This window comes from Cyrtonyx montezumae, unplaced genomic scaffold, assembly GCF_038088225.1.
Source record: "Cyrtonyx montezumae isolate F1298 unplaced genomic scaffold, pur_monq_1.0 scaffold_0, whole genome shotgun sequence".
Classification (NCBI taxonomy): Eukaryota; Metazoa; Chordata; class Aves; order Galliformes; family Odontophoridae; genus Cyrtonyx; species Cyrtonyx montezumae.
In genome coordinates, this window is record NW_027071824.1 from 16,031,493 (window position 1) to 16,284,569 (window position 253,077).

The 253,077-nt window shown below is 41.3% G+C and overlaps 1 protein-coding gene across 1 annotated transcript; it reads right to left on the reverse strand.

Moving 5' to 3' along the window:
- Window positions 1–1,194: 1,194 nt before the first annotated feature.
- ZFAND3 (zinc finger AN1-type containing 3) lies at window positions 1,195–134,866 on the reverse strand. Its single transcript, XM_065755302.1, has 7 exons — window positions 134,728–134,866; window positions 103,394–103,434; window positions 101,557–101,583; window positions 41,511–41,690; window positions 31,076–31,141; window positions 18,831–19,001; window positions 1,195–3,799 (listed from the first exon to the last, which is right to left on the reverse strand). Exons 1-7 carry the CDS (start codon window positions 134,796–134,798, stop codon window positions 3,645–3,647), a joined length of 711 nt encoding a protein of 236 aa, XP_065611374.1. The 5' UTR covers window positions 134,799–134,866; the 3' UTR covers window positions 1,195–3,644.
- Window positions 134,867–253,077: the final 118,211 nt, after the last annotated feature.

Genomic DNA, 253,077 nt, shown 5'->3' on the forward strand with positions numbered 1-253,077 from the left:
CATCTGGTGCCAGTAAACACAGTTCATTTCAAATAGCGTCGTCTAAAGATGTGTCCATTTGTTTCCTACATTTAAAAGTACCTGGCAGCATCCAGAATTATTTCCAGCACAAACCAGCTACAGTCTCCTTTGACAGTAAGGGATTACTTCAATTAGACCATCCCTTTGCTGCTCCGCTGATAACCGACTGCACTAACAACAATATGACAGCAACATCATCAGTTCATTTGTCTGGGTGCTTCTGACAGCGTGCATCACACAGGCAGTGCACACGGGTGCTGTCACTTACTCCACTGGTGCAATTCTTAAGGCTCACTTAACAGCTCCACGGCTTCTCACTTAAGACACAAAACCCCTTCAAAACAGAACTGAGGTGTAATTAAGGACAGACTCTGTAACAACATTCCCAGGCAATTCTGCTTTCTCCTCAAAGCCTTGGCTTGCAGCCAGCTATAGGTTTGACACTTGAAAACAGGGAAGAGCTGTATTACCCAACTTACCTTTACTATAACGTGGCCACGTTGTTCCAGAATCACACAGTTTGACAACTGAAAGTATTGCAGTACCTTTCAAGGAAATAGCAGCTCTGCATGCTCTGTGAATGAGGCACAATTTCAATTCCAAACCATTTTCAGAGCTGTTCTAAATGATCACCTCGCTGTTCTCTCTTCCTCTTCAGTACACGTTTATTAGCTCTGTGCTTCTAGCTCCTAAACCATTGGGAAAGTCGAGCTCTTCGTTGAGTCATCCACTGGGTATACAGCGACTGCAGATGCAGAAGTTGTCCGAGTGCACGACAAGAACACTGAGGACATCTTAAAACTTTGGTGCCAGTGGTGGAGCGCACAGTGCGCACCTGGCTTGCGCAGCAGCACCAACAACCTGCTCTCTTGCTCACTCTGTCCAACTGCAGAATCAAACTGACCAGTACTTAGGCTAAATGGGATTGAGCCAGATTTTCTTACAAACAAAACCTCTAAGTTGGAATGAAGTAAAAATGCAATTCTCCCCTTTCAAACTTACAGAAAATACCGCTCGCCTTCCAGCAATCATAAATGCAGTTCTAAGTTACTGCCCTAACGTTGCTATTCTCCCCACTCACATTTCTTACACGAACTTGCAGCGGATTTATAGTGCAAAATAGCCAGACCTGTTGGAATAGGCAGAAAGGAATTCAAACTTTAATCTGATTGGTTTAATTATTTTTTTTAGCAGGAGGAAAAAGAATAAAGTTACAAGATTCTTTTAATATTTTCACAATGTTAAACTAAAACTGAGCTCTAGGCTACATGTGTAAGTAAATCTAGAACACAAAAGGGTTAAATAAGATCTTCTTTTAAGATACAAGAACTTAAGCTTTCTTTACGCTTAACAAACTTCACAGAACAGATACTGCAAAGGAACAACCCCGTCCCCAACTTCTTTGTTTAAAGTGAACATTGTCCGTAATTCACACGAAACTTTTAAGTAGCGTTCCCGCGAGAGCCACCTTGAAACCATCTGTGCACTTGCAATGAGTTTAAAGAGAACATTAAGGAGGAACAAAATAGCATCTTCAGTATTAATGCGGAGAAGTCTCGTGTGTCATTCAGAATGCCCATCAAATGCTATGAATAGGATTTTGGAGGAAAAGAAAGTGCGTATCGCAGCAGCAGCTGAAATCCATGCTTTTAGAAATTCTTCACGGCAAATGTAAATAATATCCTCGGAGGGCCCCTTTCAGCAGGACCCCTTCCTGAAAATGCAGCACATTACTGAAGACTTTGCTGCTGGCTCCGTATTCTTGAATAAGAACTATAATAACAATAATTAAACAACAAAAAAAATCACTTGCCTTTTGGATAGCTTGCGTTTCATAGTGATGGGACACTTCTGATTTGCTTCGTGGCTAACTTAAGCTAATACAGTCAGATGCTGAACACGTGTGTGGAGATATGTTTTATTTTTATTTTTTAAATTAGTTATCTCCTTGTTAAATGCTTCTACCGGAGTAACAACATGACGTGGCCTATGAGGAGTTAGTTACCTGTACCAAGTGGAATGGAGGATGACTCATCCAAGCGTTCTCCCATAACGCTGGGGCTTCCATGTGACGTGTTACTTCACCCCTCTGATGTTTTCTGTCTGCCCAATGTTTGAAAATGAGACAAAGCCCTTCCCTCCCTCAGGTTTTCTTACACATGTACCTGATGGTTACCTTTCCCTTGGATTAAGCTGGGTCACATCAGTACTAATCCTTTTTTCTTGCATAAGCCCTGTGCAGCAGGAGACATGCTGAATATTCTTTTTGCTCACATGCTGACGACACCGCTGCCATTCAGTTCAGCTCAGCGTGACATACCGTAACACAGACCCACAGGTCTAAAGGCAGCCCAAACATTCTATTCCTTGTAGTGCTTTTCATATTCGTATTCACTTCCTAGACCTTCTTTGCAATAGATTCGGGCAGAGATGTTTGTGAGAGCATTCAGCTGCATAGAAACAGGGCCGGTGTAACCCACGTGATTATCTCAGGACACTCTGATGAGAGGAATACAAACTCAATCTGATACAGGGTGTTTCACTGGTTGTTCCCCAATACTGTTACTGAATTCCGTTTGCTACAAAATGTCCTTTTTTTTCCCCCCAATATATAAGTCTAGCTACAGAAAGTCAGTCTGTAGAATCCAGCCATGGCTACTGTGCTGTGAATTAGCCTTATTTGATCAATTATCAGATACCTGCACTTAGCAAAAGGCAAACAAGAGCCAATCAGGTTTCGGCCACTGGGAATGGCCGCACTGCTCAGTGTCTGTGGAATCTTCACACGACCCTCAGAATCTCTGTGGATGCCATGTAAAATGCATGCACCATTTACTGCTCTGGGATGGAGTTGGCTTTAAAGTGTGATCATAATTTAACTGAGAAGGAAAAAAAAAACCAACAAAAACCCAAAACCAAACAAAAAACCCTGACAGGTTCCTCATAGTAAGATAGATATAAAAATTTTTCATAAGAATCTCTGTCCCCCTTTCTTTTTGGCTTCCTGGGAAGAACCAGAAAGATGTTCCTACCCCAACAGAATCCCTGATGCTGGTGACACTGCCTAACTCAAAAGCCACACGCGATGAAGGCACGAGTGACCAGTCAGGTCTTCTGGGCTTAAGCAGCTGCAGTTGCTGCCCACGGTAGTATTTCACCTCCTCAGGATTAACCAGGCATGAGGAAGTGAAAGGCTGCACATTAAACAGTTTGTCTGAAAGCCATGTGCATAGCAAACTTTTACACCAGCTTCTATACAACTATTTGTGTTAACTCTGCAGCTGGAAAGTTCCCAGCGTAAGGCTTTTAGAGTGACTCCAGCAATAACAGAAGCCTTTGGATTTTTTCTCGTATTGATTAAATCCACTAGCCATGCTCAAAAATAATGCTTCTTCATGTTTTAATTTTTATACGGTGGCTAGCAGGCACCTTAGTAACCAGCCAGAAATCAATTTCAACCACCATCATCCCCTAAACTACAGTACCAGGACGGTTGGCTAAAGAAAGGAAACTGATTGGCTGTAGTCTGAAACTTGCCGAGTACAAGGTGTCTGGCTGACTTTGTCCTAAATAAGGCTAACATTAGTGAACTAAGAGAACAGCATTTGGTTGCAGTCTTGCACTCAGGAACATCCTTCACCGATGCGTTGGCAAGATCTTCCTACTTTCCGATCCAGTTTCACCATTTTCATAATGGCTTCCTCACGTCCACGTCCCATGTGGTCAAATGTGCAGTCATGTTGTTCAGGCAGGCGATGTAGCATACAGAACACATAGCCTACACCACGGAAAGGGAGGGGGGGAAAAAAGAGGAAAGTTAAGGACTTAATTAAAGCGGCAGAACCTTACCTGAATCACAAGTGAAGTAGTGCCTACTAAGGAATTACTCACTTGCTAAAAATCAGCACTGGCTTCAAGCTTCTACTTACCTTCCTTACATGGCATTAATAAATATCTGATTATGTACAGCATTTCTTGCACATTAAGCAACACAGTAAGTCACATGAGTGGTTTTTTTTGCCATCCTCTCTCCTTAAAGCCCCTCAAATAGCCTAAACCTGCCATGCCCAGAGGGTAACAAAGCTAACGTTTTAAAAAACAAACAAACAAAGCACTGCTCACCTCCACTGAACTCCTTTCCATTTTTGTGGAATGTCAGTTATGACACTCCTGCCTACAGCACCCCACATTTGGCTCCCAACAGACATTCAGGCCGGGACTGTCCTACTGCCAGCAGCCCACGTCCAAGCTGAGAGAGGGAGTGATCACTTCTGAAGCATTCCTGTTTTCAGGAGCATGCTGTCATGCACTGTTCCAACACTAACACGGGGGGAGATGGGCATTTGATGCAAGTCCGTGTCAGGCCGCATCATCTTATGCTGCAGCTGAAAAGATGTGGGTTATCACCTCTTTGTCTAAAGCTAATGTTTCTCAGGAGGGCATCTCCAGCAGCCCACAACTCCTCCTCTCCACAAAGAAATTCAGCTTTTTTACTTCCTTGGCCCTAACACTGTATAACAGTATAGAAACTGTCTCAATTTTCCTATCTTTAAAATAAATGTGATATTGTGGAACGTAGTATTGGAGTGAAACAGCAGTGAGAAGAGTTACACAGTCAAGGGTTCACATAGCCCACCCTATATGAAATGAGGGATACTACTGCCTAAGCTGCAACATTTTTTCCTGAATAATGGGTACAAAGAGCATCACTTTGCCTCCCACTGAATGCATCACATTGCTGCCAGTCCTTGAATGCTCAAGAGATTCAGACTAAAAAACGACGACATCTGAGAGATGGTAAAGGATAAAGCTGAGTGAACGATCGAGAATATGTGCAAATGTGTGCATTTGTGTGGTTCAAGTATTTCAAGCTCCTAAACTATAAAACGTCTATAGTAGGAGTCAACAACAGGCTACTTTTATGTTAACGTGACTGCTATGAAAACAGAGAAGGAAAAAATATCACACACAATTGCTTTTAAAAAACAGAATAAACTGATTAATCTTTGCTCACTGTTTAAATAGCACCAGCTACGAAAGCATATGTCTGTTACCTGTGGCTGGCTTTGAAACCCGGGAACAGAGGAACAAGCTTTCTGTATTCACACATGGAGTTCAGAAACACAGAAATGATGCAGACCAAATTGAGATATAACATTTTCCCCCTTGTGATCACTGCCTCTACTTCTATCTCCATCTGGTCACACAAAACTGGGATGTGAATGTCTTTCTCAGGGTGCCAAAAATTCAAGGTTTGATTGTTAAAATGAGAACAACCTTGGAGATCAGTTTTAATGCTGAATTGGCATTTTCATTCAATTCTTTCTTACAGAAAGCAAGGACTGAAGGTTTCCCTTCTTTATTTCTTGAAATAAGAATTCAAGTTATGGAATTGATGTTGCTGTAGACACAAGGATACATAAACAGCTGACGAGATCAGCAAAGAAAAAAACACACAAAAAAACCCCAGATCAGTCAAGGTCCATCAGCTTATTTGCAATGGAAGTGACTGAAGCAGATGCAAGAAGTCCTGCAGATACAGACTGTGCTGAAGTCATTTCAGCTCCCAGTTATGTATAGATTGGTTTTAAGTCCTAATGCTGTTACAGATTTTGTCTACACAATTAAGAAGTCTATGCAGAAATGCAATCTCATGTGATCTAAAAGAGATACCGAGTATGTACACAATCTTCTGCAGTTTCAACAAGTGCCCTTTTGACAAGTTTGACAAATCTAATGAAGCAGTACATTTAGAAGATGATTTATCACTTCTGAACATGACTTTTCATTTGCACCATCCCTCCTCCTCCTACAAAGCCTGTTGCCTTTTGCAGACCGGCGTAACTTCATGGTGTTCCTTTCTACTTTGCTCTCCCCAAGAAAACACAATCTATTCTGTACTTCATCCTATCTTTATCAAACACCGCTTAGTTCTTTTAAGAGCAGCTGTTTTCATAAGAGACAAACAGTACTGTATACTGTATTCATTCCAGATGAAACACGTTATTTATTTCTTCTGTTCAACAGCTATCTCCTTATTCTTCAACAGAATTTCTGTAACTGTCCACAAAGAATGATAGAGATTCTCATTTTCTAATCCTCCTAATTTACAGTCTCTAAAAGCACTTCTAATTGCAGCAAGTGAAAGATCTATACCCGTTGTTCGTGTATCTATTTAAATTCAAATTGCTAACTGGAACTGATCAAGTGAAAGAATACCACCACGTTCTGAACATTACTAAGTTCAGGTTTGCATGCATTAGCTGTTCTTAAAGCGGGGGGCTATTCTTTTCAGATTCTTTTTACAAAGCAATAGGAGTCTCGTTTCTGAACCAGACTTCAGAACTTCAGTCCCATTACTCCAAATGCCTAACTCACTTTAAAGACTGGAACCTTTGTTCTGTTTAAGGTTTTGTTTAGAAGTTGCATGGTAGCTAGCTGACTAACAGCAGTTCAGAATATTTCTGTCATTAGTTCAAAGCAGATTTCTTCAATTAAGTTATAACTGCAGTACTCACTCTTCTCTGGTCTAGACATCAGGGGTCATTCTGCAGCCTATATGCGGACTAATGCTTGATGTAGTTTTGGTACCATTAGCTTCTGTAGCAGTTAAATTATTAACTTACGTGCCCTGGGACATACAGCTGTTGCATATAATTCTGTTCTGGTCCTTAAAACCAATCCAGATTTAGAGATGAAACTCTGTCTGCTGAGAAGTTCGCTTCTTACAGCTATAAAGCAGAGTTGGATGAATGTGCTCTATTGGTATATTTACTGTTAAGTTGATTATTGGAAGATATCAAATACAAGTTGCTTCCTTTAAAGGATTTTACTGCAGAAATGCTTCTTGTAGCACATCACAGCTAAAAAGCAAAATAAATAAACCTTCTGCTACAGAAAAGAGCATTGGAAAAAGGAATCCATCTTCCAGCTGAAGTAAGTTTACTGTGGTCATCAACCAAGACTTCCACTCCGAGCATAAAAAGCGTAGATCAAGTAAGTGCAATAATAAGTCTCAAAACACCACAGCTGTTTTCTGATATTAGAAATAACCCATGAATCACCTGCTCCTCGCACCTCTAATGCAAACATCATGAAAAAAACATTGCTTAGTGCATCAAAACCTTTGAGCTCCTTTAAGTAGCCCAGAAACTACTTCATAATCCATCAAAAATTCACTTCCATTTCATCACCAGAGCATCAGTGGCTAAAGGCTCGAGTGTACTACGGCTCTGCCTCACTTGCACCCTTACAGGCGAATCTTCTGCACAAGACATGCTAAAACACCATCATTCCAACAAGTCTACAATTGCACACAAGCAACTCTGAAGGAGATTTCATCATTCCTGAGGGAACTGCTGAAAAAAAGGTGATGTGAGATGAAAGACAACATAATCATCTTGTCTATTCATGACCAGACAACAGCCACCACCAGAGCAGCACAGTGCACTGCTGGGATCACTGGGGTGGGGGGATTTGGTCAGACACCATGTCCTCCAATATGCTGCTGCAGAACATCACACTGTTTTGTAAGACATAGATAAGCACAATGATTCCTGTTACTCAGTGTCATAACAGAAAGGAAATCTCTTCCCTCTCCCCCCCAAAAAATTCTGGTCTTGAAACATTCACAAAATTGCTAAAGTAAAAATGCCTTTATTTCCCTACTTGCAAGCACGTTTTGAAAAGTGGTAGAAGTGCCAAGTAAGGCTATTAAATATTTGTACAGCTTACATATTTACAAAGTGGCTTAGAAACATTTATCAGCATCTCTGTTTGAAAGATCTTGCTGTATATTACTTAAGTAGTTGTGTGCTCCCACGGTACAACTGCCTGACATTATATTTTTGTTCCTGTGAGAATAGCACACACCATGTGCCATGCTTAACATCACAGATCCATCTGCTGAAGAAAACTGAAACATGTATGTAGAGGTACGTCCCTACATTCCTAAAATATAAATATGTGCGGATTTCTACAAGTCTGTGCACCACACCAAGAGCACAAACAGATGTGAATGTAGCTTTAAAAGGTAAACACATCTTCAGGCCATTATACAACAGCAAAGCCACACACAGCCAGCAGAGATTAGCTCACGCTCTGATACAAGCTGCTGCAGCACTGCTCAGAATAATTGGAAATCATTCCCCAAAAGAAAGCAATTATCCCCAAAATTATGTTTATGCATCTCCCCTCGTCCGCTCGAACTGGAAAGGTAGCTTAATCTGTCACAAGCTGTACTAGCAAAAAGCTATTTTTTAAAGAGCAGGAGGGAAATGTTTCTTTTTCAACACTTGGAGTTGGAAAGAAAAAAAGGTGCAAGTACAGCCTGTGCTAGGCTACGAAGACAGCAAGTCAAGATCCTGAAGACCTGTGCAATGAATACCTGAGAAAACTCCAGCTCTCTGCATCTCAGTGCAGCCCAGTTTTATCCCCCTACTATTTTGGTGGCTAAAAGAGCACCAGCAAGGGAAGAAAGTAAAGCTGTGCTACAGACTTACTGAGCACAACTTCCTGCACTGCTTGTGTGCACTGCTATTTTGTATCACAAAAATATTGTAGCCTGGTGAGATCCTCTGTTACTCTCCTCTAGACAACTCCATTCTTGCACATACTCTGAATCTCTCTTACTTTCTTTTCTGTAGGGGAATGCTTGCATTGGCAATGTCAGCTTACATTACCCAATTCAAGGAGCATTCTCCCTTCTTGACGTTCCTTATAAAAAGCAAGCAGATCCAACCCCAACAAGCTGAACAGCGCGCCTTTAGAATTTAATCAGCTAAACTCTAATCATGCTTCCTTTTTCCCAGCTTTGCAAATGTCACAGACTTCAAGTCACCGTAACTTGGCTGGGAACACTCACTCCTTCCAGTGGGAACACAGCAGTGTTACTGTGGGGAAGGCTTTTAACCAAATAGATCTATTTAGTAGAACTCTGCAGAACAAAGTAGTTCAATGCGTTCCTTTCTAATGTTCCCACTCCAAAAAGATGTGATAGGAACTTAAACCACTAAGTGCATGAAGTTACAAGTTTCCAAATATTAATACTCATCAGTGCCTTAAAAGTGACCTGTCAAGGCGTTTCAGTTCCACGTTCCTTAGCAAATCTGTGGTCACTGCACCCTGCACCCTGCTTTCACTATCTTCTGGTTTACAAAGACCATCTACAGACAATGATGATGGGCCGATGGTTGGACCTGATGATCTTAGAGGTCTCTTCCATCCTCAGTGATTCTCTGATTCCATGGCTATCAAAGTGATCAATAACTGAATCAAACACTAGGTGAGAAGATACCTTTTCTCAGTCTGCCAGTCCATCCCTGGGTCTGGAAATGCACCTGGGACTTGAGTGCGCTACTCTGTGCTGAAGTCATTATCTCAGGTTTCATGCTTAGAAGCACACAGTTCTGTGACATCTGTAATGCTAAATAAACTTTTATGTCTGAGGCTCAGGATGCTTATGAGGTACTTCAAATTAATTTGCATTTCTGCTCCAAGGTCTACGCTTAAGAAGAAGGGGAACAAATATATATATATTTTTCTTGTTCTGTTTTGCTGTCTGTCAAAAGAGGATAAAGTAGTATGTATGGGCATACATTAAAGACAAGAAAGCTATCGGTGAAACAAACCACCAAGGGAAGATACTGTATGCAAAAGAAAGATGATATCATCATAATCCTGTAGCAGCCACTGGACAGGTACAGCTAAAGATTTTCCAAGAATTCCTTCAGACTCCGAGGCCAAGACCTTTTATTTCCAAGTTCAGTCACATATAGCCTCTATTTCCAAGTGTATTCTGTTTGTTTTCCAGATGATCATAAGCCTGCTTTAGAGAGCACAAGAGATGCAGTCTTGCACTGTGCAGACTGCAAACCAACTACCATTTAACCCAATTTGTGCCTATTTATCATACTTCTTTACATCAACAGATGGCTATTTTTTTCCCAATACAGATTTTGAACAGAGAATTTCTATCACTTGGAAGACAGAGCATATTCTATTCATTTTTATTATTAACAATTTTTAAAGAGATTGTAAGACACTAAGCTACTCCTTGACTTCGTAACTATAAAGGAGATCCCAAAGAATTTCTCCTCCTGTTTTTGAAGATGGTTTACTTAGAGGGGAAAAAATAAGGTATGGAGCTCTCCTAGATTCAAGTGCTGCTTCTGCACTGGTGGATACCAACTCCACAGAAGTCAGGAGCTTCTTCATGAAGAGAACTGAGGCGTCTCAGGAAATTATTTCTGAATTTCAGGGGATCCTCAATGGCTCAAAGTGACAAATAGTGCATTCCTGCTTCATAAAGGTATACTACAGTTAAAAAAGTTTGCTGCAGGTCTGGTCCACCCAGGTTAGATGGGGCTGTGAGCAACCTGGTCTAGTGGGAGGTGTCCCTGCCTCTAGCAGGGGGTTGGAACTAGATGGTGTTAAATGTCCCTTCCAACCCACACCTTTCTATGATTCAGGTCATAATAAATGCTGCAGGTCTCACTCAGGATTGTGTCTCTGTTCCAAAAACAAATAGTGCTGGTTAATCTTCCATTTTTGAACAAATAGATTTGCTCTGTGGAACACAAGAACATTAGAGTAACTGCATTTACATCGTAACTTCTTCACCCTGCTAGGGATTTCTTGTTAAGGTCATCTGCTGTTAGAGACAGACTGAACAACTTAGACTCATGATCATTCCTACTGGTACGACATGCAATATTTGCTTCTGAACTGCTTTATACTAAAAAGAATAGAAACCAAACTGCGCACACATTTCATCTTAAGGGCCTCTCTCCAACCTTTCTCACTGTGCAAGTCTCAATCCAGAGCAGCCAGGAAGAAGCAGTAGTGGTGACTCCACAAGCTGACGTAGCAGCTAGCACAAAAGGCAGGCTGCCACTGCTGGGAAACATACTAAGGATTGGATCCCACTTCACTACAGTGATAGATGCAACCTGGTAAAAATCAGCACTGCAATTTAAGTCACATTATTTCTCAATGTAACTGGGTGAAATATTTTTCTCTAAGAGGCTTTGCCAATTGTTAAAGATAAAAAATTGGCTTAATTTAAGAAGACCATTTTCAAATAAAACATTCTGCTCCCAACAGCAGTACCAGGTAGTTAACACTACTGTACAACTAACTTAAGGGAGAGGGGAATTTTGTACAAAACTAAGGTGAAGAGAATTTCCCTTTTTTTTTTTTTTGGATAATTGCATGATCTTGCAGTGACACATTTATGAGTACCACCACTGCACTCATCAAAGGAGCACTCAGTGCCATGCCTAAGAAAGTGATGACAGAACCTACCCTATCATTCCCTGTTTCACAGCATCCTGTAGGATTTGGGAGAATGATTCCAAAAAAAAACAGGACAGAGGTTGGGAGATACACAGCAAGAAGGCAGAGCTGTGCCAAAAAGGAATCTCATTGCCTGAGATTAGACACCTAATAAAACTGAGGTAAGCCATGAAAATAGGTGACACTACTGAAAATGGAAAAACTCTTATAAAATGTTATTTCCATAGGCTGTACTAGCACATATGCAAACATCTTGCTTCCCATCCAAAATACTGTGAGATCTTGGAGAGATAAAATTAAAAAAAAAAAAAAGTGATTACTGAGAAAGGACAAACTACTACAGCTACCCTAACACTGTAACGAGGCCTCGTGTATAGGCTTTGACATTTTCATATGAGACAGATTAGTAGAGAGACTTCTAGAAGTCTGTATGCCAAGCCCATCAGAGCTAATGCGCTCATCCCAGAAACTGAGGATTTAATTAAGAGCCAAAGTGTACCCAGTAATTTAATTATATCAGCAAGCAATAGTGAGTGATTTAATAATGTATGTGTATCATTTTGGTTAGCTCAATGAAAATGCAAAAAAGACAGAGCTACTGATAAAGAACTGGAATAAATAATGAATGTTTCTGTACTAACACACTGTACGTGCTCTATTAGCTCTAAATCCTCTCCTGGATCCTTGACATATTTTCACTTCAAATCAACACATGCTGAATACGATTCCAGGTTTGAATCTTAGCATACTTCCTGAATTGTATTATTTATGCATTGTGTTGAAACAGCTTTCTAGAAGTAGAACCATATTGATCCAGTCTTGCTGCTGGACTTGTCCAAATCACTGGAGAGAAGCAGCTCTCTTGTTTTAAAACCTAGATTTAATTGATTTTAGGCCTTTATCCCCCTCCCCCACTTACATCTTACTTCCATTACCCCTCCTGCTCCACAAGTCTTCTCTTCCTGTACCCTCCCTCCAGCCTGTACTGACAGTGATTCTTCTCAAAGAAAAACAGAGCTCCATTCAGAAGCTGTATTTATAGTGCAGAGGAATACACAAACTCAGATTGAAGCACGTTTCCATCCCCTTCACCACCTCCTCTGTTGTTCTTAATTCTCTTTTTTGAGTACACTTGCACAACAATCTGCGCTCCTGCTTGTTCAGAATGTGGCAGGATGCTCCATGCCCCATTTATTCAACTATTTGGGCAACTCTTCAGGAAGTCTGAAACATTTGATGGCTGTGAGCAGCTCTGTAGATGAACATTTCCATCTCATTTCAGTACATATATAGACATGATTACATGAACGTATTACTTTTTAAAACCCTCCCTATAGAAAACTGTACATCATAGAGATTAATGATCATGAACACAGTTTTCACCTCTAAAAACTTTTCCCCAGGGTCAGAAATATTTGATATCAAGAGCTCTGACACAGACTGCTATTATTCTTTACTTGCATGGAAACTGCTATTCACTGATCTTTATCCCACAGCAATCTCCACAATTAAGAACTCTAGCAGAGAAGTAGATAGTCCCAGTATTTGGCTTTCTCACTTCCTTATACCTTATAAAGTGAAAGCAGATCAGAGGGATGTTTTCTGCCCCACCTCCTTCTATGAAAAAAAATAAACAAACTTTCAAGGAAAAAAAAATCCACGGGACATCACTCCTTTTCACCTGATGCATATGCTTCTTTCTGCTTTGTATGTGTACTGGTAGAAGGGACCTAACACAGCACAGTGACAGAATGCTTATCTGTCCCTCACTGTAACACAGCTGCCAGAGCTCCCATGCTGAAGGACTTACTGCATGAAAAGCATTAAAATAAAACCTCACTTTTTTAAAAAGGTGGACACTAGAGCTCAACTGACCCATCTCAATCACATTTACTGATTAGGACTATGGGAAGGTAACTGACAGGATCATTAGGCACTACTAAATCAGAAGAGCTACCTGTTGCAGATCTGTACACAGGGTGGTGGAAGCAATCAGCATGTGCTGTAACCCAGCTCCCATTAGTGGTATGCTGGAGGAATACAGTAGGTATGATTTTGAAACTGTATCTGCCTTATGAGCCCTAGTTACAAAGCAGACTGTGAGCCCCATTTACAACTGCAAATCTACAGACAGCTTTTCTGAAACATGCACTAGAGCCTTATTTCTGTGTCCTGCCCCAGGAACCCAGGCAGTCAGCTTCTTGTAACCGTTCTGTTTGCAGTCCTTTCAGAATACATACTGCTCAGATCTGTAATAGTTAACAGCTCCTCTTCCTTATCATTTCAATTACAGTCTTGGGATAACACCACGGTAAAATAAAACACAAAAGTCCTTTTGTGTGTGAGTTTGAATCCTCCTGTTGGAGGTGGCCTTTCTGTTTGCTTAACAATTGTTGCAATTTAAGCTAAGATGCTGGGCATTACTGGAATGGGTGAAGCAAAAGTTCTGTTTTGGAAATAAATACCCAAGGTGCACAGTTCACAACAGTCAGCCAACAAAGTACATCTTAAGTCACGGCAGCACGTCCTGCCAGAATTACATTATGTCACCAGTTCCTAATAAGATTTCTTTTTCCTTTAGTACTAGTTATTGAATTGGTTGACTCAGTCTCCAGAAGCAGTGTACGTATTTAATTTTCATCAGTGGAAGTACATCTGCTATAGCAATGCATTATCATATTTGGAGCCATTCTGCTTTGTACCAGATAAACATTACCCTTGTGGAAAGCGAATTTACCAGTGCCGTTACAAATTCTGCTGCATACAAACAGGTTCCATAGGAACAGAACCAAACTTACTCTTTTACCAAGTTATAAGAGGAGTGTTATTTTCAATACACATTGGGCTATTTTCAAGCAGTTGTCAGAGCTTTTTCTTTTTGCTTATCTGTTCACGTTTCTGTTCTTCTTCCTGTTCTTTTGAAGATAATTTCTAAATTAAGTGAGTAAATCAAATCATTCCAAATTTATTCTGGCACAATCCAAACAAGTGCCTCATCTCCTGTGTTTATGAACGAGCAGCTCTGTTCCACAACTTAAGAACATACAGCTGTTTGTCTTCCACTTACTTCATCACAGTGGGTCTTGCTGCTACACTACCTATAACAACAGTTGAGTCTCTCCTCCATGAACACATTTTGCTTCTGATGGCCAACAGAAATGCTCAGTGCTTGACTTGAGCCTGTCTGCTCTCTCTTTAATACATTAATTTGTAAATGCAAATTAAGGCCTCTGCATTGTTAATAAACAGTCTATCTTTGAATGCTGGCAGCTGGCACGTTATCTTTAGAACCCCAACAGACTGAGGAGATGTTTAGGATGTAGGATGCTCTGTACTTTTCTTTTTAACGTTGCTCTTGTGCAGGATAACCATGTTCCCCACTGGTTTCTTCCCTCCTGGACCTCATGGTCAGCTTTCCCTCCAGCTATTTTCCGCAAGTGAAAGTTTGTAATCCTGCTCTAATGAGTCACCTCCCTCACGATCACTGTTCACATACAAAAGAAGTTGCTGCATCACTATATGGACAGGACATTGAAAACCTGACATGAATTTAAGCTTCTCGTTTATCTCTTTATTTTCCTATGCGAATGGATTTGTCATTTTAGCTGGCTTTGTAATGCAACATGCACACCTTCCAGTACTATGGCCTCCTTTCCTTATCCTCCTTGCTTTCTGTCCCCTCCTCTCAACTAAGAAAAACACACAGTTGTCAGTGTTTGTATGCAGTATCCTTACAGGAAACAAGCCACAAATTATTCTGTACAAATTGAGTTATAAACTATTCAAGCATCTTTTGATTTTCTGTGTCGCTAAGCTGTAGCTGCAGCGAGCGCCTCGCTATTAAACATGTTAGAACTAGAAACCATTTTAGAAAGGCAATCTTATCCACTTTGATCACATCCTGATGAGGCATTTCACCAACTTCCAATAAAACTTTAATATGGAATGTATCCAGTTTGCATTAAAGTCACATTCGGTGCCATCTCTGACAAGCCTGGCACATTGTATTCTGCAAAGATTAAAACAGGCTCCTAAAAACACACCACAAAATTGGATATTCCTATCCGAGATGCACAAAATCGTATCAGCAGCATCTCTCTACAGCTACCAGAAAACAGATGCACTTACTTTCCAGGGTGTGTATATCTTGGCCAATCTGTTGACTGCAAGAAGACAAAACTAGAAACAGTTCTGCATAGGCAGTGTCTGACTTACAGTCTGTTAGGATGTGGCCTGCAAGCAGCAAATCTTTCTATAAAAACCCACTGGTTTGCTGTATTAATTTCTTTTTAATTGCTTAACTGCTGACCAGAACTGGATCTAACACAGCAGATGTGAAATCCCTTTAATGAGCTCCTAGAACACCCTCATATGTCTCATGCAATTCCAACACCATTAAAGACCACTACAGATTTCCATGTTTTGGCTTTGAGTAGCAAGGGACACCAGAACTGGTTTTTGTTGTAAAACACTACGTCTCTGCCATAAAATCAGAGCAGTATTTTCTCCTCAAATAATTCTTATGGCTTCGAATTCTACAACTTGGAATATTTTAGAAATGCATACAGCTTTATTCAGAAGCAATATACATGTGGTAATTAGAAGAATGCTCATAAATTCATAGTGCAATCTGCACACAAAAAAACCTTGCCTTTCCCAAACCACATTTCCAGAAACGTGTTGGATAGCTACTGCTACCAGCAATTTTCAAAGCAAGTCTGTGATGAACACTTCTTCATCACACTGCTGAACTGATGACTCAACTTTGCAATCAAGGATCAGATGGTTGATTTCGAGCTGCCTACACTTCCAATGGAAACGCTACAATAGAATACAAGTGTAAGAATACAGCCCTTGTAGTTCCTTAATGAGAAAAATTGCCCACTAAAGCTAATATTAAATACATACATTACCTCAATACAACCATTATAAATGATAAGACACTGAACTATCAAGGGTTCAACCAAATCTAGAGAATACTGCTGTCTGGAAAGTGTGCCCTGTGTAACTGCCACCCAGATACGATTCGTATGGATCTGTTTTTGTTCTGGTAGTGTTGATTTAAAGGTTACTCAGTCAGAGAGGCACAAAAAGAGAATTCATTCTAAAATCTCTTTCTCACTGAAGCTTGCAAAGTGCATCAGCAATTAACAATTCCTATCACTTCTCCCAGTTCGCTATGTGAAAAGGCTCAGAACTCGTCTTACAAATTGCTCTTTTGAAGATCAAAGGGAAGCTGAATTTGTCTGTGTGTGCTCTAGATGAGTTGGTAATTTACTGGAACTTTCAGAGGAAGGCTTGGCAGAACGTTCGTTTGACAGCTCCAGGGCACAGGATTCAGGGGAGCTCTGTGACTCTTCCCTTCTGAGTTCCTTCCTTGCCTTTAATTGGCACCTCATTAGAAATTAATGAAAATGACATCCTCTGTTCTTCCTGCTCTAGGCACAGAACACTACAAAAAGGCCTATCACAATTCATAACACATTCAATTTATACAGCAATAGCTCTTAAGCATTATTTATGAGATGTGAATTTCTTGTCAGCAGTTAATAACTTGTACAAAGTGGAAGCAGAATGAAAAGAGTTCTTCCAAGTACGCATGCATGAAAATAAACAAATTTTCCTACAGCTAAAAAATGTTGAGTTTGAATTTAAAGCACCCTTATTGGAACGGCCTTCTCAGTAGTAAGCTGTTTTTCTTCAAGGCAAAGCCCTGCAGCACTGTCAAATCTGTCTAAAATTCCATGTAGTGTCAAGGGAACAAGTGGAACAGCATCAGCTCTCCCTGGACAGATCTTATAAGAGCTGGGAGAATCAACGTGGCAGTTTCCTGACCATCTCAGAACCAGCTGTAAAGCTTTAGGTGCATATTCTCTCTGCCACGTTTTAAAGTACCTGTGGCCCTGCTGGACGGGACAAGGCATGTCTTTATATTTTCTAAAGATTAAAATCATTACTAAGCGATGGATGGACTTTCAGAAGTTGTTTTCAACTTCAGTGGTCTCACATAACTCCAGTTTTGTAAAGAAGGAAAAATTAATGCTGTAATATGTAAAAGAACATAAGACATCTTCTCACCAGTTCTTCCCAAACTTATAAAACTCTCTCGCTTGGAATATTTTTCCACCTGTCATAAGGTCCCCACAAGCACCCTCATTCATTTGGATAAGTGACAGGAGGAGACAAAGGGTGGAAACTCCCTAAGTCTGAGCAGAAAGCGCCATAGCAAACTGCCACCGATAGCGCTGAATTTCTCCAGGTTGATAAATACATCCCTTACTTCCATGTATCAGACACTCTATTTCCTTAATAAGAATTTCAATATTATAGTCACTCATTCCATGTTTGGTGGCTTCAGAGATAACGTGTTAGTTCTACAGCAGTGCTCTAGCATTTGAAATGAAGCCCATCTCACATCCAAAAGAGCACGCACCAGATACCGAAGAGCAAAGGATGACATGGAATGTTTTCAGTTTTCTAGTACTTCATTTGATGTCACTTATTCAAAACACAATTCATTATGTCAGTCTTTGTAACCAGCTTAACCAACCCTTTCTTTAGTCACTGCTGCTCGGATGAATTTGCCTTTTAATACAATATTCTACACATTGCAGATGGAACATGAATTGTACCTGCCTATGCAAATCCTTTGGCAAGTGCCCCCTTGCAGGGACATGATAAAGCAACTACGGCCTCTCCAGGTGTATCAGTACAAACGTGGGCATAGAGGACAAGTGCAAGCTTTCAATATGTGAGGGAGAATGTATCAATACTACAGGGAGAGAGAAAAAAATAAAACCACTGTGTGCATTACCGCAGGTTATGATCATCAGTTATCAAGAATTGATGCATGAAGGAGAGAGCGTCTGCTCTGGAACCCAGTCACATTTGCTGTTATTACTCTGCAGGTAGCATGAAGCCCCACATTAGCTGTCTGCATGAGATCATCAACCTCAGTTCAGTGAGCTGAACAATATCATCAACTATGGAAAAATCAGGTTGGACGCCATTCAGTGCATAATCAACAACTCCCCCCTCCCCCCCCATCCCTTTAGCTGATTGTGAGAAGGAAAACCATTTTCAATTAGATGGTGCTTTTTCTGGTTTCTGTTTCATCTTTTTAATAACAACACCATCACGAAATGCAGAAAGCAGTGCTGATCTAAGCTTGGCTCTGTAAAAAAGCTCGTCATCTTTGCATACCCACTAATGTGCTTTGTGTTTCCTCTGCCAAGCGAGCATGGCACTCTCCCACCTTACAGGGACTTCCGAAGCTAAATTCATTAAGATCCACATCTCTTCAGACAAGACAGTATGTCGGGGCTAAGGTTTTAAAGGGGAAATTAGACAGACAGGAACTAATGATAATTTTCTGCCACCAGTGGAAGACGTAGCTTCTGTTCAAAATACGTTTGAAGGCTACGCAGTGCAGCTGTTCTCCGTACTTCCACCTGGACACGGATCCGAGCACCGCTGTGGTAGAAAGCCGGACATTACTGACAGACAGTACTCACCACAGCGACATGATCCCAGTTCCTGCTGTACTAGCTCCAGTTTTGTTTGGCACTGGAAGCATCGGCGTCTACTCTTCTGTTTGGATCGACTGGTTTCTTCGGGCCTGTCATTACTGTCATCCAGTAGCCGTGGCCGTTTCACAGGAGAAGCCTCACTCTCCGACTGTGAATCTGTTGTATTCACAACAAATATTTTAGGAAAAACATTAGAACCTCCTTGCTGAGGCAAGCCTTCGGGCAGATTGAAGGTACAATGCTTTCGGCTGGGGTCAGCACCAGGCAGCTACATACTTCCCATTCCACTGTATATATACATTTTCTTAACAATCACCATCAAGTAAGAGCCAAATTATCTTTGTTCTCTGTAAGAACCTCTCTCTGCCAACAATGCTCAATAGAAAGCGAACTGATTCACTTCCTCCCAGCCACAGCCAGGTTGTGTACAGATGCACGTAGCTGACGCGCCATCCTCAACAATTGCAGGCTTCATTTGTAATCTCATTTCGTTTCTCCTGTGTGCCTTTGTTCTCCCTACATAAACAAGCTGAACCGAGCTTCTCGTGAAAAACAATCCAAAGTAGATTCGACCTATTTCCTCCCTGGGCAGAAGGAAGATTTTTAAGGCACAGCGTGTGAACCGCCTCTTATGACAGAAGACATTACACGAAAGCACCATACCGTGCTTCCCTCTTTCCACATGGATAACAATTTAAATGCAAATTAGTAGACATCACCAACATGAACTACGCCCAACCTGTACAAGTTTGCTGTAAATCCAAAGTGCTCCGCTGTTTAAAAAGAATTAGCCCAAATACCATTTGCATTAACACCTCTATCTATATAAATTTCTGCTCGTAAGAAAATAGTTTCTGGAAAACGTACTTCTCTCAGAAGATATAAATCTTGTGATGCTTTAATTAAGAACAAGCAAGTCAGTGAGACACTGCAATTTTTGTTGTGGGCTGGAGTTGCCTTACAGGTGCTGTAGAAGAGATCAAGGTAAGCTGCTACCGCTCTCCCCTTTAACCTACGAAAGGCCCTTTAAAAACAAGTTTCCTTACAAAGTGAAAGTTTAGGACAGAGTTTGCTTCAAGCAGCAGACTTCACCCAATCCGCTGCTCTGCAGTCCAACTCAGGTCAGGTCAGACAGACATCCTCTCTCCCAAGGTTGTGCATAGTTGAATCAAATGTAGCCTTCTTTTTAATAGAAAAAGAGGAAACGGATCCCAGGTCTACTAAAAATTGCTTTGTTCCTCGCAGTGTTGCGAGGAGACCAACTGTGGGAAGCCATTACCAGCGTGAGTCACTAAGACAGTGATGAAGGAAAAATAAAAGTATTGGTTCATTCAGCCCATTTCTAAAAGGACAAATAACAAGATAACTTTATCTTTCTGGCATGGCTCTGGCCTATCAAATATCTTTTGGCTTTTATATATAATTTCTGTTGCAGAGAAATGGAAAACATGACTGTTCGTTGTCAGCTGTCCCGGTTTATCCCAGAAAAGTTTTTCAGTGTTTTCCTTCAGGCCAACTTGAATACGTTATGTAAAGTATGCTTCAGTGCAGGAGCTGAAAAGGAGCAATATCACAAGCAGAACTGTGCAGAGATAACCACTGCGGCCACACCACTGCCTGGATCCCTGTCATTCCAGCTGATTCACCTGATCCGCTGCTTAGCCGTATCAAGCCTCTCCCTGCCATGCATGTAACCCACTTGGACCAGTAACACCTCTCCCAGGCACACTCCAGTAGCTTCCCCTGGTTTCTCACATGCAGTAGAAACTAACCCACTTTTCTTACCCGTGTTTCAGATCTTGTCTCAATGTTTTTTATAGCAGGTGCATTCTGATGTCACAGCCATTATAAATATACAACCTGCCTCACTTAGTTCTTCTTTCTTTCAGTCACATCACTAAGATATGCTGAAAATGTGCTTGGCTTTTCAATACAGACAACCTCCCCAAATCTCACAGCAGAGCAAACAGCTTCCTGCACAGTACACAGATGATAAGTTTTTATTAAGTTGCAATAATTCTATCTGATGTGTGTCTCAACACAGCTTTTTTCATCAGTGTTGTAGATTACAACTTACACCTTACACAAAATATAGCTATGAGGACTAAGCTAACATTCAGTATACAATTATTCCATCCCTGCATGCCTGGCTGTGCGGGAACACTGACAATAGAAAGTAGATTATAATGAACTGACACACGTATGGAACAAGTGGTCCTTCTTAAATTAAAAATCTGCATAAGATGATCTCAGAGAGATGTCCCTGGACCAGACAGCAGATCCCAGCTCTCACCCCCAGGCAACCACCCTATCATACATGCACTGATTTTCAGAGTGCCCAGAAGAGTGGGCCAGCCTCCGACATAGCAGGGTGCACCCAGCAACATGCACCTTGCACAGTCTCACTGCACCGACGCAGAGTTCAGTAAAAGCCCATTCCAGCCCACCTCCTTGCCAAGGACGGGCAGCTACACCATCTGTAATTATCCATTACTCAGAGAAACAGATTTGCTGCTGTTTTGAAATAGCCACCTCCCACACATCTTAGCTTTTGGAAACACAAGCCATTCTGCTACTTCTCAAAAGCAAATCTCGTGTTCCACATGGAGAACAGCGATCTGCTTATTATAAAGTCCAAATAATGAATTCAGTGTGTATCCAGAGTCTCATCTTAGACTCATCCAGTGTCTAAGCAGTTCATAAAGCCACACGCCTAACCAGTTCATGGAGCCATACAAGAATTGCTTCTTTCTAGTTACTCTAGTTTTCTCAGCTACAGTAACCCTACTATTCTTACTTCCTATTGCAATTTTAATTCAGAGTTAAGAGATGAAGATTCTTCTAACTTGATATCTAAAGGTGCAGGTTCTTCTAATTGTGGCATCTTATCACGCTCCCATTTGAAATGAGCGAATGGAGCAATGCAGCTGAGCAGGATTTGAGCAGGTCTGACTGAAACAACAAGTACCACTCACAGAAATTCAGCTGTGTCTCAGAGACTCACATCTGCTCCTCACTGTCACTGTACTTGTCTTCATTACTCTTTCTCCCCTCAATATTTCCCAAATAAATTGTGTTAAGACTGTCAGAGCCAAATCCCGGTCTCTCTCAATCTCCTGTCACGGCTGAACATGCAGCCCGGCATCTGCACGGCTTCACTAACAATCACGGTGGCTCTTTCATGGCATTTTGGGAAGCGGGCAGGGAGCTGTAAACCCAGCAGAGATGTGTGCTGAGAAAAAATAACAGGAGGAAGAAGGGATGGGAGACTTGTACAGGAAGAAGCCGCCCTTCTCTGTTACTGCTTGCTTCAAGAATGAGATGAATCTGTTTAATCTCTGGTTTGATGACAGCTTTTGAGGCACTCAATCAGTTTTTTTTCTTTTTCATAAAGAACTCATCCCACTGACAGACTGACATTTACGATCTCAACTGCCTGTCCAAACACCAGTAACAGCAATAATTAATGAACCTTCAAACTTCACTTCCATCTACTCCAAAAGCACTTTAAAAGCAGCTTGAGCTGTTAAAACCTCTGTCCATGAAGAGCCTTGCACAGTTACAGACAGTACTACGTAACAAGGCTGAAATCCAGTTTGAGCAATGCTCTGTCACCAGCTTCTAGGGTTGTTTCCCCCATTTTTCTTCATTACTCCATTTTTAGATGAGGGATTACTTAATTCCCTGGCATGTTGACTATGCATTATAAATACCCAGAGGAAACGGCTTCTTTACAAAGCTTCCCTATTACATTTACCAGAATCATTATTTAAAATCATCTCCTCTACTGCAAGTGAGCCTAAAATTAACGCAGTTATACCACAGTTACATGCTTGTTGACTATTAATGAAGAGTGAGAAGTTCAAGATTAACATCTTAAAAGACAAATTTGACAGCCAGGACCACTACAATTCTTCCCTACTGCTGTTTAATGCTGTGAAAACATTTATTTTCAAACTCTGGCATTTGCACTGAGGTCAGCACCTTGTTCCCTTGTGCTATCATGACTGCACGTTAAGAGGGTCACAAACTGAGTGCACACCTCTCCGGAAGCACTTAAATTTCATTTGGAAATTCACCTCAAACCTTCTTCAAACACTGCAGATTGTCTCCAATTCTTACACAAAGCCTTTGGTAACAATTAACCACACGGTCTCTTTTCCGGTATCACTGCAGCGTCCTTAGTATCACCATTTATTCATTTATTTCCCCTCTCCATATGGTTTTAAAGTGATGGGGACGCAGTATAGGTCATTGTTGAAGGGCTACTGAAGTGGCCCTTCCAGAAGTCAAGTCCTGACAGCCCCATCTTTGCTTCAGAAAGCTCCTAATGAAATCACCACAGAGACGACAGGCAACCCCAAGAAGCTGCATTACAGGAATAATTTCCATTCCAATTCGCAAAACCACTCAACAGCAGTTGTTTCCTGCAGCTCCTGTATGTAAAGACAACAAGGGAATCAACACATTTCAGCACAGCCGTTTGGGACACACTTAATGGGAAGAGTTGCTCTAAGAGAATCCCAGCGTGAAACATCACAGGTTCCCAGTAAAACTCACCTAGCCTATCTATTGCCAGTCTTTTAACAATGGCACGCACTTTCAGGAGAACAGAAGAATGTGGGCATGTAAATGATTTTATTAGCTATTTGATTTATGTATTAGAAGGTACTTTTTCTGTTTTTAAGCTGTAGGTGAGGTCCAGCACTAAGACAGGTTGCCCAGAGGGGCTGTGGAGGCTCCATCCTGAGGGCTACCCAAAATCTGACTGGATAAGATGATCTCCATAGGCCTCTCCCACCTTTCACTATTCTGCAATTACATATTTTCTAGATGGAAGAATGTGTCTACAAAATATCTATTGAACCAAAATATAAATATGTGCACTAACTCCTTTACCTGACTCACGTTTCCTCCTCTAAGCCTGTACTGTCGGGACCATCATCAGTCACAAGGAAACATGCTGTTCTGCTGTGTAACTTAATGAGGCCGTTAACTGCTATTTCTAACGAAACGGAAGAACCTCATCTCGTGCTAGTAACATAAGTGAATGAAATGCACGTTGAAAATAGTACGACTAACAGGGAGCTACACAGGATACCGCATGCGTTTTATGTAAGTTATAATTAGGGTGTGAAAACGCATGTTATCCTTTCCTGTCAAGAAATTTCATAATTGCTAAATAAAGCAAATAGCGAACTAGTTTTCATCTCATGTATGGGCTCCAGTACTATGCCTGTTTCATGGTTAAACTCTTGCACTGCTCCTTTCCTCGTACATCTCTGATGTCAGTTTGTCTTCTGTCAGTGGAAATACTGACTTATTTCTTAAGCATTTTTACTTATAAACCAGTTCAAACAAGTCCACGTTCAGTGTACTCGGGCACTCGTACTGTCCAGTTCCTTGCTGATTTCAAAAGCGAGGCCAGAGAGGGTCACTCTCTGAGTCACACCACAGCGCGATGCCTCTAAACGTTTGAAGCCCCCAACAACTGATGAGTTTACAAAGGCAGAGGAAGCAGGCTAGTGCTGCTGTACCATCAGCCTTGTGCTGGCTGCCCATCTCTTGCTGGCACAGGAATATGTCTAATGAAAAAAACACGAGGGCAAACTGCAAACATCTCCACCATTCCACAGCACCCGAAGACTACGCGCTAATATTCAAATCTGCACATCTGCATATGTGAATACACTCATGCAAACACATACAGATACGTATTGGATCTGGTAACAATGGGAAATTCAAAAGTGTTCAGCTACAGCATAAGAACTTCTGTTTTTGCTGGCTTAATTGAGAGACCTCGTGCGCGTTGTGGAGCTCTCCAAAACTGGATTAACATTAACAGATAATGCTATAAATACTGCAGATTTGCTAGTCAATTCAAGAGCACGGAAATAAGTGGTGGTGCTCTGCTTCAAAATCCTAGTAGTGTACTCCAACCATGTCCTCATCAATCAAACGGTACACAGCATTCAGGAAGGCAATTCTTCAAACAAATGGCCCCAAAACTAGTTCTATAGAAAAACTCCTCGCTCTGTTATTTTTCATTCACAAGCACACCCATCCCCCCACCACCATAACGAGGGTTTTCCAAGGCTAAAACACAGATTCAGAAGAGGAATTGTGAAGAGCTCCTGCCTGCTAGCTGTGGAAAAAAATACATATTTCTGATATTTATCTTTCAAAAAACTTATCTGTCATTAACTGCAGAACCCGAGTGATGCCATTAGCAACAGAACCTTTGCAATGAGAGACCGTCGTCTCTCAGGATCTGTATCTGATTAATGGTATGAGAAATACCTGAGAGCTCTTGTATTTTGATTAAAAAAACAAAAACCACCCACTGCATTAAGGGCAGGTTCTCAAATATACAGCTCATCTATTTCCAAATTAATTTTCAATTCAGGTACTTTAAACATAGAGATCAGTTTATATTTTGATGTTTTTTTCTAGCTATTTCATGGGAAAAATGCAACCGGTTCTGGCACAGAGTAGTATTTCTGCAGAGGAAAACTACTGTTTTGAAAGGGGATATTTAGGAAGCAGCTCAGCTAATGGGAGACATTAGATTGAACTGAAGACCATGTGTCCACAAGGGAAGAAGCAGGAGAGGCCACAGAACATGACAAGATGCGACAGCCTGTACACTTTCTTGCATATTACATCAAATTAGTTTCCAACCTTCTTCTGTTCCAAGATATCTGTCTCATGAGTTATTTCCTGAAGTTTGTTACAGATAATTTGGAAGTGAAATAGGAAAAAAGTAACCTGTTTGCATGACAATTAATGAACACAGAGTTTTAAGAAAATTTTCATTTTTTTCCCCTGTTCATGTTCAGCATCCTTTGAAGAGACTCAAAATATTTTAAGGTCCTCATGAAAATAAACTTCGAAATAGAAAATAGGGAAAACTTAAACTGAAGCTCTTTGATTCTCACTGAAGTTGTCAGTTAGCAAACAGGAACAGCTATGCATTTTTCAATGTGTTTCGGGGCAGATAACTAAAACTAAACTGGTTCAACAAGCCAACTGGTGCAATAAAAGTCCAAGTAAAAAAGACAAAAGTTGTACTTCTCATCTGCTAAAGCCCATCAATAAGAAAATCATCTTCATGATCTGAACACATCAGGATGTTTGATCAGAGAACTTCAATATCTGACTGTGGGTGAACTGACAAGGTGGGACAGATCCCAAACAGCTGTAGCTACAATGGAGCAGTGACAGTGGCCAGGAGACCTCTTAATCACTGTCCCCATTAAAAAAGTATTGTTCTTAAATTCTACTTCATTGAAGTGCTTTTCTTCCTCTCCTCATGGGTGAGAAAAAGCTTGTTTCTCCCAAGCTAAAGATATCTGTACAGCCGAAAGGTACTCAAATTGGTACACATTTCTGTCGCTGGAGAGGCTGGAAATCAGTGTTTTCACATGCTGCCATGCTGCTGCACCCCTTTTCATTTCTAAATGTTGTATATTTTCCAATGCTCTAGAAGAAAACTCCATTCAGAAGTACACGGCATAAGTGATTAATGTATGAACTATGAAAATTCTTGCAAAACACCCCCTTAGATTAAAGGAAGCACAGGCTACATTTCAAGGCATTTTTTCTCCATGGCTTTGTAGAGATGGTTTAGATGTCAAGTACAGAAGTGTGCTAGACGCTGTGATAGATAAAAGATCCTGACAGACTTTTCTGTGAATATTACCAATTAGTGCGAGCTAACAAGCTCCTAAAAACATCCCCAGGAACAGATGAAGTTTTTGTAACTCATAGGCAAGGATCACGACAGCTACAGCGGACTTCTAACAAACCTTTTGATACATTGGCCCCAAATCCATCTCTTCAGCTTCTCCAGCCACACTGGTCATAACCAATTTAATCTAAAAATGCACGTGAGATGCTCAGTGTAAAAGACAACCATGTCCATATTACTAGGTGAATGAGGGCGATCTTTTAAGATTGAGTAAGGCGACACTGACAATAAACCCTACAGTTGCAGCAAATCTTTGAAGCTGTTTACTGATGCAACTATCATGATCCTTACCTTTAGATGATTTTAATCTGCAATAGTTGTAACAATTTGAGAAAGCTCTTAGCTAACCAGTACTGGAAACTGGTGTAAAGCATCTGTACAAAAGCCATCAAGTTTCTCTGAACAGCAGGAGAAATGGATCTGTGCATCCAGATGCATACAGAAGCACAGAACAGACATTACAACACATCACAGAAATAGGCAATAAGATGAAACAGTAAAAACCCATCAACGTACATCATCTGATCGTGGTACAGTGTCATCTCCCAGCCTCTATTTGCTCTTGTTGCATCAGTGCAAGTCCCAGATACTTTATCCTGTTTATAATTGCTGATGAGCAATAATAAGGCCTCCATGCCTCAGCTCCTGTCCGTTCCACTTCAGAGCTCACCTATTAGGTTATAACTTTTATTTACAGCCTTGCCTGATGTGCTGCTCTATTAGAGTACAGCTGGAAACTGAACAGGGGAAAGAAAAAAAAGAGACCATCTCTAATGGACACTATTATTGCCAGGGCTGGGTGATTTATAGTGCTTCTTGAAGGCTGTTCTGTCATCGCTTTTCCTTTGGTGAGAGAGCTCTAAGAAGGTTGGATTTCTAACACAGTGCCCTCCAAAAGTCGAACGCTGAAGAATATCTTAGAAGTCCCTTGAAACAACAACAGCAAAGTGTTTCCAAATTGTTTTAATGGTGTAAACTCCCTTCACTAATCTTTCGTCAGCCTTCGCGCAGGCACTTAGCACTTCAGATGAATAAAAGCAATCTAATTAGTGGTGGACCAGGCCTTTCTGTACTTACTCAACGCATACTAATTGATTTACAAAATCAAAACAAAACCAAAGAACCAATGGCTTACTGGAGATGCCTGATGTTGAAGATTTGTAATATCCATATTTGGACAGCCTGTGCTTTCTAAAGTCCAAAAGGACTTACAGTAGAGTCTCAATGGTCGAGGTTCAGTCTCGAAGGACATCAAGAAACCTGAGTCCTCAAAAAGGGACCATGTGTCTGCACGACTGCTAATGCAACCTTTGCACGTTCTAGACTCAAACCTCATACCAGAACAGACACGGAGCATACAAGATACTGAGATCTTGCAAAAAGCAGATACCACCACAGACACATAGGATAGAAACCCTAATAAACGTGAGTTTTCTGCCTGTATTTCTGCACAGAGTATTAAAGATGCGTGTCTCGTGAGCCACAAGCCACAGAAAAAGTATTTGAAAGCTCCCTAACATTAGGGATACAATCTACAAATTGACTTTATTATTACTGCATTTTAACAGTCTGCTTCTACCGGTCTCTCTACCACACAATTAAAAATTGATCGAGCACACTACAACAGCTCCACTGATTCTCCCAGGTTTCTTTAAGCTGCCTGACATTGTTTTAAAATCCGGCCAATTTGAATTAAAAGCATCTTTAGGTTCCACAGCAGAAGAAAAAGAAGGGCAACACGCTACCGAGTGCTCACTTTCACAACACAGGAACCCAATACAAACAGAATCTGGACTCTGAGCAAGCCTTGGAGAACCTGCCATCAATCATAACATTTCTTAGCCATTAAGAAGCAAGTCTAAACACATAAAAAGCTGTACATCAGGCCACCGTCCCATCTTTTTTTTCCTACAAAACCTTCAGACTACTGACTCTAAAACCTTCAAGGCATCATCCCAACTCCTGATTGCAAGTCTTTACTCATTCTCTTCATTATAATCCTTGGCCTATGGGCACACTCTGGAATATAAATACTTTTTACCACAGCAGCGACTGTGGCAAAGAGGAAGGAAAGAATAAAAACACACACACTGCAATTTGGTGTCCTAATGCAATTTTTGAGCCCAACAGCTCCTCCAGCATGCAAACTGGCAACTGTGCGAGGTAAAAACTGGCTTTTGTAAGAGAACTTTTCCCCGTGTCTCGACAGATTTATTATTTTGATCTTTCTTCAGTGGTTACATTAATGCTAATAAAATATGAAAGGTTTATGCCTCCCTTAATATCCTCCTGATGGGAACCTGCATGCAACATATGTAGGTCGAATCTCTAATTTTCCATCTCAAATGCTGATATATGGCAGACTTCAGGGAAAAACTATGCTTGAAGGGAACAAAAAATCACACAGATGAATTCCACCAAAACATTCTTCCTTCAGAGTGCTCCAGAGCAGAAGAAATGTTGAATTCTTACTGAAGAGAGGTTTATATGCAATATGTGGTACTGAAACATATTGCTTGTATTCACCTAAATAATGTCCTAAGAAGGGAGGCTAAGTGGAACTGAACGCAGCGTGACACATCCATCCACACAGTCTGCTTCCTAGGCTTGAAGATATTATACCATCTCTGACAATCACATTGTAGTCACTGTTTTCCTCCCAATCCCCACATTCCTACCTAGGCTCCTAAAAGCAGACTTTGAAAAGGTGTATATTTCTTTTCAAGATGGCGCTGAAAAGTAAGCTGAAAATGCAAGCTCCGTTGTGAAGTGTAACTCCTGGTAACGGGTTATTAATGTAAGGGATTACAAACAAGATACACACATCACTGAGCATTTAATGAAGAAACAAAGGAAAATGAAACAATATCAAGCCGTTAGGATTAGTTGCCTGAAATTTGTGGCATCAAATTAAGATACTCTTACTTCTTGTTAAACACAAAATCAAATGATTAACACATAGACATATAAGATGCCAAACACTGGCATAAACGAATTATAAGAAATCTGAGAAAAGTTAGCCAACCACTTAATGGGTATTTTTCAGCATGTCTAGTAACGTCAATAGCTTTGTTCTCAGAAGCTCTTACTGCTCCCATATGGCACTGCAAATAAAGGACTGATTTGCCTTTTTGCTAATCATATGTGCATTCTTAAAACAATCATTCAGTACTCTGTTTTCCATATGTATAACATCGCAGAAAAGCATTTTAATTACCCTGCAATGAAAACTGGTGTTAAATATTACAACCGTTACATACAAAGAAAAAGCAGTTCAGTTATACTGTGACTGAAGCTGACTGGCTCGCCAGGAAAACAGCTGCAAACACTTGTTGCTATTTACGTATGCTTCCATTCCTATGTAAGGAAAACCCAGCCTTCATACTCTGGAGAAATTGTATCCAGTGTTCTCCAACACCAAACTTACAATATTGACCACGATGGCACAGCTTACTGGGCATCATGTGAGAGCTCTGAGCCTGCAGCAAGTGCAGGTAACATAGATTTTCTTAAACTGAATGCACTGCATACCGAGCCTGTTAATAATGTGCACACATGGAGTAAGCACAGTTCAGCCAAGTGTATGATAGCCTGAAAGAACAACCTCTGAGGAGGTTATCTCACATTTCTAAAGAATTAGAGCTCTTTATCAACTAAGACAGCCCCTCCTTTCTGCATCCAACGCAACTAGATGAATATATAAATGCAAATACAGGCAAAATCTATTTTGGAATCAGACCCGGCTAGAATGCTACCACTACCTAGACCCCTGTCACTGCCTCTCCACAGGAGGTTAAGGCTTGCCACAACACTGCTAATGGAAAGGGTTGTATGAGATCTCCTTAACACACTGCAAAACCAGTCTGAGCAATGTCTGAGCCAACACGGATAGCTTGGTTGCCTGCCTGAACGAGTGCTGGTATGATTCTTCATGACAGATCTACTGCAGATGCAGCAACTTCAGCCTGGCCATGACCTAACACATCACTAAAACTAACTCTGAGAGAGATTGCCTAATCTCTATCCTCCATGTAGAATTAAAATCCTTGTGTTAAGGACCCAAAGTGGGAAAAAATTTAGGCTTGATTAGAGGAAACATCAGCTTTCTATACTGCATCTTCAACCAGAAAGTTTTTTCTGAACAGTTTTAAATTTGATAGTTCAAACTCAAAGGGGAGGATTTCCAGAATACTACAGCATTTACAGATGCTTTACACTTAAATCCAAGTAGCTACTGAAGTATTTCTGAGGTCAGTGAAAGCTAGCTGAAAACATACAATATTTAGGGACTTAGATTTAACAGGACTCTGCCACACAAACCCTTTACATAAAATGACAGCAAATGGACAATTATTTTCCGTTTGGTACTCTCCCATATAGTTACTCTAAGGATACAGTTACCAGCTTTGATCATTAAATTACAATCTTACAGATACATATTATGCAAAATCCAACTCCATAACCCCCCAGAAACACATACCTGAGTCGCAAGATCTTTTGGTAGGTGTGGTTAATGAGGCATGAGCTGTACCTGTGCATGGCCCACCTGCAAACAGAGAACATTTTAAGTCTCAAAATGCCATCTATATTTAACACTTAAAACCACATCAAGGTTATACTCAAAAAAAATAAACTGAGGAACACTTGTCTTTGGAAAGAACGTATGGAAGCAGACTGCAGTTCCCAGTCAAATCTGAACATCTTCTGCTGAAAGAACAGAAAAGAAGTTGCAGCGAAGGGATAAGTTGTGTTATACTTCAATATTTTAAGAGTTTAAAGAAAACAGCATTGTAATTGTGATTCTTCCACTGATGACGAAGGTGCTAATTATGTTGGAATAAAGCTAGAAACTCAGCTAAACAATCTAAAACTAACACACAGGAAGAACTGAGCACTTCCTTGATGTCAACAGAAACCCTCACACTGACTCCAGTGAGATAATGACTTTGCCCCTTATCTCGTTCTCATTATGTTTTCAAAGTGCAGCACAAGCATACATTAATAAACTCTTTCCACGCTTAAGTTTTTTCTTGAACCCTGGACTGTTGCCCATTCATTTGGTGTGTGTGCTTGGAAGTAAATTACTTTCTGGCTTTTTTCTCAAAACGCATCACCACTGAAGAGTTCTCCAGAGATCTTGTTAAAATAGCAACCAATTCAGTGTATTCAGCAACTGGCAGGAATAATAAATAAAAATAGAACCTACACAGTGAAGCCAAGACATCCTGACAGGAGCACTACCACTGGTAATGACATATCATAGCTTTGATAATTGGATATTATAAATTGGATGATGCTAGTTGGGCTAGATGACCTTTAAAGGTCCCTTCCGACTCCAACGACGCTAGGATTCTATGATCTAGTGGAGGTTTGGCTATCAAGGTACCAACAATCCACTCTGCATTGAATTTCTTATAAGTAATAGCATGCTGTCAATAGAGCTGAGTATAGCAGCAGGACAAGCTTTAATGTAAGTCTCCACCTGACAAGAAATACTACTTCCCTTTTTTATTCCCCTTCAGTTTTTGTATATTTTGGTACAAACAGTGTGGTTTTTGGAAATGTCTTTCCCTTTTTAATTATTTTTAACTTTGCCCTGGTTGTAAATTGTTTCTTTCTTTCACCTCTGATACATTCTTCCTTCCAGTTTTTCTTTTATTTCGACATATTTCTCCAAGTAAAAGGCCTTGGTTAGCAATCTATGCTGTGAAACTCATAGCATCTTAACACCATGATAAGAAAGGAAATGTAGGCAAACAGGGAGGGAAAGACACGAGGGAATTATTTTGGTGCATGTGATTTAACTTTAATGCTTTTGGAAGCAAAGATCTCAGTTTTTACACTTAAAGTTTTTCACTGAAGGACTGGTAAAGCTTCTGGAGTTTTCTGGCCTGCCCCCAAAACCCCACACGTAACATATACCATTTCTTAACAGCTTAAGAGGTAACTGTTATAGCGAGACCGTGCGTTAGTGCCTGGCCTGGGGGTCAGCTGATGAACAGGACAAGCACAACTACAGGAGGCAACAAAAAAAAACCAAAACACTGCATGTGACAGATGCCAACGTAAGCACTATAAGAAATTGCAGACTGCACTGTGAGGGATTTTGCAGGTTTTTAAAGGGGAATTAGTGAGAAATGGTTGAACTGGGATCCTTCTCACAATTGCTGTGTCAAAATCACCAAATTTTGATTTGGTATGGATGTAGCAGCAGTATCATTAAGAAGGGCTGGGGGGGTTTCTGTTTTGTTTTTTTTAATAGCTTCTTTCTAAGCTAGAATGTCAAAAACAGAAATACCAAATTGATCTATATTAGTAATACTATTGTGCAAAAGGATAAAAAAAATAGCCTAGCTAAGAGCATCGAGGAAGAAAAGATGCTGCCTTTTGTGTTTTTGTTTTTTTTTTAAACCAATACTGCTACAGTATCTCTACCAAAGGTTCTACTGAAATCTTTTGGATATTTGTTCCAAAAACAACACTGTGTCTCTGTGAAGTTAGCCTTACCTTTAAAGATCAAAATAAGTAAGCGGTTGCTTACACACAAAGTGCATGACAGGGTATTGGACCTCAGTGAACTGTCTGTAGAACACAGCTGCCTCCTGAGAAGCAGCAGCTCTTTGAGAGTAGTTACGTTTCTCCCGTTGCTCTGAACAGGCACTGGCAGGCATCAGCACTGCGCATTATCCAGTGAGATTCATCCTAGCACTTACTGCCCAGAAAATATTTACATTTGTTTGTATTTCAGCATCCACCTAAACATGAGATCTTTACTCACCACTCTCAGTACAATAAGCTCGTATCTATTCTGCACTTTAGTAGTTTTTCTCTCACTTAGTCTTCTTTCGTTAGGCATTACCTTCATGTACCTTCAATTCGTACAGCACAGTGTTACAGTTTCAACACAGCACATGTGGGGAGTTGCACGCGTACATGCTTAACAATTACAGGCACGCACAGTGCCTAATAAACAGTGAAGGCTCCCTGTCCTTTGCAGTGCTTCCTTCTGCTACTGTTTTTGTTGCATCGTTAAAAATGTCATGCATAATTCAGCACTGTGTATTATGGGCTCCACTGTGCAATTCTGTGCTGAGGTCGTTATACTGAATCTTTGAGTACACGTAACACCCTAACACCCAGTACAGATCCCTCCATACTATGAGAAATAGGGGGCTGCATTTTCCATAGCTTTGATAAAAATTCTGCATGAGAGCAAAGCGAATTCAGACACAGCACAGCACCAGGCCTTTTTGGCTACACACAAAAGTAGCTTATGACTTTGCGTGTTTCAGGATGTATATGTACCTTTGTTCTGAAAAATAACTTTTTCAAGGGAATTTGACTCTGATACACAAAACACTTCAATGCACAGCGCAAGGCCACGCAGCTAACTTCTAACGTAACACCCACAGGGCTGTAGATTTATTTTTTCTCAGTGTAACCAAGAGATTAAAATGGAAGAATAAAGATGTTTTTCTATCCCATACCCAACCAACACATTAAACAGTAGCTTCTGCTCCTAGTTTTTCCAGTATGTGCCTTCTGACATTTGCAACTCCTCTTCCAAACAAAAGCAGCTGCCACCGAGCAATAATGTGTTTCCAAGAGCAGATGATTAAAAATGCAGAAAGACTAAAAGCTACTAAAGAAATAACTGTGACAGCCACTGAGTCTGCAAATTCAAACACAGAATTAAGAAAGGACAAAACGAGATCCTTTAACTTGAACACTACATGACACATAAAGGGTCTTGTTAATGTAGCAGCTATGTTTTTGGCTTCTCATTCAACGAGCTTCCCGAGATGTACTGTTAACAGTGCACTAAATTCATCCACTGGGAAAAGCAGGTCATCAAATTACTAAGAACTGTGCAACCCAGTGAATAAGCAAATGTTTAAAAACCAGGTTTCTCTGGAAAATCTCTGAAGCAGTAAAGTTTTATGCATAACTTACATTTTGACATATTTTACTAATTACTACAGTTTATTCTAATTTATTCACCCATGATTATATGGACTGTCAGAATGCCTTTGCACATAGCTTACCCACCCTCCTGAAAGACTTACAACCACCAAGCAGCACCTGTCTTGCAGGACATGACCTGAGCCAGGGAAACCTGTTTAAGAAACTTTAGAATCAGAGTGAAGTGCTTCAAACCTTCCTATGCATGCATGAAAAGAAGCAAAATATCAGGGTAAACTCTGATTGAGCCCACAATATTTGAGCCAGGTGTATTTGAACAGCACCTCAAAGCACAGCACTTTGAACGGCACCTACTGACCAGAGGTAAAGATGCAGAATGGAGTGAAACTGTGCTTACGTAAGAGTACGACAACACGTTGAAACAATCACAGATGATATAAAATCTGTAAGCCAGACAACGAACAGACATGAAAATTAGGTCAAGGAACCACTGTGGTGGTTCCTCCTCTCCAGAATAAGGAATCTATCTATGCCTACACAACAGGCAGGAAGAAGGCCGTCATAAAAGGGCGGGAAATTCTTGAACGGCAGTGCTGTTGCTTGGACGATGAGAATTTCACTGCTGTCTGCAATACAGGAAGAACACACCTTTCAAAATCTGCCCAAACCAGTAATCTAGCTCTACATTTGCTGAATCCGTAGAGAGCTAATCTAATCTAATGAATCTGCACATCTGAGTTTGGAAACAGTCATATATATTACAAACAAATACGTAAACAAATGGGGATGCAAGTCTCTAAATTCATCCTCCACAGACAGGATGGTCTCTATGGAAATAAAAGCAAGAGATTTTACAGCGCTTCACTACTTATCTGCTGCAGAACATGTAATTTATGCCATGTCATTACCAAACTGATAAGAGGATTATACCACATACAAACATATACTTTTAAAAATGTAGTTGTACAAACGTGCCATTATTTCTTTTGTGGATTTTTATCGACATGCAGCTTTTGTGGAAGGAAATGAAAACTGGAGTGCTTCGCTGCTGTTGGTGCATTTAACAACAGAAATGAAGGAAACTGAGCCACGATTCAGATTCTGTTTGTCAGCTGCCATACTGCATCACGCACTTGTCCTCAGTTTCCCCAATTGTAAAGTAGACACGATACCTCCCTACATGACTGATAACATCTGAAGTGTAAAAATGTGCTTCTGAAACTGACAGTTAAACTACATTATTAGAAATAATTTTGTATGACCTTGATAACTGGGCAGTTCTAAACCTGCATTTGTATTATTTGGCTGTGTTTCTGTTTCATGATCCAAGAGGTCCTTTCACTTTAATAAATGAGACCCTGGGATGCACTGTCTACTCTGCAGTGTGAAGTGACTATAAATAAGAGGGAACAATTAACAGTGGTCCTATTCTGCTGATTTTCATTATGTTTTGAAATTACCATGCCGCAGATGAGGAAATAAGTGTTCATTCCATAAATCTCAGAGCCAGATCTTTCCAGCTTTAAGAAATGTTCTCCAGATGAAACTGGGACTAAAAGGATTAGAGTGGAACTTAAAGAGAAAGACCATCGGTCATGAAATAATGCTAAAGGCAACACTTTGACCAGACATAGTGGATTTTTTCTTTTCAAATGTCTAACTCCCGAATGTTCTGTACTGGCACCAGATTCTAGGTGCAATTTCTCAGAAGATGAGTCCAATAGCATCCATTTCAAAACAGTTCTGTATTTTGAAAACTGTTGCATGTCTCCATACAGAACATACTTGCATCCAATACTTAAAAAAAGAAAGCACTGTTTGTGATAAATGTTCAAGAAACCCCACATTCGATAAAGTGAAAAGCCAAGTTACTGTTTATTTAACATTAAACAGTAACAAAAAGCTCTTTTTGTACAGAGCACCTTTAAAGAAAATAAAGCTAAAAATAATCTCATAAGCTGAACAACACCTCCTACGGTTACCTAACTTAATAATATGAAAAAGCTGAGAGAACAGTTAGTTCTCGTGACATATGGAAAAAAGGAGATTAACATCAAACAACAAACAGATGCATTTTCTGTAGCAAAGGTGTATGATCTCTTTTTTTTTTCTGATAGAAGACAAAAATTGAGTACAAAAAGAAAGAATGCGTAGATCCGGTGAGCCCAAAAGGAAAATGAGAACTACTCCTCAGCACCACTATCGAGCTATGACAAAGCTATGCAGCTTTGTTAGTAATGGGAGTTTAATTGCAATATTCAGTCACGTGGGTCAAGTAGACCGATGTTGGAGTCCAGAGTAACTTCAGCAGTTATGGTACTCTTTCAAATAAGAGCAAACACCTTCTAATTGGTATCAGAAAAAACAGGTTAGCAGCAAAGCAAATTAATTTCTACAACCATCTATAGCAAGTGGAGAAAAATAATTCTAGCTTGGTTTGTTTATACATTTAACAGTATATAAAAGCAGGCACATACACAACATTTAAAGATGAGCCAGAGGAACATCTCCGTAGCCAGAACTATAAAAATGACAGGATATACAAAACTGAATTGTATGGCAACAAACAAGTGATTTCTCAAGTATATTCAGAGCATACATAGGAAAACTGACCTGCCTCCTGACAAGCTCAAGCAAAATACAAAAACTCAAGCAGTTTTAAGTTGGTAGAAATCTTTTGCATGTTGCCAGAGAAAAGGCTGCTGAACAAAGGAAGCAAAAGGTGCATCTGTTTATCCACTTTTGATGAGGTTAAGTTGAAAAAAAATGACAATAATCACGTTTTTTTTTTTTAATTACTACTCAGAAAAACAAAAAAAATCATGACTTTTTTAGTACTGTGGGCTGTGTTGCTTTTTAGACAGCCATGTCTCAATAAGCCATGAAATTGAGAGTACAAACATTCAAAAGGAGCAGCAGAAAAACAATCTCTCACCTTTCTGGCAGAGATCTCGCACCGGAGCCTGATGCATCTGTGTGTCAGATGTGGTGCCCCTTATGTACACAGAGTAAATTCACCAAAACCACTTCATAATTGGTTGCAACTCAGTGCTTGCAGCACATGCAAAACGTTTAATGAAAGAAATAATGTTTCAAAGCATTCTTTAAACTTGTCTTGCAAATCACAGACTTAAGCATTTGAGATAAATTGATGTAAATGTTTTAGCTCAACGTGCAACAGTTCAAATGCGGGAAGCTATACAAAAACTATAGGAAACGTACAGGCATCCACAGCCCTGACAATTGCAGTTAGGCTTCGGAAACTCAACACGTACAGAATTAAGGTGTGGACAGTGACTGTCACCCATTCCCAGCTGAACTCTCCCATGTATTTTCGGACATTTACAGCAATACCTCAGCTCTGTGTTATCTTCTTGCGAAGTCCACAATGCAGAAATGCAGAGCATTCAACCGTTCTAGAAACATCAGACTTTCCTTCTGTCCTTTTTCAATTGTGGTTTTTGCTAATTCAAGGAGGTCAGGAAGAGTTAAGCACATAATTAAAATAAAATAACGTCAACTGAAGCTAAGAACTACTGAAATATCAAATCTGATCCAGCTGCCAGAATTGGAGCTGTTCAGGCTGGCATTTCTCCTGTCATGTAACAACACGGTTAGTTTTAAATCTGCACAGTGTCAAATTCAGGTCTACTCACACAGTGACAGAAAAATAATGTGACAGCCCCAAAGAAAGCAATGAAGACTTGAAACCAAGCAAAATTATTCCATATTCAGTGTGACCTTTTCCTTACCAAAACACACGGAACCTTCCTTAACAAGCTCTTTTTTTTTCTCTTTTAAAAGCGTAGCTAGTTGAAGGTGGAGCAAGGGGCAGAAAGAAGCAGGCAGCCTATGACAAATGCCTTCCTTCTGTGTTAGAAATAAACAGCTCTCCCTCCCAACAAAAAAAGAAACCATTGCCAAAGCAGCCAGTAGATAACAATGACTAACACCGAAGTTACTTGTGTGCCTTGACTTCCTAAATAAAAAGTGGCAACGTGAAAGATAAGAATACATTACAACTAAACTTCTTCAACTCACGAGAAGGTGTCTGCACATAAAGGAGCAGAGGAACAAAAATTAAACTGATTTGACAATCTGTTAGGATACAGGTCATTAAAATCCACGGGAATCTAGACTTAGTAAAGCAATACCAACACCAATATGCTCCTTATCTGCAAAAGCTTATTTCAGAAAACTTCCTGCCACCGATACTACAATAGACAGGAAAATCTGAGATGGAGAAACACAACTTGACTATATATGGAAAATAAAACAAAATGTTAGACATTTCCCCTGAAGCTCCTCATTTCCCTAAAAGCATTTAAAAACCAACCAACCATCCATGATATGCAATACTTCATAAAACCAAAACACAAGTGAGGGGGGGGAAAACATCCTGAAACTTACATCACCATCTCTTGGCATGCATTTTTAATGCATTTTTGTTGACCGTAACTGCGCAGAACGGAGCGTGCAGGAAGGAAGTCACCATAAGCAGTGCACGTATATAAGAAGCTCAATAACTGTCAGACTGAATTCCTGCAAAAATCAGTGCAAGGAGCACCTCCCCTGCATCACTCACTGAGTGCTTCAAAAGGAAATGACTACTGGAAAAAACAATTACAGAAAAGCAAAACCTGCAGTCTTTCCAAATATAAATCTCATCACATGAACTTTCTATGGTCCTCTTTAGATGCCATAGCACGAGTGGAATTTCTTAGCTGCCTGAATGCTTGCTACAGTTTTGTCCAAACTCTTGACCACGTGGATTCAACTGCTATTGCAGGTGCCTGGAGGTGAATTCTTCTCAGAAGCGAGAGAGGGAAGAGAGAGAAACGGGGTACACCGTGAGAATCCTTCCCGAGCGCTCTCATCTCTTCATTCTCTGATGGGGATTACTTTAATTATCCAATATATTCATTTCTGCTGAATTACTGCAATTCCATTCAGAACTGCACACAGCCGTACTTCATCACACAGCACTGCGAAGTATTGGTCTTTAAAGGACACAGCTACCACAAGAGCAGAGCGTGCTTCATAGAACTTGTTGAAAAATAAATACCGTGCAAAAAAAGATGCCCTTAAATTAAAATCAAAAAGACATTTAAAGCTTCTGCATTCTTCATTACAGGAAAGAATCTTCCACTCTGAGACTATTACCCATCAGAAAAGCTCCATCTGTGCATAATTATTTCTGATAAATGGTATTAAGCTTCATTAAAGAGGTAGTGGAGATGAGAGAGAAGACAGAAAGAGCTCAAGCTCCAAATAAATCTCTTCACTGTATTTCACTTAAAAAATCACCCCAGCAGGAAGTCATAAAGAACTTTTTATAGGTAATATTTTCAAATGCTCTGCAGGCCATACCGCCTAATATCCATCACCTTGACTGTGTATGTTCACAAGCACACAGCGATCTGAGGCGAAGGGCATGATTTAATTTTCCTCCCTTCCTTCCCTCTCTGTAATCACCTTCCCTCTTACCCCCGAGTCCTTCTCAGCCACAAGAGAAACACTTTAACACAATTTAATTCGTCACTGAACACAATTCATGAAACCTGACCCAATAAGCACTGGAGGAGCACCCTATAATGCCAGACAGTAGATCTCTGCTAATAAGCCAGCAGACATGCAGAGTCCCACTGCCCTGTGAACACCCAAATGTGTTGCTACAGCGCAACATTTTGCTGTGAGGGTGTTTTAAAGCTTTGCTTTCTGTTTTTACAGCCTACTACAGGTCTCCTCCAGAGAAATGCTGGACAGAAGGAGGAGATGAGTGTTCTGCAGCAACCGTGTATGCGAAGGACTGACAAGCTGCACAGTAAGTTTACCCTTACTACTGGAATCAGAAGGTTCAGGCTGAAACAACAGGCAGTACTCTATTACTTTCTGCTGTATTTCTGAAGGTATTCCCACATACAGGTAGAAAAGTCAGTTTAAAATTAAGCATTTTCTTTTAGCCTAATAAGCTACTATAATCCCAAACCAACAATTACTGCTTTGGCCCACAGCCATTCTGCCTAAGTGAAAAAGAACACAAATGCAAGGACTAACTACCTGTGAATAGAATAAATACTATCGAAACTCAGTAAAATCATCCCATGCAAACACTGAACACAACTGAAAGCAGTTGTGCCACACCGAAGACCTCTCAACTGCCACGCCTTGTCAGCATCCTTATTTTCAGCAGAAAAATAAATGCAGCTCTAGAAGATTCTCTAAAAAAATGAGTGTTTTTCTTGCAACACATACATCACTCTACTACACACAACACACAGGTGAACACAGCTCAAGAGCAATTCTCTCAGCAAAGAGAGCCTTCTAAAATAAATCTACAGCTTGAGCAACATGAAACTCTTAAGTATACATTTGAGCTTAACTTAAAGAATGCAGATACTTAAACACAATATCCAGATACAGTGTGAACTTGTAAAGAGGCTTAGAGCAAAGCTGACATTAACACAATAGACATCTGCTAATTTTAAATTCTTCAGCCTAGCTTAAGGAAAAAAGTTTGCCTGACAGTTCAATAGAGAGTCATAAAATAAAGAAGCAGGTTACCACATGAAGCTTAGTTTATCCAAGTGACCGAGCAGGAGTTTAGACAAACATGCATTATAGCCAGTACCACGTGCAATAGCAACGATTAAAAATCAAGTAAATATATAAACTTACTACCAATGTGAGAAAATTTCTCAAAATAAAGGTGCATTAGTATTTAAATAATAAAATTATTTAAATAATAAAATGATTAAATTGCATGCTGCGTTTCAGACAACTATAAATTAATCAGAAACTCCTGTGGCCCCTTTTCCTTTGCTCTTTGGTTAAAACCATCAATTTGCATTTCTTGAATAACTTCTAATGTCCTTTACCCTCAAAAGACGGACCTCATGTACTTCCAAAAAGAAGTCAGTAGAACATTAGCATTGAGAATGAAGCGAAACATATTTGTTCCCCTTGCTCTCACTTAGGACTGGTGCACTTACATTCCTCTTTGCTCGGTGAAGTTACATTCAGTTCTGTCAAAAGTTGCTGGTTGGAGTTAGCGGCCTGCGTGGTTAGAGAGGTATTGCTGTTGTCACTGTTCGTTTCTCCAGAGAACAAATCTGACTGGCTGTTGCTTGTGCTGGGAGTTGAGTCATCATCTGGCTGCTTCTTCTGGAAATCTATCAAAACCAAGATTCCATACATCAACTCACTTGCTTAATGTAATAAATTGTACTAAAAAAAAAAATAACAACAGAGCAATGAAAATCACCCCCAAAGCACTTCAAAGGTATTACCATTCTGACCACTGCTAATCTCAAATGCCACAAACACTGCAGTGTCTGTTCTTTTTTGTTGAACTGTGCACTACGTGTTCTTAAAATTCTTTGTTAATGTTTACAGCTTCCATTAAAAATAAGTAAAATTTTCTTAGAGTGGAAAAAGCTGTAATTTATAATTTTCCAGTTCATCCTATTTGCCTTCAGTACTAAATGCAGTGTTATTTATGAAAAGCAGCTCTCTCCCACGTGCTTCTTAATTTCAAGCTAGAACCAAAAATGAAATAATACTTCACACTCCAGTTAAGCAATAGAATACATTATTATCAGAACGTTATGACTTAATGAAAGAGAAAGAACAGAGCACAAAATTAAATCTCAAAATATTATAGGAGTGAATTCAGGAAAGCATGGCAAACCATGCAGACCACAGGGCAAACTCTTCCCAGGCTCCCACTCAAACCACAGCAATCTTCCATGAAGGGAATTCCTCCTGTTTCCATTCAATTTACCCCGCTTGTGTTTTGTGCTTAAGTCCCCCAGTGCTACCTGTGCTCCGCGCTTCCTTTGTACCCACACTGTCTTACATTCTTTTCTCATCCCCAAGCTCAACTGAATCTAGAAATCTGAAAGCAATCCCGTCCCCTTGTCTTTTTTCATTCTGTACCTCCCAAGACAGTCCGGTCAACGTTTAAGAAAAAAAAAGCACACCAAAAGCACATCAGTGTTCTGCAGCATTTAAGTCAGGCAGGTCCAGCCCGTGGCCTAGCTCAACCTGCAGTGTGCCCACCCCTGCCCCACAGCTCCCAGCCCCACTGCTCAACAACAGCTGGAACACTGGTGCCCTACTAACACTGTCTGGACTGTAACCAAAACAAGGAGAGGGCTCTGTGAAGCGCTAGCTCAAGTTACAGCAAATCATCTTACACATTTTGATATACTGGCTAAACACCGTCATGTGAGCAGCAAGAAATGCACAGACGTGCTTTCCATTTTGGTAAAGGAGTTTGAGAATAGGTTTCAAGGCTGCTGGGAAAAAAAACATCAATTTCTTTGTATATCAGTGATTCTATTCAGTTGACCATACATAAATTATCTGAGAATTTTCAATTGGAATGTGTGGAACTGCAATCAGACATCCAACTCGAAATCTGATTGCATCTCTTTATCAGATTTTTAAGCCCTATTTTTAAGTCAAGAGAAAAATATCCCACACCTCATTCACCTCACCGATCTTTGGCAGCATGCACATTTGTAAACAACTAATTTCAAGGATGAAGTACAGGAATAGCAAACTTACAGAAAGATCTCAGAGGAACACCTTGAGAACTCACTGAGAATTGCAGCTACTGCCACTGAACCAGCGTGATGTGGCCCAGTTGAGCCACAAGGTTGGACAGCCGTGGTCTAAAGCCAATGCTTTGCAGCACTGTCTATCATCTATTTGCAAACAAGGCTTTTCTGAAGTGGGAGAAGGAATACATTTCTACCAGTTTCCAGACACTGATTTAACGGTTTAAAATGCATTTCAAATCACGGGCTGGCTGTCAGCCAGCTTCCTCGTATCAGACAGGTAACTCTAGGAGCCCTGCAACATGGGAGACGAGACCTTTACTACGACAGCTGAACACAACAAGCGTTAGCAGCACTACTTCTCCAGCAGGCTCAGGCAGCTGACTCTCTGCTACCCAAATCCCTTCTGCTTCACCACGTGACAGAGAGGGGAGAACTAAATGGGGGAGGGCAGGAGGCAGTCAGTGCACCTACCTAGGCACCAGTGCAAGTAATGGTGTGAGCTCTGCTAGCTAGCTGAATACAACTGCCTGCTCCAACACCGGCGTTCCAAGCTGCTCACCACTCTGTGACTGTAGGGTTATACACACAAGAGGAGTAAATCACTGTGGCACACTAAAGCTATGTACAGCATTACAGCTATGTCCCCACAGTCCAAACTGCTTGGATAGGTCCCATCCTCAGGCTTACCTCACCTCCAAATCAGATTCAGGTGAAATCTTTTCAAGTGCAAAGCCCCTCTTGAAGGCTTTCCAAACCCCATGGTCTTGATACTGGATCAGCCATAGCACTGGTCTCAGTTCCTAATAGCCACCTCTATCCTCAGACATCCTCCAAGAACACCCCTCCCGCAGCCAAGACGATTTTGGTTTCCTTAACAACTAGTTATTCCCACAATGCAAAGCATTTCCTCCTAGTAAAGAGAGCTGGCAACGAGCTGTTTCACCTCCTGTCATTCCTAAATACACTTAAACAAAAACACAAACAACAGAACAACACTGCCACCACAAAAGCAGAATGAATTCACTTTGCAAACATGATACATGTATCAGTGGAGGTTGCTTGTTATGATAGAGAGAAAAACAGTGTGGTCTATAAATATTTGCAGACGATGATGCGTCAGAAACACGGGTCGCCAACATGACTCACTGGGACTGGGAAGTACTGCAGCTGAACAGTCCCTAATTGCTGATTCCAGATTCAAAAGTAAATTGCCAGAGAAATTAAGCTGTAACTTCTGCTGTGGAAGACTCGGCCAGAAGTTGAGCTTGGATAAGCACAAGCTCAAAGGCAGGGAAGAGTAGGTGGCAGCAGACAGGAATTCATCCCTCGACAACAGTCTGGTGGGAAGCTCTCTTTCAGGGCTGGGTAACAGACATGGAAGGTGTCCTGCTTGGGCCTCACTAGTTATCTACATAGTTCCATGTAAGTTTGGCTCCTGATCGCTGTTAGCATGTTTGTGCAATCAAGAAAGCTTTTAGTGCCTGGGATTCTGCACCAGCTATGATCCAATAGATGCAGCAATGAGACCTGGAACCATGAGTTCAGAAGCTCCCGAACTCTTCACACCTACAGTGAGACAACAGTTCTGGCAGTAGAGCAGCTCACAGCTGGAGATGCTTTGGGAACTACTGGTCTACAAATAACCAGTTGAGAGAATAAGTGAAAGCTGTACAAGTTGCCCGCAAAGGTGACTGCAGAGACAAAGTGTTTTATATGAGACTGCATCCAGGGCAGTGAACAACAGTAAAGCTGTACTGTGCACGTGTTAGAAACGGGAGCACCTTCATTTTCAAGGAGTGGACAAAAAAGGTTATGCTCAACGTCGTATACATCACGAGGAATCTACAAAATCCTTCAAAAAAGTGAGTGCACAGTTACAGAATCAGCAACAGGTACTATGGAGTTGATTACAATCCTGTAAGCTGAAAATTCACAGGCTATTTTTTTCCTAGACAGATGCAAAGAGCCAGGTAGGACTAGTTCAGTGTCATCCACTAAGAGCATTTACAGAAGAATGCAGAACATTTTTTAAGTAAATGGCCTAAGTAATGGAAGTCCCAACAGCCTTTTAAAGACAGTACAGCAGACACTAGTGCTAGAGTTGTGTCCCCTAAAACTCAATTTTTAAGATGCACATAAACTGAGTTTATCTTTTTTCTGAAGAACTATTCACTTCATCAACCTGTGGATAAATTTGCCAACGTCAAAGAGCATAAAAGAAACCATCATTCTGTGATTGCATTTCCCAGCAAACTTCCTAGTGACATAATTTGAGTGGCCACATGGCAGCAAAATCCACCACGACACTTAAATGCCTTTTGCCTTCCCCTCTCCAGCACTTCGTGTTCACAACTTATTTTTACCAGACTGATTAACTTCTGAAGATGTTTTAACCTGTGTGGTTGGGTGGAACATGGGGACACCACCCACTCCCTCTTTTTTAAACACTTTTTCATTGCAGGCAGGAGTACTTGAGGAAACTGCTGTTCTTGAAATGCTTGAGACACCATCTGGAACTGAAGCTGCACCATTTACATTCACTGAGTTATTACTAAATATTGCCCCATTAGTGTAAATTTCTGACAGTTGCCTTAGTAACACAATTTTGACAGCAATACCTGACCTATTCAGTAATATAATCTATATTACAAGTTTGACTTACATTTTAAACACATTTCTGAAATACTGCTTTACAATTTGAGGTCCAGTATTTTACTGCTGCAAATGGGTGCCTAATGACATATTGCATTAGCTGTGTTACACTTTTTGGAGTAAGGGCAGACTGCATTTGGCTTCTTTTAACCAGAACACAGTTAGTACAGGTAACTGGCAGACCACCTCCATCTCCTCCAGTGGCACTAAGAGTTGGCAACAATAACAGCTGCCATTGTGTGTCAATGAATTCAGTTAAGCCTTAACTGCTTAACAAATAAAACAAAACAAAAATAGGAACACAGTACAGGCAAGATCCTGGCAAGTTCTGAAGGGGAAGGTTTCACCCTGATTAAAATCAGAATGTAAACTCCACTGAGAGAACAATGACCTCCCATAACAGCCTCAGTGGGAAAGAAACCAAAGCAGAACAAGAGTTGGCAAGGAATTCATCATTTCCACAAGTTTTTACTTAACCAGCGACACATGCAGAACACCTTCAGTAACTTGTCTCCTTTTTACTGAGGCTTTCACTATGCTAGCAAAACCAATGCCAAAACACACAACTGACCAAAAATACATGAAATTACTCAAAATTCCGCTTTCCTAGGTAACAAAATGCAGTCTCATAACTTCATACAGCCTTCTACTGGCACACAGGTTAGGAAGGTTCCTCCATTTGTCAAAAAATGCTTTCTCCTGTTCCTGGTTCTGATAGTTACCAGGTGGAGCCAGCACCCAAATGCAACTTGACAATTAGCTGCTTCTCACATGGGGGATTAACGGACGAAAAGAGCTAACAATGCAACACATTAAATCAATCCAGGAGTTTACCATGGACTGAGAAGCTGCTAGGAGCAAGCAGCAACACTGCCAGTTTTTGAGCTCCAAAATCCTTTTGCCTTGCTGCGTTTAAGGGTTGCCCCCAGCATCCCAACTAGCAGAGGCAAAAATCTGAGGCAGAGCTCTGATGCACTGGCTGTTAATGGTAAGCAGCAAAACAAAAATAACACTCTCAGGATTTGTTTGTAAACAGCACAATGACTGTGGCATATGCAGATATGACACAAACATTTCATGATTCCTCTATGCAGTACATTCAAAGAATTTAGATTCGAAGGAAAGGAAGAAGCCAGGTATGTTCAGCGACGTCTAGAGAACAAATTCCTTTGTAAGGCTGTTGAGGTGTTGTATTTTTATAGTAATACTGATAATGAAAGCCATCAAGTTTATAGCTTCTGATATTAAAACCACCAATATCTGACAAAATATCTGAGATAATAATGAATTCTTGACTTTTTCTGAAGTGTAAGGGGTCTCAAAGTACAGTGGGAAGAAACCTTTAGCTTCTGATAAGTAACTCCTGTATTTACAGTCAGTAGAAACTTGAGGTTCAACCAAATATGAGCCATATAAATGGATCATTAAACATGTAATTCTGAAAAAGACAACTATGTCAGAATATTATACAAAATGACTTAATACTAAGATTGAGCTTTTTTCCCCACTCGCAATGATGCTATGGTATAATAATCATTCAATTTATGACATTCACAAGTGGTCTTAAAACCAAGCTCTCCTCTCAGCTTATTTTCAAGGATCAAGGTTACAAACACTTCCTTTTCTCCAGTCTATAACAGATGTTGTCATCAATAAAGAATGGGTTCATTCAAATAAGTGATGGATGTTGCAAGATGCGTCAGAGTAAACAGAATGGTAAGAGGAAAAAATTAGAGTCTTTAAAGTAATTTTGGTTGACAGGGTATAATACACCTCTCTGTCATGCTCCAGCCCTACTGCTCCCATATCATAGCAGTGTAAAGAAGCAAAAAACGTATTTGGAGTGCGTTTGCCTCTGACACTGCATTAAATGTGCAGGCTGTGCATTCTTCTAACGAGAGTGTCTTGTCCTTCTAGAGAGGAAAATTAACACGTCAGTGTTACATCAGATGTTCATTAGTATCACAACACGGCACACAAGAGACTTTTACCTTACTCTAACCAGAACACAGCTTCACACTTGAGAGAAAGTGCTTTTGAGAGAGTACTCTGTGAGAAGTAACACAAATATTGTGACACAGAAAGCTTTACAGTGAACCAATTGCTTTGAGTTACTGTATCATCATTCTTCTTCACGTGATTGGCCATACTTGACAACCACAGTACTGTGTGTTCTACAGATTTTCTTTTCTTTTTTAATTTTTAACTTTATTTTTTTAAAACTCCTTACTGGACTTTTCAGGTTCATAGCTTACTGCAGCCATTACAAGTGCCATTCCTTTACACCTACATCTGGCGTAATAAATTAGTGTAAAATGGGTAAACCTTTCCCTTAAGTAGATATCTGAATGAAATCTAAAGCTCTGACAACAGTCTGAGTAAAACTCCATGGAAGAGAAGATTTTTTTCTTTTAGGCAACAAAGACACAGTAGCCCAAATTTAGACAGTTCCTGCTCTAAGGGGAATACACTACAGAACTGAAACAAGCATTCATACTGGAGAAGACAACCAAACCACAACACGGAGTCAGTGCTAAGCACTGCACGTATCTATATTTATAAATAAATTAATACATACATTCCAAAAGATACTTCTTAATAAGTACTTAACAGCAGTAATAGGCGAATGAGCTGAGAAACTGGAGATAGGAAATATCTTGTGTATTTTCACACATAGTGTCAGCAGAGCTTGTTGCTTTCACAGTCAAACACAAAGCACAGCAGTACTAACAAACTATCAAGAATACTGAAAAGATTATACTCTCTACAACTGAACTTCAGAATTGTGAGCACTTTTGAGAAGAGCAACACATTATTAACAGGGGTTTCAGACAATGTGGTTTGCACGTTACAGACACTGAGCTTTTCATATACATCTCATTTTCTTTTTCAATAAGCAGAAGTATGAGAAAAAGGGTAAAATAAATGAAGAAAAAGATGGTTCTAAGGCAGCAAGCAGACAGATCATGGCAGCAATTGCCTGTATTTATCATTCTGAAACCAGATTCAAGTTACATACAACCTTCATACTGAAAAGCTGTTAGGATATTTAATGTGATCGATTTTCATCCATTTATTTTTTAAGTAAACCTGACAGAAATCATGTTTTGAGTTGTCCCACCTCAAAAGAGATGGACCTTTGCTTAAAGGTAAATGGGACCCCAGAAGAGGCCATCCTTCTCCTGGCTGCATAGAAGAACTCCCTCCCACAGTTACACAGGATGTTTGGTTTTGACCACCAAGATCTGTCCATTATTTAGCAAGAAAACTCAAAAAGAAATAATAAACAAAGGCTAGTAAGACAAGAAGCACAACGTTATTATAAGTGATCTACAATTCAGAATCCAAGTTGTTAATAAATATACGTGCTTACATCATCTAAGAGAAATGCAGTTTTGTATCGGAGTAGAAGAATGTAGAGCAACTCCATCAACCACGCTCACAACACCTCCCAGGATGCTATGGAAAAACCTGCCATTTCCACAGCAGATAATCCCAGTATCCCCAGAATAGCTGTGAATTACTGAACTGATGGAAAAGGAACTTCATTACCATCTACAGTAGCTGCCTCTGGGAGCAGCTTCCCCGCAGGAAAACACACTCCTTGCTCTGTAGGACCACAACCATTTGGCTACTGGAGCTATTTCAGTGCTGGACAGTATCAAGGTCACTGAAACCCCCACAAAACCCCTGTGTCACATTTCCTAATATTACTCTAAGAACCACGCTTGCCTTACTTCACATAAAATTTCATTATTTCATAAAACTTGCCAATATAAAGAACCAATATTATTGCCTATCATTACAGGATCCAAAGTACCAAAGCTATAAAAGAGTAAAGAATTATTTTAACAATCCACTCTAAGTTTCCTATTACAGAATCCCTCTCATCTGTGATTAGCATTTGCACTCTAATCCAGTACAGGGCACAGTGAGAAGTACTAAATAAAGATAGCACTGCATTGCAAACAGAGTAGCTAATGGAGAGCAGCTATGTAGCACCTGCACCTGACAGTGCAACCAGGAGATTAAGAAAATTTATCACCTGACTAATTGAAACTGCACGGATTCCAGAGCCTGTGTCAAAGGATATCTGTACTAACTCAACCCACGGTGAAAGTATGAGCTTTAAATAGACTGTGTAAGCATAAAGCAACCACTCCTCAATCACAACCGAGAGAAATACCTTACTTTTCAATGAAGTGTAAAGAACATGTGTTTATGTGGATGAACATCTACCAAAACTGACTCAACCCAGAGGGCAGCTTGCCATGGAGCCTTGCATGCTGCCACTGCCGAAGCAGGCAATGATGACACCTGGAATACTGCCTTCAGTTCTGGGTTCTCTGGTACAAAAAAGACAGGGATCTCCTTGAAAGAGTCCAGTGGAGGGCTACAAAGATGATAAAGAGTGTGGAACACCTCTCTTACGAGGAAAGGCTGAGAGACCTGGGTCTGTTCAGCCTTGAGAAAAGAAGACTCAGAGGGGATCTGATCCATGTCTATAAATATCTAAGGAGCAGGAGGCAAAGGGATGAGGCTGGACTCTTCTCAGCAGTGTGGGGCAATAGGACGAGGGGAGATGGCCACAAACTGAAGCATAGGAAGTTCTGCACAAATGTGCGTGGCAACTTCTTCCCAGTGCAGTGACGGAGCAGTGGCACAGCTGCACAGAGAGGTGGTGGAGTCTCCTTCTCTGGAGACATTCAAGACCCGCCTGGATGCCTACCTGTGCAACCTGGGCTAGGGAGCTGCTTGGGCAGGGGGTTGGACTAGGTGATCTCTAGAGGTCCCTTCCAACCCCTGCAATTCTGGGATTCGGAGTCACTTCAAGCACCTCTAGGGAGGGACAGCACGAGAAAGCATGGTACCCTACAGCCAAGACAACTAAATAGATAACAAATTACAGAATGGATGTAGTTATCTGAAAGATCCGCGTGCTGCTTAGGGAGGATAATACAACAGTGGGAATTAAATATAAGAGAGTCTGAAAAAAAAAAAAAAAGTACCCAGGGGTAACATCTAAGAAGCTCAGATCTACAGAACTTATTCCCAAAGCAGATTTGAAAAATCTGCAGCACGAACGTTTAACAATAGACAAGACAGAATTTTAGAAAAGACACAGGCATAAGTTTTGAACTAAGAGAAGAACAAAAGTAAGAAAACATTGCACTCTGCGTTTGACCTGAACTTCTGCATCTTAGCTTGAATGTTTAGCAGCAGTACCTCTTTTTGAAACTGAGCAAATTAGTAAGAAGTGTTCCACTTCAAATTAAATTCACACTGATTTTACATCAGAATCTATTATGCTCATAAAGGGGGAGAAATGCTCGTTTTGATTAGAATCTGAAAAATAAACTCATAAAACAAGTAAACTAATGAAGTGAACTTCTTGAGGCATTTTTATTGTAAATGAGAGATCGTGAAAACATGACTGTTAACTGATAGAAATTGATTTCAATTCCCATTCATATTTATTTTGGACACTTAATTCATAAGACATGTAGGAATTAATATTCTTTTAATAAAAGAAATGCTTCAATTAGCTTCTCTTGCACCGGAGCTATCTCAGTGAAACATTTTATCGTGCCCCTTTCCAATACCTAGAGAGACCCTTCAATTTCAAAACATTTGTCTATTATTTTTTTTAATTAATTCGTTCAGTCCACATTATGTGGTTCCAATTAAACTGAGTATGTGTCTCATTTTCTGTCAATAACAGTCACTCGTACAGCTGAAACATTCTCAAGAATTCGCCGATGATTTGCCAAGATTTTCACCAGGGATGAAAGGCTTTTTACAGCAAATTAAATATTTCTAGCACTAGCCTCTGGTCCATCCCCCTTATGTCCCCTTTTCCCTCATCTCTGTTTAAGGCATCTTAAGAACTCCCATCGTCAAAACTCTCAAAACAATCCTCAGAATTACTCATTTCTTGGACGCTTTTCCCCAGTAATTGCTGGGAAGCTGTTCCAGAAGAGCTCTTTCCAAAACAACAAGAACAGGGGCTCTCACTCCCTTGTTTCATTTCCATCCCACTAACTCATACACATTCTGAGCAGCACAGAGCTACTGGCTTCAAAATGCCATCACAGTTACTACATGATGGAAAATCAGGCAGATCCCATCCTATATTTTATCCTCCTTCCCCTCTCTTCCTTTCTGAAACATCTGCCTGAGAAAAAGATTTAATATTTTATCACTATTAAGGTTTAACCACCAAACCTATAAATTGCAAGGTAAAGCATCAGGAGTTTCTTTCCACTCTTTTAAATCTCACTGGAATCTGACACTTTTCCTTGCAATAAACATGTATCTTTCAAAAACAGCAGTGGAGAACAGTGTGGAAAGATGTACAGGAAATGTGACAGCCTTCAGTCATGGCGAAGTAAACCTTGCTAGGGCTGGAGCCCACATGAGCAGCTTGTGATTGCAATGCTCTACAGCAGGAGCCAACCATAGATGTTTTAAACACAACCTGCATCTTACTGACTTTCCAAAGCGGTTTGGAAGCTTAAGAAAGTAGCTGCAGCCTCCCCACTCCTGGAAGGGGCCTTTAAGACCATATAGTTCCAGCCCCACTGCTACAGAGGCAGGGACACCTCCCATGAATCAGGCTGCTCACAGCCCCATCCAGCCTGGCCCTGAGAACTCCTCCACACTTCCACAGCAAAAATGTGCAAGTATGCAGATATAAGGCAACTGCTTTCATAAAATAAACATTGCTTAGGCTTTCCTGTGAGTAACAAAACGTGACACTTTTGAATTAATGACAACAATTCTTTTTATTCCTGCTTATTAAAACTGTCACCTAGAAGAATGCAGAAATGACGAATTAAAGTAAATGGCAACAGGCATTTTCATTATTAGCCAGTTAATCCCAAAGAACATAGCTGGAACACATCTCAAAATATGGAATTAGTGTAAACTGGCTGCAAAGATAAGTCATCTAATGAGCTCATACCAAAAGCTTAGGGATTTCTCTTTTTTTTTCTTCCTTACAAATGCAGACTGTTTCAGTATTTAGACAGTGCCCTGGCCCTGGCTTCTATGCATTCAGAGAGTGGAGAAAAGGAAGAGGAATGAAAAAGACTGCTGTCTTCAGTAGGATATTGTCCCCCCAGTGGAATAGATGGATAAGTACACTAATTTTTATGCAGCAAATATATGTGAACTTAAAGCATCTCTTGCCATGATGAAGCGATCTTTCAACCTCTCACTGTTGGAGGATCACTGCTGGAACTGACTAAACAATCTCATCAATGTCCTAATACAGAAATAATGTGCAATAAACGAAGAAATGACAACAACAAAAAAAGATAAGATTCTTTCACCTCATAAATCCATGATCTGTGATTTCTGACTTCTTGTGCCACCACTCACAAATTACTGCTGGTGAAAATTAGTCCTGTGCCAGCCCTGTTTCCAGAGCTCTAGGCTGCAAGGAACTTATTAGTCCTCAATAGTTAAAACAAAAATCACCAAAAAAACCCCACCCTACAAAGCAGTTCTGTGTAAACATTAAACAGTACATTCATTAAGGCTGCTAATAACAAGATCCTGACAGTGAAAACAGATTCTGCAGCCTGTCCTCCATGTTCCAAGACTTGCTTCAAGGAGTTGAACAACTGGGCCTCCTCATCACGTAAGAGCTCCAGCTGTTTTGCTTTCCATCTAGAGCCTTAGAGAAAATTTACAGGACTACACAAGTTCTTCTATTAATAACACACAAAACAGAGAGAAATATATTTTGAGTGCTGTGCTAGGGGCAAGGGTGAAGAAAGAGCAATATTCATTATGCTCAGGAGAAACAACAGGAAAAAACACACCAAAAGCCTTCCCCCCAAAAAAAAGGAAAGCAAGGACAAAAATGCTATTCTCGCATACTCTGCTAGTTTGCTCTCTTCTGGAGTGCAATACTCAAGAAAAGCAAGGAACTAAAATGTGCTTTTGAGAAGGGTTTGAAAGCATTCTTTCAAGAGTTCTTTGTTATACCTCAGCAGAGCTAGAAATAACAGTTTTGCAGTACAGCCTCTTCGGGTGCTTGTACTGTACAGAAATGGCATATGATTGACAGACTGAACCTCTACTGAACAGCTTGGAAAGAAAGTATCTCATTTTTCTGCTTTGTGAAGCCAGTAAACTAGAAGATAAACAGTTAACAGTAACGTGCTTCTCCAGTTAGGGTGGCCAGTTGTGCTTCAAGAGCAACTGATTACACACGTTACTTTGGAAACTAATTGAGGATCAGCATGTAAAATTCAGTTCAAATAAGTACGAATAAACTAAATGATGCATACATTTTCAGGAAGAGATGAACGACTACTAGAAGCTCACAGCTGTTTTGTGCATGCTGTTCTGATTACCTGATTAAAGGACAAATGTCCAAGAGCCTGTCTTCAGTAGCCAAGCAAGAATGGTAGAATGCAATCAATTCCAGAAGCAAGAGAGGAAGTAGAAAGAAAATCTAGTTAAGTGACAAACTTGGGATAAACCTGGGACAGGCAGCCCAACCTCCTGCCAGCGTACTCAAAGAATACAGCGGAAAGCATCACATGCAACTCAATTCTCTTTTACAAAGCTCAACTCGGTCTTCGGGAGCAGTCTAAGAGATATCTCTTGCTATGAATTTTCCAGTCAAGAGTGTGATACAGCACATTTAACAACGTGAAGTCTACCAGCAGAGGGAGGTGTTCTACTAGACTGCACTTCCCAAAAACTTCCCTGTACACTGCTTTCAAAATTATTCAGTCATCGACAGGGAACAAGCTTCTCCCTTTCTTTAAATATTCAAGAGTCCCTTGTTACGGGTACCCACTTCAGACTAATTACTGCTAGGGCCAATTTGATTTTCTATCTAACAGAAGCAACTTCGTAACTAATTCAACACTTCCCTCTCAAGCAAACCATCAGCTGAAAACCCCACCCTCCATCCTCTCCTTCTGACCCATACTGTGAATACAGCAGAAATTCCCATCTTCCATATGATCAGGAGGTATTAGGGAACTTTTTCCAAAACAGAAACTACTTCTACTTTCATCACCGGGTTTGAGAAAAAGCAGCATCACCTTGCTCTGTCACATGGTCAGTTCAGCAAACCACAAAGCTTGGAACATACATAAATTAAAAAGGAGAGCGTTGCAGTAGCAACACTGATGTCTTTCATCTTTGTTAAATTCTGATGTAAAAATTTGTGGAAATTATTAGTATTAGTATTTGTTTTCTAGAAGACAAAGGAGCGGTGAGAACAACGCCTAATATTTAATTTGTGCATGACTGTGAGCAGACAGCTCTGGGAAAGGATTCAGACTACAAACATTAGGAGAAAAATTACTGCAATATTAGGTATCTAAATCACTGTCTTGAAATGCTTACTTGCTTCTGTTGACTATACCGGGCAACTCAGAAACGCATGGGAAAAAAATTGCACTAGCATTCCCCAATTCCGTTCTGCTAAGGCAAGGAAGAAAAACAAATCCCTTGGGATTGAGAGTCACGGGCTTCCTACCATTGATATCTGCAAGACTAATCAACAGTACCTTAAGAAAAAATGAGTATCAGTGTTTTTCTTTGTGTACATATATATGTATCGCTGAAAATACAGGGCGCACTGACTCCAGTTTTCAGGGTGTCATCCACTGCATTATTTCTAACTGATGTAACTGATGTCTTAGTTCTTCAATATAAGAACTTGAAGGCGGATTTTAATGTTAAATGCTCCCGTGCTGATGCTCTGCTTTTGCTGAAAAAGCAGAAATGTATCTAAGAAAAAAGGTGCTCCCTATTAAACGTGTTTTGCCTGAAAACAGCGGAAGTAAATCTAACAGGTAACACTCTGTGGTTGACTTTCCACAGCTTTCTCATCTAAGATGCAATAAAGTACCATTTCAGTGCTGCCAAATTGTCTTCACATTAAAATATCTTCGAGGCAAGCAACTTTGGAAGATCTACTGAAAGATGGATTTTATTCCCATAATCACTATAGGACCAAAAAACCAAAACCAAACCTAATACTATTTATATAAATAAAAACTAGGCAGCACTTAATATTTTAAAAGTCAGCTTTAAGATTTTCTCTCTTATTTGTCTAACGTTTATGAGGAAGGTTAGAGTTCATATAGAAGATTCTCCTCTAACAGTGGCAGCTTAACTGAAAACCAGTTTAAAATGAAGGTATTCCAGGTTATTACATCCATTTGGAGCCTAATGTGTTTGATTTTTATCCCAGGAATAACCTCCAAGCTGATACAATTGTTCTCCAAACTTTAACTAAAGAAATTAATAAGAAATTAACTCTCAGACTTGTGTTATTAGCTATGCTGATATTCTGCAGGATCTCAAATATATTTGAATATGGAAACTTGAATTTTAAATTTTGCTTCTTAAAGGCAAGCCGACGTCAAGTCTCTTACATCAGATTTTACAGAGAACCAAGAGTGTTCCAAGAGTGTTTCCAGTTATATCCTATCTTCATCCTGGCAAATTCAGTAATGACTAAGAACACATCAGCTCTACAAACACTGACATGAAACCCATGCATTTAATCCCATCAACATACTCCCTTGCTAATTAGTATGTGACCTCTGCAACACACAGTGGGACGTCTATCTACAGTCTCTTCTAGTTCCCAGCTCAGAACATAATTGAATCTGGGCTGCAATGCTGGTCCGACTTCCTGCTTATTCCTTCATTTCCAAGTTCCCCAGGCTATATTAGGACTTGTCAGCTCCACCTGGGATAAAAAGCGAGGTTACAGATGCTCAGCCTTCAATTACAAGATTTTACTACCTCACATTCAATATTAGAAAGAACACTTTTTATTTCGCAGACGTTTACATTCACAGCTGTGCTCATTTCTGTCTGGTCTGTCCAGAGCTGAATACTGCAGTATTAAATCAGCACCCAACCTAGTCCTGCTTGTGATGCTTCCTGCTTGAAATAGCAGATTTCAATTTGCACATTTAAAAGAAGCTCTGAAAAACAAAGATACATCAGTGACTCAAAAGAGACTGTGGTGACAGAGGCGGTGGATGAAATCCAAGCTTCTGTAGTATGTTCCATTGGAATATTTCAAGCTGTTTTATACTAACCTGTACACCATTTAGACTGCAAAATGTCTCATGTAATTTATGTCTGAAGGTAAAGCTCTGTTTACCGTTGAGTTATCTTTTTGGTACTTGCAAATAGACTTTGAATACTTTTAGTTGCATTTTCATAACCATTTTGTAAAGGCACCCAACTGTCTTTCGAGATAGGAAAAAGCTGTGTATGAAGAAAATTAAACCACTTGTCCAATTTCATGCTGGAGAGATGCATGACAAAGTCAGGAAGCCTCCATTCATTTCAAATTTGGGATTTTTTTTTTATTTTTTTGGTGCAGGCATTTTTAGAAGCTGTGAGAACAGTTTGCCCTGCTTTCCTACAGTCTTGCACTCTTGGCCACTATTGGTGATAGGATGCTGTCTGTCCCGTAAGAGCTTTGGCTGGCCCTGTACAGGCTTTCTTTTGTTCAGTTTTGTGAATTACTTAAAATTGAAACAGCTTGAAGACAGGAGCAATAAATAAGTAAAATCAACAAAGAATACAGGAACCTACGTGAAGAACTTGATGCCACAAATAATTAACATCAGTACTCTGACACCGGCCATTCTGCTTGCAGACTGTAAGGCTTGCCACTTACATCTTGCTTTATTACACTTACCCTTCTAATCAAAGCTTGTTTTCTGAGACTGTTTTCTGAGACTGTCTTGGGGAAAAAAAACATCCAATCCTCTAGAAAACAAACAGAACTTACAGAATACTTATGAAGCCTTTTCTTTTGCTTAAAGGAGTTTTTCAAGTCCTTCACCTTTTTCTGCTCTTTTTCAGAAGATTCCAAAGTTTCCACCATGAGGTGTGCAAACGTTATCACTTTCTGGCTCTAGTGCTTCTCTCTCTCTCATGCTTCCTTATGAAATCTTAAGTCCCCTTCTTTTTACATATTCCCTCAAAGAAAAAAGCAGTTTTATAAACAACTTAAAGATGATTTAATCCGTATCATGCATTCTTCAAACTTGCTTTACAAGAAAACTGCAAAACGATACTGAATTGCAATACCAGGAGAATAACTGCACGAGTCTGAAAATTCACAGCAATCCTTCAAGTTGAAAACAGGGCACTACTCTGAAGGGTTTTCAGAGCGACTTCCACATCAAAAAGTAAGTAGCAGAAAAGTAATCATTTTTTAAAACGCATTACAGTCACAAGGACCGTGCTACAGACAGGCTGGTGTGTCAAATCCACTGTAACGCCAGACCCTCAGAAGCTTTTTGTTTAATTCATGCTACAGATTGAGGCAGGCACAGGTCAGTGGACAGTGGTAATTGTATGGCCATGAAAGATGCAACATTAACTTCTAGGTTGATGATTCATGTTTTTGATTTTCTGCATTACCCGCTTGCCAGACTGCTTTTGTCAGTCTGTGCAAAGTGTACTACTCCTTGCTATATGTGCATTGCCTTCCCACTGAAATGTAATTCTACTTTCTTTTTCTTTAGCTATCCCCTTCTGCCTTCAAGCAGAAGGAAAAAAAAAAGGCTAGAAGAAAGTAAAAACAACTTTACTCTTAATATTCCGTGTTGACAAAGCATGTTAGAACCGGCTAAATGGAAAGCAGTCCCAGTGCACCTGAGTGCTGTCAAAAGCAGGCAATGTTGACAGTAACGTGTTTGGAAGATGTGAAAGTTCGCAAAGGCGCAGAGCTATCCCCTCTGCTTTTCTGAAATCACCTCCATGGTTTCTTTAAAAACCAACCATGGGAACAAATCACAATCTGCTCTTGTGATGCTGAAAAAGTGGAGTTTCTATTATCATCGCTACCTGCTCAATGACAGTTGACTGAAAGGCTTTCATCAAATCTCATGCGATGAAGAGCAGAACGCTGCAGCTTTTCACCTGGATGTCTGATTAGCACTAAAATAACTTCAAAAACATCATCTGTTAAAAATAGAAGCTAGAAGCACAACTCTCTCACACAAAATGACTGTCTAATTGAAGTTCAAATGAAACCCATCCAAAACTGTGAAGTTACAGCTACTTTGCAAATTTCTGTCTCACTGACAAGCTACAAGTTATTTTTACATCGCAGTTTTTCACAAGAAGAGTAGAACTGTCTACAGCAGGTAATGCCATAGAGCTCCTGCTGCTGCCCAGGAGTCCCTCTGAGCTCCTGCGTTCGGTGCCTCCACTCACTCTGTCTCCCAGAAGGGGTTGGAGCAATGAACAGGAAATAGGAAGTCCACAGCTGAGAATTTCTGAAATGTTTCAACTGAGGTTACACGCCCTTTACAGGCAAAAGATAACATCTGTTCTGTACACAACTGCAAACAACAGATGCGAACAAAAACATCTGCACAAGAGATTTTTGGAAGTACTATTTCAACCACATAAGTAAAAATCACGTCAGAAAAATAAAGAACGCTGCAATACACATCTACTTGAGTACAGCTGCCATTTCTTGAAAGCGTTCAGAGCAGGTGCCAATACCTCATGCCATTTCCTTTAACACCACCACTCAGATTACTCCACAATTCAGTTATTTGTCCAGAACATATCTGTGGATGCAAACTGAAAAGTAACAACACGACAGCAACTCCAAGCATTTTGGTTTTTTTTCCAACAACAGCTTAACTACAAATTAAAAGCAGAATTTATTTCAGATTCAGTTCAGCAAGTATATAACGAAGGAACTGAGAATAAATGCCTATAAGCAGGAGAGAAAAGGTGCTCTTAAGACGTCACACACCTGAAAGTAACTTCTTTCAGGAAGTAAAAAATGAGAACGAGCCACAAAATAAGACTATAATAACATCATACAACTTACATGCTGCTTTTATTATTTATAAAACAATCACTTGACATCTTTCCAAAAACATTAAGAATGGCTAGGTTAAGTAAGATTCAAAATTCTAAGAACAGCATGCTCTTTAAGTGCTCATTAAGCTATCCCCCAAATCCATTTAGTTTGGTTGGTTCCATGGTAGCGAAATTCAATCGATAAATCTCTCAGCATTCATTAAGAGAACACATATCTGTTACTCTCTTCAAGAACGACTTAGCAAACTAATTTTTTTATATGAAGAGAATCAGCTGGTCCATACTCTTTTGCTTCCCCTGTAGAAGTTTTCAGCCAGCTGGGACATCTCTTCTTGTCCATAGTCTGCCCACAGTCCTTCTTTTCAAACAGGAAGGGCACCTTGGGTGCAGAAGTACCACTTAACAGTGTCACTCTCCTACTTAATCCTCTTAATGTTTTTCATGTGCCAGAATTCAGACGCAATAACAAACACATTTCTGTTGTGGCGCACTATTACCTTCATCTCCTATATTTTACTATCTCTTTTCCAACATTGTTGACCCTAATTAAGGCCTTACTTAAGCAAGAAAGTAACAGCTCCTGGGTTCTTCAGCCACTGTAGCATTGCTTCCTCTAATCAGCGCATCAAAAGACAAACAAAGCAAAACAATCAAGCTATTTTGGTGCAGAACTGTGATAGGCAGTTATCATCAGAGACAATAATGCACAGTATGCTTCCAAGCCATAGTCTCACTAACCACATGAAGTACAACAGGAGATGTACTGTGTCCTTTTGTCAATCCATTTCCATACTACAAATGCAAATCTCAAACTTCTCCACAAAAGTGGTAAGAAGGCAGGACAATAACAAGAAAAAGTATGCAGGAGAATAGCAACTTCTGTTTGGATTCAGAAAGCACTACTACTTGAGCTAACTTCATGAAACCTTACTTCCACTGATTAAGAGCCCCCTCCCTCAGCTATCCATACCAGTTAGACAGTCTCCGCTGAGAACAGCGGCGTTTTGTATAAATATTAATGTTTTAGATCCACAAAGGCACCCAGCTGTGACGAACAGTTTTTCTTCAAGACTTTGTTTTGATTTTCTGTGGCTCCACCCAATATGAAATAAATCAGGCTATAGCTTCAAGATTCTGCTAAGATTTTAATCTTTATGTTCATTGACATTTAAATACTTAACAATAAGGATAAAAAACAAATGCATTTTTATGTATTAAAAATGCTTTAGGAGACACTGGCAAAGAATTCTGCAGTGACAGTTTAAGATATTGAAGAAAAACATGCCTCTTTTTTTTTTCTCTTATTTCACCAGACTCTCAAGAGAGCTACAAAGTAATGTCCAGAATGTCACTCATTGTTTTATGATTTAGAATACAATGTTCACTTGCAGATTTCTGCTATTTGAGACTAAAGTACTTCACTACTCAGAACATCTTCTGGTATCTACAATTAGCCCAGCCATAACACGTTCATGGCACTTAGTGAGTTTCAGTCTGCTGGAAAAGAAGCAAAATAGAAGGAAACAATTTGGACAACACGTAAATACTGATTATACTGACAGAGCCCTCAGAACTGACACATTACTCAGCATGTCCGACCCGCTTTGAGCCAATACTTTGCTTTAAGATCTGACATAAGCTTCCAAGTTTTGCTCAGTAACCTGATGGATCTGTATTGGAATCAGTTCAGCATTCAGACCACTGTTGTTCAAGCACCTAAACAAAGGCAGGCTCAGCTTGAGTTAGTACACCAGAACTTCCACAATCAGTCACTGCACTTGTGGAGTAGCTTCCTTCCTCGTGCTAGAGTCTCCAGACTCTCTGATTAGCACGTCTGTAATGTGACGGATTGTTAATGCTTACAGCTTCCAATGGTCTGAAATGTTCTTTGAGCCCTAATGGCATTTGAAAAAAATGATGTAATCTCCACATAGCTGAAAACATGTATATCGACATTCAGCATAAAAGGATTACAGCTCTGGAAGACAAGCAAACATTAAAGATAATTTTTCTTGAGTGTTCCTAAGCATACACTTAGCCAGAGGAGCACTGTTTTTGTTTACACAGCGCACAGTGCAATGGGGACCTGCATTTCTATCTCAGATATTTAAATCCTTCTGATTTCTCATATTACATGCTTTACAACGTGAGTAGAAAAACAGTTTTGCCAGGTTTAAGTCCTTTTATGGGAAATTCCACTCTAATCTTACATCTGCAAATCTCTTTCCTACTCACATTTCTTCCTTCTACTACAATGGGTTTAACATCACCGTAAATATTTAAGCGCTTTGATAATGTCCTAATTAGTGAGCATACATGCACACATCTTCACATCATTCACATCAAAAGTAAAAAAAGTAAATCAAAATTGGAGACCCCAAATGACTGTAAAAAACTGCAGTGCAGCATCTCTAATGCAAAGAAACCTTGAGAGTAAAAATGTGATTTTTCTACTCTAAATTGACAACTTGACCACACTTAAGAGAGCTCTGCTTTCATCTCCAAGAGATCTCAACAAGAAACAACAGTTACTATATTGCTTTAATTTTCCACTGGGCAGCAGATTATGTCCAATCTCAGCAGAAAACTGTCCTGGTTGTGATTCTACATTTACTCAGCACTGGATCTCTTTCTCTCTCTCCTCCCTCCCTCCCTTCCCACTACACATCACTATCCTTTGTCCTTTGGGCCAAAATCTGCAAGGAATACCTTCAGAAACCATGAACCTTTACCAGTTTATTTAATTCTGCTACACATACAGAGTGTCTTCTTTATCATTTCAATAAGAAGTAATACACACATATAACCCTCTGTCCATCCAGCCTTCCTCAAAGTCTTTCAAACAGAAGTCAAGGTTACTTATGCTGATTTTATCCCCCCATCCCTCATCCCCCCCCCAAAAAAAGGCAAGGAAACAGCGAGCTCAAGATAGTAAAGAAGCCTATATAAAATAAGCTGTCATACAAACATGCTTTACAGCTCATTTAATTGTAACCAGTGCCTGCAAGACAAAGTAGGCACAGCAAAGACTGAGGCAATATAAATCATTTAAAAGTTCATATGCTATCAGTTCTTAAAGGTATTTTTGTTTTTTAATTGTATGGGAGTAGAGTACACCACAGTTTTTAAGCACGTCCAACAAAATCTAGAAACGTGAATGGACTTTTTTCACTATATCAGAAACCAAGTACATAACTTTCCTAAGATACTCAAATTGGTGCATGCTGTAAAAACATTTTTCTTCATTACCTATCACGTTTCACCCACAGTACCAAGAAAAATTACATAAAATACCCAAGAGAGAATATTTATTTTCTCTTAACAGAGAAAGTCCCACTAGAATGGGAAGAATTAATGGGATGGCACAGAAGGAAGGAGAAACTATACATTTTTAGAAGGAATGATGTTTAAAAAGCAGGGTATTTTCTTTTTCTCTGTGAATCTTGAACATACCTGACAATGCAGGGAGGTCAACTGCTGGAATTTTCATCTGAACTTCGTCTAAGACTACTAAGGAACAGAAAGGAACTCAAAGTACCTAAGCATGACGATGAATATGGTTTTAAATTGGCATATCCTAGAGGCTTAGAAACTGCTGAGAACAGAACACACCTGGTGACAAAGCTGATTTTATTCCTACACTGAGATTAGGTCTATAATTCTGTAGCTGCACACAGCACAGAGACATTGGGCGGATATAAACACTGCACTAGGATAAAACACAAAAAATGAACAAGAAAAAGTATTACAGATATTTATGATCTTCAAGAATTGCTCATGAAACCAACATACTAAAAAGCACAATAGCAGAGCCCTCCGAAGACCGACTTGATGACACATGGCAAGGAACTCAAAGAACACAGATTCTGAAGAGAACATGACTGGGTGAAAAACTCACGGTCCTACAGAGTGTGGGAAAGCAGAGAAAGCAGAACAAACAGAAGAATGAACAGAAGAACACTGACTGCAGTTGTTTTCACAAGACTGCACTGCTCAGCACATTGGCTGCGGATTTGTGTCGGAGCACTCAAGACCTCTTCTGCTCTCCGACACTTTCTGGGTGATGTCAAACAAGTCAGTTCAGCTGAATTCCTTTCCACTTCTTCCATTTGCTAGTCTTGTCAAATTAAGAGTTTGAAGTCAATGAGCATAAAGCTAAGTACACTAAAGCCTCGCATGAATTTCTCATCCAGAGATACTAGATCTTTAGATTCAACTTCAAAACTCCAGTCAGTTTTCCCATGTCTTGTGTTGGCCTTCTGTGCACATACACCAGCAGATTTACGAACACTGTTTTAATAAAAAACCTGGATATTAAAAAATTACTGCTTCATTATTTATTAATCATTGCTTTTACTGCCAGAAGTAGCACTAAGGATTTTTTTTTCCCAAAAACTTTGTCTAAAGAATTAGAATTTCCTACTCTGCACAAACAAACAATATTAATATTTCATTAAAGGACCAGCAAACTAGCTGTAGCCCAACAAATCAACCCAGCATTCCTCCCCTATTTAGTACTTTAACTGGTGAAAGGCTTTCCCAGACATGTTGCTACAGCCTGCCTTTCATGGACAAGCCGTCAATCTTCCCCACACTGCTCATCGCAGCCAGGATAACGTCTGATCTAATTCTGGCAGATTTTCATTTCAGAACCAATTGTAAGTCTCAGCATGGGATTACGCACAGCTACAATGAGACAGTCTCATCTGCGCATCACAGACGTGCACTTGTTTGTATTGTGGTATTTTCCTTATCAGGGTAGGAGCTCAAGGAGAAAGGTTAGTTGAAAAAAGAACATTAAAAGGAGTGACACTTCCTTCCTGTTAATTGCATCGATAGAACTACTTATGAAATCTGACTTAAGTGCTCACGGCATTTCTGTTTACCTTCAGAAATTTCAAAGAACGCTGCCTACTCTCCTTACAGGCGCTTTCTGCTGCATGCAGTGAGTTGCAGCAATTAATGCAAAGCAAGAAAGCTGCCCTGCAAACCCACTGACAGCTGTTTAATGAGAGAGGTGGAAAGCGGTGGACATGTCCTGGCAGCGCGCTTAATGGATACACAAACACCCCCAGTCATCAGCCCAAAGCAATACTGGCAGAGAATTAACTGAGATACAAAGCTCGTTTAACAAAGAGACCCACAGCAATCTGGACAAAATAAGACTGTGTAAAGGTTGGGAGAAGGAAAATGAGAAGATGCATTTCTTCAAGGAGATGGCAGTCTTTAATTCCACAAGTCATTTTATTTAGCCTTATTGCTTCAGTGCACAAACCCTTGCCTCAGCTTTGCAAAGCAAATGCTTTTGTACAGATCTGTAAGCTCTCTGGATAGAGCATGTCACAGGCTTGCTTGAGTCTAAAGGAGATTTTCACGTTAATAACGCTGCCACCATAGCATGTTTTCTTCAGACACTTCAGAACGTGGCTGTAATTTAAATGATGGTCTCTCTCACATTCAAAATCGAAATTTCAACCACTGTCAGTCCTACTGCGTGACACTACTGTCAGAAAAACAAACTGGTACCTACTGGTGGCAGTAGGAAACTGCAGGGAGACCTGTCAATAATAATAATAATGTTTAAGAGAAAAACGTAATAATTTATCCATTCTGCATCAGTATGCAGCAGCCAAAATGGAGCTACAGAACAAGGTACAGTGTAAACACAGGAGAACATGCAGACATAAGACACAAGAAGTCTACGTGGGATATCACAGCATAATTCAAATACTGTCATGAAATCACAAAGGTCCAAGTCTTGCACAAAACTTCTGCAGGATTCTACTGTAGCAGTGGCTAAGTTAAAAGATCAGATTATGTTATTTTATGATTTAAATAGAACAGCAATCACTGCATTTTTAAGCATCACTCTGTGCGTGGCACCGTGAGCATACTTTTTATCTATGACTAATAAAATTTCAAGCCCACGAATCCCTTGAAATAATCAAAATGTGGAAAATGTCAGATTCCAGAAAACAGACAGCTTGACATTTCCCACCAGTGAACACAAACACCTGAAGTGACCTGTAAATCCACCGTACACTCTCCTCCTCCAGATTTCCTCTTTGAAGCAGCTGTGTATCAAGAGCTAGAAAAGTGTTTGCATAACCACAAATATTATAATGGTATACAGAGCCAGCATCCTGCGAGATTTTCAGATTAGGCACACATATTTTCTTCCAACATCTTATGAAACACACACAAAAAAGTCTTCCATGCTGTGACAATGAAAAATGTTTTTAAACCTTAGCAAAAATAAAACTCCCTCACTTTCTTTTTTTTTTAATCATTTTTTTTCAAATACAGTTCTTCTGACCTCTAGATGAGGATGATCTTATTCCAAAAGCTGGAAAAAGAGAACCCTCAACCTATTCCACTCAATTACTTCCAGAAGCCAAAAGTCTGAAGTACTGTCCAATGCAAAAATAACCTAAGCGCTTTCCAACTAGAACGTATCCAAAACAAGATGACTGCATCATTGAAAAATCTCATGCTGAAGGCAGGAATACACCACAGTTGGGATAACATTTCTTCTAACAGCTGTGACAGTTTAAGCAGCTTTTGCTGCCTGTTCCTCAGTCGACCAGCCTACACTGTGCCTTAGCTGTGCCAATCAACCGTGTGCTGAGCCACGCCAAAGAACTGGGCTGAATCTGGAAAAATACAGCACCCCCTTCTCCTCCCTAAGAACCTCATACATCAGAGCAAACACAGCTTTGCTGTCAAACTGACTCCCAGGAGCAGTACAGAGTTCCCAGCCCAAATGCACATCAGGACTGAAGGGCAATGGCCACGAGGGAGCAAGCAATGAACCCTCAGGACAGCACCCATCGCACAACTGGACCTGAGACACACGCTTTAGTTACAGATATCCTAGACTGAGCAGCATCCAAATTTTCAGAGCAGACACGTTCTAAGCATTTGGAGCTGTTTGCAAAATCTAATAACTCCATTACCTTTGTTTTAACGGTTTCATGGAAAAGTTTTCTTCCTATAGACTCTTCCTGTAAAGGCATACAAATGTTATTATCTGTGAATATGCCATACTTCGAAGTAACACATTTCACACCTTCCCCATCTCCATGCAACTCTATTAGCTTTCTAATACCAAAACATCAGAATCCACTCACATTTCGACATGTCTTAAACACGTCTCAATATGTTTGTGGCGGTAACTCCACAAAACACACGCAAGTACTTCTCTCTGTCTGAGACAGTATTTGGAGCAAACATTCTAAAAGCAGTCACACGCCTTCCACGAATATCTCTTCTTCCATTTTTTAACTGAATGACAAAATTCCTTTCTTCGTAACCATGCATGTCTTTGCCAGACGTATCAAGGGAACCAAAGTTTTAGAAAGATTTAAAAAAGGCAACACTGGCATTTCTTCTAAGAGAATAAATACATTACAAATGCAACCCTGCTGCTCCAAAGGGAAATCAGCTGCCAGCGAGGGTCAAAAAATAAGCCTTCCTTTGCTATCTGTTATTGGGTGGTTGTCCATTTACGCTTCTGAATCATTTTCTTTTTACCTTTTCCTATAGGAAGTCCTGGACATCTGCTACTCTAGACAAGATAACAAACGCAGTCTGATGCAGTAATTTCAATGGCATCCCCAAAGTTCTCTCAGCTATGATAAAGAAAATTCATGAATTCATTTTTATTTTCTTTCTTTCACCACTACATTACTTTGGTTGTATGGTACATCTAAGCATCACTCTTTAAAACAACATTTGAGTACATCAGCAATACAGATTCCTTTTTTCTATAACACAGAGATCACAAAAATCAAGACATCTCTCATTACTCCTGATTTAACTTTCAGACTACTTGACAATACATCATTAGTTTGCTACTGATGGATTAATTTCCACTATTCTCCCAGTACAACCCATGCATGGTCCCCGCCCTTGCACCACCTCCCAACCAGTGCCATGACCACACTACACCAACCCAGAGAACCCATCCAAGTGTCTTGAGATGGATTACCTTTTGGCTTATTTACACCTGTTCATATTACTAGCAAAACACTGAAGAGAAACTTAAGATTTTTGTGTTAGATCTGAGCTAGCTTAAGCTTTCTATGTTTAGATGACCAAAATTAATTCATGTGTCAGCACAAGCATCATATTAAATTTCTCAATGCTTACTAACTAGCAACCTGGGGGTGAGGGCTGGGGGCAGCTGGGGACAAAGACTGGTCCAAATGTTGGAAGCATGTTTGCTGGTTGATAGGTAAAAAATGGTAAAGAGCAATATAATTAGTGAGATCAAATAAAGTGGTCTGTTTGTCTATTTCCGCATGGGAAGTTATGTCCAGAATTAAAAGAAGTTCACAAAAATTCAGTTTTGAGTGGAAATATACTAGATAGAAGCAACTATTAAATCTGGAAACACCTTTTGAAAGTGATTTTCAGGAAAAGTAGTAACCTGGAATATAACATTGTGCCTCAAGGGAATGGTTTCATCTTTAAGACAAAAATAACTGAATAAATAAAAGAACACATCATAGCATCATCTTACTGACAGCTGAAAAATCTGTATCTCATCATCTGTCCAACTCAAAGGACAATGGCAGGAGAAATCTGAGCAATGAATTCCGTAGCTTATGCAACTTATTTCTTCCCTGCAGGTTGAGCTATAAATATAAAGATGTGGAATTTGGTCTTACTGCTTTTAGACAACAGAAAAAGCTTTAAAAATAAATTTACTTTTTGAAATTTATCTCGCCTCCTTGTATGCACAAAGAGAAGAGAGGCAGTTAAATATTCTCAAAAACAGGAACATTGATGTAGTGGAACTAAGCAGATCAAGCTTTCAGACTATATTTTAAAAGCACCAAATACATGGTTGACTGGGCACACTAATAGCCAACTTCAAATACTAGCTGAAGTAGCTCTATAATGGAAAGACAGCCTAACTAAATGAATGCCAAGCAGGAAAAACAGCTTATTTTTCCATTACTCCTTGTTTACAAACCCCACAATAGAAGTCTCTACTCTTTGCCTTCAACCTAATTTATCATACTGAAAACTTTTATACACAAACTTCCTGTAATTGGAGGACATTGGAATTATTCAGTGTACAAGGCTAATGACTTGGGTTACATTTCTCAAAGGGTACTCTGGCACTGCATTGTTTTGGTTGCTTTAGAAAGTGTTACCTGCTGTTCAAAAAAAGTCACATCTGGGCTGTAGCAACCATGCCCTTGTTCTGTTTGCAACCTCAAGCAATATGGGCCTGACGAAGAGCAAAGTCAGGACCCTGAACTTCAGGAGAGCAAGCTTCCAGCTATTAAAGGAGTTACTTATTTGGATCCCCTGGGAAACTTTTACCTCGGGTGCAGAAATACAATAGAGCTGGCAACTCTTTAAGGACACCTTTCTGAGAGCACAAGAGCTCTCCACCCCTCAGCACAAGATATCATGCAGGGGAGGCAGGGAACCAGCATGGCTGAACTAGGACTTACTGTCAAACTGAGGGAAAAAGAAGAAGTACAGACAGTGGAAACAGGGATGGGTAGCCTGGGAGAATACAGGGATGCTCTGTGGACGTGCAGGGATTGATCAGGAAGGACAAGGTACAAATGGAACAGAATCTGGCAAGGAATTTGAAAGTAGGGGTTCTGCAGGTACACTGGGCAAAAGAGACAAAGGAGAGCATACCCCTCTAATAAATGGAGAAGAGAAATGGCTTCAAATGACACAGAGAAGTCTGAAGACCTCTATGAATTCTTTGCCTCAGTGTTCACTGGCAGTCAGGCTTCCTGTGTCTCTCGTGTCCTTTAATCTCCAGGTGGAAGAGCGATCTCCCTCCTACTGTGAGCAAAAAGCAAGGCCACCTGATGAGACTGAAAATGTGCAAGTCTATGGGGCTAGATAACACACGTCCCAGGGTCCTGAAGGAACTGGCTGATGTAGTTGCCAAGCCACTTTCCAGCACATTCAGAAAGCCATGGCTCAGCTGAAGTTCCCAGTGACTGGAAAAGGGGAAAGAACCATTCCCATTTTTAGGAATGAGAGAAGGGAAGTCCTATGAAACTACAGACTGGTGGAGCCTCACCTCTGTGCCTGGGAAGATCATGGAACAAATGCACAGGAGCAGGTTGCCCAGAGAAGCTGTGGGTGCCCCCATACCTGGAGGCATTCAAGGCCAAGTTGCATGGGGCATTGAGTAGCTGGAGCTAGTGGGTGGCAGCCCTGCTCATGGCAGGTGAGTTGGAACTAGATAATCTTTAAGGTTACTTGTAACCTAGGCCATTCTTTGAACTGAATCTGGTTAAAACATATTTCTTTAAATTTAGGAGCATTACAGTAAAAAAAGTTGTTTCTTTTCTCCTTGTATCTGAAAAAGTTAAAACGTCCTTTCTCTGGTGTTTCCATGTTCACATGGGTCACCAACCACAGAAGCAGTCTTGAATTTAATAGTCCGAAGATCAGCCTGGGATACACCCGCACTGCAGCCTGCTCTCACAGGTACAGTGTGGTGAGTGCCATTCCAGCTACTCGCCAACCTGAGTCGGCAACACAATTCTGACTGCATTACATGATGAAAATCAGAAACAATCAAACCCCATATTCCCACATTAAGTCTGTGTCTGTATCTTTACCAGCAAAAAAACCTTTTTCAAACAACTACGGTAGAGTAGTGGGAATTAAGAAAGTACTGAGTAGATTACAGCAGAACCCTAAACACATCTCAGCTCCTTAACATTCCTTGCTCTCAAAAAATGCATAATACCTAAGAGCAAGGGGCAGCCATAAGAAGGCATATGAGAAGAAAGTGAATTAGCAACTAGCAGGGAAAACAACAGGATAAACTCTTGAACACGTCTACATTAATTAGCATGCCGGAACAAAGTGCAGCACTGACTTTAACTCAAATTTAAACCTACGTTTTTCAGAAAACGTGGAGTTCAGAAACATATGCAGGGCATGTTTTCTTAAACAGCAACAGGAATTCTAGGATTTGCTATTATTCATAGTTGGTAAAACATACTGGCGCTCAGCAAAACATGAAATTAAAAATTCATGTAAGGAAAGCAGAGTGAGTTACAAGTTTTTGTTAAGCATTCAAATGTTTATTGCATTAGTAGTACAATGAATGAGGACAGATGAGAAAGCTGGGGTTTCCTAAATGGAATTAGAAGCTTACAGGACACTAACGACCACAACAGAGGCCTCAAAGCATAGAAAACTATTTTGGCAGGCAGCTGTAAAACCAACAGATGTAAAATAGAGATTTATAAATGTTCTGTCGCTTCGCTCACTGTTACATTTTGTAGCATACCTGAGATGGGAGATGCATACTTTTCTCAATAGATGCATGGCTGTATTTGGGAAAGGTTACTGCTCCACAGAAATGGACTGAGAAATGTCATCTACAACTAACAAATTCCAGTGTGTGCAAGAGAGGTTGTGCAAAACACTGCTTCTGCCATTTACATGCAAGGTATAGGTAAATATATTCCGTATTTTGGCATAATATTAAAGACATTCAAATAAACAATAAGAATTCTCATACCGATGATGGTAACTCACTGGCTATTTTGTTTCAGAAGGTACAGATGCAGCTGCTTCCTGCTCATTTTGGTATTACAACATCACGTTCAGCAAAACTCTGGACAAGTTTGAAACAATCAACAGTAATTTGCTTTAAAGAGTTGACAATCTTTGCTCTAGTAAATCAAGCACAATAAGCACTGTCTCGTTCTCAAAAAAAGCCCTAAAAGGCAGCCCCTGGAGCACCTAAATGCATTCTCTAAGGTCAAAAATAAAAGTGGAGACACACCTGAGAATTCATTCATATCACTTTTCAGAAAAGGAGTATTCAAAATAAGTGGTTGGCACCTATTAAGCCTCTCGTTTTTCTGTTCTTCAGACACAGGAAGTCCAATAAATTCAAGATGCTTTTGTACTGCAGTTCTGCTCAGTCAGAAGACAAGATAGGTAATCAAACAAATACAACATCAGAGCACAAGTTGAGAAATGCAGCACGGACTTCCCTTCTCACAGCACCTGACTGTTCTTAGAACAACAGAAATGCAGCAATGCCCCATTTCTTCTTCATGAGGGAGCTGACTGCATTACATCTAACACAATCATCAGCTACTCTGACAAATGGCCAACATGACTTCAGCTTGCCTTTAGACAGAAACAAGGCTAGCACTTCACACCACTCATGACCAGTGGCTATTTGGTGGCACTGCTATCCTGCACTGCCTGAAGTGCTTCTAGTATGTGAAGGAGCCAGAAGTTAATGTTTTTAAGCTCTGAACCATGGTAGCAACAGACTGTGACATCTGCTTGCTCCTCAGGTGGACAGTCTGCAAAGGGGGGGGGAACAGCAAGGAAAAAACGTTGATAGAAACACATGCCCTAATCATCATCCTTAAACAAAGAGTAGTTTTATTTTGTTCACCCCTCCCTCCACAAAAAAAGTAAAATAAAATGCTTTAAATTATTTACTTCCAGCAACATCAATGTTTCTGAACCAAATACAGATGACATTTAACTGATTTGGGCATAGTTCTGTATCATACAGTCAATTTAATAATTATTTGATCAACCAAACACTACATTAAAATAATTTATAAAAATTAATACTTCAACCAAGAACATGGGCTTTGGTCGTTCCTCCCCTCCCTCCTGAGAGCCTGATTCCATGACAGAGAAAAACAAACTGCATTCTCACCTCCTAATAAAACACTATTTCCTTAATTACAAATCCACTCACATGCTGACCCTGAAGTAGCTTTGATTTTAAAACTTGTTCTTGCATTGCAGTTTGCAGTCACCTCAAGAAGGCCCTTGTCTGTGGTGTATGACATCATTCAGGATATTTTTCATATTTTGTGACACTGACATACTACAGATTCTCATGACGAGTGTTACTTATTCTGCTAGCATTTGGAGCACCACTCTTTCTACTGCTCACTGAGAAACACAGCATTTACTACAGGATGGTAACATCTTCCAATTATCTAAAGTTTCCATAATGAACACAATCATCACTATTTTTTTTTGCAAATAGACAAATTATTCAGAATTTTATTTCCCGTTGCCTTCTTTCTCAGAGTCTCTTATTAGCCATATGACCTCAAACATTGGTCCAAAAATGCCATTTAAAGGCAAATTTATAGGGATTTTAAAGACCTGTGCACGTTCTGCAATTATCCAAAGTGAAACAATCCAGGACAAGCTGTAACAATGCTATTCAGAGCCAAGTGGCCAAGAAAAGAAAGCCAAGCTCCACACTAACACAAAGAACTTTATTGTCAGAGTGACAGAGCACTGGACCAGGTGGCCAGAAAGGCTGTGGAGTTTCCTTCTCTGGTGATATTCAAGACTTGCTTGGAGGCCTACCTGTATGATCTGCTGTAGGAAACCTGCTTTAGCAGGGGGCTGGACACAATATCTAGACATCCCTTCCAAATAATTCTGTGACTGTCAAGCAGCTCAGTAGGTACCTCAAAGGCACCACTTGTAATCAATGGAGATAGGAAGTTACATGTAGTCCTTACACGGCTTATCACTGAGGAGAAGTGAATGCATTTAGACAACTAGTTTGAATAAATCTCTGGGTTTCTATTTAATTCAGAAAGGGTATTTTCTTAATTGCAAGATCCATTCCATGCTCTGCATGAAAAAGAAACAATTAGAACAATCTGAAACAAAATGAGTGTGAAATTCTGCCACCATCTCACATGCCACTGCAGCAAGTGCAGAGACATGTAACAGATGGTCAATTTAACTTACATCCTCAGTTATTAAACATTACCTGCAGCTCCATTAAACTGCCTTTCTACTGGAAACACTAGATAAATTACACAGTACCCACCAACGCAGAGGATTAACTTGACCTTTCTCTAGGGTATGATGCATTCCTGCTCAAAGCCATTCAAATATAAAGTTAAAAGGATATTATCTGTTCTTCTAGTGTCAGATTTTACAGTTACATCTTTAGTAGGTGAGCTGCTGAGTGTCAGTCATCCACCTTATTGTTTCTTTATTACAATCACCATGAAGTTAATGGACACTAGAGAGAGGAGGAAGAAAAAAGAAGCTGACTGACAGATGAAGGTATTGCAAAGTAGTCACGTGACCCAGGAACTGAAAAACCCAGCCAGTAAAACCTCAGACATACTGTTTTACACTGTTGCCATAAGGAACTGCTGCATGCAATTCACACGATGTCTTCCACCTGTTCTTCTAAATATAGTTCAATAGCTCCTGGAAACAACAGCACACAAAACAACCACTGTTTTTAAACCTGTGCCTGGAAAAACCTGAAGACTGAGAACTTGCTCAAATACAGATTTTTTTCCAAAAATTAATAGCTTGCCTTATGGCAAGCTACAACATATTAACTAAGTATATTACAATAATTTTAAGTAAATTAAAATGACTTCAGAAATCCAACATTTTGCCTAGACTGATTATTTAATATATTCAGATCTCCATAAAGCATGGAAGCTCAGAGACTGTTCATCATTATTAAAACCTCAAGTAAAAAAGTCCCTCCTTTCAACGACTGCTTTCTGAAAGGTATGAATAAAAATTCTCCTATGCTTACTATTAAATGGCCTCTAGCACCTGAAATCTCAAGAAATTACTTACTTTCCATCGTCTAAGAGTTCCATTCTTCTTGACTGAGCTCCAAGACAAAGAAAATTAGGAGAAAAGGAAAACTGCCATACAGCAGAGAAAAAAGATTCAGTGTATTTGGTTGGTATACCCCTATTCATTTAGATATATGAGCACGTCAAAGCAAACAGAATTTCGATATACTGATGTTCTTTCCACATAATAGCTTTAAAGCTTAACAGCCCAGGAAAACAATAAACATTCCTTAAAGCAATTCTGAACAATTAAGAATGATATTTTTTCTCCTTCTTAGAAAATACCTAGCTTGGAATAGGAGGGATATTCATAAAGGCCACTTCCCCATTCTATTCCTTCCCTGACAACCATGTTTCTTCAAACACAAACCAAAGCAACAGAAGCTTCATATGAACGTCAGGAAACACTTTTTCACTGAGCACTAGCACAAGTGGGATTGCAGAGCATTTATGTCCTTAGCAGATGATCTTCATCCTTGGAGATACTCAAAAGCCATCTTTACATGGTCTGGGCATGGTTCTGGGCAGCCAGCTCTAGGTTACCCTGCTTGAGAAAGACAAGCAAGGCAAGATGACCCTACAGATCCCTTCCAACCTCACCCATTCTGAGATTTTGTGAAAAACATGGTCCAACCAAGAACAAAGAATTATGAATGATCTCACTTGTCAGCTTACAGAAGACTGTGATCTGTAAGCCTACTACTACAGGTAAATATTATCTCTAAGAAATGGCTGCATTAGGAAAAGCTGCAGCTCACCTGTTGGTGGGATCTGGCCTCAACTACATTTAGTTCTGTCATATTCTGACACACTACAACAACACTGAAAAAAAGAAAACTCAAGGAATTACAGCTGTCATCATACTAAGAACAGCACACAGAAATGGTCCATATCTCTATCCTGGCTTCTCAGAGACAAAAATGCAGGTGAAATCCCAGACTTTATCTTTGTGTGAATGGGAGTTATCTGCCAACATAGTACCAGGAAGCATCCAAAGAGAACTCCGCATGGCAGCGAAATCAATTCCTACAGAAACTAAATCCTCTGCAAATAGCAGCCTTTCCAAAGGAAAGGTATTCTTTTGTCATCTGGCAGCCAGAAACGTAGATATAGAACAGTAACGTACTTAATAACAATCCTACAGGATTTACTTCAGGGAAAGGAAGAATGAAATACCTACAACAGATGTTAATTGTGTTGCTTAATTAATTTCAGGCATTACGATAAGGAGAACTCCATGTGAAACAAAAACCCAGACCAAGGATTAAAATTTATATGAAAATGCCCCATTAGTGCCAACAGAATCAGCAGGCCAGAGCAGTATGAAAACCCTACGTTCAAGGCAGACAAGTAGGTACACAGGAATATGATATCCTTCAGAAGATCATTCAAAGTCACACAGAGTACCTGTGAATGAATACCCATGAATGGCTGCCAGCAGTCTGGAAGCATTATTCTGTACATATTGAAATACACACACTCAAACACTTCAGGGAAGAGTACCACAATTCCTAGAATGCTCCATAATAAATAAAAAGCAGTACAGAAAAAGAACAAAAAACAACAACAGAAACCCAATCCAAATACTTCAGTACTGAAAAGCTCATTTTAAAGAATGTATCCGGAATACTCTCAAACACAACACTGCACTGTTTCATTTTTCTCATTATAAATCTTAATTTTTTTTCCTTTTGTTTATGCTCTCCTGTTAGAATAGGATTTTATGCATCTTTCTACTTTGTTTAACCCCCATTTTTAAAATAACAACAAAAACTAAAAGCATATGGAGCATAAGCACGAGAACTGAAAGGCTTTCTCAGCAGCTAACTATTTGCTCGTTTATACATCATGACAAAAGACATTCTATCCTATATTCCGCATTTAATAATAGGGTATGGCAACTGATAAATTGAAGCAAAACCATGCTTCAGAATCACTGGTCTTCCAAATGGGCAAGAACATTCATTTTCTCCTACTCTTCACTGTAGCATATGAATTATTTTATGAATATACCTAATATAAATTGCACGCTTATTTTGTTCAGCACATAGCAAGACTCAGCTCCATTATTACCCTCTATAGCTGCCATCTTGCTTTACGATTTTCTGCATCTGTGGTGACAATGATTGATGTCATCCCCCACCACTACTTTCACATTTCACTTTTAGAATGATACATTAAAAAATAGCGGATTTTTTTTATTTTTATTTTTTGCTTTTTAGCGATTTTAATCTGCTAACATTTTTGTATTGTTCACCTGGTATAGGAAAGAGCTACATATGACTAATAAAACATTATATAAATCAGAAATACATAGAGTAAATGGAAGATACAAAACCAAGTGCACACTATGTATGAGTCTCTTTAAGGAAAAAAATAGATTTAAATGCTATAAAAGTTGTAGAAGTTCTTTCTGTAAATGCGTAGCTCAAAATCAGAAGCCAAATGCACAACTTAAACTATGCCATCATCTATGGAAAAACAGTGCTGAACTATGCATATTTCTGTGTCTGTAGTTTTCCTAAAGGACTATGAAAGTCCAACTTATTGTATTGTAACCATAACATTGTATGTTTCTTATACAATGGTATTTTTCTTTACTATCTCACTGAACAATTCTGATAGAAACATTTTTCTGCATTTTGCATCTGAATCACGACTTCCAGAAGAAAAAACCTGTTAGAATTTAGGCACTACATTTATACACAGCAGAATAAATAGATAGTAGAGACAGCACCAATGAGAATTCACTGCAGAAATTTTTAGCTTGATTTCCCTAATGGAGTTAAAATAGACATTTATTTCCAAGAACTTGAACAAAAACTCTGAATAAAGCATCTGATATAAATTAATTTTCTTATACCAATTCAGCAGAGGCAAAGGGAAAGGTCTATGCCAGGTTAACAAATTAAATTTCCACTGAGAAGCTTCCTAAATTGAGCAAAATCTGGTTAATGGAACCTGCACAAGAGTCAATAGCTTCTTCTATGGGCCTGACATAGTACAGTAGATCAATGGGCCTAATATTCTTTTCAAAATATCTCCAGCATTACGATACTGTCACCTTCCCTTTGCCGTTTTCACCTTTCACTCCCCCATTCATTCATTCACTGTTGCATTCAATGTAGCTGATTAGTTCTTATTCCACTGGCAGCATGAGAAACTTTCCTCTTGGAACTGTTGCAGTAGTAGACTTTTATTTCAGGACATGCCCAGTGCATTTTCCCCTCTTTAAATAGGAACACGATAGACCACGTTTGAGGAACCTTTTGTCAGGGGGCAAAATATATTTTTTTCTATATACACATACACACATGTATATACACACCTTTCACTGCCTCATGCAGAGAATTACTCCCCGCCATCACCTATGCTGAGTTGAGCATTTCCATTTCTCTGACAATTTCTTGTTTCAGTCCATGCAAAAGAATTCAAACACATACTAAAGGGCACAGCATTCAGAAAGCAAGCAATGAAATATGTATTTTTAAAGCACCTTACTTCAAAGAATCCAAAATACATCATACACGGTGATCTTTTGGTTAAGGCAGCACACTGACTGAAGCACACAAATTACAAAAGCCAATTGCTGAAATGGTTTTAAAAAAATCCACAACGAAATTCCACAGATCATTGTTATTGTAAAATTAAATTGAAGTTAAATTGCAATTAGCATACAGCTTTTATCACTGTTTTTACTGTAGAGATCATCTAGAAGATTTATTACAGTGACTAAAGCATTAGGGAGCAAAGTAGCCATGAACTTTTTCAAGCTTGCTAATAAGGTTTTCATCACCGGTACCACATGGTGCAACTATTGTGCAGATTCTATTACTTGAAATTTTTCTGATTATTGAACAGCTTTGATGGGTTTCAAAGAAGCAGTGATTTCTCCTTAACAGCTGACAACTCTACATAAGCAAGTGCAGCACTATTGTTGAGTGCTTCCAGGAAATTTGATAGGAGAGGCGTGGCTTACTGACAGGTTGCAAATGAACAGCAACTCAGACTTCTGTTAAGATGTTTTGGCTGAACCCTGAGATTTACTATGAATTCTCCAAACTAGTACCTTCCCTTTACAACAATCATCTCTTCCTCCCCATTGATGGAGCTCCACATATCCACCTCACTGGCCACATGCAGATGAGAAGCTACTTCTGTGATCCCCCAACTGCACGCTGGGGCCACACACACACTCCTAAAAGAAAGAATTAAAAGCAAGCACAGTTTCCCTATGGATTCCCCTCCAGTTAGCTACCACATCACAGTTTGCCCACCAGTATAGAGTAACCTAACTTTATTCTGAATTTTTAATCATGGAAGAGTCCAACATCACATGAATGTGCCAGGTTAAAGCTAGGATTTATTTTCAGTTCCTTTGGAAAGGTAATAAGCATATATATAGAAAAATATTTACTCATAGCCCAGTACTCATCAAGTATGAGCACATTTGAAAGTCTTGATCACAAGCTAAAACAGTTTTGAAAGCTCATTATAAGAGCAAAAAGGAAAGGCCCAATCAATTTAAACACCCAACAGCACAGATGCAGAAAATGGATTCAAAATGTAGTGCACATTTACCAATTATATCTATACTAGAGACAATGACAGAAAGAAGGGAACAGGCATCTTCATAGATGACTTTGTGTTAACAAAGAATAAAAACTGTTAATGTTTCACTTATTTTTTTCTCATTGAAAGACAACTAGGAGCATGCTGCTTAACAGTTTTAATACGCATCTCTGTCTTAGAGAAGCTTCATAATATTGGTTTTACAACTCAAACACTTTGGGTTTGATTTCAGGAATGTAAAAAGTTTGCCCCAGAACACCTGCCTGGTAAAGAACACTTACTGCAGATAAAACAAGACAGGCAACGAAGCACACCCTAGGGATTAGAGCTGCTTCTCAAAAAGCTATCAGAGATACAGACGCTTCGCTTTAACACCCTTGTACTTTCTGTAAGGAACTGCAGTACAGACAGATGCATACCTATCACTCATCTTCTGAGTCAGTCTGAGGGGGGGAGAGGGGGGGAAGGGAAAATAAAAAGCCAAAGCACTCCCTACTAAGAGGAAGCTATTTCCAGCAAACGCCCATAGACCCAGCCAGTGGCAGCATAAGTCACTGGCATTTGGAAAGGGGAAATATCCAACCTGGTCTCTCATCATCCAGCAAAGCTCTTCTCAAACAAGTGCTGAGGCAAGGAAGAAGATTCCTACTATGCAGATACACTTCATACTGAATTTTCTAGTATGCTTTAAACCAAAACATAATTTTATTTAGTTCTTGGTTTTTACTGCTGAAGACACTCAAAAAAATTCATATAAAAAGTATAAAACATGATTAAACTACAGACATGGTCTTTTTCTTTACAGTTGCTTAAAAGCAATAGCCATGATAATTTATAATTTGGTTTGACCTCAGAGGAATTATAGAGACCTTATAGCACTACCAAAGCCCCAAATGCCCAGTTCACGCATATCTAGATCATCCCAACAACTATACCATGTCACATACTAAAGAAAACAGTGAACTACTGTGACTAATTTCAGGCAAAACAAGCATGCAATTTCTATTCATGGTGGATACTTAAAAAAAAAAGAAAAGCATCCCCCGATATTTTTCTGCACATTTTTGTAGATAGAGTGTATTATCTGAATATTCACCAAAACCTTAAACAGTAAAATAATATTAATAAATAATAGTGATTCATTTTGACTTGGTTCCAATCATGAGGACAGTCTCCCTAAGGCTGTAATTGAGAAGCTTACAGTGCACTGTTAGGTTGGACTGAGAGCACTGACAGGATATGTGAAGAAGTGCAGGCCCAAAGCAAGGAACACCTATGAGAAGCCTCACATGATGGTAGCCAAACAACACCTGACATCCTGTGACAGTCTCATTTCTCAGGAGAAACAGGCAATTAAAAGGAAGTCAGCATTACCCTCACTTATTTTAACCCCAGAAAGCTCACTCCTGCCTTGCACTTCTTTTTTGGGTAAGCTAACATGCACACAAATCTCATGGTTTTGCTTTACAAACTCCCTTGAAACCTCTAGGATCAAATTTAGCTCAAGCGTAAAGTTATTATGACATCTGAGGTGCTGAGAAACAGAAGAGAAAAAATGTTATTTTCGTGAAGAACAATGAAATACATGTATTTCAATTCTTCTTCGTACCTCATTTGGTATATATGGGAAATAGGTACTTTTCCCTTGTTCCTTGCAAAGATAAGGCAATTCCATTAACTTATTTTCCTTTTACTCTGAAAGCAGTTTCTGTAGCCCACATTACACACCAGAAGTAAATCAGAAAATTGGGATCATCTGCAGATGGACTTAGGTGATCAAAATGGTTTTACATCACCAGCTTACAACTACTGACAAATCAAAGCTTTCTTTTTTCCATCGATACCACTACCGGAAGAGTCAATCCCATCAGGCTGGACACACAACTCGTACTTTCAGTACAAAGGTGTCCAGCTATACCATTACCAATCAGAATTCCACAACTTAAGTCAAAAGAAGCCCATTCTCTCATTAATCACTTCATTTTTGGTAGTGCATGACTCTAACCAGCAGATCATACCAATCTGACAGATAGGCACAAAACAACTGAACTCTCCTTTAGACTGGCTTCATTTTTGCCCATGATCCAGATGAACGTAATGTGAAGACATTAACTGTATTCCAACAGGTTAAAAACATGCCTTATACAGTCCTACCCCCAGACTCTATTAGAGCAGATAGTAGAAAAGGCACTAGAAAAAGCAAAGTCTGGAAGAATACAATTGTCTCCCAGAAAAAAACTGAGCATGATTTTCTTCAAGTGCTACTGGCCATCCCACCAAAAGAAAAATAAAACAAAATAAATAAAATAAATCATTACTTCACCCAGCGAATGTAACAGGTTCAAAAATGGCAAGTCTAAGAAATATCTCTTAGAAAATCAAGCTCTTTTGTCTATGTTTGCTAATTACTTAGTTACTTCACTTCTTTCCCCTCCCCTCCCCCCCCATATGTGAAAGTGTTGAGTCATGCTTCTTGGCAAAAGTCTCTGCTCCATTTCTATCAAATACCAGGTTACCTACATTTGTGCCTCAGCTTCATCTGAAGGACATAAGTCTTTAAGTAAGGTGCAGAAATTACTTTAAAAGCAAAACAAAGAATTTCCTTCTAGTTTTCCCCCGCCTCTTACTGGTTACACTGACCACTCCATCTCTGCAGATCTACATCTTTCCCAAGGTTACAAGCAAATGTTTCCTCTGCAATATTCTGAAACTTCAAATTATTAAGTTGAAACTGGATTATAGAGCCTATTTATCTTCCATAAGAAAATCAGCTATTCCTCATTACAAATTTCTATGGCTGATCCAACCTGAATCAGATTGAACAGCTGTAATGAAAGCACTTGAACAACACCAGTCACAAACCTGCATCCAGTTTTGCAAACAAACAAACAAAAAAACACCTGCAAACAGGATTGGCATTTAGTTTGAAAAAACATCTCCCATCTCTTAATGCCCCACATAAAATTCACATCACTGATCAGAAAACAGTCTCAACAATGCAGCGTTTGAAAAGGCATTATAACGCTCATTAAGGGCAAAAGTCTCTGTAATACCACCATAGCGGGACACTCTTTTCTTCTGCAGTTTGCACTTTCTAACCATTTTTTCCTCACCCTTACCTCCCTCATTCTCCTGATGCCCCAACAGCACTTCTCCCATATGCAAAAGCAAGTAGAAAGTAGACTGATATTTACATTATAATCTTTCTGAGAGAATTCTACTTCAAGCAAGATACTGCTTATCAAACAATTAATTTTAATAAGCAGTAAGATTTTTTCCTTTATCTTCTAATCAGAAGACAAGAACAAATCCAGTAATAGAATGTCAACGCTAATTTAAGAGGAGATGAAAAATGACTTTATGATATTGCAGCACAATCATGTTCTACAACAGATCACAGAGGCATAACATTCTCAACAAATTCGTTCTCATTTCGCTGTTTTCTCGGTAACAGCAAGAACTGAAGGACTGCTAAGACCTTGCTGTACAAACTCCTATCAAGTGACACAGATGCTGAAGCTGGCTTTTCACATCTCAGTTCTTCTAAGCAGAGGTTAAACTGAGAGAAAGAGCAGCCAGTATATTTGCTTTAAAAAGCTATCTAATAAATGATACTAAACAGTACTACGTACAAGTATTATATAGAAGTTTCAGCAAATAAAACTGTAACTAGAAGAGCCAGAACAGCACAACACACAAAATAAAATAAAATAAAACCAGAAATTGTAACAGTAACTTGCTACTGGCTTCGCTCAACCACCCAATAACTGGAAGCCACAGCTCAGTCTGGAAACCTTCCCTTTCACCCAGTTATGCACAAAGTTAGTATCTTACAGAGGTGTCCCTGTCCTTACCAGTTTACAGCCTTTTGCACCACACAGTATAAAAGGGTAGAAGAGCTATAATACCGTGCTGTGGATGCAATAAATGCCATGCCACTGTAACCTCTTTCCCTGTCCAGGCTTCATCATGCTGGAGAAATAGGGAATATGATGCAACATCCCCCAGACTGCCCAAAGCTACACGTTCAAGGAATGCCATCCAAAGTTTCAAAGCTGAAAATCCTCAACTCCTTTCATCTAAGTGAAGAGGAAGATGAAGTGGGAACACTGAACCCCTCAACCTCTGCAGTTTGATGTTTACATAGACGGTGCAGCCATCTGGCCTAAGACTTTGCAGAAAGCAGAGTGACCAAAACAAAAGGATAGGTTCACATGCTCAATAAGACAACATCAAAATACTTCATGCCTTTCTTCCATATTCAGGTCCTGAATTCCTTAACATTCCACTGGGAAATGAATCTTAAATTCCTTTTATTAAAATTCCATTCCAAGAAATGGAAAAAAAAAATCACTTCTAACCTGGCAGCTCCAGCAAGAACTGTGAGATTTTAGACTCAGTGGATGTTACTCTAAATCCTGCTTCACAAAAGACAGATTAAAAGCAAAATGTTTTAAAAACTGGTGGTCAGAGTTTGAAGGTTGATTTCTAGTCACTGTTCGCATTTAAACACCTACTTGCAATAAAAACTGGTTTTATATGAAGGTCAGCACTTCCTTCTGTTAACCAAGAAACTAAAGGATCTTTATATGTATTCACAGGGTAATTCAGCTTAGCGTTTGTCTCGTTTCCTTGGACATTACTTGTTTGCTAAGTTATCTGTCTAGTCATAGTTTAGGAATACATTTGAATGTAAACTGGAACTCAATAGAAAATTCAGAAAGAGGAAATTAAAATTAATTTCTTGACTCCTTCCCAAAACACCTATTCACAGGGACCTATTTTTGTTTACATTTTTACTGTTTCCGAATTTCAAGTTTCCCATTATTTTAATGAAAAAAATGGAAATTAATAAATCACTTTTTCCATACTTCCAGAAGAAGTTACTATGACAAGAGATAGCTTGGTATTCCCATACAAGAGGCAAGCAGGGACTTCTATATAAATTAAGCATCCTCTCACCATTAAGAACATTGGCTTAACTTTTTTAAATAGTCAAGTGTAGTCTTAAGTACCACAGACAACATCTTCAGAAGCCAAGGGGAGTTAGCCATAAGATTTCCTTCCATGTAGGTTAAAGTATTATTTAATTTGAGATAAAATGGTCTTAAGTTAAAAACAAAAGAATTATTTCTGTCCCCCTGTAAACGGACACACTGTGCTTTGCTAAGCTACCTACAGAGAAGGCCTCAATGAATACCTTAAAATTCTTTTCACCATTTTCTAGAGTATGGTCAGCATTACACAGAGCTGCTCACATCAGCCATTTATGGAGTACTACCTCACAGTAAATATCTTATGAATCACAAGCAAAATAGCTTTCCTTCTGTAAAAAGAGCTCAAGAGAACAAATACATGAAATCTGACCTTTACATCAAAAAAGGTCTTGGGTTCCCACCAATAAAAACAGGTTCTGTTACGAAACCTTCCAGGAAATCTACATTTCTAAACTCATTTGATGCGTATTCCTATGTGTTTTTGCCTCATCTGAGACCAAACAGGAACTTTCTGAAGGGCAAAAAAATATATATAAAAAAGACATACTGAAACATACCAGAGATGTATGCTATCCATGGCTACCAGCTTTATTGGTCTAGAAAACAGTGCTAGCCATCTTTATTTTGGATTTAGAGACGACCTTGGTTTCAGTTGCTCATGGATTTGAGAGTCTAATTTAAAAACAAAAAAATTACCAATTCTGGTACCCATCCAGTCACCTATGACTAGTAATCACACGCTAGCTCCGATTTTCTCACATGCTGATTATCAAAAAGGCCACTATATCATCTTAAGTATTAACAGTTAAAACAGTTCTGTTATTTTAAAATCATAGCTATAAAAATATTGAGCAATAATGAATATTTCTAAACATGAAATTTGCCAACTGGATAGATGCAAACATTCATTAAAGACTTCTGCATTTCTAGGACTATTTATACATATAGCAATTTCCTCTACACAGAATTAAGTCCCATTACAAAGAAAAGAAAAAAAAAATCCAAAAATCCACAGTTGTCAAACTGTAGCTTTATACTGCTACTCAAAGCTTTTCAGTAGAAAGTTCCACTGGGGGCTTGAAGTGATGCACAGAATTTGCTGAGACACAGAAAACGTCACTGTGAAACAGTGCACTCACCTGTACTGAGATAAACTTCCTATCTCTTCGCATATTACAGGGCAGGGCATATTAACAAAGGTGAACAATAGCTCATCTATTAAGGCCTATAAAACTAAACTAAACGTAGCTAAAACACAACGGGAGATAACACCAATATATTTCAATTTCAGCTTAGAAATGCATGAGACACAAATAGTTACCCCCAAAGACACCTTCTAAAGGACTGGAGTTTTCTGAGGATTTACGTAGCTTGGGGTTATTTTTGTTTTTAATTTTCAGGGAAAAAGATGGAGGAAAAAAAAACAACACTGCAAAAACAGGCTTTGTTTATTAGAACAAAGCCAATAATGCACAGTGATACCAATGGAGAAGAACATTGTATATTGCTGATTCAGTTCACTGAAAACAACATTAACCTGAGATAAAGAGAATTCAACTGGAAGCAAATGAACACCAACCAGAAGTACTTGAGACACACTTGGTTAAAACAAGTTTACTTTTGGTTTTCCCTAATGCTTATACTTTCAGTCACCTACCAGCCGCTTGCAATTCACTATAACTCTCCCCCAGAGCTAAGCATAAATGTCTCAACCCCAAAAGAAAAATCTCACACTATTTGGAAACTGAGATCAAGTGGCTATGCTACTAATTTTGCTGAGCTGCTAACATATGTGAATATGTGAAAATAGATAAAGTTTAGAAATCTCCAAAGTTTCCTCCTCTTACACTAAGTTCCAGAAACTTTCACTTGTCCATTACTCCAAGTAAGCTAGAGCTGTGATGTGGTTAAAATTATGCAAAGCACTGCTTCCTTCATTTGGTCCCATGGAATCTTTCATGCAAAGAAGAGAGAAAAATTCTGTAGTATATTCCGAAGAACATCAGTGGAGCGACTATAAACAAAGATGCCACCAGACTGCTCATTCTGCTCCAGCACTTCTGCTGGTCACCATAGAGACAGCACACTTCGGTCAAAATTGTGACCTGGTAGCATCACAGCAGCTCAGAATCAACACTCTTAACTCATGATTTTCATGGTTCTGTACTTTGTGCAGTACACAGGTACCTATGGACAGATTTTGAGCACTCAATACTCATTTTCTGCTTCTAATTTATTTACTTGTTGTTGGTCTTTGAGCCTGAATCAACAATGAACATCAGGATGAAAATCAACCAACTCCAAGTGTCTTTCATACACAAATTCCTTAAGGGATATCATTTAAGCTGCACGTGGTTACAAATGTTTTCATTGTTGGGAAAAGTAAACCGCAATTTATGCTGAGGCACCTCTTAAAATTTTCACATAGAATAAGCCTGCTCTCAAATTACAGCACTGTTGGACTTGATCTTAAGTGTCTTTTCTAACCTAAATAATTCTGTAATTACACTTTTCACTTTAGATATACTATTAATTAAGTAGAAACTCATGCACAGAATGTTTAAAAAATAAAGCAAGTTATTGCTGTATTATACATGCATAACTGCGTAAGCAGTTTTCCCTCTGGTGACTAACTCTTTGAGGACAAACAAGGTTTGTAATAGATATATGAAGACTGGTATGAATTAAGAATGAGGGGAATATTTAAAGCTCCAGATGAAACAGCTTTACAAGAGTTAAAAGTATGCAGTAATTCTAGCAGCGCTACATTATTTCATTCAAATATAGAAGAGGAAAAGTAGTGAAGTGAAGCGTGAAAACAATGAAGATCAGAACTGCAGCCATAGGGCAGCCTCTGAAGGGAAGGAAGAGAACAGAAATTCCAGAATTTTCACAGACTCACAGAATGGCTTGAGTTGGGAGGGACCTTAAAGATCACCCCCTTCCAACCTCCAAACCCACTAGGCCAGGCTCTCCAGGATGCCATCTCACCTGGCCTTGACCACCTACAGTGATGGGGCACCTGGGCAACACCTCACCAACCTCTATAGAGGTTAAGACAAAATAAGCAAAAAGTCCCACACAGCATCCATTCCTTAACGGTATTAAAGGACAGTCAAAAGATGGTTTGTAGTCACAGTGAGGATGCAACAGTCACTGCTTACCACGTTGTGCACGACTCATCTTTGCCAGACTACTTGGACATGAATCTTGGGGCCTGTATGCGGATGTGAAAGCATAAATAGGCCGAATAAATCTAATTACAGATTTTGTGCCATCAAATTGCCTTTCTGTTCCTTAAGATCTGACACTGAGTTCTGTTACACTAATCTCCTGCATTACACTCAGAGTTAGGATGTAGAGTGGCAGAGCAGAAATGAAGGACTGAGCTTCTATTTCAGTTTGAGCAATTTAATCAGTGTGAGAGGCCTGACTAACTTCTAAGACAGCCAATTTTCAGTTTAATATGTACTAATGGCATGCTTACTTCAAGCCAATTTGGAAGAGGAAAATAAAAATATTGTTCCTCAAAATGACTTTACTTCCCAAGATGAAGCTCTAGATAAACTTCAGATGAACGCTGCTACTGTACTGAACACTAGATGGTTTTTTTGGTTGGTTGGTTGTTTTTTACAACTTTAAGACCATTTCAGTAAAGCATTGAAATATCATCACCACTCAGTAACTAATGAGGAACAGAACCACAGAAGCTGAAGAAAAAAAAAAAGAGAGAGAACTTGCCTACTATCATAAAGAAATGCTCATTCGCTGTGAAAAGGAAATCAGAACTCATAGGTTCATAAGGTTGGAAAGGACCTACAAGATCCAACCACCCTCCTATCACTATCCCTACCCAACTACTAAATCAAATCCCTCAGCACCTCATCTAAATGCTTCTTGAACAGCACTAGGGACGGTGCGCCTCAACCACCTCCCTAGGCAGGCCATTCCAGTGCCTGACCACTCTTTCAGAAAAAAAATGTTTCCTCAGGTCTAATCTAAATCTTCCCCGGCGCAACTTGTGGCCATTCCCTCTCGTCCTGTCGTTATTTATCAGGGAGAAGAGGCCCACCCCCTCCTCACCACAACCCCCCTTCAGGAAGTGGTAGAGTGCAATAAGGTCTCCTCTGAGCCTCCTCTTCTCCAGACTAAACAATCCCAGCTCCCTCAGCCGCTCCTCATAAGCCTTGTGCTCCAGACCCCTCACCAGTTTTGTTGCCCTTCTCTGAACACGCTCCAGGGCCTCAATGTCCTTCTTGTAGTGAGGGGCCCAAAACTGAACACAGTCCTCGAGGTGCGGCCGTACCAGAGCTGAGTACAGGGGGATGATCACCTCCCTGCTCCTGCTGGCTACACTATTTCTAATACAGGCCAGGATGCTGTTGGCCTTCTTGGCCACCTGGGCACACTGCCGGCTCATGTTGAGCCGAGCATCAACCAACACCCCCAGGTCCTTTTCCTCTCTACATTCTTCAAGCCATTCTGCCCCAAGCCTATAGCATTGCATGGGGCTATTGTGGCCAAAGTGCCGGACCCGGCACTTGGTCTTATTGAACCTCATCCCATTGAGCTCAGCCCAGCTGTTCAGCCTATCCAAATCCCTCTGAAGGGCCTCCCTACCCTCAGGCAGTTTGACACATCCTCCCAACTTTGTGTCATCTGCAAACTTACTGAGCTTACACTCAATTCCCTCGTCTAGGTCATCAATAAAGATATTAAACAAGATGGGCCCGAAAACTGACCCTTAGGGGACACCATTCATAACAGGACGCCAGCTGGACTTAACTCCATTAACCACTACCCTCTGGGCACGGCCCTCCAGCCAGTTCTCCACCCAGAGAAGAGTGAACCTGTCCACACCACGGGCTGCCAGTTTCCTTAGGAGAATACTGTGGGAGACCGTGTCAAAGGCCTTGCTGAAGTCCAGGTAGACTACATCAACAGCCTTTCCCTCATCTACCTGTCTGGTCACCCAGTCATAGAAGGAGATGAGGTTGGACAAGCACGACCTGCCCCTGGTGAACCCGTGCTGGCTGGGTCTGATCCCTTTATTGCCATGCACGTGTCGTGTGATTTCCCTCAAGATCATCTGCTCCATAACATTCCCTGATACCGAGGTCAGGCTGACAGGCCTGTAGTTCCCCGGGTCTTCCTTACGGCCTTTCTTGTAGATGGGAGTCACATCGGCAAGCCTCCAATCTTGTGGGACCTCTCCAGATAACCAGGAATGCTGATAGATGGCAGAAAGTGGCTCAGAAATCACCTCTGCTAGCTCCCTCAGCACCCTTGGGTGGATCCCATCTGGCCCCATGGACTTGTGGCAATTCAGATGGAGGAGAAGACCTCTGACCGTCTCTGCTTGGATCACAGGGGGTGCATTATGCGCCCCGTCCCGGACTTCCAGGTCAGGGCAAGTACCGTGTGGACAACTGCTCTATCTATTAAAGACTGATGTGAAGAAGGCATTGAGAACCTCAGCCTTTTCCTTATCATCTGTGGTTACATTCCCTGCCTCATCAAGTAAAGGAGAGAAACTTTCCTTAGTTTTCTCTTGCTGTCAATATACTTGTAGAAGGGTTTCCTGTTCTCCTTTACAGCAGTAGCCAGTCTAAGTTCAAGCTGGGCTTTACTCACATTCTTGGCTAGCTGTCCAGCAGCTAGATCACATTCCTTTCATATAAATTGGATAGACAATTTAGAAGTCAGTTACATATTGTTCTATTATCCAGACCACATTTGTCCTGTATTCCTGCTTACCTAACAGCTTAAATCACCTTTACAAGTAAGCTGTACTTCCCCTTACATCTAGTTGCTGAGCCAGAAGGTTTTCACAAGGGAGGTTTTTCTCAGTCTTGCCTTGCTTATGTATGCAATGACTGATGAAATGTTGTCTGAGTCAACCACCATGACTGTTCACCTAAATTTTTTCTCAGTGTCCTTAGCTGAAGGTTGTTGCTGAACAGCAACTTCTTTCTTCCAAGGTGTACAAGCACACAGGATGTGCCATTTCAAGTGAACAGAGAGCAATGGAAATCTTGGGGTGGAATTCATGAAAGAAGAGTACTGAAAAATAAAATGAACTTAAACAATACTTGAACTCACCACGTTTTGATAAGGAACAATCAAATGCTGGATGATTTCTACACGTCACAAGTGTTAATATTGATGGTCATAGTGGTACCCCTTCCCAAAGTACTCTGGAATGGTAGAACAACACTGAACCCCTCCCTCACGGTCACCTAACCTAGCACATAACCTTAGTATGCGCATTCAGTAAATGCTATTTCTAGATTCCTTCACTTGTAAAATCCATTTTAAAACTAGCCCTTTTACACCCTGGCAGTCTTCCTGCCAAACCTCAGCCTGCTGAGTAGCATACAAGGGGAAACAGAAAGGGTAGCTGTTAGCATTGTATTATTTTCTTGCTGCATTAATGATCACACTCTCAGAAAGCATGCAGTAAACTCAACAGCTGTCCTAGTGCATTTCTAAATACTCCGTATGCAGTACTGCATGATACTGTCTCCAGTGACAAATTACATTTTATTTGCAAGACAAAACATGAATCTGGATCATACTTCTCATATGAACGAGTTGAACATTTCTAAAACGTGCTCACTGATACTGACCTCTCTTCTCAGAGAGAAAGAGTTAAATAGCTTCCCTTATTCCCCAAAGGCTGCTGGTCTCACGCAGCAGTGCCATGTTTTATTTAAAGCATGCACTCTCTCAGTAACCACTTGTTCTAATTGGCAAGGCAAGGCTGGGTCCCCAAAGCACATAGCTCGTTACATTCAGTTTGGATTACAAAAACACGATGAAACAAACTGCATCGAAATGTACAAATTAACAGCTCAAGAGTGCACGACACAGACATGGAATTAGATTGTAATATGGAACAAACTCCACAGGGAGGCTAAGGAACAAATCACTAGTGTCTCTATAAACTACAGAAGGTTTCCAAATGAGCAAATGCACAAAACAGAGCACAGACTTTTCTATAACTCAAATAAATTGCTAAATGTGAAAAAGAAAAAAAAAGAAAAGAAAAACATTCTCCCATAAATGCATGCATAATATACAAGAGGGAATGGAATTACACAAGTTTAATAAATGAAACCTGTGGGTTGCATAGGCTGAATAGGCAACTCTGCTTTCATGCTGACAATGTGTGAACATCATGGCACTTAAAAAAAACTAGAGATATGACAACTTATTTTTTATTAAATCAGAGAACCTATACACAAGGGATCAAACAACAGCTGTTTTTTCAACAAGTCATTTGGAAAGGTTATGAGTTAGAAGGTGAATAAGATATTAGAGAAACAGAAAGAAACCAGCTTTACCACAAAGAGGAAAATACACTAGATAGAAAACAGAACTTCAAAGCAAACTGAAAATAACAGAAGTTCAAGAAAATAATGGACTGAATTCCTTGGTCTTCCTGTCAGTCTGTGCAACGGGCCTGGCAACCTTTTGAGATAAGAAAAATATCAATGATATCACAGTTAAATTGGAGGAGAAATATTAATTAGGAATATCCGGCAGTCTTTTCAGGTAGCCAACCAACACTGAGAAACTGCATTTTAGAGTGTAAATAAATGAACCCAGATTACTGGGCTATGAATACAGCAAGATGCAATCCAACGGAACACTCCTAATGTGCTACAGGATCGCCTGCTGACAAGATTCACTGTCTGTAAAGCATTGAAATTCTTAATGAACATGCATTCCATTTTCTTAAGACTATGTGGTGAAAACACTTTCAAACGTCACCAGAAAAAGCCCTACTACAATTTAAAGTTATTAGTGGCCTGAAAGTAAAAAAAAAATAAATAAATTGAAATGTCTTGAGAAACAATTTGAGTGCCAGATGCATAAGAAAACCCCTTTTTTCCACTGCTAACCATTCTGTAAACGTGGAAACAAATGCTTGATGGGTTGCTCTTCCATCAGTGCTTAACTCTCCCAATACTTTATATGGGGGAAGATGAAAGAGGAGACCAAAGGTGAAAAGAATTGAGGAAATCAAACTAGCAGCTGAAGCATTGGCCCTACTGACAACCACACTGCATACAGAGCATCTTCACGTAGGCAAGTGCTGGGCAGATGAAGCTGCATCTTCAATACGGCACTGTTAAGGTCCTACCATAGAACATCTGGCAAAATCAGACAAACAGTGACACAAAAAACATATAAGCCTTGCACCCTGATACTTTTACACCATGTCAGTATAGATGGAAATAAAATATACCTCTCAGTGGGCAAATCTCCCTAAGTTAGTATATTTATATGGCATATTACGCAGAAAATATATTGATTTAATAACTCAAAATTTAGTCTCTATTTACACTTGAAAGCACAGCAAGTTTAGAAAGTTTCAGAAATTTCTCTCCCACATTTTCAATTTATATCTGTAATTCACTAGAAGCATATAGCACAATTATGCTGGATGGTTTGATTGATGGGACCACATCTGACAGAACTAAAACAATTATTCCTAAACTTAGATAATACAACTATACTTGAACAAACGCTTTTTCTCCTATTAAATCATATTTATACACCAAAACCTTAACAGACAGGTTCAGGAAAAAGAAGTAAGTTTAAAACCAAAATCTCTCCTATTCTTTGATAAAAATATTGCCCTGTTCTAACAACCCAAATACAGATTTGCTCAGATTACTGAGATTACAGATTACTCAGATCTTCACACTTTTTAAAACTGCAGAATAATGCAGTAAAAATATGGGGTCAGCAGTGTAAATCAAGCTTATATATAAATGCAGATGACACCAAGTTGGGAGGACCTGTCAATCTGCCTGAGGGTAGGGAGGCCCTTCAGAGGGATTTGGATAGGCTGAACAGCTGGGCTGAGCTCAATGGGATGAGGTTCAATAAGCCGGCAGTGTGCCCAGGTGGCCAAGAAGGCCAACGGCATCCTGGCCTGTATTAGAAATAGTGTAGCCAGCAGGAGCAGGGAGGTGATCATCCCCCTGTACTCAGCTCTGGTACGGCCGCACCTCGAGTACTGTGTTCAGTTTTGGGCCCCTCACTACAAGAAGGACATTGAGGCCCTGGAGCGTGTTCAGAGAAGGGCAACAAAACTGGTGAGGGGCCTGGAGCACAAGTCTTATGAGGAGCGGCTGAGGGAGCTGGGATTGTTCAGTCTGGAGAAGAGGAGGCTCAGAGGAGACCTTATTGCACTCTACCACTTCCTGAAGGGGGGTTGTGGTGAGGAGGGGGTGGGCCTCTTCTCCCTGATAAATAACGACAGGACGAGAGGGAATGGCCACAAGTTGCGCCGGGGAAGATTTAGATTAGACCTGAGGAAACATTTCTTTTCTGAAAGAGTGGTCAGGCACTGGAATGGCCTGCCTAGGGAGGTGGTTGAGGCACCATCCCTAGCGCTGTTCAAGAAGCGTTTAGATGAGGTGCTAAAGGACTTAATTTAGTAGTTGGATAGAGATAGTGATAGGAGGATGGTTGGATTAGATGATCTTGTAGGTCTTTTCCAACCTTATGAACCTATGAAATATGAGAAGCCCCACTGAAGACTAAAGTCATCATCTAATTATTTGCTTAATTCCATTTCATGGTTTTTTTTCCCTCATGCTCAGTATACATTTGACTTTGTCAAGTTTACTGATTATGTTAAGACATCTTTTTCCTCCCAGTCTTCTCCTCTTAAAAATTCCTTGGCACAGAGTAAGGGAAATCAAGTGTACACTAAACAGCATCTATGTTTGTATCTGGAATGCTACAGTTCTTTATCAGCAGATGCTCTAGCAATTAGCAGTGTCTTTATTGCCACTTTGAACAGAAATACAATTTCCCAAAGAATTGTTCAACTTCAAGCCTGAGCGTACAATAAAATTCAAAGATACATCTTTACTAGTCTCAAGTGCTAGTCAGTTAGTGTTACTCTTTGTAGCAAGCAGTCTCTGTACTTGAAAACACAAAGCCAGACAAGACTACAGCAACAAATTCTAGCCTAATGAAGCAACAAATTGAGGCACCAGATCCCATTAGGAACCAGCAAAGGCAGAAAACATTCTGCTGTCTTTTTCAAAAAGATTCATTTTGTATACAGGTAAAGAGAACTACTGTTTGGTGCTTTCCTGTTTGTTCTAAACTTTTGAAAACACTTGCTCTTTTTCCAACCGTTAAGTACAACATATTACAAGGACATGGAAAATGCGATGACGATTAATTATTCATTTAGGAACAAAAAATTAACAAAGAGAAGGGCTGAATGAGTACAATTTATCACGCAGTAGGATACAGCACAGAATACAAAACATGAACTAGCAATATACAACATGCAAGCTAGGAGGTTTTCAGTAACCTGAGACTGATAGTCAAGTTAGGAGCTCATTAAAAGCAAAATCTATTTAGGCAAGAATGTTTGGTTTGTTTTTGCCAGATCATCCTTAGAGGAGATGTTATTACCACCAGGTAATGCAGCATTCTAAATTGTTCTCAGGATTTACAAAGACAGTGAAAAAAGGAAACTCCATAATTCCAGTGACTCTGAGCCACATAAAAAAACATGATTTACAAAATCTGAAAATTGTGTATGATTTGAGTGTGACAAAATAAATATCTGCTGACCAAAACAGAAGGGTTCAATAAAAATATACTCCACAGCCTGAGCTCAGGAAACAGACTGATCAGCAAATCTGCTACTGCTAGAATCAGATGATACCTAGAAGGTAGCCATTTTTATTCCTCCCATTAGATCTCCAAACTCAAGAAAAAACTATACCATTCAAGTTACAAAACTTGACAACCTGGCATGGTGTTATGGTTTTATGATTTTGGTACTGGTATTCCACATCATAACATCATGCAGTGCATTTGGAGTTAAGGAGTTAATATTCCAGCTCCGTGGACCATCGATAGTTCCAGGTATGCCTGTCTCAGAAGAGAAGAACTCCATTCCCCAGAGGACTTTGCGATGCTTTGCGTTCTTACGTTTTTACGCTCAGAGGGAAAGATAAAAACTGTCTGCAGTCACGGGACTCCCTCTTCCCTTCGGGACCGAGCTCGGCAGTGGGTGTTTGTTGCAGCCGTCCGCCTTCAGCGTTAGCGTAAGGCCTTCGGTTTATCGGACACTCTCTCTCTTGCTCATTTTATTTGATTCATTTGCCTCAATTCCAATTATATTATATTATATTGTGTTATTTTCCTTTCTGATATCTTATTTAGTAAATTAGCTTTCCTCCTCAGATCGTTGCCGCTGTTCTGTTCCTGGGCCCATCTCCCTTCTCCTTTTTCCCTTTCCCCCTTCCCCTTCCCCGGGGTGTGGGCCCGTGGGTCCCCTGCCTCAATTGTCACGGTACCGGGTCAAACTGTCCCGCAAACCGCTGACAATTTTTGGCGCCCAACGTGGGGCTCGACTAGCTGCCTTAGCCGGACAGAGACATACTTTTAGAGTGAATCTCTGTCTTTGTTAGGAAGCTTATCTGTACTGCAGGTCCTGTACGGCAAAACACGACCTTGAAGTCCAGGCGTACTGCCAGTTCTTCTGGGATATTTGTAAACTTTTCGGGTGCTGCCAGCTTGTTTGAGTAAAAGAAAAAAAAAATGTTTTTACTGTTTCTGTTAAAACTGCCCTTACAGGGATTGTATTTCATTGCTTTTTCCCTTTTAATGCTCAAAACGTACTGGAACTTGGTTAAGCTTGCCAGTCTGATCTATGGAGCCTGGTCCCTATATGAAAAACTAAAAGCAGTGATGGAGGTACCTACCAGATACCTGGGCACCCCGGCTAATGTAACAGATGATACCATGTTAACAAACCAAACAATATTTGAATGGGTGTCCAGGTTCTCCTCTCAGTTCCTTATGGATTTTCAAGATTACAGCTTAGGGACTATGTTATTGATTGGGATATCAGTCCTCCTGAATGTACTCTTTGTAATAGGATTTTACATCGTGTGGAGGAAGCTTTTCCCAGAAACAGAGAATGTTGAATGGCAGGGAAAGTGGAGAGTTTTAGGAAAGAAATTAGAAGCATGGGGTCCCCCGGTGCCATGGGATTTTACTCCTGAACACTTGCAGGATCCTGAGGAGCTAGGCCTGTATCTGAGTAATGGGTGTTGCGGCTCAGAAAGATCTGAGGTGGAACAGCTTATCTGGGGCTTGGCTTATGCTTACCGAGGCATATATACTGTTCTGGAGAGAGAGAGTGTCCAAACTGAGGCTCAGACCAAAGAGGAAAACCTCCCAAGTACATCTGACCAGCCAAAGGAAGCACCGGTATCAAAGTCGGTTGCCCCGGTAGAAGGCCAGAAATGGAAACGTGTGTCCTCACGTCTAGAACGCAAAGAAGAGGTGGCGAAAGAAGAGGAAGATCCAGGCGAGGGGGGGTCCTCAACACCACCACCACCAAGAAAGGCAACAAAGAAAAGTGAGAGGCATGGACATAGTGATGATGAGGATGATGAGAGAGTCAAAGTTACCACGTTTCGTCGACCCATGAAAATGTCTGAGATCCAAGGCTCAAGAAAGGAGTTTATTCGACGTCCGGATGAGAGTATTGTCACTTGGTTGCTTCGGTGTTGGGACAATGGGGCCAACAGCGTGTCCCTCGACAGTAACGAAGCTCGCCAACTAGGAAACATTGCCCGTGACCCAGCTGTCGACAGAGGGATCAGCCGGTATATGGATGGAATCGCCAGCCTCTGGCAACGAATGTTAGTAGCTGTGAGGGAAAGATATCCCTACAAGAGTGACCTGGCACCTAAAGTGAAAAGATGGAAAACTATTGAGGAAGGCATCCAGTATTTGAGAGAAACAGCTGTGGCGGAAATGCTGTATGATCCCACGTTTGATCCTGAAGATCGGGACCATGATCCAGAGAAAGTAAGGAGTACACCTGAAATATGTCAGAAGCTTTCAAAAACAGCACCAGAAAGGTATGCCGGTACACTAGTGACAACGTTCAACAGATATGAGGACCAAGACAGAAAACCTCCAGTTTTTGAACTGATTCTTACACTTCAAAACTTTGAACAAAAATTTCCGCCATCACACGCTTCCATTTCAGCCATATCAAGGTTAGAAGTACAGATGGAAGACGTGTTAGAGAAAGTATCCCGACTGATTGATAGGGTTGAAAAGATTGCAGCTTTCAGAAGCAAACGCCGTCCTGCTCGAGCAAATGACAGCACTAACTTCATGTCACGCGCAGCTCTGTGGAGTTACTTACGTGAAAATGGAGAAGATATGAAGGAATGGCATCAAAAACCCACCCCTGCACTGCGAGCACGGGTGAGAGAATTACAACACAGACCAACGACCAGTGAAGTTGTTCCTGTCACTACAGGTAACCAATAGAGGGGCCCTGCCCTCAGCCAGAGGAGGGAGAGGGATAATAGAGTGTATTGGACTGTGTGGATTCGGTGGCCTGGCACATCAGAACCACAAAAATATGAGGCACTGGTGGATACTGGTGCACAGTGTACTCTAATGCCTTCGAGTTATAAAGGGACAGAACTGATCTATATCTCTGGAGTGACTGGGGGCTCTCAGGAATTGTCTGTGTTGGAGGCAGAAATAAGCCTCACTGGTAAAGACTGGCAGAAGCACCCTATAGTGACCGGACAGGGGGCTCCATGCATACTCGGTATAGACTATCTCAGAAGGGGGCACTTTAAGGATCCCAAGGGGTACCGATGGGCTTTTGGAATAGCTGCTGTGGACACAGACAACATTAAGCAGCTATCTGTTTTACCTGGCCTGTCAGAAGATCCATCTGTTGTGGGGTTGCTACAAGTGGAGGAGCAACAGGTACCAATTGCTACAAAAACGGTGCACAGACGGCAGTACCGCACCAACAGGGATTCCTTGCTCCCCATTCATAATTTGATCCGTCAGCTAGAGAGACAGGGAGTGATCAGCAAAACTCACTCACCGTTTAACAGCCCCACACGACGAGTTGCAGAGGCCACTGAAGGAGAAGGAGAATCAAGTCAATTTGCAGAGGTAAAGGCTGTCCAGCTGGCCTTAAATATTGCTGAACGAGAGAGGTGGCCAGTGCTTTATCTTTACACTGACTCATGGATGGTGGCAAATGCTTTATGGGGGTGGTTACAGCAGTGGGAACAAAATGGTTGGCAACGGAGAGGTAAACCTATTTGGGCTGCTGAACTGTGGAAAAACATTGCTGCCCGAATAAAGAATATGGTTGTAAAGGTGCGCCATGTAGATGCTCATGTTCCTAAGAGCCGGGCAACTGAAGAACAGCAAAATAACCATCAGGTAGATCGAGCTGCTAAAGTTAAGGTGGCTCAAGTAGACTTGGACTGGCAACACAAAAGTGAATTATTTCTAGCTCGGTGGGCCCATGAGACCTCGGGCCATCAAGGAAGAGATGCAACATATAAGTGGGCTAGAGACCGAGGGGTGGACTTAACTATGGATGTTATTGCACAGGTTATCCATGACTGTGACACATGCGCCACAATTAAACAGGCCAAGAGGATGAAACCTCTTTGGGAGGAAGGGCGATGGCAAAAGTATAAATATGGGGAGGCGTGGCAGGTTGATTATATCACCTTACCACGATCTCGCAGTGGTAAGCATTATGTGCTCACCATGGTAGAGGCAACTACTGGGTGGCTTGAAACATATGCAGTACCCCATGCTACCGCCCGGAACACCATCTTAGGGCTCGAGAAACAAGTCCTATGGCGACACGGCACTCCAGAGAGAATTGAGTCAGATAATGGAACTCATTTCAAAAATTCTCTTGTAAATACTTGGGCCAAAGATCATGGCATCGAGTGGATTTATCATATCCCCTATCATGCACCAGCTTCTGGTAAAATTGAAAGGTACAATGGGTTGTTAAAAACAATGTTGAAAGCAATGGGTGGTGGAACATTTAAGCACTGGGAGAAGAATTTGTCAGAAGCCACCTGGTTGGTCAACACCAGAGGATCCATCAATCGCGATGGTCCTGCCCAATCCAGCTCTCTACCTACTGTAGAAGGAGATAAGGTTCCTGTAGTACATGTGAAGAACATGTTGGGAAAAGCGGTTTGGGTTCTTCCAGCTTCTGGAGAGGGTAAACCTCTCCGTGGAACTGTTTTTGCTCAGGGACCTGGGTCTACCTGGTGGGTGATGCAGAAGAATGGGGATGTTCAATGTGTACCACAAGGGAATTTGATGTGGGGAGAGCGCCCTCAGTAATTCTATTACTATGTATATATGTATATATGTATGTATGTATGTTGTATGTGTTCGTATGTGTTTGTATTTAATGCTTATTAATCATTGTTTCTTTATGTATATATATATATTAAGCATGATGTAATGATGTTGAATAAGGGGTGGAATGTTATGGTTTTATGATTTTGGTACTGGTATTCCACATCATAACATCATGCAGTGCATTTGGAGTTAAGGAGTTAATATTCCAGCTCCGTGGACCATCGATAGTTCCAGGTATGCCTGTCTCAGAAGAGAAGAACTCCATTCCCCAGAGGACTTTGCGATGCTTTGCGTTCTTACGTTTTTACGCTCAGAGGGAAAGATAAAAACTGTCTGCAGTCACGGGACTCCCTCTTCCCTTCGGGACCGAGCTCGGCAGTGGGTGTTTGTTGCAGCCGTCCGCCTTCAGCGTTAGCGTAAGGCCTTCGGTTTATCGGACACTCTCTCTCTTGCTCATTTTATTTGATTCATTTGCCTCAATTCCAATTATATTATATTATATTGTGTTATTTTCCTTTCTGATATCTTATTTAGTAAATTAGCTTTCCTCCTCAGATCGTTGCCGCTGTTCTGTTCCTGGGCCCATCTCCCTTCTCCTTTTTCCCTTTCCCCCTTCCCCTTCCCCGGGGTGTGGGCCCGTGGGTCCCCTGCCTCAATTGTCACGGTACCGGGTCAAACTGTCCCGCAAACCGCTGACACATGGAGCCCAGCATATACCTGATTACCAGCAATATTGATTCCCTCCTTGATGAAGGGAGATTAAGAACTTTGACTTTTTTTACTGAATAAATCCTTCACAGAACATAACTCACAGCTGGATGAAAACAGACATGAACATACACCTCTAGAAAGTTTAAATCACATAAAAATAGAAATGCTATGAAATTGATTCACAAACCCATGAATATCCTAACCACCGTTTCAGTATCTTCCAGTTTGACAAGCATATCTCCCCATCGAGTCATCCAGTGCTGCACTCACCTTTAGATTCACACATTACTGAACAACCTGAAATCCACTTCTTGCATCCCTCTGGCCACTGCTGACTGCACCATCACAAAAATTAAACTTTCCAGACTCCCAGTGGATTAAATGGATCAAAGGCAGAGCACAGGTCTGTTGTTTCTTTTTGAGCTACTGAAGCAGAAAGTCTAGTTGTATAGTTTTCTGTATTTAAATATTTATTCTTTCTCTGTAATAGTTTATTCTGTGACCGTTCCCACAGGCTCCAATTAAAATTGAGTTCTTGTGGCACCAGGTGTTTTATTTGTAAATGTTTGTAGAATTCCTACCTGAAAGTAGGTAGGCTTCATAAAAGTGCCTTTTCATAAGCACTCAATGTACCTATCTGGAGTTGATAATACAACTTCTCCAAGTACAACAGGAGTAAAACTGGATTAATAAAAAGCACTTTCAAAAAATTTCACTCGTCACTGTTCTGCATTTTAATTGTTCAGATTTAGCAGTCTGTATTGAAAGTACAGAGGTTGCAGTACTAGGCCAAATAATGTGTGTCACTAAAGCAAATGCTCTGGTTGTAATTTGCATTTTTCCCATTTACCATCTTATATTCTGATTAAGTAAAACCTACACTTTACTATGTCTGTATTTGGAATGTGCAAGAAGTCTGAGACAACTATGCCTCAACCATCTATACAGCAAATTTAATTGAAGCAATTTAATATACAAAATTACACTTACACTGTACCTGGAGATTTTCAAACAATGATAGCATGTGTTCAGCACAGAACTGGAGGTGGAATGCTGTACTTTGCAGAAGTACAATTAACTTGAAATGATGTAAGAAAAGCTCTTGAACGCTTCAGAATCTGCTACTTCCACTAGGCTTAAACAAAACAAATCAGCTATTCCTTCTTTGAACATACAAATGGAATGAAGGGAAACAAAGAGGGCTGAAGAGGACAGTTAAGTTCAAGTTCCTCTCCAGCATTTAACTATCTTTATGCACCAGCCAATTCAGCACATGAGGAACAGCAGATTTGTCCTTGTACAAAAGACCTCAACACACCTTTGAGATCTAAACCAACACGCTTGTCCTCCAGACAAAGGGTTCTACATATCTGAAATAACCAACTCTTTCTTGTCACAGAGCGTTTAACAACTTGACCTCTACAATAACATCTGAAGAGTATTCCCCTGTTTTGTTCAAGACGTACAAGGACGATCAAAACAAGTAGTTTCAGTCTCCATGCTACTTCTAGTGAATTCATCTTGATAAGAATGGAGACATGACTAGTACTTGGTCAAACAGGAAGGTACACTGACAGCCCATGATTGCCCTTTGCTCAGCTTCAGAAGGTCCAAGAAAACATCAAAGACAAGAAGGTTGCAAATAGTAACTATACTGCAATACAAACCCAACATTTTCATCTGTTGATCTTTTTCCAGAAGTTACATAAGGACATAAAGCTTACACAAATGCAAAGGGTTTTACTGCTGCATGTGTCCAAAATAAATTAAAATAAAACAAACTAGATTAGATCCTTCACATCTGCAGTAAGAAAGAAAAAGTCACATAATAAAATTACTAACCTTTATCGTTGTGTGGATTTCTTTTTTCTAAAACAAAAGAGAAAAGACGATGGTTAGGAGAAATAAAAACTCCCAATTTTACCATGCATACAAATATACCACAGTACATTTGAATGAAGAATCTCACATTAAAAAAAAAAAAGCAGAAATTTTTTCCACGTCATATTTTTGGAGTGCCTGGAATGGTTCAAAACATATTTTAGCAAGAATTTAGGCAAGAAAGCTGTTATCTGTGGTGGTTCAGTTTACAAAAACAACAGTATGTGTCATTATTTCAGTACTGTGGTTGGAAACTCAATAAAAAATATGCTAAAAATATTTTCAGTATAAACAAGCTAAAATAAATGCAAATAAAATCTTGAAGAATTTGAGGATTTTTTTCCTAATTCACACATGTTTAGATGTCACCTTGTATTTTTACAGCAGAAAATGAATTTGATTAGAGGGAATAGCTTTTCAGAAGTACTACAGAATCAAAGCCAAAAAGGGGGACAAAAAATTATTCTCAAAAAACAAATAAAGAGTGGTAAAGCAAAAAAGATATTTTGTTTAATGATTGGCCTGATGGTTATAAAGTTTTGGGTACACTGATAAACCCAAAATATGAAGTATGGGCCATTTGTTTATCTCACAATCAGTAAATTCACATTTTTGAGTTACACAAAAGTTATTTTACAATGCTTGTAAGAACATAACAGTACTGAGTCAAATCAAAGACCCAGTAGTTCATATCTCTATGGTGTGTAGGGAAGGAGTATATGAAAGGGTTTGCACTTTCTTCACTATTTTCTTCCAGTGATCCATGGTTTTAGAAAATAGGCAGAGAAACATATACAGTATTTTGCTGAACAACCCTTGACAATCTTCATACTCCATGTTTTTGTTTGATGAAATGATGTTGAATCTGAGATTTGAAATCAACAAGTCCAAATAAACTTTTGTACAAAGTTCTGTAAAAGCAGGGTTATTTTGTTTTGGGTTGCTTTTGGGTTTTTTTGGCAGAGGGATGAGAGTGTGAAGGAGGAAGGTACAGGCAGCGCTCCTTCAATTTCAAAGATTCTATCATCTCTGCATTGGAAAAGATGACTTTTAAAAAATAAATTTAAAAAATGTGTAAGCTCAATATTAAGGCCAACTTGAGTTCTAAAAGTGAGTATTTCATAGACAAGCCAATGACACAAGGTTTCAAAATTTGTTTTCATCTTTTTAATACTGTATCTGTTTCCCCAAGAGAAATTAAAGTCATGAGCAACGACACCACTGATTACAATTTACTGTAAGCTTGCAATACTAAACAATAGCACAAAGAATTCAGGAAGACAAAGCCAGAAGATACCAACAGAAAAAGGTCAATAGTAATTCCTAACACCTTAGATGGTAGCAATAGAAGAAAATATGTAGCAATTATTAGTAGCCTATTAATGAGCTACAGATTATTTAATTTTAAAGGCTACAAATACGAAAAAAATTAATCTTCAGTTTTTCTATAGCAGCTTCTTGTTTCTCATCTATATCATATCAGAGAATACTCCAAAATAAATTCTACAGAATTCTCAATTGCAATACAGATATATATTTTTGAGTGCTGCATTATCCATATAGGTGCTGAGTTAAAAGTGGAACTGTAGTTCAAGGGTACCTCTGACTTCCATAGTCTCAAACAGCAAGGTTTGATTGGTGCATCTACACAAGAGGTTCTTGATTAGCAAACAAATGAGGAAAATCCAATTACACATACACACCAGAGGAAGAAAAATCCATGCATAAACACTGCAGGAGCCACCAACAATGTGGTTTCAATAACCCAACAAAAAACAAAGCCTTTTACTTCACTCACCAGCAAAGCATTTGGAACAGAGATTCATAGTCTTGCTGGACCTGGGGGGAAAAAAAAAAAAGAAAAATTGAGCTAAAATACTTACTATAAATCTAATTAATACAGCGAAGTTTTTCAGACAGTTTAAGAACTTAGGCGTCTAGGAATCAAAGATAACAATAGGCCCGAAGTTGCCAAATTAGGAACAGGGATGAGGAGGAGATTTCATCTGACAATCTCTTCCCCATGTATAAAGCTTTTAAGACAATTTTCACACTTATTTACCTCGTATTTATGAATAAGTTTATCTTTTAAGGTAGACATTGCACACCCATCAATCAGACCTTTCTATTGCTGTATGACAATTATGACAGACATTCTGCTTTAGTATTAAAGCTCTCCTTGGCAACAGTGTTGCAGTCCTGAAAAATCTTGGATGTAGTATTGCAGTAGAGAGATTAAATTATTGCACTTATAAGGACATAGACAGATGTGCTCTTGGAATGGTTTAAGGAGTTATTACCTCAAGCTGTTCATTACCATCCTCAGCTGCATCCAGCAGTAATTTAAAATAACCTGGCTAACTTTGTACTGACATGGACTAGGACAGTTCATATGATCTGTTAGTGTGGCTCAACTTTCAGGGCAGCAACCTTCAGCTGAGACAAAAACAGCTGGAGAAAGATAGCAACATCTTAAGTCTCCCAGATGTCTCCAAAGTGTTCATGCAGTTATGCCACAAGTGTTCAACCTCAGAGAAAGTCAGCAGGCCCAAAAACAAACAATGAAGTTAAGGCTACAGACCTCTCCAGGACTACACCAAAATCGCACAGTTTCTCCCAGCTTACAAAAAATTCTCTTTGATATCACATCTCCCTTACAAAGTGACCTGGAGAATATCCTCATAGTCTCCAAGCACTGAAATATCTTCAGATAAGTACAACCTATTTTCTGTGCACGCTGCCCAATATTTGACTCATTCAACATTCTCTGGATGTCACCGTAGGCAACAGCACCATTCTGAGCAGACCTCGAAGTACGTACTTGGTAGGTAATGTTCTACCAATGTTCTACAAAAGATTCTAATAGGTGTAATTATACACTTTTCCCCCCAGAGTTTGCAAATGAATATTTTGAATGACTTCCCAGTTAAAAAGTAAACCAAGACTTAATCAAACAGATCTTAGTATTAGTCACATGAAAACATAACAGATGCTTTTCAGTTCATGCACATTTCAAAGCTGGTTCACATCAGGCTCAAGAGTTCTAGGAGAACACAGTTCACTGCAGATATGAGACATAAGCATTTGCCAGCTACAGCAAGAGCCACAGACACATGAAAGCTAGTTTTGAACACCAACAGTATGTGTACAGGAGGAAAGTTAATTCCCAGGAAAAGCAGAACAGCATTTGTAGCCATACAAATACACGTCATATTGGTATATACCCAAAGATTTGATATCTATGTTGACAGTCTGCACAGATTATCTACCTCCAAAAGAACTGCAATTAAGAACAGCACGGTGAGTCAACACCTACAGCATTAGTGTGCTGCAGTTCAGTACTCACTGCTTATGGATTAGACCTTCTGGAGCAGCTCAATATGCCAGGCAGGAGCTTCTCTGCAAAGCCATTAAACCCCAGGGCAGCAAAGAAAAAGAAAGGTAGAGTTCAGAAGGTTCATATTGATGACATCGGAACGAGCAATGACATATGTGTTCATCAACCACCTCAGCTGTTAAATATCAATCCAAATCCTTATATAATATTTACTTAACAACACACCAACAATGGAAAACACACACAAAAGCACAAATATAACATACAGCCATGTGAAAAAAAAAAGAAAAAAGGCTGCCATTTACTCATAACAAAATACTTTTTGTGTGTGTTTTTTTTTTTTTTTTTAAAGAGAGAGCACTATTGGACAAGCAATCTTGTGAGCAAAACAACTTCAGCTCCCTATTAGTCTTTCAAGGTTCACTTTCAGATGCCTTTATCTGCTTTCTTAAGGCATACAGATTAGTCAGAGGCTGCAACACTGGATGAGAATCTCGACTGATTTTCCTGTTACTTGAGGGGCTTGGTTTTGTTGTTTTTTGTTGTTTAGTTACTTTTACACAGAGGTCACTGCAGATAAACCAATACTAAGACAGTAACAGCACTGATCAACCATCACTCCTCGTGGAAAGTGCAGTATTTAATTAGAACCTAAGTTTTACAACAAAAATAGCAAAAGCAGAGTAGATACATCAAGCTTAGGAGGCATTATCTGAGAGACGTGTTAATTTCTGTCAAATAAGATACACGTTTGATGGTGTTCCTGACAGTCTTTTCAAATATACATGTGGAATACCAGTTATTTCTCAAGGTAACTTCATTTGAAAGGCTCCTATCAGAAAAGGGTCATGACACAAGGTGGTCATGATACAGCCCTCTTTGTTACCACTTCATGGTCATAGTGGGCAACTCAGAAGCAGATGATTTCTAGGAAATGCAGTACACATTTGATTTCCAGGAAAGTTCATTAGAACGATGAGAGTAAAGGTGAATAAGGTATAGAGAGCTGAAAGCCCAAGTTAACCCTGGCAAGGAGAACAGACTGCAAGCCTTCAGGCTGATAGCCAATTCTTTCACACCCTTCTCCTACAGTTAGGTTGGGGATATTCAACATGCTTATGAATTAGTCATCAAATCACTGGTTTTAACGGGAGTTATTAAGGCAGTTCCCACATTTCCCTCATAAAAGTCAGTTTCATGCTTAACACAATCTAGTTCAGAGCTACTGCAGTATGTATTTTATATCTACAATGTCCCTACAAAGTCAGCTTTGTATTAGTAATCTACCATCTTCACTTGTACATAATTTAAGCTGGTATTCAGGCAGACATTCATATTTATGGATAAATCAAGTCAAATAGAATTGCATTATCTTAGCAGCAGAATATAAAGTTAAGCCCTACTTGAAGGTACTTCCACCTGCCAAAAAGAAACCATTTAACTAAAGAGTGATAAAAATTATGTAGATTTGGAAACCACAAGGTGAAGCAATGCTTGGAAGGTCAGGTGGCAGAGCAAATTAGAGGCAGGGGAACTTCAGACCAGCTGGAAAATCCCAGAGTCTTCATAACTATTGTATGCAATTATCAGACAAAACTTGTTCTGAAGAAACGTCAGCTATTTAAAAGGCTTCCACTTGCAAGAAGAAGAACAACAGCAGCAGAAAAAACTCCCTTAAAAATGCAGCCTTGAAAGCAGTAACAACGCATGACACAGGGGTTTTGAAAAGGAAGAAATCACTGAAACAGTTTATCCCAGAATTCATGGTATATTAATACTTCAAGCAAAAAATCATACGTAAAAGTGAAAAAAAAAATTAATTTTGGGATATTCATATAATCCCTCACTTGATTACTGCGCACACAAATTTCCAAAGCAAACAAAACTATTTGAACCAATAGATGTACACAAAGACCACTGCAAGGGCTTAACTTTGGCAAGATCAACAACTGCACCTCAAATTAAATACACACAACAGAAAGTGAGAGGAACTGACTACCAAAAGTAACACTCGTCCACTCCTGTAGACTGATATACCGTAGCTAAGAGCAAAATCTAATGAACCAAGATTCTTATTCAGCCACTCTGCTCCCCTTTTCATGTATTACTTTCAGTATATTCTTACGAAGGCAGGGCTTCACCTATTCCACTAAAAGAATTGAAAATTATTTACTTAAATTATATACCCAACTCTACTAATTATTTCTTTTAATTTTTGCCATCTGGCAGCATACAACCATGAGGTACTATCCACATCAGTGTGCATTCTACTCTACTGTCTCCACTGAAGTCCCTTTCCTTTCCCTTCCCCCAGTAAATAATTTTATTGATACAAAGCCACAGACAGAGAATGAAGAGTTTTATCCCAAAATCTCAAAGACTGATAGGTGTATCATTTTCAATTCTAACAGGCAGAATGTAAAAGAGAATCTCGGTCTGAAGATTCTAGAACAAAATACATGTTGAAACTCAGAGCGCTGGGAGAGAGTTTAAAAGCATTATACAAAAATCCACATCATCTCAGCATCCTCAGACTTCCTAATGAAAAGAATTTTCTGCCAAGAAACTTGGATAGGCTTACCTAATAAATACCGAAGGTTTTGTAACAAAATCTTACGTTTTCCAGCAGTCAGGCACTCCCTACCTTCCCCATTCGCCTTTTAAAGAAAAAAGATGAAAATGCAAACCAGAAACACTAAAAACTAATACTTCACACAAGTGCTAAAGGACAACATGACATGCTCAATTTGCTCTACTGCATGAAAACTCCTTCACACATTTCAAATAGTGAACTAGTATTACTAATGCAAACGTCCACCAATGGGCAGATTCATGCAGCTGCATCATAATAAAAACTACGTAACAATTCTGGCATAGTTGTATATTCTTAATAGCTATAAAAAAAAAGAAAGCCACAGAATAACAGCAATTTCTGACAATATTTTTCAGTTGTGTTTTGGGAATGGAATAATAAGAAATTTGGAGAAAAAAAGCTTTAATATAGGACAGATGTATTAGACACTTCATTTTAAATGTAATTTGCACTTGTGGCTTAAGTAAGTATAATTTTGCACTTTTATTAGTAACTAGACTTTCCAGCATACCTAGCATATCTTTCTGATTTAGAAGTTTTTATGATCCAGCAGTAGGAAAATGTTATCTGTTTCAGTAGCACTATAATTGCATTGGTGATTAAATATCATCATACCCTTCTCGGTCCCCTTCCAGTACAGCAATCAGAGTGGGATGTCACTGTCACCACCATCAAATCTTACTTAGTCCCTGAACAATACCTGCCCAGCATGTGAAGGGTCATGCGTCTGGGAAACATTAACATGTACTGAGTCATGTCATTAATTAGTTAAAGCTACACAGACGCCTCCTCCCTGAATTTCCTGCACATACTGTTTCTTCATGTGTCTGGCAACTTAGGACAACAGTAACATATGTTAAAGTAATGCATTTATACTACTGTAGTTAATGGTCTGTCACCGTTTCCATTATAAAGCAATTTTCAAAGGTTTATAACTCTGCTGAAGAATTCACTCTGAGCTGAATCCTGGCACACACCATAAGCAGAACCACAGTCCACATGTGTTTACTTTTATCTAACCAGACTAGAAGGGTTATTTATCATTAAAAGAAAATTGATTCAATTCGGTACTTCCCTTACACTTTTCATCATTTGCTCAGAGCATATAGCACCTCACCTTGTACAGAAAGCAGGTTAATTAGACTGAGTTAATAAGACCTTCCATCGCCTTCTTGAAATTTCTGTACATCCTCCAGCTTCTCAAGAAGGCCGTTTCATTGTTCTAAATCTGATGTCATCTCACTGACTAAATATACGCTGTATATTCGATATTTTAGTGCCTCCTAATAGGATACAGACAAGATTTTTTGGACAGTTTAAACAATTATTCATGTGTTTAGACTGAGGCAGCTCAGTAATTCTTAGAGACTTATGCATGCCAAATTCTTTTCACATAAAGGAGCAGAAGTGAAACATGTCAAATGCAGATGAACTTGCAGCAAAGCTGGCAAACAAATGTCCACATAGCCTCTAGCAGATTTTTAACTGAACTAAGATCTGAAGTCAGATGTCTCACAAAGGCAGTCAACATCTCAACTTCCTGAGCTGTTCTATATATCCCTGCACTTGGGGTATTTATTTGTAAGAATTCTAGGGATTTGATTTAGTAGTTTAGTGGGTAGGGATGGTGATAGGAGGATGGTTGGACTACATGATCTTGTAGGTCCTTTCCAACCTAATGAACCTAGCTCAGTTAGGAAGTGTTATAGTAAGAGTAGTAATAAAATCTGACTAATAACAGTTTTTCTAGTTTGGAAAATACATTAACATTCTGCTTTTGATTTCTGGATTCCTCATTTTTACCATAAGCAATGTAGCTTTCCTTACTGCTGCTAGATTTTTGGTAAGCAGTAGAAAGTTAAGTCACATGCCAATACAGATCTCATCATCCTACATCAGTCTGAAATGAAATGGAGAAGAAACTTTATGCACAGCACAGAATACTAGAGTTGCCCTTTTGGCAACTTTCCACAGTCAAAAGATAAGCCAGTGCATCCCAATGAAATAGCTGAACTCTGATTTATTATTTCTCCAATGGCTACACTAAAGTATTCTCCTAAAACTCTATGGCCAAAGCACATTTTAAATGTAAAGGGACTCTGAAATGTTCTGTTTACAGTAACGCCACAGAACAGCACCAATACTGAAGAGGGAAAACAGGGAAAACACTGCAACAAAGCAGCTCCTTATTCTTAGAAAATGTATCTTGGGCTCTGACAAAAACACTGATGGAGTTTCAATTTACAGCCTTATCCAAACAATTCAAACAATAAACTGCAAAGAATCTAATGCATTTAAACTAGGTTAAAAGGGCTGGAACAACTTAGAACAGATTCATTTCAGGTTCTAGTTCAGTGGACAACGTTGTCGCTCTCCCATCAAAGATAAATGCTCCAAAAATACAGGTCTCTACACTCACTTAAAAAATAATGAAAAAAACTCAGTAGCAAAACCCTATACCAAACATTTCTCTAGAAACTCTCTGAATCTTTTTCAGAGAGATGTGCAGTCTACTGTCTAAAGGACAGTAAAAAGGTTGAAAAAACTAAGTGGTGCTCAGCAGCAGGAAAAGGGGCAACAGCACAAACCGGAGCACAGCAAGCTCCATATGAACATGAAGAATTCACTTGGAGGGTGACAGAGCACTGGAACAGGTTATCCGGAGAGGTAGTGGAGTCTCCTTCTCTGGAGATGTTCAAAACCTGCCTGGAAACCTACCTGTGAGAACTACTGTAGGGAAGTGCTTTGGCAGGGGGCTGGACTAAATCATCTCCAGAGGTCCCTTCCAGCCTCTACCATTCTGTGATTCTTTATTAGTCAACTCATAAGAGGCCTTTAATTGGAAAAATAGGAATAAAATTAGCATGCTTTGATCCACCTACTTCCCAGCAATTCCTCAGTAACACTGCCACTTGTATGCACTGAGGGTAATAAATAATTTGCCTTATGACAACATGAGCACCTTCCTCAGATTTTACAATATTAAATTGTATTAAATATCTTTTTCTTCAGATCAGACATTTCAGTACTCCACTGATAAGCAGAACTCAAAAACCTAAATCACAGGATCTGTAATAAATATCAGAGCTCTCTTAGAAAAAAAATAAGTTGGAAAAGACACCAAGAAAGCATCTATTTCATTTTCTGACTTAAAGGCATGACACCTATACATCAAACATTCCCAAGACACCTATTTCAACACTCTGCAATGCCAACAACTCTATTTAGATTATGAAAAATATAAAATCTTTCTTGTTCAGTTTAAGCAAACAACGTCTTTTCAGCATGCAGAGCTATATAACAAACTTTTAGACTTGGGTCATCCTGCTCATATAAGGCCAAAACAATGACAGTTTCATCAATAGTCCTTAACAGATCTTATTTTCAAACACCTAGACCACTTTTAAGTTTTTCTACATTTTCTCCCATTCACAATCATACCTTGTTCAACTACAATGGTAACATTGAACCAGAACCCTTAGCAGCAGCTCTAACAAAGCTGAGGATAACAGAAACCTTAACACAAGTGTGTCTAGCAGCATTCTGGACTATAAATCAAAATTATATTTCTATGATCAAGGTTTCATCAATTGTTGATAGTGGTTCCTGAAGAAGAGAAGGAATTCAACTACTTGCAAAAAGTAACAAAAGGATCATTACTTAGTTTTGATTTTTCTGTTTCGATTTCGAGGTTCTCGGGTTTTTTTTTAAGCCAAGATGATATAATGGTTCATATTCATCTCTTTATTTTAATTTCTGTATCTGTTTCTCAAGAGTTGCTATCTAGTCAGCTCTTCCCCAGAATTTAGGTAGTCGAACAGTCTGTGGAAATTACTGTAATTTAACCAGGCCTTGCTTTCAAACCATCTAATTCACCTTAGCTATGATATATGAGCTTGAGATTCATGCATTTTTTTAAGCAGAAAGCAGGATGCTACCTAGACTTTCAGAATGCTGAAGAAAGTTACTTACCAAGTCAAAGTTCAGCAAGGAATACAAGACAAAAAAACCCAAACCTTAAGCAACAAAACTCAACCCTACTCCATCAAAAAAAAAAAAACCCAACATATAGAACTTGTTCAGTTTCAACCCTCCATTTGTTGCAAGACTGCACTAATGCTACAGCAGCACAATACAGGGGACATGGAGCTACTACAGAGGAAGATAAAAGATGAAAGTAAGAGCACAGAAGAAATGAATCTTCATGTATAAGAGAGTTTTCGGTTACCTTTATGTTTACATCAAAATTATCCTTTCTGACTAAAGACAATTGAAAATGCTTATTAGTATTACAATGCCCTAAAATTACTAGAACTTTGAATCAACAAAAAAAAAAAAAGCCTCGCAAAATATTTCCAAACACTTGATTGTATGTATGCATGTCAAACCACATTTACAAAGGCAGATTATTTAAACTAGTCAAAAATGCTGTTGCACAGTATTAGGGCCAGAATTCATAAACACATTTTGTTAAGTATATTAACTCCACTGTTGCAGTGATATTTTTAATGTTTAACATTACACAGGCAAAAAAAAGTTTGTAATGTTGCCCGTCACAAGTACAGAGAGAGAAAACACAAAGATTCACTATACATAAGATGTAATAAGAAGAGTCAGAACCCCAAGAGTTATTTTGATGATTTTGCACGTTAAAAAGAAACACACAAAAAGCAACGTATCCTACTCAATGATAAATGCAATGTAGCTCCTACCAGTCTTGGAAAAGGAATGCTTTATTGCTTTCTTCAAGAAAAACTCTTTCCTATTCTTTCTGTCTGTTTTGTTTCCAAATCTGGATTTACATACTAGGGCAGAATTATAGCACTTCTGAAAAGCACATGAATGATTTTGATGAGGTGCCTGCAATCCCATCGCAGCACGCAAGCTCACAGACATGTTTCCTTCTCCTGTTTTAAACCAGGTTTTAATGAAGTCTTCAAAGGTTTAGCTGAGGGAAACTCACAGTATTCCATCCGAGCAACCCCCATACCCAATCATCAGTCACAAAGCAACACAGCTTTCATTTAGATCAGTGCTGCCTCTGTACCTGATCAGAGGTAGTCATTTTCTCACTTGGCAAAACATAGCCAGGGTTCATAGAGAATAAGAGTATTTCTTCCTTCAGAAATTCAAAATCAATGGGATCGAGGATATGTCTACACTAGGAGTGATCTTCCGGTTAACTATTTAAACAAAACTTTCCAAAGAGCAGAACCACCTATTCTGGCAGAAAATAATTCTACCCAGGAAGTAGAATTAAAGAGAAATAGGAGAGAAGGAAAACATATATACGTCACTTTCAGAAGTGAAACAAACTGCTGGCAAGTCATGATAAGCAATGCAAAACAGAACAAATAAAACAACAAAGGTCCTTCTGCTACTTGTAGCAGAAACACTCCTGCAAGCTCATTCTAATCCCACAGAAGTTTCAGTTATTTTTCTAATAGCTTGCAGGTAGAAGTTTGTATCAGATCTGTCATCTCTCAGGAAGTGAACAGCGATTCCCAGCCTCAAAAACCATCCTGGAGTAGAGTCCCACTTGCCAGCTATACTGCAGTAATGCAATAGAATAATAATCCATGCTAACCACCTTACACAAAGTCTTAGCCCAGAAGAAAAAATTGGATATTTTAACTTGAGGAGAGGTCAAACTTCTGGATTTTTTTTTCTTTGAAAAACCACCAAGTCAGACTTTAGTGTACTTGAGAGGAACACAGCATTTCTAACCAGCAGAAAACCGCTTATAAACATAGCCCTCAAGATGTTTGTGTTAAACGTTCAACTTCTGACGTTTCTGAAAAACAAAATAAATCAGGTAAAACTCATAGCAACAAAGAGTTCAAGGAACAAACCAATATAAACATAAATCTTTGGCAACACCACTTAAGAAAGCAAACAAGCCCTCAAGAAAATAAAAGAAACACTATGAGCAAGAGTTAGGCTGACAGTGATAAACAGAAAGCCTTATTCAATGCAAGATATTAAACTACTCCTAGAAGTTGAGATTTTTTTCATGAATGTGCACCCAGGCATAATCACAAGTTGTCCTCTACCGATCAACTGACGGTACGCTTACAAGCGGCATCTTCTTTTAAGAGAAAGGCTCTGTTCAATATTCCCTTCTCTGGTGTTTCTATGACAGTAGATGATGGTCATGACAGCTACTGCCACTTCTCAGACCTTCACCTGTATGAGATGCACGGCTCTATAAACCTTCCCTAACCACCTCAAAACAGACAAGTGCCAAAGTGAAAAACAAAAATGTAAGACTGCACAGTTAAGAAATACTAAACGTTCTTTCAAGCACTTCCATTTCAAGTAGCAGAGGGAACACTGCAGCCATATATGCTTTGAATGCTTTACACAAGAGAGCATGCAGTTCATCACTATGCTCATTTTCTCTCTGCTAACCCTAGGCCTTCTCTGTCACATCTCATCCACATGCTCAGCACAGCTCCCCTTATGACAGCTAACTGCTATTTTTGTAAAGGTTTTTGCTGTTCTTGGTTGGTTGTGCCTTTTTTGTTTGTTTGTTTTATTTAACACATCAAGCATACATTAAAAAGTGTCAAAACTCTATAGTAATCATTCTGAGATTAAATCGCTTTAGTGTCCAGAATTCATGAGACCTAAAACAGGAAACACCTAGAGGTGTAAGTAACTGAGTGCTTCATGGTGTCAAAGTAATTTTTTTTAAAGCGTACTAGATGTAAATCCATTATCTCCAAGAGCAAATACAACAAAAGATGTAGTAATCTACTATTTTCAGAAAGAAAAACTACAGTAAATGCTCCAATCCCAGGAAAAAAAAAAGTTACTTTCAAAATATGCATTTAAAATCTGCTCCTCCCTGACCTGAGAGCTAATAAGTTATCTTCAACCTTTTCAACCCTGTCATTACTATAGCTAGCCAGAGGCTAGCTTGTTGGAGTTGTCTTGCATTAACTTGTAAGAAAGTTACTTGTCTACTTTCCTTTAAGGAAAAGTATATGGCTACTTGTCCTTGTCTACTTCTAACAATACAAGTGAGTTCATATACAGAAGACTTAAAGGATAGTTGCTCCAAAAAACAGATGAAGAGCACCCTACGCATTCTTTTAGATCACAACACTGGTCTTCAGCATTTTACTTTCTTACAAGTTAATGCAAGACAACATGCATCTTAATTCACTGAACAGAACTAGCATATGAGCAATCCAATTAAGAATTTCTTCCACAGAAAAATAAACTCTTGAAAAAAAAAAAATGTGACAAAAGAGAAACTTTTAGTGATGCAAAAGCTGACAGCATGGATGTCTGCATTATTTAATTGTAAATAACAAAACAATCAGAACGAAGGTATAAAAATAAATCAAAGTATTTTAACCTTACTACATAAATGTTATTAAAAATAATCCAGATGCTTTTCCTTTTTTTCCCTACTTGGAGGAAAAAAAACTTTTCATGTTTACCTAGTTATGTCAATAAAAACTAAGTAAAAAAGTATTAGGCCATACTTCTGAGAGTCTCAAACTGTTTTCTTCCTAGTCTAGAATGTCAACAACAACCAAGACATCAATTTTTCAGTTCCTTACTAAGTGTATGGTTACTAACACTACATGGACCAAGAAGTCTGCAGTAGGAGGTTATCTTCCATAGGCACTCTCACAGACTGAGCATGGTACACAAAAAAAATCAATCCAGACCAAATACATCCACAATCAATAAGATGCAACACGTTTGCTCCTTAGGGAACCACACTGGCATTTTTACACAGTTTAAGTGCCTTAAAGCATCCACGTTATCTGATTTTTTCCCCCATCTTTCATGCTGCCCTCCTCAAAACACTTATATCAAACCGTGTTTCTCAAAACACCAAAAGGAAGCAGCAGCAATTAATTCCTAAATATTCAAGATGGGGTAGTTAACGTATCTAGCAATCCCAGTAAAACATTCTTAGTTCAAATGTCCAGAGCACTGTGCCACGGCAAAAATTTCAACTGTTCTAACTGTGGTCAAGAGCTGTTCTTTCTTCTGCACATTCAACTGCAGAATGCAAGAAAACTAATGCTTCATGTTTCCAGTATCAGTATTTGATCCTAGGGAAGAGTAAAAAAGGGCAGAAGAAACAAACAGACACAAGATACCTTTCTCCTTACTGCCTGTCTTCTGCATGATAGCAATAAGAATCATGAATGATCTCTTCTAGTGTTCTTCACTGACAGGTCTTACTATCAGAAAAGAAGGCAAAATACCAAACTGGATGAAAAAGAAAGATGTTAGCCAACATCACTTAACTAAGTCCATACATTTTGGACAATTATTTAACTAAATGACTGCAGGGAGGGGGGAGGAAAGGACACAAATCTTAAACAGACTATTATAGAGAAGTACCCCTCCTTTGTTTTTAACACCCTCATCATGATTACTGGAAGGATTTTGTCCTCAATCCAAACCTGACTTGCTTCTTAAATTTGGTATGTAACTAGTCTGTCACATGGAACTGTTCAGAAGTTGCCTTCACTTATCCAACACGCTTGTGTAGGTGGATGATGACAAGAGAGGCAGGGCAAACCTCGTGCTACCAGCTGAAGGTTGAGGGACTGCAAAATAAGCAATTATAAGAACACTGGATGTGCTACCACACCAGACTGCATAGCTCCTGAATTATTTACTAACAAATGAGATCATATAAACTGAAGCATTTACTAGGTCATGACTAACACTGCGATACTCACTTTTCCTGATTTAAAGCATTCATCTACAACCTGGAGTTGATACAGGAGAGTATCAGTGTTCCACGCAGCCTGAGTGCACCTCTGAAGAATTGGCACCTCATTTCATGGTCTAACTGACAAGCTGAGTTCTGCTCTCCAAATCTCAGTTTAGCTCTGGGCAGAGAAATTGTCACTAGAACTTTTTAAGAAAATATTAAAATATTAAAAATAAAAAAATAAAAAGCCATGGCAACAGGATAACGGGAAAGGAAACTACGAAGAGATTGCTTGTCTCGTTTAGGCAGTGCTAACCTCCCATCAGCCCTCACATATAGCCAAAGTCACAAAACTGACTGACTGTTTATCCAATAAGAACTGTATGCCTTAAAGTTTACCATGTACAGAACCACCTAATTGGCCCCACCCAAGACCACTAAGATGATGAAACGTTACAGAACAGTATCAGCACAGGATAAAGGTACATAGCAGGTTGCCTTTTTACAGTGCTACAGAGTACCTTCTGCCACTTTGCACTGAACGTTTGTAACTCTCTAGGTACTCTCACATCTGCAAAGCATAAGGGCTCCTGCTGCTGTTAACACCAAATCAACTCAACTAGTAGCAGCACTGGTGAGAATTTACTGCGTAAAGGAAATGTTTCATAGGAACACATTACCACACTTCAGTATCAGCAGACCTATCACACTTCAGAAGACTACCTCTGAAATCTGCAAAATTTGAATCAGTCTGCTAACATTTGTATTGCAAAACCACACTGAAATTCAACTGCGGTGGGCACTGCTAATCACCATCCACCCCGTTAGGTCTGAAAATAAATCTACAGGGAACATAAATTACTCTCAAAAAAACATGACATGTACTACTGATATCATATCAGTTATATGTAACGACCAAACAGGAGTCTAGTTTTATTTACACAAGGGGAAATGCTGACCACTATGATAACAGAAATAAGACAAGTCTTATAGCTTATCTTGTTCAGTATCATATGTGCAAAATAACCCAGAATACTTTCACAGAAATTAAAGTAAAAGTAATGAATAGGAATATGTATTTGTTTGCCTCCTTTTTACACTACAGGAATTCTGGGCTCTTTCTCTGCTTCTCTTTTCAGCATGAGTAATCTGCAGCACAGAAGAATGAACACATTGGGAAGTATTATTCTGAGGAAAAAATACTAACCCAGAAAATCAAAGGCAACATGAAAATTTAACCTATTTAAACAAATAAGAGCAGCATTTTCAAAACGCTTGAGCAAAGCTAAAACGAACAATACTGTGTATTTCAATTCACTTCCTGATCCCTCAGTAAAGGTTGGAGAGAGCTCTCGCTTCTTGAGACTTTATTAAATTCAACCAGAGCCAAGAAGTGGCCTGACAGTCCCAGCAGTTCTATTGACAAAACAAGTTTCAAAGCTTGAAAGTTCCTCTATAAAGGTTAAAACAGCAACAGGAAAAAAAGGAGAAAAGATTTGTCATTTTAAAAGTCCCCTTCTTAACTGAAGATCTCAGATTTCCAATGAGCTGCAACTTCACACTTCAGAACTGAGCTTTCCTCAAAAGGAAGTTGGACACTGAGAAGAATTACCAGGACTGCTGAGCAGCAATTAAAGCCTTCATTTTCTATGCATCACATAAGAAATGATCAAACTTCACTACCCTATCTAAATTCTAGAGGTTAGCCAAGGACCCACGTTATCTTCTTTCAAGTCAAGTTTACAAATTAATTGTTTCAATTGATAAAAACAGAACTGAGGCCCACTGCTTCAATATAAATGCAATAATAAAGGGGACTGCTATAATCTCCAATTCAGGGCTTCTGAAACAAGCTGTCTGAAAGCCACAGTCACAATAGGAGTGGCATAAGAGACCTAACACCCCAACAGTCAAACTCACGCAGTCAGCTCTTGAAGAACCCCAAAGAATGTTGCCTTCTCTGTACAAGATATGTCGTATGAAAACTTTACATTCTACTGACATTGCATATAACCATAAAAGCAGAATTGGTGTGGATGGAATAACTCATTTTTTCATTACTGACTCATCATCCAAGTCACTGACACTGCTGAAATTGTCCTATACCAAACATCACACCCTGGAATTTGAGAGCTTACAGCTTGTTCTGGACTAAGGGCTTGTTTCTTTCCTATAGAGTACGCGTCCAGATTTCACTGAAAGCAAAGCTCTTTTTAGCACATGAACAACTGTTTATTATGGCAAAGACTGGTAGTAAAAGTACAAATATTGCAAGATTGAGTGTTGAATGTTAAACATCCATACCAATGGTGGCTATTGATCTACCAAGTCCATCTGAATTTAACAGGAAAGTAGGGGAATATGAGAAACATGCTGACTCAGGGCACCTGAACTTCAGTTTTATTTTAAAGATCTCTCCCACTCCCACATTACCACAGTTAAATTGCTCCCCACAGTCCTGCCAGTGTACTCAGTAATCCCATCTCATTCCCTACTTAAAGCAATACACCTGACCACTCTATTCAGGGAAAATCCTATTGCCACCAAGGCTCCTGACACGCAGTCATAGCATACATCCCATCCTAAGGCACATGAAAAGCCGTTAAGGGCAGGAGAAAGTTACTCTGCACAACTGAACAGAAACAGGAGAACATACGGTTACAGTCCTATAAAAGTGAGGATTTCCCAGTTTTTTCCTTACACACGCATGCCCTAAAAATCCTCGTGCAAGAAGCCTGTCTCTTACAGAGCACAGGGATGCTATCAGTGCAAAACAATACCTAAACACAGTTATTTCCAACTGAAAGCTGTTAGGAAACAGGTCACACAACACAAGACAATTAGATATACTGCTACAGAATCCAAATAGTCATAAATGCTGCGCCAATATCACTCTGAAAACACATTTTCCCAAAGCAGATTGTGCACGGGAGCAATAATACTTTAATGTGAAGTGATGCATCTTACTAAGGAAGAAATTTATTTTTTTGTTTAATAGAAGATAATTTCTACCACTAATTAGACAGAAGAGTTACCAAGAAGAAGTCAAAACTACTGCACAATGGCACTGTGTTCATTGTAGATGTACAAGGAAAACAGTTACATTTCTGTCCACATCCACAGAGAAACATTTCACACTGATATTTAGAATGCTAATAAATGATGATGTGTTTATGATCCATTCTCACATTTGCAAACTACAGACCAAGCTAAGGCTAGTTATACATCCCATTTTATGGCATCTTCTCATTTGAATGCTCTGAAATTTTACTACAACACTGAATGCTAAGAACTGATTAAATAAAGAGCAGTTTGTTCTGTTATCTTGTCAGCTGGTGAAAATACTTAATGTAAAACTGTGCTACTTACTCCAACATGTAACTCATTTCAAAGTTGGTATTAACTGTTGCACAATTAAAGGTATATATGCTTTATAGAAGAAAAGAACTATGCAATTGCATCTGAAATGCAATGAAGTGAAGTTAGCATGCACAACCCTATCGTATGCTGACTAAGCAATCACCCCACTAAGAAACTCACAATGCTTCTGCTCTGGATTCAGTCCCACAAGCCCACAAACACCGTTTGATCACATTACGTAAGTATGGTTGGCAACATAACATTTTCAAAAGCTCGATGGGATTTGATACAGAAGTCATTTAAATGCTTCGAAATCACTGACTATATTTGGACATTCAGTGAAGGACACTTGATTACAGGAACCATGCTTGCCTTGTTACATGAATGATAGAGTTCTTGTTTTTAACCCAGTTGTGTCACTCCTAGGGCTTTTCTAACCAGGCCCTCCCAGTGAACAAACCAGAATTCCACTTCCACAAAGAAACATATTCCATCCCAGTATCACTGGATGAGTATTCAAGTGGTTTGAATTCACTCCCAAGCTTCTCAATATTTGAAAATATACAATAAGTCTAAACAAACAAGTCAGTGAGCAAAATCTAGGAAGCTGAGACTATAAATAGCCCCCTCCCTAGCTTGAAAATGTATATCAGTGTATAATCTATTTTCTAAAGAAATAAGTAAACAAGAAAGAACATTTTAATGCTCTAAGATACAGAGCATTGTTTTCACTGTTGTTTTCACAAATCTCCTTTGTGCTTCCTGCACTTCAGTATCATCCTCACCACTCTTGATGACATATGAGTGATAAATAAGGTCTGAATCTCTTCTGACTGTTTGCACCCACAAAGCTGGAATTTGCCTGTACCTCTCTGCTACCACAAAGAGTTGTTTTGCACTTCCCATGGTATTTGGTTTCAGTGAATAACACATGGGTCACACAGTGCACAAGTAACCCTCACCAATGCTCTAATCCAGTCCCCACTCAAAATTTCCTCCTGCAAGCAGCAAGAGGCATAACCAGCAGTGAACATTCAGCATTTTCCATGCAGACTTTTCAGTCATAAATCTCTAAGCCTGCTATAAGATAAAGCACTTGGTTTTCAATCTTCTACTCATTCTCCTCAACGATACAAGCAGGCTCTCGTGGCTGAACTTATTTGTAACCTCTCCTAGCATCAGCTATTTCCCAGCCTACACTATGTCACATTTCTTCTCTTTTACCCAATTACTTTGGGAAAAAAATTCCATTTGGGCATTTTAAATAATTCTAGCACTGAACATCCTGAATTAACAGGTGACAATACTGCATGTCTATATTTAGGGGGCATTTTGCACCTGTAAAATGCAAATTAATATTTTCTTGCAACTGCTGTGTATTTATGAGACACTTTATTCTGTAGCCATGCACGCCCTGCTTCATGGAGCTGCTAACAGTAACAAATAACAGAACAGATAAAGCTCAAAGAAACTATTAATTTTATAATTTTAGCAGTGCAGGAGTACAAGAAAGCATTATGCAATAATCCAACAAAACAAATAAAGCCTGCTCATCTCCTCTCCTCTTAGCATCTAACTAACAATAAATGCAACTGGATAACCAGCACGCATGCTACAACACAGGGAGGTTTAGCTTTATAACCAAACATGCTATCAAAAGCAGTAAGTCTTGCTTGGAAAAAAGTTTGGTAGAACCAACCTGCTGTGGGTAACCAGAGACCCACAAGTCGTAACTCCCAGATTTCGCTACCTGTATACATCCACTTCGGCATTTTAAACATGAAACTTCTTTTTTAAGTCCTAAAATTAATCTGAAACACACGTTAGCCTACTCTTCTCTACTACATGAAGTCAATTAGCAGCCTACCTTTGGAAAATGAATTATCAGGACCGCTCAACTATCTTAAGTATTGCCCCCAATATGCTACCTGCTCCCTCAAGTCCAAACACTTTGTCATAATTCAACTACATATATGCAGCAAGATTTTTTTTAAAGCAGTACGTGAAGAAGTTTACAGTGTCTATATAATTAATAAGAGAGATGAAATTTTGTGCCTGGCCACTTGACACTTCCCTTATAAATTCAAAACTAAAGCCTTTATGCAAGTACAGCAGATGTAAAAAATGGCTGGAGGACAGAGAGAACAAGGTCACCCCAAAATAGTAAGTTCTATTCTCTGGAAAAGAAAAAAAAAAAGCCTACTATTTCTTCCCTGCTGGTGAGTGCTTAAGAGAAGTGGCAACAAGGAAACTAAATGAATAATCAAAATGTGAATGTGCTTCACTCTCCCCTCTTCCTTCAAAGTTTTATCGCAGCCTCAGTTAATTCTCTACGGTAGGCGCTCCCAACAGCCTCTCTCACATCTTGAAAGCCCACTGAGAGGATCTCCCATCCCACTGCAGCAGCACTGGAAGCCCATACCTAAGGCTGTGACTGCAGCAGCAGACAGTGTGGGCCAGCTGAACTCTCTGCCCCACTAAAACTCAGCCCCAGCTAGAGGGCATCAATCAGCACCACGTGCCAGCACACAAGCCATGAGAAATGGGCTGCTGCGCACACCAGGCGATGCACGGCAAGGCAAGAACAGCACTTTCCAGAAAGGGTGCCAGATGTAAAGTTCAAATAAGACCCCCTACTCAATGGATTGTGCCTTGCTCATATTTCACACGGCACACTTCCCACTTCTCAGGCAATTGCATTTCAATTACCAGCACAGAAAGAATTCAGCACACACGTTCCGCTCTAAAGTTCAAGGGTTTTAAACACCTAGCGAAAAAACAATCCTTCATCCAGTGACAGGAGAAGGAAACCTTTAGGCAGATTGGTATTTTGGATTTTCCATCTTCAGTGATCCAGATGAATGCAAACACAAACTGTAATCTTCACAGTTGTCATTTTCACAAGGTAGCTTTTACTTTCTAAGCATTTAAAGCAGACAGCATATATTTATTTACATGAACAAAATCGAGAGTAGCGCAGCACTCAGACACCATCGTGCTATCCTCATCATTTTCCTGCTTTGAAATAACATGGAGAAAAACGTGGGAAAAGACTTCAACTTCCTAGTATTTTCCTTCGCTAATTGGTACCAAAGGGAAAAATCACTATCAGCACACTTATTGCATCTAATTCAGGCTGTGGGAAATCAGAGCCAAGTTAAATATTTCATTCACATGCATGCAGAGCAAACAGCAAAGGAAGGCCCTTTCGTTCGATCAGCTATTCATGCACCTCTGGAGGGAATCTCAGGCAAAGGCATGGTAACCAAGCACTGAGCAGTCATTAACAGCAGCTAATAAAAAAGAGCCCCATAACATTACCTCACCCTGAACACTCATCCAAGCCACGTGTAACTGTGTCAGTGCATAAGGAAAAGACACCAGCTTTAACAACTGAACCGCTGTGACACTGCTGTATACTTCAAGCCTACTGCTTCATCAACTAAGCCAATGTTGAATGCTAAACAGAAGAAGTTAAAAGAGATTTTAAAAATTTAAGCAAGCAAGAAATATCAACCCGTAACTCTTCAGTCATCTTGAATCTCTGAGAAAGATAAAATCAAAAAAGAATGTCTCTGTGATCATGCTTGACTTAATTAAATCTTTTAATCTGTGCACCTCCTTCAGCTGCATTCTTTACTCACAGAGGGCCCCTTCTGGAAGGAGACCACACAATCCTCCCTCTTTCCACTTTCACCACAGTAGTCTGAGAAACCAGAGATAGCTTTGTTTGTCCTGTATCAACTAGAAAACCCATGAATACCAGACACACCAGACACGTTGACTATGACCTTCATGGACATTATTTTCTTTCGTTATGTTACCTCCCAGTACTTAACACACTGTCCGTTTCAACAGGGGACTGGCAAATGAACAGTGTGGACCTTCTAGCCATCTAAGCACCATTTTTCCTTGAGACAATGTGAGGATATGCTTTCTCTCCATTACAGGAAAGGAAAAGGCTACCTATGGATCCACATTCACATTTGACTAATACGATCGGAATCTAAGTGAATTAAACAAGTCCATTGCCCAATATGTACCACCTAATGATAGCTACCAGCTAATGTATTTTGTGATAAAGATTATACCATATTCAGCACTTGCTACACAGCTTTAGCAGAAGCAACAGTTTCTGAACCACACCTGCAACTAACAACAGAAAACCAACACACAGACATTAATTATGGTCATCGGTCCAACAAGGTGGTAAAAGACACACATCTAATTCCTGCTAGCCATGAGGAGATAGGAATACACACACAACTGATTCTGGAGACAGAGGTAATACCTAGATATATACCTAGAAAAAGCAGGTAAGTGTCCCTGTACACTGAAGGAAGGCATGTGCACCCAAAAGCTGGCCTACTTTTTTCAAGCTAGGTATTCAGTCAACCCAATAAAAATGCAAAAGCTACCTTCAAAGTTCTCCTGCACAGATAATGAGGGACAAGAAAGCTAAATAAGAGAAGGGAAGGCACTGTTTATTAATCAGATAACAATGAGACCCAAGAGAAAGAACATCTTCACCATTCCCCCTGCCTTCTTCCCCATTTGCCTTCACAGCTACTCAGAGAACACAAGCTTTCGGAGTAACCCTGTGAGCATCACCATCTTACCACAGGAACCCTAGCAGCACAAATGCGTATGGACCATAAATTCACTATGGTAGTTTACTGGTTGAGCAGCCTTCATTTTGCTCAAAAGTAACTAATACAACCCACAAAGCTTCACTTTTTATTTCAATTTTTATGCTATTCATATCAAGAGAAATATTATTAGAATAAATAGGTAGTCAAAGTTGTATTCAAACAAAAGGAATTTATTCTAGAGCTATTTTAGGCTTGCTCAAAATTGACCGATGCACCTGAGCAGCATTCTGTTTTGGCAGCACCTCTGTATTAAAGTTTGCAACAAACATGTCACTAACAGAAGCCAGAAACACACCACCAACTCAGATAATGGAAATAATGACAGAAATAATGTGCATAAGAGATCAACGAAATCACTGTTTGTCTCAATGGAATCTAGAACTTAGCAATGCATTGGTAAACTGATCCAAGGATGGACACCGAGAAAAAAACAATTACAGCAACCTCTGCTATACTGTCTGAAAGCTGTACACTTATGCTCCTTAAAACCTCACCATAATGCTATTTAGTTTGAGTTTCCAATTACAGTAGTTTGAAAAGCAACCACTGTTTCAGTTATCTGAATTTTGGATGCACGTCAGAGGACATGTTAGCTCAGGCAACAGAATTCTGACCCATAATACTGGTGTAACAAGAGCTTTAAAGTGATGAAATTCGAAGTATTTTACTTTATTTTGAAAGAATGATGCAACACATTTGTTAATTTAATACACAATTATAGATATATACATCACTGTACAGTATATATATTATCACCTGAATCTGTCTTTACAAGCCACTGGAGCAGGACAGGAAGCGTTAATTATTCACCAGAAAGATTTCTGGTCTTGTGACTAATTAAAACAGGAGAACATTAATAATAAAAGGAAATACTGCATCACAGAATAATGGATAATAATGGGGTCCTATCTTCATCAAGAGAGTGCTACGAAACCACCTGAGACTTCCAGATGTGTAATGCAGGCGGTTCTTACTCTGCTAATTGCATAGCAACTCTTATGATTGAAAGAAACTTCCTCCACCCACCACAAGCACTTCCTTCAACACAAATATCCTTGGAAACAGCATGTCAATGGGTCAACAATGTTTTACAGCAAGTTCCGATTTAAAACAAACATCTCTCTATGAAGCACAGAACTTGGGAACCTGCAAACACTCCCTGCTGTCAGGTCGCGCATTCAAGACTCAACCATCGTGGAATTTAATAAAGAGAAACATGGTTCATTAATGATAGAAAACCTCCAGGTGAGAAAGTATGGTCCAACTGATGTAGAGCCGTATATGGTCACAGTGGTAACAGTAAATGTTTTCCAAACTTGAATGCAAGGAAGAAAACATATGAAGTATTTAAAAAAAAAAAAAGAAAAGAAAGAAAGAAAAAGACAAGTGTTAAAAAAAAGGAACAGTATTCAGCATTAGGGACACAGTATCTACGTACATGGAACCTCCATACCCAAGCAGGAAGTAAAACAGCACTATGTCCAGCGCCCAAAATACTACCGACTACCCTGTTACACCAGCAAACTACAGGCAAAACAAGAGGGTCTGCAGTGACATTCTACACTTTCACATATAATATCTAACCCAGAGAATATATTCAAAAATACATATGCTTCAAGTACCACAAATACTCCACGCACACTTGACAACATCAGGAGTTATGAGCAGAGTCAATCATTTCCTTAAATCAAAGGAGGAGTCAATTCGCTCCATCTTCAGTTAATTATTATTTCCAAGGCAACTTTAATTTCAATTACTTTGCAAGGAAGTATTAATCACAAAGACCCACTGCCAAGAAGAGATATCTGAAGTGTTCAGATACTATTGTTAATTGCTTTCTTTTGAAAGCTCAGAAATGAATTAATGCCTAGGTTAGTTAGGTAAGTTATAGGTACATGCGGATTACTCCTAAAAGCACTTTATCAATTACAGCACAATTGATGGCTCATTGCATGACTGTATTTTCAATTTTCTAACATTTTGAACATTTCTAAAAATAAAATCATACTACTTTCCACAACAATTTTACTACTGAAACCTGTAAAGAAAAATTTTTGTTGGAAACTCATTTGTGTCTACAATCTAGACTAGTTTCTAGATAGCACCTCTGACCAAAAAGCAATGTAACCAACAGCTGGAAGGACAATACCGTTGCCAGTGCTGAAGGATCCTTTCTAAAAAGCAGCCTTTTACCTACCTTGTATAGCCAATTTCCTCTGAGACATCTCCAGCAACACATAATTAGAGATCAACATGTCCCTGTTCTGGTGACAGGGCTGGTCTCAGACACAGCCAAAGAAAGTCCATGAAGACATAGCTTTGGATTCTGCTTTTTCAAAGGAGCTAGGGAGCTATCATGGGAAGGAAAAAAAAACAAAACACCAACACTGCTTCTAGTCTGATATTTTGTTCCCTTCTTCCTCCTATCTCTTAAGTGCTTGGAAATGAAATAGAACTTCTACATTCAAACAAACAGAAGTTAAATATATACATTACAAAACTAGGCCCTCAAATTAAACAGCTCACGCAGTACCACGTAATACACATACTAGGAACTAAACATAGTAATCATCGCACAACCTCCTTTTCACAGTTTGACTGCTTATTAAAATTTTAGGAGAGCCAGTTTTTATCTCCTGCCAAAATTTTTCATTTCTTAGTTACTTCCTAAACTGCACCAAATAAACACTGTAAACCTAACACTAGCCAACGTATATTTATTAAATGACATAATGCCAGCAAAAGTCATTTGAAAAATAAACTTACTAAAACGCAAATAAAAATTTTTACAGCATCAAGAAACTGAAATTCCTCTTTCTTGCACTGACCTACAACGCCCAAGTTCACAGCATTTGTATGACGGACAGACTGAGCAGCAGGAAGCAAACAGGACACCACCAATCCTGGCACAAGGCCTACAGCAAAGTGGTCCCAGCTGCACATCACTGCAAAGCCCCAGAGAGCACGCTAGATGTAAAAACTCATCAACCATTTCCTTACACAACTTCTCTGCACAGGTATTACCGCAATTACCACAATGCTACTGCTCAGATGCTAGCAGAACAGAAACTGAAGTGCAGTTGTCTTAAATGATTTTAATATTCCATGATTCAGAGACTCAAGATGTTTTCCTGAGTATAGGTAAAGAAAAAAAAATGTTTACACCCCAGTTTAAACCTCAGTTCCCTTGCAAATCTGGCATCTAGTAAAGTAAATTCACACTGCAAATATGCCTGATTATTAATTCTAGAAACAAAGAAGGGACTCCATGCTAGAGAGCTCTTCTAACATTGAACAGACAGGAACAGCTTCAGATATAAAGTGCCACTTGAGCAAAAGGAGGGAAGATCAGATTTACCTGACGAAGAGGGACATCCATCTCTGAAACCCAAATAAGAGTTTCTGTATAGTCGAAATCAAATTGGCAATCAAAATCAAAATCAAAACTGCCCAAAACCAAGCATAGGATATTTGTGCTAATGCCTTAAAGATCCCAAGTGTGCCACTCAAGGTTGTGGATTTGATGAGACAAGGAAGAACACTGCAACATTTCAAACTTCAAAGACTATAAGCACTGTTTTGCTGTGAAAACATATCACATTGATAATGTCCTCCAACTGCCTCTGAAGAGGCCTATGCACAAACTCCTATGTTAAAACAATTCTAAAATCCATTAATAATTGGCATAGCACATTCATGAAAATATATAAATCAAACATCTCCTACAAATATATCCACCATAGAGTTAATGCTTTGCATCACTGTGATTTCAACATCCTAAAGCAAGTACTGGGTTAAAATGTTTCCATCATTTGGAGACTTCAGCATTACATGTTAGGCTCACGGAGCAACAACACGAACATTTAAGTGGAAGTCTGATGTTGAAATGGTTGATTCGCAATTAAAAACAATAGCAGCAGTTCCTTAAAACTGATACCTACGTTATAACCTTCCTACAGTCCAGACTTAGCTCCAGAAACTTAAGAGAACCCAAAGCATTTCTCAGTAAAACACAGCAATACACAAAATGCAATGAATCTGTGCTACTGCACAACAGTTGATGACTTCAATAGTCTGGAGAACTAACTGCAATAATCATTAGCAGTGACCAAACTGTAATGCCTTCACTAATCACAGTTCATGAAAGAAATGCAGAAGGTACCGACTGACAGGAAGACAGAAGGAAACCTGGGTGGTGACCCACACACGTCACCTTTTACTCAACTCCTGCAAGCTTAAGAAAGCAGCACCCAGCATCCACTCCAACCTTCTTAGTTCCACCAGTAGGAGCAGCTATGAAACTGAATTTCATTCTGACCAATCTGGAACTTACAGTTAGATTAAAAGGTGCTGGGTACAGCTGTCTATAATTAGCACCACATCTGCCTATAATTAGAAAGTATTTCTACAATATTTTATATAAAGATTTTGAATAAATTCACAGTTTTAAGCAAGTGTTTGTTTTCCCAAATTCTGGCTTCCCTGAAGAAGTAAACAGACAGTTTTAATCAAGCAGGCTTATTTTTGGATCTTCTTAAACAAAACACCCTCACACACCAGCTGCTCAAATTTATTCACTTCTTAAAATTATCACACCGCAAGATTAAAGGAAACAAAACCAATTAATTTTTTTCATAAGCAGCACAGCTAAACTATGAACTACTTGTTGCAGGATGCTGGGAGGGTCAAACGTGCATATGGATTCAATAAATCATTACACAAATCCATAAAAAAAATAATTAAGATCTGCTAAGCCATAAATCTATAAAACAGAGGACAACCTTATGTCAGATTGCCAGAGGAGAAAGAGGCATACCGAGATAAGTAGTGCTGCACACTTGCTCTGTTCCTACACTTAACTCCCTTAGCATTGCTTATCATGCAAATCAAAGACAGGGCAGGATACATCCCTGGTATGATCCAGAACAGCAGTTTTTTATTAAACAACAAAATTCTTCTTTCTGCCTTGTCTATTCTATTAAGTGCCACAAAAGAAAACATTGTTTTTATATTCCTAGAGAAAGAGTTTATTACTGCTAAAATATTAAATCCAATTCATCTGCTTTTCCCTTCAAGTGCCAATAACCCTATTCCTAAAGGTCAGCTTCTGCAGCAAATAGAAATCTTAGCCCAGATCCAAAATGCAATACCTCCCTTGCAACTGCACAACCTTCCTTGCTCACTGTACAGAAAAGTTAGGAAACAAAAGAAGTCCACTTTTTGACTGTTTGTATCATGACTGATGGAAATCCCAAGAACCTCACGATTTATTTTTCTTTATTCTGCATATTCTTACTCAAGCAGCAAACATGACAAAGCCCAATTTCTCTCCCCTGTCTTTCCTCAGAGAGAAATTACTCCACAGCTCATAATTCTCAGTATCTTCAAGAATTTAAATCCAAGGAAAGAATTCACAGAATCCCAGAATTGCAGGGGTTGGAAGGGATCTCCAGAGATCATGGAGTCCAACTCCCTGCCAAAGCATCTCCCTAGCCCAGGTTGCACAGGTAGGCATCCAGTTGGGTCTTGAACGTCTCCAGAGAAGGAGACTCCACCACCTCTCTGTGCAGCTGTGCCAGTGCTCCGTCACTGCACTGGGAAGAAGTAACTCCAGTGACTGCCATTCTCTTATCAACCTCTGAAGCATCTCCTAACAAAACTTGTGAGTAAATGAATCTGTTGTTAGGCTGTTTTTCCAATTAAATAATTTCTCCTTCCTATTTTTGCAGTACACCTACTTCACCACAGTTAATGATGGTTTTTGCTACAAGCTACTTCACGCCCTTTTACCCAGGGATTTAACATAACATTAAAAAAGTCTGTGCTTAGCATATAAATAATAAAATATTCAAGTATTTTAGCCTTAGCCTAAAACCAAAATACAAAATAAGGAGCACAGTAGGCAAATTTATTTCCTGATTAAAACCCACTGATTTTACTGCAAGAGGTGACCTACGAATATTTGTGTAATTCTATGAAAGTTAGTTTTACTTGTATCAGAGCAAATTTGAAAGAAATAAAAGCAATTAAGTTTTTACACTTGATGTTTTTATTTCTTGTACAGCACTGTTAAGAATTACCCTTTTTAAAACATAAGCACTGTTATTTTATTGATTTAAATCAAAGAAGTTGCAGGGGAGAAAAAAACCTGACACTTCTTGCCATCTAAATAGAGTTGCAGAGAAGCCCTGTCCCTCCCTCACACAGCACTATCCACACTGCTATCCCAAGGCACCTTATTTCTATCTCACTGTATACTATTCGCTCCAGGACCTCAGCGAACACTGAGGTCTAATTTGGTAGCAAATACATTGTCTTACATAAACTGACAACTTCACTGCTTCTTCTAGTACCTGCTCCAAAGCTACAGTAGGTGAAACTCCTGGCTAAGTAAGTGCATGATCCAAGCAAAGGAAAAAAACAATTATAAGTGGGAAAGGTAAGCATTTCATGTATTTCTACAGTGTACTCAAGCCTCTTCGGAGGTGTTACTTAAGAACTTACTTAAGTACTGTTTCAACAGCAAATTTAGACTTATGAAGGCATTATTCATTCAGGACAAAACACACGGCCTATGTGAATATGAAGTGTTTATTACACAGGCAGATCATACAGAACACCCAGCTGCGATCACCAAGAAGGAAAAGACTAGCCAAAGAAGAGCCTTGCTAATGGCACAAAGATATTAGTCATTATTTGTTTACAAGCCAGAAGCAAGCTTTGGTGATATACAGTCACAAACTAATCACACTTGCATTAAATGATTCACCATTTGATCAAGTGTATAATTTTAGTAAACAAAATTAAGGGAAGAGTCAGATTGGCATGGCAGGGACCTGGTGATACATAAGTAACTGGAAAATCCAGACTCAGAAATGAACTCAGGATTAGGCCTGTACTCAACGCTTGGGGCACCATGTCTCACGTTTGGGACGTATGCAGTGTCAGAGAAAGGCAGAACAAATGGCATCACCCTGCAAAACCCTGCTGGCGTGTTCTCAAACAATACTGCCATCAGTTTTAGCTGACTACAGTACCTTAGAGTTGCCAGAAATAAGATGAGATGAAACTAATCATACTGTGTTTTCAATCAACTTCCTGCTGGCTGCCACCATTTCTAGAGTGTAATTCATTTGTTTTATGTCCATTAACGTATTTCTTTTTTTTTCTCCCTTTTTCTTGCTTCTAAGTCACTGAATGCAACGATCTGCTTTCAGTCTGGATTATTACAACAAACAAACAGCATTCATGATCCCTGGAGAAGCGTTACCCTTCTCTGACTTACCCTTCCACATGTACCAGCCAAGGAATATTTTACCTTAAAACTCTCACCTATGCATTTAACTGTGTAATAGTAAAACCTCAGCCCTTTCATGAGCTGTATGCAAGTGAAACCTTTGTGGAGTGCTCCAAAAGCCAATGGGGAACTGCCAACACAAAGTTCATTAAAGGATTATGCTTCATCTCTAATAAGCAAAGTGACTTAACTGGAATATATGCATATAGCAATATTTTCATGATTTTCATGTATTTATTAACATAGAGCTGAAGTTTTTATACGTGCAATAAAGTAAAAAAGGTTTCTGAAATCCACTTAACTAAGAAAAAAAATTACACGGTCTGTTAATCAGGAAAGAAGAAAGAATTTTTTCCAGATCATAAGAATGACAAGCACAGCATAAACTCTAAATGAAGTAACCTAAAAAAACAACTTGCATACTGCGCCCTTTCCAACCTTTGTACACTAAGACTATTCCAATAAAAACTGAGATAGTTGCAAAGGACTGAAGTTTAAGATACAAAAACAGAAAGAGAAGATGGAGTGGGGAATAAAATGTTTCCACACAGTAAGATCTGTGAATTTTTCATAAATAAATCAATATATGTGAAAGAAGTTTTTGTATAATATAGAGATCCAGTGCTCCATTTGAACTTGACTAGAGCAAAAACGACAGGCTGGACATTCTGAAGAGAAAGGGAAGACTGCAGAAGTTTAAAGATGGATTCTATGATCTCCCACAAAAGGTAAGAAAACGTTAGTTATTGACCTTAAGGAGATGTTTCAGAAGTTCTGAACAGTTTCACTCAAGTCCCTTCTTTCAGTTGTTCATTTTTCAGTCTCTTAGATCTTGAAACATCAAGAGTTTAGTAGTTTTCCAGCCACCAGAGATTCCTGGAACTGACAGGGTCTGCATTTCTAATACAAACCTCAGCATTTTAAAAAGAAGAATCCCTCCAACTTTAATGCAATAGTACCTACAGTCCTCTCTTGTTAACTCATTGCACTCCACCACTGTTTCAGGAGCTATGTTATGACTATGCACCAGCAGGTAAACTTCAGCCCACAGATTCACAGCTTACTTCAAATTTAATGTTTCCCTTGGTATTTTCCAGAATGTTTTTTTATTGTAGATCACTGCGCAAAGCATTCGTCTCACTGCAAATCGTGCTGCTAAGCTTTAAGTAAAAATCAAGCCAAAACAAACAAACAAAAACAATACCAAACCTTAACATTATCTTTTATAGTTGACCAGGACCTACTGGGTATAATGTAGGCCTTTCTGTTTGACCCAGTGACATGGGACTCTTCTGAGGCCTACATGGTTCAGGAAAGTCAAGAGCAACCATTCACCTCAATCACTGCACTGATGCATAATGCAAAGCTATTCCTCTATAGACCTTTATTTAGAAATTTCATACAAATTACAACATTAAGTTACAGGTTTCTGAACTCAAATGTTATAAATCTGCAGATAAAGGGCAGATATGGCCTCCAAACTGTGAACGCAACAGAGAAGCCACTAAGAAAACTCTACCCTCTGTAAAGACACACTGCTGGTGTAACCCTAACTGACACCTAGAGCAAAATTCCAGCTTTGCATGCACATCAATCTTTTTCTTTGCACTATTTGCTTTCTTCAGAAAGCTACTATAAAACCATGACTTCATAAGAACTCATGCCAGTGCAGCTTCGCTACAAGGGCATGTCCATGCAGATTCACCTGTAGATCTCTTCAAGCACTGGCAGGACCCAGATTAAGTCATGACAAGGCAACACTTCAGTTCCTTCAAGCCAGAGAAGCACAATAAGCCCTCAGCCTGTGGAAGCTGACTGCAGAGTTTTATTTTACTAGCTGTTTGTCCAAGGAAATGTACGTTTTATGAAAGAAGTGGAGTATTTAAAGGCAGTGGGTTTTCTTCAGAGCCTCCTGTCACCACGAAGCAGGACCTCAAACATGAATCACCAGCTTTCCTTCTCATTAGCACAACATGCTGAACCAGCCAAAAAGTTCAGCCCAGAGAAAAAGTTCTCTTTCAGTGCTTTGTGACTTTCATGTCAGTGTCACATTACACAAGCCAGTGCACTGCCTTACAGATAACAGCAACTTGTTTGCCACTGTGCTGCGGGAAGCATCAGGACCAAATATGGGAGCCTAACAAAACAAAAATTAGCAAAATAATTTACCGTATATTGGTACTATATTTTGCTTAATCACTCCCAACAGTGCCACTGCACACATTGCAGTTCAGGTTTCCACCATAACTCAAAACTGGGATTATATTTAAAACCCTGTCGGTTGATAAAACACCCCAATGTTCAGCCACATCAATCTCTGTTATTGCATCTCCTTCCTCTCAGCCTCCACTCCCCCAGGGCACCTTAAGCTGTATGGCACCAAGATCTCAAGAAGGTACCATCTCCAGACAACACAGAGCTCAGATGGGCCCTAAGAAGCCTACTGAGTCACGCACCCTTGGAACATCTCATAAATAAGAAGGCTGGGAACCAATGTTTCTGTGATATACATTGCGGGCGTTCTGTGATCACGTGTGTCTGCCAGCACACCATCTGCCATGATACATCTGATTTTTGAGAAAAGGAAATCCAGTCAGCAGACACAACGCCGGTGATGTCAGGAGTTCAGCAGGGGACAGGCAGATTCCCCCCCACACACATACAATACACAAGCACCTTTTAGCAAAGGGGGATGACCCTACTGTCTCCAGAAGAGGAACAGTCAAAAACGAGGACCTCATCCAACGCGACCCCCACCCCCACTACCACTACGACAAAAGCACCATTCTGTCGCCGTGCGTTCCCGGACCCGCCTGCCCGAGGAACAGCGGGGTCTCCCGCCGCCCCCAGCCCGGCCCGGGACGCGTCCCCCTGCGCCGCTGCTCCGCTGAGCCGAAGGCCCAAAGTGCAGCGTTCGGCCCCGGCAGCCACCTCGGGAGAGCCCCGTGTGCGGGGTGGCGGCCGGGCCTACCCTGCTGAGCCCAAGGGAGGCCCAGGCCGTGCACCCCCCCCCCAGCACCCCGGGGGAGAACACCGCAACCCCAGCGTCGCCGCCGCCGCTTTCCCCTCCTGGCTGCGGGAACGGGGCGGCCCCTCTCCCCCCAAGGGCAGTACCTAGGCCCAGGCCTGCCTCCTGCCCCCGACCTCCGCCGCCTCGCCCCCCGCAGCCCGGCCCCCTCCCCCTCGCGGGCCCCAGCTTACCCCCAGAAGCCGCATGGACAGCGCGGCGGCAGGCTGGGCGCCTTGCTGCGCTCGCTGCCGGCGTCTCCCATGGTGGGGCCGGGGCGCGGGGCGGCAGCAGCGGCGAGCGGGGGCGCGGGCAGGCCGGGGTGGGGGGGGGGGGGCGCGGGGCTTCGAGCCGGGATTCCAGGCCGGTCAGCTGGAGCCGGACGTGACCACTGGGGCGGCGGCGGAGGGGTGGCCGAGGCAGAGGGGACGGCCGCGCCCTACCGGCCGGGCCGGCTCCGAGGCGGTGGTATCTGCGGCGACCCCTCCCGCCCGCCGACTCCTGTGACGACCCCGCTGAAGCGGCGAGGCGTGTCCGCCCTCCCGCGCCGCTCGGCCCGTGACTCAACAATGCGTTCCCCGCTGCGCCAGCACCTCGCCTCCCCTCCCCGTCCTGAGCGGGATGGTTTCACCGAGCAGCCGGATCAGCTGGGAGTGGCCTGTACCATAGTGCAGCAGCGGGGGGAGGCGGGCTTGAGCGGGGCTGGGGACTCAGAAAGAAACAAGTTTAGGAGGCACCTGTCGACTCGAGAAGGTAACGAGTGATCCTATGAAGAGACACCGGGATGTGCGGAGTCTGGCAGAGCCACGTGCACCTGCCGCTCTCGTTCGCCTCTACCCGCGCGTTTCACGCGCGTTGGTACCGCCGCGGGACGTCCGACAGACGGTGGTTGTCGGCTGTGGCGGCGCATGCGCGGTAGGCTGCGGACGCGGAAGTGGGTCGGCGGCGGATGGGATCCCCTGGGATCTCCCCCGCGCTGTGCGGCCGAGCCCTGCTGGGACGGGCCGGGTCGGGACTGGGGGGGGTGGGTCTCGGCCTTGCCGTCTGGTTCCGTGCCGAACCTCCGCTGGGAACGGGCCTGGAGGTCGCTGCGAACAACGCTTTTCCTTTCCTGCTTGTTTTATAGGCGTTGGTTTTCTGTCTCAGTATGAAATAAAATCGGTTGGGTTTTTTTTCCGAAATAAGCTGGGTTTTGTTGTTCTTTTTGGGGGGTTATGTCTGTGCTAAGCACTGCTCGCTGGCTGAGGAGAAGGTGGCCTGTGCCTCGTGTTTTGGGCCACAGAGAAGGAGAAATGCAAGAGTTCAGATGTGGCAAACAGTGAGGCCTGCAGCAGGGCCCTCACACATGGCTGGCTGCTGCCAGGAAAGGAGAAGGGAATTCCCAGTATCTCGCCTCCAGAGCTGAGTAATACGGGCTGTGCAAGTGGCCCTCAGCCAGTTAGCAGTCGTGCTTACTGTACCTTGACTTCATCTGTGAAGTGAGAGTAACACTGACCCCCTGCTAGAAGCTGCTTTCCGATCTCCGAGTGAAAAATGGTATGTGGAAAAATACTGATTTGGCAGTAAGGATAAGGTGGAGTTTGAAAGGTTCTTGAGGTGTTGCTCTCTTAGATTGGAGGGGTTTTTGAAGTTGAATCCTTTGGTGATGTGGTAATTCACACTAAAGTTAAACAGCATTATCCCCAAACTGCGTTTTTCTCGTTACAAGAAGTATTTGCACATTTAACGTGGCAGTGAGGGCATCTGAACAACTTCAGCTCTGTCCAGTACTGATGCCTTATGGAGGAATAATCTGAAGGGAAAAAGATCTTTAGAATTCAACTGTGCTTGAATGCTATGGGTGGAAGAAGCATGGATAAGAAGGTGGTGATCCTTCTTAAAGAAGTGCTAGTGATCCTGCAGCTTTTCTCTGGGCATCTTTTGCAGAAAAATCAGAATCAACATGATAGCAGAGTCTGCAGGGAATGAAAACCTTTGAAAGTGTAATGCTTATAGTCTGGCAAATGAATGGTTGTATTTGGGAAAAGGTATAACCATTTATTTAAATTATAAACAAAAGTGGGAGGTGTTTTCCAGAAAGATGCTGAGTTTAGTTGAAGTCTTAAGAGAGATGTTTCTAAGGAAAGTGACACATGAGTCAAATAAGGAAAATGTTCTCACAGTGAAGTCTGATTTTTTACCTCTCACTGAGATGCTTCATGCTCATTCTCAGTGGGGCTGCACTGCAGGATTAGGTGAGGTAACTTCATAAGAGAGAGGCAAAATCCTACAAGATTTAGATGACAATTAAGTAGCATTGTTTCTCAAGTGTTCCCTTTCTTCATATATACTAGAAAGAGTTGTACCTGTGTATTATCAGAACATTTTGGGCTGTTTATTTTGTTAAAAACATGATTGGCTGATTAAGATACATGTGCACAACCATGAAGTGGAGCAGGTGGAGAATGTCACAAGTGTTGTACATCTTCCTTCTCATCTTGAGGTCTAAATTACCATAAAATGATAAAAGTGACTCATGTGGTGCCAATCTGTTAAAGAGACTCTTAACTTGATTGAAATAATCACCACTTTTTATTCCTCTCCAGTAGGTTGATATATTCTTCATAGTTAAGTTTTTTTCATTTGTAAGATCATTCTTGTTAAACTCTGGTGAGACTGAAAAATAAATTGTGTTTGTGTGGAAGAAGGCAATGGAGAGGACATCTGAACTGCAGTTGGACCTGGCTATAAAGGTGAGCTGTTATGGTGATTTGCTGTAGCCTAGGAGCATAGGCTCTAGACTGTAAATAAACTAACCTGCAGCAAGGCAGCATCACAGGTGAAATCCCCCAAAAAGGCAAATTAATCCTGTCCAAGACTGGCACACATCCTTCTGGCTGAATGAGAACCAGGGCTGTCTGCCTTTCAAATGCCTTCTTTTCAGTGCTTAGTTCACCTCATTTTCTACATTTGAAAATCATATCTCTGTTCTTTGTGTGCAGCTGGCATAGCAAAGTGTCACCCAGCTGAATGCCTGAAGATTTGCTTATTCATCTAGTTTGAGTTTGGTGTCAGTGCAAGCAACCTGTAGGCAGAAATGCCCACACCTTAGCCTCAGGCGTGGGCCTGAATGAGTCTGACTTTGGGTTTCTTTGCTGCTCAGAGGAGGCCTCCAAATTAAAAAAGGCAAGTTGAGTTCATCTTGGCTCTTGACTCTGGTTGCATTGACAAAGCAAGAAAAATAGAATCATCTGTGAATTATCAACTTGTGAGTAATGTAGATTAGAATCTTTTCATTGGCACATCTTTTTAAAACATACAACATATTTAAATACCACAGGAGAAGTGTAAATAGTTGTAGAATGGAGTTTGGAGTCTAGACTTTGACATTTCTTTCAGATGTTTTAAATATCTCCACAACTCAGTTTTGCTTTCTGAAATGGAAACGCTTGTACATCTCATGGACAGCCTGGAAATAGAATCTTTACTGGGTGGCATTTTTAGAAATGAGAAATTGCTGATGTTATTATTACTGTAACTTAAAGAGTGGCATTTCTTTGGAATTAATGGCTGGATGAAGGGGCCAAGGTGAAAGCGATAACTCTTAACACTGCCAGTTGCAATTTGCAAGGATATGACTAACCCAGAGGCAATTATTATTAATAATACTTTTATTTATTTCACATTGTGTGTTACTTCCACTTCCTGCCCTTTATGTAATCCAGGGTTCTTTGAGAAAAACAAAAGAGAAAACTGCAGTGCTATTAAACAAATCTTTTTAGGCTAACCTAAAAAATGCCAGACAAAATATTAAAAACTAAACAATAAAAACATTTGGCATCATTTAGTAAAAGGAGAGGGGGTGCCTAGGACAAAAATGGGATAGTAACCCCACACAGATGTGACAGTGATTAAGACTGAAACCATTCACAGAAAAATAAATTTGCAGATGTTCTGTATAAGCTATTTTTTAAATTATTTTTATAAACTGTGAGACTCATGAAAGTGTTACAATGATCACATAGTGTTAGGCATTTCCTGGTGATGGGCAGCAGACTCAGCAAAGACCATTCTTAGCATTTGAGAGCTCCTTTTAGCAAATGATCTCCAAGCACTTTTTAAAAAAGGTAAGCACTGACACAGCAATTTTATGAGGAGGAAAGCCGCCTCGGAAAGTGAAACATACCTGCCTGGGGTCACGCAAGAAGTCACCTGCAGATCTCGTAATAGCAATCACATCACTGAGCTCCCAGTGTAGCAGCTCACACGGGGTCTATGTCTTCTTTCAGAGCTTGTGTCATGGGTGCTCCCTTTGCAGACCCCTCTGCCCTGGGTACATGATCACTTAAAAGTGGCATTCCAAACCATCTCCTTGGTTTATAAATTAAAGGATTAAAAATAAATAGAGCCCTATAGAAAGCCATCCATTTTTAGATGGAGCTTAAGGTAAAAGAATATAATGAAATGGAAAGGTGAAAGATTCATGGTATTTATATATTTCCTTTGTTTCCTTTACCTGACTTCTCTCCACCGTTTTCATAATACCAGACCAAATGGTCCTTGTCAGTACCAAGGTCTTCTAGGTCTAATGCTAGCTGAGACAAACAGGCATAATAAAGCATATAAAACAACCCAGTCTTCATTAAATGGAAGGTGCCTGCCCCTGGCAATCTATTTGGAGATGAGCTATCTCTGCTCTTTCCTCAGCTACTCTGAAGATGTCAGATGAGGGAATCTGCATCTGAACACATTTCCAGGCACCTCACTGGGTTTATCAGTTCTCTGACTCCTGACCTGCTGCTTCTGAGCACAGCTGAGACGAGCAGTAATTCCCTCATAAACGCCACAGTGTCAGGGAGACTTAATTGCTTAGCGGCATGAGAAAGTGCTTGCTAGTTCAATGACAAAAGGTCTGAGGAAAATGAGGACCGGAAGCCTACCGCTCTCCCTTTCTGTCTCTGCTTGCTCCCCTCCACAGCACGTTCAACATTTAGCTTTTTTGTAGCCGTGGCACAAACATTAGCTGAGAAAATCCTGATCTTGTCATTTCTGATGTCCGTGCGAGCACAGCGAGATCAGTAGTTACAAGTCATAAGTGCAGCCTGGGTAATTTCGTAAACAACAGCAGCACCAATTTGTTTTATAGCAAGTAAAGAGAAAAAACAGACATTGCCTCTGGAAATGAATAGCATATAGAACAGCTGTTTCAAATTTGTTTGACGCTGTTATAAAACAACTTTAAAGTGTTAACAGTTGTATCCTCTGCTGTGTGCATGCTTAAAGCTTTCCCTTATGTCATATGACCAAGCGGCCACATTTGTGCTCAGTCCTCTTGTCTTTCGGGTCACCTCTGAGGAGCAACAAAGCAGCTGCTGGCTGCAAACAGCTGGGCAGGCTCTGGGCACTCTTGGAGGCCACTGTGGGCAGCAAAGGCTGAAGAGGGAAGATGAGGAGGTGAAACACCTGCCCTATGAGGACAGGATGAGAGCTGGGGCTGTTCTGCTTAGAGAATAGAAGGCTCCAGGGAGACCTGAGAGCAACCTTTCAGTATCTAGAGGGTGGCTGTAAGAAGGAATGGGACACATTCTTTAGCAGGGTCTGTTGTGATAAGACAGGGGGAAATGGTTTCAAACTAAAAGAGAGGAGATTTAGACTGGACATAAGGGAGTTGTTTTTTACAATAAAGGCAGTGAGGCACTGGCACAGGTTGCCCAGAGAGGTGGTGGAAACCCTGTCCTCGTAGACAAGGTCCAGCTGGACAAGTCTCTGGCACTCTGACATAGCTGTAGGTGTAGTGACTTCTTTGACCTCAGGCTGCATGGACTACAGATGTGTAGACTCATAGAACAAATGAGATGTGAGGAGAGTAAGGCTTTAGATTTGGCCAGGAGGCCAATGAAAATAACTTCATTTAGGTTTAGAGCTGAGGGCTGGCACAAGAATGAGAAAGTGGAAGGTTATGTTTGTCTAGCTACCCCTCTCCTTTGTACAGGGGGGATCACGAGTCACTGTTCAGATAAGCTAATGGGTTTCAAGGGAAGTTTCTGGTATTTTACAGGAAACTTTTAAACAGAGGGACAGGATACAGGCTAGGTCTTGAAGGGGGGAGACAGGAGGAGGTGGGCCATGGAGACAGGTCCAGTGGTTAACAAGATGAAAACAGTTCAGTGAAATGCCACAGGCAGAAACCCTGGCAATGGAGAAAAGAGTCACAGGAGGATAGGAAGAGAGGAGATATCAGTGGGCTCTTGGTAAGCAATACAGAACTTGAGAGACTTCTGAGCAGGGATCCTCAAGCCCTTGCTGCTGCAATTAGCCTCCTGACACTGATCTGTGTGCCTGGCACTGTCATGCTGCCTGCTGCTGTGTTTACTCATTCCTTTATTAACCGGGGGGGTTAATAGACTAGCAGTGGTTAGCAGGGCCTGTGCTGTGAGAGGCACAGGGACGCCAAGGGAAAAACTGGAACAGTGGTGTTGTCTGTCAGAGCATGCATTTCTGAACTGATACAACAATTTCTCTTTAACACCCTGAGATAAGATTTGGGTCAAACAGCTTTGTTTTCCTTTTCTATTGCCTATTTCTAATCAGTTTTCCACAGCAAGCAAGTACTCTGCTTTCTTAATTTTATAGAGAATTTAAAATACCCTATCCAGGCATTTATGCTGGTTTTTGGAGGACATTTATAGACAGTAGCACTGAGGCAGACCTAACTGTGCTAATTAGTGGTAATTACCTGCAATTAGTAGAAGGGTCTCCTTGCCTTGAGCTCATTCGTTGGTCTGATCAGGTCAGACAAGTCCTTCAGATTGTGAGTAGGCTGTGATAGCCAATATAGTGCTCAGCAGAGAACACATCATGTCCCTCCTTTGGGCTGTACTGCTGTTGTTCAAGAGGCTTAACTCTGACATCAAGGCACTCAGAAGAAGGTGCATATGTGAAGCACTGAAGCACACATCTGGCACATTGAAGGCACGGCTGTGCTGCCTGTAGAGCCTGCTGCATGCAGCCCGTGTTTGCAGCTGCACGCTGCATCTGTGCAACATGCAACATCTGTGAGAGGATCAGAAGAGCCCTCCAGCAAGAGATTCAGAACCATGCTGGTTTGCACACGTGCATATGCAATTGAAAAGTCTCTAAATCTGCACGTAAGTAGTATGAACAACGAAAAGGAGCAGAAGAATTCTCCTGGTGTGAAAGCCTCTGTGACACCAAGTGGTGTTTCATTGGGCTTGCAGGGTGATGGCAGAGCCTGCTCTGGTGGTGGAAGAGGGTGATGGGGCACCGAGCAAGGACTTCTGCCTACTTGAGGTGACAAGTTCTAGCAAAAACACTGAAAGGATATATTATTTTTTTGTCCTAAGAAATAATGAATGCCCTATTTTAAGTCCTACAGCATGGATTGGGTACTATTTTGTGTTTCTGCCTGCTAGGCATGTCTTCATTAAATTGCTTAGCCTGTTCAAAAGATACTAGTAACCTAGTTACATAAATGCTACTGTAATGGTTTCAAATGGTTTCCTTAAAAAAAAATTAGGAAAACCAGAAAGGAAAGCAGCTGGAATTAAGATGTGAGGCTCATTACCACTGCTTCACCAATGTTTCTTCAGCCTAGGGAAACCCTACAAGATGTCATCTTCATGCAAAACCCTGAAGAAGAAGCAGAAGGTGTTCAAAGGCCAAGGTGGATAGGGCCCTGGGCAGCCTGATCTCATGGCTGACAGCCCTGACCATGGCAGGGGCTTGGAACTGAGTGGGCTTTAAGAACCTGCACAACCCAAGTCATTGTGTGATTCTACAACTGATCTTAGGCATTTGACAGAAAACCACCTACTTATTCCAGGAGAAAATTTTGGCACTTGTTGAGTGAATGAACTAGGAAAGCTCTCTGGCAGCTGCTGGGGCTTTTTTCCTGCTTATGAATATCACAGCTTGCAGCAAGTCTCTCCTCTGCAAGAAAAATCTGAAGCATTCAGTCAGGAATAGGGCAAAACTGGCATGAATGTCCAGATGGCATTGAACTGATATACCAAAAGATGGTTACAAAATTATCTCTTCTCCAACTTCCTGCATTATTCCCTAACAGCAGGCTGTGAACAAATAAACCCCAGAGACTACTATTTCTGTCAGCTATTTCATGGAGTATAGCTGTGGGACTTATGGCAGCCTGAGTGGGACAGCTTTACACCACTGGTATTGGCACATCTGTCTAACAGTACACTGACCTGTTAAAAACAAATATCCCCATGTAGACCCCAGCTCTCTGTTTCCTTCTCCGTGCTGGTAAATGTGGCTATAGCTATTTATGTAGCTACAGATCTAGCCCTGCTGCTGCTTCTATTCTAAGCTCATTCCCCAGGAGATCTTTAAAATACAATTATCTCCAGCTCCACTTAATCACACAGTCTGTCCCTAGGTCTGTTCCTGCTTTTTTGGTCCCCCTATTGCCAAGGTCTTTCTCAAGGTAGTCTGCTATCTCTTGTCTTTGACCCCCGTACCAGCACCTGCTTGTACCTTGTCAGCCTCTTGCTGTGAGACAACCTTGGTGGCCTGTCTGGCTGCTACAAAAGCAGATAGTGGGGTGGTCTTACTGTATTTAACTTATTCCATGTGGGTTAGGTTACCTTCCACCTGGACTTTCCTTTTGCCACCCTCCCACTGCTGATTTTGTGCAGGTGTCACAGCACCTCCCCAGCTATACTTTTCCCCCTTCACTCACTGGTTGGTTCCCAGAGCTGAGCACTCAGCCTAGCAAGCAACCTGTTCAGGGCTATCCTTCTAGGCTGTTGTAGGGAGCTGAGCAGTGAAGAAATGGAGCACACTGTGATATTTTTGGGTTCAAAGAATAACCCAAACTAGAAACTAGTAGGTGGCTTCTAATATGCAGAAACAGGGCCAACAGAGGGGATAGGAAAATACAGACTTAGGAGCCTGTGTGGTGGTACTGAAGGACTACTGAAATTAAACTCTGCTCTCTGAGTTTCAGCTGTGTCCAGTTGGAGTTCACCTTACACTGAAACCTCAGTGCTAATTTATACTCTTGAAAAATATCTCACTTGTTCAAGTGAGGATGAGAACCAAGTTGGAAACAAAATGCATAAGGACTATAGTCATAGGTGAGGCAGTAGAAAAAGGGGTGAGGGACAAACTCTCAGTAGGCAGCTCTAGCTTCATCCGAAGTTATTTACTGCAGAATTTCTCACGCTGTGTTTGCCTCATGTAGTCTATTTCTGGAGACAGACTGCCAGATGCTAGTTAAGCAGGTGGTTTGCCGATGACTCCCACATTATATATTGATCTGTTCTGTGCTCCCTGTTCCTGGCTGGTAACTTTATCAAGGCAGAACTGCCTTGGTGTTTTATTTTTTGACAGCACTCAGCAGTACTGGGCTGCTGAATGAACACACAATCCTCTACATGTATAAAACCATCAAAGAAAAGAGGATAAAGCACCCGCTTATTAAATTCATCCTCCCTGCTCTTCTCCTCTCTTGCCATGCTAGCCATGGAAAAACAGTAATAAAAAACTCACCTCTTCCCCCAGAGAAGCAGTGAGCATCTCTTCTCCACTCTGAAGGTGCAAAAGCTGCTTCTCAGTCCAGTGCTGAGCCACCTGCCCAAAGGCCAGCATCGCTCAGGAAGGGCCAGCCGACCAGCCACGTTACTCCAATGCAATACCTATGAGATTTCTTTGTTCTTTCTGCTGTCTGATATTCTTGGTAGTCTGCAGTCCATCCCAGGTGGATTTCCTTCTTTGCTGAGTATCATCGCCAGCTGCTCTCAATGACTGCTCCACCTTTGAATGTGGCAGCGACAGAAAGGACAATCTCCAGCTTCTGGCTGTTTCCTGAATGATGCAGGCTGATACATGAACCAAGGGAACTCTGCCACGCAGTGTGCCTCACATTTTGTGCTGCACCTCTGCAGTGCTGAGGCATTCAGAGAAACACATGCCCCATCATCATTTTCTCATCTGAATGCTGGAAAGAAATAACACTAACACATCTTATTTTGCATCTGACTAGCCCAAAGAAGTACTTCTTTCTTTGAACAGCACTGACAGTAGTACTGTCTTTTCTTGAAGTGAGTGATCACAGAATCATAGAATGGCTTGGGTTGGAAGGGATCTTAAAAATCATCTCCTTCCAACTTAAAGGCCAAGATGTGGGTCCTTGATTACCATTACCTGATTTACTCAGCTGGATTCTCCTGATACCAAACAACTGTAGCAGAGACCAAGGGCACCTTTTCTGCATTTTGCTTTCCAGAGTCAGACATTCTCCATGTGAAAGGAAGTCATCTTAAGATTTGTGCATAAGGCGCAGGGAACTAACTGGTTCCTAGCCAGAAAGCTCAGTCACAGTTACATTGTTCCTCACAAGAACTAAGTGTCTGAAGAAGAGGATTGTAAATGGGTTTCTGAGGAGGCTGAAGAAGACAATGACCTTGATGAAAGGTGGAGTTCATGTATTGGATGATAAGGACAGTTTGAATCCCCAGAACAGTTGCTTTCTGCAGTGCTTGAGTTTAGTTCTAAACATTCCCTTTTGGAGAAAAGCTCTTTTTGCCTTCCCTGTGCATGCTTTTTGCTCAATCATACACTTCCCTTCCAATAACTTTTTTTACATGTCACCTTTTGCCTGGCAGCAAAATGTCTGAGAGTGGTTTGAAAATCAAGAAGGGCAATCTTACAGCAGAGAAATAAAAATGCTTTTTTCCAAGCTTAGTTCTGCATACTATCTGTAAGTTGGAGTTACTTATGCTGCCTGAATCAAAATCATTCATTGCCATTATAAAAATACATATGAGTTTCAAATGGGATGTTGTACCTTGATGCACAGATTGGAGCTCACAGATTTATTAGTTGTGTGATAAGCAGCTTGAGAATAAGAAGATAGCTGTAATCAGTTGAAGGTGCATTTAACTTTTAAAAATACTGCACCAAAAAGTATACATTTGCTGTAATGTTCAGAAAGCATGTGGCCTATTTCCCATTGGAAAGGGTAACCTGTCTTGAACTTCACAGCCATAGTTCAGAAGCAGCTTTCGTCAGCTCATGCAGATAGCTGAGAAAAAGATTGCCTGTTCTATTGAAAAGGGAAAAATCTCTTAGTAGGGTTCGTTGAATTGTGTTCATAAATGCTCCAAATATTTCAGCATTCCTTTATATCCTTGTTTCACATAGTCTGCAAGGTACTTCCAACATTTTTTAATTTATTGCTGAAGGATCACGCAGATCAGAGAAGCACAATTTTTGATCCTCGTGCTTCTTCGGCTTTAAAAGCACAAGATTCTAGTGATGCAAGTATGAACCTTGTTTTACACCATTATTTATGTTATAATAGCCTCAACAGAACCTTTCCTAGGATTGGGATCAAAGTGAAAGAGAAGTCATGAATGTGCTGCTTTAGCCTCTTGGAGTTTCAGAAAGCTTTATCTTCTAATGGGCAGTTAAGGAAAAAGAAACAGAACTCCCATGTTTTCACTATTGGTACTACTATGAATTAATTTACACAAATCACTTGATCATTATCTGTCTTGGTTTTCAATAGCTGTAATTCTTTCTCTACCAGGGGAGCATAACCTCTCTGTTGTAGAATGCTTCCATTGCATGGAAAGTATTGCGTGAAAACTGAAAATTGCATACAATGAGGACAGCTTCAGATTCGTGTCACTTTTCTGAATGACTTATTTATTACAACTGTTGCCTGTAGAGCAGAGGCCTTCATTCCTGGGGTTTGAAAGGTTCCCATCCCAGTGCGTGGTTACCAGTTGATCTGTGCAATGTCTGCTGCTCCTCCTCTGGTTCTTCCCCTGCAATCTGGTGATGAATTCTCCTCAAGAAATTAATAATGGCAAGCTTGTCAATATTTTAAAACCCAAAGTTAATTTTGTTCTCTTGAGCCTTGCCTTTGGCTCATGAAAGCAGGAGCTGTAAACTCTATTATATGGGAAGCCTACTGGGATGCCTTGGTGTGGCAGGTGCTATACACTTTTGGTGACGCATTGCTATTAAGGTCCATTAAGAAGGATCATTCTGGGGCTGTCAGCACACTGCAGATTAAAACCAGAAAAATAAAGGCACAGTCAACAAACGCTGCTGTAATGGTTCAGATAACTGCAGAGTGAGGACTCATCTTTGGCTTGCGATCAGTTTACTCCTAGGTTCAATGGAAAGGTTGTTTGGCATCCTGTATAAGCTCTGAAAAAAAAAAAAAAATCGATGTGAGGATGCTTGGATGAAAGCCAGAATTGCTATACTCAATCCAGAATATAGAAAGCTTTCACTATTTCTGTATTCTGCTCCATACAGTCTCTTTATATTCTAGTGAGAACTAAGCTTTGCTATCATGACTCCAGCATCACTGCAGAGTTATAGGATGTGAACAAATTGTCAGATTTTATTTGGATGTTTAAAAATACATTTCAAAACCCCTACCATGACACTATTAAAAAAGCAGGGGATGTGAAAGGTGAAAGGAGGAGCCATCACACACCTTCAAAAGAGCTGGAAGCAAAGCATAGGAACAAGTGATCGGTTTTTAAATTGGCAGTGATTCACAGCAGGACACCTGAATCCCTGCTGTGGCCACTGCATAACTGGTTTGGAAAGGGGAGGGGAACTTGAGGTGTGAGAGGTGGATCTGGCACTGCCACTGGGCTTCCTCACCTCCAAGGGAATGGAGGAGTGGCAGAGGTAGCCCCAGGAGCAAGCAGTGGTGGTGTGCAGCTCCCACACTAGCAGGCCTGAGGCAGTGCTTCCAGGATGCATTTTGGAAACCACCCTGCTATGCCAGTAGGTTTTGCTTGAGCTGTAATGCCACAGGGAACAAACTGACACTAAGGAGAGCTCAGAGAATTCACTTGCCCAGGGCATAATAGTGTGATCAAGTATACAGATAAAGTAAATGAACCTAGAGCATGGAGCAAGGCAGTGTCTGATCATGGTAGCACTGTTGCTGAAGTCAGTAGCAAAATCATCTTGTCCTGCTTTGTTTTCCTGTTTTGGTAAATATACTGAATAAGGCTCTCAGGCCTTAGAGGCCTGTGGGTGGTAGAAATAAAGAAAAATAGGCACTCCCATTCACCCCCCCAAAATACAAGGATGAGGAAATAAAAGGCAGCACATATAAAACTGTTAAAAGGAAATACATTTTATACAATGCCTAATTATCTCATTCCCATAAGATAACATTAAGCCTAAGAGATTAGTAGGATTCAGAAAAAGGATTAGACATTTGTGCGGATAATGTAATTGGGGATGTTCTTATTAAATAGAATACATATTTTCTTTTGTTATGAAAGGATATAAACCCTCTGGCTTCAGGACCTAGGCCAGTTGCTAACTGATAAGAATTAGAAACTTTCTCTCCTGGCAGATCATTCCTTACTCATCTTCTGCTACTTTTTCCTGTATTTAATATGAACAATTCCACAAGGCATTTTCACAGAGGGATTATTTAACTGTATCTATCATTTGTTTGGTATTTCAAGGCAGTCCTTTTTCTTCATAACCAGACATCCTAGTGTGACAGTCTCAGGAATCTTGCTTTTTTTGTTGTTGTTGTTGCTAGCTCTATAAGAGGGTTGACCTCGGAGTGCCCACCTATTCAGCACCACCTATTAACTTACTAACAAATCTCATATATCTATGCTACCTATGACACAGTCAAACTCTCCTGCAGGGTTTATATGAGATCAGCTGGAAGGGTGGCTGGATGGCAAAGACCTCACAGCCTACAAGTTTTGAGAATGTATCCTTCTCCCACACACGTTACTGGGATTATCTCACGGATGCTTCAGTCAGAAACTGAAACAAAACCCATTCAGGTAAAAATAAAACAGTCAGAAGAAAAAAAAAGGTTCAAAACTCTGCCTTTAACTTCCAGCAAGATAGAAAAGACTCTGGCAGTAGCCTAACCATCCTGTTTAAATGCATCAGAAGGCCTTATCTAACCCGAGTAAAACTAAACTGTCTTGCATCTTGATTATTGAAACACCCTTCTCTTTGTTCTTGCCAAGTGCAGTTTCAGTCTGTGCACATCCCTGCAAAATACTGCTGTAAAGATCATCCTCCTAATCCATCAGCTCTAGGATTTTACACATTCTTTGCTCTTCTACTACATTCCTCTTCTTTACCCAGTCAAACACAACCTATTTATCTTTCTTGTCAAAGCACTTCCCATCCTGCCAAAGAGCTCTCCTTTGCTATGACAATGTCGTTTCCCTTCTCATCATTCTGTCAGTGTCTATTTCTCACTTGTTAACATTTTTATAGAAACACTTCTGTGCTCTCATCCTTCCTGCTATTGGCAGGAATCTTGGTAAAGAGCTGTGAAATCCCCTCGTTATCTCTTTCCAAACCTCTGCTAAAGCCCTATCTTTACCATGCTGCCTATGAAGTGCTTGGCAGTGGTTCGGCCACTCCTCTTCATGCTGACAAACACGAGCTGATTCTTCCTTTCCACTTCCCTGTCTGCCCAGACTCACCCATCACTCCTTTAATTCTTGCTTTGAGAAGGTCAGGATTGTGTTTTGGTTCTGCCAAATGTCTATACAACCACTTCTCCTTTGACTAGGATTTCCAAGGGTCACTGCAAAACAAACACTGATATTTCTCATTCCTTTTGTATTAGTGTTCACTCGAGTTTACCTGAATACTGTTGCTGTTGTGCTAGTGAAATACAAAGTTAGCAACTGCTTTATATAGGTCACAGATGGAGCTAAATGTGGAAGGTCATATACATGTAGTGGTCTTATCCAAAGGCAGCTGCAGTGCAAACTGGACTTCAAAATGAAAGCTTTCAGCTTAGCTCTCTTCTTGGCAGTGTTTCTTTTCTCTCATCTGTTAATGACTCCTGCAAATCCTCCAGTCCAAGGGGGTATCTTTTGTGTACTAAATGCTGCCATTATTTACAAAGCATTCTTGTTGAATGTGTTTCAAGTCAGTCCTGCAGGACAGTTTCAATCAAATCCAGTTCAATTTATTCTATCTGAATAACTCTGACATGTAAATAAAATTAAATTAATGGTGCTTTATTTGTATCCTGTTACAAATGCAATAAGCTTAAAGTAGTGATGACTATAAAATCAGCTGAAGACTGCAGTGTAAAACAAACCTCTAGAAAATATCAAAAATTTGATATCTGGCTTGCAAGAACAATCAATGGTACATTTAATCCAGAGGGTCTTTTTAATCATATTTGTTCACAGTGCTTCTCTGCTTCAGTATAATAAAAGGTGAGAATAATTTGGTCTCCTGTAGCGGTTGTATTTGGTTTAACAAGCATGCAAAATACCTTATATCTGTTCCTAGCTCACCGTTCTGGGATTTGAAATTATATTGTTATTAATAATAATCTTACATTTATAGGACACCTTTAATCCCAAAGTGCATTATAAATCGTAGCTGAGGCCCAAAGTGCTTACTTAGGACTGTCAAAATATGTATGATTTCTAATTATGCAGGAAGAGACTCCAGACGTGGTCCTAGAAATTGTAAATATTGATATATGCATTGCAGAGCATCTTGTCTATTCAATACGTCCCCAGGAAACATATTCCCCAGAAGGTCTAGGGTTCCTGCCAATTAGATTTCTGGATCATTTATGGTGCAAACATTACCCAAAAACACTGGGGAAACCCCAGCCTTCACCAAGAGTACTACAAAATGTATTGCAGGCACACAAGCTAGGCAGAGTCTTGGGATTTGAAGATCTTATCTAGACCATTAGGGACAGGAAGATATGTGGACTGCTGTAAAACAACAGTGAACAAGAAGCTGTATCAAGTCCCTTTGAGGACTCAAACCTCTGGCTCTGGGGAGCCTGAGCATTCCGAACACTGCTGTCTGTTCCCCTGCAAGCTGCTCTGCTCCACGCTGCCAGCCCAAGGAGTAGTTAGGAACCCTTCCAGTCTCTTGCATACTCATTCTGCATAATTTACAGGAATATCAAGAGCTTTGTTGTATACAGAAAGAGAATTCAGCAGACTCAGGGAAGGGATGCATAGATATGTGGGGCAGCACATGGGGAAGGAAGAGGGAAGTGAGGCTTGGATTCTACCAAGACCACATTCAGCCCAAAGGGTCCAGCTCAGAGCAGGTTGTTTGACATATCCTGAGTATATTATCCAAGAATCATGGAGGTCCTTCAGTAATCTTTTCTTTTGATTTAAAGAACAAGCCTTCAGTGAGTTAAATAAATTTGTAAGAGGAATAAGCTCTAGCTTTTTTTTTTTTCTGATCCTCTTTTCTCCCAAATCCTTTGTTGCATGGCTATCTTGGATGTGCTGCTTGTATGGTTTCTTCAGTTATTCACAGGCATATGACAAATGCTACCTAATAGCCAGTTTATTCTATTTATGCTTTCATACTACCCTCTTCTTACAAACCTGAACCACTTTGATTTCTCACAGTGAACTACAGAAAGTCAATGTTCATTTTTCATAGATTGGATTCGATACAAAAAATGCCTTGTGTGCAAATCTTTGGATGATCTACAGCGTATTAAGGTTTGTGTGGATATAGCTACTTTGAACCCTTCCTTATGGCATCTTGCTTATGTCTCATATGATACTGATTCATACTAAGGCTGATTCATCTACTTACCTGTAGAGTCTCTCTGGATCAAGGGTGAAGCTAATGGGATTCAGATAATGTACCCAAAAGCAGGCTATGAATATATACTCTTACATACTGTGTTGTGCCTTACACTCTCACTGCCCGACATACATGAAGTGCCATCTAGAAGCCATAGGTCATCCTACTCCCAGAGAGAGGAGCAGGCTGCTCAAATTTGCCTTAATCTTAATCCCTGTGATCTGGAGATATAGGAGTATATACCAAAATGAATGAGTGGAGAAAAATCCCCTAAGGATACAGTTTATTGCAACAATGTAGGAAAAACCTCTTGCGTAAATAGTAAGAAAATGCCAAGGCTACATACAAGGTCTCTGGCAATGCTCCATATGCTCCATACCTATTCCTTCTCCAAGGCTTTGGATTTGCTATTTGGTACAGAACAGAACAGTGGTGCAGGCTGTGGCCTGTGCTGGTGGTAAAGAGGAGACCTGTTGTAACTAGGCCAGGGCAGACTTGGACAAATCAGAGCTCCATGAATACACCATAAACTTGCTATACCCCTGGAGTGAGGGAGTTCGCAAGAACGTGGTAGCAGGCGTTGTGCTGGGGTGCTTTTGGATTATAGAGAGGGATGACAGAAGGCATTTAAATGCCTTCTGCAGGCCTTGAAGTTGATTTCATTTTGGACCAACAAGTGTCAGAAAGTTTCTTCAATCTGTTCAGCTTATATCTCCCGTTTTGTTACTATATTTGCTGCAAGTAGCATTCACACAATGGAAATTTTTGTTTGGTGATGATTATTCCCTTGAAATTTGCATAGTAATTGTGCACCATCTTCATTCTCTCAGCCTTTTTCTTTTTCATACTATCCAAGTCAATCACCACAGCACATGCCTCCACCCCAATTAAACTAATAACAGTGCAGAACTTGCAGATAAAAGCTTAAGAGAGGCATCCCAGTCGACTGATACTTCAATTAGGGTGATTTGGGCAATAAAGAACACACTTTGCTATTTGATGGGCTTTATCAGCTTTTGGTTCCCACAGCGTTTTATGAGATTTTGTTTCCCAAAACAAGATATGTGAAAATGGAAGATTAAATGCCCCTTGGCTGGTCACAGTCACACTCTTGCTATCATCAGAGCTTATGTGTAACAAGGTTGTTTCAGCACCCTGCTTGGCACTGTGCTTTGAACATGTCCCCTTGTACAATAAAGGAGAGCAGCAAGCCAAGGTGGTGCTGCTGCTTCTCACCAGGGGCACAAGACAAAGAATAACCAGGAAGGTTGTAGGTACAGTGGTGCTACACCTATGAGAAAGGCTGAGTCACTACATCTCCCTCACCTGTCCTCTGTTTTCTGAATGGATCCCTCCTCTGCCCTTCAGGCCCATTCATGCCAGAGTGAACTCCTACAGCATAAGGACAACCTGCTTTAACACACCATCTTCTTTCAGCCCTTTACTTCACAGGTTTCACCCTCCGAACTTCCCATTGCCTCTCATCCCCTTTACCTTTCCATCCTTCTAGGATTCCTTTGCAAAAGGGAAGCTCTTAATTTAAGCATTTAATTACCAATAAGAATGGAAGAGACTTGGAGGTTGAATTCCAAAATTATTATCTTGGAAATGTCGTCACAGCTGCTGCAGAGATCCCAACTGACACAGTAATGACTTAGTTCACAGAATCACAGAATTGTAGGGGCTGGAAGGGACCTCTAGAGATCACAGAGTCCAACCCCCTGCCAAAGCAGCTCCCTAGCCCAGGTTGCACAGGTAGGCGTCCAGTTGGGTCTTGAACATCTCCAGAGAAGGAGACTCCACCACCTCTCTGTGCAGCTGTGCCACTGCTCTGTCACCCTCACTGTGAAGAAGTTCTTCAGCCTTTCTTGCTGCTGCATCACAGTTTCCAAGAATGGAGAAAGTATCAACTGCAGAGTGCCAGATTAATCTCCTAAGTAAGAAGAGACAGGGAAGAAATCCAGTGTTCACATCCTTTCAGCAATATTGTAGAGGATGAACAAAAGAAGAAGGAAAGGAGCAGAGGGAAGCTGTCTGAGCAGAAATATAAGACTATATATATATTTTTTAACTTCAAAGTTGGGGAAGACAGAAACAAAGAACTGAAATTTTAAAGCAACAACAACAATGAAACAATCCTGCAGAAGGGGGCTCTGGAGTGGAAACAGAAACAGAGAGCTGGAGGAGAATGTGTCTGTGGCTCCTTCCTGTGCTGTACATCAGCCCAGCCCTGTTGTGTTCTAAAGTCCATAGGGACAAGCTCTTGTTGAGGACAGCAGTACCCTTCCCAAAATGTAAGCCAGGCTTTTTCTTCCTCCTGGCAGCCAATGCCTCATGACTCCAATGATTCAATTCAGGCAAAGACATGAAATAGAACTGCCACATCTCAGAGAAGTGCCAGAGCACCCACCTGGGAGCCTCACAGCATTGCTGGGTGCACCCAGCAGCTGTTCTGGTGATTGGCAGTACAGGTTTTGCGGACAGTATTTTGCAGCCTGTTCTGTGGATGAGTCCATAGCTTGCCTGATGGAAGTTTTCCCTGGATTTGTCTGGTAGGAGATTTCACTATTTGCATTATTTGATTTTCAGTAAAGGCTATTTTTGACAAAAGTATTAAAGCTCTATAAATTTATGTTCTATCTCATAAACATGGTAAAATGCCTTTTTGACAAATCTAATAAACATAACAAAATACCCTGTCAATAAAATCACTGAAATCCTGCCAGGCTGTATAATAACACCGCATTTCAGCATGGTTAGTACTGCCTTTAGAGAAGGAACACAAAACCACCCTACCCTTTGATCCATGATTTGTTGCAGTTTGCTGACCATAACACATACAAAGACCATGCAATTTCCTTTCTACCAGTCTCTGAATCTTCAGGGCAGGGATTAGCTGTGGGGCAAAAAGTGCAGGAGATTCCTAGTTCACAGGAGCAGATATTGCTCAGTAGCCTCCAGGTTTGTCATACCCTTGTCAGCCTCCCATGTTTATATATTTTGTACTCATTCCATTCTTGGTAGCATGAAATAGGTCTCATAGAAGTGTCCAGGAAAAAATGGAATGAGCTGGGTAAGGTGATGGGAAGATCATTTTCTTAGAATAGGAGAAAAACAAAGCATCCTCACTCTCAAAGTGTTGGAGTACAAGCTACATTTCTCATTCAATGAAATAGGCCTAGCTTTCTAGTGCAACACAAGTGCTTGTCTGAGTCCTACCTCCTCCCCACATGCTCTGCTCTCTGTGGTGTGGTTCAGCTCCTTGTTGAGAGACATTCTGCAGTGGTACCCAAAGGTTGTGGGATACCATTAGTAGCAATGTTCTGTGTATTAGAAGGACATGTTATTTCCATTTTCTTTACTGGCCTGCTGAACTTGGTGCAGTAAATCTGTGGTGGAGGTGAGCAACATCCTTGAGCTCACTGAATTGTGCTCTTTCCAAATCAAGCCAATGAGTTCTCCTCAGCCTGTGTCTTCCAAAACTATTATCTTCTCAGCCTCGTTCCACAAATACTTGCAGAACCGTCATGGAAATAATTTGAAGTTATTTCTTGCTCTGACATATAAACTGCCAAGTGTGAAATGTCTCTCTACTGGTGGTGTTCATTAAGATCCTTCTGGATAAGACATGCATCTTTCAGCGGGTTCTGGTTTGGCAGCTGATAGATGAATGTAAATGGGAACTCCTGCTTGCAAAGTGAGAGATAAACAGCAGGAAATAACAAAGTATGTCTCTGTCCCAAGAGTGAAGTTACATTCTTCAACATTCTCTTCTGCTTTCTCCTATTTCATGGAATGTATTTAATTAATTTATATTATAAAAGAGACCTAAATTAGAGAAATGTGTTCAGAAAACCTTCCTTTCATTGCACAGCTATATCGACTTTATGTTGTCACAAATGTTGAATAAAATATTTATATTCTTTATTGGCTAAATTTGTCCCTGTAAATCCACATAATTCAATTAGATTACATCAGATAGCAATTTCATCTTGTTTGTATAAGTTCTGAAGTGGAAATATTTACTAGTGGCTATAATTCCATTATTTCCAGAGTTTGATATCAAATTCACTTAATTGTTATTCTGCCTTCTCTGCCATGAGAGCTATTACTAAAACTGGAGGCAGAGGACAGTCAGATCCTGTATGGAAGATTTTCCATGGTAAGGAATAGGTTGCCCAGGGAGGTGGTAGAATCACCATCCCTGGAGGGGCTGAAGAAACATGTTGATGTGGTACTGAGCAACATGGTCTAAAGCAATCACAGGAATAGGTTGGTGGTTGGACTAGATGATCTTAGTGGTCTTCGCAGTCTTAATGATTCTACAATTCTATGATTCTATGATTCCTTTCCATGCCAGGTATTAAAGACTTCATCTGAGAATGCAGTGTTATGAAAATGCACAACTTTTGCCTGGCCTCTATCTGACTTAAATTCTCTCTCAGACTGGGTGTCTGAATGTGTTCCTTCGAATCTTGTTTCTGACAGGTCAGTTCATGTATCCATTGTCTGGAGATTCATCACTCACCTTATAATTAAAAGTGAAGCTCTTGCAGTGGGATTAGTCTGAGATTAGGAATTTCACCTACAAAGTATGGCTCTTCCCTGAGAGTCCTTCACATTTATTCAGAACTCCCATTAGAGGTGTTGGCTGGGTGGTCACTTAATGCAGTTCTTGTTGAGAGCATCAGACTGAGCTGTGTAGGCCTCTGACAGAGCAAGGCTGCAAATGCCAATTTGGAAATCTTTAACTAATAAGCTTTCATGCAGAGAAGGAGAGTCAAAGCATTTCACTGAAACCTCTAAACTGGATCTCTTACAGGTTCCATAGGGATGAAAGGTGCTACAGAAACGTAAGACACATTTTGCCATTGTCTGCTCAGAAACATGAGGTGAGCATTGTTCAGAATAATAATGCAAAGAACATTGTTTGCTTCACCTTCACCAGTAAAGTCAGGCTTGTTCTGTAGCTTTTATGCACATCTAGGGAGGTGATGAGAATGCTGACTCTGTTTGTCTGTTACCTTCTCTTTACAAATGAAATGGACATAAGCTATATGATAATATCAATATAAATCTGCAGTTCCATAACTGAATATGTGAAAACAGTTTATGCTACTGAAAATCTGCAGAAGCTAAAGGAATTCTGTGGATTTATTCCAGATCTATATTCACCAGGACCATAATATATCCTAATTGTTATTCACTGACTAGTAGGTTCAAATGTCTCCTTTGTTGGTGGGAGTCTGCGTTTATAGGTGTTAACACTGCAACACTGGTGTAACTATGAGAGATGAACATCATTAAGGTGGAGTGTTCCAAAACACCAATTGTAGAAGATGTCATTACAATGAATTGCATCCCTTGGCCATTTATGTCTCTTTCAACCTAGATCTTCCAAGAATATAAAAATACTTTTGAGTTCACCTGAGTTCTGTTTTCCCCTGTAGCCATGATCATTTCAATGGATGTGTCAGTGAGTTTCTTTTGGACCCTTCAGAGATCTCCTGTTTTCTTGCATCTGTAGTCTTCGTTGATTTTACTTTGTGTAGCCTGGAAGACAATTGCACACATCCTTACACCTGTTTGCACATAGATGACAGATAATGGCTGAAGAATGAACAAAGTTTTAGGAGAAATTTCATAATCTGTTTATACATATTCCTTATTTACATGATTCAGCTTTTTCTCCAGAAGGAGGCTGAGAAAGGACTGAGTCAGAACTGAGTTATGACCTCAGAAATTTGTGCAGTACTAAGTGCTCTGTTTATTCATTTACCCATAATACTGTCGTGTAGGTATTATGCTGACACCAAGGAAAAATAAGGCGAGAAAGTGACATCAAGAGATTTGAGCAAACCTGAGCAGTCAGGTTTCGCAGTGAATTCCAACACTATTGTGGACTGCAGATCAGTCCCAGATGAGTGCTTTCTCTATTAGTTTCTGTATATTATCATCTTGTGGTATTTGTGTTATTGCTGATCGGTATCCTTTTCTCCTCCCCTCCCCTCCCCTCCCCTCCCCTCTTTTCCTTTCTTCCCTTCCCTTCCCTTCCCTTCCCTTCCCTTCCCTTCCCTTCCCTTCCCTTCCCTTCCCTTCCCTTCCCTTCCCTTCCCTTCCCTTCCCTTCCCTTCCCTTCCCTTCCCTTCCCTTCCCTTCCCTTCCCTTCCCTTCCCTTCCCTTCCCTTCCCTTCCCTCCCCTCCCCTCCCCTCCCCTCCCCTCCCCTCCCCTCCCCTCCCCTCCCCTCCCCTCCCCTCCCCTTCCCCTTCCCCTTCCCCTTCCCCCTCCCCTTCCCCTTCCCCCTCCCCTTCCCCTTCCCCTTCCCCCTCCCCTTCCCCTTCCCCTTCCCCTTCCCCTTCCCCCTCCCCTTCCCCTTCCCCTTCCCCTTCCCCTTCCCCTTCCCCTTCCCCACCTTTTTCCTTTTGGGAAAAAAGATGACAAAAAGAAGAAAAAAAGAGAGAAAGGCAGAATTATACATACTGAGCTATAAATGGTCTTTTCCAGCACTTTCAAACTTCTTGCTTGAAGAGCTGGTCTTTCTGGTCTTCTTTCCCATGCTGCACATTTTCCACAATTCCTCATTCCTAAATACCTGAAGAAGAAGAAAGGGCTTTCTCAAACTGAGCAAGGAAGCCGCAGGAGGTTATTTAATTCAGATATCCCTAGTGTGTCCTATATGACTGAAACAAACTTTGGAAGTTATCGATCACCTTCTCAACAGGTGCTCTGGAGGGTGAGAGACAATCCTTCACATAGCTTTTTCCTTCCATTACAAGAAGAAATCTACAGGAAACATCACCTGTCTTCTAAACTTTCAGATCAGTAACTAGTTGGATCTGTATGTTTTCATCCTGAAACAGCACGCTTCTTTGCTTCTTTTGCTTCTTTACTTCTTTCTCATAGGGTGATGTAAAATATCATTCTTTATGAAGGCTGTTAGGAAAGGACAATGTCTGTGTGTGATGTGTAAGGACTGTGACAGGGAGAGGCCATAGATATAGGTCTAATGTCACTAATAATACATGAGGCAGCATAACAGGAGGTCTTTTGGAAGAAAGGCAGCACTTAAGAGATTCTGGACAGACAAAATTCACTGCTCCTTTGGGGTTTAATTACAACAATTGACCCAATTTAGCCTGATACATCACTTCCTTTGATATACTAGGTCATTTCAAACATTTAACCTTGAAAGGACAGTGCTGCTGTAGCTGTTCCTGTATGGTCCTGTGTAGCAAACTTAGATTAGGGTTGGTCAGCGTGGAGTCTCAGGCTGTCTGTGTTTTGTAGGGACGCTGTTTTTACTGCCACAGCAACTTTTCCAGCTAAAGCACTGTTTGGAGAAGCTCAGTAATGACTCCAATACTGTAAATTTTAAGATATTCTGGTTCCTGTCTCAACACTATCTTAATGTCTCATTCTCTGCATCATCAGTGACTTCAGTGGGTGTGCCAGTTCTGGACACTGTACTTCCCTGTAACCTTTAGGTATTTTGGGGTAGAGTTGTGAAAGAAAAGAAGTTGCATTACGACCCCTGCCAGCCATACCCACTTCCTACCCATCAAACAAGCACAACTGCTGGAGGGAACAAAAAGATAGTTGATATGTACCTTTTACCTCCTTTTCTCAAGTGGATACTCCAAGAGGACTTTTGCCCAAGGTCTGAGTCACCGTCTTGTCTAAGCACTATACAAATCTTGGTAACTAATTTGTATTCTGTGCTACTTTGATATAGCAAACAAGTAATTTTATTTATACACTGAAGGCTCTTTGCCTACTTCATTATATTAAATTAAAGTTTGGACCAAGATCATCTGATATTCTTTAAATTAGAGGAAAAATATGTATGTTGCATTCATGATTGAATGGATACAGGAAATCCATGATTGTATTTATGTCAGTGAGATTATATCAAATTACTGGCTTTATTTTTAGGCTACATGAAGTCTCACATGCTGCAGGACTCTCAGACACAATTGTCAAGACAGCCAGACTGGCTGCTGTGTAATCTTCTGCTGTGATGGCACTAGGACTGCTCTCAGACAGCTAGCATGATTCACACCCTCCTGGTACCTCCAAAACCAAACCAATATGAGCATTTCTGTTCTCACGCTTTTTCCTTCTTCAGTATTCTTTCCTCCCACCATTGTTCCTAGTTCACTGTGCATACCACCAGCAGGGCTCAGTCCTCACCCCAGACTCCTTGTGATTGTCCTGGAATTTTGGCTGAAATACCACTGCAGATTCTACAGGGGACTTCGGATTTGGGGGAGTGAAAAATGCCTATTACACAGAGCTGAGAAGGCAGAGGGCAGTGTTCAGCCTTTGTCTTGCTACACCACATTCATCTCCACCAGGCGGGACTTTGCTTAGGACTTTCATTTTATTCAGCCAAGAACCAAGTTGTTCTGATGTAAGTGTACTGATGGTATCCAATTGCAATCAATGTGAGGCACTTAAATGCAGCTCTAACATTGGGCATCTGAGGAGGAAATCCCTCATTTACTTGGAGAAGGTGCTGGGCAGCATACAGCAGGAGGATGGCTTTCAGCTCTGCTTGCTGCAAAACTAGCACAGGTCTGTTTAGCTTTCAGTAGCCTTGGAGCTAGGTGCTTATCACCAGCTGCAGCTCCCTCTGTGTAGCACTAGCCTTGGAGGAGGTTCTCAACTGTGAGGCTCCTGCTGGCTTGGTATCTCCGTGCTGTTCACAGAACCTTGTGAGGAATATCAACAGCTCCCACAAGCTCTGGGAACACCTTGGCAGGCAAGCTGGGTGGCTGGTATTCCCAATGGCAAAGCATATGGGTGAAGCATAACAAAATGGAAACATAGGTGAAGCATAACAAAAAAAAAAGGGACGGCTTCTACTCTGCGTCCACAACAGGCCACATGCTTTGCTATTTAGTGGAGCAATCCTTGCTGTTTGTTAGGAGGTCACTCCCCTGTCCCCATGGGTGCATGAAACTCCCCATGCCCCGTGCTGAGCAGGATGGCAGCTTCCTGCAGGTGATTGTCACTTGCTGCAGCTGGAAAGCCCTTCATGACAGATCCCTGCAAAACTCCAGTCTTGCTTTCCTCAAGCTCAATAAGCTTTCCTCAAGACTCAGTGCTGAGACACAGCTCATCTTTTAGAGTGGGTCTTTGTTGCAAAGGACTTTGGCACCCCACTGTCAGGTCAGTGCTAAATCCATCTAAAACACACTTTTCTCTTGGTGTGCTTTAAAACAAAGCCATTGTAACCACACATTTATTCCCTTCTGACATCTCCATTGCTCAGCCTCTTAGGAACTCAGCATGCTTTGTTTGAATTATAAGATGATTTTAATACAATGTTTGTATCGTGCTCTGAATTCTATCTATTCTTGTTCTACAGTGCCCCAAGTGTCCTGGCTGCGAAGTGCTACGAGTACAATTAGATTATTACTTTGCACAGGTGTATGGGAACTGTTGAATCACAGCCTGAACCACTGATTGATCACCTGAGGTGAATACTGAGTCAGCCACAGGGGCACAGGTGAAGGTAATGTACCTGTGTGATTGGAAGGGGTGGAGCCTGGCTCCACCTCTCCCAGACCCCATTTAAGAGCTGACCACCACCAGGGAAGGGTCTCTTCTTGGAAATCCCTTCTGTGTGGAGTCAACAGCAAGCCTCCACTGTCGTAAAAGGTGAGCCACTCTCTTCTTGCTAGTTGTCAGTATGCCATCTACATAAGCCTACTAAAAATATACTATTTTCCGCACTATTTTTCCTTGAGTGCCATTCTTGGAGGTTATTTGCCCTACAATAGGTAAACACTGGAAGGTAGATTTACTAGTATTGCTAAATGGATAGGAGTAAACCTCACTTATGCTAGAATTCACACAAATAAACAACAGGTATATGCAAATCTATATGAGTACCACAAAGTTGTATCCACAAAATCCACAAAACCATGCATGTAAACTGCCAACAAGTGTCAAGGAAACGTGCTGAAAAGATCGCCTCGTTTCTCTCATTTTGATTGATAGCAGGTTAAGTTTGTTTGCAAATCTGGGCTCATTCACTTTATTCACTTTAACTCCTGTTTTCTCTAAAAGCTAGTATTGCTTTTGTGTAGCTGCCCCAAACCGAAGAAGAACATCTCATCCCTGTTCATTGCAGCAGTTGGACTAGATAACCTGTGAGAGTCCCTTCCAACTCAAGTGATTCTGTGTTTCTATGACTGACCTCTGCTTTGGATAGACTGCACCCACAATGACAGGCATGTGGAAAATCTTCAACCTCATGGATTTTTCTGGCCTTGTGAGACATCTCTAAGGTGAAATTCTTTTCAGCTTCTGGCAGCGATCATTCACAAGGCAAATTAAACATGTTTTGAAGTGCCTTGGGCACTTTCCCACTTCTTGAAGATCTGTCCCTGTGGGGCAGGAAAGGCAAATGATGGCAAAGTCGCAGTGGGCTGTGCATGTGATTGCACATGGAAAGACACCAAAGTGACACTCCTTCCAGCATATACAAAGAGGCTGACTCAGTGGAGAGAATACCAGACTGTCCCACACTGGTGGTTTCTCATGTAATTGAAGTGAGTGAGCACAGAATATGGAGGGTTCCTTAAGCCTGTGCCTTTCCACAGACAGATGGTGTTGTAAGCTTCCAGACCAGTAGAGCAACAGGAGAAGAGTATGTTTGAAGAAAGCCAAATTCTGATTCGGCCTTATTTCTTTGCTCTTGGTCTTTTTGTTGTTGTAGCTGTTTGTTTTTCTTCAGGCGTACAGCACTTGTCTTGTTTTCTCAGAAATCTTGGAGTTGTTTCTCTCTGTAATGCTTTCATCCTATTTGACTAGGAACAGAAGCACTGAATTGAGATGATCAATATCAAGAAAACCCGAATATCTGAGGTATTTAGATCTTGCTCTTGACTTTTATTTTGTCTTGAGCATTGAGGCCCTGGCTGTCCAGGTAAGTGGGGGAGTCTCCATCCCCAGAGGTGTTCAAGAACTGTGTGGATGTGGCACTGAGGGACATGGTTAGTGGGTGTGGTGATGATGGGTTGGTGGTTGGATGAGATGGCCTTAGAGGTCTTTTCTAAATTAATGATTCTATGATCCAGTTGTTTATCCTTGCTGCAAAATGCCAGTCCAATTCAGTGAAAACCCATGCTTTCTCTCTAAAGCTTTCCAACAATACAGCCCTGCCTACTGACATTTGCACTGCAGTATCACCCAAAATTGATTTGTGTGGGCCTAAACAATGTGGTAATAGGACATCAGCAGCACTGCTGCTCTGTCTGTGATAGCCCTGCCACTGCTGATGCCACTGGCAGAATTGCAGAGGTGACAGCAGTGAAGGACATTAATAGAGATCATTGAAGCTCTGTGAATATATTGGTCCATATGGGCCCTCACTTGTGAAAGGCAGAGTATTTGTTTAGATTTGCAGATTGAATTAAGTGGAAGCAACAGTGTGCCTTGCCATTCCTCCGATTAGGAGAGGTTTATATGCTTGCTCTCCTGCTTAAAAGCTAAATTTATCATTAGCTGTCTTGGCAAGGGAAATTGGAATGAAATTTCAAGCTATTAACTTTTAACAGATAAATTTACTTATTGACCCCTTCCATAAAGAGGAGCAGAGGAGACAGCCACACTGCATCAGATCACAAGTCAGCTCAGCCCAGCAGCTGGTCACAGAGTGGCAATGGTGAATGCTCCAGTGTAAATGTAAGAAGAGAGTATCCATGCCTTGCCTGGTTCAACTCCCCAGCCACTGGCAATCAGTGCTTGAAAAGCTTCCCATTTTGCTAATCTAGGATTTATTTCTAAGACTGAACCTTCCAGCAAAAGCTGCAGAATGAGAGAGATTTTCAGTGATGTGTAAAAGTGTGAGAAGAAAACAGGAGCATTTGAGCAATGTTTCGTTTACATCAGGCAGGGCAGGAAGACTGCCTACTGCTGCACTACTGACTGGCTTTGGCCTCTTCTTTTTCTCTGCCACAGCAAATTCCAAGCAACAAGGTCCTGGAAATTTCCAGTCCTAGCTGTACAGGTAATCTACTCAGCTGATGGTGAAGGGATCCATTTACCTTCATGACAATTAGGAAAACAAACATGCAGGTGGAGAAAGACTGATCTATTTCCAAGGTAAAGGAGCATCACAAGTTTGAAGGTGGTCTGCCAGTGCTGAAGTGTTCCTGCAGCCTCAAGCAGAAAGTTGCAAAGGTTGCTGTTTGTGTTGGTGCTTTTAGCATATGTTCCTGAAATCTTTTCACTGTAGTCAGAGAACCAGCTATTTTCACTAATGCTGTGTGATAAATGGGCTAGCAGAGGAAAGAACAGGTGAAGGGCAATAAATATCACAGATTTCATTCTTGTTATCCTCACTAGAATTCCCTCTGAAACCTTACCTCTCTTTGTCTTATGAACAATGCCTGTGTCGGTAGTGTACAAGCTCTTCTCTCCCACCATCCTTTAGTAACTCAACATCTATAGACTGGAGCTGAGGATTCACCAGCAAATAGATAGTAGAGCTAAAAATGAGCCCAAAGGTGATCTGAACTAAATCTTTTAAAGCTTTCATTAGTGAGCAGACAACAAAGCTCTATACCCTCACAACCATGTTCTGTAACTAGCTGCTCTTCTAGGCCAGGAGTCTTACATGAGCAGAAGCTGGGAAGATTGTTATCCCTTATCTCTTGTTAAACTTTGTCATCAGTTTTGAGTGCAACATTAGCAATGTAGCAACAGTAGAGCATAAAGGGAAAAATAGAAAGGAAAAGAGAAAAAAAAAAAACCCTCTCAGACTCCACATAAGAATAGCTTCTGCCATTTGCCTTTTGTATCCACTGCTGAGGTATTTGAAAAGACCAGGAGATAAGTAGCCTTATGACTATGACAGATTAGCAGGCTCTGAGGTTCCAAATGCAGATTGCTGCTGCTGGGAGTATAATGGCTATTGAAATTCACATTTACACAGACATTTCCACGGTGGCACTGTGAAGAGGGGGCTGTAGAGAAGGCTACAGACCATAACTGTTGCAACCATGCTAAGTAACACCAGGAGCAAAAGCCCTGACACAGGTAAGTGGCACTGAACAGTTGCTGCCATTTGGAGATCCTCTCCGACTTCAGATTGTGGATCTTCCTTAGCGACAAAAGACTTCAGCTTGCAACGTGCCAGCCAGAGGCGTACTGCAGGGAGGGGACTGCATGTCCCTGTGTTGTGCAACGGAGTGACAAACTGCCGCAAGGTGTCTGCTCTCCTGCCAGGTTCCCCAGGGCAGCTCGAAGGCTTACCTCTGCTCGGTGAGCCACTGGAGGGAGCTCAGGGGCACAAGGTAAGATGGAGTTCTTGGTTTCTCGTAAAGCCTTTGGGTTTGCTTAAGGTTCGTTTTGCAGAGCTCATCGGACAAGGATGGGGCTTCATGCAGCACGCTGTGGCTTAGAGTAGCTACAGAGATTGCCCTCAACACATGGGCTACAATGTGTCTTGTCATCTAAGGTGTGTATCAGAAAATGCATTAGGGCTTGCGCAGGGATGGTTAAGGCAATAATGACTTCTGCTTTCCTTGCTTTGGCACTGGAATGCGAGAGGCTCAGAAACAGCTGCATCAGGGTTGCACAGGGACAAGGGCATTACTAATTCTCAGACACAATCTGTGATGGAAATTGTGAAGCATTCTGCAGGTGAATTCAGTTTTCCCCATCTCCAGAGTTGCAAGGTCAGTATTACTGTTCCCATGTCATAACAGGAGAAATGGATGGGGTCACAAAGCAGATCAAGGACAGACATGGGAAAATAATGCAGATACCTTAAGTCTCCTGGTCTAACCAATTTGTGATTTCCTCACACTTTTCTTATAAAGACACACATCAGTACTTTTTTCATGTTGATATATTGTACAACATCTACATCCACAGCCCCTGAACACTTTCCCAAACATTTAGAGTGCTATCGTTCCAGAACCCCTGTGAATGAAGTACTGGAGAGTCTCTTTAACTACTAAGGAACAGCAGTGTAAGGGGTTAAGGTGTGTGCTTTTGTTTTGAAGGCATCCAAGATTACAGAGAAAGCTGAACTAGGATAAATAATGATTGCACAAGTCATGGAAGAAAGTGCTGTTATAACTCAATATTGGATATTTAGATGCAGAAACTAGATACATCCTCTGACAGGGAAAGGGGGCAAAGTACCCACCCAACTTTCATGTTTGCACCTCTCTGGAGAATAGAATTTGCACACAGTTGTTAGATCTCAGTTATATCCACACATTTCTCTCCAGCTGCTGCTGTTACTCAGAAAGGTGGGATGCTTCTTTTCATCTCTTGTGTGCTTTTGATTAACTGATCCCCAAGGAAAAGAGGGATTAAAAACCATATCTGTAGGCTCCCAAGGATATGTCCTGGGCAGGGCTGATCCTCCCCTCCCATCCTGTGGATTTCCATCATCAAAGTGCAGGGACGTTTCTGAGCAAAGTCAAATAACTCTAACTTGTGTGATGGGTTTGTGATATAGTTATCGCATCAGAAAAATTTGCTTTCTGGGTGGCATGCAGTGCTTGGTGCTCTAATAGTAGGGGGTGTAGGTTATGACCGAGAAGCACTGGGAGAGATGTGTGGGGGCGGCACATGAGTACCAATGTGACCTGAAGGTCAGAAGTGAGGGCTGCTGACAGATTTTGGTTTGTGTCAGATTTTGATACAAATGCCTTCATAAAAGAAGCATGTCCTTCCTGCATTGGAGTCATCAATACTCAGGATAATGTCATTGTGTCAGAAAAGCTGAAGTTTCTTCCAGAATTGATAAAACTCAGCATCAGAAAGTAAGGTTGAAAGCGACTCCATGGCCATGTCTATTCCTCCCTCCAGGTAAATGTTTACTTTCTTTGTTTCTATGTTAGTGGCACTGGCCAAGTCAATGCTGAGATGCAGCAGGACAAAACGAGTTATTGCTGGAGTTCCCAGGGTCATATGGAGCACACGGACATAATGCAAGAAGCACATAACTTATTTTTACTGCGAGGAGAATACAGAAATGATCCCCAGGTCTACGAAAAGCAGCAGCTAGTCCCATAACTGTTAAGGCCACCAGGCTGTCTTATTAAGGTCAGATGCAGTGTGCCGTGTTGAATGTAATTATTCCACCGCTTATAATTTCAGTACATTTGATTCTGAATATAAAATGAGACAATTTTCTTCCTGGGGATAAGAGAAATGCGTGTCTTCACAGAGCAGGAGACACAATCACTCTTAGACAGGCCAGCTTTATTTCTTCTTGATGAGGCACAGACTCCCCAGGGAATGAGTCTGAAACAGTATCTTCAGTGGAGAGGGTGAAGTACAAAGAAGAAAGTTTTTCCTCTGCTGGTGGGGGTGTTGTGCTTGGATGGTGGCCTGTTGCTAAGTGGCCCCATGGGAATGATTCCCAAAAGGATCATAGTTTTGTGGCCAGAGATTTCATTCCCTTCAGACCTCTTTCATCTCTTCATTCAAATCCTAACACCGAGATTGACCCTGTAAGCTATTAGTTGCTCTCAGCTGCCATTCTTCCCCTTTTAAAAGCAGGGCTGACAGGAACATTTAAAAAAAAAAAGACTCATCAGACCTGGCAAATTTTGTCATTAGCTAAGTGCAAAATACTCCTTTCACTTATTTATTTATTTCCTCATTTTGAAGTGAATGGGATTTGATTCTTTGTTTTCTTGCACTTTACGCTGAAATGTATGGTTGTGCCAAATGCTTATAACATGCTGCCAAATCCAGAGAGCAGCATTTTGTATGTTCTTTGTTCAGGCATGAATGCCTGTGCAAGGTGCAAAGTAAGACTAGCTCAAATACCACAATAGTACCAATCAGAGAATCTTACTAGCAAATTCTGAAACAAGGCAGCACATTTCCTTGGCTCTTCTGCCTCTCGTCTGAAAACAGGATCACTGAATCTGGGCATAATCCTCACCCTGTAAAGCTGGCACAAAATCAGAATGCTAAGTACAAAACAGCACTACCTGCTGTCTTGCTCACTTGCAAACTGGAAATAAATTTTTTTTTTTAAGTTGGACCCATATAGGAATTAGAATCTGCCAGTTTGTTCCCTCAATAGCTTTCAGGTGTCCTGTGATCACCCATAACTGCAAGCACAAAATGCACAACAAATGGTTCATTTACCATTAAAATTCCCTCTACAACCAATTCACTTCATACCCAAAAGGGAGCTAAGGGTTTTGGTTGTTCACTAGTCCCATAAGATGTTTCTTCTGATTGGCTGATAGCCTTGCAAAATGTTCTGGGTGACAGCAGGGCTGACAGAAGCATGCCCTCCCTTAAAAACTGCTTTCATGGAGAGTGCTCTTTGTTATAGCAGCACAGGGGCTGGGCTCAGGTTACTAAGAACCACCCCTGGAATGAGTATTTCTTCCTACTGCAAGTGAGGTGATCTCCCTCTGGTGTCCTCAGAGGGACAAGTACATGCTGCCTGCTAGTCTGAGTTTAAAGGTCCTGAGAACACAGGTACTTGAATCATTTGGTGTCATAGGTCATCATCCTTAGGAAAATGAGCATGATTTATGCGAGCCCTTAGGAAGAAAGACTTCACCTGCACAAGGACACAGCTGGTGCTAACAGCCCCCCAGAGCCCTATTGGATGAGCCCTGGCCAGCTGCGGTTAATTATCCCACGTGGTGCTGGTCGTGGCTATTAGGGATGTAACATGGTTGCAGCATCTCATTCTTCTTTCAGCTTCTCCTAGTCGAGGCAGAGGGTAGTTCTGTAGGAAGGTAAAATAAAGGGAGATTTCTATCCTCATCTCTTTCAGTGAGCAGAAATAAGCTCTAGTAGAGCAGTTAATCCCTGCTCCTCCTTGAAAAAGACAAGCTTTCTTATTAAGCTTGCCCGCACAACAGCAAAGCCTGAATCTGGATTCTGACATCATCTTCTTAGGTAACTGATATCAAAGAGTATGGTTTTTAACTGCAAGCGCATGAATTAACTTTTTGGAGCCTCTTCTTTCTCCAATCTAATGTGGAGAAAGGGTCTAACTTTGCAATGAGAAATGATGAGGTTGGAGGGAGGAAACCTGAGGACGAGTCTGAGAGTTTAGAGAAACTGTCTCAGCTATGGATGCTGGGCTGGGTTCCTGTGGTTTGTGTAAAAATGCAGTGTTGAATTACTGCTAAACACGTGAATAAGTAGTGAGTGAGTTTACTGAGAGCATCAGTATCTACCAGAGGAGATTGCTGAGCTTGGCTCATCCTGTAGCCTCCCTGGGGATCAGCTAGCATTTAATTTTGATCGCTGCAGAAGAGGGAAGCTGAGTTTGAAACAGTACTGACTAAGCTGATGCATGTGAGAGCATTATTAAAATGGGAAAACTTCTCTCCAAGTGAGTTTTGCTTTGCCGTTTAAAAATCCCCTGTAAATGATGCACAAAGGATTTGAAGTGGGGGGAAACAATCAGAGATAATAATAAACTATTAATAGGAACTAGTCAAGTTTCACTCAGAGGGATTAAGACTCAGTCATGTCTCATTTAGGAGTGCAGTATTAAGCCGTCTTTCAATACGACAAGGTTTATATTTTTGCTGAGTCTTTTCCAAATGAGCAGGGAAGTCTCAATTAATCCAAATTTTTGCCTGTTGTCAGTTGTGCCTCCATGCGTTAGCTCTCACATTGAGAGTCCAGCCTGATGTCTGCCATATCCAGCTGCAGCAGGATTTAGGTTTGTCACTGACAAGGAGCAGTTGAGCAATAGGTACCAAAATTAGGTGTCCAGCTTTGGAAGCATTGCCTAATGAAGGGACACTGACAGGAGGGGGAGTACCTCCCCCTTATGTTCGCTGGGAGTCCCTAATGCTTCTGTAGAGAAGGAAGTTGAAATGGTTAATTGTTTCATTCTGAGGAAAACAAAAGTTTATTTTTCATTCATGCTGGTTGCTAGAAAAATCATAGCTGTACATGGAAATGACCAGCTCAGCATCCTTCCAGCCACCTCTGTGCAGAGCAGCTATCAAACTCAGTGTCTGTATCTCAAAAAATGTGGTTCCTATTCCTTGTTTTGTGACTGTCCCTTGACAGATGTCATTGTTAAAAGCTCTGTTGTTTCCTGATACCTCATTTTACATATCCTCTGTAGGATTTTCATACTTCAGTTTTACAGCACATCTAAGCAGCTGAGTCAGGGAGCTCATCCATAAAGCTTCTAGAACATGTTGTATGCATGAGTCCTCGCTGTGTCACAACTGGATTCATCAACTTATTAGGCTTAGAACAATACAGATATATTATATTTAGGTACCTTTTATACTCTCCCTTTTCAACTTTGCTATAAATGATCTTCAAATATATGCAGGCATTTATTTTGGTCTCCTTTGGTGTGTGTTAAAAAAAAACAACAAACGTCAGCAGGGTTGTGGCCACTTGCTGAAGTATCTCTATTGATGTAATTATCCCAAATAGCATATTATCCAGAGATTTATTGCTTTAGTTGAATGAGATCTGATCATCCTTCTCTTGTACAAGAGAAATGTACCATCTAAACTCAAGGTAGTCGTATCACTATGACTTCAGTCATTACTGCAGGAGCAAAATCAACAATTTAAGGAATTCTTTTAATCAACTTGCTGTCAACTTTTGTAGTTTCAGATCAGTTTACCGAAATTGTCTTTGCTCTAGGATGTCTCTTCAGGGTATCTAAAACATCTATCTGAAATGTCTCCCATTTCAAGGGACATCATTCACTGTAAGCTCAAGCGTCTGATTTCCTCTCAAGTGTACTCTTCATTTTGATTTCCTTAGTCCTTTGCTGTGATGTTTGAGAGCTTTTCCTCAGTACAAGACTTGTATGTCATTGTTCTTCCAGTGTTCTCCTGAGGGCGGCTGGAAACAACAATTTCCAGGAGCATATATGAAGAAATCTTGGTGAAAAGAAGAATTTCCTTGGATATATTTTACCAACATTTTTTACTGGTGTGTGAATATTCTAAGGAGCATGAATTTTGAATTTGTAGTAGAATTAGACTTTGAAAGACTGTGTTTGCTGTTAATAGGGATCAGGAATTAGGGATAGACAAGAATATTAATACCCTAAGAAATCTAAATGAAGCCAGCAGAATTTCAGCTACAGAATTCTTGCAACAGTTTGTGAATGAACTACAAATAATTTGAATTAATTAAAAGGTTTCCAGATACAATTTCAAATGATGAATTAATTTAAGAAAAATCTCAAATCAGTGAACACATACTTGATAAAGAATAAACAGACTAAGTGGTAAACCTAAATTCAGGAACTTTTGTATGTTAAATAATTTGCTGTACTCCTCTCAGATTTGTCCTTTTTTTTTCCTAACTCCATGCACTCACATACACACACACCCCCTTCACTCACTCTGGACAATTCAAGTCTTGCAACATCTTGTCATTACCCATAATCACTATTGCAATGGCCATTTTGCTGGTCAAGTTCCTCCTTCCTCATCTTTTCTGATTCTGCATTGTGCACTACTGTGATTTGTCTCTGTCTTGTGGAATTAATTTTAAACAGGGAGAGTTACGTGCTTCAGTCTTTAGATGGCACCAAAACTGAATGCACTAATTAGGGAGGCTTTATGATTTCTATTATCTGCCTGTCACAAATAGGCTTATTGTTTGAAGGATTGCAGAGGTTCACATGCTCTGATTTTCTATGAGTTCTACATATATGCTGTCTGTATTGCTAAATCTTATGTTAATTAAAGAGCATCATCTAAATAGAAACAATTGCACCAGCAGCTTTGAAGTGCACTGTAAGTCAGGAAAAATTGTACTGAATCGAACTACATGAGACAACAACATATAATCAGACTCTTAAAATATAACATTAAATGGTGAGCTTGTCTGATGTTGGTAGAGATCCTTTCAATTCCTTCCTATTCAAGCGTATGAAGCAGTGAAATATTTTCTTTTCATCTCAGAGCATTATTATCTTTAAGGAGTTTGTGCACTGACTTCAAGCTGTCTAGGTGATATTGACTGAAACAAAGCAATGCATACAATTGCATTTCTAAAGAACCGGTGCAAAATGATATGAAATTAAAATAGATGGAGACATTAAGTGCTCCCCAAGGGCAATAACACTGGTACTTAATGGTCAGAGATGTACAAGAGACAAAACTAGGAGTTATTTACTACATAAATCCTAACAGAGAGGCTTCTTGTAACTGGAGCTGTGGTGGAAGAGGGTTTGAAATTGCTGCTTTCTTACAGTGCTAATGCTGAAATGGTCATAGTTCCCCAAAATGGATTGCTTCCCCTCAATCCTTCCCATATTCCAATGTCTCTTGCTAAACTATTTGTTTCTTTAACTGCAGTTGTTAAGGCATGGTCAGAAGACAAGAATCTTGGGAAGCAGAAAGATTTTAAAAAGAAAAATTCTCTTCAGGTTCATTTTTCTTGGGCTGAAATTGAACCACTCGCATTACCGTTTATTTATTTATGCTGCATTTCTGAGCAGAGCACTTTTGCGTCTAATGATCAAGTGACCTAGTAGATTTGAATTTTAAGAAGTGAGAGCTTCGCTGCTGAAACCTAGACGCTGAGGTCAGATAAAAGAAAACCCCAGTGTGTACGAGGGTGCTGTTCTGCCTAATGACTCTGGCTCAAGTCATTGTTTTAGTTAGCTCAGAAAAGTGAATCACGTTCGTTTTTTTTTAAATATTCTAAAAGCACATTCCGTAGCAATGTTCATTGCCAATCCAACTGCTGGAGTGCTGGTCTAAGCCAACAGCTAAAATCTGATTTCATTAGAGAAGCAACAAGCTCTTTGTTACCTCAGGTGTTACTGCACTGACAAATAAATGACACATACTGCAGCTTCTTAGAAAAATTCCAGTTTTCCCCAGGCATTTAAAGGTCTCCTGCAGTCTCCCCTTGCCTTCCATAGAAAGTGTCTGAGGTTCTACCTTAGTCACAAGAGCCATCAAAGCAGTTTACGAAGTGTGGGACTCACTCTGAGAGTTAGAGGAACCTCTGACTGCTGCCAGATGCTCCCAACCTAGGAGATGGGAACCTGCCTCCCAAAAAAGTGTCATTTCTTGACAAGTTTAGTCCTTCTTCTATGTCTAAATGCTCACATAAGAAAAGCATCAGCACATGTTCCAGTAAAATTGCTTCCAGAGGTAGCTCAGTGCTCATCCAAATTTTTAACACGCATTAATCGTGGTGCTGAAGCCACAATAATGTGCACTGTTGCTCTCTGAGCTGGGCTGCTCTTTTCTCTCCATTTCTGCCTCTGTGTGGAAGCTGACTGCCCCCCTGGTTGTGCTTTGAACCTGAACCTCTCCCAGTAAAATCCTGAAAAGATAATGGGGAAGATGCTGGGAAATCTTCAGATACTTTTCACTGGTAAAGTGAGTGTGTGTGACACTATAAGAGTAACAGAAGATTTGGTAGTATCAGGGATATAGCAAATGAAGGAATCCCCAGATCCTCTTGGCTTTGAGGTGCAGTGCAGCCAGTCACTCAGTGAGAGATGCTCTGGGAAGTGTCAGACAGTCAATGCAAATTTTGTTACAGGTCTTTTTCTTCCAGTGCTGCTCACAAAATGCCAGTACAGGCTGACTAATAATTCCCTGGAGATGTAATCCTGGACATTCTGCAGTAGAACAAGGGTCTGAAATAACACACTACCATCTCCTTTGTAGGCCTCAGAGTTTTCTTGGGTAAATTCTGAGCTCCAAACAGGTACTGACAACACCCAGTCTACTTTCAATGTTTTGCCTTGCTGGAACAAGTGTACAGAGAAGCTGGGGCATCCCCATCCATAGAGGCTTTCAGAAGTCTTATGGATGAGGCCCTGAGTGACATATTCTACTTCTGAAGCTGACTTTGACCTTGTGCATGGATTAGATTGGCTTTTGAATTCCCTCCAACCTGAATTTTTCTTAATCTTGGAACTTCTTGTCTGTTTTGATTATTTTGACTCATCAGCTCCTTTTATTTCTTTTCTGAATGATCTAAAAAGATGCATCCCCTTAAATATATTTTTTTTTAGTATAGAGACGCTAATAAGATCCACCAGAAGAACACAGATGATCCAAGTGGAAATTTTAGTAGTACCATTACATCAGAGAAGGGCTTTAATTAGTACACCTGAAGTAAAGATAATCAATTCTGCCTGTATCTGTTACAGACACATGAGAGGGATACTAAGCAGATAGAGACCATCATTTGTTAAAGTAAAGGGTGTCTTCTTTAACCTTGCAGAGATCTCTACTCCAATACTTTGCTTCATTTTTTGAGCAGTTTAGCAAGGCAATAACTCTGATGGGAAGGAAGAAAAGTGCTTTTTTTTTTCTTGGGCACACAATGGAAGAAAGAAGAATTCAGAGGAGAAACTGAGGAAGCAGGAAGCTTTAATACTAAATATGTGATGTTTTAATATTTACTTTGCTGGTGAGTTCATTCTCAGGAACTGCGCAGATTTACATTAGCCAGTACTGAAGAGCTTCACTCCTAGTGAATTCAGCCAGGATTAATGGCACTGAGCATTGCTTCTTGTGCAGAAGGGGACAGGAATGAGGAGGCTGGGCTGCAAATTTGCTTCTCACCGGGAAGTTGTTTCCTTTCTAAGGATGTTGTCACAGGGGCTGTATAATGTGACTTGGGGTCTTCATTTCCTCTGAGTAAGTTCACTCCTGATAGGTGCTTTCTCTGTGAATGTCTCCAGCCTGCATACTGCACAGCCAGTATGGAGAGCCCACCACAAGGGTGAGAAATCTGTAGAGAATGGCTTTACCTGTCCTCACTGTCCCTCACCATTCTCCTCCTGGGAACAACTTCCTTCCAACACACTTGGAAAAGAGCCTTTGGCCCTGCTGAGAGCTCCCAGGTTCACAGATGCTCATTACAGGAGGGAGCAGCCTGAAGTGTGAGCAGTAATCACTATGTCTGGATTGAAAATACAAAACTGGAGCTAATACAGAAAAAGTGACCTTGGATTGTCAGATATTTATGAATCTCTGCTTTCTAAATACTCCTTAATTTTGGATCTCTTTGAGTACAAAAGAAGCCTCAGAGACTGAGAAAAATATGAACGAAGTAAGGAGCAAACGAAAGAGAAAGGCTACCACTCTAATAGAGATTTCTTCAATGTCTAAGGGTCTTACAAAACCATATATCTAGTAGGTTGAAGTCACTTGGGTAAACTATGAAAATCACCCCAATTTACCAGGAAAAAAAAAATTATAAAAAGCTTGACACTAATTAGACTATAGGCAAAACAGCCCTTATTTAGCAGGTCTCTTGCTAGACTGTGTATGTTCTTCTCAGGGTGGCAGATCCCTGGGGAATTCCCCCTTGCACACATCTCTTCTCAGCAGGCAGAGAGCAGCTAATATGCAAGAATGCCTGGAAGGTGTAACTCATCACTGTGTTTGAGTGACAGCATGTAAACCATACAGTCTCCAGTAGAAAGGCTGTCTGCTGGTATTTCAGTTCTCTGATTGGGATTCTGTTTCCCCTCCAGTCTTGCCTCTTCTTGTCTGTTTGTTTTTCTATCATTTGTATGGAGATCATCAGATGCAAGTACATTTGACATATGGAGATAACAGTCAGGAAAGGAAACAACATATGGCAGACAATTCATATCCATCAAGATCTGTCATAAAACCATTTTTAGCAATAGGAAAAGAAGGGTGGAAAAAGATAGCAAGTTTGAATTTAAAATAACCATGATACTGTAACAAATAAGAGGGTCTAGGTTTTGCTTTGCTAGATGACACCACTGGTTCACTGAAGCCAGAAGCAGTTGGTACTGAGTGCTTCAACAGTAAGCTAAAATCTTCTGCAGTGCATTGGCCAATTACTTTTTGACCATTGTGGCTGGTTAATGACTAGACTCAAGGCCCTGACTGAAGCTAAATGCGCTGACTGTTTAGCCTGTTGAATTATTACCCTGGAGTAATCCTGAGGTAATCCAGGTGTTTATTCCACGGTTATAGGGGCAAGGGAGAAAGATAATGTGGCATGTGTGCCAAAGGCTGAGTAGTCTGGGAGAACCCATCACGGTCCTGCTCTCCTCGTGCATCTCTTTTGCTTTGTGGCAGCATCACATAAGGGACTGGACAGATGGGGATGGCCTAAGTCCTTCCCAGCAGGGCATTAACATGCCTGCTAGAAGGGCAGCTAGAATTTGTATGTAGCACGAGTTCAGGCTTTACTCAAATAATGTGCAAGTGTGTTTAAATATGTAGCACTAGGTCTCAGGAATACTCTTGGGAACAGTCACCTACAGTAAGATGTGGATGTGTCCTAGAAACATGTCACTCAATTTCTTTACTAAAGAAATGTTGACATTTTACTTTGGCTGAATTCAAATGAAAGCCCTTTTTGGCTGGAGCGGAGTGTTTTGATATGCTCTGTTTGAAACATGGCTGTATTTGAATTAAGGATTCTCATATACTAAAAAGTTTTAAAGGAATGATGACACTTTCAGGATAGAAAAATACTGTGTATGTGACTAATATATATCATATTTAATAGTAATAAATGCCATCTCTTCAGTAAGTCACAATCATTTTTCACCAGGGGAACGTGGCCTTTTACTTTTGTTTGGTTTCTTTTTTATGAGCCTTTTGAAGAGTTCTGTAGGATCAAGAGGCTCTTTTAAGAATAAGTAAACCTCTGCGAGGGAAGATTTACATTGCCCAGGCTGGTAAAGGTCTCAGAGGCTCAGACATGGTATCTCCTATTTGTTGGAAGGAAAGAGCAGCCTAAAGCTCCTTCTCGTGAAACCCAAGTCTGAAAAATAGAAGAAAAATAGCCACAATATAGTGAGATACTTTCAGAGAGGTTCTGCTCCCAGTCCTTTTCTCTGATGATCTTTCACATAATTTTCAGTGTGACCAATCCTTGTTCTCCTTTGCCAATTGCTTTCTCACCTGATATTTACTCTGCTCCAGAACTGAAGAACAGCTGAGCTGTGACAATGGGGCTTGGTGGTATGACATCTCTGGAAGTGATAGCTAATTTTATTTTTTAGAAATGAAAGCTCTCTAAGATGGAAAAGGGCTGTCTGATGATTCAGGACATCTGGCTAAGAATGGAATTGTTCAACCTTATCCACAGGTTAAATAAGCTTTACTGAGCAGAGTTACAAGAGAGCAAAGCTAGGCCAAGTGCATCTTCCATTCCTGTCTGGGGAGGATGAATCCTTTGGCTGGTCTAATAGGGTGTCAAAGCCCAGCCCTACCCAGAGTCTTGTCACAGAATCTGAATAAGGATGTTTTGTTGCTGGGCATGGCAATTCTTTACAGGTGCCAACTAGAAGGGTTTAAAATGCAAAATGGCATTTCAATGTTTAAGAATAGCAAGTAATTTGATGGCTGTAATAGAAAAGCTTCCATTCCTTCAGCAATGTATTCCAGAGCTGCATAACACTGCTGATAAAATTGCCTTTGGATTCCTTGTCTAATATTCCAGCCTTTCTCTCTCTCAGCAAAATACAATAGCTTGCACTAAGCCTCCCTGTGAGGGCAGCTAACAGCACATTTACTAGACACTTCAAACATTTGATCATATTTCTCCTGAGTGTATTTAATATCTGTTAATGTCAGCAGCCCCAGCCTGATCGAAATACCCGCATTGCTGGGAAAAAAATGTTTCATATAAAAGATGACATGGGTAAGCAATCACTTACTGATGTCTTTTGGAAATTGATAGGTGACTACCTAACCCCCACACACACCTCGCTCTCCTCCCCACTCTGTTACCACTCTGCTGCTGTGTGCTTCTCTGAATGCATTAGAGTGGCTATTCTGAGTATGCAGGAGATGCCAGGAATAGTTTCATGTTTCCTGCCTCATCAAACCAAATTCAATCTGTAAAAAATTAATACACCCAGAAGGAACAGTTAAAAGCATCTCCAATCAATTAATGTTAAAATGGGAGCTAGGAGGCTGATTTGTTAAAGGAAACCCAATCCAGCTCAGTGCTTGAGAGGCTGCTGGGGCAAGAGTATAGTCAGTGAGTCAAGTCATAATGTTTCCAAAGGGGGAAGCAAATAAGGTTTAGGCTACAGCTATATTAATGCATCATCCCAACCGCTCAGTGCTTCAGGCTTGGAGACCCTAAAAAGACACGCTATTTTGGGCAGGGTGAGAAGCATCAGCAGAGAGTCTTTCCATAACGGAATGGATGGCACATGCCCAGCTCTTTGTACTGGACATCTGTGTCTTCTCTTTCCTCCTAGAAGAAGCTGCAATGGAAAATATGAAGATGCAGCCAACGTCCTTGAGACCTGAATACTTAATAGCAGCTTTGCGTGACTTGAGATGATAAGTTGGTATGCCATGCCTTTGGCCTATGGACTTCAGAACTGGAAGTCAAAAAAAGATGAAAGAGAGTGTTGGGGTTTTTTGTCATTGTTGTTTGTCCTGATTTCTAAGCCTCTCTTACATTCAGCATTCTCTTCACTATGACAAGGGACAGGCTTCAATTTAGTTTGTAATGGAAGCAAAGACTCATACCATCTCTTGACTGCAGAGCTTGGAGCTTTAAGCTGCAATTTGAAAGGTATACAGGGAAAGTTGCATGAACCAGCAACAAAGGTTCTCATAGTGAAATTAAACAGAAATCCCAGTAATTTTCACACAGGAGGATTAAATCTTTGCAACTCTTTGCCATCTCCTACCTGAAATGACAATCCTCATGAAAGTGATAACTGAATTCATTATTATTATTATCTTCTTTTTTTTTAACCTCAAATGCTGTCAGATTGTTTTCGAAGTGTAGAAAAGATCCAAATTATGTCTGAATTCACATTCAAATGAAACCTTTTCAAGCACTGTTTCTTGCTAGTAGTCTCTTAGAGGAAAAAAAGTTTTTATTTTTAAAAAAAGTTAGGTACACAACCAGCTGAAGCCTATTATTATTTTGCCTCTGATTAATGTAGGTCACACTTTTCTTCCTTGCAGCTATTAAGTATTTAGGTCCATTTATACTTTAATCCCTTGTCTTTTTCCTGTTCCTTTGTTGCTGTGTTACATCCTCACAGTCAGACAGCATTGAGATAAGTGGTAGAAAAATGGGAAGAGGGAGTTAACGCAGTAATCCAGCTTTGAAATAATAAAAAAAAATTGGCCTGAGGTAAGTGCTTGAATCTAGAGAGCTTACTGAAGGCAGAAGGAAGAGGGGGAAGAAATAACTGTGGTAGGAGAAACTGAGGCATAGGGAATAGAGATACTTTTAAACGGGACCTGAGTTGATATCAGGGCGCTGCATTTGAATGCTGTCCTTGTGATAAAAGTTTAATGGAATTGCATTTCCTCAAGTCTTGACCAGATGACCCTGGGCTAGGAGTAAAGGAGATCTATGGGAAGCTATGATAGTGATGCTTGGGTGTAGGTAGTTCAGCTGGTGCTGGAATTAAACGTCGTTTGAGAGGCAACTGTGTTCAGGAAGAGCTCCCTCCTTCCTCTCTGCCCCCTCCTGTACCTGAGAAATGCACCCAATCCATTTCCAAATCTTGCCTCTGAGGTTTAGAGTGTGCTGTGGGCTGGTTCTTTTCTGAGCACTGTGTTTTTTGAAGGAAATGATCTCATCCAGGCTCGCTTTTCCTGCAAAAGGTTGGACATGATGAACTTCTGAGGTCTCTTCCAACCTGGGCTGTTCTATGATTCTGTGAAACCTTCTGATATTAGCACTGGTTCTGATTGCAGTGAGGAAGAATCTGTCTGGTAATTGAATTTAAGCTACCACCTTTTCTATTTATTTTAGGTAGAAGGAAACAGCAGCCTTCCCTCCGGTTAAATCAGAAGAAACCGTAGCTGGAGAGAGCTTCGGTAAAACCAATTGAGATATTTTTATAATCTCTATAAGAAGTTTACAGAGAAGTACAATTATTGGTCTCCTCTGTCAGTAACTGGGCATGCTGACTCCATAGTGCCCTAGGTTACACTTCTGGTTCTTTGCCGTTCAAAAGCCAAAATCAATTTCCCCATGAAATTTTGAAAACAAAAATACAAATTTAAGGAGACTTCTTGGACCTCATGTTTTCTTTGCCACAACAGATATGAACTGGATTTTGCTGAACAGAAAGCATCTTTCTTTCCTTTATCTGGTTCTGGGCAAGAGGAATGATGTTGCTGCAGCCAGGGTGTAGGAGACTGCATGACTCAGCTGTGTCCTACCCTAAGATACAATAAAAAACAGCATGGTGCAGCTTTAATTTTAATTCAAAATAAATATTTCCGTAGCCTACAGAATTCCTCTAATACACTTATCTGGGAGAACACAAAGATTAAAGAAATCCCGCTAATTCCTTTATCTTTCAGATACAGGGCTGAAAACAAAGACGTCCAAACCTTGAGCTAAATAGAAGAGGAAGAAGCCAAAATCTGTGCCAGAGGTTTGACTGCTGGGTTTACCCATGGCTTCAGGTAAGCTTCTTTCCCTGGATTGTTTAGCATTTCAGAGGCCCTCTGTGCTCCTCAAGGAGAGCTGTGGATTACAGGCATAAAACCTCTGCATAGCTTGCAGCCCGGGCAGAGGGAGAACAAACAAGTTAATCCGGGGTGCCTTCCAGTCCGGCATCCTGCCTCTGACCCTGGCCAGCACCACCTGCTTCAGAGGGAGATGTAAGAACCTCACAGCAGGCAGATGCAGGGTAATCAATCCTTTCAGCCTTGTTCTCAAGCCCCATTAGATCTCATCCTGATCCCTAAATAGTTCGAGCTTGGATTAAGCCTTGGAGTATGGTGTTTAATGCACTCTGAAAACTGTTGTTATCATTAACTCCCCTGACTCTGTGTTATTCCCATACAAATACATTTTCATTTTGAATATTTCTGTGTCCTTGGTCTGCTACAGCAATGCGTACAAAGGTTTAAATACCTGTTTGCAGAAAGTATTTAATGTTCCTTTATATCTGTAGTTATTTCCCTGTGATTATTCTTCACTGTCCCTATTACAAACCTTACGAAGAAAGGAGTGGGAATAAACAATATAGTCTAAAGATTACACATCTTTTCATCACAGTGTGGAAGAAAATGTCTCAGGGATGTGTTCTTTCAGTAGCCTAAGTGTCACTTTGGTGTCTTAAAAACAGAAAGAGGCTTTGCACCGCTCCCAGTGTTTCAGTGTTTCAGCACTGCTGTTTCACACTGCCCAGTCATCTCCTTGTCTAAGGTCTTCCTGAATGTCATCATAATTGTTAGAGATACTCAGCCATCTACAAAATTGTTTGGTGCCATTTTTGTTACTTCAGTTAAATCCCTTTTGAGACAATTCACAAACACAAGTAAATTAAACAGTGTGGGATCTGGGGTGGAGTCTTGAGGCTTAGGATATATTTGCTAAGGTGAAAATTGAGCTGTTTAATAACAAACTTGTTTGCTACTTTCCTCTTTACTAAAGTCTCATCCAAAATATATTTTGTTCCTTCCATAGTGGTGTCTTAATTTCTGTAGTTTCTCTGTGCCATGTTTGCTCAAAAGCATTTTATCGGTCTGAACAAGTCGTGACTTTCCTCTTAACACAGCAAATTCTGAGAGATCAGTGGAACAATTTTGCTTTCTGTGGGCATCATGCTAAACTCTATTTTCTTCCTGTTCTTAATGTTATTTTCAGGGAAGAATGGCTAATATATTCTGACCAGAGGTAGCTCTGCAGACTCCAAAAACCTATTCCAGTGCTGATCATGCCATCCCTTAGCACTACCAGGCTTTTAAATGTGATCGGTAGTAATTGAAAGAACATGAGAAAGGGCAGATTTCAAGAGCTTAGGGGCTGATTTGCCAAACAGATCAGTACTCATACCTGGGACTGGAGTCTCACAGTCCTGTTTGGAAATCTGACCCAGGGCTGTGCGGTGACACCTCTTAACAAGCTGGTGAGTCTTCATGGCACAGTGTGGCTCTATGCAGATAACACTCAGCTTCCGGAGATCTGATAGATCTTTCAGGGCTTGGCAAATTAGCCCTGCTGCAGAGCAAGGCAGCTTCACCGTTATTCTCCTTCCAGTCTGGGAGATAGTGGAATGGAATTAACTGGATGATCTTTGCCCTGTTCAAGGCTTCAAGAAGCAGATAATTTTATGCTTTATGTCCACAGCTTCCATCTGGAAGCTCATAGAAAGTGCTTTTGGGGGTTTATAGGCTCACTTCCAGTATCAGACAATGAGATGCCCTCTTTCTGCAACCACTTCTGCATGTGTTAAACCTCCAAATGGATAGCTTCCCTTGTCAGCCAAGGGAGGTGCTGAGTGCCTTAGGCACTCATCAAACTTCCTCCTGGCCCTCACAGATTCTGTCACCTTCAGGAGTGTGAGACCTCTCAGATCAGGCCATTAATCTTGCTTCTCCCAGTGGAGTGTGGCTTGTCTGGTGGGACGTGTTTCATTGCAACTCTTCCTTCAGGCTGTTGTGACTGACAAAGCAGACTTTGGCTGCACACACGGATACCTGGGATCCTGCTACTGCCTAACTCTTTTGATCTGTTATTGAGCTCGCACCAACTGCTGGTTTAGCTCAGAAGCTCAGCCTCTGCAGGCAGCTGGGAAGCAAGGCAGGCTCAAAAGAGAAATGGATGCTCCATCTCATCATAGAATAACAGAATATTCAGAGTTGGAAGGGTATATCCATACCCATAAGTATCATCAAGTCCAACTCCTGACTCCACACAGCAGCACCCAAAAATGATGACCTAGCCTATTCAGTGGAAGAATTCCTGCAGTATAAAAACAAAAAATGCCAACGAACTCACACCTGGAAAATGCTGCTCCGTATAGCCCCAACTGTCTTGTCCTGCTTCTAAGAGGAGGCGTGTGGCTGCTACAGAGACGTGCCTGAAAACGGTGTTATTAGGAGAACCAGGTGTTTGTTCAGGAGGCTGTGGGATGCAGCTGTTCCTTGGGCACTACAGATATATTTACAGTATTAAAAGGTCAAACAATCCCTTCATTCCCTGTTTGCTTCAGAGAGTTTTGTTGAACATTCTCATTATTCGTTGTGGTATTTCTTTGGTTTAAGAGGATTTTGCTGCACAACCATAGTTATTAGAATGCGGTGTGTGTGCAGTGAATGTGTTATTACTATAACAAGCTTCTCCTCATAGTAGATGTTTATTCTGAATGTGAGGCTTTTAGTTCAGCTGTGTGTGTGGCAGTGCAGGCAAGATGGGGCAGGTAACGTAGAAAAAAAGATGGAGTAGAGTAGGGAAAAGACACAAAATTAGTAGTTTAGAGATATGACTTCTGCCCCTATCTTTGTTATGGTCTCTGTGCCAGCTCTTGCCTTTCCTTTTACAAAAAGGTCAGGAAAATGAGAAGCACCGTACATCAGGCTGGGGACTCTTAGGAGGGGAAAAATTTTGCTACTCATGCAATCTTCCCCTAATTGCAGGCAGTGTTTTTGGCCCTATTAACCTTTAGGTGAATTATGGGAAAGCCTCCAGATCTCTAGGCAGTTGTTAGGAGACCTGGATCCTCCTCCAGGATGTTCTTTTTTTTCCTTGTCCATGACACACATGAAAAAAGACTGCTGGAGAGGGTGACAGCAAAGCACACCACAGAAATGCAAGATTAAGTAAAGGCAACAAGGGCTTTCTATAGGCTTGGGAACAGTAGGAACTCTGGCTTTGTCAGGCAGCAATAATTAAAAATATTACAACGAAGCAGGGAGTCAAAAGCATTGTATCATGATTTCCACTCTGTATTTAAAAGCTACAGCATATGGACCTGGATGAGGGTCATTACTCCCATGAAGAGTTAACTAAAGAGTCTGTTAAACATCATCTATTAGGATAACAAACCTTAGAGTCTTAAGAGAGTTGGTTCAGGAAATGTATGGCTTTAATGAACCTGGAATTGCTGGTGTTACTACAGAGGACTGCAAAGGTCTTAGGTTTTGCCAGTATTATAGAAGGGTGTGACAGTTTTTAGGATAATTATATGCTGAGCAATTTTATGTCAGTGCCTGTCAAAACAATGCACAGGAGAGTATGAGACTCGATTGCTGGCTAGAAATATAATGAATACCAGGTAACACCGCTTTCTAGGAGGTAGGGCCTACTAAAAAGAACAACTTTCATTTTTTCTGTTTACAAATTTGGTTATCAGCAGTGACTGCAAGGAGGTAATACGTTTTTGCAATGTGTTCAGCATAACCCAACACAACATTTTGACTTGAGTCAAAAGAGAGAGAGCACACTGACTGATGGGAGGAAGGTTTTTATAAAATAGCCTGTGTCCAGTGTTATTTCAATTTCTCTATCCATGATCTGGAAATAAATATAAAATTGCTGCTGATGGAATCTGAGGATGACACATAAACTGATGGAGTAGTGAATAAAGATGAGCACAGAGAGGTTGCATAGAGTGAAAGGATGGTATGGTGCCTGTTCCAATGAAACACTTTTCAATGTTTAATTGCCAAATGCCAAATCATCTACCTGGATTCCAGGAACACGAAGCTGTTCTGATACAGCTGACTCTTATTCATTACAGCCCTAACTTGGCTTTTTTTTTTTTTCTTTGAAATATCTGTATTAGGGTGATACATTTGGATCTTAACTGCAGATGATTTTGCCAGTGGTCTTTGCCAGGACAGCTTGTTTTCCCTGGTTGCATATGTCAGTGCTAGTCTCTTACAGGTGAGGCTGATGGTGTCATAACAGTGAATCAGATGTAATGGGGGTATAGGTGGCTGTTGAGACCTATTGTATGCTCATCATGTGTCATTCTGCTGCTGATACTCTTTTCCTTATATGCTTTTTCTGCCCAGGGGCAAGCTAATCTAAGTGACTTATATCTTCACCGGGCTTGGTGCTGTGCTTGTGACTAAAGATTCATGTTTTGGCTGATAAATTACACACGGTCAAATGTGCAGTTAAAGTTTCTTGAAGTACTTTCTTGGACAACTGCCCTTCCCAGTTCATTATTTGGGCATTCTTATACCATCTGTCCAAACGACAAGTCCAGCTTACTGCAGCTGGGTGTTCATTAATAGACTCTCAGGAGTCTATCTTCATGCTGTGAGGTTTGAAGGATGATTAGCATCTCATACCATCTTGGTCAGATGGAGAGAAAGCCATAGTATCAGAATTTCTCCAGCTGGTGTTCTGCAGTATCAAAGACTCATATTTCCATGGAACAATGTAAAGGCAATAGAAGGGGAATCTTTTGAATATTAGAAATACCTTGATTTTCCAATGGAAGTAAAATAATAAAAAAAACCTGTTAAGGGACAAGCTGTATATTTGGAGAATGGATCCATTGATAGAATATTCAATTTTAGTAGGGACTTTTTTTTCCCCACCATAAACAAACAGTACTTATCCAAACAAGCTTTATGGAATCTTTCATGGTCACAGATTTTTAGGACATTATTTTCACATCTGTTTTGATGGATGACTGTACCAGGCAAATATTACTCAGGTGCTGGGCTCTAGTCCTGGTTTGCACAACAAGGCACTTTTTCTCCATCACTGTAAGGCTCTTCTCAAAACATGAATACACTGGCAAAGCTTCTGCCCTTGGGTTTGTGAGAGTTGGTGAGACTGTGTAGCTTAAGAAAGCAGTTAGCTTTATTAAAATAAAGATTGAGAATCAAACCAATTTCTCAAGTTTGATAATGTGTTTAAATTCCTTTATTATACATAGATGTTGCACAGACTTTGAGAAAGCAGCGAAACATGCATGTGAACTGTTGCCTGTGTCCTTCCAGGAGACTGCTTCAAGATGCATACTGTGATGTAAATATTGTAGTGGTTGTTGATATTTTTTATTATTTTTTTTCCTGCTGTGGTCTCTTATTGAAAGGAATGAAGTTAAATGTACCAATTATATGTCTTTTAGAATTTATTTAGTTGGTTATGTACTGCTTCCTACTTCTGAGTAATTAGTGATATCAGCGTATCAGCATTTGGATTTTTAGCTATCTGAACCAGCAGCATGGGATGGACTGAGACAATTCCCATGGGATAGGCTTTCGTAAGAGTGAAGGAAGAAATTGTAATTCCTCCTGTGTTTCTTTAGAGAGCAGTGACTCAAGACTGTGTGGCAGATATCATACCTAAGCCTGATTATCAACCTGCAGCTCCAGAAGTAAAAGCAGTGGTGTAAATCTATGTGGTAGTGACAAAAGAGTTAAGGTCTTTCTAAAAGTCCTCAGCATGTAGCTGCTGTGCCAGATCTTTTTACAGGAGAAATGATGAGTATGAAAAAGAATCAGAAGGGAAACGTGAACCTGCTTCACACAGTGATGTAGTGAAAAAATAGATCCCTCTGGAGACCTGGATCTGAACTGCCATTCCAAGGTTAGGGGGTTTCCATTATGCTGTTGTCTTCACCAGCCTGTAGAAAGGCAACAGGTACAAGTCTCCTTTAGCAAAAAGGACCTAGCAAGGCACAAGTCTTCCCAGGCTCTTGATTCTCCTTTTTTTTTTTTTTTGGTAGCAGATGTCATGCAAATCCAATCTGATCATCAGCTAACTGATGACCAGATTAACATGTTGTGAGTGACTCCCTGTGTTTTCTAACAGTTTTTTTGGGTAAAACTGCCTGAACTGCTACTCGGGTGTCCTCTGGAGGTGCTTCTTGGGCTCAGTGAGTTCATCCTGCCACCTCTAGCCACCATCAGCGAGGCAGGAGTCACTGGGTCGTTTCTCCTTGACAAGGATCTTGTGCAGGTTGGTCCTGTTACCGAGACTGGGCACACAGTGCCTCCCCACTCTGAGGATCTACTTTGTCTCTTCATGTTGATGAAACCTCAACATCTGTAAATATTTCTGCCCTCTAGAGAAGTCATTGTTCGTGTTGCACTACCTATGAGAAATACTTGCCCCAAAGCTTATTTGTGGCTCCATTAACCTAAAGATCTTGTCTGAATGCTCCATTTGCCTTTTAAATAAAGAACAAATTATTGTTGAGGACTTGCATCCCTATCATTTCATGTTGCTTTCCTCATTATGAAAAGAACATAAGGGTCCCTGATCATTATTTCTGACTCTGTCATTAGCAAAGGTCTGGAAAGTGTGTTTTCACTCCATTTGCCTTCAGAAAGGAAAAGAATGGTTGCATAAATCAAGAATAATTATTTCAACCAGCTTTTCTCATGCTTTGCTGTGGAACAGGCTGGGGCCTAAACTTGGTCTGACAAATTAATTCCTTTTATTTGCGTTTTCTAGGAAAAAAAACCTCACTGTGTTCAGGACTCAGTTAGCAATGCAAATGACTTTGTGGTTTTATGTGCTTATGTGCTTCTCTGTCCATGTATGACAGATATCAATGTACTTATAGTTTCCCTCATGAAATCTGCCAGTGCTCCTGTGATTTATGCCTGGAGCAGTGTATTAGACATTCCTAGATCTGTCATAGCCCCTTTGCTTCTCAGAGGTGTGTGGACATTTGTGTTAAACAGGATCACCTCCTCTAATTATATCCTTCTTTAATGATGTTGAAGTTCATTCTTACCTTCCTGTGTATGTGATGGCATGTGAGTCAGATTGTCCGAACAGTCCTTTCCATGTTCAGAGCAATTTCTTTAGTGTAAAGGAAGGATGGAACGAGTCTACCACTATTTCTTGATTTTCCTGTTGGTAAAGCAAAATAGAGCTGTTTTTTTTCTTCTGTATACAGCATTAATACTTGCTAGACCTCTGGTGAGATCTGGAAAATTGCCACAAAATGAGCTTGCAGTGCATGACCTCTTTGAGGTGTCTTCAGGTGAGACGGAAGAATGAGTGTGCAGGAATGGGAAGCAAGTCGGAGCCAGTGAGATGGAGTCTGACTGCCCTGCCACAGTTCTTTATCAGCAGATACAAGCTGCTCGGTAGCACCTTGAATCAGCTTTTCCAACTCCAAAAGGAATGCAATAGCTACTAGGATGCTATGAGAAGTAATTCAGGGTTATTAGCAGTCTCAGCCTGAAAAAGTATCATTTCTTATTTTGAGAAAAGATGCCCTTTGATTGCTGGAGATAGTAAAGGTAATTACAGAGCAGCTGAGAGCTTGGAGTGAAACTGGGTTGAAGAAGACTATTTACTTCCCTTTTTCAACTGCAGTAACCTTTAAAACCCCTACTTTGAAGTGACTAATGAGCCATTTGACATGAAGGAGTGTGCCTCCTATAGTTCAGTGCAACTCCTTTTACAGCAACTAAAGCTGTTCAACTGGAGATTCTGGTTGAAGTAAGATAGATCACATTTTTCTTGTCAGTGAAAAAGTTGAGTTGAAAATGTTTTTGCTCGTTTGTTTGTTGGCTTTGTTCTTGCTGCTGTTTTTAACTGGTCTGTGTTTGCTGAATGAGATGCGGATTACAGCTTGACGACATAGGCGTTCTGCGCACATAAGCATTCAGTAAGAGACAGAGGTGATGAAGACAAAAGAAAACCCGGGTGATACTGTGAATTGTGATATTGTGCCAGAATTTTATGTTAATTGCATGCCTTGTTTTTCTCACCTCTGAGAGTGCTAGTTCCTAGGAGAGGAAAAAGTTCAAAAGCTTGACTCCAGCAAATTCTCAGAAAGCCTGCAGTCATTCACTCTTAACTATTAAACCAAACCATAAGCTGAAGGACAGAGAGAGATGTCCTCTACTTAACAGTGCTGTAAAACAATGAATATGCTCCCTGCGTCCTCTGGACAATCCTAATGGAAACCAGGCAAGAGCATCTAAGATAGAAGAAGGCTCTGACCACAGTGTCAAAAGGACAGCATCAATCCTGAGACAAAGAAATTCTTCTTAGCTTTGAGATTGACCCAAACCTTAAAGAATCTGAGCCAAGGTTTGTAGAAAATATGAAGTGATCCACATTGTGTTAGCTCTTAAGAGCAGGCACTGGAGAGATTGGTTTCACTGTCACTTTTGCTGGAGGATTCATGGTAGAGGCAAAGGCTTTGACAAAATAGCTCAGGGGAACTATGGGTATGCTTATGGAGCTGTGAGATTTGGACCTAACCTGCAAACCTAAACGAGACAGGGAGTCATCCCATTCCAGTTCTTTATCAGTGACTGATCAGATGAGCAGGTGCTTTGAAACGTTTGATGAAGAGGAGCTCACAATAGACATCAAAGCTAGAATCATCACAAAACAAAATGGAATGGAAGTAGAGTTGAAAGAAGAGATAAGAAACACTTTGTTAAGGGCTTCTAGAAAGTCATACTGCACTATTTAATAGTTTATTCTGGCTTCAGATTCCACATGTTGGTGCAGGGCCTTTCCACACTCTGCTTTGCTGTGTTCAAGTGAAATATTTGAAGGTAAATTTGGAGATATTTTCCTTTAGCGGACCATTGGTGAGGCCCAGAACCATGACAAACTCCTTTGTGCTCTGATTTGAACACTCACATCGTCATCTTCAGTTTGAAGGGCACTTCTTCATGAGCTTCCTCTGCTGGGAGATTCATGTGTGGGTTGCTGAAGCAGCCTTGCTGAAATGTGTCTGCATTGTAATTAATAAATACATTAATGGACTTTTCATTGCATTATTAGGACATTTCAAAATTTACTCTGGGAAACCTTTCAACTCGATTAAATCCACCTTTGTCACAAGATAAAGCGCTCTTCATAATGAGCTCATTAACATTCAGACTGCAATTCAACCCCATCCATTAACAGCTGGCAGGCAGGAATTTCCAAAAAGACCCTAAAAAGCATTATCTCTGACCAGGGGCTGGTTTCCTAAATGTGTCTGTTAGTCCTGCATTGGATGTTATGTGACATAGTACTAACTTCCCCATGCCATTTAAGTGTACTGGCGAGACCAGCTGTGATCAGGCAGGGATCTGGAAAAATCTTTTCGGAGTTCCCACCCTGCTTTTGGGGTGTTTGTCTGAACTGCAAGCTGCCCTGAGAAGAAGATGCCAGACCTGTGAAAAAGCCATGGGCATTTTCCTCCTCTCTCCCACTTGACCAACTTTAATTTAGAGACCAAGTGTCAGTTGCTCCAATGAGGTGTGTTAGAGCTGGGTGTGATGATTAACTGTGATAACAGTGATAACTGATGAGAACAGTGGCATTTCAGTGATGGCTAATAGGCTTCCAAGCTTAATCTCTCTCACTCTTACTGAGATAAAGAATAGATAATTCTTCCAGTGACAATGATTGCATACTACAGTTTGTATTTCCTCCCTGCTGACGAGCCATGAAGCCTGGTAGCACTTCAGAGGCCCCAGAGCTGGAGTTGTGCCAGCTCAGGATTTCACTGGATCTCTGACGACTTCCAGGTGTCTCCTGGTGCTAGGCGATTACAAGGAATTAATGCCTTTGTACTTCTGTCTAAAAAAGCAAATCTCTGGCCAACTACACATAGGGAAATAGGGATTGAGGCAAATTGAAATCATCCCGAAGTATTGAGTCTTCAACTTCTGGAAAAAGCTCAGGACTTTGGGGCACCATTTATTGATCTGAATGCTGAATACTGTCAGTTTTGAGTCTGACACAGGAAACAGAGCTTTAAAATTGTCATCCAGCTATGAAGCTCAGCAGAGAGGCTGAAGGCTGGGCTGGGATGATGACTTTCTAAGCACCAAGAGCAGTTTGTCTGGATGGGATGGAAGCCTGTCAGTTATCAGGATAAATGAGAAGCTCTATCTGAAGATTTGAAGCTTCAAGCAGCTGCATTTTGGCATCCGAAATACTGGGGTGCCAGGACTTAGCAGTCCACGCAATAATGGAGTAGCTGAGTGTTGGTGAAACGTGCACTCGTCTTCATTGGAAGAGGAGGCTGAGGGGAGACCTCATGGCGGCTTACAGCTCCTCAGAAGGGGGGTCAAGAGGCAGTGCTGAGCTCTGCTCTCTGTGACAGCTACAGGGGCCGAAGGAATGGCATGAAGCTGTGTCAGGAGGGGGTCAGGAACAGGTTCTGCACCAGAGGATGGTCAGGCATGGAACAGGCTGCCCAGGGCAGTGGGCATGGCCCCAAGCTGCCAGAGTTCAAGAAGAGTTTGGACAATGCTTTCAGACGTTGGGTTTGAATGGAGTCAAGACTCAATAATCCTTGTGTCGCTTCCAACTATGGAGGTAGAGTATGGTTCAGTAGAGAGAAATTCCTTGTGAATGAAACCTGGGCACCCTGCTTGGTTTCAGGACAGTGCCAGCCATGACCAGAGCCCTCCTTCCCATTGCACTATGACATACCAAGCAGTAACCTATGGGGAAAGCACTGAATCACTGGGATCAATGTCCCACAGCAGTGTATTTCAGGAGTTGCCCTTAGCTTCTTGAATCCTAACAGAAGAAAAACTGTTCCTTTTTTACCTCAGCTCACGTCTTGCCTTTTTTGCTCTTGAACTGCCTGATAAGAGGTCAGATCTTTCAAAGATGTTTCTTACATCCCTTTTGACCAGCCCTAAGTACAAGGTCCAGAACAAGATCTGTGCAATGCTAGTGGCACATTCAGTAAGAAAATATCAATTTTGAGGACAGACATGAGAGAAAAGTAGAATATACATCCCACTGTAATGTGATTTAATTGACAAACAGCCATACATTATAGTTAGGTTTTTACAGCTGCTAAACATGTTAGTCCTTAAACATTCAATGGGATTATAAGCCTTACTTCTTTTAAAATGTTGAGCTACAGAGGAAAGCTATTTTCATACAGCATCTAGCATCATGTCTACAGGGTATGGGATATTATTTTTTAAAATGTCAAAGCAGAGTTAATCTTTGATGTATTAAGCCTCATTCTGTTTTAATTTTTGCATTTTCTCCTGTGTAGAATTCCTATTCCTTTCCACTCTGCCCTCAGTATCCCAGCTGTTCACAGTTTCTTGGCTTCAGCTTTATGAAATGAAGCCAAGAAACAAATTTCAGCAAAACCAAGAGAATTTGCAATTAGCTCTACCTTTTTTCAGTGAGAACCTTCTATCTGTGTCTTAATATTTACCTTGTCATAGCAGCATTCCTCTAATCATGCCTTATCAGTTTGTTGAGCCTGTATCTTTATACCAACGGTACCCCTACAGATTTCCTACGGAGGAAACAAAATATGCTCATTATATTCACAGCTTGGCTGTCCTGAGCCTCTCTTTGAAAATCAAAGCAGTTCTATTATTCTTTTTATTCTTCTCTTTTACTCACTTCTGCATTACTGGTTTTATCAGGGAAATGAGGTGGGCACCCAAATACAGGACAAAGTTGGGATTTTTTGAGGTCTATTTCTAGCAAAATACTGAATTATCATACTGGGTTTGGGTGTAACTTTGGCAACCCCCTGGAGAAAGACTTTTTTTTTTTTATTTCTTGCCTTACCAGTGTCATACCTTGAGTGGCCTTAAATCCCCAGGACAGCAGAAAAATTTGATCATATCATGCCAGATGAATGATTCACATAGTTCATTGTAGGGATTGTCTCAAGGGAAAAGAGGCCCACAGGACTGGGAAAGGGGAGAGAGAAACAAAAACAAGGAGAGTAAGGGAGAATATCCCTTCCTTTCAGCAGAAACGACTGTGTTGCCTGAGCTGCCCCTCCACCAAGCCTTGAAGTTGCCCATGGTGGAGCAAATTCAGTAGCCACTCCTGAAAACATGGTTCATTTTGGAAGTGGAAAAGCTATTTTATCTATTTCTGACAAACAGCAGTCCTCCCTGCAGACAATCCCTTCTTCTTTACACCTTCACCCTTCCCTTTGCACAGCTGCACGCTGTTCCTCCTCATGGGTGGCATATGAGAGAGTTTAGAGCCAGCTTAGCACATACAACTGGAAAGACTTTTCTTCATTGTAATTGACATGTGATTCTTTTTGATGTAACCAAGGAGGTAAAAACCCTCTACCTCAATAAAACTCCACTTCCAGCATTTTGTCCTCCAAGGTTTAAATTTATCACATGTACATTTCTTCTGGTCAGGCTTTTCCTCAACACTCTGTGTTGTCTATTACTGTGTGTAAAAATGATCTGTGTTGACACAGAACTGAGTGGGCACTTTGTATTATCAGCTCCTGCACTTGCCCATGTCCTTTATTTCAAGCAACAAAAGTGTATTTCACAGCAAGACATTTTCTTGAAAGGTTTTCCACTGACAATTTGTCTAAAAAGAGATGCTGCTGGAGAAGGCAGAAGGCAGGGTTTCTCCAACTCGTTTAGTGGAGTTACTGAGGAAATTGCTCCAGGCTTTGATGCTGCTGCCATGGACCTATGTGCACACAGAGTCACTTGCTGCATTGCTCTCTCTTCAACAGCAGACTCTTTCCACTGTTGTTGGTTGAACTGTCTTTAATTATCCTCTTCGGACCTCTGTGCACAATGATCAGTAGTTAATTAGAAACAATTAAACAAATTGATGGTCTAGGGTGGTAGAGGAGGGTAGCAGAGAGAAGAGAGATGGAGCTGACTCCAACAACAGTCAGTGCTGATGGATTCAGGGTGGGTAGGGCTGCAGGGAGTGAAATGGGAGAGGGCTTCAGTGAAAAAGCATTCTACCTTGCTTTGGCAATACCACCTCTGTTGTAAGATAACACAGCTCAGTTTTGCAAGCAGTTCTGTTAATTTCCAGTAGTCTATTGGGAAGATGGCTCACTGGAGAATGGCAAATTCAAAGGCACTGCTGCTGCTTCTCCTGGAGTCCCACAGGTTTTCCCAGGTGTCTTAGAGAAGAGCTGTCAGGCTGGGGAGGTTCAGGCTTAATAATGGGAAAAACTTCTTAACAGAAATTGTAATAAAGCACTGGCACAGGCTGCCCAGGGAGGTGTGGGAGTCACCATCCCCAGAGGTGTTTCAAGAACCGCGGGATGTGTCACTGAGAGACATGATCAGTGGGCATGGTGGAGGTGAGTTGGTGGTTGGACGAGATGAACTTAGAGACCTTTTCCAACCTTAATGATTCTGTGACTCCACTTTGGTGGTGAAGGCTTCATCGAAGTGCCCCAGGTGTGAGGCAGAGCCTCAGCTCAGCCAGGAGCATCAAAACCATACAGGAGGGAATTCTTGAGCCCAAGGTTTTCATTTTACGCCCAGTGCACAAAGGATGGCACATCTTAAATTGTGCACTTGTTTACAGTTTGATGTTAACACTGGCAATAAAAGGGAATTAGGCAGCTGTCTCAGTGATTTTTTTTTTTTGTTACTTTTTGGTTGCCATAGTCTCGGGTGGGGGTGAAAGCAAATTTCATTAGCAATGGAGAGCAATCTTATTTTGAGTTGCTATCTCTTCCTGATGACGCTTGCTCAGTACCCCGAAGGCACGGTGGGGGAGGAGGAGCTGCTTATATCTCCCCACTCGCGTGCAGCCCCACACGCGTGTATTTGCCCGCGGCCCTCGACACTCCGGGGTGGCCAAGCCCTGCCCGCGGGGCCCATGGAGCTGGAATCGGGAGCCGCGGCTCCGAGCCGGGCCGGCAGGGGGCAGCACTGCCCCGGGCACTCGAGCCGGGCCGGGCCGAACCGTGCTGGGTCGAATCGAGTCGTGCCGAGCCGAGCAGTGCCGTAGGACTCATCCTGATCCATCACTAGGAACTGATTTTCCATGGCTGTGCTCCAGGCGCTGTGTAAATTATAGCACTCCTCCTCCCACCCGCCCTCGTGGTATTTTCCTTGGGGTCTAAAATATTAATTAAAAAGAAAAAAAAGCCCTTTTACAATGCACTACTATATTAAACTTACAGCGCTATAAATCGACACCATAAAACTGTAACTCAAGGGCTGGGTGTTAGACAATCCTGACACACTGCTGTGGGAACAGCGAAGATCTTAACAAATTGCATCATATACAAGTTTCTGCAATGAACATAAAACTTCCCATTTTGTACCCGCATTAGTTGGGCTTTTTTTGCCGTGTTTTCAGGGGCAAAAACGTAAAAATGGCAAGCAATACAAACAAACAAATCAATTCTGAAAAATAAAAGTTGATGTGAGCTGGCGTCCAGAAGTGAGTGACTGTTCAGCTTCCCTGTTTGCTTGCCTGAATATCTGGAATGGTTTGAGAAAGCTGAGTTAATTTAGAGGTATTTTCCCTTCAAAAATATTTTCTTCGGCTTCTTTGCTTCCTGCATGTACATCAGGGTGGGTACTGATTTGTGTCTGATAAAGAAATATGGTAAAATTGGTCTTTTCTTACATTATTTTCAGTCTGATCTCCAGATTTCTACCCCTCACATAAAAACTGTTTTGACCCCTACTACTTTTTGTGGCTCACAGACGCTCTCGAGGGGCTTATGTCCCCACTGCAAACACTGTCTTGGTCTGCCCATTTTGTTTTGACCTTCAAAGTATTGCCCTGCCTGTTCCTCCTCACTATCGGAGCCTTGGCAAGAAGTTTTGCAATCATAAATAGTGGTGTCATTACAAAGCAATAACATGGGCTGTAGCTCTCCCTCTCCCTGAGAGGTGGGCAAAGGGTACACAGCTTGTTACATCTCACTTCTGTGTGAGGGAGCTGAGAGCTACAGTGCATTTTGAGGTTTCTTGCAACATCACAAATCAGATCCTCTGGCAAAGAGGGGAAGCAAACTCTGAATATTCTGAAGTGAGTAACTACCCACAGTGAAGAAAATCCCTTAATGTGAGCGTGGTGCAGGTAATGCGGTATTTATTTACCACAAAGAAATTGTAAAGAGCACAGCATTGATTTCTTGGGTTTTATTTTTGAGGTCATTTTCCTGGGGCTTGGTCTGCTGGGGGGATTTTCTGAGAAGCATCTGAATGGCTGAATAGCTTCAGTGCTGACCCTTTGACCTGAGCGAGGTTTGCTACTTGCAGTATTCCTGGAACAACACAGGGGCTCCAGCTGGAGTCAGGCCTGGACATTAAATGAAGCTGCTTTTGTGGCACTTCAGCTTTTGAGGGCTGGAGGACAGATCTGCAAAGAGTTACTGATTGCTGCAGCATTCCCCTCTGCTGAGCCTGAATTCTTGCTGCGCTCTGTGAGGAGAGGGGCTGCCTTCTGGGTGTATGATTTGGTGGGACATACCTGGTTTGGAGCAATGTGAACATATGCCCCACTGCTAATTGTGGTGCTGTCACACAGGGACCAGTGCTTTTCCCTTTTCTGCTGACCCAGTTGGGCACAGTCACTGTCCCTGAAGGTGCTGAAGAACAGTGTAGATGTGACACAGAGAGATATGGTCAGTGGGCACGGTAGGGGTGGACTGGGGGTGGATGAGATGGTCTTAGAGGTCTTTTCCAACCTGAATGATTCTGTGATTCTAAGGTGGGGGAAACAGTGGTGCAGTCATAACCACTTAAAGAGCACAAACTCATTGTGCTGTACCCTCCCCTCAAGCTTTAAGAGGATACATAGTCAAATTCAAATTTGCAGTCTGTGAAAGTCTTAGGAGTCCTGACCAAAGTATCTTTAAGGTGTCACCTTATCAGCACTGTTTGAGTTATGAGAAGGTCTTTCCATGTCCCACGGCAGCAAAAGGAAGGTGGGAGCTGTAAGGCAGCTCTCTGATATACTTCTCCAGTTGGTATAAGCATTGGTCAGCGGACATATGAAGCGTGCAAAAAACCTCCTCATTTGTAATAGCTAGTACTCTCCTCTCAGAGATGCCCAGCATCTTCAAATTGCTTTGTACTTCACAGAATCAGGGGATGTTCAGTGCCTCTGGAAAATAGGTCCCTTGTGGCTGGAGCAAGGTAGCACCGTGGTTCACCTGCTGTGTTGGAACTAGCCTTCAGGGTTTTCAGCCTTCCCATCCCGTATGCTGGGCTCAGAGCGACTGGCAGGATGGCGTCGTTACTGGTGCAGTGTATAATCTTTCTCCTCTCATCTTTTTATGCCCCCCATATGTAACTCTTATCTTTAATGTTATGTATGTTTAAGCCGTACACTTCTAAAAAGAAGTGTTAAAAAAACTCAAGTAAATTCAGAATAAAGAGATGAAAGGAAGCATTCTGTGACTCTGGCAAAGCTGGCGACACTAAGGGGAGAGACAATCCCAGGCGTTCTTTGCTATTGAAGTTAACTGCAGGCATCTAGGTTTTAAAGACCTTATGTTATTGATGGGGGTGTGTTAGCAACAGGAGGGATTGACTCTAACAATTAAACGGGAATTTAGCATGTACAGTACATTGTCAAGAGAAAGAAATAAGAACAAATGAGACTGTTATTATCTTTTATTATTATCTTTTAATTCCTCCCATTTTCCTTCTGTATGCTCACTCTCTCGGCCCTCTCTCTTTCAATAATTACAATAATCAACTTACAATGATAACAGAAATAATCTCCTGCAAGATAGCTAAACAAACCACATGTTATCTGTACTCAACTGTGCTCACTTACAATAGGTATATCACTTATGGAAAAGCCAATAAAGTTTTAATTAAAAAAGCATGTAGGTTGTCAGTTAAGATGCAAAAGAGTGTGCAAATAAATGCAAAGTGGACTATAAATTGCTTGGTATTTGAGAGAACAGGTAGGAGGGCAAAACCACCCCAAACAAAACCAAACCAAATGAAACCCTCCAGGTCTGAGGAACTCTATTTATGTTGCTCTATACAGAGCACTAATTGCCTGGGAATTCAAAAGAAGGGGGAGGGGAGAATCCTCCCTTGAGCGACAATCACATCCACCCACCTCCACCAGCTCTGGTAGCAAGCACAGAAAAGTTAATTAAAGATTTTGCATCTCACAACCGCAGCGCTGGATTGATAGCTCTGGAACCTGAGATAAACTAAAGCTCTCCCACACTGATCACCAGTACGCCTCCAACCTTACCCGGAAGGCACCACCTCTGGGGATTAGATGTTTCATTTCCCTGGTGTATTCAGGGCCTTGCCTCTGCTAAGATGGAAAGAGGACTGACAGATGCCATCTGATATGTAGGTGTTCATCTCACAAGAGCAGGTCTGTAATAATTCCTGAGGCAGAAGTCATGGTGGCCAAAAGAAGGCTCCAATATTTCTGTACTAGTTGTTCTAAACATGTCAAGAGTGTGTCACATGAAGGCTATTTGGCATAGAAAACACAAAAAGAAAGAATTTGTGCACAGGTATTGGGAATGCGAAACAGTTCTTCAGCTGACCAAAGCGAAGGGTTTGCTGGAGCTCATTGCGATATGAAGAAAGCCTACAGTCTACAGTGTGTATTGCCCCAAGTTTGCCTTGCTCCCTGTGCTCTTTATCTCTTGTGGTTCTGGTGTGAGGTCTGGCTTGGTCTGCTTTGATTGCTACCTGTAAGACTCCAAGCTCTTTTGCTGCCAGATATCACTGGGAGGAAGTTTTAGCAGCAATGGGAAGATCAGCATGGATCACTGGTTACACTGTGTGTGGTTCTCCCTCAGTGAGTGTGCAGCTGCCTCCTGGGATTGTATTCTAGTGCAGAAACAGTCCTTTGGATAACAGCATGATAAATGCCTTTGTGGTGTGACGCAGTGTTGGAAATTCCTTCTTGCTTGCTTCAGGTGTAATGGGTGGATACTCCCTGCACACCTGGCCAAAAAGAGCACTTTCATGTGGAGAGGGGCGAGGTCACAAGGTGGAAGGACCAATTGATTCCCTCAGGGAGCACATTGCAATGGTACACCTCCTATCAGAGGATGGTGAGTTTTGAAGCTATTATAAATAGATAATGCTGACATATTTCTCTTTACATTTGCAGTGACCCACAAGCCATGCCTAATTACAGAATCACAGCAGCCTTGCAAGGCAGAGCATCAAGGATCAGTCCCCTTTAGTCAAGAAACAGAGGCAATGGTACTAAAATGTGTGACCAGGGTTAGAGAAGAGAGGTCAGTGAGAAAGCCAAGGCTGAAACATCAGACTTACATGTTCCCAGTCCCGTGCTTAACTTGTGTCTCAGGGAAAGAAATTGACGTTATCTGATGTTCCCTTTCATCAGAAGATCTCAGATTGTTTTATGTCCTGATTTGCTATCTCCATGCTACTCTATTGGAAATACTGCAATGGAGTCCGTGCAAGGAGGAGGCTGCAGAGCACAAGGTAGTGGGCCCCCTTTGAGGAGGGCTGGGAGCAGGATCTGGGTAAGGGGGAAATACATGGTAATTCTTATTGTCTTGCTTCAGAAAGGGTATTTCTGCCCCTATTCTTTTGCATCAGTCACTGAAGGAGAAGCTATCCATGGCCATTGGGCTGAGGCCAGGCCAAGGCCCTGTGGAACCAGCACAAATATAGTCTGGGGGCTAGTACTTAGGGTCCTGGTTGAGTCCCCTGGCACTGGGCTGGGTGAGTATCCTGCTAGAGCTGCCAGAAGCAAAGTGGCTTTGACATTCTTGCCATAGCAAACCAACTCACAAAAGTGTCCCAAAATTAAAATTCAGAGGCAACTTCCCTCCGAAACCAGGAAGGAGAGGGCCAGTGTTGTCAACCACTGTGAACATACAGGAGCTTACACCCAAGTCCAGATGTGGGGTCCCTCTTTGCCCCTTCTACGCCACATCCACCAAGAGTGAAAAATCTCCTGCACCAGTCTCTGCTTAGAGCATGGGCAGTTTCCTCCACAGGTGCTTGTGAGTGGCAGGCATGACTTCTTTTCCCCTCTTGTTCTGATTAGGGAACAGCTCTGTTATTCTAGCAAGTCTGAAATTAGATACAGGTGCAAATTAACCAAGTCACAAGTGCATTACATTTGGTAATTTTTCTGTCAAGAGTCATGTTGAAAGGTTGCAGAGAATAACAAGAGCAGCTGAGAACCAAATGTCTGGTCCAGGTGTGCCCTGCTGCCCGGTGCAACCCTGAAGAAGCGAGGTCTGTCTTCACATCCCATCCTGTGAGTTCACTCCTTTGCTGTTAATTTTCTGCCTCTGGTTTTGCCTGCCATCCCCCGTGGCTGGCCACAGCTGTCTCCTACTCCTCAGGGCTGTGATTGCAAAGCAGCAGTTGTCATGGTTATGTCACTGCCCTAGAATTTCACAAAGCGTGGATCCTCCTCCTCGTGTGGTGCAGGCCCTGTCTATTTTTCAGCTGAACAGAGAAGGGTTCTTATCTGCCAGTCCACCCAGCTATTACATGTAGATGAGGGGATCTAGCTCCATCCACCAGCAGGTGGATCTATGGATCTCCCACTCCTCCTCAACCCAATCAGTGCCTCTCAGAGCAGCTGGGAAGAGAGCAGTTTTTGTGGGGGTAGCTCCCAAACCTGCTGTCCAGGGTAAATGCAAACGTTTGAACTGTCACAAGGTGCTCATCAGATGCCTTGTCTGTCTATCTCTAAGGAGGTGTGAGTATCTTGTGTAGAGCATGGTATAAATAGCTTCAGAGAAGTACGTGGCATAGGACAATAAGACAGTGGGAGAATGTGTGAAGGCATTATTCTGCTGGGGCTGTTCACAGCTGTGTAATATAGTGGGGACATTTCTGGCTTCCTGTGACAAGTTGCTCATCAGTTTAATTCTGGTGGTCCTGAAATTCAAGAGTAGTAACTGCAGTGAGGCTTGATTCCAGCCGTCCTCATTGCAGACTTTCTGCCCTTATGTGCACTAATTGGCCCAAGGGATTACGAGGTGCCTGAGCCATGGAACTGAGCTCCTGCCTCGAAGTCCTCAGATGAAGCTGTGCATATATCTGTCAAATCAACATTGCAGTGTGCTGGCAGGGCAGTGTGTGGATAAAGCTTGTCCTGCTGCTGTCTCACAGATAAGCGGAGGGCTTCATTCACCAAGCAGTTAATCTGGAGCGCTTTCACCAGCGCTAAATCCATACTATTTATTTAAAGATTAAATTAATGGTTCTATGCAAATTTGCAAATTAGTTAATGACATAATTGCATCAAATGATAAGTATGGTGCTGCACAAAGCTAGGCAGGGAGATCATTTCAGGCCTGGGTTTTCTCATGCTGTGCCATTCAGACAGCTTGTCACCCAAGTGGAGCTGGGCTCAGTGCCTTTGCTGGAATGCATGCATGGCTGAGACAAGGCTCCATGCCCTCTCCCCTCACCTGAGTGTTGCCGCGGCACAAAGGCTATTGCTCACAGCCATGCAGAGCATGCTGGAGATGCCTTCCCATTTTGGGTTCTTATTTTGAGATAAGGGAAAGTGATCGCCAATTGGTTACATTTCTTCAAAAAATCTCGTGTTCTGTAACTGAAAAAAGTAGGTCAGCAGTTGAAAACCTAATTTCAGCAATATTTTCTTGGAAGAGTCAGAGGTAAATGCACTTTTAGAGAGCAGCCACTATGAACTGCTCATTATATTTCAACTTGGGCTGAGGTATTTCCTTTCCAGCTCTTGTAGTCAGAACCGTCTTGTAGGAACACGACCATCTAAACAGCTGCTCTGAGTGGGACTTCACTCAGAATCCAGTATCTGCCACCAGCTGATACCTAGAGAAGAGAATCAGAAATAAGCAATCAGGTGATGATTATTCCTTGGTGCTCTGTCCTCAGCTGCTGCTTTTCTGCAGTTACGGGACCTCCTGAGACAGAGGTGGCACAGAGGAGCAGTGACAAACTGGATATCATGGCATATGCTACACCACATTTGTCTCCTAAAATAGCTTATTTTCTTCCTGAGACCTTCCTCATCCTCATAGATTGTGGTGCGGTTATGGAGTATTCCATCTTCTTTTTGCTTGGAGTTAAATCTATCCATAAAACATGTTAATTGTGGCACATAAGAGTTACAGAGACCTTTTGAGGATTAGTTGTGAGCAGTATAGGCAGTAAACAGACACCCTTAACACTGAGAACAACTCATAACTCCCTGACACAACAAGGAGTTGTGTTTCTTTTGTCTGTTTTGGAAATGAGAATAGTAAAGTGGCTGGAAAAGTGGTTGTGTATGTGAGGATGAAAGGGAAAAGGTGTAAGTGACAGGGAGAGGCTGATATAAATGTGGAGTAAATAAATAATAGCAATAGCCTTCCTTGTGATAACCTGCTAATGCCTTGCACGTCAATCCCTTTCCCATCCTCAGCTCTGCTTTTGGGTCAACTTTACTGCCTCCATCCCCATCCCCTGACACCTGTTTGTTTACACAGGAATGCCTCTGAGCAAACTAACCTTATTTGCTAGCCAGTGTCCTGTTTCCTGTTGTCAAAGCTGCAGCATTTTTAATCTGTTTTCACTTATGTTGCTGATTCTACCATGGCTGGTGGCTAATCACACAAACTGTTTTTTGTAACCTTGTCAGTTCTGTCCAGGATGGTAGCATTGCAGTCCTCACTTACCCATAGCCACTTCTAATGCCAAAGCTTATATCTGAGCTCTGGTGTCCAGAACTGAAAGATTAATCCTCCAAACCCTCCAGCACTCGCCTCTTCTCTTGAGAAACACTTTTTTCTGACCATTCTTCAGTGTACTATCACAGTGCTGGGAAGAATGTAGAAAGATGCCCTTTTAAGATAATGACTTTAAACCCTAGGTCTAAATTCACTTTACATGGCACAGATTTTGTTTTTTCCAGCAGATTTTCTTATTGATTTCTCCTGAGCCTCTCAAGGCATACTCACATCTTCAGGTTTCAAAAAGATTTCAGAACAGAGTGGAAAGTTTTCTTGACCTTTCTGACCATCACTCTCCTCTGGACATGCTCTCTCTAGGTAACAAGTGACTTAAGAAAAACTCATCTGGATAAAAGGTCGCTTAAGTTGTGTACTCCTTTAGTACCATTCATTGATTGTACTTTGTCTGGGACATCATCTGCTGGAACAGGAGTTAAATATTTGAGTCGCTGGCCTTTGTCACAAGTCAACAATCTCAATTTCCAAAAAGAGGTGTCTTGGAGCTGAAGTGAACGAATGGCAATCTTACGATGCATCAATTATACAAACTTCTAAATGACCTCTTATTCTAGAAAGACAAACATTAATATGAACTACATATCCATCCCATTTTTATTGGAATGGTTTTACAATTTTAATACAACATCAATTCCATAAAGTTGTTCCTTGGATGGAGGCCAATAACAAACTAGGTATGTGTATGCAATAATATTAAAAATCCTAAACTCTGCCTATCTGAAGATTGTTTTAGCACAGTGTCTTTTCTCAGTCAAGAAACAAAAAATGGACCTTTCAGGAAGACATAAAATCAGTGTAAGCAGCTAGTGATATTTCCCTTCAACTCCTTCAGTCTCCTGTGGCTCAGTGTTTCTGGTACCAAATGTGGTTTCTATATTTTTGGCAAACTGCATTAAATGATGCTCTCATTTCAAAAAGAACTCTAAAACCTTTTGTAAGAAACATATTGACTCTTATGACTCCCCTCCCTCAACTGTCTGGAGTGTCTTATTGACTTCTGCAATAGAGAATGTTGTTTATTCTCCATAACAAGAGGCAAGAAAGAGAAGACAGGGCTGGGGATTTAACCTGCTGCTCTGGGTGGTCTTGATGTTCATCTGTAGGTCATCTCTTTGACAAATAATTTAAAAAGCAGTTCTGGAAATTAGCTATTTACCTTTGCTGTTAAAAGAGTCATGGTCATCTGTGCCATGCAAAGAAATCTGCAGAATCTTTAGAGGCCATGTACAAAGTAGAGCAAGATTGACTTTTTCCATATCCAGAGATGTTACAGAACAGCAGCTAGAGGTCTGAAAGTTCTGAAAGGGATAAAAGCACAGAGTGTAGTGCTCTGCAAAGAAAAACTCAACAATTGCCCTTCTTAGGTATAACCTTTCTCTTGCTCTTGAGAATAGACTGTAAGCATCAACTAAGGACTAAGGACTAACATGGACTAAGAGAGTGACCCGTCATCCTGCAAAACTGATCTGTGCATGTGTGACCAAAAGCAATTTTGAAAATATGCATTTTTCCTTTGAAATGTTGATGTATCCCAGAGTACAGAGGGCAATAGGTCTGTTCCAGTACATCAGTTTCCATGTTTCTCTTCCATTTGCCCATGGCCATGTTCTTTTGGATCTTCACACAGACTAAAGCAAGCTGTCTTTAAAGTCTCCATAGTTAGTAGTTCTCCCCAGCACCACAGATTTCACTCTATACAGAAGAGATGCAGGTTGCCTCTTCAAGCAGAATAAAGCTGCTGCATCCTTAATCTTCTGATACACAGAAGCTCATATCAAAATAAAGACCAGTTTCTCTCTGCTCCTCCTTTTTCAACTTGTAGCACAATCAGCCAACGGTGAGATTAGATCTCACAGAACTCTGAAAGCCACTGTTTCCCTGGAGAGGGCCCTTGGATTTACAATCTCCAGGATTCACACAGTGACTGTTTAATTTCTAAAGTGTTAACTGAAAATTACTACAAATGCAATTTTATGCCAACACATTTTTTGTTGTTGTTGTTACTAAGGCAGCTATTCCATAGTTACTATTTTTGTTCCCATGACGACTGCATTGCTACCAGAGCTTGAGATGATAAAATTGCTATGTTGACAGATTCTGATTGACTGTTGATACCAGTTGGCAGCAGAAAGGAAGCTTTTCCGTTAGGTTAATATGTATTATTTTCAGGCAGAAAACAAAAAGGCACAAATTAGTTTTTGCTACTGTTAAATTTTACCAGTGGCAGAAAGTTTGTAATCAAAGATCCAGAGGCTCTTAGAAAGGGAGGAAGAAAGTAGAAAGTGGATATCTGAATTTCCAGGGATCTCTACACCTTGCTGCTCACTGTCCATTTTAGAAAAGAGGTTGTTGTCAGTAGTCAAGGCATTACCTTTCTAAAACAGCTGCACTGTGCACCTTCCTGGAATAGACTGTGGAGGTATGGATCCATGTTAGACAAATGGGGAGGAGAGAGTTGGGCAATGAACTGGGTTAGAAGAAGGTGATGTGTGCTCTGTGAGACGTGGCTTACGTAGGGAACCTGTTTCCCATTTTATGCTTAAAAATACCTGCTAATTCCCAAAACCAGAATCAGGCTCACAGAGAACATGCCTCTGAGCTGTGATTATTGGACTATTGAATAACTCACAGCAACACCAGTGATCCGGCTGGAGAAAGGTCAGTGCCATCATTTTAACAGTGAAAGGAAAAGGATGGAATGAATGCAGAAAGTAAGAAAAGAGGAGGAGAAGGGAAGGTGAAGTAGGCTGTTGTCTGTCTGAAGAACATCTCACGTGTACAGTGCAGCTGAGGTTCTGGTTCTTGCCTGGCACTCCTGAAAGCTACCACATTAAAAAGGAAGAAGGAAAGAAAGAAAAAAGGTCTGGAAATAAGCAGTCTCTCTGTAACTGTTTCTCACATTTCTCAGGCATGGCTACCACTGGCCTGTCACTTGGTCACTCAGAGAGTTTCCCTGCTTTTGATCACAGTATCTAGCAACATTTCTCAGAGTATGGAAACAACTATAAGCCAACATACATACAATTCAGTGTTGGGCTTCCTTTTTAACTGAAAAGGAGAGTTTTGATTATTGTTCTATTTCCTTTTTTTTTTTTTCCTTTTTTTTTTTTTTTTTTTTGTAAATTCTACAGTGCTTTACTGCCTGCCACTTCTAATCTCCTCCTAACCTCCCTGCAATCTCCTTGGCAGTGACTGTAATTTACTGTGAATTAACCCAGTCACCAGGGAGCTCCTAATGGCCGTTCTACAGGTTCACAGATTATCTTAAGCAACTGATATTTAGTGCAGAAAGAAGGAAAACTTCTAAAAGATTTAGAAAATGTCATGAAAAGTCTATTAAAGAACTTGGGGCTCTTTTTTTTTTTTTCTTCAGCCCTGCTTGGCTTTCCCAGCTTCAGGTAGAAGCCAGCCTAGTTACCTATTAAATCCTTGTAGAGAAAGGAGAGAAGATGGAGGGAAGTGAATGGGGGAGAGTGAAGAGAGATGCCAATTCCTCTCTTGCAGAGTGTGGCAGCACAAGAGGAGGCGTACGCTGCCTGCTGAGGCTCCCCCTGCACGAAGATGTCTTGTTGTTCTTTATCTTGCTCATGTTACTTAACAGCAGGGCTGGTTTGTACAAGCCCAGATTAGAGCAGATAAGAAAATGAAGCTCTGAATTATTCAGCAGGGGAGGAAGTGGCTGGGGTTTCTGGACAAAGCTACTGCCTGTCCCTTGGGTTTTATATCTGAATCTATTTGCTCTGTTTAAGCATGTTTTCTGGTTATGGAAGAATTAAGGTAAGGATTATATATATTTTTTTAATTCATAAAGAGGCCCCTTTCACAGCAGTAGCAGAAATACAGGGTTAAAAAGAACCCTGTGAGATCTGCTGGTCTACTTTCCTACTGCAGCAGAGGTAGTGGGAGTTGTTCTCTTCTGAAAGACACAAGCCCAGTGTGTTCTTCAAGCCCATCCACAGCACAAACATGCATAGCCAAGTAAGCTGTGCAGCTGTGTCTCTTTGGAGCATCCCTTCTGATGCTTCTGGCCCTGAACCCTTTGCCAAAGCTTCCTTAAGTCCTTCTCTGATGGACCTTCTGAGCCCTGTGGCTATTTTGGGACCTGCTCTGTTCAGGGAGGACACCTGTTGCTCACTCCTCCATCCAGATAGCTTGAAGCTTGATTGTTTTGTCCATCTCAGCACTGGGTTTGACAAGACAGCAAGAAGCATAGTGGGATTTCACCCAGTTTGCCTAAAAAAGGGCTCTTATGGTTCTTCATATGTCTCTGCTGGTGCTTTGGAAAGAGAAAGCAAAGTGAAATAGGCTGTGGGTTTCTCACCTTTGATGTGTTGTCATTTGTTCTCTGTCCAGCCATTGTGGGATAGTCATTGTGGTGCCAAACCAGAGTGCTTTGTGAAAGCTAGTTACCAGCACTGCTGCTTGCACAGAAGGCAACTGCTCTACAGGTCTTCCCAAGGAGTAAACACAACTTTTTCCATCTCCATGCTAGTTAAGCAACCCAGTGACTGTAGGTGTCCTGACCTTCTGTTCCTAGCACTGAGAACATCATCTACAAGACACATATTGCCATGGCAGACAAAGCTTTCAACTGCTGTTTCCATGGCTTTTTTGCATGGGGTAGCTGGGATTGCCTGGAATCCTTTTACTTATAACTATACTCATTGAGGGATTAACAGAAACCTGCTGCTACTGTGCTTACTGACAGTGTAATCATGCAATAATTTTCCTTCGCTTAAAAAGCAGACTTAAGAAATTCCTGCCCTCATACCACATCTTGAGACCCACTCAGTTGTCCTGTAACCACTGTTTGTAGGGCTGTGCTTTGCATTGTTAAGATCAAGGTGAGCTTCTCCAGCCATTTCTGAAAGGGTTATTTTTAACCTGTGTCTTTCTGTTGCACACACCACATCGTGTAACTCCCCCTCCAGCTACAAGGAAGCTGGTTCTGCTCTCGTTCAGATGAAAGGGGCTCAGTGCTTTATTAAAGTAGGCCATTTCTTCATGTGCGAAATGCAGGGCAGGCACAAATGCTGAGACAGGGGAGAATCCTGATCGCAAACCTGTCAGCTGTGTTTTCCACTGCCTATGCACAAAAGCAGAGCTTGCCCACCTCAACCCCATCTTGAGGTTTTCTGACAAGAAACCATGGTGCACATACAACTTATGCTGTTCACTTATGGACATGATTAACTTAAGTGCCTTGCTTTCTGACTCCAGACTTTTTCATTAAATGGAGGGACCAGTCCCAAGCTGCAGCCCTGCATGCAGTCCTGTCTTACACCACTGGGACTGGATCCTCCAGGGGCATCTATCTGTCCATTACTAATGCAGCAAACCCTGTACCCAAGTTTGTCAAGGTCTCTTTTGGATCAGAGATGTTTACAGTGTCTGAAGCTTGTTATTACAGAGGAAGCCCCCAGCAAAGCCTGATATTACTTACACTTCTTCCAGTTCAAAGTTTACTGTGTGGCCTCCAAACCCTTATGTGAGTAAACTGTGCTCTCAGCACCATCATCCATCTCCTTTTTGACATTGGAAGTCAGGCCAGGACTTAATGGCTTGAAACACAACTCCTGCTCTCCAGCATCAGCTCTTCATGGCCTGTTAGAGCCCTCAATCCACACATTGGAAAAGCATTGGCTTTCACTGCTTTTTTTTTTTTTCTTTCTCCCTCATCAGACACAAATTAATGACCTTCAAACTGTACTCTGATACTGCCTCGAGCCCTCTGCTCAGCCAGCCTGCTTTGCTCTCAGGTACAAAGAGCATCTGATACGAACACTTACAAGGTTCCAGGGGGGTATTGTGTTTTCCAGAAGCCAAGCTCCAAGCTCTCTGGCTGCATTACCACATTGATTAATAGAACAACTTGTGGTGTCTCTCTCCTTGCAAACAGGAGCTCAAGCCTTCACCATTTAACAGGGGCGTGGGATATGTGAAAAGCTGAAATGTCAGCACATCGCAGCGGCCATTAATCATAAAGCTGCTTTTAAAAAGTAGGGAAACAAGAAAAAGGAATTATCAGAAATATCAAGGAACCAGTTTAATTGTGGCAAATACAGGCACGGTGGCTGCCTTTTAACTTTGCCACGTCTCAATTAGACAGGGTTGGAGTTCTCTTTGTTTCTGCTTTTGAGAAGTCTAAAACTGCAGGTTTGATCAATGGCAAGGGACAGAGAGGAAATGAGCGGAAGACGAAAGGGCTGAGTTTCCCTAGAAGCTGTCATGGTAATTTATGACCCTGGCTGATAAAACTTTTAACTAGTCAAATATGAGCTAGGAAACAGTGAGAACAAAGCAAACCTTGGAGGAATGTTCCCATCCAGGGAAGTCCTCTGGGAAGAACAACCTGACATGAGCGACTCCTTGCCTGGGAGCTCAAGAAGAGATTCTTCCTGACTATTGTTCATCTCTTGCATGGCTGTGGACAGGTCTTGCTCTGGAAAAGCCAAGTGCTGTGATTTATTTTTGTCTCATCTACTGCAGCTGGCAACAGCAGTCTCCCTGCTCAGGATATGTAGGCTACAGCTGCTGGAGGGAGATGCGACCAATCTCAGCAGAAAGAAGGTAGAGGAAGAGGCCAAGGACGTGGCATAATTCAGAGCTCTGCTTCTGGCCTGTCCTACAAAGGAATCAATAGCAATCTCTGTTAGAATTCCTCTATATGAAACTTAGCTGCTGCAGGTAATGGCACTGGCATTTTGGCATGTTTGCATTTGCGGAAGACAGCACTCTCTGCCCTTTGAATCCACACTGAACAAAATAATCAGCAAGATCTGGAGAAATTGCACAGCTAGTGATTTCCTTAACCCCTGGCAAATGCCATAGCCTTTCTCCCTACAACAAAGGGTACCAGCATCCTAGAACAATTCTATTCCACTTGCTTCATTTAGCTGTTATTACATTTTCTGTCTGGAAATTGTGCCGTTCTTGAATAGCTGCTTAACTACATCTTTGAAGGAAAATGTGTGATGGTGAGGAGCAGTGGATGTTTGCAGAAGGGGACGACCACCAGCAGAATCCAGGAAGCTGCTTTCAATAACTGGTACCTGAAGCCAATGGTCAGTTCCTTAAAAGATTGGAGGTGATCAGGCTTGCTGCTCAAAGCATTTGTCAGGAGTTAAAAAAGTACAACTACACCACTGCTTACAGTCCTGTTCATCTTCCAGCACATTCAGTTTTCAGTTGGAAGAACACTGGCATCACCCTCAAATTATCCAACATTTGAGCTGACATTTGATCCAACACTGTTAATACATAAATCCTAGCATAACTGGCAGCTACAGATGAGTGAACCAAGAAATTGCTTGATATATTTGCTTACACTGCGTATGAAACTGGTTATCACGTACAGGAAGGATAAGTCTAAATTATCAGTAATCCACTGGATCTCTGCAGCATTTGAAACAAATCTGAAAAGATTTGTCCAGACTTGGGATTATCCATGTATTGATTTACACATATGCACATATATGGTGTAATTGAAGGTATTACCTGCATGGTGCCCGTTTCTAGACCCATGCCAACCCACTTCTACCTGGTCTCTTTAAGCACTGAAATCCCTCCCTTCCTCAGTGCCTTGCTCAAAGCCTTGGAGAGGCCAGCACCATTCTGTACCATGGAGGAAAATTTTGGACTCGATTTTCATTTACACTGCTACAGCAAATTTTACAGTGCTTTGGTTGTGGAAAGAAGCCATGAGATGAATATAGATCACTCCAATTTAAAGCTTCTTTATATTATTTAAGGGAACACCATGAAAATGGAATTTGTGTCCCCTACTTTAAAGGCTCTTGGCAGGTGTCTGTAAGACGGGGAAGTTTGTTTTGCAGTCTGGGTGATGGGAAATTATGCATTTGGCTGGGGTACTGATGTTGTGTTCCTCCTGGGTTTTCTGATCCCCCACCCCTCCCCCACTGATTACCATACAGCATGTGATGCCAGACACTAAGGCTGCTCTGAGATGGAGCATCTCCATCAAGCACCCCTGTGATCAGCAGGAATCCCTGGTCACTGACATGCTTGCTGATGGTTGGTGGTGTGGTTGGCTGTGCAGTCAGGCACAGGATGGCCTCCCTCCACTTTGCCTGCTGAAACAGAATTTCTGTTGTCCCTGGTTGTCCAGTGGCCTTTGCTGACTACCCTCTGGATTTTATCATCTCAAGCACTGAAACGAACCTGCCAGGCTCAACCTACAGGAGACTTGCATGGCAGCATTGTCATGGGAGTGCTTTGTTGCTCACTGCAGAAGCATGAGTATCATGTAAGAATACTGCTCCTCTCATTGGGAGACTGAGATTCATTCTGCTCTTCATCTCTCAGACATGATTCCAGCAGCTCCAGCCTTCATGGCATGATTTGAGTAAACAGAGAACTGGTAGGGGCAAGAGGTCTCTTCATCTCCATCAGTGCTGCTCCCACATGCTGCTGTGAGTCTGCATATGTGGGGATATCTCAGGGACATGGCAGTTTATGCAGACCCATGCACAGTGAGAGCTAAAAGAGGACGTGACAAACAAACAGATAGAGAAGATAGGAAACTGCTAACCTGAACAAAGACAATAATCTCTTTCCTAAAGATTTCCTAAAGATGCTATTGCTGCCATGAATGAAGAGTGGGCAGAGATCATTTAAGCCATTCAATGACACTGCTGTGTCTTCACATCAGGGAAGAAAAAGTGAGCTTTCCAGCACAGAGAGCTCTGTGCAATCCCTCTAGCACGTGGGAAGATGGTAAAGCAATACAAAGAACAGCTGGAAATGTGATGAACAAACATGCAGATATTTGGTAATATTGTTTGCTTTTACCTTCACTTCTGTTCTCAGATTTGGAGGTCTGTCCAAAAGAGGTGCAAGAGAAGTAAAGGTGGTTCAGGAACTGATAACCAGACACGAAGGACTTCAGAAGGGTGTGGAAAATACTGGATGTCTTTATCAAACAGGATAGGTAAATAACGGGACATGTTTGTCAAGTGTATGACAATAGATGGGTTAGAGAAGTTATACTGGATCCTCCTAATTACTTTCTTTCATGCAGATGAGACATTAAATTGAAAAACTGCACATAAAAAACTAGGAAATTGTTTTTATGCAATACATACTTACAGGTCTGTGGAACTCCTTGCTGTCAGAAATTAACCAGAATGGAGCCAGAATAAAAAATTAGGCATGAATATGGATAATGGAAATTCCCTCAAATGTGTACGATGAACTATAAATCCCCATGCTTCAAGGCAGAAGCCAGTCTCTATGAGATGAGTAGTGAAGAAAATTTCCCCAAGGGACACATGCTTTTATAAATGTACACTGCAGAGATTTTCCTGTTGTCCTCTGGAAGTCTCAGTAAGGGTGTCATCACAGGACCAGTTCTGGGTCCTGCTCAGCCCCGCGTTTCAAGCCAGAAGCCTTAGTGTGAGCCCACATAGCTTATTCTTTAACACCACACAGTCTCTCTTCTCCATGGTGACTGTCATGTCAAGTGTCTGTCAAGTGTTTTTCTTTGGTCTGTTACAGTGACAGATGAGGAGGTCAGTGGCTTTTCATTCTTCCCTTCCTCTGGATTTCCTCCCTTCCAGCTGGACAGAGGACTCTGCACACACTGTGCAAGCAGAAGTGTCTGTCTCCTGGTCATGCTGACAAACAACCACAGGTGCAAACACTTTAGTATCTCCATCCTCATCTCTCTACTATTAACAAGGTAATTATGCTTCACCCATGGCGTGTCTGGTGGGCAGCGCAAAGCAGGATTTGGCCTGAATAATGCACATTTTATTCCTCTGGTTTTGAGTTTTGCATAGCACTCGTGGGGGTTACCTTAGGGGAGCACAGTGCCCTTTCTATTATGCTGAAGCTGTCAAGAACGCACTCAAGCAATTTAGTCAAGTTTATTGGAAAATCAGTGGAGGAGATCAGCTTGCGGGTCTTCTTGAAAGGTGGATAAGACTCATTCTTCTTCTCCCTCTTCTACTGCTGGAAACTGGCAGAACAGGGGACCAAGGCAATGGTCCATTTCACAAACCTGCCCTCACCTCCTCCTCTTGGGCTCCTCATCTGTGGGGCAGAGATATTTGCTCACCAGTGAGTGCAATTTCCAAGCAAAAAAATGCTATTGAGTGGTAGCGCAAGCATGCAGGTAGCAGCTGCCCCGTAAACTCACAGAGACCATTTGAAATGCCCCAGCCACACTGCCTGGACCATCTGCAGGCTGAAGCCCACAGAGCACTCACATGGATATTATGGGGGCCAAATTGACAGCTAGACCACAACCAGTGCTTTTCACAGTGCCTTCCAAACCTCCAGGGCTCCTTCTGGGAAAGAGCAGCACTGCCTAGTGCCCTGTGGAGCCATGGCTAAGTGCTTCAGGGACACACTGCCATCCCCCCAGTGAGGGCAGGTGGCCACATCCAGGTCCAAAGTCCAATATCTCAGCCCTGAGAGATGCACAGCTGTTATTATGGCATCACCTGCACTGCTCTAGCTCCATGGCTCATTAGCAGGTTGGATATATTAGTAACTGTCAAGCAATTGGAGAGCTACCTTGTTGGGTGAATGGATGAAAACACATTAACTCCCACAAAAGGGGGAGAGGCGGTGATTAGCTTGTGAGATGACAATATGAAATGTCAGAGGCACAGACAGTAAGCACAACTGTTCATTATTATATTAACAGCTTTAATTTTCTGCCTTGAAACACCAGTTTCCTGTCAGTTCAATTAGATTGTGTGTGTGTGTTTAATTTAGATCAATATACTGCTGCATCTGGAGTTTTTCTCACACATCTTCTGTGAGGTGAGAAGCAGAGCAGTCAGTAGGAGCATCTCTTTTTATTGTCCTCTAGGGGAAAGGCAGTTTGTGGATAAGGTATTTAGGTGATCCAGACCCCCATGTCTGAGGGCCGCAGTGTGCAGTGATTTGAGAGATTCCCACAGAGGTGGGAAGAGGGGTTGGGGAAGAGGCGAAGGCACAGGAAGGTCTTGAAGAAGCAGCAAGAAGTAAATTGCAAATTGTATTGTTTTCAGCAAGTGACAATACAGACCACAGAAACTACAGGGAGGAAGAGTGGGAAAGAAACAGACTCGTGACAGGAGTGACTGAAGGCTGATTCTGATAATGGTGACACTGCTCTAAGCCTGCAGTTGCACAGATGATGATGTTGCTGCCAGTGATGGTAAGATCAGGATTTGGGCTGGATGCTCAGTGCCAGCAAGCAGCTCATTTAGGAAATGGAATTTCCTTGTTTTCTCCTGTACGGACAAGTAAGAGTATAATTGAAACCTGCTGGGCTAGATGGATGGAAGCCCAAGAACGCATAGGCCAATTTCAGCCTGAATTTGCCTAGTACTGAGAGAATGTCACTTTGCCTGGTGCCAAATCCCTACATATCTCTCTCATATTCATCCTTCCTGCTCTTAAGGAACAAGAGTGCTCTTTCTGGAGTGGGAGGATACACAGCTTTCACCATGGTTCAAACTCTGATGGGCATTCATGGCAGGGAGACATTAAAACAGAGAACCCTGTGCACCTACCCTCTCAGGGCTTTGGCCCTGTTACTGGATTTCCATACCCAGTTGCTCTGTACTTTACTCATGGTAATTTTTTTCCTCCTGAAATCTATAGGCTAATACAACGCGACTCAAGAAACAGTGTTTTTAGTAGCTAGTCACAGTCTTTTGCTTTATTGCCCACTATAGCTCTGATCTCTGCAAGATCTCTCATCCCCCTGATACTCCGGATCATCAGGTTCTCTCTGTGAACTCAAGTGTTTTACATCAGCTCCTCATCAACTTTAGTCCCCACACCTGGAAGCCCCACTGCTCTGTCCTCATCTCCAGGACACAGAGGTGGCTCTTTGCCACAAGGGACAAACCAGCCTCCCTGGAGAGAGGGGCAAAGGTCTGATAATAAGTTTCATCTCCTTTGTAATCCTATTAGAAGAGGCTTCTAGAAATACAAGCAGATTATGTTCTACCAGCTATGAATCTCTAGCAAACCCAGTGTGAGTCCAGACAAGGGATCCCAGACAAGGAGAGATGGAGTGGGGTGGCCTACTAGCCTTGCCAGGAAACATCCCTGGCATACAGTCCATACAAAGGGATGTCAGAAATTCTTTGCCTGCCATGGAGATGGGCAGAAATAGAAGTGCTGGAAAGGGTGCTTGCACAGCATCTCCAGGCAAATGCATCAGGGAGTGCAAGCAGTGGCCCCAGTGCTTGATGCTGGGTATCAAAACCTGAATTTTGAGACTATTGTGAAAGCCTGGGTCCCCTAGAAGTTTTATAGTCATTGTTCATTTTGGAGCACGGGAACTGTCATGTTAGATTAAATGAGTGGTCATTCTAGCTCAGTGTTGTGTCCCTGGCAGTGGTCAGCAGCACAAATTCAGTCTGTAGAAATAACCAAAACAAAGTGCTCGACTGCAATCCTTAGCTAGGCAGTGATCTGATTTTTCTGAGTATTTGGTCAATATTCTGATGTAGTACATCATGCAAAAAACCCTTCCTACTCCCATCTCCAGGAACTCCTTCTCCATTGCTCTGAGATATAACCAGCTGTGGAGAAATACCAGTGCCTGAAGGTTTTGTCGGAAGGAAGAGCCGAGTGTTTGGTAGCGCCTTCTGCACAGAGAACTGAGTTCGGTGCCAGCTTTCAGGAAACTGACTCTTGATGGAATCAGGTTCCTTAAAGCTTAGGGAGATCTAGATGCAGGGTTTAATATCTCACCTTTACTTCCCAAGGTACACAAGCTTGGAGATTAAAAAAACCTCCTTTGATCCTAGGCATCCCTGCTGGCTTACTCTGGAGTCCTATCTGGACAGTTATTCCTACAATCATCTGCTCCTTTAAAGTTAACAAAGTACCAGTGCCTGCACACGTGTTAAGTTTCCATACGGGGCGTGACCCTTTCTGCTTTCTGGGCTGGAGTATAAACATTACAAATGAAATCTCCAATGGGTAAAGAATGAACAATCACTTTCTTAATTTTTTTTTAAGGGCACTTTAGGGCTTTTATCGGGAAAGCATCGTGTCCATTAAGAAACAAATTAAGTCATTCTGCAGGCAAGCTAAGTGCTGTTCCCATGCCAGAATTAATACTCCCTCTTTCCACCGGGGATGTTTAAGGGTCCCTCCCCCATGCCCTGGGATTACAGCTACTTTTAGTTCATAGAGGGAGGATTAATCAGTAGAGCGCCTTTGCAGAGCTCCTGAAATAGAAATCACAAATCAGTGAGACTGGGAAGGAACCTGGGAAGTGACAAATATGAAATGATGTTGCACTTTGTTTGGCATCTGTGCAGGGAAGATGGCTGTGGTGGCTCAGAGGTGCAGCTTATAACTGCAGAAGGAGACCTGGAGTCTGGGAAATGGAAAAGCAGGTCAGGGAGGGTGGAGGGATGGCTTTCAGCTTCAGCATCCAAACAAGGAGTTGTGAGACTTAACAGAGCTATGTGTAGGAGTAGACTGTCAAATGCAGTAGCTGAATCCCCCACATTTTCCTCTACTGTCAGGAGCAGAGATTCTGATCCTTGTGTGAGACCGGAAGCTGTAACTTCCAATTTTGGGGCTTTCTTGTTACAGTGTCACAAACCAAACTTTTATAGAAATCATAAAATGGCTGAAAGGGACCTTAAAGATCATCAAGCTGCAACCCCTCGATTTTCTCAAATCCTGAGATTTTGAGAAGACACTGATTCTCAGTCCATTCTACTACATGTAAGTTACAGCAGAGTGTAAGATATTCTGCCTTGTTATTATTGCCTGTCTACGTTTGGATCCATTTAGCTTTGTCAGTAGGGTCTCAGTTTTTCGTCCCCTGTCCATCCTCTGGTGTTATTGCAGCTGTCCAGATGGTAATACAGGTGTGCAGGGTTGGAAGAATTAATGTAGTTCATTTTCATGTAAGTGGTGCCATTAGGAGTCCCTTTATATCAGTTAATGTGTGACTCTGGAGGAGAAGGGAATACTACCTTAATTACATTGGCTTTGGAGCTAATATAGTTAAGTCGATATGAAAAATTATGCATAGACTATCCCTAGAGGTATAAATTGAAACAATTCCTATTGAAGAAAAAGTCCAATAGAGAAAACCATTGACAAAATTGTTTGAAAAGGGATAAACATTCTCCCAATTTCTCACTCAGTACATTTTACACAGCTAAGACTGCTGCATATGGCTAAAGAGTGGGGCTGAAAGTCTCAGCTGAGCTGGAGGGGAGACAGCCTGACAGAGCCTATCTGGGAACTTTATTTTAGTTCCCCTGGGGTATTACTTAGAGCAGGATGAAGAGGCAGCCTGACCCCTAAAAGAAAAGAGGCACTGCTGCTTTACGAAGATGCCTGAGGTTGTTATTCTGGGTTCAGGACACTGTCAAGAAAATCACTCTGCTGCTGCTTGTGATCTTTACCTGGCCATGTGTGCAGCCCCAGCATTTGCTCTGTGTGGAGTTTGCTTTTGGGTTTCTCCATGAATGTATAAACTTACCACAGAAAGATCTAAAAAGAGACATTTAGTTCTGGTTATTTTCAATGGAAAGTAGGGAAAAAAGTATGTGGGAATTGCCCTCGGTTTCTAATAGTCTTAATTACCTGCGTTGTTAAATGAATTAATTTAAAAGCGCTCCCCTGCAAAAAGGAAGCCCAAGTGGACCCAAAAACGTGTAATTAATCACTGAGGGGAAGGATTTCTCCCTCTGCTGTATCTGCTTTCTTCTCCTTCACTTTGTGCTTTTCCATGAGTTTTTGAGGCTCTTTCTCACCTTTTGTGCACCCTTTCTCAGGCTGAGATGTGAGCTTGGGCAGCCTCAGACATTCCACTTGGCTGTCTGTGGCCAGGGAGTATTTTTTAAATGCCTGCCTTCCCCACGGATGATTGATGCAGGGAATAAAACCACCTGCAGGCATATATGCTGACGATCAGACACAGCACCACACTGAGTCAAGTGCAGGAGGGAGCAGATGCTCTCCTCAGATTTTGCTCTAAGGAGATTGCAGATAGCCCGGTGTGCTCTGTGCATGACCCACATCACTGCTGCTGAACAAGTTAGCATGGAGAGCTGTAGCATGGGGAACTACAATATTCTCTGTCACCTCCCTTCACCTGCAAACCTCAGTGGAAGTTTACCTAGCAAAATCTTCAGCTGTGAATCTCCTCTCCTGAACCTCAACAAATTTACAGAAGGCACAAAGTCACAGGCATGTGCGATCCCAAAAATATCCTCTCTTGCACAAAACATGTAGCACAAATTCACAAGTTTCATTATTCTCATTGCACTGTCTCTTTGTCAGCTGAGTGGTTTTTTTCTGTTGTGCATATTCAGGCCAGTGCCCTCTGCACATTGCTCCGGGGAGACCTGTGTGCATTGTACCCTAGCTGGCCCTGCTTTTGGCCATTATCTCCTTGCTGCAAGGGATGCTTTTCTGCCAGCAGAACTCCAGAAAGTGCTTCCCCCATCTCTGAGGCAGTCATATAGGAGAACAGGAGGGGAAAGCTCTCTTTCCAGCCCTTGAGTGAAGTTATTAATCAGGGAGCCAGTCCCTTTCCGCCAGATCTGCGCAACCATCCTCTTAAACTTCATTTCATTGTTAGACAGCTGTCATCCAACTCAGACCCCAAGTATCCATCTTGTTTCTGAGGTGACATTCTTGAAAGACTGTGTCATTGAGCTGTGAGCTCAGGGAAACTGACCCTGCACCATAAGTCGGATGCTGAGCTCCTCCACTCCAGAAAGCCAACACAGCATTTGACCTTTGATGGTGTGTTGCCCTTCTTCTGTGCATCTGGAGATGTGGAGGAAGGAGTGAAAAGCAAAGTGGGGGGCAAGAGGCTTTGCTGGAATTCATCTCAGCTGGTCTCACTGTGGATCTGCTCTGCTTTAGGAGCCCTGGAGAGTGACTTTCACTGCATCTCGCATTTATTTATTGTCAGTGGATATCAGCCTACCCTTAATAAAGGGAGGAACAGCAAACCCCTTTCAGGGTGGGTTTTTTTGTTTGTTTGTTTTTTCCTTTTCTTTTTTACCTGTCTAGCAGGAAAACAAACAAACAAACATCATCATCAACAACAACAAAACAAACAAACAAACAAACAAACAAAGATTTATATTCTCTTCCTAAGAGGATAGTGTATGGGGAGGCCCACTTGGGGATCTAACATGAAAAATGAAAATTTCCAAGTGGGAATCTGAGCATATAGACAGAGTGTACATACAGGAGGAAAAACTGGTGGTTTATATGGTAAGAATGTTTAGGGAGGGGAAAGGAGGTGATTGTTGTTGCACAGTGTTTTGTACAGTTGAGCATAGAATAATAGAATATCCTGATTTTGAAGGGACCCATAGAGATCACCAAGTCCAGCTACTGGGTTATGATTATGAACAGACATTATCAAGATCCCCAGCTGAGACTCTTGGTGACTGTGTGCAAAGAAGGAAGGGACTGCACAGAAAGGAGAAAGTAGCACCTCCCCAGCATGCAACCTCATCTGAGAACGAGGGCAGCAGTGACCCAGTGGCTGGCACTGTCATGGATGAATGGCTGCAGAGCATATTGCTGCCATACTTCAGGGATCAAGCTAAGAGCTGTCCAGCTCTTCACAGAGTACTCTCCAAACCTTTTCACAGAACTACAGATTAGCCAACTTGACCACTGTGAATGGTGTATTGCAGGTGAGGGCTTGGAAACATTTCCCATTTCTGACTCTGCTTTCTGACAAGTTTATCTCCTTTTCCAGCTCTTCTCTATATTTCTCCTCATAGCACTTTGGGGAGCTGCTGTGGGTGGAGTTCTTTTGGAAGTTGCTGGGTGTTGCAGTTCCCATTTAGCAAGGCAGAGAGGATGATGGTGATGGTTAGACAGTTCGACTAGATGATCTTAGTGGTCTTTTCTGACCTATATGATTCTATGATCCCAACATAGAAGGGAAACAGCATCTTGTCTGCTTCTCATGCTCAGCAGTGATACATACCTGGGAGTGCTAGGCATGTTTATTACCTGCAGTGTGCACAGTCTGGGTGATTTGTGCCACAACAAACAGTAGAGTAAGGCCCAAGAGCATTGGAACTGTGATGTATGGATGAATGCCCAGTTTCTGGGATCCAAGGCGCCTTGTCCTCTGCAACTTTAAGCAGAGAGTTCAAAAGCAGAGATATGTGAGACACTAAAGCAGTCATCCTCCAGAGCAATTGGCTTCAAATTGGCTGCGCTACATGCAGTTAAGGAGCCTCATATCCAAAAGGGCCAGGTCAAAGCACCTGGACTGGCTTGACCCCTGATAGAGTTCACTGGTTGTAGTAAAAGAACTATTTTAATTTTTATAATACTATAAATATACATGATGTTATGCTATTTAAAATGTGGTGTAAGTTTTACAGAGTTGAAGCAAAGGTTTCCAGACAAAGTGCAGTAAGAGTTGTGTGCAATGGCTTCTCACTAGGGAAACGTACACAACAGACACTGACCTTGAGAGCCAACTACATTGGTGTGGAGCAATGGGTTGAGGGGCTGTGCTTCTCAAGAAAATACTAGTGATTTTAAGGAAGCTTTTACCTGAAGACCAGCTGTGCTTTAGATTGCAGTGGGAAAAAATGCAACATAGCAGCTGCAGGCTTGGGAAAACAGTGTAGGCTTCAGTAGGATTTGAAGGCCCAAACCCCAGTCTGCTTCTGGTGGTGGCCTCACTGGAGGTCTGAGAGGCCCAGACACCCAGATCAGGTCCCCATACCTCACAAGGTCTTTGCTAAATAAATGGACCTTATTGGCCCATTTTATCATTACGCTGCTTGTTTCTGTTTCAAGATCATTAATGACTATATTAAATAATACGATCTTCTTGTACTAAACCTGGTTGTAACTCACTAACAGTGCTTTACCGTAATGGAAATAGGTCATTTGTTCCTCTTCATTTTCTTTTGCTCTAATTTATGATGTTGCTTTGCCTCTGGCTACTCAGTTTATGCATTTCTATCTTCAGGCAGACTTTGTCAAAAGTTGTGTAGGAATCCAGTAACCTATAGCAACCAATTCTCTACTGCCTCTTTATCCAAAGAAGTCCAATAGACCAATGAAACATGATTTTGCTGTGTTGAAAAATTGCCTGTTAGATTATCTCAATCAGTGATGGTGTAATTATGTTTTAATTTTTCATTAGAAAACCTGGTTATCAGAGTATTATGTATTGATTTGTATTTCCTGGGGTGACTAACCCTAGCACCTTTGAAAATGGTACACTTGGTATTTGCTATCTTTCAGACGTCTAATTTTATCATGTGATTATGCATTTTACATCAAAGTTTCTTTCTTAAGCATCTTCAGAATTTTTTTAACCCGGGCCACCAGAGACTGGTGACTTAGAACACTTAAATGTAATCCATTAATTCTAATTAAATCTTTTCTTTGATACATCAATTTCTGACCCTGTTTTATCTTAATGTGCAGGTTGTTAGCCTCACCTACAGTCAACATTGTCAGCATTTCCCATCTTAAGATCTTGATTTTAGTTATGCAATACTCTTCCTGGCCACTAGTTTTTCATGATTGATCAGTCATTCTTTTGGGAGTATGTGCATTTGCGTCTGTTTCAACAAAAACGAGGTAGCAGTTTTCAAGAATGAAGCCAGAAAGAAAAGAAAGAACCTTTGCCCATGTTAAAAATGAAGGTGACCTTTTACTACAAACATTTTGTATCCTATGTGCTGTAGAAATAGGACTTGAAATTGAGCACTTGAGTAGTTCCACTTTGATTGTAGAAGTGGTGTTTCCCCAGCAGTCTGCCTGTCCTGGGCATGTTTGATGCACTCAGCTGTGGAGAATTTCCTGTACAAGGAGGACTGCAGACTGTAGCTGCGTGGAACCAGCTTTTCACTGATGCTGGGGGAGCAAATTTGCACAGAAGCCTGATGGGAACTAAAGCTTCACCTGGGACATGGTGAGAGCAAGAGAGAGAAGGAGATGGACTGTGGTGTGAAGAAGAGTGAAAGAGTGAAGTCTGGGATATGGTGAGCAGAGACCCTTGGCTTGGAAAATGGCTTGAGTGAGAGAAGTGGGATGTGGGAGTCAGATGTGGACTGTGGAGATAAAGGAGCAGCATCTTGGTGATGGTGTGATCTCCCTCTCCTGGCCACCACTGTGACATTCATCTTGCATAGCTTCATATTCTCTGTTTCCATTTACAGTCAGTGGCAGTCATGAGAAACAATTCAGCTGACCTATATTAAGTGTCTGTTTAGGATGAATGTTGCCCCAGGACTGCTGATTTCTCTTTCTTGACTACAAAAACTTATCAGATGATGAGCTCAGATGGACACCTCCGTAGGATCAGATGGGGCCCTGCCTCACAGCCTGCAGGAGGGACATCAGCTGACAAATCCCCTGGATATTTTCAGCCTTCAGAAACTGATGAGAACTGGGCATCTGCCTGCATCACAGAGTCCCAGTGCCATGATAACATGTGAATCCCCTAAAGGACGTATTTCTGTGTCACATTCCTAATCCCCAGCCACTGGACCTATTGCTGATCCTTCTCTCCATCTTTTCCTCTGGGCTTGATCAGGACTGCCTGAGTCCTCAGTCCTGAGATTAAGTGCACAGGGAGATAATGGTGGGACCCTATGGGGGCAGCAACACCTTGGGTGTGTGTCAAGTACTGGGGAGATTAATGGGTGACTGGAAGAGAGAGGATGAGATGGACTTAGGGAAGCTGAGACTAACAGGACAAAGTGCTTGGAGGTGCTGATGGGAAGTGGAAACACGACTCAGTGTTGTGTCTAAGGAAAGGAGACAACAGGGGACAGGGAGCGTGGTTGGGAGCAGAGGCACCTGCAAAGAGGGAGAGGGGCAGAGGAAGCAAGAAACCCAGCCAGATAGGCAGCAGAACAGGCACCATGGGGAGAGGAAATAGTTACATACTATATATTAAATTAGTGCTCCCTACCTTGTGCAGTGAATAAAGAAGGGCCCTGCAGGGGAAACACTGCAGCCACGTAGTTAATGCATAAGGGAGCAAATAAATGGTTGCCTGAAGATGCCTGTGGTTTCCTAATTTTTCAGTACTTGACTTTGTACTGTCATTTTAATAAGTTTTGTTATGTGTCAGATGTACATACCATGCTATAATGTTTCTGAGATGAGTGATGTGCATCCTCATTTTCATCCTGTTGCATCTCACATTGTTCCTGCGTTTAATGCTTGGTCCAAAAAGCAACATATCCCTCCAGCCCTTTGCTTCTACCCTACCAGGAGGTGTGAGCCTGAAGGAAAATCTGAACTGCCAGCCTTCCTGCCTAGGGGTAAAATCATTGCCCACTGAACTGCACTGTCACCTAATGCTTTAGCCTGAATGTAAATGGTCACGTGGTTTACAGAGCACACGGTGGAGCAATAAAACACAAGCAGTGAAAGCAAAGGCATATCCCCACTGTGTTTTTTGTATTACCGGTCATGTTTAATGTAGTGCATTTAAAATGCCTCTAGAATACATTAGAATGTTTTTGATGGTAAATTTAACTGCCAAACTGTTGCCTGCCTCACTGGGATCCCTTCTCAACTTCACATCCGTGCACTTTGTGTCTCACTTCACCACTTATGGGAGAAACGCACCACCAGGCCAGACAGAGCAAAGCCTGAGGAGTTTGGAATCATTCCTGGACTGCTCAATATCACCGAGGAGATGAGGCTGATGCCTGAACAGCAGACGTCACCAGGTCAGTGCCGAAGGACCAATGCTGACCTACTATTTTCTTCTTTTGGCACACCTCTCTGAGTCACACAGCGCAGACGTCTTGGTTCATCTGGCGATTGGAGAGCTAGCTGCCCTGACATGTAGCAGGGATGGCCAGAAATAGAGATAGGATGCTGTCGATACCTGCTCTTCTCTTACGTTCACAGGAAGCCTGTGATGGTGTTTTAGATTCATGTAACTATTGCCCAGGGGCTACCATGTTAAGGGAAGCACCAAGGCTGAACCCCATGTATAGCTTTTGCTGGAAGTAAGCCTGCCCACAGAATGTCACAGACCAATAAAATCGTCACACAGTAATACAACTAAGGAAAAAAACTGAAAGAAATATTCTTAAAAAAAAGAAAAAACCCTCTTATGGGCCTTGCAACACGTTTCTCTGCTAGTGCACAAAATTTACTTGACTAGAAACTGTAGAAAGCCTCACATCTGTTTTCATTGTCCAACAGAGAGAAATGTCAAGGAACAAGTAAACAGCAGAAAGAGAAAAGCAAGTAAGATTCTGGAAAGCCTTGAAAGAATAAACAATTGAGGTATCCTATATAAACCAAAATATGCAGTGTTTAGCATGCCAGCATCCATTCAAGTTAATTGCTATTGACCACTAGACTAAAGTCTTGTGCCATCAGCTGTGTGATTAACCAAAATTCCCAATGGATAAGCAAGTGGCATTCATAAAATCATGGCAGAAAAATGCAAATGTGGATGCAATGGGATTTGGTAGTAGTTGAACATTCCAGAGAAAAGTGATGACATCTGCACAAACTAGGTATTCAGAATCAGGCTCCCAAGGATCCCAGAGACAGAACTGTTCTGAGCAAACAAGCTCTCAGATTAGGCACTTTAGTCTGAACTACATTTTACTAGCAAGTGCCTCAGGAATTGCAAATAAAAGCTTTTCTCCCTTGTTTAAAACCGATCTGAGAGTGGCAAAGAGGATGGTAACATTACATAGCTATTCACAAGAAATACTTCCCAAAGAAAGCGGTGAAGCACTGGAACAGGCTGCCCAGAAAAGCTGTGGAGGCCTGATCCCTGGAGGTGTTTAAGGCTGGGTTTGAGTGGAGCTTTGAGCAACCTGATCCAGTGGAAGGTGTCCTTATCTACGGCAGGAGGCTTCAAACCAGATGATTGTTATTCCAACTGTTATTCCAACTGTTCTGTGATTCTGTGCCTATGAATTAGGCTCCCTCTGAGAGTTGGAGAGAGCTGTGCTGCAGCTGGGCTGGGTACCAGGTCTGCAGTATGGTAACTGGGTCTGCTGGTTGGAGATGTGCAGTAACTGTCATGAAGGGGTATTTTAGGTGGAAGTCACATGAAAAAAATAGTAAGATCTTCAGGTGCAATTCAGTTATAGCTAGATTTGAAGAAAGAAATAGCATTTAAAGAAAGTGTTTCCTTGCAGCAAACAGTTTTAATCACCCTGGAAGCAAGATGGACTAAAGAACTGGATAGCTCAAGGAAACGGTCTGAATGGAGGCAAGCTCAGCAGTGATTAAAAGCTGCTATCACTTCGTGGCTGTCCAGGGGATATTTGAGATGAGCTGATAGATCTCAGACTACAGGCATCAACATCTTTGCGGCACCACCTAATTGGATCCCATGTTGGCAGTCTCAGCAGTGATGCAATGGTTTAAAGGAGTTGTGGGGAGTAAATCCACTGCTCTGGGTGGGGAACAACCTGCAGTGCACTGTCAGAGTGAGGGACAGAGACTTAGGCATGCCTGTAATGCCAGTGGCTTTATTTTTCTTGCTCTGAGGAGAAATAAAAGCTCCCAGCAATTCCAGCTGTCAGCCAAGTCCTGCTCAGAGAACTGAGATCTTTCCAATAAAGAAAGCCAACAGCAAGGCAAGAATTTGTAGCCCTGCTTCTCTAATTGCAAGGCTCTTCCCTAGCCCCATTAATTTCCCGTGAAACTGAGAAGTTTAGTCAGCATTAAATCTGGGAGTGTTGCTTTCCACTGGGGCTCTCTGTTATGCAGCAGACAGGCATATATTTTTGCTGTGACAAATATTTTATTGACATTGATACAATATATACATTGCAAAAGAGCATTCTGAATAAAGTATTCCTCTATTTCAGTGGTGAGACATGCATGCTATACGGATGGCTGGAGTAAATTTGGCCTTACAATTAAAATCTGTTTAGAGTTTGTAGCAAAGTGACTGATGGATTAGGCTCAGTGCTCCATCAATCCCCCACCCCCTCCCTATTCCACTCTGTAGTACAACATTGATGGCGGGTCATAAATAGCCATTTATACAAAGTGCAGGAACTCTTTAAGTATCATTTTATAGCTAGTATATATATTCCAAGTGGCTGGCAAAATGCAAAGTGCTTGGGGTCTTTAACAATGGCAATAGGTCATAAGAGGCAAGCGGTATCTATGTATTTGAATCAAGGATGCTATGCTATATAGAAATGGTAATATTGTTAATATTCTGGAAACTCTTGTTTGAGGTGCATGAAAAAAATCAAGTCATTTCCTAAAGAGAGTGAGGCTCTAAACTGGGTTTTCTGGCCAAATTTCTGTGTGATTACTTACAGACTTACTCTTTAAATCTCCCTAACACTTCAGATTAGTACAGGTTTTCACTTTGCTTTTTGCTCTATACTTGAGCAAAATTTTACTGGACACTGCTATAACATCCACTTTGTTCTTCTCCAGAGATTATTCACTTCAAGGCTGGAGGAAAATTATATCTTACATCAAGAGAAGTAGGACTCTACCAGAAAATTATTTCAGTAGTGCTTAACACAACTCTGAGAGGAGCCCATTGCTCGTCAAATGACTTTCCGACTAAAAGCAGAGGAGAAATGTGAAATTTTAAAATAAAAGCACAGCTACAACTGTAGCCACATGCCATGGTCAGGGAGGGTTGGCAGAATGGAGCAGAGTCTGAGTGCAGTCCCTTAGCTCTGGTAAGGAGAGGAGCACCCTTACCAGCCCCTTGCAGGGAGAATCAGCCTGGAAGTGACCCTTGCTATGTCCACACGGGCTCCCTTCTAGCTTTACTTGCTTGAGATATATAGCCAGAAGCAAAATTCCGGGTGAACAGAAGCTCAATCACAAACCATGAGCTTCTCAAAAGTACCTACAAAGGAAGTGAGCATATCAGATTGCAGGTACCAGCAACTCCTACTGCCTCTGTGGCTTTTCAGAAAGGGGAGATTTAGAAGGAGGTTGTGGTTCAGATCCCGCGGGTTTTCTGAGGCAATTACTTTCTATTGAACACCATTTCCCAGGTTCTTCCAGATGAAAACCTATATAGATTTTGCTCATAATCTCAGTGCTTCCAGCCATGTTGTCCCTGGATTTTCTCCTTAAAGCTAACCACGACCTCTACAGCTTCCTAGTGGAGGAACCTCCATGAAGCTCCACGGGGAGAAAGCTCTAAGGAAGATCTGCATCTCTCTGCACTTTCTGGCTTGAATTTTTCCACTGCTTTGAAGAGTCATAGGGAGACTGCAGTTACTCCTAGATAAGGGCAGAGATTACTAAAAACTTGTGCAAATTATAGAGAAGAAGGACAAATCCCTTTCCCACTCTGGAGTACTGCAATTAATTAATTTTCTGTGATGTGAGAAATGTTCTATTTGAGAACTGCACAGAGAGCATTTCTCCTCCTTGACCTGTTGTGGCCTGACAACAGAAAAGAAGCTTAACTGAGGAATAAACAAGGAATTATTTATTTGTTCTTGGCTCAATTAATTCCTGGCTTGGAAACTTAATGCAGAGATCAGGCTATTTTCACATGTGCACTGTAGTAAAATGGTATTAGGCTGAGCCATGCCTGGCATTTCCTCGTGCCTGAGAATTAGCAGGGAACCATTATATTTGGAAATAGATAGAATCCTGTTAAGGCTCTGGAAAATGCATTCCCTTCACAACAGGATGCAGTAGCCTCCAACAGCCAAAAGCCCAGGGAACCCAATGCCAAGAAAACCCATCTGCTTTCCTGGGATGCCAGTCCAAGGCATATTTATGCTTAGAGTTAAAAACGTATCTGCAAAAAAACATGGAAACTGAGATTTAGGCCCTGTCACTTAATACAAGCTGAGCTCAGCTTCTCAGGAGCACCTTGGAATCTGTTTCCAACAAATACACCTTTTGAACTATTAATATACCTGCCAGTAATGTTTTTTAAAGGAGCACTCTTTAGGCTGTAAGATGAACAATTCAAACACCAGCCTGGTTCAACACGCATGTGTACACTTAGTTACAGAAGGGGCTGTAGAGGTAACAAATTACATATATGCAAAGATATGATGGCAGATACCCATCTTGCAGGGAGGACAAGGTCAGTGGAGGGCTCTGGGTCTCTGGTGATGGGTTTCAGTTGCAGGCACACTTGCACCAAGCATCTGCATTTACTATTACTTGATGTGAGAATGGAAATAATCAGGTTATTGTGCAGACATATAATGCAGCTGATTTCTCATCCTAGCAGAGGCAGCTAATTCTAACAAATTCCATCTGTAACAAAAGGAATGAATAAGACAGAAGGGAGGCACGGCCTGAAGAAATTGAGTATGTAGAAGGACTTGCACAAGGACAGATTGAGAGGCCTTCTAACCAAAAACTCACATGAATAGGGTACTGTGCATTCATCCACTACTTTGGCTAACAGAAACCACTTCGACAGCCAGATGCTAGTTACCTTTAATGCTACTCCAAAACCACACAGTGAATAAAAGGCTATGCGACACTGACCTGCTGGCTCCCACTGCTGTAGAGAGCTGAGTTGATGGAACCTGGTAGCCAAATGGTCTCAAACACAACCACTGGCTTCAAAAGCTCCATTGCTACACATAACACACAAATATCCTGCATAGACATGTCCAGCTTTGTTAACCAACACATTAACAATGCTGGCAGCTGTCTGGATGAGCCTCATCACTTCCTGTTGGTACCACTGAGGGAGCCAAAGCAGTCTTAGTAACAGTTGGACATTTGGATCAGAAAGGCCTTGGACTCTACATGACATCAGGTATGTGGGTTCATTTTTTTTATAGTTGACTGACACTAAGGCAACCAGAATGAAGCACACAATGGCATGTTGCTGCTGCTGCCGCTCATTTTGGGCAATTAGCATGAACAGAAACAGCCATTTTGTGTTGATGCTACAAGATTTTTAGCCATCTGTATCATTTAAACTCTTCTCTTTCCACTATGAAAAACAGCTTGGGAAAGACAGGTAGGGGAACAAATCCTTAAGCTCCGCTTAGCAGCTAGAAGAGGATGATAAGGCATGGAAGGAGGGGATGCACATGCTTCTCTCTTTTTTAATGCTTCATTTCTATGAACCCACTGGAGCAGAAATACAACTGAAAATTTGTACTACCTCTGTTGTTGCTAGTAAAAAGTAATCTTCCCAGCATGCCAAGGCCCAAAAGCCAGAGCTCCAAGAGAGGAAGGACTCTTTAATCTACCTGCTCAGCCAGAAGAGAAAATGACTCCTTGGCTACTTCCATCTGCATAGGTTACCAAACCACAGGGCTTTGTATGACAGAGCAATAATTACTAAAACATTATAACCTTGGTTTTTGGATGTGTAAGATTCAAAATAATTTGAGTTTCAGAAATCGTTCTTGTTTGGTGGCACCAATTAATTAACTGTCCACTCTTCATGTCTCCTTGAATTCAGTTAGACAGAACTGCTTCTAACTTGGAGCATATTTTGTTTGCTCATGTCTTGCTGCTCACCTGGGAGTACCAAATGCTAGATTTCATTGATCTTGGTCCTTGCTTTGCTAAGCACTTTCAGCTTTCATCCTGTAAGGATTTGCTGCAGAATATATAAATCAAGGTATTCAGAGAGCCAACAATGACTGAAAGCTTGGCAACAGCAGCTGTTAGGCAAGATTTTGGGGTGAAAGATGATGGCCAGGATGTTGCTAGAGCAGAAAGGCCTCTGATGAGTCCTCCCTGCATGCATGCTAATTGAAGTGAATAATTAGCTGTAGTATGAAACAGAATGCAAGTGGTTCTGTGGGGATCAGAGGCAAATCTGAAAAGGAATACCTGAAGTGATATATCTAGCCATGAGTGGAATTTTGTAGATGGGTGTTCAGAAACTCTTGCTCATCAGACGTCCTATCAGTGAGTGAGAAAGGTATTGCGTTGACTGTCATCAGGGCTTCTGGGAAATTGGGGATTTAACCCTTAGCTGGCACTAGTATTCTATATTTTCCTCTGTTAACGTATTATCCAAGTAAGTTTTCCTTCCTCACCCAGCTAATGCTTAGGGCAGATACGTTTAGCTTTATGATCATAGGATTGCAGTGAAAGTTGTCTTCTTCTGGTGGTACAGATTCCTCACCAGAAGGAGGAGGAGGGCCTGCTGCCAGGCAAAAGCTGGCTGAGAGTAATGGTCTCCTCCTCATAGCTAAAGGTCCCAGAAGGTGTGACATGATAATTTTTTGTCAGGCCTCCAGGGCTGAAATTCTGGCCAGTCTCTCAACACTTGAAATTTCAGGTGATCATTACTGAAATGTTGGAAATCTTGTTTTTAATTATCCAGCTATTTTCAGGGATGATTATGTAGTTGGACAGAGACATATGGTTTATGGTAGAATATCTATCTCCATAGATTTATTTTACATGGCTATTTATCACATTTGTCTGTCTTTAGCAGCACAACCATCAGTTATATACAACGTAAAGAAGAAAGTAATAAAATGCCAAGCGCTATGCAGTAGTGCTCTTGTCTTGCCAGCAGCAGGACTGCTGATGGAAACATCTGGCTCCAGGGCCAGATGGCCCAAGACAGGATGGTGGCATTTGAACCGCAATCCCTCCTGGCTCACACATACTACAGAAGATGTTAAAGATTCTCATCTGACTCTCAGTAATTTCATCACTCTTAAGGTTGGTATTAACCACATCACTGGTAGTCCATCATTCAAAGACTGTACATTGCCCTCAGAATTCTTGAAGCAAGGTATCACAAAACCAGCTCAGCTTTCCCATCTTCTACTCACTGAGTGGTACTTCCATCCTGCTTGCTAAAAAAAACACTCAGCTCTTCTGGTTCTCCTCCAGTGGCATCAAAATCTTGCTTGACTGAAGAGTCTTCTGTCGATTTTCCCAAACTGGTCTGATCAGCAGAAAAGCTTCACTACTCCCCACTCTGCTCTTCAGCTCTCTTCTCAGTTTTCTGGACCTCTGAAATGGAAAGAATCAGCAAATAAAACTCTCAGTTTTTCTTTGACCTTCTCAAAAGGCCCTGGCTGCATGGCTTATTGAGTTTGTATGAGGACTGCTGAGTCACTGACTGAACCACTGAGCACCTGAAGAAAAGACCAGGTCAGCCCTGGGAGCACCAGAGAAGGCTCCACCTCTCTTAGACCTCATTTAAGGGCTGATTGCCACTGAGGAAAGATCTCTTGTTGGACATCTCTCCTTGGAGTTCTTTCCCTGTAAGCCTACATCCTCAGAGTTGTGTGAGCAATCATTTTTCCTTCCTTTTGTAACATTTCCTTGTTTGTGCTGGTCCTTTGCCTTTACAGAGTTTTATAGACAAATGTTCTTGTTGCTATCCCAACATTTTGGCTTCTTCATGAAGTAATAACATTTCTGGGAACTTCCTTTTTACAGAGCAAAATGAAGGGAGGAGGAATCTCTCAAGATGGAACAGAGAGGTTAATAATATTTCAGCACCTACAGTGATACTAGGGCTGACCAAAACAAACAAAATCTTATGCCCCATTTTAGTTTCCTTTATTTTTCTAGTGTTTTTCTGGGCATCTCAAGGATGACATGTAGATGTATTGTGATCCTGGTGACCCACTCATGTTGATACCATCAGCATCTGTTATAGTGCTACATGGCAATATCTACACCTTCCTATTCTTTCTCCTCTTGAAACTAGTCTTAGTGCTTCTGTCATAGCTCTGTGAATAGCAACCTCCACACCATTGTCCTTCAATGCTACCAGGTGCCTGCTCTGTTATTCTTGTCCTGGGGCAATCTCAGGCAGTGTCCCAGTTCCTTCTTCTACTCCATGCTGTACCCTGAAGACTTTTCCGCAATCATCCTTGCTACTGATGGTCCTTTTTATCTGCTGTTCAGCCCTGAATCTTTCCAAAGCAGAAATTGCTATCGTGATGATATTCTGGTACCTGTTAATAGTTGCCAAGATGAGAATCTACCAGACTCGTTTCATTGGCAGCTTTAATCAAGATCCATGTATGCAGAGGTGAAAAGCATTAACCTCCTGGTCAGGTGCTAGATCTTGTTTTGAGCTTGGTTAGAGTTGCTGGCCTGTCACCTGGTGGACTCTCAGATTGTTTCCCAGAGAGAAGCAGCCAACAGAATTTTTTTTCCCCAGATGATATCTGCTGCTTATTTGGAAGGACAGAAGGAACCAGTAAAATGGCTATATGAAAACAGGCAAAATAGCAAAACACTGTACAGCCTGCATGAAACTAAAATTCCTAAAACTCAGAGAGAAACAAGAGAACACCATGAAAAAAAAAATCTATTTTCAAGGATCCTACAGGAAGACTGTAGGAGATATTTAAACAACAGGAGAAAAAAAAAGTTGAAAGTGGAAGGAAAGGGAAAGAGATCACAACCTCTTTGATTCTGAAACCCCTGAAGATAGGGGTTAATTTTTCTATGCATGCAAAGTGATTCCTTAGGTTTCTTTCTAAACAGTTCACTTTGTTTACTCTGAAGATCATGAGATGTAAGGCCAGGGAGAACATCTGAGCATAGTTCTGGTCTTGATAACACAAGAATTAGAGGGTGAGTATGTCCACCAAATCTTGGAGTATTAATAGGGCTTTATATCCATACAAATAAGAGTAAAATCTTTCAGCCAGAGACTTTGTATTACCAATGATTCCAAATTAAACTGTGAGTCAGATGCTAAGCAGGAGGCAGGTGTGACATACAGTTGTGGCATGCAGCCAGTCCAGGGGGCGAGGACTTATCTGCCAGGAAATCTAAGAGACCAGTGGAAGAGAAAAGACAAGAGTCCATCTTAGACTTCAAAGAAATGTTGTCTTTGGCTGAGGTGGAAGAGAAAGAGGTTTCTGAGAACAGGAATGGGCTTGGAGTAAGACACAATCTAGAGTCTGAGAATGAGGAGGAAGAAAAAGATGTCCCTATAAAGAGAAGTGAGGGAATTTCTGAGGCTAAAAAGTAATAATTTTGTGTTATTTACCCTCACCACCCAAATCTAACAGAAAAGCAATTAGTTTTGACATTTTCCTCATGAGAATGCCCTTATTCTTTGCCTTCCAAACTGGGCTGATATGTATCCAAGTCTAGATTTGCACTGATTTCAAGGACATTCAGCTGACAAAGTTTGATTTGGCTTGAGATGCAGAGAACAGAGGGAGACATTCAACACTGTACCTCTTACCCTGGTGTTTGGGGGATGCAACAGAGTACTGGAGACTTGGCTGCTAACAAACTGGTGCCCTTTTTATTGTGTAGGAAAACCTTGTTTGACAACACTGATAGGAGGAATCCACTCTTGACTAGAAAGGGGCTTTCCTCCAGTATATAGCAACATGAGTTGTTTATTAGCTGGAATTTCTGTCTTCCCCTGACTGAGAACAACTTCTCCTCTATGCTGGTATGGCAGGAAGCTGTTTTGTCATTTAAAAGAAAGAAACAGATGGAATATATGGCAGTGTTAAAAAGCTCCAGCTTGTTGCTACGGTAACTGAGGGAGATATATTTTTTAATTATTTTAAATTCTTCATTGTCTTCATTAAAGGTAACAATGATAGCAGAGAATAAACAAAGTGATGCCCTGCTGTGCAAATCAGTCCCTCAATAAATAAAATTAAAGGAGTGCTCTGCATTGCAAATGCTGATACAGTTTCCAGAAGAGTGGAAGGACTGCAGGTTATCTGAGGATGATGAATTATGCATGCTGGATAGCTAAGGACAAGGCAGGGTCATTCAGCACCTATACCCCATACCTTCAGTTGGGTGTGTTAGGGCAGATCTGTGGGAGCACTGGACAAAGACCAAACCCACATGAATCAGGGAGCTGATGATAAGCCTTAGAGGTCAGGAGAGAATACTCTTAAACCTCCACCATAAAGGGCATTGGCCTGGAAAGCATGTACAGTAGCTGTTAGCTCCTTGTGTGCCACTAAGCACTGGCACTCTGGAATGGAGCACCCTGAAATGATTGTGTAGGAGTTATGCCTAAGTAAGAGATGAGCGAGTGCCTTTCACCAAGATTTCTGGCACCCAAGATGTTTAACAAACTTCATCAACTTCTTGCACCTCTTGCATACTGTCATCACTCTAACCAGCCCTGAAATGCCACTATTCCTACTGCTAACTACAGCAGTCACTTTCTTGTTCATAGCTACATTTCAGCTGAGAGTATGAAGTGAGGAGGTATTCCTGGCCATCTGAAGCTATATGGTAATTCTATGATGGATGGTAACTCTTCTGACTTGGACTTCGTCCTGGGCATAGAAGTTACAGGAGTGCCACTAGTAAACAGATTCAGCTGTGGTTTTATGAGGCATCTCATGTCAATTAAAACATCTCAAGTTGTTTCAACTTTACTTGTTGGGTCAGCTAGATTTGGGCAGGTGTGGCTGGGCATTTATAGACTAATGTGGTAGTTACAAGGAGAAAGCGTCTAGGTGGCTGAGCCAAGAACTGGCTGCCTTTGGAAGGAAATGTTTTTCTCTTGATGAGCCCAAGGTCAGTGAAGAGAACGTCTAAACACAGTTCTAATTTGATCAAGAGATTACATTTTGTGATAACAAGTTCACACACAGCAAAATTCCTGTTACTGTTTCTTCTGTCTGTGTTTGTTATTGCTGATGGAGCAGGCAGATTAAAAATACAGCCAAGTCTGGGGAGATTCTCCCTGGGGATGAGAATATATAGCAGTCCTTCAGCTTTCCTGTCTCTGCCCCCAGCCCTACTCTTTTCCCTCTATTTCTTCATGCCCAAGCATCCAAGCATGAGAGAGATCAGATGTGGGATTCAGGGCACAGGCAGCTGCTCCCCTCTTCCCTCAGCAAAAGCTAATGTGATCTAAATTTAATACTGCTGCTCCTTCCTGCACTTCCAGTGAGGTCTCCAGGCACTGTGGAGTTGCAACCAGTGTTGTTGGGACAGCAACCCTAGCTCTTCTTGTTCTGGGAGCCCTGGGTTTGCTGGGCAGCTCCAGGCAAATTTCCTTAGATAGATGGATGAGGGCCTGTTATTCTGTCCTTTGAGAAGCCTCGCTGGGAGAAGAGTGAGTAAACATCAGTAAATGATCATCTCTTTTCCCTCTGCAGGTGTCTTTATTTAGCCAGGACTGGGTCAATTATCAAGGCAGAAACAATCTTTTGAAGACAAAAGGTATTTCTGGAACCATGTAAGCAAAAATGAAACTCACTATTTGCACTAGATATACTAATAAGTGAGCTGGCTCTTTCAAGTATAGCAATGAAGAGTTATCTAAGTGCGTGCTCCAGGGCCTGGGTACTGTTTTATTTTCCTATACAGGTGGCCGTTTCATGCTAGGCAGACAGAAAGAAGCACTAAGCATCTCCTTTCTCCAGAGACAGAAATGAGGAGGTATCTGTCTTCTTGATTTCTTGTGAGTACAGATGCACTGGCCAGCCAGACTGTATCACTCTGGGAGCCTTCCAGATGCAAGGAGAATAGCACTATCCATTTTGATAGCTGTTCACATGTCATTTAATCCTGACTCCTTCTTTCAGTAGGCCTAAGTGTAGTATTAAGCATAAGATGAAGTAGGAAATATTATACAATAATCGTTAGAGTTAGAATACGATAGGAGAATAGGTGGTCATTTTGCACATATGAGTACCCATTACCAAGACAAGTTTTTGTCAGCTCAGCATTAGGTAGGCTAAGTGGAAATTAAACGTCCAGAAAATATTGGAGGTGTGAGACAAATGACTTGAGGCTTTCCACGGGCAAAAGGTCAGAAGAAATGGCCTCATTGCCAAGAAAACAGTAGGCTTTTACTTAAGTTACAACATAACTGGGAGCATAACTTAGATAAAGATAAGGCATTCTGATCATAGTTCCTGATTTACTTGCAATATCACATTGTAAGACTGATAAATACATTTCTTTGTGTATATTACAGGAAATCTTATTCTCACAGGAGCGGTTTCTTCAGCTCTTTCCCAGCTAATATCTGTATGGTCACATGGCATAGCTGGGTTCAGTTCTTCTGAGCAATGCAGTATATGTCTTCACAAAAAAATATACTGCCTCTCTCTTCACCTTTAATCTTAAAATCCCTTTGATTTCCACCTGACACTTATTCTTTCTCAGTGCTCTGATTTTCTGAGAGTTGGCTCGAGGAGGAGATTCAACTTGTATCTGGGAGAGGATGAGTGAGTAGCTCTATCCAGCACATCCTTGCTGTGATCAACCAGGTAGCAGAGGGGACACTTTCTTCATCTGCTATGCATATCTTCCTCTCTTCTAGCAGAAACAGCAGCAGGTTGTGCTCTGTTTACTTAGGCACTGCTAACATGAACAGGAAGAATCACTAGTTTCTCATGGCTGTTGTTGATAGCTTACAGGGACTGATAAAAGCCAATAATAGCCTTCTGCCAAATAAACAAAAATGTACCCTGGGAAAATACCATCTCTGTTCTTGACCTGGGTTTTTTGACATGTTGATCAAATCACAGCTGCTGATGAGGCCATTGCAAGTGTTACATTTTCTGGCATCAGGTTGTGTAGCAGAAATGCTAAGTCACAGCTTGAACCAGTGATTGAGCACCTGATGGGAAGGCAGGTCCAACCTAGGGGAGCTCAGGTGCATGCAATGTACCCGAGCCACTGGAAGGTGTGGAGCCAGGATCCACCCCTTCCCAGACCTCATTTAAGGGTTGGCAGTGGAGGTAAGCACATTATCTTGATGGAGATCCCTGCTTACCTGAGGTCTTCTGAAGGTAAGCAGTTTTCTTTCAGTGTTTATGGCTGTTGCATTTGAGCACATCCTCACCTGCTCCCATCTAGGACCTTGCTACTATTCTTTCCATAGCATTACCAGTGCTTCAGGTAGAACTGTAAGTAAATGGTATCCCCTCCTCAAAGCGCTTTAAGAATTTTAGAGCTATTCCCTTTTAACAGTGCGAGGAGACGAGGGGTGGAATGGAGGAAGCAAGGACTTTCAGTTTGTCTTGTTATTTTTGGTGAGTGATGGAAGACTGGGAGTAGACCCTCAGAATAACACGAGAAACTACAACACTGACCTTGAATGAGTAAAACCAGGATCTAGGTTTTCCAGAAACTAGTGGAGCGGCTGTGACTTTTAAGGTCAGGATTTGCCATTGAGGAGATCGTTCCTGAGGCAGACTACACTGGGACTAGGGTATACTCTGGAGAGTTTCAGTCTTTCTGAATTAATGGTTCTTTTTGTTTGGTTGTTGTTGCTGTTCTTACAAAAGTTTGGAGTTGAGAAATTTTCTGAGCTGACAGCAATCTCCAGTGAGTGCCAACCCTACGTTAGGAGTTAGATTTACAGCACCACTTCCTTTTCTTATTGAGCTTCTTCTAATGATTTCTTGTGTGTGCATGTACATAGACTGGTTTGTGTCTCAGTATGAACACTGAGAGTCTACTCTGAGCTTACCTTTACCTGTGGTCGCCGTGTGGTCTCTCCCTTTCAGCCCTCCCCTGAAGCAATGGAAATAGACTTTGTACAAACACTTCTCTGATCCTCTTCTCCAGGAAGGCCCATCTTCTGCCTCCATCTGCCCCACAAACAGAAAATTTTCCATGTGGACTTCTTCCCTAGGTCCTTTCAGAGTGGTAATGACAGTAAATATGCAACCAAGTAAGCTGAGAGAAGAGGATAAACTTTTGAATTTTTTTCCCCCCAGCCAGCATCAATAAAGAGCAGGTTTAGGAGGGTGGAGCATCTGACCTGTCTAATTTTATCTGTATGGATGCAGATCCATCTTTTCAAAGCTGTTTTCAAAGTGACTCTGATAACAGGACTGCCTACAGATAGGACCACGATGATTATTCAGAGCATTAATCAGGGGAAAATTTATGCTAGTTACTGATTAACTAATTACTGCAATCAAATATTCAATCCTCTCTTTGGAACGATGGGCATGGCACTGGGAAAAGAAGAATACAACAAAAACAACAACAGACCCAGAAAACAAAAAATAGTTTCTTTTATCTTTTGTGAACTGAGGTAAGGTTCCCATTTGGGGAGGCTGAAGGCTCTGAAGGAGAGCAGAGGGCTCCAGCTGTGTCCTCTCTCTCCTTTTTTCACTCCAGTGCATCTTTGCTTGCTCCAGCTTGCAATTTAATGAAACACCAGGAAGGAACAGCCAGTGCTTCATTAAGGGAGGAGCATTTGAAAGTGACCCTTGCTAATGGCAGAGATTCGGTAATGCTGCTCAGCTCCCTAATTCTGCTCTCTGTGAACCTCAGCAGGGGCCATCCCTGCAGTCACCAAGGAAAATCCTGCTCTTGCAAGGGGCTTAATCTGTCCACATCCACCACTGCCAGGCCACGACTAGCAGAGGCAATGTGGAGTCAAGGAGGAAGAAAGGGAGAGGGCCAAGCAGAGCCTTAGAGTAACACCCTGAGGTTACTGTGCATAATCCAGCTTGCTTCAAGGGAGGTTTGAAAAGCACACATGGAGGCAATATATAAAACGCTGCCAAGGGATGATAAAATGATAGCAAACTTGGTTTTCTCCACACCTATCTGAAAGGACACTGTAGTGAGGCCTCTCTTGTTTTTTTTTTTTTTTCTGGTAACAAGTGACAGGACATGAGGACATAGCATCATGTTGCACTAGGGGAGGTTTAGATTAGATGTCAGGAAGAGATTCTTCACAGCAGGGTGGGTAGGGGTTAGATAGGCTGCCCAGGGAAGTTGTAGAGTTGCCATCTGTGGAGGTGTTTAAATGATATGTAGGTGTTGCACTTAGGGGCGTAGTTAAGTTGTGGAGTGGATGACATTAGATGGTGGCTTGTCCTGATAGTCTTAAATGTCATTTCCAACATAAATGAATCTATCATTCTATTCTAAACTGTATTATTCAGTCTAAAAGCAACTCCTGAGCATCTAAGTGACTGTAAGTCAGCCTCCCAAGAAAGGAAGTGGGAAGATTCTCCATGGTTATAAAACAAGGGGAAATGATTTATAACTAAAAGAGGAAGTTTAGATTTTGTATAAAGAAGATGCCATTTACAATATGGGTAGTGAGACATAGGAGCTGGATGCCCAGAGAAATGGTGGAAGGCTCTGCAAAACCTGCAGGTCTGAAAGAGCTTTCCAATGAACGGAAATGGTATCATCTGAGAATTAGGTTTGGTTTGTTTTGTAACTATGTTGTCTTTGGTTTTTGTTTTTCATCTTCTGTAGTATCCTTGGAAGGGTGGCTTGAGTTTCAGCTCTCCATGCCCTGTTTCCACACTGCATTTCCACAAATGCCAGTGCACACGGGGGCCTGCCACAACTGCTATTTCAGGCACAAATGGGAAACTCAGATTATGCACTTATATCACTAGCAGTGAATATGCATCACTGACAGTAGAATGTGGTCTGCAAATCCTTCTACACTATCATACAAGATAAGGCAAAAAGACCAAGATTGTTAGGGAGACTCTAGAAGGGGAAGCTGTAACACAAAATAACTGTGAAGTCAGCAAGAGATTTGTAGGCATCTTGCACTGCAATAAATGACAGCCCAGAAGTGGTCTATATGCGTCAGTCCAGGAAGATACAGCAAAATCTCAAAACTGACCAACATGCTTTGGTTGTTTTATGCCATTAGTGGTGGATTAGGGGTCTTGACATTCTTTTCTATGGTGTTTGAATAATAGAACAGCTTAAGTTTGTCTGTTAGCCATGAGTTTAAAAAAAAAGAGCAAGAAGAAGAAATAGGAAAGCCTTAGATGTTAATTGCTATTTATTCAAAATGTAATAACTGAAGAGTCTGAAATTCATACGGTATTCAGAAATGAGATCACGCTTCATAATAATTGCTATTTCATACTGCTAGCTCCTTAATGTTTTTTTTATTTCTAAAATAATCAAAAAGCCCTTTTTAGTGCCACTGACACCCACTCAGCCACCTACTCACTTACATCCCACGTGCATTCACACACACAATTTGCCCTTAAATGTTACTGAACATTTAAAACCTCTTCCCTCTTGGTAATTTTTAAACATTAATTATTTCAAATGTTTTCAGGGTTTCTTAGTATAAAAATAAATTTGCCTGATGCTTGCAAGCAAACCCTTGTTTTTCTGACATGAATGCAATGCGTAGCACAGAACTGCAAAGGACACTTTCAGTATGTTGACTGATTAAGGGCAGATCTGGAAAGCTGATCTGATGCCAGACACAGGGAAGTGATTAGTCCCCTCTATTTGCACTCATAAGGACATAGCTACTCCTCAAAGTCCAGGAAAATCCATACTAGTAAAAGAAAGAGCTTGGCAAACTGGAGGGAGTCTAGTACAGGGTCACTGAGGTGCCGTGGGCTGTACAAAAACAAAGAAACAAAAACCCAACAGGGCAAAATGAAGTAATTGGTTTGGGTTTTGCTTGATTTTAAACAGGGTATTACACATCCATAATCTCTGCATGATCCTGTGGAGACAAGGGGGGTAAGAGCAAAAACTACAGCCAATTCTTAGGCAGAATATGTGCTTCTGACAGGTTTCCATGGGGTTATAGGTGAGGCTGCCCCCATAAAGGGCTGCATTATGCCGTGGCTGTAGCTGTGCACTTACTGTCACGGTGGCAGAAGTGATGATTCTCTGTCTGTCAGAGATGGTTTTGTATCTGCCCTTTATGCCTTTCTCACTCCTGAAAGGAGCTGTAGAAACATTAGGGATTATTAAAGAGGATGAAGCAGCATGACTGAGTATTAAATATTTATTCCCTTGTATTCTTCATTTGGATTATTTGAAAATCCCTTCCTTAATTGTCTTGTTCTACTCCCAGAGTAGGGCCATGCTGCTGGCTGCAGCTCCCACTCTTCATTGTTACTTCTCTCTCCTCTAGAGCAAGGCTCTGGTCGGGACTGATTGCACGGGGGACCCTCTAGAAACAAATAAGATGACGTTCCTTTTGCTGCTGTGAATACACAGACTATAAGAGCAAACAGATGGAGCATGGCAAAAGAGGTCACAACATACAATCAAAGTGATCAGGGTTGTTGCTAGGAGTCGCAAAGACAGCATAATTATGGGCTCTATTTTTTTTATTTTTTATCTTTTTTCTTTCTTAAGATGGTTTTTCTTTGACCACTGTTGGAAGGCTTGTTTATGTTGCTCAGAGTTGGAGAAAGCTGTTGGGGGGCTTATGGGGGAAGAAGGGAGGAGAGAGGAGATGGCAGGAGCAGTGTTCTAGCATTGATCAGGATGCAGTAACTAACAATCCAAGCAAAGCCATAGTGAAAAACAAAATGGTCAGGCTGCTGAGATGAGTAAGGGAGCCAAGGGGATCTTTTTGCTGACCCTACAGAAGGCTGAGGATGGCTTTCGAGGTCAGTGCCTCTATTCTGATTGACTGTGAGGTCTTGGAGCCTCCACTTCATGGTTCAAAGCTGTTATTGACCAGCAAAGAGCACCAATCCACACATCTTCTATAGAGCAAGTATATACACACACATCACTCCCTGTGATTCTTGGTCCAAGACTACCATGCATGGATGGCAGAGACCCCAGTATGAGGGGCAGCCTTGACTGCTTTTGTGTGTGCAGGAACAGCAGGGACTGTTAAGCATATCTTCCTGTGTGGGGCCAACGCAGCTCTGGGGAGCACTAAAGCAGAGTGCTGGAGACCAAGCAGGATAATAACTTGAGTGAAAAGGAGAGACAATTGAAGAGGTGAAACAATGTGAGGATGTATTAAGCTGGGGTAAATGAGAAGGCTCTTTTCCCTCATCCCACTTGGGAAAGGGCTGCTGGCAGGGAAGTGTAAGGCCAGTGAGGGTGCGGAGCGTGTGAGCTCTGAGGAGGCAGAGGCTTCCAGCAGTAATAAAGAGGGAAATGACAGATGAAAAATAAAGCCCTAGAGAGGGATGAAACAAGTTCTTTAACTAATCAGCTTGTACAGTTGAGCAGTAGGGTTAATCCAGCTGTGACAGAGGGAAAAGACTAAACACATGGCAGGGACCAGGCTGGCAAGAGGAACACTGTCTAGTCCCACTCTGGACTGGAAAAAGTGGGGATGAGCAAAACTGTAAATGGCTCAGACCCTGAAGATCAGGTGCTTCCCCTGCTCTCTGAGAGGTGCACAGCCTCTCACAGTTCCCTGGTGTGACTGTCTCGCTGCATACTGAGCAGCAGGAAGATCAACCCTTTCCTTCTCCAGGACACAGCTGTAGTGAGATGTCTGTGTTTGTTTTTGGGCAAAATAGGTTTTGGACTCTATAGTAGCTGGATGCAATCCTAAGAGAGTTGAATGTGTGCTGTGCTGTTTCCCCAGCTGCTCCTACAGACATTTCTGCCTCTAGGATGTGTGGCCCAGCAGACTGGAGGAAAGAGGGGCAGTTTGTGATATATCTTACAAATGATAACGGGTTTATTTTTATTAGTATCTTTTCCAGAGGTTCCCCTTCAGTTCCCCTGAGTGCATTCAAACCATGCAAGTCCCGTTTCCCACTTCCCCCCCCCCTCCAGTGGTGACACTCTGGACACAGTGGGCTGCACTCATAATTAGCTACTTTTGCCAAGCAGAGTGAAAAACACTGATGAGGATGAAGAAATAGATGAGATGTTCTATAAACAACTCGTAGATGTTGCACGATGGCCAGCACTCGTTCTCATGGGGGACTTCAACTTCCCTGATATATGCTGGAAATACAATACTGCGCAGAGGAAGCAGTCCTTGAGATTTCTAGAATGTGTGGATGATTGCTTCCTGACTCAGCTGGTGCAAGAGCCTACCAGGGGAGATGCCTTGCTTGACCTACTTTTCACTAACAGGGAAGGATTAGTAGGGGATGTGAAGGTTGGAGATTGTCTTGGCCAGAGTGACCATGAAATGGTGGAGTTTGCTATTCTGGGTGCCGTCAAGAGGGTGACTAGCAAAACTATTACCTTGGACTTCCAGAGGGCAGACTTTGACCTGTTCAGGACACTTGTTGCAAGGGTCCCTTGGGACTTGCTCCTGAAGGGTAAAGGGGTCCAGGAAGCCTGGATGCTCTTCAAGATGGAAATCTTAAAGGCACAGGAGCAGGCAGTCCCGGAGTCCTGTAAGTCAAGCCGGAGGAGCAAAAGACCAGTGTGGATGAACCGGGATCTTTTGTTGAGACTCCGAGAGAAAAGGAGAGTCTATGTCCTCTGGAAGATGGGTCAGGCTACTTGGGGTGACTACAGAGAACTGGCCAAGATCTGCAGGCAGAAAATTAGAAATGCTAAAGCCCAGCTTGAAATTAGGCTGGCTACTGCTGTAAAGGAGAACAGGAAACCCTTTTACAAATATATTAACAGCAGGAGAAAAACTAAGGAAAATTTCCCTCCTTTACTCAACGAGGCAGGCAATATAACCACAGATGATAAGGAAAAGGCTGAGGTTCTCAATGCCTTCTTCACATCTGTCTTTAATAAACAGGACAGTTATCCAAATGGTACTTGCCCTGACCTGGAAGTCTGGGACGGGGTGCATAATGCACCCCCTGTGATTCAAGCAGAGACGGTCAGAGATCTTCTCCTCCATCTGAACTGCCACAAGTCCATGGGGCCAGATGGGATCCACCCAAGGGTGCTGAGGGAGCTAGCAGAGGTGATTGCCGAGCCACTTTCTGCCATCTATCAGCATTCCTGGTTATCTGGAGAGGTCCCACAAGATTGGAGGCTTGCCGATGTGACTCCCATCTTCAAGAAAGGCCGTAAGGAAGACCCGGGGAACTACAGGCCTGTCAGCCTGACCTCGGTATCAGGGAAAGTTATGGAACAGATGATCTTGAGGGAGATCACACGACACGTGCATGGCAATAAAGGGATCAGACCCAGCCAGCACGGGTTCACCAGGGGCAGGTCGTGCTTGTCCAACCTCATCTCCTTCTATGACTGGGTGACCAGACAGGTAGATGAGGGAAAGGCTGTTGATGTAGTCTACCTGGACTTCAGCAAGGCCTTTGACACGGTCTCCCACAGTATTCTCCTAAGGAAACTGGCAGCCCGTGGTGTGGACAGGTTCACTCTTCTCTGGGTGGAGAACTGGCTGGAGGGCCGTGCCCAGAGGGTAGTGGTTAATGGAGTTAAGTCCAGCTGGCGTCCTGTTACGAGTGGTGTCCCCCAAGGGTCAGTTTTGGGGCCCATCTTGTTTAATATCTTTATTGATGACCTAGACGAGGGAATTGAGTGTACCCTCAGTAAGTTTGCAGATGACACAAAGCTGGGAGGATGTGTCAAACTGCCTGAGGGTAGGGAGGCCCTTCAGAGGGATTTGGATAGGCTGAACAGCTGGGCTGAGCAAAATGGGATGAGGTTCAATAAGACCAAGTGCCGGGTCCTGCACTTTGGCCACAATAACCCCATGCAATGCTATAGGCTTGGGGCAGAATGGCTTGAAGAATGTGGAGAGGAAAAGGACCTGGGGGTGTTGGTTGATGCTCGGCTCAACATGAGCCGGCAGTGTGCCCAGGTGGCTAAGAAGGCCAACAGCATCCTGGCCTGTATTAGAAATAGTGTAGCCAGCAGGAGCAGGGAGGTGATCATCCCCCTGTACTCAGCTCTGGTACGGCCGCACCTCGAGTACTGTGTTCAGTTTTGGGCCCCTCACTACAAGAAGGACATTGAGGCCCTGGAGCGTGTTCAGAGAAGGGCAACAAAACTGGTGAGGGGCCTGGAGCACAAGTCTTATGAGGAGCGGCTGAGGGAGCTGGGATTGTTTAGTCTGGAGAAGAGGAGGCTCAGAGGAGACCTTATTGCACTCTACCACTTCCTGAAGGGGGGTTGTGGTGAGGAGGGGGTGGGCCTCTTCTCCCTGATAAATAATGACAGGACGAGAGGGAATGGTCACAAGTTGCGCCAGGGAAGATTTAGATTAGACCTCAGGAAGCATTTCTTTTCTGAAAGAGTGGTCAGGCACTGGAATGGCCTGCCTAGGGAGGTGGTTGAGGCACCATCCCTAGCGCTGTTCAAGAAGCGTTTAGATGAGGTGCTAAAGGACTTAATTTAGTAGTTGGGTAGAGATAGTGATAGGAGGATGGTTGGACTAGATGATCTTATAGGTCCTTTCCAACCTTATGAACTTATGAACTTATGAACTTATGAACTTATGGATACGGGAAGGAGCAGCCTCCCAAGCCAGAAAGGAACAGGGAGAGGTCACTGACTTTGGAGGGTCAGTTGCCAAGGAAAAGAAGTGACAAGCAGTCAATCTATAATTTATCTGGCTCTCTAACAACTAACAGCACAAAACCTCCAGCAGGGAAGGGGGGAAAGGACAGTTATCATTTCATTGTGTGTAGGTTTTTTTCCTTCCTATACCCCTTGTCAGTTGTGCTGAGAAGGCAAAATTTACGACCTTGATTTAGGTGCTTAATTATATCTAATGCTGAAGGGTAAGATACGGGAGAAGTAATTATGTGTAATACTTGAATTATTTTGTGTTTGCTGCAAGAGTTGGGTTTGACTAGAAGGCTAAAAGGTTTTGCTGAATTCTGCTGTCACATAGCCCGTGATGTGTCCATTAGTCCTTAGCAATACTACTGCCCATTTACACCAGTACAACAGTGAGAAGGAACCCTCCAGTACACTGTGTTATGCCTAGTCTGTGGCAGGTAGCACAATGGAGGAGAAAAGTAGGCTACAGCAGCTTGAAACAAAGTGCCAGATCTTGGTAACCAAAGACTACCAACCCGTGTGTACAGAGGACGATGCCCTGTGAGTGACTGCTAATGCACAAGTCACTTTCAGGTGGATAATGCTCAGTTTTCTAATAATGAAGTCAACAGCTATGCACAAGAAGTGTTTATTGAGCACGGTGGCATGCTTCTGTTCTTGGAGTCCAGGAGGCACGAAGTGGTGAATTAGGTTGAGAACTTCAGCAGAAAATTCTTGCTCAGGGAGGCAGGCTACAAGAGGGCTTATTCCTTTTATTGCTGTTATTACTGCTACTGAATGGTTACCAGATCTTCTCCATCATGTTGCCCTCCCTGTGGGGATGAGTACCTGACAGCTGAGGAGCAATCTGTACTCAGCTGGCTCAGTTCTTGGGGTTCAGGGCCAACATCCATCCCCAGCCAATCTCAGCACTGTGGGTGTGAGGGCTATGAGAGAAGTGGGGAAATAAACACTGTACTTTCACCACCCTTCACAGAATCAAAACCTTAGAGGACTACCTAAGCTTGGTGTTTGGTGATCCCCACGTTTTCTCTTTTCCACCCAAGGGTCATACCCTGTGAAATACTGGTCAGATAGTCTGTTATAACTACTTCTTTTTCCATCTGAGTTGTCAGAGCATAGCTCTGGAACACCTGCAAATCTGGGTCAATGTTTGATCTATCCTTCCTCTCACAGTGTTGCAGAGACATATAAGCAATGTCATCCTTTCTTTGCAAAGGGAAAAAAATGGCACACTGTGTTTTTGCTTGAGACCAGTTGGTAAGTTGGTGACAAGAGACAAATTTTGCAGTCCTGCTACAACTTCACAGTCCTCATGACATTGCCCCTGCACTTTAATTAGAAGTGGAAGGCAGCAGGTAGGATGGAGTGTACCAGCAATGAGAGCCACAGGGGTTTAAAAGGAAAACTCACCACCTTTGTGTTTGGTTTTCAAGAATGTTTTAACAGTATAGAACGATACTAAGGCAAAAATGCCTAGGTGACCCTGGTGGGACTGTACAGCAGATGAATCTCTGTTATCTTCAGAGTCATAAATCACTCTTGATTCAAACTCCAGTTACTTAATACAAAGATCCAGAAAGAGCTTGGCAAACCCATACCTCATAATATGATACTGCCATTGCTGGTAATGGGTCACAGGCTTTGTATCAAGTCCGTGTGACTTCAAGTTGAGGCTTGTCAGGGCTGCTCTTAGGTTGACCTGTATGCACTTTTGTCTTACTTGGTTAAGCTGTAACAACAACTTTGCTAATTAATCAGGTAGCCGTGGCTAATTTGTTTTTCTTTTGTCGACCTCTATGTTCTGTATCTGTATTTATGACTCTAACATAATGACATAACATGGAGAAATATGTCTATTTTGATAACAAATGCCTTGAAAACTGGAGGTATGAGGTGTGGTTTAGGGATGGGATGACAAGTGATGGCAGTGGATGTCACGTGTCTATGAACTACTCAGCAACAGCCAGATTATTAAATGCAGACCTGGAACTGGACAAATACAGCCTTCATGGGAAACAAAGAAAGCAAAGAACAAATATCTGACATATGAAAACTATACCCTACATATTAAATTCAGATGTAAAATGGGGCTGCAGATCAATAACAAAAGAGTAAGGTGTAAAACTGTGTTAGCAAGCATATAACAATGATCCCGTGGAGATCTTATATCATCATTTTCATGTTACTGAAGGATTCCAGTGGGTATCCTAACACACCCACTCCCTCCCATCAGAAAGAACTCACCAATGTCAAGACTGAGAAAAGCTGAGGAAGAATGGGAACTGGGAATTGTGTGTATAATTATTTTAACTGCATTATTACTGCTATTGAGAATTTTCCTGCGTGGTAGCACTCTTCCTTTTACAGTCAGATCTGTAGTATTATGACTTGGATTACACTGTTATTTTAGTTACACTAGCAATGGATTCTTGGCTATATTTATTTATTTATACATATATATTAATGTTTCCTCTTTGCTCATAAATGAGATATTGAGCACAACATTTGATCCCAACTTCCTGTAGATAGCACATTATTCTGGAATTCAAATGTGGTGCTTCTTCTACTAACTAATTAGTGCATTCAGCTCACAGGAAAATCTAAAGAGGTGTTATATCACTAAGAGAAGAAAGCAAGAAAATGGGAAAGGTTTAAAAGTTAAACTTTAACCATTCACTTTTTTTTTTCCTGAAGAGAATTGAATAGAAAGACTGTTTCAGATGGTGACCCTTGAACTTTTACTGAACAGACATGGTTATTTCTAGGTGAACTGGAGCAAAAATTATCTGCGTAAGAGCTTAAATGGAATAGTCCTCAGCCTCATGTAAATTGAAACATATGTCATTTAGCCAAGATAAATTCCCTAATGCTCCGTAGTTATTTTGACACTTAAATCCTCTGTCACATGCTTATGAGGATCCTTCTGTTTAGTGCTGGGATGAGTTCAAGGACATTTGTACAAGATATGCTAGGCTTTGCAGTAGGGTCTCCAGGATAGGAGTGACCTATAAAGAACTTGTCCCAGTGTAACTCAGTGAGTGAGGGAGGGGGAGTTTCAAACAAGGGAAGCAGAACTACAGACACATCCAACTGTCAGTGGTTCATTTGAGACTGTTCTTCCAAATGACCTAAACAGCAGGGACATTCTTACTGCCTTGTAGGAGGCTACTTCATAGCCTAACAGCTCTCAGTGCAAAGCTGTGTGGTTGCTAAAGTCTGGTGGGATTTCATTTCCATGTAAGTGGGCTGCAGTGAAGGCAGGGAGTCTGCTGACGTATTCTTATCTTGTTTTTGTTTTTTTTTCCAAACACTCTCCTTCTTGAACCAGGTAGAGGAGGGCTGGGGATTGCTAGATTTTCCTCACTGTCAGTCCTCTGATCCCTCTCTACTTGCCCTTTCATTGGTGTTGCTAGTGGTGTCAAGAAGTCACACGGTGGGGCATGAGGGCTGCAGTATATGCTGGGTGCTCTCTCTGCCTGCTTCCCACTCGATCCTGAAAGCAGTGAGCCAGATGGCCGAGCCACTCCTGCCTCATGCACAGCCACTGGAGCATCTGAATTGTGCACCCTGTCACTGTGTATGTAAGCAGAGAGAAGGCAGGAGACATAAGGTTTGAGCTTATCAGAGAAACTCCTATGGATAGGAGTTGAAATGGGCAACATTTGTGCACAGAAAGAGCGTGCACATGCTATGCCACATGAATTAACCATGAGGCGGGGAGCAGGAGAATTCCATTTGATATTAAATCTCAGCTCACTTGGCTGGAGCACTGCTGTGCCTCATCCTCTTGAAGCGTGTGACAGAAAGCTGTGGTGCCCAGTGCCTAGCATAGCTGGGAACCCATCAGAAGAGCAAGGCTGTGTCCTTGATTCTGCCACCAGTTCGCTGAATGAATGTGGGTATACCTGGAAAAAAGCATTCATCTGGGTGCCTCATTACTGGGGCTGGCTCTGTAGGCCCCCGGTGGTTGCTGGATGTCTTGGTATGGATGGCTTCTGCAGCAGAACTGCACAATTAGGAGGAGACATTCTCCTTGTGCCACCACACACCATTTGTCAGCTGTTGTGAGAGAGCACTTGTCAGCACACAGTGCCTGCCTGGCTGCCAGCATGTATGTGTGTATTGTGCATGTGCCTGGGAAGTGCTGCCAGGTGGCAGCTTATGCTTTTCAAAAAAGAAGTCCTGTGCTACCTCAGAAAGGTTTCCTTAAATCTCTAGGTAAACAGAGATTCTAATGTCTGTTATCTGACTTCACAGCCTTTCAGTTTCATTAAGTTAATAGCCTCCATCAAGGGCCCAGCCCGGATGCTTGCAGTTGATTTAATACCTGTGAATTCATCAATCTCAAATTGCACTTCAAGCGAAGTGAGTGTAGTATACCCTGGGGAATCATGGGTACTCTAATGCTCAGTGCAGGACTTTGGTGCTAACACTACAGAAACCAGGTAATTGGGGCCCTTTGTGTGATTCTTAACTGGACTTGTCAGCTGGGAGCTGCCCTCACTGTGCTGGTGGTTCCAGGTTCTCCTTGTGTGTGGTGGGATGCTTTGCCTTTGTAGGTAATATGCTTAGCAGTCCATCACGTGGGGGCTGTTTTTACAGACAACTGGGATGCGTGAACAGAGGTGGACCGAACTGGAAGGTGGATCTCAAGGCAGCATTTTCTGTGCTGATTTCTTAGCTAAGTTCTGTTCAAATTAGCTTCCACTTTTGCAAAAACCATACTAACTTCCCTTCCAACACCATATAAATAAGGCAAAGAAATCTTTGCTGATCCCTAGAGGCTTTTGGAATGCAGTTCTGCTGGTAGAAGTTCTGTGACAAAGACCAATCGTGCTGTGGAGTTTCAGTCCTGGGCCCAGGGTCAGTCAGGATCCAGGAGAAACCTGGGACAGTGCTAAGTATATCAGCAACATAAACTGCATGCTCTTGGTCTGAACTTGGGCCCTTGTACTGTCATATCTGGGTCAACAGGTGAGACCTCAGACAGCTTGTGTTGACCCACAGACATTGAGGTTGGATTCCCAGTCAGGGCACTATAACAAGACCAGTCCACCTCATAGTGCATTGAGAAGACTGTTGGAAGAGAAATAAAACTTATGTATGGATGTATAGAGGCAAAAGCCATTCATTCTAATTCATGAATTTAATTATTTCAGTCCAAATCAAGAGGGTGTGCTTCTGCTGATGAGCTCTGTCCTAATTTGACTGAGAGCGATCATTTTTGACTTTCAGTTCTGCAAGTCCCTGTGATTAACTGGATCGTTGAGATAGAGCTCACTTCTGTCAACTCTGAGCTGTTCCAGTACTCATATAGAAGCTTGAATTCCCACTAATAATAACAGGGGTATTAAAGAAAACACTCTATTTTAAACTCTATCCAATTTCACAGAAATTCTTCACCTTCAGTCTAGACCATGTGGAATCAGAGATGCAGTCTCGGTTTCTGGGTACGCTGCAGAAACAAACTGAAGACAGAAGTGTTCCTGTATATTGACTCTGGAGTGACTTCAGTCATACTCTCTTGGGCTGTTACTGTTCCATCTTTCAGGAGCACTAAAGAAATTAAAACTAAATCAGAAGGAGGCAGGGAGGCAGCTGACTCCACATCTATATATGCACAAAGCTCCTTATGCGAACTCCAGACAGTTTCTGAAAGTGTCCAGAGAGAAGAGGAAAAATGATGTCTGTGGTTTTTTATCCCAGCCTTCTCATTTGTAGTTTGTAATATCTTTTTTTTATTCTTGGATGCTTTTCCTCCTTGCTGAGTCCTTGCTGCTGCCTGCATCTCATACATAGCAAGGTCCTCATCATATCAAGAATTCATAATCATCCAAAAATATTCAATAGGAATATAAAATATTTACATGTGAAAGACTGTCAGACAGAATGAGTCACTTGTGTTACTCTGCTGGAAACTGTTCCTTACAGAGGGCATGAATTGTGCCACAGCACAGCATTGTGTGCTCCTGGATGAGTGCAGTGGGCAGAGAGTTAGTGAGACCCCAGGTGGTCCCTACAGCCCCTGTCCTCAGCTGCTCTGTGGTGTGTGCAGGTGTCTGGGAGCCAGGTTCCAGGACAGGGCAGTGTCCTGTGTCTTTGCACAGACAGACAGCCCTTGTTTTGCTAAATGCCAAGTAACAACATTGGACAGAAGGAGGCCAGGTGGCCAGGCCTTGTCAGACATCTGACTCAACTGGCAGTTACATCCTGGAGTCTCACCCTCTTTAAGTGCCTTGCTAAATTGTTTTTAGCCCTTCCAGTTATCTTCCATTTCTTTTCTGAATCTGGACCACGCTCACACCTTTCTTCTGCAAAAGAAATCTCCATGGAGGCTGTCCTTTGTCTCATAATGGTTTCTAATCTCTGTTTGTGCTCTACTTTCTTGAACCAGCCTTTCTCCTGCTCAGGCTCCTAGAGATGGTCAGTCACACCCTCTTGTAATCACGCTCTTTTTCAATAAAAGCAGACAGATGCTGCCCAGTTGTCATTGTATGAGCTGGGAGGAACCCAATGACTTTGGCAAGCGACCTGAGGGCATGTCCACATCGCATGGTGCCATGGTGCGTTGCTGTGCTACAGCGCTGAGCAAACCTGACAGCAGGGTGCTGCATGAAATTGTTAGCACAGGTCATGGAAGTGACACAGCAAACACCAGCAGAGAGCTCCCAGCAGAACCAGTTTCCTGGAGCAAGCACTACCCAGAACAGCCCTTTGCCTTCAAAACCATACCTGAGTCATGCTGTGCAAACCTGGAACTTTCTGTGCAGGCTGCAAAGCATGATGGCATGTTCTCCCATGTAACTAGGAGCAGAACCTGCCCTGTGTTTTTGAGAAAACAGCCTTGGATATGACCATCTACACTGTCACAGCAATGAATAGGTCAGCTGTAAATCCCTGACTGAGCACATGTGCTTACTGTTCACTACCAGCCAGCTAATGTTCTTCTATAAATGCAACATATATAATTAAGTGGCAGGAACTCCAATGCTGTATTATGACTTGGAGAGCCATCTTGGTCATTTTATGTAGTGATGTGACAATTCTTTGAAGATAAGGTGTCTCAAGATGCTTCTCTCTGGGGAAGCTGTCAAGCCCAGGTCTATTCTAGAACATGAACTGGTAGCAGGAAAAGAATCTGATAAGAAAGGGTGTCTGTTAATTGCTGCTAGAATGATTTATAAAAACAAGATTTCAGAAAAGAGGTAAAATGCATCCTTTTAAACCGGTCATCCCTAGTGTAGCATCTGTTCCCATACCTATTCATGTACTAAATAGCAACAGCTGTTGGAGCTCTTCTCATGAGACTAAGCAGGCTCCAGTTTTCTTCTGTATGTTTATTTTTAAAAGAAGAACCTATCTTGGAATAAATACCATTATCTCATAGTAAAACCTGTCTTCTGGCAGTATGTAAGGGTAGTAAAACAGGTGAAGAGGTGATCTAAATTCTCAGAAATCCATGCAATACAGGATTTGATTGGAACTTCGTGTTCTAGGGATGAGTCTTTTGAGGCTAGAGCTCTTCTGAGCCTGCTGCATTGGTATGGGGCATCACCATTACACAGACAAAGGTTCACTTAGAGCTAAGTTTGATTGAACCAGTCCCCATGGGGCATTTCAGGGATAGGGCCAGAAGCTATGGACACAGCCAGACTCATCTCACCCAATAGGAGCTTGGACAAGTTGCTAAATCCCTCTGTGTTCTACTGGTAAAAAGATGAGTCACTGAAAACTTAAAAAAAAAAATAAAATACCAGTGAGATGTTTGCATTAGAACAAGGTAAAGAACATTGTTAGATCTGAGATCTCCTTCGAGGAGGCACCTGCAAGGAAAAGCACTGGCTCACAGAAATTAGTCTTTGCTAGTTTTTCAGTATCTTCCCTGCTGATTCCAAGTTCTCTTGTTGCCCCTTCTCCGCTGAACTCTTGAAGCCTGGAAGATGCACACACTTATCTGCCTGCACACACGCATGCACACAGGTTTTCTACAGTGTCAGTGTGGAAGAGGCTGTGAGGATCAGAGCTGTGCAGCAAAATGGAAAAGACCTGGGGATTTAAATTTAAGATCAAGAGGGGTATGTGGGGGGGAGGAGATCTCTCCAGAATATATTATAGAGAACAATCCTGTGTTGACAGAGGGATGAACTAAGTGACCTAATAAAAACTGTTGTTACACAATTTTTCCCTTCTGTCACATAATAGAAGACTTCATTCCCCAGAGCTGTCAATCCAAAACCTTGCACTGGCAGAAGTATTCACTCAGAAATAATCTTCATGAAAGGAGAGAACCCCACTTAACTGCTTGCCTGGGGCAGATAGAATGCAGCCAGGAGGCTTGTGTGGCAACTAATTATAAATGCACTTTTGCTGCCCAGGTGCAGGAAGCACAGCTTAAGCTTTAATTCATTAACATCATTAAAATTTCCATTTCAGCTGTCATTCTGGCATTGACAGTGCTTGCAGAATCATGACCAGGTCAAGTCAAAACTGGCAATCAGCCTGATGCTGGGCGCCATAAGTTGAATTGCCTGAAAGAGAAAAAAATAACACTGATAGAAATGTTAAATCATTCAGCAGTACGTCCATGCACTTTAGATGACAGGGAAGGTGGCCTTGAAGATAGAAAGAAGCCAAGGAGAAGAAGGTTCAAGGAGGAAGGAAATGACACATCTGATCTGGCCAATTATCCATTTGTTTAGTATTTTGTCTTTGATACTGGTGAGCACCAGATGCCACGAAGGAAAGATTGCAGGATCTCACATTGGACAGTTAAGAATAACCATTGCTTAGGGAAATAACGCTCCCTAGCACCCTCATTAGTGGTTGACTTACATGCTGCAGTGTGAAGCTTTTATATTCATCATTTGTATCTTAACTTCTCCTACTGAAAATTCAGAAAATTTCAATATCCACAAGTAGTGCCTTCTTATTTGAATCCTTCTATACTCTGCACCTCAGAGATATCTTGTAGCAGAGATTTCCACAGGTGAATGAGGATGCCTGAGGAAAAGTATTCCCTTTGATGGAATACTTTCCCTATCTCTCAGTTTAATGAGATGTGCCTTTGGTGCTGGAGTGTGAAAGACAAGGTAAATAGGAACACTGAATTTACTTTTCTACATAATTTATTCTAACTATTTTGAATGCCTATTCTACTCATGTGATTTCTAAAATAAATACACCTGCCATTAAATTCTCTTCCTACATGGAAGTCATGCAAAGCCTTGAAACAATTTTGTTGACTATTTCTGGACACCTTTGATTTCTGCTGTAATTTTATTTGAATATAGAGCTGAACACAACATTCCAGACATAATGTACTTGCCTACTGATCTCACACCATTTTTAGTATGAAATTCCACCTTAGCTCCTGAGTATGTCCCAGCAAGTAAAGAGCACTGTGTGACCAGAGGAGTGTGATGCCACAAGGAGGTTGATTGCAGAGTGGCAGGACATCAACAGTTTCTCATATCAAAACTAGCTTCAAATGGATACTTCAAATGAACCCTCCCAGTGTATGTTCTGAGCAAGAAACTTCACTGTGTTATGTGGTTGACTTTTCACATCTTCCACTAGCTTTGACAAGAAGACTTTACTGTCTGCAGATCTTGCCATCTCACTGACTACTCATTTTTGCCTTATTGTCCACCAACCTGGAAACTCACACTGACCTTCCTAGGAGCTAGACGCATTTGATATACTTCACTATGTTGGAAATGGCAAGCCTGATGCTAAATTAATTCTTTTTCACACCTTTTGTGAGTTTCTCTCTGTTTGCCATGCCAGGATGTTTTCATTAATATGCTACCTGATTGTCTATACTCTTGTATAGGTTCTGTTGAGAAAGTTTTG

Coding starts and splice junctions, on each gene's coding strand:
- ZFAND3 (XM_065755302.1), bottom strand. CDS start 134,798: ATGGGAGACGCCGGCAGCGAGCGCAGCAAGGCGCCCAGCCTGCCGCCG. Junction 103,435..134,727: donor TGTCCATGCGGCTTCTGGGG/GTAAGCTGGGGC, acceptor TTTTCCCCCCAG/GTCCAGCAAGACTATGAATC. Junction 19,002..31,075: donor CAAAAGATCTTGCGACTCAG/GTATGTGTTTCT, acceptor TGAATACAACAG/ATTCACAGTCGGAGAGTGAG.